The sequence below is a fragment of the Pipistrellus kuhlii genome, unplaced genomic scaffold (genome assembly GCF_014108245.1).
Source record: "Pipistrellus kuhlii isolate mPipKuh1 unplaced genomic scaffold, mPipKuh1.p scaffold_m20_p_90, whole genome shotgun sequence".
Lineage (NCBI taxonomy): Eukaryota > Metazoa > Chordata > Mammalia > Chiroptera > Vespertilionidae > Pipistrellus > Pipistrellus kuhlii.
Window position 1 is genome coordinate 309,526 of NW_023425596.1, and position 287,203 is coordinate 596,728.

A 287,203-nucleotide genomic window follows, 5' to 3' on the forward strand; every position below is an offset into this window, starting at 1 on the left:
CCCATCCCCACCCTCTCGTGGGCCTCTCTGCCTCCAGCCTCACCCCTCTGGTTGGTGCCTTGCCTGGCCGAGGAGGAGCTTACCACCCCCTGGCTGTGAGCGGGCCTCTCCCCTGCTCTATGCCCTGCCCGAGACCCCCATGGGCAGCAGGGAAAACGTCACTCTCTGCATCCTCAGCTTCCTTTCTCACTTTATACGCTGGCCACGCCTCATGTGCATGGTCCTTCCTCCCGGGAGTGCCCTTGCTCCTGCTCCTTTGCGATTCCTACTTGTCATCTCGGTGTCTTTTCAGAGGCCCATTCCCATCAGAAGCCATCCCTGGCCCTCATACTTCATGCTTTGTCCACCGTGAGTTTCCGGGTTCGTGAGGGTCTCTTTCTAGACCAGGATGCAACGTTGGCTCTGACTCATCACGGAGTCCCGGCATCACCCCGCGCAGAAGGACAGGTTCTACATGTTTGCTGAGGCCCCTTCCTGCAGCCCTGTCTCTTCCTGTCCCTGCTCTGTCCAGCTCTCGCTCTGCCATTTAGCCAAGTTCCCTGAGACCCTGTCACGGGCGGTCCCTCCGCCTGGAATGCTGTTCTACACTCTGTTAGCCAGGCCACCTCCTCCTCATCCCGCAGGACCCAGAACCCACTGCATCCTCCATGAAGCCACCCCTGGTGTCCCAATGCCCCAACCCTCCAGGCTGAGGTTTCTTCTCTACCTTCCAGCAGAGCACCCTCCTGTTTGTGCCCAGTCTCTCTCAGGGCTGTGTCCACTTGGGCTCCGTCTCTGTCCCCATCAGGCCTAGGATTCCTCACAGCTGGGGTTCTCCACAGTCACCCAGCGCAGAGGGATGAATTACAAGTGTCTGTTGACTCTCTACTAGTGAGATTACTTCTGCCTCTGCCTCTCTGTTTGCATGAGCTGGTCGCTCTGACTGGAAGGCTATTCCTTTTCTTTCCACATGACGTGAGTGAAGACCTGTCACCAGGTTCTCCTCCCTCTGGCCCTGGCCCCAAAGTGTCCCTTTCTCAACACTCGTCCCTCTTGTCCCTGCACAACCCTCCACCATAGGCCTGTGGCTGCCTGAGCAAGGATCCGCCTCTCCCATCAGACTGGACTCACCTCCGTGGCCCAGTGGCCAGGAACACAGGAGGGTCTCGGTGAATGCTGGACACCGATGTGGATAAACTCATGTTTGGTAATGGTTGGTCCCCTACTCCCTTCAGCTGCATTTCTGAGAACCGTGTCTGAAGCAGCCGCTGTGGATAAATGGAAGCTTGGGGATGAAAAGCTCCCTCCCTCCCCGGGACTGCAGTGTCTTCTCCTCCACTGAGTTGCACACAGCGCTACTTTTTTGTTTGTTTGTTTGTTTGTTTGTTTGTTTGTTTGTTTAAGGTATTAGAAATAGTAGTGCATACGTCTCCGCCCTCCCCCACAATTGACCTTCGCCCGGCCTCCCCTACTCCCGGCACACGCCCTCACTCCCCCGCCCCCCAGTGTCTTGTGTCCATTGTTGTGCTTATGTGCATGCATACAAGTCCTTCGGTTGATCTCTTACCTCCCCACCTCCCAACACTCCCAGTCTTCCCACTAATTTGACAGTCTGTTCGATGCTTCGCTGCCTCTGTATCTATCTTTTTGTTCATCAGGTTATAATGTTATTATCCATAATTGAGTGAGATCATGTGGTATTTTTCTTTCACTGACTGGATTATTTATTTCACTTAACATAATGCTCTCCAGTTCCATCCATGCTGCTGCAAATGGTAAGAATTCCTTCTTTTTGATAGCAGCATGGTATTCCATTGTGTAGATGCACCATAGTTTTCTAATCCACTCATCTGCTGATGGGCATTTAGGCTGTTTCCAAATCATAGCTACTGTAAATTGTGCTGCTATAAAAAAGATCCTTTCTGATTGGCGTTTCTAGTTTCTTGGGATATATTCCTAGAAATGGGATTACTGGGTCAAATGGGAGTTCCATTTTTAGTTTTTTGAGGAAACTCCATACCATTCTCCACAGCAGCTGCACCAGTCTGCATTCCCACCAGCAGTGCACGAGGGCCCCTTTTTCTCCGCATCCTCGCCAGCACTTGCCATTTGTTGATTGTTGATGATAGCCATTCTCATGGGTGTGAGATGGTACCTCATTGTTGTTTTGATTTGCATCTCTCAGATGATTAGTGACTTTGAGCATGTTTTCATGTGTCTCTTACCAGGGAACCCATCACAAAGCAAATGACATGTGGCCGCGGGCTCACACCATGGGCCTCGCTGGTCTCTCCTCACACCCCATCGCCCAGAAGGAGCTTCTCCGGTAAAACAATGAATGACTCCGTTATTGTTGCCACTACCCTCAAAAGCTGGGGTGGTGTCTCACAGGATGCGGCCTGACCCCCGTGTCACCCGAGCACATGGGTCTGGTTGCCCAGGGGTGGCAGGACTCCCGTCACGATTCCACCCAAGCCCACGTGCAGAACTGCTGCCTCCCAGCCCCGTGACTTGGGGTGCAGCTGGCTTGGGGGTGCTGGTGCCCAGCGAGGATTGCTTCCACCAGAGGACGCGATGGGTCCCCTGAACTGGAAGTGGGACTGCCCCCTGGCCCTGTGGGCTCCTCACGCCACTGCACCAGCAGGAAGGCAGAGGATTGCCCTCATCGCTGAGTGACTGAGGCCAACGACCAAGGGGGAGATGGGGCCACTGCTCCACGGCAAGCCAAAGTGGCCCTAGTTTAAACAGAATCAGATTCAACATGTCCAATACCTCGCTGTTTTTTAATGTTTTTATTGGTTGAAAATGTTATTTTCTTGATTTTTCAGAGAGAGAGAGAGAGACAGAGAGAGAGACAGAGAGACAGAGAGAGAGAGAGACATTGATTGGCTGCCTCCTGCACACCCCCTACTGGGGACCAAGCCTGAAACCCAGGCATGAATTGAATCAGTGACCTCTTGGGATATTGTTCAACCACTGAGCCACACAGGCCAGGGCCAACACCCCCCCTCCCCTGTTGTTCCTCACTCGTGCCCATATGTTCTTCTCTTTGCTAAATAGCATCCCCATTTAGCCTGTTCCTCAGGCCAGAACCTTGAAGTTGTCTTATCTTTTCTTCCCCTCGCACGCCTCCACCAACGTATCAAGTCCTGTCAGCTCCGCCATCAAATCTATCCCATTGCTACCCGTCCAGTACCCTGTGGCCTCCTCCATCACCACATGCCTGGACTGGTACAGCAGACACTCATCAGCTTCTGCTTCTGTTCTTGCCATAGGGGGTCCTTTTAACATCTAACGCATGCACACAGGAGAACACGCTGAAGAACTCCATTGATATGAAATACAAAAGTGGGCAAACTTCACCTATGACAGAAGTCAGAGCAATGGCTACCTCCAGGGTAGGAAAGTGCCTAGCAAGGGCTAGGAGGGAGGATTTGAGGTGGGGGCAAAAAGTGTCCTGTATCTTGATCTGAGTGGAGGTTACTTAGATGTATGCACACAGAAACATTGCACTTTATGCATTTACTGTATGTGTTTTATTCCCTGATGAAAAAGTTATATGTAATTATCATACACTAGAGGCCCGATGCATGAAAATTCATGCACTGGAGCAGGGGGTCCCTCAGCCAAGCCTCCCCCTCTCACAGTCTGGGAGCCCTCAGGGGTGGGAGGCAACCAGGCCATCAGAGGAAGGCGATGCCCCATCACACCTCTGCTGCTGCCACTGCCAGCAGCACAAGCCTCAGCCAACCCTGGTTACCTGAGCCTCAGGCGGCCCTGGGCAGCTAGGCAGCAGACATCCAGGCTGGCCTGTGCCTCGGGCTGGCCCTGGGTGCCTGGGGACTGAGGGGCCTGGGGGACTCTGGAGGCAGGCGCATGGAGCGACTGGGCTTGCCTGCCACTCCAGCCAAGTCTGAGGGAACTGGGCACTGCCATCTTGTGGCTATGAGTGCTGCCATATTTGAGGGTGTGACAGTCAATTAGCATATCCCCTCCTTATTGGCCGTGGGTGCCATCCTATTTTGTGATGGCGTGAGGGTCAATTAGCATATTCCCTCTTTATTATATAGGTAAATAGTACGTCCCCACTAATAAAAGAGAAAGATGCAAATTGGCCATGCCTTCACGACATTCACCAGCCAATCAGGAGTGAGTAAGCAAAATAACCCAACAAAGATGGTGGGTTGATTTGCATATGCAGGTGTCAAGCAACCAGGGGTGGGGCGGAATGCTTGCGTCGCAGCCATGGTGACAATGCGGTCATCTCACACCACCCTTGGCCACCCCAGGCCTCTGGGCAGTGAGGGAAGGCAGAAAGGCCGTTCTGGGCCAGAGCGAAGGTGGAAAGGTGGCTGGGGCCAGAGCAAAGGTGATGCAGGCACCCTGGGGGAAGGAAGGCCCATTCTTGCACAAATCTCCGTGCATCAGGCCTCTAGTGTACTGCATAATATCCATAATATAATATGTATTCACATTATGTACATGTAATATATACACATATTGTATCGTTATATATAATTATATATATATCTCCATGGTAGTCCCCTGATGTTAATCCTCCAATGGATTCTGTATCAGTCTTGGATCAATCAGAACAACAGAACTAGTTGCAGATACATGTGTGTGTGTGTGTGTGTGTGTGTGTGTGTGTGTGGATTTAATGCAAGGAAGTGGCTTCTGTGATTGTGGGGCTGACCAGACAAGTTGAAAACTTATAGGGCAGGCTGTCTGGAAGGGCAGGCTGGCATTCTCGGGCATGGGCTGAAGTTGCTGTCCATAGGCAGATTTCTTTTCCAGGAAACCTTACGCCCTGCCACCTGCCTGAATGAGGCCCGGCTGGATGATATAGGATACCCTCCCACATTCAAAGCCACTGATCACGGACTTCCATCACATCTACAAAACACCTTTGCAGCAACACCGAGCTTAGCGTTTGGATGACCGACAGACAGTCGCCTAGCTGAGCTGGCAATCAGACTGGCCCTCCCAGCTTCAAACCACATTTGCAATCAAATCCAAGTCAGCTTCCCCATTGGAAAGGTCAGCTCCCTGACGGTCAGGACCTTTGCTTTTTGTTCAGCGCCGTATGCCCAGCAAACAGAACAGCGCCTGGCACACAGCAGGTGCTCAGGAAACGTGATGCTGAGTGAGTGATGACACCAGCTTCCCCTTCTATGTCCACCTCTCATTGGCTCACCTGTCAGATGTGGAGACACCTGGAATCCTTCTCCCCTGGACCTCACAGGCGGGTGGCAGTGTTTCTGAGATGCCCTTTGCCCACAAGGCTGCCTCTTGAGGGACCGTGAGAAGGTGTGGGGTTCCATCCTTGCTCTGCCACTTATGCCAAAATCACACCCTCTCACTGTGCCCTGGGCAACTTGTCTGCGAAATGGGGGTGCAACTCCCCTTCTTGCTTGCCTCACTGGGTCATGGGGAGGACCACCTGGGGGGAAAGGATGCGAAAGGACCTTGAAAAGCAGGAGCATCAGAGGGTGAAGTTCATGTGCTCGTGGGAGCGTCCTGCACACCCTGGGGGCTCCTTCCTGCCTCTGGATCTCTGTCCAGGCTCCCAGAATGCCCCTCCCTCTATGCTTTTTGCCAATGCCTTTTACCCTGTAGGAGTTTGAGTACATTTTACTTCCTCCAGGACACCTTCCCGATCTCCACCAGGTTGTGCACTTTTGCCTAATTCAGCTTTGCCTCTCGTGTGTCTCTGCCAAATGAAGGAACGCCCATGTGCTGGGGCGGTGGGGCTGCCTGGTGGTTCACGAGGCTGGGAGTCACGCTCCTGACCGTGCACGAGCTACACGAGCTGAGCTCCCACCTCGTCTGCTCACCGGTCACACAGGGTTTGTGACCAGAGCCCACCTGTGCTGGCTGACAGCTGTGTCCCAGGCGCTCCACGCTCAGCTCGTTAAATCCCGACCACAACCACTGGGGAGCAGGTTCTGTCATCATCGTAGGTTTTATTATTATTTTTAAAATATATTTTATTGATTTTTTTACAGAGAGAAAGGGAGAGGGATAGAGAGTTAGAAACACCAATGAGAGAGAAACATTGATCAGCTGCCTCCTGCACATCCCCCACTGGGGATGTGCCCACAACCAAGGTACATGCCCTTGACCGGAATCGAACCTGGGACCCTTCAGTCTGCAGGCCGACGCTCTATGCACTGAGCCAAACGGGTCAGGGCATCGTAGGTTTTATTGTCACTTCTGCTTTACAGGTGAGGAAACGCAGGTGCAGGAGGTTAAGTAACGCGCCCAAGTTCCCCACAGGCTAAAAGGTAGAGCTGGGACCCATTCGGCCTGGCTCCAGAGCCTGGGCTCCGAGCTTTTACGATAACTGCCTCTGGAGCCTCTCTGATGATAATAAAGACATCATCCTGGCTGCCTGCCCCAGCGGCCCTAAGTTGGGAGCACAGGGATGGGGTCATGGGGTGCTGGGCCTCGCTGGTGCTCAGCACATACTATCTATTGTCAGGTTTGCTCTTCATGCCCTGCAGGATGTGGTTGTGTCTCCCCACCCTGGGCCTGCTGAGCAGGTGAGGGTGGGGCAGCACAGGGAAGTGCGAGGGAGAGACAGGAAGGAAGCTATATTTTTGTTATTTCCCACAGTACAGGGGCTGAAGCAGTGGGGGGAGGGAGAGGGCGTGCCCGGCCCCCAGCATCCTGCTCACGAAGAGGCCGGAGGGGCTGCCTATGGGGAGAGGCGGAGGGGTCCCCCCAGCGTGCCCACCAGCAGAGGAACTGCGAGGAGCAGGGCCAGGAAGTGCGGGGCCAGGGGCGGCGCGGTGGCCGAGGCAATGGTGAAGGGCTGGGTCACGGAGCCCCCGTTGCACAGGGGCCCCTCACAGCAGAAGCCCTGGAGGTCGATGTCTGTCCAGGGGCTGGTGGTGCCCATGATGGTGCAGGAGGGCCGGTGGCAGGTTCTGATGTACACAGGGACCGTGAAATTGTCTGGGGAGGCGTGGGGGGGGGGCGGGGAGATGGCAGTGAGGAGGGGTCAGAACTGAAGGAAGTCAGTCAGGGCCACAAGTGGGTCCACAAACTCATTCCCAGTCCCCTCCTCAGAGCGGGCCACGCCCCCGCCTTAGACCATGGCCACGCCTCCTTCCTCCGACCCGGCCACGCCTCCCTCCTCAGACCACGCCCCCTCTACAGCCCGGGCCACGCCTCCCTCCTCAGTCCAGGGCCACGCCCCTCCTCAGACCATGGCCACGCCCCCTCCTCAGACCGGGCCACGCCTCCCTCCTCAGTCCTGGGCCACGCCCCTCCTCAGACAGGGCCACGCCCCCTCCTCAGACAGGGCCACGCCTCCCTCCTCAGTCCTGGGCCACGCCCCTCCTCAGACCATGGCCACGCCCCCTCCTCAGACCGGGCCACGCCTCCCTCCTCAGTCCTGGGCCACGCCCCTCCTCAGACCAGGGCCACGCCCCCTCCTCAGACAGGGCCACGCCTCCCTCCTCAGCCCTGGGCCACGCCCCTCCTCAGACCAGGGCCACGCCCCCTCCTCAGACCGGGCCACGCCTCCCTCCTCAGTCCTGGGCCACGCCCCTCCTCAGACCAGGGTCACGCCCCCTCCTCAGACCGGGCCACGCCTCCCTCCTTAGGCCAGGACCATGCCTTCTCCCTCCAGACCAGGCGCCTTCTCCCCCTTCTCCCTCCGAGGGGACCACAGCTCTTCCTTAGGGCCCTGCCTCCCGGTCCGGCTGCGCTGCCGGCGCCTCCACCCTCCGGCCTGCCCTGCCGCCAGCCGCCCCCGCGCCCAGCCTCTCACCAACGCTCATTTCGCCGTTGCCCTGGAAGCAGACGCTTTGGTCCTGGTGGCACTGGACGCGCCGGGACCTCCTCGGGGCGCAGTCCTCCGGGCGGGTCCCCACGCAGGCGTAGCACTCGGTGCCGCTGAGCGTGGGCGGGTTGGGCGCTGGGAGAGAGCGCGGACACCCCCTTAGCGGGTGGTCCCCCCGCGGGCGTGCGGATCGCGCACCGCCCCAGGGCGCCCGCCCCGCCCGCTGCGGAGGCCCGAGAGCCCGGGAGCGGGGAGGCGCCCCGGGACCCCGCCCCCGCCCCCGCCCCCGTCCCCGCCCCCGCGCACCTGGGCTCAGGTTGGGGACCGTGTCGTGGGTCATGTAGACGGCGTTGCACCAGTCGGTCGTGCAGCCGCGAATCACCGAGTAGTCGGGCGGCAGCGCGTCCTCGTTGGACTGCATCTGGCCCCTGGGCGGGCCGGTCCAGCAGCCCTTCTGCACCAGGGTCACCGAGGCGCGGTACCCTGCGGCGGGAGGGGCGGGCCGGTGCGCGCTTCTTCCCCGCCTTCCTCCTCGCCTTCCTCTTCCTCGCCCTCCGCTCTCCCCCTGTCCCTCTCCAGTCTCCAGTCTCCCCATCCGCTCCTCTCTCTCCCTTCCTTCTCCCTCCTGCCTTCCATCCCCCCTCTCTCCGGTTCTAACTCCACTTCCCCGGCCGCCTCACCCCTCCCCTCTCCTGTCCTCATCAATCCTTTCCTCCGCGGCTCGGTCTCCCTCCCTTCCTCCTCCTCCCCGCACCCTCATCCGCGCCTTCCTTCTCCTCCCTTTCCTCCACCTCCCACTCCTTCCTTCTCCTGCCCACTTCCTTTTACACAATTCCTCCAGCCCTTCCGCTCCTCCCCTCCCTCCCTAAGCTCTCACCCTGGTCTTTATCCCCCCAACCCCTTTCTCTTCTGCACGCCCTTCTTTTTTTTCTCTCTCTCTTCCCCCACTTCCTTGCCCCTCACCAGTGTCCAGCGACAAGACGGCCTCCGAGCATCCATCCGGACAGGAGATGCTGGCGAGTTTCATGTTACTGAGGTCAAAGGGCCCGAAGTAGATATGTTGAAAGCTGTAGCATTGCAGGGCTTGGGACCCTGAGGGGAGGAGCAGGGTGGGTGAGAGGAGCAGGCCAGGGATGCCCCTGTCCCAGGCACTGGGGACTCCACCCTGCACATGACAGCCACCCCTCTGGCTGTTCTCTGAGGTGACAGGGTCTGCTGTCACCACTGGTCATGGCTGTTCTACCTGAGACAGACTAAAGGCCTGAGACGACACCTACCAGTCCAGCCCCCGCCCCCCAGGCTGATCCAGGTCTGGACTCTCCCAGGAGCCTCTCTAAGACTTAAACTGGAGGAGATGATTCACTCCTGCTCTGCCTGTCCCTCTCCCAGCTACACCCGTGACGTTCAGCTGCACTGAAAGGCCGCTGATGGAAAACAGATGCTCCCCTCCAGGCAGCCGATGTGTGATCTTGAACTCCACATCCACAGCCAGCCCTAGGATGCACACACAGAACCCCTAAACATGGACATAAATGCAAAGGGACAAAACTGGCAGGCTCTTGCAAACCTCACAGCCGGTCAGAGCATCCTGAAGGCATCCATTCACCCGCAAAACAACCCCGCCATGCCCCCCATAGAAACCCCAGAGGTCACGGCACAGCACCGCACACACGCAAATCCTACTCACACAGAAAAACGTGTGGCTGTGGGACCAGTAACCCCACACAGACACCCAGGAAGCCATACCAGACGCACACGCAGAGAGACCACAGTTCCGTAGTGAGAGGTCTGTGAAAAAGACCCACGAAAACGTACACATTGAAGCCATTGATACGAGACACATGGAGTCATGAGACAGAGGTACACAGAGTGACGTGCACACATATGCACAGAGAAAAATGCAGGCCTGCCGGTCTCAGAGGTGTGCCAATACAAAGAGAGACACGGACGTACAGATTATACATGAACAAGTGAAGGGAGAGATAAACACAACATCAAAGCCTTTGCTCAAATACCCAGGCATCAGAACCTGACACGGAGGAACACACACACTAGCTCAGAGCCCCCAGACACGGGGGCACACGGACACACGGACACACACGCTGCCTGTCTCCCCTGGAGGAGCACAGCCCACCAGCTGTGCAGACACAGCTCCGTCCCACCTCTCAGCCCCTGTCGTGTAAGGACTGTGGCCCGGGGGAGGGGGTGCCTGAGGATGAGGCCAAGTTCCCTGACAGCTTTGCAAGGAGCACCCGCGGCTCCCGGAGTGCCCTGGGGTGGGGTCATGGGCAAGCAGGATGAGAAAGGCAGGAAGACAGATGGAGAAAATGACTGATAGGGGCACATAAATAAAGGGGACACAGTCTCCAGGCCTCTCCATAGCCAAGGCCCAGGAGTCCAGGTGCCCAGCCTCTCCTCCCTCAGACCCAGAGTCCAGGTCCCCCCCAGCCCCTCCTCCCTCAGATCCAGAGTCCAAGCCCCCAGCCCCCTCTCTCCCAGACCCAGGAACCCAGGTCCCCCTCAGCCCTTCCTCCCTCAGACCCAGGGGTCCAGTCCCCCAGCCCCCCCTCCCTCAGACCCAGGGGTCCAGGCCCCCAGCCCCTCCTCCCTCAGACCCAGGAGTCCAGGCCCCCAGCCTCTCCTCCCTCAGACCCAGGGGTCCAGTCCCCCAGCCTCTCCTCCCTCAGACCCAGGGGTCCAGGCGCCCAGCCCCTCCTCCTTCAGACCCAGGGGTCCAGGCCCCCCTCAGCCCTTCCTCCCTCAGACCCAGGAGTCCAGGCCCCCAGCCCCTCCTCCCTCAGACCCAGGGGTCCAGGCCCCTAGCCCCTCCTCCCTCAGACCCAGGAGTCCAGGTCCCCACCAGGCCCTTCTTGTCAGTTAGGCCAGGCGCTAACTTTGAGAAGTCTGGCTACCTGTCAGGCAGAGAACAGACCCAAAGAGGCAGAGCAGGATGGCTCTGGGGACTCCCATTGCCAGGCCGTGGAGCTCAGCGCAGACACCGTGGACAGCTCCTCCTGCTCTGATTTCTGCCGGGCTAGTTCTCCCCTCCTTGCTCCAGGCATCCCAGCTCCCCGGCCTGGCAGGATTCCTCCACCCCCGCCCTCCCTCTCCAGGGCTGGCCTCCTCCTAGACGGTCATGGTGGGGCCACGAGGAAGCCCGGGCACTCCTGTCCCGGGGGCCTGGGCTCTTGGGGATGTGTCAACTGAGGGGGAGAAGAAGGGGAAGGGGAGAGAGAAAGAGAAGGAGAAGGAGTAGAGAGGGAGAGGAGAGAGGGAGAGAGAGAGGGAAAGGGAGAGGGCCGGGAAGGGGGTGGGAAGGAGAGGGGAAGGAGAAGGGGGGAGGGGAAGGGGGAGAGGGAGAGACCCAGAGTCACGCACGGCATGTAGAAAGACAACGTGGACAGATGTGAAGGTAAAAGAGGGGTGACACCCCGACGAACAGGACATGCCCACAGAAGGCATTTAGTAAGTGTTTATTAGATCATTAAATGAATGAGTTTTAAAAACTGGATGAGATAGAGACACAGGCAGCTAGCCAGAGGGACACGCTGTCCCCCAAGGACACAGACAGACCCGTGTGGACATCACACATAGGGCCGATGGGGACATGCAGGTGGTGTCCCTGCGGGCAGTCGGAACTGGGGCCCAGACCCCCTGCCAGCTCTCCCGCTTGGAGGAGCTGCCTGCAGGCATCACACCCACTCTCTGTGCAGGGCGGGCACCGGGTGCATTCAGAGACCTAAGGTCACAGGCCCACAATGGATGGGACAGAGCTGACATAATGGCGGTGGCCAGGACAGCCTTCCCCGTCCCCCGAGCTTGACTACATTTCACACAGGTTTCTTCCTGACTGTAAGTACAGGTCCCGACCTTCATTTTCCTAGAGCGTTTACTTCAGAAAACTTGTCATTGCAAATGCTCTGTCTGTCCCTTTGAAATGTAGGTAGGTCTTCTCCCAGCCTCTGGCCAGTTTTGCACCCAGGATGCCTTTCTCAGGGACCTGGGAGCCACCCCTTGGAATGTCCTCACCCAGGAAGATAGCACCCCTGTCTCCCAGCCCCGTGGGAGGGCAGGAGCTGCACGGGAACAAGTGACAATTAGCACGCACAGAGGCCTAATGACAGGGACTAACACCTGACTCAGGAATGATGCGGCGTGCTGGGCACAGCCCGTGGACCGAGCTCCCTCTGCTCATCCTCCAGCAACTTTCCTGCCCTGAGTCCATCAGGACTGGAAACCCTTCCCCTTTTGTTTCCTGGCTTTGGGCTCAGCCTCTCTCCCCGATTGCCCTGGTCTGAATGAAGTCTCCTGGCCTGTTTAACTTTGTTCCGGTAAGTTTTCTTCGACAGCGGATCCCCGGGAACTACAGACACTCGCCAGGGCTCTGGATGCTCACGGGCGTAGCTCCCTCCCTCCCATCTTGCCAAATCCCCACCCCTCCCATTAGGCACCACTTCCCCCAAACTGCTTTGCATCCAAATTATCATTCCTGTTTCTCCTGTCCCCGCCCCAGGCTCACAGGTGCGGGTGGAGCCAAGGGCCCCGGGAGTGGAGGCTGGCTCAGGAAGGCGGCGGGGTTCTTAGTGGAAGGTGGTGTTCACAGTGGCTCCCTGATCTGCAGGCTGAGGCTGAAGGGTCGGCAGAGCACCTCATTCTTGTGTGAGTTTGAGTGTGGGTGTGCAAGTGTGAGCGTGCATGCATGTGTGTGTGCATGTGTGTGTGGGCGTGTGAGACCGGCCATGTGTGTGTCTGGGCATGTGTGATCTTCAATCTGGTAACTTCCAGGTATTTTCGGAGGCTGTGAGATGTCAGGTAGAAAGCTCCTCACTGCAGGTAATCAAGTGGAGACCCAGTGCTCTAGCCCAGTGGTAGGCAAAGTCATTAGTCCACAGAGCCAAATATCAACAGTACAACGACTGAAATTTCTTTCTTTTTTTAATTTTTAAAAATATATTTTATTGATTTTTTACAGAGAGGAAGAGAGAGGGATAGAAAGTTAGAAACACCAATGAGAGAGAAACATCGATCAGCTGCCTCCTGCACACCCTCTACTGGGGATGTGCCCGCAACCAAGGTACATGCCCTTGACTGGAATCTAACCTGGGACCTTTCAGTCCGAAGGCTGACGCTCTATCCACTGAGCCAAACCAGTTTCGGCTCGACTGAAATTTCTTTTGAGAGCCGAAAACCGACTTCTGCGCAGGAGCCATGAAGTTTCCATCACACTGTACAGGGCGCCCACACGTGGTATTTTGTGAAAGAACCACACTCAAGGGGCCAAAGAGACGAATGTGGCTTGAGAGCCGCAGTTTGCCAACCACTGATCTAGTCTAAGGTGTGGCAGGGTCCTGGCATCGACATAGGGCCATACAACAGGAACTCCCAGCTCCCTAGGAACCTAGATTTTTTTTGTAAACACTTTTAGTAATTAAACGTTAGGAATTAATTAAGAGATTGGGAAAAGTGAGGATGTTTTGTCACAGCCATTAAGGTGCTATTTTAAGGACTTTTTACTGAAGGTACTTTCAAGCACACAGACAGGAAACAGCATACTTCCACTTGGACTCATCTTGTTATTCTGTCCCTCTTTGCCCTCATAAAGGCACTGAATTGGGTTTCTGCATTAGTTTGCTCAAAATATTACTTTCAGTTAAAACATCATGAAAAGTAGATGATTTTTGCCTTGGCCTGGCAGCTCAGTTAGTGTCGTCCCATACACCAAGGTTTTGGGTTTGATCCCGGTCAGGGCAGGAATCAACCAATGAATGCATAAATAAGTGGAGCAACAAATCTCTCTCTCCCACCCTCTCTCTCTCTCTCTTTCAATAAAATGAAAAAAAATTTAAGCCAAAACCGGTTTGGCTCAGTGGATAGAGCGTCGACCTGCAGACTGAAGGGTCCCGGGTTCGATTCCGGTCAAGGGCATGTACCTTGGTTGCGGGCACATCCCCAGTGGGGGGTGTGCAGGAGGCAGCTGATGGATGTTTCTCTCTCAAACATTGATGTTTCTAACTCTCTATCCCTCTCCCCTTCCTCTCTGTAAAAAAAATCAATAATATATATATATTTTTTAAATGAAAAAAATTTAAGAAGTAGATTATTTTCTAAGTGTATATTTGGCTTATGTTCTAAGATGCAAATCTTTATGAATGCCATGAACAGTTTCATAACCTCAACTGAATTCTTAGCTAACTTTCTCTTCGCATATTGAACAGCTTCAACTTTATTTTTGACAGAAGGATTTTCTATATATTCCAACATTTATTAGGAGCTGCAGAGTAGCTGCAGAGTGCTTGAACAATATGGAACCTTCAGGGGCATGGAAAGAAATGTTGGCTGCATTACTCGTTACCCGGTTTAACGAATGTGCAGACCAGGGCTTTGCTCCTCCAGGAAGAGGGAAGGAGGCAGTTAGGAGGTTTTGCCTGGAGTCTCTTCCCCAGAACCAACCTATTGGCAAAGGTCTGGATGTCCTCAACTGCCTGGTGCTTGAGTGTCCAAACGGGACTGCTTGAATGCCTTAGAATTTTCTCAAGGATCTTCTGTCGTATTCCAGAAGCTTCTATTTTTATGAATACCTCACCTCTCAAATGATCCTCCTCCCCCCCCAGTTTAGTTTGTGTAATCAGTTTTCTAAATGTGTACATCATCTGTCTCCAATATATCATCTACTGGACAAATCCCCAGAGTTTATATATAGGAACAGATGCAACCTGGAAATCAATCCACCTAGCAATACTTGTTAACTGAGCTGTTAACTACAAATAGGCTTTGTGCCCAAATAATTGAGAAACACTTAGTATTCCTTACCTTCTGTGAAATAAGTCCATTCATTAACCAAACATGCAATATGGTAATGAGTTGTGGTGTGTGTGTGTATTTTTAAAATATATTTTATTGATTTTTTTTTTTACAGAGAGGAAGGGAGAGGGATAGAGAGCCAGAAACATCGATGAGAGAGAAACATCGACCAGCTGCCTCCTGCATATTCCCTACTGGGGATGTGCCCACAACCAAGGTGCATGCCCTTGATTGAAATCAAACCCGGGACCCTTCAGTCTGCAGGCTGATGCTCTATTCCCTGAGCCAAACCAGCTGGGCATGAGTTGTGGTTTTTATTTTATGTGACCACCCTAGTGTGGCTCAAGCCTGCAACCCAGGCATGTGCCCTTGACTGGAATCGAACCTGGGACCTTTTAGTCCGCAGACTGACGCTCTATCCATTGAGCCAAACAGCTAGGGCAGTTTTCCATTATCTATCCTTCTTGGTAAATGTAAAAATAGTCTTGATGTCTTATTTTATAATTTTAACAACTTAAAATAATATGCAGGTAAGTCATTACATTTTAATGAGAGTTAATTTTTAAACATTAAAAAATGTTTTTATTGATTTTAGAGACAGGGGGAAGAGAGAAACATTGATGAGAGTGAGACATCAACAGGCTGCCTCCCGCACACCCCCTCCTGGGGATTGAGAGCCCATAACCCTGGCGTGTACCCTGACCAGGAATGGAACCGGGGACCTCCTGGCAAATGGGATGACACTCAATCAACTGAGCCACACCAGCCAGGCAATAGTTAATTTTTATACTGCTGGAAAATTTTAAAGCAATAATAAACAACTACTATAAAAACATAATTAACCGGCTATTATGTAATACTCTCTAATTTCCACCCACCTCTGTTCTCTGTGAATTACTAAATTAACAGTATATTAATTATTACACGGCGATCTGTGCCAAGTGAGAGGACATGTGAATTTAAGTTTAGAACTCACTAGTTTTGGTCTGTTCCAGTAAATAACTAGCAGAAAATATGAACTGCGATAGGAAACATTGAATGTGGCCAGTGCATAGATACCATTAGTTATAAAAGAAATAAATAAAGATGCTCTGTGTATCAGGTGGAAGAGCAGTTCCTTGTTAAGAAGTATTAACTATTTTATTTATTTATTATTATTATTTTTAATCCCTACCTGAGGATATGCTTATTGATTTTAGAGAGAGAGGAATGGGGGGAGAGAGAGAGAAAGAGAGAGGTGAGAGAGAACATTGGTTGGTTTCCTTCCATCCAGGCAACCTGGGGATGTGCCCTGACCAGAATCGAACCCAAAACCTTTCGGTATAAAGGACAACGCTCCAACCACCTGAGCCGCACAGCCAGGGTGAAGCACCGGCTATTTTAGGTGATATGAGATCAACAATGTGCTTTCATGTTCACGCTGATTTCTCCTTGGCTGGTGGAAGAGGAATGGTGGCTACCAACCCTGTTGAAAGGAGGCACTTTACTGCCATCTGCTGGAACACTGTTGCAATAAACCAGAAATCCCTGCAGTCACAAGAGAAACACAGGACACAAAACTTTTAATTGCTTCCAAAATAGTAGAAATGCCTGTGGTGTGACTGGCACCTGCTTAGGGATAGTGCTCTTGTGCAGCGCCCAACACCAACAACTGTGCGTGGTGACTGTGGAAGGCGACACACAGATGGGGCAGATGTGGGGGAGGATTGGCTCATGACAAAGAGGAAGACAGGCTTCTCGGAAGAGACCCACAGCCAGGAGCAGCAGAACTCGGGAGTGAGGACTGGATTTTAGAACCACCTAAAGCAGTGGTTCTCAACCTTCCTAATGCCGCGACCCTTTAATACAGCTCCTCATGTTGTGGTGACCCTCAACCATAAAATGATTTTTGTTGCTACTTCATAACTGTGATGTTCAACCCACAGGTTGAGAACCACTACCAGGGTCGCCTGAGACCATTGGAAAACACAGATATTCACGCTACGATTCATAACAGTAGCAAAACTACAGTTATGAGGTAGCAACGAAAATAGTTTAATGGCTGGGGGTCACCACAACATGAGGAACTGTATTAAAGGGTCGCGGCATTAGGAAGGTTGAGAACCACTGGTCTAAAGGGATGACTGGGGTAAGAGTTGGCAAGTCAAGGAGGCAGGCGATTTTGGAAGGTCACCGAATGAGGGCCAGGAGAGCCAGTTCACTCCCGGGTCCTTTGCGAACCGCTCCTCCTCCTTTGCACCTCTGGGTGTGAGGGAGGCAGAAGCTGCTGCCCTCCGGGGGCCCTGCCCTTTTGGACCAGCCGGGTTTCTGAGACCTAAAGCCTGCGGTCTCCAGGATGGGTAGCAGGGGTCTTCAAACTACGGCCCTCGGGCCACATGCGGCCCGCAGAGGAGTCTGATCCGGCCCGCCAGGTTTTTTGGGCAGTGAGCGCAGCCGAGGTGTTACAGTAGGAATTAGTAGTTCATATAGTCCGGCCCTCCAGCTCTCTGAGGGACCGTGATCTGGCCCCCACTTTAAAAAGTTTGAGGACGCCTGGGGGAGTGCAGGGCTCATGTGCTATCATTGCAGGAGCAGAGACGGCGGAACTTCAGGAGCCTTGGCCGTGTCCTGGCCACAGGGGTTTATCCTCTGCCTCTGGGGCTGAGGGACGCTGGGATCTCAGCTACATGCCGGGAAGAACACCCAGGAGAGTGTCTTGACCCATAACCCACAACCTTTTGAATACGCCGAGTTCCCGCTACATTCCACACTTCTGTCTTTTCCGAGGATTTCCATTGCCTGCCCCTTCGCAACCCTCCCAGCTCTCTCACGTTTGCATCCTAGAGTTCTCTCACGGATCCCCCCTACCGCCACCCATGGCACGTCTTTCTTCCCACTGCTTCTCTTTTCCTCCTAGAACTCTTTTTCCCGCCCTCTCTTCCACACCCACCCGCTTTCTTCCATCTCTTTTGGAAGATGAGACATGTCCCGGGTTTGGGCACCAGATGAAAGATGAGACAGAGGCCGGAGACCAGGACATGGCTTTACTGGACGAGAAGACCCCTGCCGGGCTGCCTTCCGAGGAGAAAGAGCACACCTGCAGGGGTGTAGGTGCCTTTTGAGGGGAGAAAAGGAAAGGGACGGACGGGGCTTAGGGTACTCGGCACGCGCTGATCGATGGTTTCAGATAAGGCACATAATTAGGGACTTAGGAATCGGGGGCTTAGGGTATTTGGCAGGTGCTGACTGGTGATTCAATGTACAGTCCATATAAGGTACCTAGTTAGGTGCTCAGGAATGTTTGGACTGTAGGCGGAGTTTACGTCATTCTCAGTTGGGAGAAAGGAGGATCTATCATTTTTCTCTTCGCTTCCCCCAATTTCCAAGTCTTTCCAAGCTGCCCTTTCAGTTCACCTCACCTTCCCTTAGCCTTTCTTTCTCTGTCCCCTATGTCCTAAACCTTCTTTCCCGGGTCCATTCCACTCTCTGCCCATACAGGTAGGGTTGCCAGGTCAAACCTAAGATGCTAATTTAAATACAAAATACAATAGGTAGTCCTTACTATAAATATGTCTCAAATATTTCATGGTATATAGGAAAAGATTATTTGTTGTTTACCTGCAATTCAAGTTTGTATTAAGTAACGTGTTTTTATTTGCTCAATCTGGCAACGCTACTCTTGTCTCTCCCCCACGTCCCTGCTTGCATTCACTCCACCCAGGCTGGTCTTCTTAGAGATTCTAAAATTCTTCCCTAACAGGTTTGGCTCAGTGGATAGAGTGTCAGCCTGCAGACTTGAAAGGTCCCAGGTTCGATTCCCGTCAAGGGCATGTACCTTGGTTGCGGGCACATCCCCAGTAGGGGGTGTGCAGGAGGCAGCTGATCGATGTTTCTCTCTCATTGATGTTTCTAGCTCTCTATCCCTCTCTCTTCCTCTCTGTAAAAAATCAATAAAATATATTAAATAAATAAAACTCTTAGGCAGGTGGTCCAGTGCCCCTCACTCCATCACCGCTACTCTGGGCCTCCTCACAACCCGGCAGCTAGAGTGTTATCAGCGGGCCATGCAGGGAACTTACAGGGCATGGGCAGTTCTGATAGGCACCTGGGCACAGTCACTGTTGTATGGTTTATTTCGTTGACATATGCGTTTACCCGTAGGTCTTTACCACCCTGACTTATTACTGTAGCTTTTGAGAAAGCCTTGAAACAGAGCGGAATAGTCCTCCTCCTTTCCCTTCCAGATCATCATGGCTATTCTAGGTCCTTGCCATATAAACTTTTAAATCAACTTGTCAACTTCTACTTTAAAAAGTCTGCGTGGATTTTTATTGGTGTTTTGTTGAATCAATAGGTACATTTTGAGAGAGTGGACAGGCTAACAATATGTTATAGTTCTCCATTTATATATGCCACTGATTTTTCAAAGTTTCAATGTTTATAGCATTTACAGTAGGCCCTGTATAACTCCCATTATATTTATTTAATTTTTAATCCTCACCCGAGGATGTTTATTGATTTTGAGATATATATTATATATATATATATATATATATATATATATATATATATAAAGAGAGAGAGAGAGAGAGAGAAATATACAAATATATATATTATTGTATCACAAACAGTTTGGCATTAATTCTATCAGAAATATAAAGCTATTAACAAATCTAAAAATTATAATGGGAAAAGAGTTTTCTTCCAGTCATCAAGTAAAACATGAGCAAAAAGATCATATAAAGAAAATCATTTGAAAAAAAAGAAGAAAATAATTTGATTGAGGCAAATAACACCTGCAGGTTTTAAAGTTCACTTAAGTATATCTTTTTAATACAATAGGACATTTCACCATAAGATTTCCTATGAATAACCCAATTCTGGTAGGTGGATTCTACAGATGGAGTGAGGAATGTATGCACACAGAACAATGTGTGGTACACAGGATACTTAATAAATGTGGCTGTAGTCCTGGCTGGTGTGGCTCCATTGGTTGAACATCCCTCTGCACTGAATGATGCTGGTTCGATTCCCCATTAAAGCACATGTCTGGGTTTTGGGTTCATTCCCTATTGTGTGTGTGTGGCGGGGGTCTGGGGAGGCAGGGGTGCAGGAGGCAGCCAATCAATGTTTCACTCTCACATGTATTTTTTTTTCTCTCTCCCTCTCCCTTCCTCTCTCTTTCAGATTCAATAAAAATATTTTTAAAAGTAAAAAAATAAATGTGGCTCTACCTACTCCTTCTTCATTGACTATCCAACTAAAATGTCATTTTGAATATAAAATTCTTGCAAAATGCCTAACAAAATCCTTAATAGATGGCATATAATTTAAAATTTTTGGAATACTATCGATCCATATCGTTTTTATTTTTGAAAAATATATTTTTATTGATTTCAGATAGGAGAGGGAGAGAGAGAGAAAAAAAACACATCAATGATGAGAGAGAATCATTGATTGGCTGCCTCCTGCACTCCCCCTACTGGGGATTGAGCCCATAGCCCAGGCATCAAACCAAGGATCCTTCAGTCCACAGGCCAACACTCTATCCACTGAACCAAACTGGCTAGGATTTAATCCATACCTTTGAATACTGCTTGACATAATGTCATATCCATTTTTAATTAGCCATATATTGTAATATTCCATCACATGGATATAATACATCTATGACCTTTCAGTCTTGGGTCATAGTTATATACCACAAAACCACACTATCCATACTCACACTAAAGGATGAACTGTCAATCATCTTGTCACATTTGTACATCAGATGTTAGTCATAGTCTCTCCAGTGCTCAAATTGTCATAAGCATACACTAAGACCCTGTCATAAGCACAGATACTAGTACACACACAACATAACGGCAGATAACAAGGAGACAGATCTCTGCTATGATTCTCAGACAGATGTCAACATGTACTCAATGTGTATAACACACAGACCATCCACTCCAGATCTGTGGAGTCACACACATGTTCAGATGCATGTAATAGTTGTTACATACAGTTACGAAGACATACTCTAGACTTGTTATGTATAGATACTCACTTACATACCGCTGTCAATGTAATTCCAGAGACAGACATATGCCCTGACTAGTCAGTCATATGCTCAAGACACACACACACACACACACACACACAGAGATGTTGAGCATCTTTTCATATGTCTTTTGGCCATTTGTATGTCCTCTGGAGAAGATCCAGACTTTTATTTATTTATTGGTTTGAGAGAGAGAGAAACTTCAATTTGTTGCTCCACTTATTTATGCATTTATTGGTTGCTTCTTATATATGTTCTGACAGGGGATCGAATCTGAAACCTTGGTGCATCTGGATGTTACTCTAACCAACTGAGCTACCCAGCCAGGGCTCTCTACAGACTTAATAGAATAGTCCCAAGACACTGAAACAAACCATCCAAGGTCAGGTCCTTGTCTCACCATTTTAATAGCTGGGAGACCATGAGCAAGTTTTTAAATTTTGAGAATGCTTCATCTATTCTCGTTGGCATAATCCTAGAGAATACTACCACATGCAGGATGATTTTTTAAAATTAATATGAGTCATATGTTCATGAATCTGGTACTTATAAGCACTCATCTAATTTTCTTTTTTTTTTAATCCTCACCTGAGGATATTTTTCCACTGATGTTTGTTTGTTTGTTTGTTTGTTTTTATTGATTTCAAAGAGGAAAGGAGAGAAAGAGATAGAAACATTAATGATGGGATAGAATCATCTTTATCAGATACCTCTTGCATGCCCCCTACTGGGGATCAAGCCCGAAATCCATGAATGTGCCCTGACCAGGAATTGAACCATGATCTCCTGGTTCATAGGTAGACACTCAGCCACTGAGCCACTCAAGCCCTGGGATCCCATTATTGAGATCTAGCTGGCAATCAAGGCACACACCCTTGACTGGCATTGAACCTGGGACCCTTCAGTCAGCAGGCCAACATTCCATCCACCAAGCCAAACCAGCAAGAACATTCATCTTATTTTCTTAGCCCAGTCATGATTCACCTTCCCTGCCCCTAGGCTGCTGGATCAAAACTGCCATTCTGTCATCAAAGAAGGAGATGGCTGTTAGGCGGGACACCTCTGTGGCTGCTACACTCGGCAAAAATATTCTTTACAAGTAAAGAAAAAATAAAGACAATTAAAGACTTGCAGGGGCTCAACAATTATGCCAACCACTTCAACCGTCCAAGCAAACTCTTGGGGGAGATCCAGCTGAAAGACATTGGAATCAGAACTAAGTTTTCATGAAGGAGAGATGAGGTGACCATCCAGCAGTTATGCTCCTAAACCTTTGACCCTCTTTCAGTTCCTCTCAAAGTCTCCAGGCTCCTTCCCTTCTAGGGGCTTCACAATGCCAGGAATTGCCTCATCCCTGTCTTTGCCCAAGGATTCATTCTCAATCTTTCAAACTGTAGCGTAATAATTAACTTCTTCTATAGATCTTCCTTATATCTATATTTTAATCATGATCACCTATCACTGGTTCCCCCAACCCCCCTTCTTTTTCTTCTTATCTCATCATATTATATACTTTAAGTTTTTTATATACAAACTAGGTATATAAATTCCATGCATGGGCAGGTCCCCTCAGCCCAACCTGCACCCTCTCCGGTCTGGGACCCCTTGGGGGATGTCCGACTGACATCCCTCTCACAATCCCGGACCATTGGCTCCTAACTGCTCACCTGCCCGACTGCCTGATCGCCCCTAACTGCCTCTGCCTGCCTGCCTGATTGCCCCAACCACCTTTGCCTGCCTGATGGCCCCTAATCACTCACCTGCCTGCCTGATTGCCCCTAACTGCTTCTGCCTTGGCCCCCACCACCACAGCTTTGTCCAAAAGGACGTCAGAATGATGTCCAGAAGGTCGTTCGGCCGTCCGGTCTAATTAGCATATTATGCTTTTATTATAGATTATTAACCTGCGCCAACAGTTTCTCAGGGATATTGTCTCCCCTGCAGACACTGACATTATAATGACTGCTCTGGTAGGAAATGGGATCATGGTTTTCCCAAACTATAACTCGATTTGGGGCTTTCTCATACTCACAGGCATGAACCTTGGCAACAACAGGCTCACCATCCAGGCATTAGATTTCTACTTGGTATGATTTTTTCTCCTCTTAGGAAGTTTCAAAAAAAGTAACTTTTGGTATTGGGGCTTTATCTTGAAATCCTAGTACGTTTTCTTACTTGGCAAGGGGAGGTGTGCCGTATTAAATCTGAAACTTACAGAGAAATCTGTGACCCTCATTATTTTTGTGTATTTAGTTACCCTCTCTCCCCTTCTTTTTCTTTTTGTTCTTGGCTTCCTGAGACCTCCTGTGCATCATTTCTCACTATTAGACTTGCCAGAATTCTATTCCTTTCCTTTCTTACCTCTTAAATATTTCCTTTAAAGTTGGGGACCACTGCACCTCTATTTTAAGAATAAATAAAATCATATGCATGTCTGGTTTTCAGCATGGACATAGAAAATGGGGTTTCATTTTTTTATTGTTTTCTCTGTCGTCAAGATTGGCTTTGGGAAAACATTCATAAAAAGCTATCCCGTTGGATGATGTGAGGAGAAGGCATAGCCCTCTTCTCCTCAGGTTCTTTTTAGACCACAGGAAAGAGATGTAATTGTTGACTCTGAGTCTCATAAGGTCAGACATATTCCTTAATTTATTTCCCATAATCAATAATGGATATAAAGACACCCACTGACCAGAGCTGAGCCTGAGTCATAAAATGGGCTATGGTGCCCTGGCCGGTTTTGCTCAATGGATAGAGCATCAGCCTGCAGACCAAAGGATCCCAGGTTTGATTCCGGTCAAGGACATGTACTTTGGTTGCAGGCTCCTCCCCAGCCCAGACCCTGGTCAGGGATCCCGAGGGAGACAACCAATCAATGTGTTTCTCTCATATCGATGTTCCTCTGTCTTTCCCTCTCTCTTCCATTCTCTTTAAAAAGCAATGGAAAAATACTCTTGCGTGAGGATTAACAAAAACAAACAAAATATAAATAAATAAAGATAATTAAATGTTTTTTGTTGCTTTTTTTAAAATGGGCCATGGCATTAAGACAGGAAATCCTGAGTTTAGGGCCCTAATTCTGGAAGGCTCCCTCTCAGATGCCCAGGTCTGACCCATCCTGCCCTTGGTGCTAGAGAGGAAATGAAACACACCAGTGAACAGATATGTCATGCCAGGGCAGGGCCCAGCAAAGAGCTATTGAATATAAGGTTATTTTTAACAATCGAAACCACACGAAGGCTGCCACCTTGCTTTCTCCCCACCCGGCTGAGGCCCAATTCCTAAAGAAAGGAAAACCTGAATTCATAACCTTCCTCACTTTGAGACTTCCTTTTCTGCCTCAGTATCTGACTTCCTTCTATTGCCCCTTTAATGGCTGACTCATTTCTCCTTTCTCGCCCTTATTTTTGTGCGCTTTTTTGATAAAGGAAACCTGGCTCCAAAATATCTGTATGTCTATGTTCTGATTCCACATTGTAGTTCTCACGGTCTCATGCCTGGTGTTCCCTCTCCCTACTGCACTTGTTTCTAAGGATTGGTGCGAACTTACCACACCACACGGAGGCTCTGCGGGCTGGTCACAGCGTCTGCCTCGGGGTCCATGACCCGGAACCCCTGGAAGGCAGAGTGAAGTGGGGGACTTGGTGCACCTGGCTGGTGCGCCCATTCCCCAGCTGCTGGGAGTGTTGGCTACTAAAGCTTCACACCTGCCCCCTCTCAGGGGACCTGCCCTGATGAGGAGCAGCCTCACCTCCATGGTTCCCTGAATGGCCAGGGGCCAATGACACAGGGAAGCCAGCCTGTCGTCTCAGTGAGGCAATAACTCCGTGTGCGCACCTGCCTCTCCCCATCCCCCACCCACTGGGGCCAGGCCAAGACCACATCGTTGCTTAGCCTCTCTCCCCTGCCCTACCTGGCCCCCCCCTCCCTTAACTCCTCTTTCCTGCGAGCATTCCCAAAATAAAGCACTTTGACGGCTTCTCCATCTCAGGCTCTACTCCAGGAGACACTTCTAAAATGCTGGTAATCATATTTCACATTGGACTTGAGGTTCAACAGGAAAGGTGTAAGACTCCAAATCTAAGCTTCTGGGACCTGATATCCCTGTCACTAAAGACATTCCTGGGGTAGAGGGTGAAGTCCCATGTGTGTGGGGCTGGAAACAGGAAGAGGAGGCCTTCCATGGTGCCATTATTCTCTCTCATCTTTGATGCTTCTGTCTCTCTCCCCCTCTCCCTCCCTCTCTGAAATCAATAAAAACATATTAAAAAAAAAAAAAAAAGATTTGGGGCACCATGCTTGGAATCAAAGGCTCCTTCATTACTATGGTGTAGTTTTTAAAGTGATTTATTACATTTTTATCATCTGAAAATGTGATGATCACAGTCATTATTAATTAAAATGAAACAAAAAATAAGTATAGTACTTTATGTTTTAATTTAATGTTTTTAATTAATATGACTAATTAATTAATTAATGACTAATTGTTGGTAAGGAAACTATGGATTATTACCACTTATTATTATCAAAACGCAGTCACAATTTCCTAGGCATATATAGTGGCTAGTAGTCAGATAAACTAATACATATAAAGTTAGATAACACTGTACTGTTTTCCAATCCCAGCTGGACAGTGATCCACTTTCATAATCGCCATGATATGCACATAAAAGAAATGCCTATCAAAAAAATCTTACAAATATTACTTATCTCCAGTTACTGATATTAATAGTACCAATAATGTGAATCAGACCTCCTCACATCTCTGTCAGTCTAACGGAGAACTTTGAATAAATTCCTATGGTCACATATCCGTCACGACCACTTACAGTTGCTTTTCAACAGGGGCATAAAATACTTAATAAAAACTACCTTACACCTAAGGAAATAAAGATTCACAATCGCAGAAACTATACCATGAGCATAAATAACTCCATGCAGGGTCCCAGACAACGAATTGATCCCACAAATTCACCCAGAACAAGGCAAGCCATCCGTTCAAATACCATACCCTGCTCCAATCGCTGGTACCCAAGTAAGCCCTTGGCCCGCTCAGAGTTATTCCTGTGGGCTCACCAGGGATGCCCCACTCACTGAGGACTAAGTCCCTGGTCATCCTGCACTCCCATTTTTGCCCTTGCTGAGAACCTTTAAAAAAAAAATTTGATTTTTTACAGAGAGGAGGGAGAGGGATAGAGAGCTAGAAACATTGATCAGCTGCCTCCTGCACACCCCTTACTGGGGATGTGCCTGCAACCAAGGTACATGCCCTTGAGCGGAATGGAACCTGGGACCCTTCAGTCCGCAGGCCGACGCTCTATCCACTGAGCCAAACCGGTTTCGGCATGAGGACCTATTCATTCACCCTCAGCCTCACCGAAGACACCAGAGCCGCCAGGCTCGCCCAAGCCCGGGATGGCTCCCGACAGCAAAGACTAGCTCTCTGGGCGGGCTCCGGAAAAGCGCCTCTGACAGCTGGGCCGCGCTGCATCCTGGGAGCCTTCCAGTTTCCGGGAATTCGCCAGCTGCGGACTACATTTCCCAGGAGTCTCCGGGACAGGCCTTGTCAGAACCCGGCGAGGGTGGCCGTGGAGAGCGTTAGGGACAGCTGGGCTCCCAGAAGCTTCGGAGCCCAAACTGGCCTCGGTGTCTGCGTTCTTTTCCGTTGTCCCCAAGTTCCGTTGGACGTTGCGCGGCGGTTGGTCGCGTGCCACACAGTAGTCAGCGCCGGCCGAGGGTGGGGGGCTCATCAGTCTTAACGGAAGCGGAACTGGGACCGGCAGGGACGGTTGGGAGGCGCCGGCGGCGGTTGGGTGCGGAGGCCCCTCGCGCACCGGCCCGGGTGTCCCTGCAGCGGCTGGAAGGACCGGGTGCGATCGGCGGCGGTTCAGGGCGCGGCTTGTCCGGTAACGGGGTGGTGGGGTGCGTGGCTTTATTTGTGGGCGCGGTTCGCTTTGGCTATGCGCGCTAAGTGCCCTGGAGACAAGCATGTCAAACTCAGAGGCTAACGCGGGCCAAATAAGGTGTAAGGTTACATGGGCCGCAAAACAAAACAAAACAAAAAAAAACACCTTTAATTTTGATATAAATGTAGATTTATTTCGATAGAGACATGCTGAACACAAAGGGCTGAAGTAAATGAGTTATCTATAACATAAAATAATAGAACATTTCAATGAAAATTATCTTTTTCTTGAACATGAACTTAACCAGACACTGAATAGCTGCACAAATTAATAAGCGAATAAACCTATTTCTCTTGTTCTCCGAAGCCAAATATTTCCTGTTGCACACACCAAACAAGTCAGTATAAGACTAATGATGTGGCCATCGGCTGCCAAAATATTCACTGCTGGTATTAGTGGAGAGAAATGGTGCAGCACAATGATAGTAATCAGCCATTAGTGGGCGTTGTGATTTGTTATTAATAACTAGAGGCCTGAAATTTGTGAGAAAGGTGTAGGGTGGGTCCCCTCAGCCCAGTCTGCACCCTTTTCAATCTTAGGGCGTGTCTGACTACTGGTTTAGGCCCGATCCGGGCAGTCGGACATCCTTCTCACAATCCTGAATCACTGGCTCCTAATCTTTCACCACCGTGCCTGGTTGCCCCTAACTCCCCCCCCCCCCCCCCACTTCACACCTTCCCTCAAACCCCTCTTGCCCCCCCTGCTGGCCTTATCACCCCTCACTGCCTCTGCATGTTTGCCTGGTTGCTCCCAACGGCCCCCCCTCCATGGCCTAGTTGCCCCTCACTGCCCCACCCCCAGCCTAATCAGCCCCAACTGCTCCTCCCACTGGCCTGGTCACTTCTTAAGGGCCGCCCCCCCCCCCAGCCTGATCACTCCACTGGTCACCCCACGCAGCCTGCGCTGCTGTTCAGTCGTTTTGTCGTCCCTCACTAACACCCCTGCCGGCCTGGTCGTAGGTAGCCATCTTGTGAGGGCATGAGGGTTAATTTGTATGTTACCTCTTTATTATATAGGATTATGTATAACAGGATATTGTAAAAATTAAGTTATGAGATTTTTATTAAAACTTTTCTTACATACTGTTATATTGGCTGGGTCGCAAAAATATTCATTGTGGGCTGCATGCAGCCGGCGGGCCCTGAGTTTGACATGCTCACTCTAGACTCTCAGGTCCTGGAAAGTTAAGTGACCCCAAGAAAAGAAGCCCTGTACTCGGCCCCAGCCTGAACGTAGACTTGGGCCAAGAACTTTATTTGCTTCTGGTGTCCTCGTGACAGGCTCTGAGGAAGACGGGGGGGGGGGGGGGGGGGGGGGGGGGGGGGGGCCAGGTAGGATTCCTAGAAGAGCCACCCCTTATTGCTCCTTGGGGGCCAGCTCCCTGCTTCCGGGCCTCAGTTCCCGAGAACTGCTGTCACCTCAGAGAGTCCAGCCTGCCTTTACATTGGACTTGCTTGTATGTGGGTGAAAGCAGATGTGGCCCTGGGGCAGCGGTTCTGAACCTGGGGGTCGAACGACCCTTTCACAGGGGTCGCCTAAGACATCCTGCATATCAGATATTTACATTACGATTACAGTAATGTAAGTTACAGCAGTAGCAAAATTACAGTTATGAAGTAGCAACGAAAATAATTTTACGGTTGGGGGTCACCACAACATGAGGAACTGTATTAAAAGATTGCGGCATTAGGATGGTTGAGAACCACTGCTCCAGGAGTGTTTTGGTTCTGTATTTCCTTTTTTATTGAACTCTGTCTGCTCCAAGAAATGCTGGTGTCAAACGATTCCTCTTCCCTCCCACTGCTTTCAGGTTTCTAAGAAGGACCCTGAGGAGGAGGAAAGAATAGGCGGATATTTGGAAATTGACGTTCAGGTGAGTTTGGGTTTCTTCTATAGCCATACAGTTACTTTTGTTTTTAGATCACGAGAATATTTGCTTTCCTCTGCCTGAAATATCTTGACTGGTAGGGTCCCATGGGTCTTCCTCCTGGAGAGGGACCCACCATGCTGATGCCTTCCCCTCCCCCGTGGTCCCATAATGTCCCTTTCTTCGGTTAGCGGCCATCTGTTCACATGGTGAACTGTTCAAATCCTTCAGTGCAGTCTCCCTCTCTCAGTGTTCTGGAGCCCTGGCTGCTTTTGCTCAGTAGACAGAGTGTGGGCTCTCAGACTGAAGGGTCCCAGGTTCGATTCCAGTCCATGGCTCAGACCTCAGCTGCAGACTTGCTCCCCAGCCCTATCCGGGCACGTGTGAGAGGCAACCAATCGATTGTGTCTCTCACATTGATGTTTTTATCTCTCTGCCTCTCTCTCTTCCACTCTCTCCAAAAATCAATGGAAAAGTATCCTCGGGTGAAGATTAACAACAAAAAAAAAGCAACAGACAAAAAAGAAATATGCCTCATGGAGGTAACTGTCAGAGCTTTATTTTAGCTTATGATTACTTGGAGAGGTTAGTATTCAGGTAGATAAACTATTTAAAAATATATATATGTTAATTTTTTATAGAGAGAAAGGGAGAGGGATAGAGAGCTAGAAACGAAAATGAGAGAGAAACATGGCTGCCTCCTGCACACCCCCTACCAGGGATGTGCCCACAACCAAGGTACATGCCCCCTTGACTGGAATCGAACCTGGGACCTTCCAGTCCACAGGCCAACGCTCTATCCACTGAGCCAAACCGGTTTCAGCAGATAAACTATTTTTTATCTTTTCCACAGTCATGAGTTTCAAAACTCAAGGCAAGGGAACAGGAAATTCTTAGTTTCAGTTAATAAATTCCAATGTTGTGCCCGGCCAGTGTGTCTCAGTGGTTGAGGATGGGCCTATGACCCAGGAGGTCATAGTTCAAATCCCTGTTAGGCACATGCCCAGGTTGTAGGCTTGATCCCCAGCAGAGGGTGTGCAGGAGGCAGCCTATCAATGTTTCTCTCTCATCATCGATATTTCTATCTCTTTCCCTTTCCCTTCCTCTCAGAAATCAATAAAAATTTATATATTTTTAAATTTCCATGTTGTAATGCCTTTAGGAGCAGTGATGTGCTTTGAGCTTGGGGCATAGGGCTTTGCAGTATGTGTCAACACGGGCAGAGACTTTCAGGTAATCTTTGAGTAGAAATCTGTAACATTGCTAAGCATAAGTTGTTTCAGGTCCAACTTTGTGTAGGTTGTGAGAGGCAGGCAGTACTGTGTGTGGTTAAGAGTAAGGCTATGGCCGAAACCGGTTTGGCTCAGTGGTAGAGCGTCGGTCTGCGAACTGAAAGGTCCCGGATTCGATTCCGGTCAGGGGCATGTACGTTGGTTGCGGGCACATCCCCGGTAGGGGGTGTGGGCAAGAGGCAGCTGGTCGGTGTTCTCTCTCATCGACCTTTCTAGTTCTCTATCTCTCTCTCCTCCTCTCTGTAAAAAATCAATTATTTATATATTATATATAAAAAAGAGTAAGGCTATGGCTCTAGAGCTCCTGGATTCAAACCGTGGCTCTGCCGTTCCTGGCTGCGTGAGCTTAGACAAATGATTCTGGCTGTCTGTGCCACATCGACAAAATCAGGTCCAAAAAATACCTACCTTGTGGGTTGTAATGATGTGAGGTGAGTGAATATGTGTAAAGCTCCTTAGAACAGTGCCTGCCTCATGATACAGGCTTGGTAAATATTAAGAGTTGCTGTTGTGTGGTGATTCTGGATCTTTCCCAATCAACTCCTTATAGATCAACATATGAAGGAAACATGAAGATGATTGTGGTGGGTACTTGCAAGTGTAAAAATGTGACCAGATGCTCAAATGGTAAGGTAAATAGGAGGAGGAAAGGGTAGGTCTTTGCTACAGGTCTTCTTATTCCAGATGACCACAAACCGCTTGAAATTGAGATAGAATTTTGGCAAATATTTGTAAATTTTTAAAGTGGGCACAATGTCTATAACTTAATGAAGTTATCCAGTGCACATGACTTACAAAATATCTAGCTCCATTGATCTGGAGTAAGACGATATAAGAGCTGGGAAGGAACTTACAGAAAATTAGTGTCCAGTGATCATGGAAACAGGTAAATTTCAGTATTTCTTGTGGTAGAATAATATTCACCTAATAAAAATTATGTTTATAAAGAATCAAAAAAAGGAAAAATATAAGTGATAATATTAAGCAAAAGTTAGTTATGAACAAAAGCACTCAAAAATATTAGGAGTGCTATATGAATTCCATTAGGAAAGAGGATTTTGAAAGACATTTTTCAAGGATCGTATCCAAAATTTTGTTTTCATCATGCATTCGGTGAAGAAGTTAGGTGTAGCCACACTGGTCCAGCATCTACTTTGTACCAAATAGGTATGTTTTTGTTGTGTTTCTGCTGATGTGTATGCATTTTCTTCCTCAGACTTTGAAGGTGACTTACATACTTCGCGTTCACTGACGGGAGAACCCTGACAGTGACAGTCTCACTGCAGTGAGGAGCCACAGCCCCGGGATGTTCAGGAGCGGGTAGGTGTGATTTGTTTCAGGCCCACTGAGTTTCAGTGTTGGGCTGTTTGTTTAGTTTTCTTAAGGACTGCAATTTACCCCTTTCCTGTCACTCAATATTTTACATTTGGAAATAAGCTTTATGGCTTCGATTATGGAATTAATACAGGTTTGTGGCAAAACAATTTACTAATCCAGGAATCATAGAGAATGAGGTAAAAAATTATATTCTCCTGCTCATTCTTGGTATTCCAGTGTGGGTGCGTTTTGCTTGTTTGTTTTCCTACAAACTTGTGTGTCTAGTTTTGTTTCTGCAGAATGAAGTCACATGAATTGGTGATACAATTGAGTTGAAGATTCTCTGTCTTTTAATTGGAAACGAAATAAAAGAGGGGTAAGAAGTGTAACAGGTGGTTACACTGAAGATTAAGAAAGATCATATAAAATGGTGTACAATAATTGCTTAAAATACGTTTTAGCCATTAAATAAACCCTGACATGGCTTTTATTTTAACATATTTTTAAAAATATATTTTATTGATTTTTTTTTACAGAGAGGAAGGGAGAGAAATACAAAGTAGAGAGAAACATCGATGAGAGAGAGTCATCGATCAGCCGCCTCTTGCACGCCCTCCCACTGGGGATGTGCCCGCAACCAAGGCACATGCCCTTGACCGGAATCGAACCCAGGACCTTTTAGTCCGCAGGCCGACGCTCTATCCACTAAGCCAAACCAGTTTTGGCTTATTTTAATATTTATTTAATCTTGAGTATGTAGAAAGAAGAGGGAAGTGTCAGTGATTCTTTCCTTATTAGAAAATTTTCAAGTATTTACAACGTTTAGGAATATAGAAATGCTATTTAGAAATTGATTACCTGGGCAATGAAGATGAATTGAAAGGTTACTTCCCCAGAAAATAGCAACAGTCTCTAAAGTCTTACAAAAATCTATTTTACAAATAATATTTCCAAGGACAGATACTAGTACCAGGAGGTTGAATAAGGAGGTTATAGATGAAAGTATTCAAATAAGCCACCAATTTGCACAGAACAACCCAGTTGAGCCTCTGGCTAATGTTCCCAGATTGATACCTCACTGGGTTATATTTTCTGAGCCAGCTTTGCAGTGCCTAATTTTGTCTCTCCATCTGCAGCTTCTGTAGCAATATTTTTTCCTGTATATTTAAGAGCCTTCTTTGTTCACCTTGTTATTCAGGAAGAATAGCAGGCTTAGAGCTGGGCTGTGAAATTTAGAATTGTAAGAAAGCAGGCCTGAGAAGTACAGATTTTATCAAGAGAAAAATTACAAGAATGGCATTAACTTTTTTACATTAACTTTCTCACATTATTACAATGTAATAAGAAATAATCTTTTTCATTTTCACTAGTAATGGCTACAACGTATATTAAGCAATTATTGTATACCATTTTATGTGATCTTTCTTACTTAATCTTCAATGCAGCCATCCGTGGTAAACACCTTTTACCCCTCTTTTATTGAATTTCTCAACAGAGGTGTTGAGAAATTGGTAACCATCAAGTTCAAGTCTGACATCAGTCTTTATCTTAATTTCACATACACTTCACACATTATGTATCTTGCCTCACTAAGAAATTAACTATGTATGTTTTTCTTCATCAATTAATGTGGCCCATTACCTTCACAACTGTGAAGGTAGAATGGGCCATTATTTATTCAGCCCTTTGCCCAGTATTACATAGTTTCTAATTCTTGGTTATCATAAATGACTTTTGGTTGACTATTCTTATGTATACATCTTGTATATTTCCCTAGCTATTTAAGGATACATTTCTATCTGGAATTTTGGGTTAAAATGTGTCCCAAGCCGAAACCGGTTTGGCTCAGCGGGGACTGAAAGGTCCCAGGTTCGATTCCGGTCAAGGGCATGTATTGGTTGCGGGCACATCCCCGGTAGGGGGTGTGCAGGAGGCAGCTGGTCGATGTTTCTCTCTCATCGACGTTTCTAGCTCTCTCTCTCTCTCTCTTCCTCTCTGTAAAAAGTCAATAAAATATATTTAAAAAAAAAAAAATGTGTCCCAAATATAAGACCCTGAGATAATAATACTTGGGCAGTAATATAATGACTAAAAGACATAGTTGTTACCGTTAGGATAAGAAAGACAAAATATGTTTAGGAATAAGTAGGGCAGTCAGCAACAAAGGCCAATATGCAATTCAGATAGCCTGGAAGGAGGCAATAGTGAGGTAATTGTAAGCAATACTATTAAGTCTTACCAACTTTGTGGAGGCAGATGGGATATAGCCTGTGATTTTATACCATATAGTTTTTATCCTGCTAATATTAGTTGCAAAGTAAGGCTATAAGATCAGGTGATTCAGCAGCTCCCTTGAGGGTATCATGTCTAAAAAGATAAACCAATTTGTCAGAAGACATGAAAAGTAGCAGGATCAAGACCTCTCAATATATCCTTGAGATTTCTTTGTGAATTTCAGCCCTTTTTTTCTAGGGAGAGAAATCATATAGTTAGTATAATGCATGGCCACCGTTACAATAATTATGCAGAATATCTAAACCAAAAGTTCATTATGGTCATACTACATTATTATACATAGCTATAATTTTTTTCATCTATTGATGTCTGACAAGTGTAGTTATACTATATACTTCATGTAACATATTTTTTTCTCTTGATAATAGATCTTGATTATTTTCCCCAACTTAGCATAGTTTCATAGTGTTCCATTGCATAGATGCTCTGAGTGTATTAAGTCACATTGCTAGGCACAATTACCTGAGCAATTGTTTGTATATCCTGTCTGCTCCTATGTCTTGACCAATTTTCTGAAGTCCTAAGCCCATGAAGTGTTCTAGTCTTGGACCATGTTGGCCATTCTCAGTCCTCATAGGTAGGAATGGAGGGCGGAAGATCTGATCTGGGGAGGACTGAGTGGTCCGATCTCAGACTCATAGCAGCACCCCCAGAATTGGGCTGTGAAAGAAACCTTTCTGCTGAAGGCCCTGGGATTTTAGGGGAGAGTGTAAATTCCGCATGAGGTATGTGGGGTATGGATTCGTTTGAGTCATGATGGGTCAGTTAAGCCCACCTGGTCTAAAGCTTCCTTTTCCTTCCCCAGCGCTGGCTTCTCTGGACTCTGTGCTTTGCCAATAGAGGAACCCCACGGAGCACTAATCAGTTCTTGCAGTTATAGAACCATGGCTGACGTAAGTTGGTATTTCTCTCGACTTGGAATGCAGTGATTTTTAGTTCATGTGAATCTTTCCCTTAATTGTACTAAAGCCTTCTACCTAACAGAACCCCATCCCTGAGCCCGCCTCTCAGTTCCTCCTATTCCAGTGAAGGGTGGTGCCAGATACCCTCCATCCCTCCCTAGGTGCCTTTTCCAGTCAGTCATCACCTCACTCACCACCTCCTGCATGCTCCGTCTTCCGTCAAAGTAAAGGAATGGAGTCTTTTGTGGAAAGTACTTGAGCTTCTGTCAAAGAATAGCTCTCTTACTTGTATAAAAGGAGAAACCAAGAGTAGATGGATTTTATCTATCAAAGCACAGATGGGATTTATATAAGAGGAGAGAATGAAAGACTTTACATTTTGGAAATGACAGTTGTCCCTTTCCTGCTAAGATGCTGGTAGGCAGGAGTCAGGAAAGAAGCCAGGCAGGATACTGTTCCCGCCCGCTGGACGACCACCAAGAAGGCAGCTTCGGTGGCCGCCCTCTGAAGAGCTTTGGTGTGTCCCGTGGCGTGTCCGTGGCAGGCTGTCCGGGTGGTGCCCCTGGTTATCTCTCCATCCTCGTGCCACCAGGCCTGCACCATCTCCCTTATCAGAATCTCTCATCCCCTCAAGTCTGTGGCATGATGAGGTAGTGAGGAGGGTCCCAGTGGACCACACAGGAGAGCTTGGAACTTCCTCACAGACCTGAGTTTTCCAGGAGGCTCAGGTGGGATTTGGGATTTCTTGGTCTCAGCCTAAGTTTATGTGCAATCATGCTTTGCAAGGCTTTTCAGGATTAGAGGGGGAGCGAGTGGATCTTTCCCGGGATTCCCTGATTGATGAACACCGGTACCAAAGTCCATTCTGTCATTGACCAGGACATGCAGGCCTTGGCGACATCTGTTAGGCACAGTATCCTCCAACTCGGGAATAAAGAAGGTGTTAAGCTCTGAGTGGTTAATGATAACAAGAAGATGAGCCAGCCCCTCAGGTGTGGCTCAGCGGTTGAGTGCCAACCTGTGAGCCAGGAGGTCACCATTGGACTCCTGGTCAGGGCACATGCCCGGATTATGGGCTCAGTCCCCAGTAGGGGACTTGTAGGAAACACATCAATGATTCTCTGTCATCATTGATGTTTCTATCGCTCCCTCTCCCTTGCTCTATGAAATCCATAAAAATGCATTTTAAAAAAATTGACCAAAGAAAAGATGATCCAGATTTTTAAGTATGATTCCAAGAATTAAGGAAAATCTTTAGAAGTTTTGTTTAACCTCAATATGTAACATAATAAAGTTACTAATCTAATATATCCAAATGATGAACTGAATTATAGCTAATAACCCATTTTATGTATTCATCATAGTAAGAAACAATTCTAATGAAATCTAATAGAATGATTTATTTGAGGCTTAATGATAATTTTAATGGAAATTATATTTCTGAAATAGACTTTATAGTGTGTTTTTTGGGGAAAATTTCGTGCCTCTCCTTCTTCCCCTCTTCCCCCATATTCCTTAAAGGGACAAGATGGTATGACAGCTCACATTTATAAAGAATTTATGAGGCAGGCACATAGCAGGGTATGTGTATGTATACCCATAAGCCTTCCTTTCTCCCTCCACTATTTTTCTTGAATAGAAGAGAAGCTGGGATTTTTAAGTATATTATCAGACAGGTCTGGAGAACTGAGTTAATCACAGTATCCAGGAAGTTTTTTCTGCTCCATTCTTCTAAAACATGTAGACACACTACTTTAATCATACTAATTTCCTTACTTTTCCTACCTGTATGTATCACAAGCTTCAAGCCTCCTTCATTGTCATATTTTTCTCTCCTTGCAGTTTATCCTTCACATTATTTTTTTCCCTCTTGGAAATACTTTCTTAAATTCTTTAATTTCATAAGTAACGTGTGGATTTTTGGTTTTAGGGGTTGGTGACGTTCAGTGATGTGGCCATCAACTTCTCTCAGGAAGAGTGGGAGTGCCTGAGCCCTGCCCAGAGGGACTTATACACGGATGTGATGTTGGAGAACTACAGTAACCTGATTTCAGTGGGTAAGGTCGTCTGCCTGAGATAATCTAGAATCTCCTCTCTGCAACATCCGCTTTCTTCATGGGAATCACGGGGCTGTCTCTGAAGAGACCAGATGGATTTCTTCTTCCTGTTCTCACAGGAATGGTTTGGTGTTGTTGGGTTAGAAATGGGTTCATGGAGCACCTTGGACTTCCCGCCCCTCAGCAAGCTTCACACCTTCCGCTGACCCTTCCTGCAAAGGATGCTTCTCCTCTCTAACGACCGAAGAGCTAGATTTGTGTTATGGGGCATTTATTCATAACCATTGTTTAACTTCCACATTTCTATAAATGATCTGTGTTCTTGCTACTCAAAGTGTGGTTCTTTTTTTTTGAGGAACCATAAGAAGGCCAGAGTAAAGTAGTGAAGGAGAAAATACAGAGTATCGGTCATTAGTGAGGAAGAAGGCAGGGCCCAGATTATGATATGCAGTTTCGTTAGTTTAGGAAAGGGGCGGGATGTATATTGTTTTCTCAGTGACTTGGTTTACATGGGGTTTATATATATATATATATATATATATATATATATATACACACACACACACACACACACACACACACACGGGATTTATATATATATATATATATATATATTTTTTTTTTTTTTTTTTTTTTTTTTTTTTTTTTTTTTTTTTTACTGGGAGGAAGGGAGAGAGAGAGAGAGAGAAGTATCGATGACAGGGAAACATCAATCAGTTGCCTCCTGCACACCCCCTACTGGGGATGTGCCTACAACTAAGGTACATGTCCTTGACTGGAATCGAACCTGAGACCCTTCAATCCAAAGGCTGACTCTCTGTCCACTGAGCCAAACTGGTTAGGGCTGTTTTAACTTTTTCATTGTTAAGTGTTACACAAAGAAGTAACATGAGCTTCTTCTGGGCTGGTTAGAAATGCAGCTTGTCAGGTCCTGCCCCAGACCTGCAGGACAGAATCGGCATTTACAAGACCCCTCGGTGATTTTTACATGCCTTAAAGAAGCAGTGCTGTGTTCTTTCCTGACCCACATGGAGGTCGTACAGCCAGGAACAGGGGCCTGATGCACTCTGGCTTTCAAGAGCCTCTTCACTTTAGCTGAGGCTGGTCTGAATGAACAGAATTCATTTCTTACCAAGCAAATGCATTTCTTTACTTAACCACAAATTTAGAGTAAAAAGTTACAACCTGCCAAAACCGGTTTGGCTCCGTGGATAGAGCATCAGTCTGCGGACTGAAAGGTCCCAGGTTCGATTCCAGTCAAGGGCATGTACCTTGGTTGCAGGCACATCCCCAGTAGGGGTTGTGCAGGAGGCAGCTGATTGATGATTCTCTCTCATCGATATTTCTGACTCTCTATCCCTCTTTCTTCCTCTCTGTAAAAAATCAATAAAATATATTTTTTTAAAAAAAAGTTACAATCTGAGCTAACTCCTAAAAATGTCTCATGAAACTTCTTTTTTCCTTTTAGCAAAGTAACATAACAATAATGTTAACAGTTAACACTGTACTTACTATAAACTAAAAAATATATATATATTAACTTACTTAACTTTCACAATGTCCCCATGAGGTAGGTACTGTCTTATTTTTAATATGTTTTTATTGAGTTTTTAGAGAGGAAAGGAGAAGGAAAGGGAGAATGGGGGGGCGGGGGGGAAAGACATGGATATGAGAAAAACATCAATTGATTGCCTCCTGTACACACCCCAACAGGTATCAAACCCGAAACCTGGGCATGTGCCCTGATCTGGAATAGAACTGACGACCTTTCAGTGCATGGGACAACACCCAACCAAATGAGCCATACCAGCCAGGGCACAGGTGGGTGCTATTTTTATCTGAGGCACATATAGTGTAAGTGGCTTTCTAAGGTCACACAGGTGGTGGGAGGCAGTGGCAGCAATTGAACAGAAGTCTGGCTCCAGAGACTAAATCTGTTTATTTTAGGGATGGAGCCTGATCATTTTCCTATCTATGTGATGTCATGGTCTTTATTCCCATCATCCTCTCTTCTGTGAGGTCTTTATCAACATTATTTTAACCTTTACTTTATTGACAGTTAACCACATATTTTAGCTTCGAGTAGGCATATGTGGCGACGCTATTGGAGCAAGAAGGAGAGCCCTGGATGGTGTGAGGGGAGGGCCAAGAAGTTTTGACCCAGGAAGGTAGACAGGAGGGAACCAACAGTGCAGGACACGCCCGCATAGGCCGCAGAGGAGGAGAAACGGGAACATCCGGGGTGATGCTTGGAAAGGTCCCTGTACAGCACCAGGGCCCGTAGAGTGAAGGCCCATCACCGGGAGGAAATTGAAGTCTGAGTTTGAGCTCCAAAAAAACTTCATCTTGATCTCATTCCCACCCTCCTTGTTTTCTTCTCTTGTTTCCCTTCGATTTCAGTGAGGAGGATGTGCTTTTGTTTTGTTTGCAGTGTAACCATTTGGCTTATATGTTGGATTCATCACCTTTCCAGCACTTTTGTGTTTGTGAGCAAATATACGCATTCATTCATAAAGTCTGCAATTTTTCTTTAATTAAAAAATATATATTTTATTGATTTTTTTACAGAGAGGAAGAGAGAGGGATAGAGAGAAACATCAATGAGAAAGAAACATTGATCAGCTGTCTCTTGCACACTCCTCGCTGTGGATGTGCCCGCAACCAAGGTACATGCCCTTGACCAGAATCGAACCCGGGACCCTTGAGTCGGCAGGCCGACGCTCTATCCACTGAGCTGAATCTGTTAGGGCAAGTCTGCAATTTTTTGTTTGTTTTGTTAATCCTCAACCAAGGATATTTTTTTCCCTTGATTTTTACAGAGTAGAAAGGAGGAAAAGCGGAGAGAGAAAGAGAAACATCATTGATTGGTTGCTTCCTGCATGCTCCTGGCCTGGGGCCAGGGATCGAATTTGTAACCCAAGTACATGCTCTTGACCAAGAATAGAACCCACAACCCTCTTCTGCTCAGGCCATCACTAACCACTGAGGAACACCAGCCAGGGATGCAAATATTTTGAATGTCTACTCCCAGCCAGGCATTACACCATCATGAACAAGATAACTATCCATTCTCATGCAATTTATGTAGTCAGGGAGAAATAAAGTTAAGTAAATAAATACATGTATAAATACAATCCTATGTTTTTAGAGGAAAAGTAAATGACAGAGAACAGAAAATGATGGGAATTTATAAGGCTAATTCACATAAGGTGGTTAGGGAAAGTTTTCTTGAATAGACACAAAAGCCTGGGATCAAATTATGTGACGGGGGGGGGGGGGGGGGAGGACTATGCCAATCACAGTCAACAGCAAATGCAAAGGCCCTGTGGTTGGAAAGGAGCTTCATTGGAGGGCCTTTAAGGCCAGAACAGAATCGGCAGGGGAGTGTGTACTAAGAAATTAGTCAGGAAATGGGCAGGGGTCAGATAATACAGTTTTGTCATTGTTTTAGGATTTGAGTTGTTTAGTCTCTTTCACTCTGAAACATTTCCAGTGTCTTTCCTTGACTTGCATCTCTTGCTGCTGCTGATCATTACAGGCCAATGTTTGGCACTGTGCTCCTCAGACAGTGGGTATGTCTGCTTTTTCCTCACGATTAGATTTAGGTTATGCATTTTGGCAGAAATAGCACAGAATTGATGCAGCATTCTCCTTGCATCCTGTCAGGTAGTGCAAATGATTTGTCATTACTGCTGATGCTTCCTCTGAGCAGTTGATTAAGGTTGTAAAGTTAATCTTTTTTCCTTTAATGAGTATTTTGTGGGAAGGACTTTGAGACTATGTATTCCCCTTCAAACTTCCTTTTATTTAGATATTGGATTTCTAGTCAGTGGGTTGTAATATGCTCTTCCCATTATTTATTTTGAAGCTCAAGATATTTGAGCTTCTTCCAGATATAACCACTGGGAACCCTGTCATGGGGCTTCTGGGTCCTCTGACATATCTCCATCACTTTAAACACTTCCTTATTTCTGACACTTTCCCTATTGTAGCTTTAATATCAACCACCACTTTAAGGTGGTTCCTCTCAGTCCAGAATGGTATTTAGAAGCCAAATCTGGGTACTAGGTTTCCTCATTGCTGCTGAGGGATGGCTGTACCCATACCCCCTCAGTGGACAGGTCTAGGGAATATACTTATATACTACATATACATATACATGCACACACATTTACTTCTATATATTGAAAATCTTGAGTTCACACAGATATCTCCAATTTCAATTCAACACTACAGGTTTCATTTTAATTTACTCACTTTCCTCACTTCCAACTCCCTTCTCTAACAGTGAAAAACCTGGCTTCCACTATCCTTAATATATTTACTTACTTGACCAAACTCTCTGTATGTAACCAGCCTTCCATTACCACCACCACCTTAATCATATGATCGCCATCTCATCCCCCGTGGGCTCTGGCAGCCCATGCCTGTCACACACTGACACTTACCCTTCTCCTGCTTGCATTCTGATTTTCTTCATGGGACAATCCTTTTTATGGTGGAACCCCCTCACATTGACATTCAGTACCCTACTCTGGGTTTTATTTCATTACATCTTGATCCTTTAGTGTGCATTAATATTTTATGTGATAAAATAGGAAGTATTTGTTAAGCTTCTCTGTTGCATACCAAAGTGTGATGATGGCGTTGAGGAAAACCACTTGTGCAATTGTTTGACTTGTGAGTGAAACTCGCCATTTTTTATGGAGCGCCATTTTTTTCTTGAAAGACTGACTAACACACACACTATGGTTATCCAGACTTAGGTAGTTGGAAAAATTTTCTTGCAAGTGAGCCTGTCATTTCAAGAACAACTATTTGCTGCCAACAATAGAATTCAAACTTTCAAGTAAAAAATTAGAATTGTATGAAACTTATATCCATCTTTTTGAGCTTTACAGCTTTTCACTTTTCTTTTTTTCCTAATGAGATAGGTGGTAATATTGCCATGTGATTGTTTTGATAGTGTATAATGAAATATATCAAATTCTCAAAGATCTGCACAACGCAGTGAACCATTTTTTTCAAGTGACCAGTATGTGATGTTGCAAAATTATGCATAGATAAAAGGTCATTCAAATTGTAATGGATTTTTAAAAATATATATTTTTTATTGATTTCAGAGAGGAAGGGATAGAGAGAGAGAGAGAAACACCAATGATGAGAGAATCATTGATTAGCTGCCTCCCGCACACCCACACTGGGGATCGAGCCTGCAATCCAGGCATGTGCCCTTCGCCAGAATCCAACCTGGGACCCTTCAATCCACAGGCTCTACTCGCTGAGCCAAACCAGCTAGGGCAGATTTTAATGTAACATAGTAGGAAAAGTTCCTGGGTATAGTTGCATATTCCACATTGTAATTAACTTTTAAAGAACTATCACTTCTCAAGTTTTACTGTAATATCAAAGAAACACATCCACAATTACCTGAACAGGTTTATAAAATACTAGAGGCTGGTGCACAAAATTCATGCATGGAGGGGAGGAGGGGTGTCCCTCAGCCCTGCCTACATCCTCTCACAATCTGGGACCCCTCAGTGATCAGGGCCTATTGGGACTTGCCTTCCTCAGGCTGCCACTAGCTAGCCCCACTCCCACGACTGCCACTGCTTGCCATCTGTTCAGCACTGTCCCCCTTTCCCTGCCACCATGCACCTCCCTCTGTGGGTGGCAGGTATGGGGTGCGATTGCTTGGCTGGCCTGGGCCTCCCTCTGTGGGGTAATCGCTGGCCCACTTCACACACCCGTCACAACGTCACTGGCCTGTGGCCTGGGCCTTCCTCTGCGGGGTGATCATGTTGCAATGGCAGGGCCCCCTGACCAATCACATCGCACCTGCCTTGACTGGCCTGGCACCAATGCATGTCATAGCATGGTCACCTGGAAGGCTGTATGGTCATTCAGTCGATTTGCATATTATGCTTTTATTATTATAGATTATTCCATTTTGCAACTGCATATCTGTGGAAGATTGGATTCTTCATGTACTTAACCAAAATAGCATTGCCACAGATTAAATGCAGAAGCAAATATGAGAATCCACTTGTTTTATTTTGAAAATGTAATTATGGTTCATGAAATCTGTTAACATTCAATGATTTATTGTAAAAAGACATAACCCTTATAAACAAAAGTGTTTTGGGGTTCTCAATGATTTTTTCAACAAGAAGTTAAACCTATATTCATTTATAAACTCTGGTAAGCCTTACAAAAAACATTCAAGTACTAAGTAATTATAATGCAAGCCCTTATCTGGCAATTCAAACTTAATTGAACTATTTGTTGATGCTAAGTTGTACAAAACTGCGTTCCAAGCTTGGAGCTGAGCTGGGGCTGGGTGGTAACTTTCATTACTTTTAGTTTATTTCTTGTTTCTAGATTTTAAACATCTTTCTTTGCTCTAAACTTCCCACATGACCACTGATGGCTAACCTCCTTTAGTGTATCAGGATTTGAGCTGGGTGGTTGTATTACAGCTGTAGTTAGTTTCATTTCACTTGTTGTTTGGAAATCCAGTAGAATCTTGGAACTTTATAACTGCTCAAACTGCAAGATTTTGTCTGCTTTCTAGCCCAACACCAACCACTCAGAAAAATTCCCGTGAGGGAGAATTATCTAGCTTAAAGTTGTTTTTCAATGTGAAGATTTTCTAGAATCCAGTTAATCATGCCAGCCTTTACACAGTCATTAAAAGTTTGGCTGGAATCACACCTGTGCACAGAAGGGCTTCACTGATACAAGGACACATTTGGTTTAAGGAATCATCTGTATAGAAAGAGGGACTTGTTAAAGTGATTTTTTTTGTCAAATTCTCCAGAAAACTGTCAAATCAGAACATTAAGATTACAAGAACTGAAAAGTCAAAATTTAATTTTATGAGAAGAGACTTGATGCTTAGGAGTTTAGTAAGTCTACTAATCCAGTTCACTTATAGGTATTATTTTCAATTCATCTTTTATTTTTATTGTAAAGGGCATTTTTCTGGTAGAGGAAATAAAATGTATGGTTTTCCTGTTTTCTTTTAGATTTGGAGTCAACTTATGAGACCAAAAATAGCTTTTTAGAAAAGAACATTTCCGAAATAAGTTTTTCCCAATGGGCAGAAAAGGAAAGAAGTAAAACACTTGATCTTGAGGAATCCATTTTCAAAAATAATTGGAAGTGCAAAAGCAAATTTGACGGACTACAGGAACATCAAGAGGAATACTTTAGTCAAATGGTAATCAGTTATGAAAAAATGCCCACTTACCAAAAAAGTAAATCTCTTATTGCACATCAAAGACTTAATCCAGAGAAACCCGACATTTATAAGGAATGTGGGAAGACTTGTAGTCATGGTTCAAAACTTGTTCAACAGGAGAGAACTCATACAGCTGAAAAACACTTTGAATGTAAAGAATGTAGTAAAAACTTTTTTAGTGCCTATCAACTCACTGTGCACCAGAGATTTCATACTGGTGAGAAACCCTACAAATGTAAGGAATGTGGGAAGACTTTTAGTTGGGGATCAAGTCTTGTTAAACATGAGAGGATCCATAGTGGGGAGAAGCCCTATGCATGTAAAGAATGTGGAAAGACCTTTAGTCGTGGCTATCACCTTACTCAACATCAGAAAATCCATATTGGTGTGAAATCTTATGAATGTAAGGAATGTGGAAAGGCCTTTTTTTGGGGCTCAAGCCTTGCTAAACATGAGATCATTCATTCAGGTGAGAAACCTTATAAATGTAAAGAATGTGGGAAAGCATTCAGTCGTGGCTACCAACTTACTCAGCATCAGAAAATTCATACTGGAAAGAAACCTTATGAATGTAAAGTATGTGGAATGGCTTTTTGTTGGGGGTATCAGCTTACTCGACATCACATGTTTCATACTGGAGAGAAACCCTACGAGTGTAAGGAATGTGGGAAGAACTTTAATTGTGGTTCAAGTCTTATTCAACATGAGAGAATTCATACAGGTGAGAAGCCCTATGTATGCAAAGATTGTGGAAAGGCTTTTAGTCGTGGCTATCACCTTGCTCAACATCAGAAAATTCATACTGGTGAGAAACCTTTTGAATGTAAGGAATGTGGGAAAGCCTTTAGCTGGGGTTCAAGTCTTGTTAAACATGAGAGAGTCCATACTAGTGAGAAATCCTATGAATGTAAAGACTGTGGAAAAGTCTTTGGTAGTGGGTATCAACTTGCCCGACACCAGATATTTCATACTGGGGAGAAACCCTATGAATGTAAGGAATGTGGGAAGACCTTTAATTGTAGTTCAAGTCTTGTTAAACATGAGAGAATCCATAGTGATAAGAAGCCCTATGCATGTAAAGAATGTGGAAAGACCTTTAGTCGTCGCTGTCACCTTACTCAACATCAGAAAATCCATATTGGTGTGAAATCTTATGAATGTAAGAAATGTGGAAAGGCCTTTTTTTGGGGCTCAAGTCTTGCTAAACATAAGATCATTCATTCAGGTGAGAGACCTTATAAATGTAAAGAATGTGGGAAAGCATTTTGTCGTGGCTACCAACTTACTGAACATCAGAAAATTCATACTGGAAAGAAACCTTATGAATGTAAAGTATGTGGAATGGCTTTTTGTTGGGGTTATCAGCTTACTCGACATCATATATTTCATACTGGAGAGAAACCCTACAAGTGTAAGGAATGTGGGAAGAGCTTTATTTGTGGTTCAAGTCTTGTTCAACATGAGAGAATTCATACAGGTGAGAAGCCCTATGTATGCAAAGATTGTGGAAAGGCTTTTAGTCGTGCTGATCACCTTACTAAACATCAGAAAATTCATACCCGTGAGAAACCTTTTAAATGTAACAAATGTTGGAAAGCCTTTAGTTGGGGTTCAAGTCTTGTTAAACATGAGAAAGTCCATATTGGTGAGAAATCCTATGAATATAAAGACTGTGGGCAGGCCTTTGATAGTAGGTATCAACTTAGTATTCATCAGACATTTCATACCAGTGAGAAATCTTATGATGTAAGGAATTTAGGAAGATTTACTCATGGCTCAGGTCTTGTTCAACATGATAGAACTCATAGTAATGATAAATTCCATGAATATAGAGAATGGGAAAGTCTTTATATGGTCAACTTACTCAATTGAAACAATTGCTATTGGAGAAATTATGATTGAAGAGATGTGAAAACATTTTTTTTTTTGTGTGTGTGTGTGTATGGACAATTTAAACAGAAATCTTATTCTAGAGAAAACTTATGAATGTGAGGGATGTCCAAAAGCCTTACATATGTATGGAAAATTTGATATTAGAAAATTTGTACTAGTAAGAAATATTTTAAATATGAGGAGTATGAAAAGGCATTTAGACTTCTGCACGATCTTATTGAAGATCAATTTATATTGATTTGAAACTATTTAAATGAAAGGAATGTATCTTTACTCATGACACAGAGTCTGATAAGCATTGGAGGATTTATATTTAAAAGAGACACTTCAAGGAATGAGGGAAGAATGGAAATTTAATTCAGTTCTTGCTCGGCATAGCAGAGAATATGCTGTGAAATCTTATAAATGTAAGGAATGCAGAAAGGTTTATAGATGTGATAAGCATCTTAGAATACGTCAGAGAACTAATCCGCATGAGAAACCCTTAGGTTAGAATGCAGGAACACCTTTAGTCAGGTGCTACTCAATCTGTTTTCTAGAGACTAGTACTAGTCCCAAAAATGGTAATCTGTCCATCAGGAGATAAATGCAGAAAATGAGAGTAAGTGTTTGGAAACATTTATAGAAATTTGATATTGCCATCACATCGTTGCATTTTATATAAGTATCAATTAGCTCATGAATGTTTGAAAAGTAAAAACAAAAGTTTGCCCTTACCCATAAATAACTGAGACAGTATTCATACGTATAAAAATGTGACACAAGTTACGATATGATTAATTGGAACAAGAAATCCCTCACTTGTCACCTGATTAGCAGAATGTTCATGCTATAGGAAGATTTGGCTAATGTGGGAATCACAACTTCCTTATGCCCATAAAAGCATAGAAAATTTACACAAAGTAAGTTCATTTAGTAAATGTATAGAAGGCTTCTAACACTATTCAGTCTTTTGAATAACAAATATTTATTATCTATGTAATTATTTCTGTAACAAAGTTAGGGAGCCCCTTATCCATGGCACACAGCATACTGATTGTCATCACTTTTCCACCTCCTTATTCCCTGTGGGATGTTGGTCAAAATGTTTATCCCTTTTGGGAGTCATCTTTAAAATGCTGGTGATGGTAACTATTTAATTGTGCTTTTGTAAAGATTGGATGGATTTATACGCATCAACTCCTTGGAAGAGTATCCGGTATGTAATCTATGCCCAATACATATTAGCTGCTGTTCTTATTCACATCATTAGTATTACTACTAGTGAATTCTTAAAGAGAGGAATGCTCATTGGTATAATAAATTTAGGAAAGCTTTTCATAACCACTTATGAATTTGAGTTTCAGGTAGTTCATTCTGGATAAAATTTAGTAAAACAAAACCTGAGAGGATTTTTATTCAGAATTTATCCCTTAAGCTTCATAAGACATTAAGACTGAAAATAAATGTGGATTTAGCAAGTGTTAAGATGGGAATATACCTGAAGAACCAGAGAGAGGTATGAAATAATTTGCCTGAAATGACAGGCAATAATTATAATTCTTTGTTCACATTTCAAGATAAATTAGAAATTACAAAGGAAGAAACTACATTTGAGGATTCTTTCCCAAAATCTTATGGCAATTTTCAGACAAGTTGAAAGAATAGTATAATGAATATACTCTTCTCTACCTAGAATCAATAATAGTTAACATTTGACCATATTTGCTTTCTCTCTTAATATATGTGTGTGTGTATATTCATGTAGCACTTGACTTATAAATAAGTCCTGATAGTTCATTCCTGAACACATTAGCATGTACCTTTTTAGATTAAGAATGATCTTATTTAATACCATGGTCATACAAGAAAATTGTCAATAATTCTGTAATACCAATATTATTTTCTATTTCATATTTTCCAGTGCTCCCAATAATTTATCCTATTGCTATTTACTTTCTTTTAAAAAAAAATATATATATATATATTCTTTTATTGATTTTTAGAGAGAGGGGAAAGGAGAGAGAGAGAGAGAGAAACATTAATGTGAGAGGAACATCAATTGGTTACCTCCTGCAGCCCCCTACTGGGATGGAGCCCACAACTTGGGCATTACCCTGACCGGGAATTGATCTGGTGACCTCTTGGTGTCTGAGTCGTCACCTGTTGCACTAAGCCACACCACTGGGCACTATTTACTTTCTAACCAGCATCCTCTTTATATTCATGCATTGTATTTGGTTGTCATGTCTCTAGGTTTTAGTCTCGAACAGACAGGAAAGCTGTTTTATAGAATGAATACATTCTAGATTTGTTTCTTTACCCATTAGGAAATAGTGCATTAAGAAAAAAATTGAATTGTAAGACTAAAGTCTCACATTGATAAATTTTAGGTTAGTCTACAGGTAGACCGATAATGGTCAGATATTGAGTGCTTAACAGTTGTTGAATAAATTATAGCTGCTTGTAGAAGGACAATTTGGAAATTTTCTTTTCTTTCTCTTTTTAACCATAACTGACATAGTAAGTTCTGAAGATTTGAGTATCACAGCTGATGAGCACAAAGGGACTGAAAGCTGGAAAATAAGCATCTGGGAATGTACTGACTGATGTTCACCAGTCATGTAAAGTGATAAGACAGAAGAGAGAGAATAAAGGGGAACAGATTAGCTCAGCAGGACAGTAAGATATTGGTTTTTGAGGAGGCACATGTTATGACTCAATGATGTGGTCATTGGGTGTTTTTATATCCATTATTTGTTTTAGAAAATAAAGTCAATTAAATTCCTTTATTGCAGTCTAAGATGAATCTGAAGAGGATTTATTTATGCCTTTTCTCCACTCTGCCCAAAGGGATATCTCTTATTTTTTGCTTTAAATATATTTTTTAATTACAAGGTGACACACAATATTGTATTAGCTTTAGGTGTACAGCTCAGTAATTTAGACATTATATAACTTACTAAGTGGTCACTCTGATAACTCTAGTACATATATGACATGATACATACTTATTACAATACTAGAGGCCAGGTGCACAAAATTCGTGCACAGGGTTGGGGTGGGGGGAGTCTCTCAGCCCAGCCTGCACCCTCTTCATTATGGAATCCCTCTCACAATCCAGGACTGTTGGCTCCCAACCTCTCGCCTGCCGCTTCTGCCTGACAGCCTGATCACCCTAACCTCTCCCCTGCCAGTCCAATTGTCCCTAACTGCCCTCCCCTGCCAGCCTGGTCACCCCCAACTGCCCTCCCCTACAGGTCTGGTTGCCCCCAACTGCCCTCCCCTACAGGCCTGGTCCCTCCCAACTGCCCTCCCCTGCTGGCCTGATTGCCTACAACTGCCCTCCCCTGCCAGTCATCTTGTGGTGGTCATCTTTGACCACATGGGGGTGGCCATCTTGTGTTGAAGTGACTCAATTTGCATATCACTCTTTTATTAGAACTAGAGGCCAGACACACAAAAATTTGGGCAAGAGTAGGCCTTCCTTCCCCCAGCTGCCAGCACTGGCTTCCCTCCAGTACTGGGACTCGGGCTTCCCTCCTCCAGCTGCCAGCAGGCATCTGGGACCCGGGCTGGCTTCCCCCAGGTTGCCCACACACACTTGAGACCCGGGCTGCCTTCCCCTCAGCTCTGGCTTCGTCAGGAAGAAATCTGGTCTAATTAGCATATTATCTTTTTACTATTATAGGTTATTGACTACTAGAGTGGTCTGTCCTTTTGCAGAGGCCCAGTGCATAAAATTCGTGCACAGGTATGGTCCCTAGGCCCAGCCTGCAATTGAAACTTGAGTGTCTGGTATGGAAGGGCAGGTCCCAGCTGACCTCTGGGCCCTGGGCAGCACTTCCTCCCTTTCCCACATGCCCCCTCCACCTAAGTCACAGCGCTTGAGTCCCCACACACAGATGCAGTGAGCGCGGCCAGACACTGCAGGCTGGAGCGCAGCATGGGCCTCTGGGCTGCCCAGCGGCACCACACGGAAGCTGGACAGCCAGAACACACTCTCCCAGTTGACCTCTCAGACTGGTTCCTGCGTGAACCCATGGGGAGCCCAACCGGCCCCTGCCATCCAGGCAGCTGCACCTGCTCACCAGACAGAGGCTGTGTGGGTGTGGGGTGGGCTCCTTATGGGTGCCTGGAACCTGAGGGCAGGAGCTTCCCCAGCATGCAAGCCCTGGTTTCCAGGGGAGGTGTAGCAGGGGGCGTGAGAGTGAGCTCGGCAGACACCCCACATTCTCACAGCACCTCTGTCCGTCATTCCCGCCCCCAGGTAGCTGGCGAGAGGTCACAGCCCCCTGCCCTAGTGCCACGGGAGATTGGTCGCCTCTACCCATGCCCAGATCCCCGTCCAAGCCCAGGACCCCAGCCCCAATCGGGTGATCAGGGCCTGCCAGCTGCTGGTTGCTGTCTGCAGGGGCAATTGGTCAGGGCTGGGCCCCCTGTCTAACGAGCTCCGCTCCCCACCTCCACCACTGGTTGCCATCTGTGGGGCGATGAGCAGGGCAATTGGGCCCCTGCCCACACGTGCCGTGGCCTGGCGCTACCCACTCACCTGCTCCACCATCCCAAGGCTGTCCTGCTCTTGTCAAGGCCCATTGGGGCCAGCAGTGCCTTCACTTCCAGCGCCATGTTGCTGACACCCACTGTGTTCTGCACTGCCCCCTTGTGGTTAGTGCACATCATAGCAAGTGGTCAAACTCCTGGTCGGACAGTTTGCATATTAGTCTTTTATTATATAGTATATTTTCTATGCTGTACACTACATTCTCTTGACTATTGTAACTACTAATAGTAGTTCTTAATCCCTTCACCTTTCACCTACTCCAACACCACTCATCTGAAAACCATTAAAATTTTCTCTATGAGTATTTCTGTTTTGCTTGTTAGTTTATTCTGTTTTTTAGATGCTACATATAAGTAAATCATATAGCATTTGTCTTTCTTTGTCTGACTTATTTTAATCAGCACATTACCTCCTATATTGTTGTAGGCAGCAAGATTTTATTCTTTTTTATGGCCGAGTCATATTTCATTGTATGTATGCAACACTTCTTTATCATTCATCTATTGATGGACACAGGTTGCTTCCATATCTTGGCTATTGTAAAAAATTCTGCAATGAACATATGGAAGTATATATCTTTCTTATTTGGTGTTTTGGGTTTCTTTAAGATAAATACCCATGCTCTCGCTGGTGTGGCTCAGTGGATAGAGCTGCAGATGGAAGGGTCCCAGGTTCAGTTCCAGTAAGAGCACATGCCCAGGTTCAGGCTCGATCCCTAGTAGGGGGCGTGCAGGAGGCAGCTGATCAGTGATTCTCTCTTATCATTGATGTTTCTATCTCTCCCTCCCTCTCTCTGAAATCAATAAAAATACATTAAAAATAAATACCCAGAAGTGAAATGGCTGGGTCTTTCTTTGTCTCTTGTTACATAGCCTTTGTTTGAAAGTCTGTTTTGTCTGGTATAAGTATTGCTACATAGCTTTTGGTTTGTTTGTTTCCATTTTCATAAAATACTAGAGGCCCAGTGCACAAAATTTGTGCACAGGGGTTGGGGTCCCTAAGCCAGGCCTGCACCCTCTCCATTCCAGAACCCCTACGGGATCAGGCTTAAACCAGCAGTTGAACATCCCTCTTGCAATCTGGGACTGCTGACTCCTAACCGCCCTCCCTTGCCAGCCTGGTCACCTCTAACTGCCCATCCCCCGGTCTGATCGCCCCTAACTGCTCTCTTCTGCTGCCTGATCTCCCCTAACTGCCTCTGCCTCAGCCCCCACCACCATGGCTTTGTCCAGAAGGGTGTCTGGAAGATGTCTAATTAGCATATTAACTTTGTATTAGTATAGATATTTTTTCCCTTTAACTTCAGTCTGTATCTTTCGATCTGAAGTATAGACTGCATGTGTAAGGGTCTTGTTATCCATTCAACTTCCATATGTCTTTTTGATTGAAGCATTTAACCTATTTCCATTTAAAATAATTGTTGATAGAAGAGTATTTATTGTCACTATATTAATCATGGTTTGTTTGTTTTTTGTCATTGTTCTTAATCCTCATCCAAGGGTATTTTTCCGTTGACTTTTAGAGGAAGTTAAAAGGAGAGGGAGAGACACACAGAGAGAAAGACTGATGTGAAAGAGACACATCAGTTAGTTGTATCATGCACACACTCTGACCAGGACAGGATTGAACCTGCAACCAAGGTATATGCCCTTGACTGGAAATGAACCCAGGACTCTTCAGTCTGAGAGCTCATGCTCTATCTATTGAGCCAAACCAGCTAAGGCTTATTCGCTTTTTGTTTTGTTTTATTAATCTTTTATTCTTCTTCTTTAAGAAGACTTTTTTGCTCTAGCCAGTTAGGTTCAGTGGATAGAACATCAGCCTGTAGACCAAAGGGTCCTAGGTTTGATTCTGGTCAAGGGCACTTACCTCCGTTGCAGGCTTCTCCCCAGCTCAGGCCCTGGTCAGGGCACATGCAGGAGACAGCCAGGTTATGTGTTTCTCTCCCATCAATATTTCTGTCTTTCCATGTCTCTTACACTCTAAAGTCAATGGGAAAATACCTTTGGGTGAGGATTAAAAAAAAAAAAAAAAAGATCCTTTTAACATTTCTTGTAATACTGGTTTGGTGGTGATGAACTCCTTTAGCTTTTTATTTTCTGGGAAGCTCTTGATCTCTCCTTCAACTCTGAATGATAGCTTTGCTGGGTAGAATAATCTAGGCTATAAGTCCTTGCTTTTTCATCATTTTGAATATTTCTTGCCAATTCCTTCTGGCTTGCAAAGTGTCTGTTGAGAAATCAACTGACAGTCTTACAGGAGCTCCCTTGTAAATAAATAACTACTTTTATATTGCTGCTTTTAAGATTCTCTTTTTGTTAATCCACACCTGAGAATTTTTTAAATTTCTTTATTGATTAAGGTATTATATGTGTGTATATATACATATATATACACATATATACTCATCTCCCCATTACCCCCCCTCCTCGAATATTTTTTTATTTTTATTTTTATTTTTTTTTATTTTTTTTTTAAGAGAGAGTGGAAAGGAGGAAGAGACACAAAAAGAGAAACATCAATTGGTAGTCTCCTGCACACAACCTGGCCAGGCCCAGGGATCCAGCCTACAACTCAGGTATGTGCCCTTGACTAGAATCAAACTGGGACACTTCCGTCCACAGGCCAAGGCTCTATCCATTGAGTCAAACCAGCTAGGGCAACAATAAAGATTTTTAAAATAAAAAGAATTTGTGGCAGCCTTGGCCTGTGTTCTTCAGTGGTTAGAGCATTGCCCTGTGAAAGGAAAGGTCACGGGTTCAATTCCAGATCAAAGGTTGTGGACTCCATCTCAAGGGTGAGTGCCAATCAACGATTTTTCTCTCATCATTGATGTTTCTCTCTCTCTTCCTCTCCCTTCCTCTCTGGAATCAATAAAAACAAAAAACAAAAACAAAAACACACACACAAAAAAAACATTTAATACTTTTAAAAAATATATATTTTATTGATTTTTTACAGAGAGTAAGGGAGAGAGATAGAGAGCTAGAAATGTCAATGAGAGAGAAACATCGACCAGCTGCCTCTTGCACACCCCCCACTGAAGATGTGCCCACAACCAATGTACATGCCCTTGACCGGAATCGAACCCGGACCTTTCAGTCCACAGACCGACGTTTTACAACTGAGCCAAACCGGTTTCAGCTAATACTTTTTTTTAAGAAAAAAATTTTAAGCTGGTGGGAAGCTGTGCCGTAAAGAAGGTTCTGGGATGTGTAGGCCAGATGCCTCCTGTGTATCTGGAGCACTTCCACTCTTGGAAAGTGCAGACATGTTCCTTGCTCTGGCGGGGAAACAGGGAGGTTTAATCAAGTTTTATGCATGTATGAAGGCATTTGGGTTACCAGAGGGCGAGGATGTGAATCCAGCTGCTTTCTGGGAATTTGAATCAGGCCGCCTGTGTTGGAGCCCGCCCCATCGCCCCAAGGGGGCGGGGCCGCAGGAATGCTGGGAAATGTAGTCCGTGAGCTCCGCGAGGTCGAAGGCACTTCCGGCGGCAGGAGGCTGAGCGCGTGGCCTCGGCCTCTCCGGGAGGTGAGTGAGCCCCGGGCCCGCAGCCTCTTTCAGCTTTTCTGACCCAATCTCAGGCTCAGCCGCCGGGCCCTCGGTCCCGGGGAGGCAAGGCCGCGGGCAGAGGCCGCGGGCGGGGCTGAGGGGCGGGGCTGCCGCTTGCCTTCCCCCGGCCTGGGCCCCGCTCCGGGGGCGTTTCCTTAGTGCGGGGTTAGGGGGGACCGGGGTCCCGCAGCGAGTGTTCTCCAGGGCTGCCCCACCTTCCCACCCCTTCCACACCCTGGCACTTTCTTTTTTTAAAACTTTTTTTTTTAAATATATGTTATTGTTTTTTTTACAGAGAGGAAGGGAGAGAGATAGTTAGAAACATCGATGAGAGAGTCATTGATCAGCTGCCTCTTGCACACCCCCCACTGGGGATATGCCCGCAACCAAGGTACACGCCCTTGACCGGAATCGAACCCGGGACCCTTCAGCCCCCAAGCCCACGCTCTATCCATTGAGCCAAACCGGTTTAGGCTCTGGCACTTTCTAGCCACAAACATTGGATGAGAACTTTAATTTCCTGGTGCCTCGGTTTCCCTTCGCTACAGTACGAGCCTCATGCATTTGTTTTGAGAACTAATGGCAACATAGTGCAAGTGGAATGTTTTGAACAGCTCAGGCGTCTGTCTGGCGAGGTGTTAGCCGTTATTGTTAGTATTGTCAGAATCAGAAAAATAGCCCTTTCTCCGGAATTCCTCCAAGGGCCATTAGCTCATTCTGATCCCCGCAGAAATGGGGCGATGCGTGTGCTACTTATGACCCGTTCTTTTTTTTCTTTTTTTTAATGTATTTTTATTGATTTCAGAGAGAGGAAGGGAGAGGGATAGAGAGAGATAGAAACATCCATGATGAGAGAAACTCATCGATCAGCTGCCTCCCAAGCCCGCAAACCAGGCATGTGCCCTTGACCAGAATCGAACCTGGGACCCTCCAGTCTGCAGGCAACTCTCTATCCACTGAGCCAAACCGGCCAGGGCTGACCCTTTCTTTCAGGAGCGGTCTCGGATTTCCTCTTGCTTTTCCAGGATCAGGCAGGATCCAGGTGTGTGCCAGGATCCTTCCCTCCCTTCCCTGACTCCCACAGCGGGCTGTAGGCTGGAGGGGAGTGAGCCCAGGGCTTCCTTTTCTGTTTGGAATGGAAGGTGTTTTATTCATTCATAGATGTTTCTGTTACGGAGGTGTTCGGTTATTGTTTAAATAACTGTGACATGTAGAACATGGGCAGCGCATGAGTACTGGTCACAGTAGTTACACATTGAGTGCTAAGTATCATTCTGAGGGTTTTATAAAAATGAACACGTTTAGTCTTCACAAGGCCCAATGAAGTGAATAATACTGTTCTTACTCACAGATGAGGAAATGGAGAGAGCGAGCAGTTACTTATCTGTCACGCTGCTAGTAAGAGCAGCGGATTTGCACCTACGGCTGTGCTTCTTGTATCTTTGCAGATTCTTCGTCCCACAGTTTAAAATCCCATAATTGGAATTAGGAAACAAATTAGTGAATCCTCCGTGTATTCCAGACTAGCCGTTGTCCTTTGCCCAGCACAGAGGAGTGTACACCATGAAAGACGTAGCAAATCAATGAAAAGGCAAAAGGATGTTGAAAGTATACTTTTCTCCCCCACCTTCTGCTCTGATACTTCAGTTCTGTCGTACAGTTGAACAAAAATAAAAAGCTTCTGTAATAACCATTGTTTAAACCTAAAACGAATTTGCTGCCTTTTGAACTTAGGGAGTCCCCGAGTGATGATTATGTGATCACTAAGCCTTTAAAAGGTATACGTATGCACTATCTAACCTAGTAACCAGTAGCCACCTGAGACTGTTGAGCACTTGAACTGTGGCTAGTGCTAATTAAGCCACACAACGGATTTCAAAGACTTAGTATGAAAAAAGAATGGAAACTATCTCAATTTTTATATTGATTAAAAGTTGAAATGGTAATACTTTAAATATATTGGGTTAAATAAAATATATTATTAAAATTAAGCTGACTTTTTACATTTTTTAATTAAATTTATTGGGGTGACATTGGTTAATAAAATTATATAGCTTTCAGGTGTACATTTCTATAGTACATCATCTGTCTATTGTACTGTGTCTTCACCACCCTAAGTCAGCATATCTACTAGAAACGTTTATTTATATATTTAAATATATTTATATTGATTTCAGAGAGGAAGGGAGAAAGAGAGAGAGATGGAAACCTCAATGATGAGAGAGAATCATTGATCGGCTGCCTCCTGCATGCCCCCTACTGGGGATCGAGCCTGAAGCCTAGGCATGTCCCTCCCCTTGACCAGAATCGAACCCAGCACCCTTCAGTCTACACTATGCACTGAGCCAAACCAGCGAGGCCTGTAAATGACAGCTCCTGTAGTTATATTATTGGGAGTATTTTGTGAATGGCCCGGGTTGCGTTATGGGTAACATTAGGGGGTTAGAGTTGATTTTGGCACTCCCTCTGATCCTAACAAATCGTGATTCTAACCTTGCTTACTGTATTAGGATCAGAGGGGAAGAGAAGCTTGTAATGTGTTTCTCTTTAATTTTATCGTCTTTGGGCAATAGGCAGGCTGTTGGGGTCAGAAGAAAAGCTGGAGGTGAAAAGCTCAAAGTCTCTCTGAAAGTATCGGGTCTAGTAATAATTAATGTCGTTTTTCAACATTCGTTTAAAATCTTGCTTGGCGTTGACTTGTATTGACATAACCTTCAAACATGTGGTATCTACAGAACGTGTGAAGTGCAATTAACAAGTTTTGCTTGAAAAAGTTTGTGTTTGGTTTTTGTTGCAAAACTAGGGCTAAGAAGATGGCGGATGAAGAGCATATTCGGCACTGCATGCTTTACGAGTTCCAATTAGGAAGAAAAGCAAGAGAGGCTGCAAAAAACATCTGTAGTGCTCTTGGTCAAGATGCAGTTAGCGCCAGAAAATGCCAGCGTTGGTTTGAGAAATTTCACAAGGGAAATTTTTCGTTAGATGACAAGAGTGGTCGAGGCCGTGTGTCCAATTTTGATCAAGAAGCTCTTCAAGCTCTTTTGGTGCAAAATCCTCAAATTACCCAACAAGAGCTTGTGACAACTTTAAATTGTTCACAAAAAACAATTTCCAATCAATTGCGTGCACTTGGCAAAGTCCAAAAGTTTGGAAAATGGGTTCCTCATGAGTTGACCGACAACAACCGTAATCAAAGATTCACAATTTGCAGTTCGCTCCTCTCTCGTCAAAACCGTTTGCCGTTTTTAGAGCAAATTGTTACTGGAGATGAACAATGGGTGCTGTATGTTACCGTATTTTTCAGACCATAAGACGCACTTTTCCCCCCCCCAGAAGTGGGGGGGAAAAGTCCCTGCGTCTTATGGTCCAAATATAGCCTACACATATACTTTAAAAAAAAAGTTTTTTTACTTGCCCGGCTCTGTGTGGTCTCTGTGTGCTTGCCCAGCTCTAAAATGGTTCTAAATGCTGCTGTTTACTTTACAGTAGGGGTGTCGAACTCAATCAGAGAAGGGGCCAAAATCTAAAATCCAGCCTAAATCGCGGCCGACTGGTTTACTGAACAGTCATAAACTGTCATTGTGATGGAAACGCAGCGGAGTGCAGTGATGACAGCGCGGTGCGGGCCACATTGCAAGGCCTGGCAGGACGGATTTGGCCCGCGGGCCTTGTGTTTGACACATGTGCTTTACAGGGTTGATTACGTGTTTATGACTGTGATGTTGGGTTTTAATGCACATAAAATATTTTAGGACACTTTGTTTCAGAATCTTTTTTTCTTCATTTCCCTTCTCTAAAAACTGGTGCGTCTTATGGTCTGGAGCGTCTTATGGTCCGAAAAATATGGTAATTTGAAAAGGTGGCCTCAATGGTTGGACAAAAATGAGGCTCCGCAGCCCACGCCAAAACCTGACTTGCATGCGAAAAAAGTGATGTTGTCTATTTGGTGGAATTTTAAAGGAATTCTTCATTATGAACTTTTACCATCTACCCAAACCATTACAAGTGCAGTGTATAGTGCCCAATTGGAAAGGTTAGCCCAAGCTTTAAGAGAAAAAGAACCCGCGCTGATTAATCGCAAGGGCGTAATTCTTCACCACGATAACGTACGACCGCATACTGCAAGAATCACTGCTGAAAAACTGCGCCAGTTGGAATGGGAAGTTCTCCGTATAACCTGCATATTCTCCTGATATTGCCCCTTCCGATTACCATTTGTTTTGTTCTTTGCAAAACTTTCTTCTTGGAAAAAAATTTAATAATGAAGAATGCCTCAAAAATGCATTGACCGAATTTTTTGCATCAAAATCACAAGAATTTTACAACAGAGGGATTAAAATGCTTCCTGAGCGTTGGGCACAAGTAGTAGAAAACAACGGCAACTATATTGTTGATTAAATTTTGTTGTATTGTTTAAATAAATTCGATTTAAAAAAGTATTAGAAAACGACATTAATTATTACTAGACCTAATATCTAGAGGGCTGGTATTGATTGATTTTGCTCCAAGTGTGATCCAGACATCAGCACATCAACATCACCTGGGATAGTTTTAGAACTGTGGGTTCTGAGTCCCCATCCTTGACCGTGAGGTTTATAACTGTTGGGGGTGAGACATAGGCAGCTGTATCTTCATGGGTCTCCAGGCTCATGGGCCCTTACAATTTGAGAAGTACTGGTAGAAAGGACTGACTTTGCATTTTCACAACAATATTGGCTGTTTCCCTCTGGCCAAATCACACCTCCTTCAGAGGCAGCTGTCGGGACGCTCTCTCCCTTTCGGCTGAGGTCTCTCCTGAAATGGAAGAGAAGCGTTCCATGGCAAAAACTCATTCCGTACCAGCCCTCCCACCGGCTCTGTTGTTCTTCAACGCCTCTCTCCCTGTGCCACTGGACTTTTATTTCCCTGGCACCCCTTTTCAGTGTCAGCTCCAGGAGATCAAGGTCTTTGCTTTGAATTTTGAAGGGAGTGATCCTTTATTTTTAGATATTATTTATTTCAAACATTTACAATTTTTATTATAAATGCAAAACAACTGATAAGAAGAAAAAACATTGAGAACGTATCACACTAGTAACCCTTTGCTGCATAACAGACGCCAGCCTTCGGTTTTTGCTTTAGGTAATTAGGTAAAAAAAAAAAATCTCAAACTATTATTTCTCTCCAGAAGAAACAAAGTAGAGGTATTCTGTTTAACAGGTGTGTACTCTCCGTCCAAACACGGTTCCTCTATGAATGAACAGCCTTGCTCCATGCTGTTCCAGTGCTTTCCTTCTAAAGCAGGTCTTCATTTGAACCGATGTTCATAAAACTGGCAGTGTTTAGCCGAAACCGGTTTGGCTCAGTGGTAGAGTATCGGTCTGCGGACTGAAAGGTCCCTGGTTCGATTCCGGTCAGGGGCATGTACGTTGGTTGTGGGCACATCCCCAGTAGGGGGTGTGCAAGAGGCAGCTGGTCGATGTTTCCCTCTCATCGACGTTTCTAGCTCTCTGTCTCTCTTCTTTCCTCTCTGTAAAAATCAATAAAATATATATTTTTTTAAATTTAAAAAACAAAAACAAACTGGCAATGTTTATAAATGCGGAGCGCTCCACGAGTTTGAGTGTCCTCCTTGGGCCATGCTGATCCTCTCTGTCTCATCTTGGTTTTGGTTAATGTGCTGCCGGAGTGAGCACGGAAGGGTTTCTTGATGTGCTGGCTCCTACCAGTGTCCCTGGCCCCAGCCTCTTCCCCCTCAGACCTCTCCTGTCCGCTGGGGGAGTGATCTGTTTCCAGCACAAAAGAAACCTTCCTCTGTCTGACCTTCATCCCAGTCTCTCAAGCCCTCACGTCTCTTCCCATGAGCCCTTAAACTCTATTTTTGTCTTTAAGCAGCAACCAGGAGACAAGATCCAGAAAACTGGCCCTGATGTGAGATCTGGAGTCAGGGCCCACCTGCCTCTTGACCTCCGTGCGCCTCAGCTTCCTTCTCTGTGAAATGAGAGCAGCGGTCACCGTCGTCCCTTCCTGAGAACTTCCTACCATGCCAGGTAGTGTGCCAGGGAATTGCACGGATTCGCTCATTTATTCCCCACAAGAATCCTGTGCCTGACATCCCGTTATCCCCGTATTACAGCTGAGAACAGGCACAGAGGGGTCAGCGATCGGAGCAAGGTCACACGCCTGGGACAGCAGTAGGTTCTTCACAGGTACCCGGATGCAACATGCATGCCAGATGCTTCTCAAGGTCCCTACCATGTCCCTCATGCTTATTTCATGTTGAATACTGCCATTTTCGTTGTAGCATTTAAATGACATATTGATCACCAGGCTTATGGTTAAATGAATCCTGCGGCATCACAGGTTTTTCATTTCTCTTCACCTCTGTGATAGTTTTTGTTAGGACCTGCTGCTAACAAAGTAAATTTGGCAAGGAGTGAATAGCTTATTTTTTTAAATCCTCACCCAAGGATGTTGTGTTTTTAGGTTTTTATTTTTTATTTTTGGGGTGTTTTTTTTGTTTGTTTTGTTTTTTAAATTATTTTAGTGAGAGGGAGAGAGAGAGAAACATTGATGTGAGAAAGAAACATTGATCCTCTGACTCCTGTGTGTGCCAAGACCTGGGACCAAACTCACAAGCTTTTGGTATACAGGACGGCCCTCCAGCCAACAGCCGCACCTGCCAGGCTAGGACTCATTAGCTTAAAAAAACAGTTATTTGTATAGGCAGATGCATAGAGAAAGAATAGTGTTGAGACATGGGTCGACCAGATGTCCTGGCCCCGACTCAGTCTCTGGCAGTGGATAGAGTGATTGGGTGACCAGTTGTCTGTGCAGATGAGATGAGTGGTTGAAGACAAGGGGCTGGGGGCGGGGGTGGAGCCTCAGAGCAAATAAATGTTGCCAGAATTTTTTTTAAAAAAATAGTGTTGAACAGAGGCTGGGGGGTGGGGCAGGGTGGAGAGTTATTGTTTAATGGATAGTTTCAGTTTGGGATGGTGAACAATTCCTGCAGATGGAGGGTGGTGATGGTTGCACAACAATATGAATCCATTTAATGAACTATATACCTAAAATGGTTAAATAGTAAATTTTCTTACGTATATTTTATACAGGAAGAAATTGTCTACTCTTAAATATTTTTGCAAAAGCATCAAATTAAGTATGTGAAAGCAAGAAATAATGACATGTATTAGAGGTCATATGAAAGTCACAGAACAGAACAACCACCTGAAGGCTCCACTGACAGGAACCATTTGTGAGACCGGTTTTATGATACTTCTTTTCTTTTTCTTTTCTCTTTTTAATATAGATTCTATTGATTTCAGAGAGGAAGGTAGAAGGAGAGAGTGATAGAAACATCAATGATGAGAAAGAACCATCGAACAGCCGCCTCCCGCACACCCCACACTACGGATGGAGCTAGCAATCCAGGCAAGTGCCCTGACTGGGAATCGAAACACGACCTTCCATTCATAGGTTAACGCACAACCACTGAGCCATGCCAGCTGGGCATATGTTACTTGCTTTTCTGCTGCTACCAGTAAGATGCCTTGAAAGTGTTGTTTGAGCCTCCTGCCTACCACGTTATTCTTACAACAATCCTATGCTCTAGGCACTGTGAATCCCTCCGTTTCACTGGTGAGGGAATGAAGGCATGAAGACAGTAATCATTTGCTCGGGGTTTCACAGCTCCTAAGTGGCAGTGTCATTTGGCCCCAGGAATTCCTTCCCTGCCCTGTGCCTCTGCCCTCAGTGTCCACTCTCCCAGAGCTGGAACCGCCCTGAGGGCTGCATGCACTTGCATCCGGCCACCGGGTGGGGTTGGGCGGGTAGCTCACTGCGAGGCTCTTGGCCTCAGGTGCTGGAACGCAGTCTGCACTCTGCTCCTCAGGGCACAGGCGCAGTGGGTGTGTTCACAGGGAGTGTGTTCAGGGTCACATAAAGCAGCCATTGGGGTTAGTGACAGCCTTGGCCAGAATCTAACGTCGTTTTCCTTCTTCCCCCGTGTGCCTTCCCAAGACTCAGCCCTTCCCGAGGAGGAGGAGGACAGAATGGCCAAGTTCAAGGTGAGTTGGGCTTGTCATCTCATTTCTCAAAGATTAGACACAGGCTGTTTCTTTTTCTTGGAAGGATTAAAGAGAAAAGTAGGCATTCAGGCCCTTTTATGTGCCAGAGGTTTTTTGTACCTCAGATTCTCATACCCCTGAGCAGACGTCTCACTGAATTGCTGTGAGATCCCAGAACTGCTTTCAGTGCCGCCCTCTGCCCGAGTCTGGTTATGCACCGAGGTCATCTATGTTCGGGGCCGTAGGAGGCGGTGACCTTCCAGGACGTGGCTGTGGTCTTCACGGAGGAGGAGCTGGGGCTGCTGGACGCTGCCCAGAGGAAGCTGTACCGGGACGTGACGCTGGAGAACTTCCGGAACCTGGTCTCCGTGGGTGAGGACGGGCCCTGTGATGGACCTGAGCCCCCTGTGCTGTGTGTGTCCTTGATGGGTGGGGCTTTGGAGCCCTGTGGCTGGTTGCCAGTTTTCTTTTCTTTTTTTAAGGTTTTTAATATATATATATATATATATATATATATATATATATATATATATTTATTTATTTATTTATTTATTATTATTTTTTTTTTAGCCGAAACCAGTTAGGCTCAGTGGATAGAGTGTCGGCCTGCAGACTGAAAGGCCCAGGGTTCGATTCCGGTCAAGGGCATGTACACTGGTTGCGGGCACATCCCCAGTGGGGGGTGTGCAGGAGGCAGCTGATCTATGTTTCTCTCTCATCGATGTTTCTAACTTTCTATCCCTCTAACTTCCTCTCTGTAAAAAAATCAATAAAATATATTAAAAAACAAAAAACAAATATATATATATATATATATATATATATATATATATATTTAATTGATTTAAGAGAGGAAGGGAGAGGGAGAGAGAAATAGAAACATCAAACATCAATGATGAGAGAGAACCATCGACTGGCTGCCTCCCCCACACCCCACACTGGCAAGTGCCCTGACTGGGAATCGAACCACGACCTCCCGGTTCATAGGTCAATGCTAAACCCCCAAGCCACGCCAGCCGGGCATACATTTTTACAACAATCCTATGCTCTAGGCACTGTGAATCCCTCCGTTTCACTGGTGAGGGAATGAAGGCATGAAGACAGTAATCATTTGCTCGGGGTTTCACAGCTCCTAAGTGGCAGTGTCATTTGGCCCCAGGAATTCCTTCCCTGCCCTGTGCCTCTGCCCTCAGTGTCCACTCTCCCAGAGCTGGAACCGCCCTGAGGGCTGCATGCACTTACATCCGGCCACCGGGTGGGGTTGGGCGGGTGGCTCACTGAGAGGCTCTTGGCCTCTGCACTCTGCTCCTCAGGGCACAGGCGCAGTGGGTGTGTTCACAGGGAGTGTGTGCGGGGTCACATAAAGCAGCCATTGGGGTTAGTGACAGCCTTGGCCAGAATCTAACGTCGTTTTCCTTCTTCCCCCATGTGCCTTCCCAAGACTCAGCCCTTCCCGAGGAGGAGGAGGACAGAATGGCCAAGTTCAAGGTGAGTTGGGCTTACCTGTGTAGGTTTTAAATTTTCATCTTATTTTTCAAAGATTGGACACATCCTGTTTCTTTCTCCTGGAAGGATTAAAGAGAAAAGTAGGTATTCAGGGCCTTTTTATGTGTCAGATCATCACTACTTTTTATTTTAGTGTAGGTTAATTTCTACCAGAGAGAGAGAGGAACATTGATGTGAGAGAGGAACATCGACGGGTTTCCTCCATACCTGCCCTGACCAGGAATTGAACCCACAACCTAGGTATGTGCCCTGACTGAAAATAGAACCCTCAACCTTTTGGTGTGTGGGATGATACTCTAAGCAGCTGAGCCTCCTGGCCACGACTCATCTGTGATTTTATTACAAAGAAACAGGATTATAAAACTTCAGAAAACTGTTAAGTTCACACCAGTGATTCTTAATCAGGGGCAATTTTGCCTCCAGTGAACACCTGGACACATTTGGTGTCATCACTGAGGACTGCTACTGGTGTCTCGTGTGCAGAAGGTAAGGATTCTGCTAACATCCTACACACAGGACAGCCCCACAGTGAAGAGTGACCTGGCCACATACGTCAGTGAGGGATGAAAGATCATGCTGTGCTCAAGGCTATATAAGACTAATAATGAAATGTGGGTGGAAGTATTTATAAAGCATGCTGTAAAGAAACAAAACTTAACTCTCCAATAGAAATTTTACAATGATAACGTAAAAAATCCCAATCAGTCTGAGCAAAGAAAATTAACAGGCAGGTACTAAAGAAAAAGTAAAGCTGACCCGTAAATATATGAAAATATGATGCACTTATTATTATATAAGTGCAAATAACCAACATACATTGTATTTACTGATCAGATTACCAATGATTTTAACACATTTGTTGGCCCGGACCATATAGCTCAGTTGGTTAGAGCATCGTCCTGATACACCAAGGTTGTGGGTTTGATTCCCGGTCAAGGCACGGACAGGAATCAACCAGGGGGTGCAGGGTGGGGGCCGAGGTAGAGCTGCCCCCTGGCCAGGAAGACCCTGGCTGAATCCGGGACCAAACACAGAGCGCTTCCTGCCTGCTGGAAACCCTCAACTCCGTGCCCCCAAGGCCTGGCCTCCCTGCGGGAATGGTCAAAAATGAGACTAGGGGTGTGTGTGGGGGGGAATGGTGTGGGGAGGCAGTAGGGGGTCAAAACACATATGTAACCCCTTAACGAAGGAAGGAAGGAAGGAAGGAAGGAAGGAAGGAAGGAAGGAAGGAAGGAAGGAAGGAAGGAAGGAAGGAAGGAAAAGAGAGAGAGGAAGGAAGAAAGAAAATAAAATGAGTTTCAGGGAGGTGCATTTATTGAAATCTTTAGAGCTCAGGGAGAAAATCCTGGAGCAAAGTGGAAGATCCTTGGAAGTCTGTCTGTGGTTTGGAAACAGTTGGATAAAGAAGGGAAAAGGTTTGGTTTGTCCTGGAAGGCAGCAGCCAGACGAACAACATTCCGTTCCCGAAGGAGAATAAGCAAACCCAGAGGTTTTTTGTACCTCAGATTCTCATACCCCTGAGCAGACGTCTCACTGAATCGCTGTGAGATCCCAGAACTGCTTTCAGTGCCGTCCTCTGCCCGAGACTGGTTATGCACCGAGGTCATCTGTGTTCGGGGCCGTAGGAGGCGGTGACCTTCCAGGACGTGGCTGTGGTCTTCACGGAGGAGGAGCTGGGGCTGCTGGACGCTGCCCAGAGGAAGCTGTACCGGGACGTGACGCTGGAGAACTTCCGGAACCTGGTCTCCGTGGGTGAGGACGGGCCCTGTGATGGACCTGACCCTCTGTGCTGTGTGTGTCCTTGATGGGTGGGGCTTTGGAGCCCTGTGGCTGGTTGCCAGTTTTCTTTTTTTAATATATTTTTTTTAATATATTTTTATTGATTTCAGAGAGGGAGAGGAAGAGAGAGATAGAAACATCAGTGATGAGAGAGAATCATTGATCGGCTGCCTCCTGCACACCCACACTGGCCATTAGGCCCACAACCTGGGCATGTGCCCTTACCCGGAATCAAACCCAGGACCCTTCAGGCCTCAGGCCAATGGTCTGTCCACTGAGTCAAACCGGTTAGAGCAGGGTTATGATTTTACTTTATTTTATTTATTTTTTTAATATATTTATTGATTTTTCAGAGAGAGGAAGAGAGAGGGATAGAGAGCTACAAACATCGATGAAAGAGAACCAGAAACACCGATGAGAGAGAATCATCGATCAGCTGCCTCCTGCACACCCCCTACTGGGGATGTGCCCGCAACCAAGGTACATGCCCTTGACTGGAATTGAACCCGGGACCTTTCAATCCGCAGGCCGATGCTCTATCCACTGAGCCAAACCGGTCCCGGCTAGGTTTATGATTTTAAAGGTAACAAAACACTCACACTTCTAAGGAGCCAAATTAATATTAGAAGATTAATTCAAGCTAGGAGTCACACCATACCAATTGGAAACAGCCTGGGTTTAAACTCTGCCCTGCTTCTATTTAAAAAACAATTTCTTATTGATTTCAGAGAGGAAGGGAGAGGGAGAGAGAGCTAGAAATATCACACATCAATGATGAGAGGGAATCATTGATCGGCTGCCTCCTGAACGCCCCCTACTGGGAATAGAGCCCACAACCCGGGCCTGTTCTCTTGACCAGAATTGAGTCTGGGACCCTTCAGTCCGCAGACCGATGGTTCTGTCCACTGAGCCACACCGGCCAGGGCTGTCCTGCTTCTTGTCACCCCCGCCAATAGACACTGATTTGAGTCAGAGTCTGTGGAATACCGCAGCGGTCTGTGTCCCTCTCACTCTTCGATTTTGCTCTTTTTTCAATGAATTCTCCCAAGGGATTTTATGAGTGTTTGTCAGATCTTGTTGGTCCTCTGCTCAAAACCTCTATTAGCTTCTTATCTGATTCAAAGTAAAATCCAGGTACGTAAAGTGGCTTATAGTGTGCTCCACATGGCTCTGCCCCCTGCCCCCATCCCTCTATAAACGTGACCTGTCACTTTCCCCTTTGGGCTCTTTGCTGTGCCACGCATGCCTCCACCTTGTCCCCCTCTTTTTGTTCTTCCTGTCAGGAGCACTGTTTCCTCTGCCATTCTCCCAGCTCCTCCCTTACCTCTCAAAGGGCTTTTCTCCAATGTTAGCCTCATATGAGAGGCCTCCATGACCCCTCTGTGCATAATACCTTCTTCCTCTACTCCCTTCCCTTACCCTGTCTTAGTTGATATCTAAGCACTTACCATATTAACATATATTTTTATTTATCTTACGTTATTCCATTGGAATACAATCTTAGGAGCAGAGAAATTCTGTTTTCTTTATTGCTTTATCCTCACTATATAGAACAGAGTTGGAAGAGGGCAGGTGTGCTATAAATATTTTTCAAATATATGAATGAGTTATTGATGGTTACGTAGACCATTTTCCATTAGTCTCTGAGACCCGTAAAGGGTGGTAATAAAAAACGTGTGCCCTGGCCGGGGCGGCTCCCGGTTGGAGTGTCGTCCCATGCGCGGAAGGGTCACAGGTTCTGTTCCCGGCCAGGGAACATACCCAGCTTGCGGTTCCAACCACAGGAGGCAACTAATCAATGCTTCTCTTTCACATCAATGTTCTTCTCTTTCTCTCCCTAAAAAAAGTAAACAAAAGCACATCCTCAATGAGGACTTTTTAAAAAACTGTGATGAAGACATAGTCTAGAACACTTTTTCCCCCTTGACGAATGTCTAATTTTATTAGGTGCTTTTGGATATAGATAGAAAAGCTTAGCTTTTCATTGGTAACCAACTTGATTATCGTTTTCCCCCTGTGGTTTTTCTGCAGCCTCTAGTAGCGCCTCATACTGTCTTGGTTAAGAACTGCTCTTTCGAATGAAGATTCTTTTTTCTTTTTTTTAATTCATACTGTTTTGTTTTCTTTTTAATATATTTTATTGAATTTTTACAGAGAGGAAGGGAGAGGGATAGAGAACCAGAAACATTGATGATAGAAACATCGACCAGCTGCCTCCTGCACACCCCCACCGGGGATGTGCCCGCAACCAATGTACATGCCCTTGACCGGAATTGAACCTGGGACCTTTCAGTCCCCAGGCCGACGCTCTATCCACTGAGCCAAACTGGTTTCAACTCAAATGAAGATTCTTAATAGCTATTTTATATAGAGGTGCCTTTACTGCTTCCAAAGCACCTCTGGTATTTTCCTATTTTGTTAATGTTCCTCAAAAGCAACTAAGTTCATTTCACGTTCACTACCTCCCGCCTTCAGCTTAAAAACCGTTGGTGTGGTCCATGTGGAACATGTATCTCTACCCATCATTTTGAGAGTCTACTTTCACGGACATTATTCCCAGGGCTCTAAATGTTGACTTCTGCTTGATAAAGGAAATATTTTGCACACACCGAAAGGAAATACGTACAAAAACCAAAGAAGCCAACAGTCCAGAGGCCCCACGGCCACTTTTATCCTTGATGATTCTAGAGACGGAGGAAGGGAAAGGGAGAGAGAAAAAAAATCCATGTGAGAGAGAAACATCAATTGGTTGCTTCTCAGTATGTGCCCCAACCAGGGATGGGACCATCCACCTGGGTATGTGCCCTCACACAGAATTGAACCCGAGTCCCTTTGTGCACAGGACGCTGCTCTGATCACTGAGCAACACTGGCCTGGGCGAGAGAGTGATGTATATTCCTGTATCACCCCACTCCTATTGTCCTTCTGAAGGCTGTTTCCCAGCAGGGGGTGAAGGACATTCTCTGCTTACATTCTGAACTTCAGACACGTGGATGTATAAGGCTTTTTTCCCCCAAACGTGTCTTTCCAACCAGCTCAGTGTATCAAAGGCTCCGAACATTGGAGTAAACTTCCAATAAAATAATTCAAAGCACAGGTTTTCAACATTGCCTGCTAATGTATCTGGAGGAGTTTCCCTAGACATTCTGAGCATTTTGGTCCGATGTGCCTATAGCAGGCAGAAGAGGAGGCTTTGAGTAAGGTGCAGCTTCATCGTTGAAGTCTTTTTTTTTTTCTTTTTTCCAAAACATTTGTAAAAAACTATATTTGTTGTGCTCTGTATAAACCTTTTTTTTGTTTTTTAACATATTTTATTGATTTTTTACAGAGGAGGAGAGAGGGATAGAGAACTAGAAGCATCAATGAGAGAGAAACATCGACCAGCTGCCTCCTGCACACCCCCTACCGGGGATGTGCCCGCAACCAAGGTACATGCCCTTGACCGGAATCGAACCTGGGACCTTTCAGTCTGCAGACCACTGAGCCAAACCGGTTTCGGCTGTATAAACCTTTTATACTAAATAAATATCAAACTATATTCTTCTCAAAGATGTTGCTAGTATTTCTGAGGCCTCTTCCGTAAGTAGTATGCACAGTGAAACCATTTTGCAAAAGCAGTGACTTACGGAGCCAACCCTAATGCTTTGTTAAAGCTTTTCTCTGTTTTTAGCTAAAAATCATAGGGTTCTTCCTGCTTTTGTGTAAAGTTTATTCAGGGTAAAATATGGACACCTTTAAAAAAACAGAAATGATGTAGAAATTCAAAATCCTTTTGATTCAATTTTTTTATGTTTCATAAAAAAGAAGGTGTGAGGGGCAGGGGGAATAATGCAAGACCCAGAATTTGGAGTGGTTGGTGTGTCTCCCTTCTTTTTACTTTTTGATTGGCTGTCTATGTGCCAGTGGCGATGTAGCTGAACTGTTTATGCTGCCACCACTGCCTCTATCCATGTGATGCTGCAGGGACCACACCTGCAGCCGCCTGGGACTGCATAAAACTTCCTACTCCAGCCCTGACCGGTTTGGCTCAGTGGATGGAGCATTGGCCTGCGGACTGAAGGATCCCAGGTTCCATTCCAGTCAAGGGCATGTATTTTTGTTGCAGGCACATTCCCAGGTGGGGAGTGTGCAAGAGGCAGCTGAATTGATGTTTCTTGTCGATGTTTCTAACTCCCTATCCCTCTCCTTTTCTCTCTATAAAAAATCAAATATACACACACACACACACACACACACACACACACACACACACACACATATATATATATATATATATATATATATATATATATATATGCCTTCCTACTCGTGCGAGATTGATCACAGCAGCAGGCCGAGCAGATAAGGCCTGTTCTTGAGCCATAGAGCCTTGCTCAAGAACCCTGCTTCCCTGCTTGCTGAGGACTAGAAGTTGTAGGTGGATTTGTCGAGGAAGTATTTTTCTTGCTCTGCAGCCCCAAATGTATAACCTGAGGCTCACTTTTGAAACCTAGTACAATTCCTAAATGTGTCTTGTTAGTGAGTAGTGATTGGGAGCCTGGTGGACCATCTCTGGGTTCCCAGAGTCATGTAAATCAGAGAACATGATGCACGATAATAAAAATGTGGCTTTCTCCTGGTTCCGTAAAGCCTCGGGGTGTTGGCCTACGTTTATATATAACCTTGGCATTTCTGAACAAAAGCATCCACATGCCCACCTCAAAATTCTCTTTATTCTTTTAGGAGACAAGAGTCTAAGTAACGTGGAGGTTATTCGAGAAATTGGATTAAGGAACCTGCCACATGAAGAATTTTTCTACTCAAAAATCTGGCAACAGGTTACCAAGGGTTTAACCAGATGTCAAGACTCCACAGCAAACATTCAAGGAACTGGCTCTCCGTTGGAAAAACAAAGTGATGCGCCCCATAAATATGAGGGATCCGGTAAAGGCTTCAATCAGAGTTCGCATCTTCAGGTTCACCACAGAATCCACAGTGGAACAAAACGCTACAAAGGAGAGATGTGCAAAAAAAGTTTTATTCAGGACTCTTGTCCTCAAATTAATAAGATGGCCGATGCGGGAGAGAAGCCCTATAAATGTGAAAAATGTGAAAATGCCTTCCATCGGTTTTCAAGTCTTCAAGCCCATCAGAGAGTCCACAGAAGAGAGAAACCGTATAAATATGACACATCATGTAAGAGTTTTAGTCAGAGGTCATATCTTCATCATCACCAGAGAGTTCTTACAGGAGAAAATCCACACAGATTTGAGGAGTGTGGGAGAAATGTTAAGCAAAACTCACATTGTCAAACTTCTCTGCTAACACACACATCAGAGAAACCATATAAATGTGAGGAGTGTGGGGAGGGCTTCAGTCAGAGGGCATATCTTCAAGCCCATCAGAGAGTTCACGTGGGAAAGAAACCTTACAAATGCGAAGAGTGTGGGAAGGATTTCCATTGGCTTTCGCGACTGCAGGCTCATCAGCTAATGCACACGGGTGAGAAACCATACAAATGCGATGCGTGTGGCAAGGGTTTTCGTTGTAGCTCACACCTTAATGCTCATTGTAGAATCCACACAGGAGAGAAACCCTATAAATGTGAGGAGTGTGGGAAAGGCTTCATTGCACGCTCACAGCTTCAAGTCCATCAGAGAGTCCACACTGGAGAGAAACCCTACAAATGTGAGAGGTGTGGGAAGGTCTTTGGTCAGGCCTCAAATCTCCTAGACCATCAAAAAGGCCACAGCGGTGAGAAACCACATCAGTGTAATGCCTGTGGGAAAGGCTTCCGTCGGAGTGCAGAACTGAAGGCTCACTGCAGAATCCACACGGGAGAAAAACCCTTTAAATGTGAGGAGTGTGGGAAGGGCTTCAGTCAGCTCTCAAATCTTCGAGACCATCAAAGATGCCACACTGGAGAAAAACCACACAAGTGCAGTACGTGTGGGAAGGTGTTCATTCGGAGGTCAGAACTGAAGGTTCACTGTAGAATCCACACAGGAGAGAAACCCTATAAATGTGAGGAATGTGGGAAGGCCTTCATTCAGTCCTCAACTCTTCAATTGCACAATAAAAGAGCCCACACGGGAGAGAAACCGTATCGGTGTGCGGAGTGTGGGAAGGGCTTCATTGTGGGGACTCAGCTTCATCTCCATCAGAGGGTCCACACTGGAGAGAAACCATATAAATGTGAGGAGTGCGGTAAGTTCTTTACTAGGAGCTCAAACCTTCAAGCCCATCAGAGAGACCACTCTGGAGAAAAGCCGTACAAATGTGAGGAGTGTGGGAAGGGCTTTAATGGCGTGTCACACCTTCATATCCATCAGAGGGTCCACACTGGAGAGAAGCCATATAAATGTGAGAGGTGTGGCAAGTTCTTTGGTAGGAGCTCATACCTGCACGCCCATCAGAGAGTCCACACTGGAGAAAAGCCGTACAAGTGTGAGGAGTGTGGGAAGGGCTTCAGTTGGAGCACAAGTCTTAAAGCTCATCAGCGAGTTCATGCTGCTGATGAGGGTGATAAAGACTTTCCCTCATCAGAGAACACATACAGGAAAGGAGCTCGGTAAAATTACATGTTTTCATACCTCAGAATGGGTGATAAAACAGTCCAGTGATCATCCCTGTTATAGAAAAAACTTTCGTTTGAAAGAGTCAGCACTTCAGCCAGAGCTCAACATGTCACAGTGGTTGGGTGACCAAAGCAGAGAAGCCTCATGAGAGTGGAGACATACCGGTAAGGACTTCGTGCAGAACCTTGACAGTTAGCAGATATTACACAGAAGAGAGGCATAGAAAGGATGCTCTGATCTGAAGTTAACTAACCGCTAAGATGAAATGCTAGAAACTGCCAAAACTGGTTTGGCTCAGTGGTAGAGCGTCGGTCTGCGGACTGAAAGGTCCCAGGTTCGATTCCGATCAAGGGCATGTACCTTGGTTGCAGGCACATCCCCGGTAGGGGGTGTGCAAGAGACAGCTGGTCGATGTTTCTCTCATCAACGTTTCTAGCTCTCTCCCTCTCTGTAAAATATCAATAAAATATATATATATTTTTTAAATGCTAGAAACTCCTTTAGCATGGGTGGGGAACGTCTGGCCTGTGGGTTGGATAAGGCCCACAAAATCATTTGGTCTGGCCCTGTTTGACCAAACATAGGCTAATTTTTAAGTTGATAATTTATATGGTTCATGAGCGATGTTATAAATGTTCAAATGGCCCTTGGCAGAAAAAAAGGTTCCCCACCCCTGCCGAAGAATGTAAGTGTGAAGAGGGTAGCAACTGCCGAAACCGGCTTGGCTCAGTGGTAGAGCGTCGGTCTGCGGACTGAAAGGTCCCGGGTTCGCCTGCGTTCAGGTTGAAGGGGGGGAAGGAGCAATGCAGCCAATTCGGGTACCAGAGTGTTATGTCCGTCATCGCAGTGGACTCGGAGAGGCTCCTGTGTCCCTTCACCCAGACGACAGCAAAGTGGGAGAAGGGAACTGAAGGCTACGCAAGGGACTGAGGTGCCAACATGGAGTCATCTGAAGAAATTAAAGACTGAGTGGAAGCTACTTCTTTAATCATGTTCCTGCTCATGCTAGCATCTGTTAGCTTCCAGTCTTCTGCCAAGTCTTGTGCAGCAAATCCAAGGACTCTGAGTAAATCTACACCAGCAACAAAAGAGACTCATGTAGTAGCTAAAAATATTAATATGTCCATAATTCTGATTTCTCATTTTGTTGTTTTGCACTGGCATTGTTGTTATTATTTAATAGCCAGAGTTTTGCTCTTGACATTCAAGTTTTGAAAATAACATGTTATTTATATGTTAGTTTAGTTTTTGCATTGGCAAAAAAATTTTTTTTTTAAATCTGAAGACCAGAATAAACTGGTGAATATAATGGAATCAGGGGCAAAGAAAGGAAGTGGATTGATAATTATCAGGGGGAAAGGGATCTGGGTGTGCAGAAAGAGACTTGATTAAAATCATATAACCTATAGATGAGGACAATGGCGAGGGGGGCGGGGGAGATAAGGGCAGAGGGTGTGGTAGGAACCTGGTGGAAGGGAGCTATGGGGGTGGGGGGAGGAGAAACAAGTGTAATCTGAGCAATAAAGATTTATTTAAAAAAAAAAAAAAAGGTCCCGGGTTCGATTCCGGTCAATGGCATGTACCTTGGTTGCGAGAATATCCCCAGTAGGGAGTGTGCAAGAGGCAGCTGATCGATGATTCTCTCTCATCGATGTTTCTAACTCTATTCCTCTCTCTTCCTCTCTGTAAAAAATCAATAAAATATATTAAAAAAAAAAAAAAAAAAAGAGGGTAGCAACTTTGTTGACTGCCAAATCTACGCTGCCTTTTTAGTGCTTAACACATTGTGGGTGTTCAGTAATTTTTCCCATTGATTTTCTAGAGAGAGTGTTAGGAAAGGAAGGAGAGAGAGAGAGAGATTGATGTGAGAGAGACGTGTCAATTGGTTGCCTCCCACACATGGAACCTGCAATCCAGGTACATGCCTTTGACCAAGAATCAAACCCAAGCCAAAACCGGTTTGGCTCAGTGGCTAGAGTGTCGATCTGCAGACTGAAAGGTCCCAGGTTTGATTCCGGTCAAGGGCATGTACATTGGTTGCGGGCACATCCCTGGTAAGGGGTGTGCAGGAGGCAGCTGGTTGATGTTTCTCATCAATGTTTCTAGCTCTCTATCCCTCTCCCTTCCACTCTGTTAAAAAAAGAAAGAAAGAAAAACCCGAGACCCTTCAGTTCTAAGGCTGGCGCTCAAACCACTGAACAACACTGGTCAGGGCCAGTAATTGTTAAATGCATAAAAGAGAACAGCCATATTTGAAATTTCTATTCAGTTCATCTATAAATATTTATATAAGTTTGTACTTAAAAGAGGAATTCTGCAAGGTTTGGAGGACATTTAAATTAGACACATGGGCACATTGACCAATCTGCAGTTCCTGTGAACTAGTGTTTATCAAACTGAGGGTTGCAAACTATTAGTAGGTCCAGAAATCCTTTCAGCTGATATGACCAGCACTTTTGTATGCTAACAATTGAAATTTGCATGCATATTATAATTTGAAGTAAAAATCTCAAGGTTAGGGAGGAACCAAGATGGCGGCATAGACAATCACCTGTACTTACTGCCTCACACAACCACATCAAAACTCCAAGTAAAAGACAGAATGCTATCATCCAGAACCATGGGAAGGTTGGCGCAGTGGAACTTCTGTAACTAGAAGGAAAGAGAAAAGCAAATTGAGATGCGTAGGAGAGGCAGAAGTGCCGAGGTAGAGGTGTGTGTGGGGAAATGGGCTGGCAACTGGGAAAGCTGTTGTCTCTTTCAGTCAGGAGGGAGATACAAGCTCCCAATTGCTCTAAACTTCAGTTCCGGGTGAGTCTTATGGACCCAGACTCATACGGGGAGAAACTAGACTGTCTGGCATCGGGGCAGGAAGACAAGGGCAGCTTTCTCATAGAGGTGCTTGCAGCAATCATTGTTCCTGCACAGGGTCATGGGAAACAGATACCCAGGACCTCTCAGAGGCAGGGCTGACTAGCAACTATTGCCGTTTGCTCCACCCTGATGATTCCCTGAGACCCACCCCACCCAATTTACACCACCCAAGCTGTGAGCAGAGGTTTTTGTATATAAATGGACTGTTCTTTTGCAATCTAAATCCTAACTGCTTCTGCGTCAATGAGTGCCAAAACTTCTAAAAGAAGGACTAAGATTGGAGAGCAGTCTGCATTGCTTCACAGCTGGGCCTCATCTGGGCACTTCTAAACCCCAAACAGAGAGGAGGAATCTGCAGATCTCTCTGTAGCTCCTACTGGGTGGCCTCAGGCAGTGGCTGACTTCACCTCCTTTTAGATCCAACAGCCAGTGTACCCAGTGGTCAGGGAGAGATCATCCAGATTACAATTCTTTTTTTTTAAATATATTTTATTGATTTTGTACAGAGAGGAAGGGAGAGAGACAGAGAGTTAGAAACATCGATGAGAGAGTCATCGATCAGCTGCCTCCTGCACACCCCCCACTGGGGATATGCTCGCAACCAAGGTACATGCCCTTGACCAGAATCAAACCTGGGACCCTTCAGTCCCCAAGCCGACGCTCTATTCATTGAGCCAAACCGGTCTTGGCCCAGATTACAATTCTTCACAATGAAGCAATTAAGAGGTAGACTCAATGAGCACCGAAGCCCCACTGAAGCAAGTCATGCCCCATAAGGGCGTCTCCAGCACAGCAGTTCTCCCATTATAAACACAGCTAGTTCTCACAACCAATTGGCCAGGTGGTTTATTCCTCTCAGTGATACCAACAACAATTAAGGTTTAACTACAACAAGACTGTGCCCACAGCCCACAAAGGAGTGCACCAAGAGTGTCCACCTCAGGTAATTAGGGAGGCTGAGCACTGGGCCCTATAGGACACCCAGCACAAAAAGCCACTTTATCAACACAGGGAAGCAGCCAAAATGCAGAGACTGAAACATGTCACAAAGGAAAGAAATGGAGGAAAGCAAACAACTGGATATAGAGTTCAAAACCATAGTTTTAAGGTTATTCAAGAATCTTCTAGAAACCTCTGAGAAATTTAGTAAGACCCTCGAGGATATGAAAAAGGACCAACTAGAAATTAAGCATTCACTGACTGAATTAAAGAATAATATACAGAGATCCAACAGTAGACTAGAGGATCCCATGAATCTAGTCAAAGATTTGAAATACAGAGAAGCAAAAAATACCCAACCAGGAAAGTAAAAAGAATCCAAAAATATGAAATAGTGTAAGGAGCTTCTGGGACAACTTCAAGCCTACCAACATCCAAATTATGGGGGTGCCAGAAGAGAGAGGACAAGACATTGAAAACCTATTTGAAGAAATAATGACCAAAAACTTTCCCCACCTGCTGAAAGAAATAGACTTACAAGTCCAAGAAGCACAGAGAACCCCAAACAAGAGGAATCCAAAGAGGACCACACCAAGACACACCATAATTAAAGTGCCAAGGGCAAAAGTCAAAGAGAATATTAAAAGCAGCAAGAGAAAAATAGTTACCTACAAAGGAGTACACATAGAACTATCAGCTAACTTCTCAATAGAAACTATGCAAGCCAGACAGGAATGGCAAAAAATATTCAAAGTGATGAATAACAAGAACTTACAACCAAGATTACAAGCAAAGCTATCATGTAGAATTGAAGGTCAGCTAAAGAGCTTCATAGATAAGAAAAAGCTAAAGGAGTTTATCACCATCAAACCAGTATTACATGAAATGCTGAAGGATATTCTTTTTTTAAAATATATTTTATTGATTTTTTACAGAGAGGAAGAGAAAGGGATAGAGAGTTAGAAACATTGATGAGAGAATCATCAATCAGCTGCCTCTTTCACACTCCCTACTGGGGATGTGCCTGCAACCAAGGTACATGCCCTTGATCGGAATCGAACCTGGGACCCTTCCATCTGCAGGCCGACACTCTATCCACTGAGCCAAACCGGTTTCGACTGAAGGATATTCTTTAAGAAGAGGAAGAAGAGGAAAAAAAAGGTAAAGGTAAAATTTATGAACAACAAAGTGACAAGAAATACATATCTATCAACGGGTGAATCTAAAAATCAAGTGAATAAAAAATCTGATGAACAGAATAAACTGATGAATATAATAAAGTTTGGGGCAGAGAAAGGAAATGGACTGATAATTCCCTCGGGGAAGAGGATTTTGGGGGGGGGGGCAGTAAAAGACTGGACAAAAATTGTATATCTATGGATTAGGACAGTTGGGGGATTAAGGGTATGGGGTGGGGTTGGAATCCGGTGGAGGGGAGTTGTGGAGGTGGGGGCGGTTGAGGAGCAATTGTAATAATCTGAACAATACAGATTTTTTTAAAAATCTCAAGTTTATAGTTTTATGACTTGACAAAGGTGTACACCTGAGTAATCTCCAAGGCCATTCCTATATAATAAAAGCATAGTATGCAAATCGAATGAATGGTGGAATGACAGGTTGTTATGTGCCCTGATCATCAGGGGACAGATGCTCAATGCAGGAGCTGCCCCCTGGTGGTCAGAGCGCTGCTCAGCCAGAAGCCGGGCTCACAGCTGGCGAGTGCAGGCTGGTGATCACAGGCTGGCGAGGGCAGTGGCAGTGGCAGGAGCCTCCCGCATCACTGCAGGCGGGTTGTAAGGAGCGAGAGCCCCAGACTGCAAGAGGGATGTCAGAAGCCGGCAGAGGGCCTGGACTGCGAGACAGCTCAGGCTGGGCTGAGGGACCCCTGGCCCCCAGTGCAGGAATCTCACTTGTGCCCTGGACCTCTATTGTATACAATATTTATATAAAACCAGAATATTTTCAGTCAATCTGATCTCCAATGGCAACAAGTATGATTTTTGTGCCATAGATTAGTTAGGTCTGTCCTTGAGCTTCATATAGGTTCAATATGTACTCTTTTGTCTCAATTCTTTTGATCAAATATATGACCATCTCAATCGATTCAGAGAAAATCTTTGACAAAATTAAACATTCCTTCATGATAAATCCTCAGTGAGATAAAAGGCATCTATGAAAATCTAATAAGCTACCATTCTTTTTTTAAATTAAGAAATAATTTATATGCAGTAAAGTGGAATGTTTGATGTGTCATTTTGTGTTTTGGTATCATTTTGTGTTATTATCATACCAGAGGCCTAACGCATGAAGTTCGTGCAAGGGGCTGGGCCCTCACAGCCCTTTTCAGCCCCAGCTTTGTCTGGAAGGATTATTTCCACCACAGCCAAGACATTTAACAATTCCACCACACCACACCCCAAAATTCCTTTGTACTCTTGCAGTCAACCCCTCTTCCCATCACACCCAACCTCCACTTACTTAGCAACCACTGCCTTGTTTTCTGTTTGTGTAGATTACCTTTTCTAGAATGCCATATATATGGAATCATACTCCGTTTAACCTTTGAAGTCTGGCTTCTTTCACTTTACAATGCTTCTGAGATTCATCAGTCTTGATATATGTATCAGTAGTCATTCTTTTTCTTGCTGAGTGGTATTCTGTTTATGGGCATACCATTCTTTGTTGATCTATGTATGACTTCCAGGACATTTGGGTTTCTAGTTTTTTGTGTTTATGAAGAAAGCAGCTATAAATATTCACATATAAATATGTTTGTGTAACAATGTAAATTTTATTTGTTGGTTGTAGGTAAGATTAGGTTTAACTTTATGAAAAAACTGACAAACTTTTCTAAAATGGACATAGCAGCCATAGCTGGTTTGTCTCAGTAGATATGAAATAAGACATTAAGAATATACATCTCAAGTAAAGAATATTGTTTGAATTCAAACACCCTTTCCTTTCTCCCCCCCCCCCCCCCCCCCCCCCCCCCCCCCTTGTATCTGATTAAACCACAGGGTACTTACCTCAGCTTCCAGGTGGAGACCTGGAGGCTAAGGCAATTTTCCTTTGCCTAGGGGCCAGGACCACAGGAGATTGATTCCCACTGACTCAATAGCTTCAGGGATAGAAACTGTAGATAATCTTTAGAGTCTAACCGCTGAGCTCTGCTTCTGCCGCATTCCAATGTCCAGCAGAATGTGACTGGGAACCGACCCTGCGGGCTGTCCCCAGTCTTTAGAATTTAGTCTTTAGGATTTAGGAACAAAAGGAAAATTCTTGCGGTTTAAACCTTTAAAAGGGACTGCCTACCCCTGAAACGGGGCAGTCGTCTGGAGTCCACCTGCGTGTGGTGCTCTTGTGGCTGTCCTGGCCAGTTCAATAAATCCTTGCTTGCTTTTTTAAATTAATTAACCACTCTCCGGCGGTCTTATTTTGAACCCAGAGTTCGACCCCACAACAGATGGAGCGTTGGCCTGTGGACTAAAGAGTCCCAGGTCGATTCCAATCAAGGGCACCGGCTCGGGTTGCAGGCTCGATTCCCCAGTGGGCAGGCAAGGGCTGATCAATGATTCCCCATGCAGGCGAGGGCTGATCAATGATTCCCTCTCAATAGTTTCTATCTCTTTCCTTCTCCTTTTCTCTCTGAAATTAATAAGATGTTAAAAAATAAAATGGACATAACATTTTGCATTCCCACCATCAGTGCATATCAGAGTTTTATTTTTAGCATTTCAATTGCTTTATTATGGTTTTTTATTTTTATTTTTTAGCTGCATCCAGCATGGCTTGAGAGTGAACAAGATCTGAGTAGAGGCAACTGGGGATTGAAAAAAAGGAAAGAGACAGACACAGAGACATTAAGTAAAGCTGGGACCAGGAGGGACACTGTTCTTGGATGGAGGAGAGACAGTGACCCAGAGCTAGTATAGTGTGCTTATTCTATACAGTTTGACACCATGGAAATTATGTTAAAGTCATGCTTTAAAGATTAAGCTTCAATTCTTCATTCTTGTGGCTTCTTATAATTGTCAGGCCTGGCTGAGCCTGGATAATTGTGTCCGCCCCTGGGACCTGGCTGAACTTAGATAATGGCACCCACCCCCTGGTGCCTGAGCTAAAGGTCAGGACTGACAACATTCCTGCCTTTGGCCAGGTATGTTTCCAGGATATGGCTTTGCTGACATTGCTGGACTGGGCCAATGATCTTTGCTTAGATGCTTTCCCAGGCATTGTCTACAGTTTATAGTGCTGTCTAATTTTGGTCTTGTTATATTTTTTCTAGTTGCTATGATGAGCATTTTTATATGTGAATGTTTGCTGTTCATATACTCTATTTTCTTTTGTGGGTTCTTTTCTTGCTCTTTTTTGTTGTTAATCCTCACATGAGGATAATTTTCCATTGATTTTTAGAGAGAGTGGAAAAGAGAGAGAGGGAGAGAGAAAAATATCTATGTCAGAGAGACATATTGATCAGCTGCCTCTCCCATGGGGCGTGGATTGAACCTGCAACCCAGGTATGTGCCCTTGACTGGGAATTGAATCCATGACCCTTTGGTCCAAGAGCTAATGCTCTAACCACTGAGCAATCTGCCAGGGCTTCTTTATTTGTACGTATTTGATTTCCCATATATCCTATTTCCTTTTGTGAATTATTTTCTTGGTCTTGATTTTTTACAGTTTTTTTTTGTATGTCCTGCCTTTAAGGACTCCTTTAAGTTCTTTCATCAGTAACTTGTAGTTTTGAGCATATAGATTCCACACATATTTTATGAGATTTATACTTAAGTTCTCCATGTTTTCTGGTGTCAAATTAAACAGTACTTATTTTTCAAATTTTATTTTCCAATTGTTCATTGGTAGTATATAGAAATTCAGTGGACTGTTTTATGTTGACCTTGTATCCCACATTCTTGTCAAACTTGCATATTAGTTAAAGTAACTGTTGTGTAGATGCCTTGGATCTTTCTGTATGGACAATTTTTTGTTAATTCTCACATGAGGATATTTTTTCCATTGATTTTTAGAGAGGGTGGAAAGGAGAGAGGGAGAGAGAAAAATATCTACTGTATGTCAGAGAGACATATTGATCAGATAGATGCCTTTGGAGCTACATTGGCCAGGCATCCAGGTCTTCTTATAAACAAACTTACATTTGAAAGAGACCACATTTGCAAAGTTGACCCAAAGCAATTATGATAGCTTCCTGGAAGGTAATGTGGGGCCAGATAATGTTAATTCAGCCAGCAAAAGGAGCCAGAAGAATCAATGGAGATTCAGGAAGTCTCTTGGAATATCTTAGTAGTTAAATGAAATCATAGACTATTGTTTTATTTGTTGAATTTCTCTGGAGTATTTTCCTGTATTATTGGCCCACCTGCAGACAGAGCTTCCCTTGAAGGGACCACCTTGAGATGTCAGTAGCCTAATACAACATGTGTCTCTCTCACATCGATGTTTCTCTCTGTGTGTCTCTCCCCCTCCCTTCCACTCTCTAAAAACCAATGTGTGAGGATTAACAACAACAATGAAAAGGTCATAATTCCTTAATACGTTCTCTAATGGAACTTGGTGGGTGTTTACAAATTTAATAGGAATTGGCAGATTCCCTGAGGTCTATTTAACATGGCCAAAGGTAAGGGCATTGGATTTGAGTTTTTAAACTGTTTCCTCTCTTGCCGAAACTGGTTTGGCTCAGTGGATAGAGCGTCGGCCTGTGGACTGAAAGGTCCCGGGTTCGATTCCAGTCAAGGGCATGTACCTTGGTTGCGGGCACATCCCCAGTAGGGGGTGTGCAAGAGGCAGCTGATTGATGATTCTCTCTCATCGATGTTTCTGACTCTCTATCCCTCTCTGTGAAAAATCAATAAAATATATTAAATAAATAAATAAATAAATAAACAAACAAACTGTTTCCTCTCAACACTGCTGACACCAAATGTGTGTGTGTGGAGAGGGGAGGGGATTCCCACACCACTTCCCCAACTCTCCACCTCCGCCGGGATGTCCAGAGATTCGGTTCAGTTTTGACACTAACTACCCAGAGTTAGCCTTAGTCCCTGCCTCCACTTTATTTTTTATTTATTTTTTTATTTTTATTTTTTTAAATAAGTTTTTATTGTTCATATTATTACAAATGTTCCTTTCCCCCCTCCCCCACCATTGCTCTCCTCCACCAGGTTCCCACCCCACCCTCTGCCCTTTTCCCTCTCCCCATTGTCCTCATCCATAGGTGCACAGTTTATGTTCAGTCTCTTCCCACATCCCCCTCTCCCCTTTTCCCCAAGAATCGTCAGTTCACTCCCCTTCCATACCTCTGATTCTATTATATTCAACAGTTAATATTGTTCATCAGATTTTTTTAATTTCCTTGGTTTTTAGATTCACTTGTTGATAGTTACTTATTTGTTGTTCATAATTTTTATCTTTGTTTACTTTCTCTTCTGAAAGAACCCCCTTCAGCAATTCATATAATTCTGGTTTGGTGGTGATGAACTCCTTTAGCTTTTTTTTTATTAGTGAAGCTCTTTATCTGACCTTCGATTCTGAGTGATAGCTTTGCTGGGTAGATTATTTTTGGCTGTAGGTTCTTGCTATTCATCACCTTGAATATTTCTTGCCATTCCCTTCTGGCCTGCATGGTTTCTGTTGAGAAGTCAGCTGACAATCGTATAGGTGCTCCTTTATAGGTTACTACCTTCTTTGCTCTTGCTTCTTTTAATATTCTCTCTTTGTCTTTTGCTCTTGGAATTTTAATAATGATGTGTCTCGGTGTGGTCCTCTTTGGATTCCTTTTGTTTGGAGTTCTGTGCGCTTCCTGGACTTGTAAGTCTAATTCTTTGACCAGGTGGGGGAAGTTTTCTGTCACTATTTCTTTCAGTATGTTTTCGATATCTTGCTCTCTCTCATCTTCTGGGACCCCCATAATTCTGATGTTGGTTCGCTTGAAGTTGTCCCAGAGGTTTCTTACATTATCTTCAATTTTCTGGATTCTCTTGCCTTCTAGCTTCTGTGGAGGAGTGTCTTCTGGCTCTTTATGTTCCAAATCTTTGACTTGATTCTTGCAATCTTCCCTTCTGTTTTTAGGACTCTGTAAAATATTTTTATTTCAGACAATGTATTCTTTATTTCTTGTTGATCGCTTATAATTTCTTGTTGACTCCTTATTAATTCTAGTTGATCTCTTTTCATATCCTCATAGGCCTTATCCATCTTTTCTAGGAAATTCTTGAAAAACCTTATAAGCGTAGATTTGAACTCTATATCTAGACGCTTTTTGTCCTCCATTTCTTTCGTTTGTGATCTATTTTGTTGTCGCATTTCTCAGTTACAGATGGCACAGGGTTTCAGGGTGGAGCCTGCAGCTTTGGCTTCCGTCAGCCCCGCCCTATGCGGGTCCTTCAGTGCTCGCTGGCGGTGCCTCTGAGAGAAAGGTGCCCTCGATTTTCGCCTGCTGCCAAACAGTCTATGCTCTCCCACAATGAGCCCGGTATTGGGGTTCAGTTCAGTTGGAAGTGGAGTTGGAGGTGGCGTTCAGAGCAGTCTGGAGCCCCAGTCTCCTTCCCGTCAGGGCAATCCTGCAGCACAGCCGACCTTCCCTTCTCTGCACTCAATGTGCGCGCCTCCGGGACCTCCTTTCGCCTCTCCCCGGGGTTCCGCCTTACAGCCCAGCTCCCTATGGCTGAGCCTGAGTCCCCGGGGTCTGGCCTAAAACTGGGGTTCAGAGCAGTCGGGGGCCCAGCACAGTCAGAGTTTTATCTCCTTTCTGCTAGGGAACGCCCGCCAGGCACTCGGCCTCCCTCCTCTCCGGCTCTGTCCTCTCCGTGTGCAGTGTCTCCGTACCTTGGCTTTTCCAGCTCCTCCGCACCTCCTTCTGGTTTTCTCCTTGCTTCTCACTGTAGAATTTCCAGTCAGTCAACCTTCCTGTAGTTCTGGGCAATGTCCGTTTTATAGTTTAGTTGTATTTTATTGAAATTGTTGTGTGTGGCTGCGGCTAGGTGTTCACCTGGGTGCAGCCATCTTGGATCTCTCCACTTTATTTTTATTTTTTTTATTTTAAAATATATATATATTTTATTGATTTTTTTCAGAGAGGAAGGAAGGGGGATAGAGAGCTAGAAATATCAATCGGCTGCATCCTGCACAACTCCTACTGGAGATGTGCCCGCAACCAAGATACATGCCCTTGAACAGAATCGAACCTGGGACCTCACAGTCTGCAGGCTGACACTCTATCCACTGATCCAAACTGGTTTTAGCTACATATGAATATTTTTAGCTTTAGTAGCTTTCCCTTAAAAAATGTTCCAAAGTAGCTCAGCCAGCATGGCACAGTGGTTGAGCTTTGACCTATGAACCAGGAGTTCACAGTTCAATTCGACATCAGAGAACGTGCCTGGGTTGCAGGCTTGATCCTCAGTGTGGGGTGTTCAGGAGGCAGCCAGTCAATGATTCTCTCTCATCATTGATGTTTCTATATCTCCCTCCTTTCCTCTCTGAAATCAATAATTTTAAAAAAATATTCCAAAGTAGTCCTGGCTGGTTTGGCTCAGTGGATAGAGCATCAGCCCGCGGAATAAAAGGTCCCGGGTTTGATTCCAGTCAAGGGCATACGCTCCAGTTTCAGGCTTGATCTCCAGTGGGAGGTATGCAGGAGGCAGCCAATCAATGATTCCCTCTCATCATTGATGTTTCTATCTCTCCCTTCCTATCTGAAATAAATAAAAATATATTTTAAAAATAAATAAATAAAATAAAATAAAATGGTTGTACCAACTTATACTACAAAGAACAGTATCTACACTGATAAAAGAGAAACATACAAATTGACTATTCCTCTGCTACACCCACCAGCCAATCAGGAGTGTGTATGCAAATTAACACAACAAATATGTTGGTTAATTTGCATATGTAGGTGAGGAGCGAAGACTGAAGGCAGTCTTGAAGGAAGCCAAGCACCGCAGAAGTGAGCAAAGTGGTGGAGAAGGGAGGGAGGCAGCAGAGAAGGGAGTGAAGCCCTATTCTTGCAGGAATCTTCCTGCAATGGGTCTCTAGTTGTCAATATAAGAAACATTCAAACCTGTGGAAAAAATTTTGTGAATTTATTTGAGCCAAAATATCAGTAAATGCCAGGAAGCAAAATCTCAGATTGAGATAATGCTCCAGAGAATAGCATTTTTGTACTTTATTTTATGCATTACAATAAAAATATGAGTCCTACATGAGTTACATGAAATCCATTGTTGCTAGATTGGGGAGGCAGGAGAAAGCAAGGCAGAAACTTCTGGGATTGGATAAAAGTGAAATGATAGATACATACTTCTTTTACATAGGTGGGTACAGGATAATTAACAATTAACAATGAACTCAATAACAATGAGGGAATCTGTGGTTTTTGAGGAGGAGCCCATGCTTTGAGGGGTCTGGAAAAAAAGGAAAACAACTTTGACATTCAATGATATGTTATTCTAGATGCAAAAAGACAATAGACAGGCTCCATTAGGGTAAAGATTGACCTTTGTCAGGGAAGATGCTGGCCCAGGACATGACTACAAAAGTGTTCATTTCAGACCATCCTTTGTGGTTACTTTTGGTCTCTGAGTTTGCAAGTGCCCCAGGCAGGCTTCTCTGAGCTTGTCAGATTAGCACGTGGTCCCTTTTAATCCACAGCATGACGTCTTGGCATTTAAAAAAAAATTATATATATATTTCTTTATTGATTTCAGAGAGGAAGGGGAAAGGAGGGACAGAAACATCAACAATGAGAGAGAATCATTGATTGGCTGCCTCCTATACACCCCCTACTGAGGATGGAGCTTGCAACCAAGGCATGTGCCCTTGGCCAGAAATTAACCTGGGACCCTTCAGTCCGCAGGACAATGCTCTGTCCTCTGAACCAAGCTGGCCAGGGCTACAGTCTTGGCATTTTGCTAAGTTTTTTTTTTTTTAATTGTTGTTGTTTTGTCTTTTAAGTTCCTTTTAGCTTTTCTTGTGAGAATGTAGTGATATCTCAAGTTAATTTATTTTATTATTTTTTAAATATATATTTTATTGATTTTTTACAGAGAGGAAGGGAGAGAGATAGAGAGATAGAAACGTCGATGAGAGAGAAATATAGACCAGCTGCCTCTTGCACACCCCCTACCGGGGATGTGCCCACATGCCCTTGACTGGAATCAAACTTGGGACCTTTCAGTCTGCTCTACCACTAAGCCAAACCGGCTTCGGCATAATTTAATCAATTTAATTAATTATGACCAATAGAATTTAATATCCTTACTTGTGATTCCTGATTGTAGCATTATAACCTACCAAACCACTGGTACCACCACGTCAAGAATAAGAGAGGTTAATACCTTCTTTGCACATCATTGCCTCTCCGAAACCATTCTACTGCCGGGAACTGAAACCTAACATTGTCACTGGTAATAAAATGTAAAAACAGCTAGTCAGGCTTGATGGCTCTGAATGGTCAGAGCTATTAACTCATTGACTCTTAAGTTGAGTCACTGGTAGTAAATTGTAGAAAGACCTAGCCAACCTTGATGGCTCTGAATGGTCAGAGCTATTAACTCATTGTGGTTGAGGCAACTTTAATTTGTTAATCATATGTAAATTCTTGTTGATTTTCTGTTGTTGGAACTTCCTGCCTAAGAGATGTCTTTGTCTCAGAATCTCAATAAAAGGAATGATAAAAGGCCAGAGCGGGGTTAGTCTTCCCACTAGAGGTGAACTTCCCTCCTGGCCCCCATTTTCCCAAATTAACTCTTTTCCAGTCTCTTCATTTTAGTGAAGCTTTGGCTTCTGTCAAAAGAAACCGGACCCTGAGTGGGCCCTGACCATGCGGGTCGTGTTAAAGGATTCCACATTCGACCTCGCCCATTCTTCAAACACCCAGCTTTAATTCTCATACAGTTAAGATTATACTCAGGGTTACCCTCCTTTTACCTTCTCCCTACTGCCCCTACTACAATACATTGGACATTTCCTAGTTTGAGATTAATTTTTAATTTCGTGGCTCTGTAATCATTGAAGGCATTTAGACTTCAGGAAGTCATGCCTATCGAAACATTCCTGCTGGTGGGTTCAGGAAAGGGAAACACGAGGCCTCAGTGTAGTTTTCCACGTTACCACCTTGAGGGCGACAGGGCGAACTTAGTTCTCACGACTTTCCCGGTCCCGGTGGTCCATCTCCATAGAGTACCGAGCACTTCCGCTTGAGGCGAGTGGCTTTCTGGGTAATGTAGTCCACTGGTCCCGCAGAGACGCGGGCACTTCCGCATAGGCACCGCTCGGCCAGAGGAATTCTGGGAAGTGTATTTCCAGCTTTGCGCTTCCTCTCTGGATGTCCAGGTTACCGGCTGCCTTCCCTGCACTGGCGGCAAGTCGGCTCCGTGTTCGCCCAGCCATCCGAACTTCTCCGGATCCTGGTACAACCCGGCCGGCCATCGCCCGAGGAGAAGGAGGTTGTATCGAAAGCGGGGGTGTCGGGGCTTGGGCGGCAGGCACTCCCCTCGGCGGAGCCCGTCTGCGCTGGGGCGGTTGGGTCTGGTTCTCCAGCGCTCTCCGCCTCCCCGGGCCGCGCACCTTCCACCCGCCCTGCTCTGCGGTCTCCCCAGGTAGAACTTGGGACGAAATACCTAAATTCCTGTCTCCGATGTCTTCCTGTGAAACTGGGATGACATTACTATCTTCTTTATTAGTACAGTGGTTTAAGTTTTCAACGGGAGTTTAAGTGAAAGTCTCCAGGCAGTTCTTAGCAGGTGGTGAGTGGTGGCTTCTTGTTGTCAGTACTTTTTAGCTCTCGGAGGTGCTCATTTTCCCGAAAACCATGGAGTCCGAGGGGTTTAGACTGTAAACTTTAGAGCTCCATCTGCGGTGCCCGAGGCGTTTCTCTCTGATCTCTGTAGGAAGCTAGAATTCCAAACCATGTCTGGCTGTAAAGGAGGAGGGAGTGGGGGAGGCACCACTGTACATCTCTGATTTCTCGGACGGAGATGTTTAAAAACAGGACAGGGCCCCAAAGGGAGTCAATTAGGCTAAGTCTCCTGTCACCAAACTGAGACTTACTGACAATTTCGGCACTCCCAGAAGTGGAATCTTAAACTAGTCAATCAGGAATCTCCAGATTAGCACCAGTTAGGTTAGATCAGCTGTCTGATGGACCTTTGCCATCCTCTAAAGAATGTGACTTTGCAACACCCAACCTGCTGCTTTGTTCTAATATAAGTTCCTTATTCTTGCTCTATTCTGCATATTTACTTTATTTTTTATTTTTTTAACCTTTAAAAATATTATTTTTATTTTTTATTATGTATTTATTTTAAAACCTTTATGTTCAGATTATTACAGTTGTTCCTCTCATCCACCCAGTTCCCACCACCCCCATGCCATTACGCCCCCCTCACTGACATCGATAGAGGTACGATTTTTGTCCTCCCCACCCCCAACATCCCCTTCCCTCTGAGGATTGTCAGTCCACTCCCTTTCTATGCCCCTGATTCTATTATATTCACCAGTTTATTCTGTTAATCAGATTTTTTATTCACTTGATTTTTAGATTCACTTGTTGATGGATATGTATTTGTTGTTCACAGTTTTCATCTTTACCTTCTTCTTCTTCCTCTTCTTAAAGAATACCTTTCGGCATTTCATGTAATACTGGTTTGGTGAGGAAGAACTCCTTTAGCTTTTTCTTATCTGTGAAGCTCTTTAGCTGACCTTCAATTCTGAATGTCACCCTTGCTGGGTAGAGTAATCTTGGTTGTAAATTCTTGCTATTCATCACTTTGAATATTTCTTGCCACTCTAATCTGGCTTGCATAGATTCTGTTGAGAAATCAGCTGACAGTCATATGGGTGCTCCCTTGTAGGTAACTAACTTTTTCTCTTGTTGCTTTTAATATTCTCTCTTTGTCTTTTGCTCTTGGCATTTTAATTATGATGTGTCTTGGTGTGGTCCTCTTTGGATTCCTTTTGTTTGGGGTTCTGTGGGCTTCCTGGACTTGTAAGTCTATTTCTTTCACCAGGTGGGGGAAGTTTTCTGTTATTATTTCTTCATTTAGGTTTTCAGTATCTTGTTTCCTTTCTTCTTCTGGCACCCCCATAATTCTGATGTTGATACGCTTGAAGTTGTCCCAGAGGTTCCTTACACTATTTTCATATTTTTTTATTCTGTTTTTTGCTCTTTTGATTTTGTTTGTTTGCTTTCTCATATTCCAAAATGTTGATTTGATTCTAGAATCCTCTATGTTACTGTTGAATCCTTGTAAATTATTCTTTTTTCAGATAGTATATGTTTAATTTCTGACTGGTCCTTTTTCATATCTTTAAAATTATCACTAAGATCCTTGAAATTCTCATTAAGTTTCTTGAAAGTCTTGAACCTCTCATTAAGATCCTTGAGCAAACTTATAATTGTTTTGAACTCTGTACCTAGTAGTTTGCTTGCTCCCATTTCATTTTGTTCTTTTTCTGGAGATTTCTTCTATTCTTTCATTTGTCACATGTTTCTTTATGCCACATTTTGGCTGCTTCCTTGTGTTGTTTCTGTGTATTAATTTGAGTTGCTATGTCTCCTGGAATTGGTAGATTGGCCATGTGTAATAGGTGTCCTGTAGGGCCCAGTAACTCAGTCTCCCCAGAACCTGAGCTGGCCCTTTAGGTGTGCTTCTGTGTGAGTTGTGTGCACAGTCTTGTAGTTGAGTCTTGATTGCAAGGAGTTGACTTCCAGGCCAATTGGCTGTGAGGACCAGCTGCGACTAAAGTGGAAGAGCCACTGTGCAGGAGACACTCTTATGGAGCAGGACTTGCTTTGGTGGGGCTTTGGTGTTCACTGAGTTTGCCCCTTAAGTGTGTGATGTGTAGAGTTGTAATCTGGTATGGTCTGAAGCTGTCCACCAGGTACACTGGCTCTGGGGCCTTCTGGGAGGTGCAAAGTCAGCCACTGCCTCAGACCACCCAGCAGGAGCTACAGAGGGATCTGCAGATGGCTGCTATTTGTATTAGTATTGGGCTTGGAGGTGCCAGGCTAGGCCAAACTGAAACAAGGCAGGCTGGTGCTAGTACCAAGTTTTGAGCATGTTATTGATAGATATGGGGCATGTTAACACAAGCTGCTTCTTGAGAAATTTTAGGAAAGTCTGAAGCCTGAACCAGAACAGGCCATTCAGATGGAAAAGCCACTGCAAACAACTTGGGTGGGGCTGCAAGTTGGAGGGGGCAGGGTTTCAGGGAATCACCAGGGTGGAGTGAAGAGTGTGAGCCTCACTGATGGAAACTCAAATATGGCTGCCAGTCAGCTCTGGAATGAGGGAGGTCCCAGCACAGGAACAATGACCCCTGCGAGCACCCCTGTCTGGGAAAAAGCTGCCCCCCTGTTCCTGCCCCAATGCCAGACAATCTGGTTCTTCCCCATATGTCCCTGGTTTCCCTAGTGCTGCTGCCCAGTGCTGGAGCTCAGAGGGAGCGGGGCTGTGTAACTCCAGTGCTGGCCCTTTAAGAGCAACTGCCTGGGTCTCCAGTAGCCTCCATATCACTCATCCACAATCCCTGGTGGTTTTTACACCCCAAAGTTACGGGGACTTCTCTTCCTAGCCCTGGAACCCTGAGTGGGTGTTTGCTGTGGGGCTGGGACCCCTTGCTCCTCACGGGAGACCTCCTCAGCCAATACATCTATCCCTCCCGAGTAAAAAACAAACAAACAAAAAGACACCACATGTGTCTTGGACCAGCCTGTTTTGTGCCTCCGCCCCTCCTGCCAGTCTAGATGCACTTTCTTCTTTACTTTTCTAGTTGTAGGACTTCCATTCAGCCAGATTTCAGGGGGTTCTGGATGATGGTGGTTCTGTACTTTAATTGTAACTTTGAAGTGGTTGTGGGAGGATGTGAGTACCAGCATTTACTTACACCACCAACTTAGTTCTCTCTGCTTGTTCTCACATATAGTTAATTCTCGTTCTCACATCTCAGACCAACCACTAGTTTACTTCTGTCTCTGTACTTTCAACCTTTTATTTAAATGGGATACTACAATATGTGGTCTTTTGAGACTGGCTCTTTAACATATAATGTTTCAAGATCATGTTGTAGTACAGTGGTTGGCAAACTGTGGCTCACAAGCCACATGCGGCTTGTTGGCCCCTCGAGTTTTTAGCAAAGGCCAGCTTAGGAGTATCCTAATTAAGTTAATAACAATGTACCTACCTATATAGTTTGAGTTTAAAAAAGTTGGCTCTCAAATTTCAGTCATTGATACTGTTGATATTTGGCTCTGTTGACTAATAAGTTTGTCTACCACTGTTGTAGTATATATCATAATTTCATTCCTTTTTTTGCCCATGAATATTTTATTGAGGATATACTACACTTTATCCATTCACTCACATAGGTGTACATTTTAGTTGTTTCCTGTTTGGGGTTCTTATGAATAACAGTTTTATAAACACTTAGGTGTAAGTTTTTGCATGGAGATATGTTTTCATTCCTCTTGGATAGATATCTAGAAGTGGAATTGCTTGATGATTGGTAACTTTAGGAATAACTTTTAGAGAAACTGCCCAAACTGTTTTCCACAAATCTTTTCCAGAATCTTGTGTTTCTCATCAGATACTAGAAACTATTTTTTTTGTTTTTTTAAATAAAACAGTTGTCTATGGTAATTTAAAAATGATTGATAAAATTACACATTATTAGAGAAGACAGTGAGGCAGAGTCAACAGATTTTTCAAAAGTTATGAGTGACCTTCACAGAAAAGAACAATCACTTCAGAACTACAGATACTATACAATGTCTTTTGGTAATGACCACATTATATAACAATTTTACATTTAAAATACCATCTTTTTGAAAGGAAAACAAGATGGTGGCATAGGTAAACACCTAAATTTCTGCCTTGCACAATAATTTCAAAACTACAGCTAAAAGACAAAACGGACATTATCCAGAACCACAGGAATGCTGGCTGAGTAGAAATTCTACAACTAAAAGGAAAGAGAAAAGTACACTGAGACTCAGAGGAGCTGCAGAAGGCAGAGGTACTGAGACATGCATGCCCTGAGTACACATCTGACTTTCTCAAGCAGGAAGGAGACAAAAGCTCCTGACTGTGCTGAATTCCAGTTCCTGGCAAGACTCTGGGGACCCATACTCATTTGGGGAGAAACTGGACTGTCTGGCAGCTGGCAAAACTCGAGGGCGGCTTTCTCTCAGAGATGCTTGCAGTGATTACTGTAGGACATTAAGACACAGGGACCTCTTAGGGCAGGGCTGATGGGGAAACCAATACTGTCTGCTCGGCCCTGAGACTCCGCCCTGAGACTCCACCCCATCCAAGCTGAGCACAGAGGCTTTTGCAAGTCTTGTCTCATAAGGGTGTCTCCAGCACAGAAGTTCTACCAGCGTAGACACAGCTGATCCTCATAGCCAATTGGTCTGGAGGTCTATTCCTCCCAGTGATATTAACAACAATCAAGGCTTAACTACAACAAGACTGTGCATTCAGCCCACAAAAGGGTGCACCAAGAGTGTTCACCTCAGGTAACTGGGGAGACTGAGCCACTGGGCCCTATAGGACACCTAGCACACAAAGCCACTCTATCAACTAGGGAAGCAGCCAAAATGCGGAGACAAAGAAACAGATCACAAATGAAAGAAATGGAGGAAAGCAAAGGATTGGATATAGTTCAAAACCATGGTTATAAGGTTTTTCAAGCATTTCCTAAAAAAGGCTGATAAATTTAGCCAGACCCTCAAGGATATGAAAAAGGACCAACTAGAAATTAAGCATACACTGACTGAAATAAAAAATACTATACAGAGATCTAACAGCAGACTAGAGGATCATAAGAATCAAATAAAAGATTTGAAATACAAAGAAGCAAAAAACACTCAAGCAGAAAAGCAAAAAGAAAAAAGGATCCAAAAATATGAAGATAGTGTAAGGAGCTTCTGAGACAACTTCAAGCATACCAACATCAGAATTATGGGGGTGCCAGAAGAAGGGAGAGAACAAAATATTGAAAAACGATTTGAAGAAATAATGACCGAAAACTTCCCCCACCTGGTGAAAGAAATAGACTTACACGTCCAGGTAGCGCACAGAACCCCAAACAAAAGGAATCGAAAGAGACTACACCAAAACACATCATAATTAAAATGCCAAGAGCAAAAACAAAGAGGGAATTTTTTGTTTGTTTGTTTAGTTTTCAATCAAGTTTTTAATGAAAAGATCAAAGAGAGAATATTAAAAACAGCAAGAGAAAAACAGTTAGTTACCTACAAGAGAGCACCCATATGATTATCAGCTGATTTCTCAACAGAAACTATGCAAGCCAGATTGGAGTGGCAAGAAATATTCAAAGTGATGAACAGCAAGAACCTACAACCAGCAAAGCTATCATTCAGAATTGAAAGTCAGCTAAAGAGCTTCACAGATAAGAAAAAGCTACAGGAGTTCATCACCACCAAATCAATATTATATGAAATGCTGAAGGGTATTCTTTAAGAAGAGGAAGAAGAAAAAAAGTAAAGATAAAAATTATGAACAACAGATACATATCCATAAACAAGTGAATCTAAAAATCAAGTGAATAAAAAATCTGATGAACAGAATAAACTGGTGAATATAATAGAATCAGGGGCATAGAAAGGGAGTGGACTGATAATTCTCGGGGGGAAAGGGGTGTGTGGAGTGCGGGAAGAGACTGGACAAAAATCGTACACTTATGGATAAGGACAGTGTTGGGGTGGAAAGGGCAGAGGGTGGGGTGGGAACCAGGTGGAGGGGAGCTATGAGGGAAAAAAGGAACAATTGTAATAATCTGAATAATAAAGATTTATTAAATTTAAAAAAGGTTAATAAAGGCATCTTTTCTATAAATTTGAAAAAAAAATACATCTTTTTTACTATAGCTATAAAATTACGAAGTCCTTTTAGTATTTAAAGTGCTTTCCAGCTCTGAAGAGTTCAGTTAAATTGGAACTAATATTCTCTCAGTTGTATATATGACACAGTTGAGGAAAAGAGATGTTATTAATTTGCCCAAGACAACACATCTCAGTGAGGTGCTGAACTAGGATTTGAACCCATATATTGCTGCCCCAGGGATGATCCTTCCTCTGGACATTCTATTGTCTCAGTTTGTATCATACCAGAATCTCATTGGTGACCTTGGGTACCACAAGGCAGTGTTGGAGATGGTGTCAGTGTGTGTGTGGAGCGGGAAGGGAGGCCGGGCTGAGATTTCGCCAAGCCGTGGACAGCAGCAGCCACCTCCAGAAAGGGGCTCCTTGGCTAATACCTAGTAAGTGTTGATGGAGCTGAGCAACACCCTGGCCACCCTTTCATGTCCTTTTTCTGTGTTTTCAGACACTCCCAGGCACGGGTCTGCCTGCCAGGACTCCCCATATCTCAGTCGGCAACCTACATTTGCAGAAGTAAGAAGAAAAGAATGACCACATTTAAGGTGCATATGGTTCTCCCTTTTTACTGTTAAAATTCAGTCTCACTACTCAGGTCATGTGCTTTTCCCTTTCCGGAGATGACTCAAGGAGAACACCAGGCATTTAAAGACTCTTTTCCTTTGTATTTGCTTTTAGTGTTGGTTTTATTTTGTCGTGTTTCATTTTACTTAAAAAATGTTTGGACAAATTAATAGAAATGACCACAAGTTCTCCAACTTTATTACTTTGCTGCTGGGACATTAACCATTTTCCCCCCATATTCTCTTCCTCTTGTAGCCATAGCTTAATTAATACTCACAATTACATCTAATATTAAATAGGGCTTTTTAATGTCACATAACATTTACTTTTTATGATTAGTATTTCTATTATTGACACACTTTTTTTAATTTTTAACTACTTACCACTCATAGACATTAAGGTGGTTTAGGAGTTTTGCTGTTTTAAGTAACATTGCAGTGACGATTTTCCTACCTGCAACTTTTTTATCCAAAAAAATTAATTCTCCAAATAACATACCTATGTTTTGTCCTCAACATACTAGGAGCTTAATGTTGAAAAAGTGCATTGATACATGCCCCTCTGAATTTTATAGATAGAATATTCAAATCTGTCATAGCACAGTAGGCACAAATATTGTTGGAGATTTTCACTCAGGAGGGGCTAGATTCTATCCTTCCTATGTCTGAGTCAGATCCTACATGTCTTTTACTTACTCATCTACTCTTTTTAAAATAAATATATATATATATATTTTTTTTTATTTTTTTTTTTACATATTGATTTTTTTATTATTTATCAATTTAGTTTTGTAAACAAAGACTGCAACATCTGTGACAGCAGCAACAAAAATATCTAGTATGATAAGTGACTGGAATTATTTCCATCATCTCTTTGCACCATTCAAGTTTTCCTCTTGTGTTCATAGAGCACATTATTCATGAGTTTTTATGGATGAGACAGAAGAAATGCAAACTCTCATGAGCTTAGAGCTGGGTAAAATCCTCTTGCTGCTGCTGCCCAGTATCATGACAAAGTAGAGTTCAAATTATCAGTAGCCAGAGAGCTCCCATAGACTGCCAATTGATTTCACAACAGAAACTTTGCAGGCCATAACCCATGGACAAAGACAACAGTGTGGAGAAGGCTGGGTGGAGGGGGTAAAGGAAAGGGAAAAGGGGGCATCTGTAAACTCTAAAATATATTTTTATTGGTTTCAGAGAGGAAGGGAGAGAGAGAGAAACATCATGATGAGTGATTTCCTACTGGGGATCAAGCCCACATCTTGGGCATATGCCCAGGGAATGGAACAGTGACCTTCTGGTTCTTAGGTCGCTGCTCAACCCCTGAGCCACACCAGCTGGGCTATTAATCTGCATTTATTCCTGCATATAACAATTCTTTTTTCAAAGTAATATAAACCTTATGTTTGTGTGTATGTTTTTAAATAATAAACTATTTTTTATGGCAGTTTTGCATTCACATTAAAATCCTGCAGAAGATACACAGATTTCCCTATACCTCCTGCCCGCACACATGCACAGCCTCACCTATTTTTTCCCGTTAATCCTCACCTGAGGATATTTTCCCATTGATTATTTTATAAAGAGAGTGGAATCGAGGGAAGAGGAGAGGAAGGGAGGGAGGGAAGGAGTATGGAAAAGAGTGAGAGAAAAAAGCATTGATGTGAGAGAAACATCAATTGGTTGATTACCACAAGCGTTGAGATAGGGGCCAGGGAAGGAACCTGCAACCCAGGTACATGCTCTGGGCTGGGAATCAAACCTTGACCCTTCAGTCTGCAGACCGACATTCTAATTACTGAGCCACACTGGCCAGGGCCTCTCCCATTTGTAACACTCCCCACCGGATTTGTACATTTGTTAGAATCGATAGAACCTGCATTGTCACCAGGAACCAGACTTTACATTAGGGTTCCCTATTTTTTTATTGATTTCAGAGAGGGAGAGAGGGATAGAAATATCAATGATGAGAGAGAATTATTGATTAGCTGCCTCCTGCAAGGTCCCTACCGGATGTGCCATGACCAGGAATAGAACCGTGACCTCGTGGTTCATAGTCGATGCTCACCACGGAGCCACGCTGGCCAGGCGTAGGGTTCACTCTCTGTGTCCCCTCTGCAGGTGTGGACAGATATGTTGTGGCGTGTCCCCGCCATTGTACTCGTACACGGTAGCTTCGTGTTCTGAAATCCCCGTCCTTCTCTTCCTCCAGCCCCTGGCAACCCTGACCTTTTCACAGTCTGCATAACTTGACCTCTTCCAGAATGTCATGTCATAAGTAACCTTTCAAACTGGCTTCTTTTACTTAGCAACATGCATTAAAATTACCTCCACGTCTTTCTGTGGTTTAATCGCTCATTTCTTTTTAGCACTAAATCATACTCTAGTCTGGATGTACCACAGTTTATCCAGTCACCACCTGAAGGGTATCTTGGTTGCCTCCAGTTATATCCTAAGGTATAACCGTGGTTAAAGATGTCCACCCTTGCCCTGGATGGTGTGGTTCAGTTGGTTGAGCATGGTCCTGGCCAAAAGGTTGCTGGTTCGATTCCTGGTCAGGCCACATGCCCAAGTTGCTGGCTCCATACCCAGTAGGGGGATGGGGGGTGGGGTGCAGGAAGTAGCTGACCAATGTTTCGCTCTCACATGGATGTTTCTCTTTCTCCCTCTCCCCTCCTATCTCTTTAAAAATGAATTTAAAAATATATAGAGAGCTGGGACCGGTTTGGCTCAGTGGATAGAGCGTCGGCCTGCGGACTGAAAGGTCCCGGGTTTGATTCCTGGCAGAGGCATGTGCCTTGGTTGTGGGCGCATCCCCGGTGGGGGTGTGCGGGAGGCAGCTGATCGATGTCTCTCTCTCATCGATGTTTCTGGCTCTCTGTCCCTCTCTCTTCCACTCTGTGAAAAATCATTAAAATATATTTTAAAAATAAATAAATAAATAAAATAAAAATATATATAGAAATATATATTTAATTTTAGAAGACGTTTTTTAAAGCTCAGGACAATGAAACAAAGGAAAGGCTGGGGAAATGAGTGTAGGCTGGTCTGCTTTGGCTCACTAAGCCGTCAGAGAAAGGGGGCCATGGGGACAGGCTCAGGGGGTTTGCCGGAGATGAACTGTCACTGCCCGTTGCTGCCCTGGTTGCAAGCCTCATCGGCTCCCTTTGAGTTGAGGAGACGCACACCTTTCTCCCGACTTCGGCAGCCGAGGCCTGCGGAGGGGCCGCCTCCTGGGCCGGAGGGGAGAGGCCGAGCCCGGACTCCATCCTGAGCCTCCTGGCAGCCGGGTGCACTGGCCCCGCAGCCCCTCACGTTCCCCACGTCGCGGGCTGAGACCCACATGGTCCGGGAGCCGTGGGTCACACGAGACGAGCTGCAGGAAGATGCTGGGGCGGAAACTGGAGCCAGGCAGTGGGTTCCCAGATCCTCCCTGCAGTGGCTGCGCCTGGATAAAAATATTTTTTAAAAATGCCTCGTCTTGCCCTGGCCAAATAGCTCGGTCGGCTAGAGTATTGTGCCAATGAACCAAGGTTGTGAGTTCGATCTCTGGCCAGGACACACACAAGAGGCAACCAGTGAATGCATGAGTAAGTGTAACAACAATTTGGTGTTTCTCTCTCAAATCAATAAAAAAAGTAAAAGTCCAGTCTTGCTGGATATGCCAGGCACTTAACTCCCTAGAGCTACTGGATAAGGAGGTTCATTTTATTTTATTTTATTTTATTTTATTTTATTTTATTTTATTGATTTTTACAGACTGGAAGGAAGAAGGATAGAGAGCTAGAAATGTTGATGAGAGAGAAACATCAACCAGCTGCCTCTTGCACACCCCCTACTGGGGATGTGCCGGCAGCCAAGGTACATGCCCTTGACCGGAATTGAACCCGGGACCTCTCAGTCAGCAGGCTGACGCTCTATCCACTGAACCAAACCAGTTTCGGCTGGATAAGGAGGTTCTTGACTTCATGTTTCACTTAAATAGGTAGAAACTGAGAAACCTGCTTAAGTCGCCCAGGAAACCAAGCAAGGGTCAAGGAATGTTAGCCATTCTCTTTGGAAGAACACACAAGCAGATAGCATCTGCTCAGTGCTGGTTGAGTTGACGTGCGTTTGGTGCCGTAGGAGGAAGTGACCTTCCAGGACGTGGCTGTGATCTTCACGGAGGAGGAGCTGGGGCTGCTGGACGCTGCCCAGAAGAAGCTGTACCGGGACGTGATGCTGGAGAACTTGCGGAACCTGGTCTCCGTGGGTGAGGACGGGCGCTCTGTGACGGAACGTCAGCTCCCAGGAGTAGCTGTGCATCCTTGTGTGTGCAAAGCTTTGGAGCCCTTGTAATGGCCCCCTGAGTTCTGGGTCTGACTTTTCTAATATGTAGTGGACACAGCGAGTGAATTATTTTGGTTTTTATCAACAGGCAAGTTTGTGTTTTGTTAAGGAATTATAAATGCACAGTATACTGCTCTGTCTTATCAATTTTTGACTCTATCATGAGTTTTAAAACCAAATGAGACCTATGCTCAAAAAAAAAATTTTTTTTTAATCCTCACCCAAGGATATGTTTTTATTGATTTTTAGACAGAAAGAGAAACATTGGTCAGTTGCTTCCCACATGCACCCCGACCTGGGATTGAACCCAAAACCTGGGTATGGGCCCTGACTGGGACTTGAGCCTGCAACCTTTTGGTGTACAAGATGATGCTCCAACCAACTGAGCCGTCCACAGGGCCCTACTCTCAGTTTTTGGGTTTTTTTGTTGTTGTTTTTTTTAGAAATTTTAAATATATATTTTATTGATGTTTTTACAGAGAGGAAGGGAGAGGGATAAAGAGTTAGAAACATCGATGAGAGAGAAACATCGACCAGCTTCCTCCTGCTCAACCCCCACTGGGGATGTGCCTGCAACCAAGGTACATGCCCTTGACCAGAATCAAACCTGGGACACTTCAGTCTGCAGGCCAATGCTCTATCCACTGAGCCAAACCGGTTAGGGCATGTATGGGTCTTTTTAAAATTTTATCTTGACAGTATGTTTACTAAAGCTGGGACAGTAGAACAAAAGAACAACTTAGGGTAGAAGCAGCAGGAGAGAGCCAAGGCAGTGCTGGAGGGAAGAAATGAGCCACGGTGGGGCTGCTGTCAGCTCACTGAAAAGTCAGAGGAAAGGGGGCCTCGAAAGCAGGGCCCGGGGGTGAGCCCAGGATGAGCTGCTGCTGTTGTTGCGCCCCTGTCGCCAGTCTTGTGGGGACTGTTAGGGTTTAGGAGAGAAAAGTGCAGATACACACCTGGGAGGGAAGAAGGCAGGGGTACTCCAGAGATAGCCCACCTGTATGGGTCTTGACAAATGGCATTTCTTCAAAGTGGTCATTTAAAAAAAAGTTTGAAAAACATTGCTTCTGATTCCTGGGAGAGTATGCCATGGGAGCCTAATTTTCCAGGAACGTTTACCTAGAATGTTTTGGTGTTAAGCATGTGACTTTGGCCCTAACTGGTTTGGCTCAGTGAATAAAGCGTTGGCCTGCAGACTGAAGGGTCCCAGGTTCAATTCCGGTCAAGGGTATGTACCTTGGTTGTGGGCATATCCCCAGTATGGTGTGTGCAGGAGGCAGCTGATCAATGTTTCTCTCTCATCGATGTTTCTAACTGTCTATCCCTCTCCCTTCCTCTCTGAAAAAAATCAGTAAAATATATATTTTTAAAAAGGTGTGAAATTATACAGGGTATTGCCAATAAGGGAACCTCACCTAAGCCTCAGTGCGATGGGGTTCCATCACATGGTCAGTATACCTTGAATAGTTTTTTGAGGTTATTCTGGCTCTTGATTCACACCACCAGGTAATGGAAAGCTTTATCCACAATCGCAGTCTGATCTTTCTGGTGTTGTTAGCCTCATTCCAAAATCATATTTTTATACCAGCCAGTGTGGCCCCTGACTCTCATATCTTTCCAGTCATGGCTTTTCACATGCTTAGAGCTTCTTTCTCAGAAATGGAAGGCAAACACCAGGTCCCTTTTTGGCTGAGATATCTAATGTAAGGATGTGTACCGGTAATGTAAATCCAAATATACAAAGTATTGAATATGTTACTTCTTTTCCTTAAAATTTGATTCATACTTCATTGTGTATATATTTGCTTCATAATTTTCTATTGAAGACTTTACACTGATTATAAAATTCAATAGAAACAGCAGCTGATTAACATGTATCATATTACTATATTTGTTATGAAATCTTTGATTTTAAGTTATACCTATATACATAGGAAACTTGGTGTGGTTCTAAGTTTGTTTCATTGATGCTTGGTGGAGAAGAACCTGCCGGACCACTACTTAGTTTCTGTAAACCAGATACCATGACACATATCCAAAGGACATAGTGAATACTCTGGATTTATTGAAATCTTATGCTCCACCTTATGTGTGAAATCTTGAAGACCCTGTACAAAGTCTTCATTTATCCACATCTTTAAATTCTCTCTTATAGGAGGCAAGATCCAATCTGAGGTGGACACCGTTCCAGATCCAGAACAACATGAAGAATTTTCCTGCTGGCAAATATGGCAACAAATTGCAAGTGACCTAATCAGGAGTCAAGACTCCATGATCAAGAGTTCTCAGTTCCCTAACCATAAAGATTCAACCAGCCAGGCTGGGGCAGGACTGCCTATAACTCACACAGGCCAGACACCTCACTGGGGAAACGAATGTAACAGATTCTTTTGTGATGTTTTCAACTCTGACCTTCCTCAACAAATACATGCAGGAGAGAAGTCTCATACATGTGGGGAGTGTGGGAAAAGCTTCTTTTACAGCTCAGCATTCCGCATCCATCAGAGAGTTCACTTGGGAGAGAAATGCTATAAGTGTGATAAGTGTGGTAAGGAATTCAGTCAGAGCTCACGTCTGCAAACCCATCAGCGAGTCCACACTGTAGAAAAGCCATTTAAATGTGAACAGTGTGGGAAAGGCTTCAGTCGCAAGGCAACACTTAGTGACCACTGCAAACTACACTCGGGAGAGAAACCTTATAAGTGTGAGGAATGTGGGAGGACCTTCCTTCATGCTTACCATCTTTACAACCACCAGAGAGTCCACACTGGGGAGAAACCGTTCAAATGTGACATATGTGGGAAGAACTTCCGTCAGAGGTCAGCACTCAACAGCCATTGTGTGGTCCACACGGGAGAGAAGCCGTACAAATGTGACGAGTGTGGGAAGTGCTTCAGTTGGTGCTCACATCTTCATACCCACAAGAACGTTCACACGGGACAGAAATCGTACAAGTGTGACAAGTGTGGAAAGGGCTTCTACTCTAAGGCAGATCTTTATTACCATCAGAGGATCCACACAGAAGAGAAACCCTATAATTGTGAGGAGTGTGGGAAGAGCTACCGATGGGCCTCACATCTTCTGGCCCATCAGCGAGTCCACAGTGGAGAAAAACCATTCCGATGTGAAGTGTGTGGGAAGAGATTCGGTCGGAAGGCATACCTACAAGCTCACCTGAAAGTCCACACAAGGGAAAAGCCATTCAAATGTGAGGAGTGTGGGAAGAGCTACCAGACAAGCTTGGATCTTGAAGTGCATCGGAGCGTCCACACCGGAGAGAGACCTTATACATGCTGGGTGTGTGGAAAGCACTTGAGCAGGGCCTCACACCTTAAACTTCATCTGAGACTCCACACCGGAGAGAAACCATTCAAATGTGATGAGTGCGGTAAACTTTTCACTCAGCTTTCACATCTACAGTCTCATCAGAAAGTTCACACAAAAGTGAAGCCTTACAAGTGTGAGGTATGCGGTAAGCGCTTCAAGTCAAGGTCATACTTTAGAATTCATTCCAGAAGCCATGCCGGTGATAAACTTCATCCATTCTCAGAAGAAGGAAAACCTTTGTTTCATAAAGGGAATGTTTCAGCCACGGCTCAACATATCCCAATGGTTCTGAGACTACACAAGCGCAGTGAGGGCATGAGGGCAGGGAGCGTGTTTGCTGCTGAACCTGCACAACCTTAACATTGATGAGCACTTGCCAAAACCGGTTTGGCTCAGTGAATAGAGCTTCGGCCTGAGGACTGAAAGGTCCCAGGTTCGATTCTGGTTAAGGGCATGTACATTGGTTGCGGACACATCCCCAGTAGGGGTAGTGCAAGAGGCAGCTGGTCGTTCCTCTCTCATTGATGTTTCTAGCTCGCTCTCTCTCTCCCTTCCTCCCTGTAAAAAAATCAATAAAATATATTTAAAGAAAACAAAACATTGAATACTGATGTATACATTGAATACATCAGTATTTAATTGTATGTATTTATTTCCTTTTATTTTTTTGGTGGTGGGCAGGGGGAGGGAGTAGGGTTAATCCTCACCTGAGGATATTTCTTTTGTCAAACTTCTCCCGTGGGGGCTATGCCAGATTTGAAGGACATTTAATACCTCAGCTTCCTATATTCTTCCCTCATCCCCATGAAATAAATACCAGAAAAAGTTGCTGGGATTTGGTAATTTCATCAAATGTATTCATTACTGGCATAGGAATGCCATTTACATGCTTTTCTTTTTTGGTAAAAACACATCTTTGGAAAATATAACAACATGTAATTTAGATGTCATAGTTTAAGAATTTAAGATGATGAGATTCAAATAATGAAAAATGAATACCATATCAGTAATGCCACACAATTTTTAGAATGGAAGTAACAAGTGTTTGTCAGTAAAAATTTGTTTAAATTATATATTTCCAAAATAACTTGGAGTCATTAGAGTGATGGCAAGGACATGTAATAACAGAAGAAGAACAATATGAGCTTTGTGAACTCAGACTGTGGAATTAAGTTCATATATGTGTGGATAAAAATAAAACGTGGAAAGTGATACTTGTAGTAATGGTCTTCTTTAGCAAGGAGTATTTGGCGGTATTTCCATTTGTAATCTCGTGCTTTAATTTCTCAATGAGCATCAATTTGATCAAACTGCTAAATTATGTATAACGGAATTTGAAAAATGATTAATATGAATCATTTACAGTTATGGACTCCTAATAAGATTGTGCTACATTTATATTACCATATAAGATCAAAATTAAGGAATAGGACTACATCAGTATTCAAAAATTTTTTCTGGTTATTTGAATACACAAATAAGTTAATGCATGTGACACATCTTTAGGTATAAGCCAGGGAACCCGCAAATACTGGCGATAGATATAAAGGATACACGTTTTGTGGAGGTTAAAAAGAATACTGTACTTTTTTTAAATTTATGTTTTTTCTTTCTTTTTTTTTTTTTTTTTTAGAGAGAGAGAGAAACATCGATGTGAGAATAGTACATCTATCAGTGGCTTCCTGCACACCCTTTACCAGGTATCAAGCCCACAACCCTGTCATGTGCCCTGACTAGGAATCAAATCAGCAACCTTTGGTGCGTGAGACAACACCCAACCAACTGAACCACATCAGCCATTCAGTACTTACAGTCTAGCCAACGTGGCTCAGTGGTTGAGGGTCAACCTATGATCCAGGATGTCACTGTTTAGTTCCTGGTCAGGGCACATACCTGAATGAAGAATAAAACCGGCTAGGGCTGTAGTATAGACATTTGAGAAAATTTTTATCATACCTTTCTAATGCTTTTTTCCTTGTGTGTTTTAACTGATAATTTCCAAACACTGCCAAGAAAGAATAAACTAATGAACTTCCATATAATTTCATAATTTCATATGGTTGCCTGTTGCCCTCACTGGTTTGGCTCAGTAGATAGAGCATTGGCCTGCGGACTGAAAGGTCCCAGGTTCGATTCCGGTCATGGGCATGTACCTTGGTTGCGGGTACATCCCCAGTAGCAGGTGTGCAAGAGGCAGCTGATCGATGTTTCTCTCTATCCCTCTCCTTTCCTCTCTGTAAAAACAAAATCAATAAAAATATATATATTTTTTAAAAATAGTGTTTCCTGTTAGGTATTGCTAGAAAATATTAGCTAACATACTATTCTATAATCCTGAATTTATTTTGTTCTGGTTTTCATTTAAAATCCTTATAATGTAATATTTTTGGACTCAGGGAAGGGGCACACAGACTGGCGGTGTATGTAGTTGATTTCCCCCCAAGTTTCAAAGTCCAATTTTATGCCTTAAGTTGTACATTTGTTTATAAACATCTTAAAATATTTTTATACTACAATTGAAGAGCTTCTAAATATAAGTCTGTCACTATAGCTTCTGATGTAACTATCTTCCAACACTTTGAGAGAGAGAAATGACTTTTTTGCTTCTATATAATTTTATGAAAGTTTTTAAATATTTTGGTTTAAAATAAAAAAAAATTATAATACTTCTTTTTAAAATATATTTTAGTGGTTTTTTACAGAGAGGAAGGGAGTGGGATAGAGAGAAACATAGATCAGCTGCCTTCTACACAGTCCCCACCACCACCACTGGTTATGTGCCCGCAACTAAGGTACATTCACCTTCTGTTGTAATGGACTTTTTTATTTACAACTAACGTTTTCCCAAACTCTGTTTTGAAAGAGACAACCCAAAAGCTTCAGAGGGAACCAGGGATAGGTTCTTCTGCTTTCTTTTCAGTCCAATGAATTTTGGCACCTTTGGTTTTTTGGTGGGATTCATTATTCATTGAACATATATTTGCTGCATACTTACCGTTTCCCCGAAAATAAGACAGTTTCTTATATTAATTTTTGCTCCCAAAGATGCGCTAGGTCTTATTTTCAGGGGATGTCTTATTTTTCCATGAAGAAGAATACTGTACACATTTATTGTTAAATGAAAATAAAGGAAATTTATTACCTGTATACAGTACGGTAGTACGGTAGTTGTCAACACAAACCAGACAAACTGTGAATCCTACAGTATCAAGCATTTACTCATTTATTCAATGACAATCATGTCATCATCTTCTGGAACATCATCATAATCCAATTCCTGAATTTCATGGTGAATTTCTTGTGAGTCCATTTCTTTCAGAATCAGGGGACCAAATCTCTCATGTTTAGCCTAGCGGGGGGGGGGGGGGCTTATTTTGGGGGGGAAGCCTTATATTTCACTCAGAAGGAAACCTGTAAGTAGGTCTTCTTTTCGGAGGGTGTCTTATTTTCAGGGAAACACGGTACTATGCTCTAGGCATGGTTATGTGCTCTGTGAAATGTGTTCAGTGTTAAGAGGCTGCTAATTGAGGTTTGGCTGTGTAGGAGGCGGTGACCTTCCAGGATGTGGCTGTGGTCTTCACGGAGGAGGAGCTGGGGCTGCTGGACGCTGCCCAGAGGAAGCTGTACCGGGACGTGATGCTGGAGAACTTCCGGAACCTGGTCTCCGTGGGTGAGGACAGACCCTCGGTGCTCAGTGTCAGCTCCCAGAATTGGCTTGTGTCCTCGGGCATTCAAGGCACTGTGGATCTCCTACACAACCAAACCTCAGCCAGCGGCCTCCTGACAAAAGATAGCACTGGGAAAGTAGGATGGGCAGGAAATGGTCTCAGATTTTGAGCAACTCAAGTCAATGTGTAGACCTCCCAGCCCTTCTCCTCCAACTCCACACACTGATTCTCCTCAGCCTCAGCAGAAGTACAGCAGTGAACACAGTCCTCTTATTTTTAAAAAAATATATATATTTTATTGATTTTTTACAGAGAGAGAGAGAGAGAGTTAGAAACATCAATGAGAGAGAATCATCAATCAGCTGCCTCTTGCACACCCCCTACTGGGGATATGCCTGCAACCAAGGTACATGCCCTTGACCGGAATCGAACCTGGGACCTTTCAGTCCGCAGGCCGATGCTCTATCCACTGAGCCAAACCGGTTTCGGCACAGTCCTCATATTTTTATTTTGTGTTCTCATTGGGTCTATTTAAAAGTAACCTCCAAGAACCCTAAATATGGCCCTGGCTGGTTTGGCTCAGTGGATAGAGTGTCGGCCTGTGGACTAACGGGTCCCAGGTTCAATTCCAGCCAAGTGTACATGTCCTGGTTGCAGGCTTGATTGAAAGTAGGTGGTGTGCAGGAGGCAGCTAATCAATGATTCTCATCATTGATGTTTCTCTCTCTCTCTCTCTCTCTCTCTCTCTCTCTCTCTCTCTCTCAGATCAATAAAACATATTTTTTAAAAAGAATCTAAATATGTACCGGATCCAGCCGGCATCACAGGTCCTGGAGGTAGGGCTAGGAGGTTTTAAGAGAAATAAAGACAAGAGAAAGTGGGGCTTCAGGAGGACTGCTAGTCCATGATGAGACTGCAGCAGCTTTATTAGTTGCAAGCGTACATTTATGAGGCTTTTCTGGGCATTTCTCCAAGTGCCCCTTTCCCAGGACAAGGCCGCCAACAGCTCCTCAAGACATTCTTGGAAAAGATACATAGAGCAAGCATCTGGCTAGATATCATTGAGAACAGCCTAGCTGAGAACATCCAGATAAGTCGTGCATCACGCGCACTCTCTAACAATGGGGCTATGGTCTGCCCTGTCCTTGGTTGACCCTGAAGGCTTAGGGGAGAGCAGGTAGGCGTCCCTACCCTATGCTCCATCCTTGCCCTCGGGCCCCACGCAACACGGCTTCCCACAAATATGCATCCCAGACTACATGTAATTTTACTTGTAGGTGAATATTGCCAGTTGTCCCCAGAAGTGTTTAGTAACTTAGTCCAAACATAATGCACCTGCCTTCTTCCTTTCTCACACATGAATCCTGGATGCTATAACTTTTTTAAAGCAAAATAGTGTGTGTTACCTCAAGGCACATAATCTCTCTCAAAACTACTTTTTAAAAAAGTATTGATTTTTAGAGAGAGAGAGAGACAGAGAGAGAGAGAGAGAGAGAGAGAGAGAGAGAGAGAGAGAGAGAGAGAGAGAGAAACACTGACTTGTTGTTCCATTTATTTATGCATTCACTGGTTGTCTCTCATATATGCCCTGACCTGGAATCGAACCCAAAACCTTGGTGTATGGGGACGATAATATAACCAACTGAGGTACCCAGCCAGGGCCATCTCTGGACATTTTAAGCTAATGTTCCTTATTACTTTAGTCAAACTAGTTATTACACGAGAGAGAAAAAAGACCACTAAATATTAGGTCTAGTAATAATTAATGTCGTTTTCTAATACTTTTTTAAATCGAATTTATTTAAACAATACAACAAAATTTAATCAACAATATAGTTGCCGTTGTTTTCTACTACTTGTGCCCAACGCTCAGGAAGCATTTTAATCCCTCTGTTGTAAAATTCTTGTGATTTTGATGCAAAAAATTCGGTCAATGCATTTTTGAGGCATTCTTCATTATTAAATTTTTTTCCAAGAAGAAAGTTTTGCAAAGAACAAAACAAATGGTAATCAGAAGGGGCAATATCAGGAGAATATGCAGGTTGAGGGAGAACTTCCCATTCCAACTGGCGCAGTTTTTCAGCAGTGATTCTTGCAGTATGCGGTCGTGCGTTATCGTGGTGAAGAATTACGCCCTTCCAATTAATCAGCGCGGGTTCTTTTTCTCTTAAAGCTTGGGCTAACCTTTCCAATTGGGCACTATACACTGCACTTGTAATGGTTTGGGTAGATGGTAAAAGTTCATAATGAAGAATTCCTTTAAAATTCCACCAAACACACAATATCACTTTTTTCGCATGCAAGTCAGGTTTTGGCGTGGGCTGCGGAGCCTCATTTTTGTCCAACCATTGAGGTCGCCTTTTCAAATTAACATACAGCACCCATTCTTCATCTCCGGTAACAATTTGCTCTAAAAACGGCAAACGGTTTTGACGAGAGAGGAGCGAACTGCAAATTGTGACTCTTTGATTACGGTTGTTGTCGGTCAACTCATGAGGAACCCATTTTCCAAACTTTTGGACTTTGCCAAGTGCACGCAATTGATTGGAAATTGTTTTTTGTGAACAATTTAAAGTTGTTGCAAGCTCTTGTTGGGTAATTTGAGGATTTTGCACTAAAAGAGCTTGAAGAGCTTCTTGATCAAAATTGGACACATGGCCTCGACCACTCTTGTCATCTAACGAAAAATTTCCCTCGCAAAATTTCTCAAACCAACGCTGGCATTTTCTGGCGCTAACTGCATCTTTACCAAGAGCACTACAGATGTTTTTTGCAGCCTCACTTGCTTTTCTTCCTAATTGGAACTCGTAAAGCATGCAGTGCCGAATATGCTCTTCATCCGCCATCTTCTTAGCCCTAGTTTTGCAACAAAAACCAAACCAAACACAAACTTTTTCAAGCAAAACTTGTTAATTGCACTTCACACATTCTGTAGATACCACGTGTTTGAAGGTTATGTCAATACAAGTCAACGCCAAGCAAGATTTTAAACGAATGTTTAAAAACGACATTAATTATTACTAGACCGATAAAACACACACAGGCCTGACTGAAGCATGGGGAAGATGCTCTTCCTGTGTGAAAACCTCTGATAATGTTTGTGTGAAGCAGCAGTGAGGGTTTGCTATGCGATGGTTATATTTGGATATTCTACCTAGAAAACAGCCAACTTGCCCGGGCTAGTGTGCCTAAGTTGGTTGAGTGTCGTTTGGTGGCAGCCGATCAATGATTCTCTCTCATCATTGATGTTTCTATCTCTCTCTCTCTCCCTCTCCCTTCCTCTCTAAAATAAATAAAAATATTTTTTAAAAAGAATTGAAGAAGAAAAAATATATGAACAACAAAATGGCAACAAATACATATCTATCAATAACTGAATCTAAGAATAAAAATAAATGAATAAGAAATCTAATGAATAGAATAAACTGGTGAATAAAACAGAATCAGAGGCATGAAAATGGAACAGACTAACAATTCTCAGAGGGAACGGGGGTAGGCGGGTGGGAAGAGATTAAACAAAGATCTTATATCCATAAGTGCATTACCTATGGACACAGACAATAAGGTGGCAAAGGCCTGGGGTGGGGCGGGAACTGGGTGGGAGGGAGTAATGGGGGGGGACATCTGTAATAATCTCAACAATAAAGATTTAAAAAATAGATAACACGAAAAAAGAAAAAAGAAATAGCTTTCAGCTATCATGGGAAGGTGGGATAGGTAAAAACAAAAAATTAAAAGGTATGTCAATTCAAGGGGAATGTGAAATAACCCTAAAAAAGAAACATTATTTAACACTAGTGGGAAGAAAACCCCAACTTAAAATTACATATACATCATGAATATAAACACAGCTATGATTACACATGAGGAAAATTATATTAGAAAATGAAAACAGTGGATCTGTTAGCAGGGAAACAGTAAAGTGGGAGAACTGTTTATTTTTAGTAATTTTTTTGTGCTGCAAAATAAATAATAAAACAAAAACTGAAAACAAATGCAAAGTAAACTCAAAACCCTAGAGCACAAAATGTCCTCAAATACCCGTTCTTCTTCTTGAGCTGTCCCGAGAAAAACGTGACAAATTGGTAATGAGGTGGAATTTTATTTTATTTTTAAATTTATTTCAGTCTTCCCCTGAGGATGTTTTCCCACTGATTTTTAGAGAGAGTGGAAGAGAGAGGGAAAGACAGAAATATCGATGTGAGAGAAACAGAGAAACACATCCATTGGTTGCCTCCTGCATGTACCCCGACCAGGGCCCAGGCTGGGGAGGAGCTTGCAACCCAGGTACATGCCCTTGACTGGAATCGATCCCAGGACCCTTTGGTCCACAGGCTGATGCTCTGTCTACTGAGCCAAACCGGCTAGGGCAAAAGGTAGAATTTTAAAAGTGAGAAAGACATGTCTTACTCACCTTAAATTTGGTCATTTTTCCTCCTACTTCTGGAGGTACACAGAGTCCTGAGGAATACAGATCCCAGGAAGGCAGAACTGTGCCTGGCCGGGCCTGCAAAAGTACCCTGAAAGGTAGCCTACATGCTGCTCACCTACATGGATGATTGTTGTGAATTAACATGTGAATATTTATAGCAGCATTATTCATAAATAACCTAAAACTGGGAACAACTGAAACGTTGACCTTTCTACTTAATAAAAGAGTAACATGTTAATTGACCGTACATTCGTGACACTCACCAGCCAATCAGGAGTGAGTATGCAAATTAACCCACCAAAGATGCCAGGTTAATTTGCATACACAGGCACTGAGCGGTCAGGGGAGGGATGCTGTGTTCCGCACCACCCCAGTTGCTCTGGGCTTGTGGTCAGCATGGGAAGGCAGAACGGTGGCTCTGGGCCTGAGTGAAAAGACTCCTCCAGCCAGAACAAAGGCAGTGCCAGCAGCCAGGGGAAAGAAGCCCGTTCTTGCACAAATCTTTGTGCATCGGGCCTCTAGTATATAAATAAAATCATGGCATATCTGTACAAAGGAATATTATTTCCCAATGAAAAGAAATGAAGTTCTGATTATGGTAGAACATGGATAAACCTTGTAAACATTATGGATAGAGACAGAAACCTCGGTCACAAAAGACTGCATATTGTGAAATCCCATGCATATGCAATGTCCAGAGTAAGCAGATCTATGGAGACAGAAAATAACCTAGTGGCTGCTTCAGTATCTGGGAAGAGAAAGAAGGTTAGTTAATTACTGTACAACTGGGCAGGAAGAACCCAATCAGGGAAACAAAAATGTGCTCCACTAAGCAAAGTTGCACCTAAAATGGGTGAATTCTATGACTTATATAATACACCACAAGTTATATAATAAGTGTTTGCTAATCTACACGTCACTTAAATTAGTAAAACTAATGGATTCTGAGTCCATACTGATAGAATACTTATATTTGAATAAGTAAGCGGGGAGAAGGAGAAGCTTGGCTTTACAGTAGAATGTCCACTAATAAATGTATTTCCCCAGGGGGTGGGGCCATAGTGGGGAGGGGTTTGGGATGGGAATGGGATGAGGACAATTATATGATACCATAATCAATAATAAATAAATAAATAAATAAATAAATAAATAAATAAATAAATATTTCCCCATTCGCTATATTATTTTTGAGAGAAAAAAATACACCAGTCACTTTACAATGGACAAATCTGATAGATATCACCTTAGCTTAGGGTATGAAGTTGAGTTCACCAACACAGGGACAAACCAACATCCTTTGGCTCCTGTTGTTTTAATGACAAGGACACCTCAGCACATCTGTGGAATCCCTGCCAGTGATGCATGATCTGAAAGCTAAACATGGACTACACCAAATAAAACCCAAATGAAGGACTGTCTCCTAAATAACTTGACTCTTCACTCTTAAAAAGCACCGAGAAAAAGAAGACAAGGGCTGTGGAATTGTTCCCTGTAAAGAACATTAAAAGAAGTAGTATAGCCCTGACTGGTTTGGCTCAGTGGATAGAGCCAAATCTGTGGACTAAAGGGTCCAAGATTCAATTCCGGTTAACGGCATGTACCTTGGTTGTGGGCACATCCCCAGTGGGATGATCCCTGCTTGTCCCATGGCTAGAGCAGGGAACAATTGACCCTCACTAATAGGTTCTTTGAATACATCAGTCAGATCTACTGTCATTTGTGTCCCTCAAAATGATGGAAAGGGGTAGTGTTGGTAGTAGTGGTTATAAATGTTATGATGACCCCCTGACACTGACCCAGTAAGGACTGAGAGCAGTTAGAATGAATTGGCTCTCTGATCTGCCAATTTCTGATAACTTGAAAATTTTATCATTATGTAGTGCCCCTACACGTGTCAAGTAATTCTTTTTATTTTTCTTAAAGTTCACTAGATCGAATATTAATATCACAAATGTTATAATTATATAAATAACTTGAGGCCTAGGCTGATGGCACATTTCTCTAGAAAGGATTTTCATTTGCTTCTGCCAGGGCTGGAAGCAATGTCAGGGATTGAGGTGACTTGACATTTGGTTTCAGGCGTGATAAAGAATGCACAATTTCCTTTCGCTCTCATTCCTACGGTGGACGCTCTTGGGGTTTACCAGGAAGCCTCTGTGGTAGGCAATGGGTTTGCGATCCCGCCCAAAGTGCTACTCAGCATCTCAATGAACAGAACTTATATTCTTCTAAATACGACAGGCTAGAATCGCAAGACACTGCCGGAGACCTTCTCAGGCATTCCGAAAAGTGGAGACTGGCCGCTCAGAGGAGTTAGACACATCGGCATCAGGGGAGCAGCTTTGTCTGTTTTCTGCTCCGGAATTGTTGTCCAAGAGAACGGTCCTGTTGCCATTTCCCGCTTAGCATTCTGGGACATGTAGTTCAGAGCTCCATGTAGTCTCATATACAACACCTACAGTAAGGCCAGGCTGCAAATGCCTTTTCTCCACCCCACCCCCCCGCCCCCCCGCCGCGGAATTCTGGGAAGTGTAGGTCCAAAAGCTCCGTGTAGCCATAGGCACTTCCAGTCCAGATGGAGCGTGCTGTGGAATTCTGGGAAATGTAGTTCAGGAGCTGGTGTTAGTCACAAGCACTTCCGCCCCTGGACCACTTAGCGGCTGTCTTTTCCTAGGTTGTGGTTATTGAGGCGGGTTATACACGGACCCATTCAAACGTCCCTCGCCCGGGACCCACAGCCATGGCCTTTCATTTGTGGAGAAGGAGGAGGCGCGGCTGGGAAACGGAGGTCTTTGGCTGGGATGGCGATTTGCGTTCCCCAGGGCGGAGCTTCTTTGCGGCTGGCAAGTCCCAGGGCTGGGGCGGGCTTCCCGGGGTTTGAGGGTCTCCCTGGCGCTCTGCGCCCCCAGCCCGGCTCCCTCATCTACCACTCCCTGCGATATCACATTGGATGGGTCACCTCACACCTCTGTGCCTTCGCTTGCTGTTCTGTAAAAGGGAAATGCAAGTAAAACAGTCCTAATAGGATGTTAGAAACAAAATAAACACGAGAATAGTACAAATAAAAGGTTTAATTAAAACTGCCTGGCACACGGGTTATCAATACTACTATAACCCTCTGAAAAGCACCCATCTCGCAGTTAGATTCTAGGAGCGCAGGAATCTGACTTGTCCTGGATTTCTGGCCTTTAATTTTAATTTTTTTAAATATGTTTTTATTGATTTCAGAGAGAAAGGGCAAGAGAAAGAGAGATAGACACATCAATGATGAGAGAAAAATCATTGGGCTGCTTTGGGCTGGGGATGGAGCCTGCAACCTGGGCATGTGCTCTTGACAGGAATTGAACCCCGGGACCCTTCAGTCCGCAGGTTGAGCTCTATCCATTGAGCCAAACCGGCTAGGGCACATGGGATGTGACTTATCAGGATGCAAATACAATCCTGGTATTTCACAACTTCCTTTTTCCCCCAGACCTGACTTCTCAAAAAGCACTGTGCAGAGAGGGCAACAGAGCCTCAGGTGAGTAGGACTTGGCATTCTTCTATCAATCCTATCTAATAAAAGAGTAATATGCAAATTGGCCATCACTCGAACACACAAGATGGCTGCCTCTATGTGGTTAAAGATGGCCTCCCCAATGTGGACATAAGATGGCCTGCAGGGAGGGCAGTTGGGGGGACCCACACCTGCAGGGGAGGGCAATGGGGGGGTGACCAGGCCTGCAGGGGAGGGCAGTTAGGGGTGACTGGGTCAGCAGGGAAGAGCAGTTGAAGGGGACCAGGCCTTCAGGGAAGGGCATTTGGGGGCAACAAGGCTAGCAGGGGAGAGCAATTAGATTCTAGGAGCGTGATCAGGCCAGCAGGGAAGAGCAGTTGAGGGGTACCAGGCCTGCAGGGGAGGGCAGTTGGGGATGACCAGGCCCGTAGGGGAAGGCAGTTAGGGGCAACTGGGCTGGCAGAGGAGCAGTTAGTCATTGATCAGGCTGGCAGGGGTGTGGTAAGGGGGCGATCAGGCTGGCAGACAGAAGCGGTTAGGGGCAATCAGGCAGACAGGCAAGCATGCAGTTGGGAGCTAGCAGTCCTGGATTGTGGAGGGCAGTCGGACATCCCTCGAGGGGTCCCAGATTGGAGAGGGTGCAGGCTGGGCTGAGCGACAAGTGCCCTCCCCCCCCCCCCCCCCCGCACGAGTTTCATGCACCATGCCTCGTAATATTCACATAAGTTGGAGAATGAATGGGACATGTACTTGGACAAATATGGATAATGATTATAACTGAGCTTTAGTTGCTAAGTTCTAAAAGCTCCATGCACATTAACATATTTCTGTCACTCAGTGGCTCTGTGAAGTGCTGCTCATTTCCCCAAGTTAGAGATGACACCGAGTCCTAGCCGCTTGGCTCAATGGATAGAGCGTCAGCCTGCGGACTGAAGGGTCCTGGGTTCGAATCTTGCCAAGGGCACATGCCTGAGTTCCAGGCTCAATCCCCAGTGGGGGGCATGCAGGAGGCAGCTGATCAATGATTCTCTCTCATCATTGATGTTTCTCTCTCCTTTTTTCCTCTCTGAAATCAATAAAGAAATATATATATTTTTTTAAAATGAGACTGAGATGCAGGAGACATGTTTGCCCAGGCTCACCCTGCAGATCGGAGGCAGACCTGGGGTTGGAATGTAGACAGTCTGAGTGAAGCACCTGAGTTCATCCATCTCGATGGTATGTTCTTCTTGTCTAGAATCGTAATGGGAAAGTAGGCAGGGACTTAAATGTGGGAACCCTGAGAGCAAGGTTTAGGCTAGCCTATATAGGAGTTTTTTAAATAGTTTTCTCACCGGTTCCACTATTTTATTTCAAATCATGTGTTTTTAGGGTGAGGCAAAAGTAGGTTTATAGCTGTTTCTATGGAAAATAATACAATAATTAAAAAATAATACAAGAATGAGGGGGAGAGGGAAAGAGGAACATTTGTAATAATCTGAACAATAAAGATTTATTTTTTAAAAATATAAAAAAACAACAACCAAGAATGAGCTCTTTTTGTATACACAACTATCAACCTCCTTTTGCCTTCCCCTCCCCAACCCTGTATTATAAAACTAACATAATCATTACGGAAAATTAAAAAAGTACAGACATATATAAATAAAATTTTAAATTACCCATACCCTTAGGATGTAAAGATAACATTGTTCTCCATGTAAAACAATGGTAATGTGTATGGCTCAGTACATAGTGTCAGCCACAAAGGGTCCCGGGTTCAATTCCAGAAAAGGACATGTACCTTGGTTATAGGTTCCTCCCTGGTCAGGGCATATGCAGGAGGCAGCCAATCAGTGTATTTCACTGACATTGATGTTTCTCTCTGTTTTTCCCTCTCTCTTCCACTCTCTCTAAAATGAATGGAAAAATATCCTCGGGTGAGGATTTAAAAAAACATTTATTTTAGCTTGCTGCAGCAGGAAGCTCACACAGCACGGGGGAATCAGGGGATGTTGACAAGAAGCAGTTAGGATTTTGGTATGTGTTTGCTGAATTGGGGAGAGTGGTAGGCAGTGAGGGCTTGTTCAGACTGGATGCTGTCAAGAAGCAGAAGCAATTAAAATATATATATATATATATATGTTCGATTCCGGTCAAGGGCATGTACCTTGGTTGTGGGCAAATCCCCATTGGGGGGGGGGGGGGCGTGCAAGAGGCAGCTGATCGATGACTCTCTCTCATCGATGTTTCTAACTCTCTATCTCTCTCCCTTCCTCTCTGTTCAAAATCAATAAAATATAATTTAAAAAAAAGAAAGAAAGAAAGAAAGAAAGAAAGAAAGAAAGAAAGAAAGAAAGAAAGAAAGAAAGGAAGGAAGAAACTGGTTTGGCTCAGTGGATAGAGCATTGGCCTGAGGACTGAAAGGTCCCAGGTTCGATTCCGGTCAGGGGCATGTACCTTAGTTGCGGGAACATCCCCGGTGGGGGGTGTGCAGGAGGCACTGATTGATGTTTCTCTCTCATCATCGATGTTTCTAACTCTCTCTCCCTCCTCTCCCTTCCTCTCTGTAAAAAAAAAATCAATAAAAATATATATTTTTAAATTAATGTTATAGTCCTGTTTGGTGTGGCTCAGTTAGATGAGCATCCTTCTATGCACCAAGTGGTCACCGATTCGGTTCCAGGTCAGGGAACGTGCCAGGGTTGAGGGCCTGATTCCCTGTAAGGGGTGCAGGAGGCAGGCCATGGATGTTTCCCTCTCACTGATGTTTCTCTTTCTCCCTTTCTCAAATCAATAAAAACATTTATTTTAAAAAAGTTATATCGTATTAAATTAAAAAAACTATTTAAATGTGTATCTTTTTTTTTTAATATGTTTTATTGATTTTTTTATATATATTTTATTGATTTTTTTTTTGCCCCCCTCCCTCCCTCCCACACATCCCCTCCCTCCCCAGAGTTTTGTGTCCATTGGTTGTACTTATATGCATGTATAAAAGTCCTTCGGTTGATCTATTATCTCCCCCAGATCTTCCTCCCCTCCCCGCTGTAATTTGACAGTTTACTTGTTGATATACTGTCTCTATATCTATCTTTTGGTTCATCAGTTTATAATGCTCTTTATTATCCACAAATGAGTGAGGTCATGTGGTGTTTCTCTTTCATTGGTTGGCTTATTTCACTCAGCATGATGTTCTCCAATTCCATCCAGGTTGCTGCAAATGATGAGAATTCCTTCTTTTTTATGGCAGCATAGTATTCCATTGTGTAGATGTATCAGAGTTTTTTGATCCAATCATCTGCTGATGGGCACCTAGGCTGTTTCCAAATTCTGGCTATTGTAGATTGTGCTGCTATGAACATAGGGGTGCATATATCCTTTCTGATTGGTGTTTCTAGTTTCCTGGGATATATTCCTAGGAGTGGGATTACTGGATCAAATGGGAGTTCCATTTTCAGTTTTTTGAGGAAATTCCACACTGCTCTCCACAGTGGTTGCACCAGTCTGCATTCCCACCAGCAGTGCACGAGGGTTCCTTTTTCTCTGCAACCTTGCCAACACTTGTTGTTTGTTGATTTGTTGATGTTGGCCATTCTGACAGGTGTGAGATGGTACCGCATTGTTGTTTTGATTTGCATCTCTCGGGTAATTAGTGACTTTGAGCATGTTTTCATGTGCCTTTTGGCCTTCCTTCTGTCTTCTAAATGTGTATCTTTTTTAAAAATATATATATATTATTGATTTTTTTACAGAGAGGAAGAGAGAGAGATAGAGAGTTAGAAACATCGATGAGAGAGAATCATCGATCAGCTGCCTCTTGCACACCCTCCACCGGGATGTGCCCACAACCAAGGTACATGCCCCTGCCCAGAATCGAACCTGGGACCTTTCAGTCCACAGGCCGACGCCCTATCCACTGAGCCAAACCGGTCCTGGCTTAAATGTGTATCTTTGTTCTGAATACAAAAACACAGTATGAATGCATATGATGCAAGATTATGGAAATATAAAAGGGAAGTAGTAAGGTAGATGTTTTTCATTTCTACTAATGTTTCTCTTACGCTCTATCCATTGAGCCAAACCGGTTCGGCCCAAACCAGTTTCGACTAACATTCATTTTTGTGATATCATGTTCTCATTGCGAATTTGCAAAAGTGCCCATTCCTCAGGAGGGCAGCAGCACGTGCAGCTTGATGAACAGAACTTGGCACGGACGCCAGGAACCTGCCCAACCACACACAGTGGCCTCTCACCAGTGTGCCCATAGCTTCTTCAGGAGTAACTCTTGTGCTGGGTTATGATCAGAGCAGGTGCTGGAGCTGACTTGCATGGGTTGAAATCATGGCTAGGCTAGCCACTAACAGTGTCATCATGGTGAAATTATTAACATCTCTCTGCCTCCATTCTGTCACAAGGAGGCGAGAATAACGGTATCAATCTCATGGGATTGTCCTAGGTAGACAGTTCTAAGAACACGTTTTTGCAACCACAGTAATATGTCTATGAAGAGAGAATAGTTTTAAAAAATAGGTACATTAGTCTAGGATTCTTACTGTTTTAAGAACATCACAGTACAGTTTTTCTGCATTGAACCTTTTTCTCAAAAATCCAATACTAAAAAAAAAAAAAAATACCTTTTTTTATCCTTTACATGCTAGGTACTCAAAATAGAAAAGTATGTTATATGTGCTGCCTTAACTTTTTTTTTTTTGTAGAATATTCAAATATGGCTTAATATATCAGGATCCGACTACTGCTTCACACCGATGAAATCTAGCTCACAACACGAGCTAGATTCCGTTCCCCTGTACCTGAGTCATACCCTGTGTGTATTTTACTTACTGTTCACTTCTTTAATCATGTATTTTTTTTAATCAAAGTGATACATGACCTTAGTTTAAGAAGTCCAGTATTTGCCCAGCCAGTGTGGCTCAGTGGTTGAGCAATGACCCATGAACCAGGAGGTCATGGTTCAATTTCCAGGTAACACATGTACAGTCTTGATCCCCAGGAGGGATCATGCAGGAGGCAGCCAATGATGATTCTTTTTCATCAGTGATGTTTCTATCTCTCTCTCCCTTTTTCTTTCTCTCTGAAATCAATAAAAACATATTAAAAAAAAAATCCAGTGGTTTTAGAGGACTTGTCACTATATTGACACTTCAGAACAATTTTATGAAGATATTTTTGGTTTCATTTTTATTTTTCTTGAGAGAGAGATGGTTTCATTTTTATTTTTAATGAAAAGAAAATGGGTTATGAAAAATAAGGAACCTGATCAAGTTCACATAGTATTGTGAAATACAGAGACAGGAGGAAAGAGTTTTCATTCAGAGATCTGGCAAGCCCTTTTGATATATTTCCATATAATGCTCCTCACCTGGTTCCCATCTCAGTGGGATTAAAACAGCAAACATTTCTAGGACAATTGGATATCTTATATAATAAAGAGCTAATATGCAAATAGTCATCATGCCCTTACTCCGCTAGGAGACCTGAGGCCACACACCCTCATCCCCGCCTGGCGGGGCTTGACAGGGGTGAGCTGGCTGGGTCTGGGTCTGCAAGTTCGAGGCACATACGGGTGGGCGGTGACTTGACTCTGAGTTCTGCAGCACACCCCAGATTCTTACAGAAGGGAGATTTTCATATACATTTTACTACTTTTCTTTCATCTCTGACACTTCTATTATAAAGAAAGGGCAAATAGCAATATTCAAATATTTCCTCTAATTCCCTTTTTATATATTTTATTGATTTTTTACAGAGCGGAAGAGAGAGGGATAGAGAGTTAGAAACATAGATGAGAGAGAAACATCGACCAGCTGCCTCTTGTACACCCCCTACCGGGGATGTGCCCGCAACCAGGGTACATGCCCTTGACAGGAATCAAACCCGGGACCTTTCAGTCTGCAGGCCGATGCTCTATCCACTGAGCCAAACCGGCTTCGGCATAATTAATTCCCTTTTAATGTGCACTAATTTTGTGCATTGGGCCACTAGTGTGTGTGTGTGTGTGTGTGTGTGTGTGTGTGTGTCTGTGTATGAAGAGAAAGAACCATTGATTGGCTGCCTCCTGCATGCCTCACACTGGGGATGGAGCCCACAGCCCAGGCATGTGCCCTGACTAGGAGGTGAACCATGACCACCTGGTTCATAGATTGATGATTGATGCTCAACCACTGCGCCACACCAACCGGGCACAATTAAAAATACTAACTAAAATGTAGAACCTTTTAATACTAACTTAGAATTCTGGGGAGTTTATTCATAGCAGTGCTCAATGGAAGAGCACTGGGTAAGCATACAAAGCTTTTTTTTCATAGCAGCATCTTTGTCGAGGCTACAGGAAATCAGTGTGTGGCATTGGCAGGACAGAAGGAGAGGGGCTGGGAGATTTCCCAGTTGTTCAGAGCAACTTCCTACCCACCCTCCTCACTTTGTCAGTGCACCCCACCTTTTTAAAATATATTTTGTTGATTTCAGAGAGGGAGAGAGAGGTAGAAACATCAACAATGAGAGAGAATCACTGATTGGCTGCTTCCTGTGCATCTCTACTGGGGATTGAGCCCGCAACCCAGGCATGTGCCCTTGACTGGAATCCTGTGGTCTGCAGGCCAACGCTCTGTCCACTGAGCCAAACCAGCTAGGACTGTGTGCCCCTTTTCCAGTGGACTCTGGGTGTGAGATTGAGGTGTGCATGTTTGTTGTAGGAGGCGGTGACCTTCCAGGACGTGGCTGTGGTCTTCACGGAGGAGGAGCTGGGGCTGCTGGACGCTGCCCAGAGGAAGCTGTACCGGGACGTGACGCTGGAGAACTTCTGGAACCTGGTCTCCGTGGGTGAGGACGCCTCCCTCTGGAGTGTCTTTGTGACCGTGGGTTTAAGGCTTTGGAGCTCCTGGAATGGCTCCCTCATTTTGGTTTACTGGACTTTTGCCAATTCCTGTGGGACCCAAGAGGATGTTGCTCGTCTTTTTAAATAGGATGTTTCAGATTTTTTTCATTTGTGTTTTATAGAAGAAATATAAATGGTCAGTCTGCTGCTATACCTCTTCTATATTCTTTTTAAAATTTCACTCCTAGCCCATTAATGAATTTTTTAAATAAGTCTTTATTGTTCATTTTATTACAGATGTTCCTCTTTTTTCCCCCATAGCTCCCCTCCACCCGACCCCCCCCCCCCGACCCATACCCCATGCCTTTATCCCCACTACTGTCCTCATCCATAGGTGTACGATTTTTGTCCAGTCTTTTACCGCACCCTCTACACCCCCTTCCCCCTGAGAATTGTCAGTCCACTCCCTTTCTATGCCCCTGATTCTATTATATTCACCAGTTTATTCTGTTCATCAGATTTTTTATTCACTTGATTTTTAGATTCACTTGTTGATAGATATGTATTTGTTGTCACTTTGTTGTTCATAATTTTTACCTTTACCTTTTTCTTCTTCTTCCTCTTCTTAAAGAATACCCTTCAGCACTTCATATAATCCTGGTTTGGTGATGATGAACTCCTTTAGTTTTTTCTTATTTGTGAAGCTCTTTATCTGACCTTCAATTCTGAATGATAGCTTTGGTGGGTAGAGTAATCTTGGTTGTAGGTTCTTGCTGTTCATTACTTTGAATATTTTTTCCACTCCCTTCTGGCCTGCATAGTTTCTGTTGAGAAATCAGCTGACAGTCGTATGGGTACTAACTGTTTTTCTCTTGCTGTTTCAAGATTCTCTCTTTTTGTCTTTTGCCTTTGGCATTTTAATTATGATGTATCTTGGTGTGGTCCTCTTTGGATTCCTCTTGTATGGGGTTCTCTATGCTTCCTGGGCTTGTAAGTCTATTTTTTTCACCAGGTTGGGGAAGTTTTTCTGTCATTATATCTTCTAGTAGGTTTTCAATATTTTACTCTCTCTCTTCTTCTGGCACCCCCATAATTCGGATGTTGGTATACTTGAAGTCATCCCAGAGACTTCTTACACTATCTTCATATTTTTGGATTCTTTTTTCTTTTTGTTTTTCTGGTTGGGTGTTTTTTTCTTTCTCATATTTCAAATATTTGGTTTGATTCTTGAGGTCCTTTGGTCTACTGTTGAATTTCTATATATTATTCTTTATTTCAGACCATGTATGTTTAATTTCTGACTGGTCCTTTTCCTTTTTTTTTTTTTTTTTCATTCTCATTAAAATCCTTAAAGGTCTCAGTAAGTTCCTCAGTAGTTTTTAGAAGATTCTTGAGTAACCTTATAACTGTGATTTTGAACTCTATATTCAGTAGTTTGCTTTCCTCCATTTCTTTCATTTATGACATGTTTCTTTGTCTCCACATTTTGGCTGTATCCCTATGTTGATAATGAGTGGCTTTGTGTGGTAGGTGACCTATAGGGCTCAGTGGTTCAGCCTCCCCAATTACCTGATGTGGACACTCTTGGTATACCCCTTTGTGGGCTGAGTGTACCGTCTTGTTGTAGTTAAGCCTTGATTGCTGTTGGTACACTGGGAGGACCCGCTGTGTCTATAATGGAAGAACTGTTGTGCTAGAGATACCCTTATGGGGCAAGACTTGCTTCAGTGGGGCGTTGGTGCTCACTGAGTCTGCCTCTTGAGTGTGTCACTTATGGATGTAAGGGGTTGAAATCTGGTGTCGTCTCACACTGACCACTAGGTATACTGGCTCCTAGGTCTCCAAAGAGGTGCAGATCAGCTACTGTATAAGGCCACCCAACAGAAGCTACAGCAAGATCTGCAGATTTCTCCTCTTTGCTTGGAAGTTGGAAGTTTTGGAGCTGACCCAATTGCAATTTGTTAGGTTAAGCTGCGATAGGGTAGGCCATTCATTTGCAAAAGCCACTGCCCACAGCTTGGGTGGTTTGTAAATTGGGTGGGGCAGGGGTCTCAGGCAGTCACTAGGGCGTGGCAAACAGCGATGGCTGCCAATCAGCCCTCTCTGCGTCTCCATGTTTCCGTGTCCCTGCGCCCCATGCCCTAGCACAGTAACAATGATTCTTGAGCACACCTCTGCGATAGAGCCACCCTCACTATCCAACATGATGGCAGACAGTCCCGCTTCTCCCCGTAGGGGTCTGGTTTCCCAGAGTCTCGCCAGAAACTGGCGTTCAGAGCAGTCTGGAACTTGTATTTTCCTTTGGATTGAAAAAAAAACACAGCGTACCCAGTCGCCAGCCCAATTTTCATGCCTCCGTACCTCTGCTTTTCCACTCCTGTGCACATCCCACCCGGTCTCAATGCTCTTTTCTCTTTCCTTCTAGTATAACTTCTACTCAGCCAGCTTTCCTGTGGTTCTGGGTGGTAGATGTTTTGTCTTTTAGTTGTAATTTTGGTGTGGTGAGAGGCAGCACATACAGGTACATACCTTATTCCACCATCTTGGTTTCCCCATTAATGAATTATAAAGCCAACTTATTTCGTTCTCTCTGCAGTTTTTAGTGAAATAAAAGAGGGTAGTCCTGGCCAATGAGGTTTAGTTGGTTGGAGTGTCTTTCCGTGCACTGAAAGGCCGAGGGCTACCTGTCAGGGTACATAACTAGGTTTCAGCTTCAGTTCCCTGTTGGGGCATGTATGGGAGCAGCCCATCAATGTTTTTCTCTGACATCTCTCTCTCAGAGCTCCTTAAGAATAGAACATCCCCACCACTGTGACTCAGTGCTTGAGTGTCAACCTATGATCATGGTTTGATTCCCAGTCTGGGCACATACCTGGATTTTGGGTGCTATCCCCAGTGGGGGGCCTGCAGGAGCAATCAATCAATGATTCTCTCTCATCATTGATGTTTCTATCTCTCTCTCCCTTCCTCTCTGAAATCAATAAAAAAAATATTTTTTTAAAAAGAAGAATAGAACATTGCAGCTAAAATTGGCCAGTTGCATGAGTGGTCTGGGAGCCATTGGGAGGAGATTTAATGAAAATTAACAACAGAACTGTGCCATTTGACTTCTGTTTTAGTAATACATATCTATGAATATGTGTCTGGATCATAAAGTAAATGTTTCTTCAATAGGTCATGCTAAAATATTTTTTGAAAAACACTGCTCTTAGTATCTTGAATATGCAGTTAAGAACTCAAATTTTAGCTTCATTATATTCAATTGAAACTTGTTACTTTGAATGTTCTCAGGACATCAAACCTTCAGACATGATATATTAGATATAGAAAGAGAAGAGAGGCTTTGGATGATGAAGACTTCACCCCAGATGGAGAGAAATTCAGGTAAGAACCAAGCAAGTATGAGTTCCCGTAGTTAACTGTGATTCATCTGTATATGCATTTTTTGAACACTTACTAACTGCCAGGCACTATTACAGCTTTTGTAATGTGTGTGGTAAAGGCTTTACTCTGAGTTCAAAATGCATTTCTTAACTATGTTATGGTAGGAAAAACATGTAATTTGTGAAAAATGATTTAAATAGTATGCCAGATGGCCATCATTTTGTTTTAACTGGGTTTCATTCATGCAAAGAGGATGACCCATCCCCTTTCTGTCAGTATATATATCAGAGAACATCATATGTAGTAAAAAAAAAAATAAGCTGAACCATCCCAAGGTTCATTAGTTTTATATTGTGTGTCCTAAGTATGAAATATTGAATGTTTAAACAAAGCTTTCACTTGTCCATATCTCTGAATTATTTGTCTACATAGGCAAGAGCAATCAAAGTGAGTTGAGGACTGTTTTGGATAGAGGACTACATGAAGAGCTTTCCTGCTGGCAGATCTGGCATCAGACTATAAATAACTTAACCAGGTGTCAGGACCCCATGACAAATAGTTCTCCGTCCCCCTGTCAGGTTGGGGCAGGACTGACTACTCCAATTTCTGAAGATGAAAACTACTTACTCAATCATAAAATGGATGGTCCCAGTGACACTGGAAATCCAGAGTTTCAAACTTTGAGAGCCCAGGGTTTTTGGAGGAAAAGTTTCCTGACTGAGTCACGGGATTATCAGAATAGATATCAACAATATCCCATGAGCCGAGACCGGTTTGGCTCAATGGATAGAGCGTCGGCTTGGGGACTGAAGGGTCCCGGGTTCGATTCAGGTCAAGGGCACCCGGTCAAGGGCATGTACCTTGGTTGCGGGCACATCCCCAGTAGGGGGTGTGCAAGAGGCAGCTGATCGATGACTCTCTCTCATCGATGTTTCTAACTCTCTATCTCTCTTCCTTCCTCTCTGTACAAAATCAATAAAAATATATTTAAAAAAAACAATAAAAAAAAAAACAATATCCCATGAAAAGTAGATCCTGTCAGCATAAATGGGATGTCAACACCAGCAGTTGGGTATCACATCACCTTGATGATTGTGGAGTATGCAGAAGTGAAAAATCTTGTGCATACAATAATTATGAAAGAAACAGCATGAACATATCAACATTGGATTTAAATAATGTGATTCACGTGGGACAAAAACCCTTACCAGTGTAATGAGTGTAAAAAAATCTTCAGGGATCTCTCCACCTTGGATCTTCATCAGACAGTACACTCAACGGAGAAGTCGCATGTATGTAGTGAGTGTGTAAAAGGCTTCTGTTACAGATCAGCTCTTCATATTCAACAGAGACTTCACCTGGGAGAAAAGAGGTATAAGTGTGATAATGACTGTGATATGGAAGTCAGTCAAAGCTCACTTCTGCAAAATCATGAGAATGTCCACATGGTAGAGAAACCATTCAAATGTGAGGAATGTGGGAAAGGCTTCCGTCGTAGATCCGCTCTTACTACTCATTGTAAATTACACCTGGGAACGAAACCATATAATTGTGAGGACCGTGGGAGGGCCTTCAGTCAGGCCTCTCATCTTCAGGACCATCAGAGAGTCCACACCGGGGAGAAGCCATTCACGTGTGATGTGTGTGGTAAGAGCTTCAGTAGGAACTCACATCTTCAGTCCCACCAGAGAGCCCATACAGGAGAGAAACCATATAAATGTGAAGCGTGCGGGAAGGGCTTCATCTGCAGCTCCAATCTATACATTCATCAGCGGGGTCACACAGGAGAAAAACCCTACAGATGTGAGGAATGTGGTAAAGGCTTTACTCTGAGCTCCAATCTTCAAGCCCATCAGAGAGTCCACACTGGAGAGAAACCATACCAGTGCAATGAGTGTGGGAAGAGCTTCCGGAGGAACTCCCACTGTCAGGTTCATCTGGTGGTCCACACAGGGGAGAAACCCTATAAATGTGACATATGTGGGAAGGGCTTCAGTCAGAGTTCACATCTTCAAACCCACCAGAAGGCTCACAGTATAGAGAAGCCTTGTAAGTGTGAAGAGTGCGGGCAGGGCTTCAATCAGAGTTCACGACTTCAGGTTCACTGGCTGACCCATACCGGGGAGAAACCGTACAAATGTGAAGAATGTGGGAAGGGATTCAGTCGTAGAGCAGATCTTAAAATCCACTGTAGGATCCACACAGGAGAGAAGCCATATCATTGTGAGGAGTGTGGGAAGGTCTTCAGGCAGGCCTCAAATCTTCTGGCCCATCAGAGGGTCCACAGTGGGGAGAAGCCACTCAAATGCGATGAGTGTGGGAAGAGCTTTGGCCGGAGTTCACACCTTCAAGCCCATCAAAAAGTCCACACTGGAGAAAAGCCGTACAAGTGTGAGGAGTGTGGGAAGGGTTTAAAGTGGAGCTTGAATCTTGACCCATGCATCAGAGGGTCCACACAGGAGAGAAGCCATATATACAATAATTAGTGCGGGGAGTGTGGTAAGAACTTCAGTCAGGCCTCGAGTCTTCAGCTTCATCAGAGTGTCCACACTGGAGAGAAACCGTATAAATGTGATGCATGTGGAAAAGTCTTTAGTCGGGCTTCACAGCTGCAATCTCACCAGAGAATTCACACTGAGGAGAAACCTTATAAATGTGAAATATGTGGTAAGAGCTTCAGGTGGCGATCAAATCTTACAATTCATCAGAGAATCCATGCTGGTAATAAATCCTCTACAGGTGATCGTGCTGGTAAGAACATGAGAGGGTCCCCACAGATAAAATGTTTTATAAAGTGATTTAAAAAAAAAATAAACTCATGTGTCATGAATTCTTCCAGTCATCAAGTTCAAAAGAAATTTTATTTTTCATTAAATCAGTGTTTCAACCATAGTTTAACATATCCCAGGAGTCAGCAGGCTATGTAGCAAAGAAGAAAATGCTTGTAAGTGGTATAGTAAGGGCTTCAGTTAAAACATTGACCTTTATTAAATACTAGATGCCCGGTGTACAGATTCATGCACCCATGGGTTCCTCAGCCTGGCCTGCGCCCTCTCGCAATCCAGAACCCCACTGGAGCACAATCAGGGCTTAGGAGGGATCACAGGAGGGCTCCAGGGCATGTGCAGCCTGTCTCACCCAGTCATGATTGGCCAGACTCCAGGAGCAAGCTAATCTACCAGTTGGAGCATCTGCCCCTGGTGGTCAGTGTGCATCATAGCTACTGGTCAAATGGTTGCTTAGGCTTTTGTATATGTATAGACTAGAAGCTCAGTACATGAATTTGAGCTGGCCAGAGGGAGTGACAATTGGGCCAACTAGAGGGAGGGACTGTGGGAGGTTGTTTTTATGTATATAAACTAGAGACCCGGTGCATGAAATTTGTGCATGGTGGAGGAGGGTCCCCTTAGCCCAGCCTGCACCCTCTCCAATCGGGAACCCTTGGGGGAGGTCCAACTGCCGGTTTAGGCCAGTCCCTGGGATTGGCCTAAACTGGCAGTTGGACATCCCTCTCACAATCCTGGACCACTGGCTCCTAACCACTCACCTGCCTGCCTGCCTGATCGCCCCTAACTGCCCCCCTTGCCAGCCTGATCACCCCTAACTGCCCTCCCTGCCTGCCTGTTCACCCCTAACTGCCTGCCCTGCTGGCCTGATCACCCTACTGTGATTAGCTGTGCTCTCTCTCAGCCTCTCTCATCAAGTTGGGTCCTATTATCTTGAAGTCTGTCTAGTGTTCTCTTGTTTTTATACTGTATAAACTCAGTTATCCTTTGTGATAGTATACACTGACTGAATTAGTATACACAAGCCTACTAATAGAAAGGCTGCCAATATCCTACTTGATTTGAATAAGTGGAAAAGTTCTAGGTCTGGTGAACATAAATCTAACTTGAATCACCGTGAGAGTTGTGGATCCTCAGTCAATTTCATAACATGAGTCAGTGTTCATTTCTAGCACATCTTGAATAAGGGTCAAGTTGAGTCCCCTTGAGGAAGAACTCTGTTATACTTCCCAAACTATATACCATAAACCATCCTAGACTTCCTCAAAGTGACTTACATCCATATTTTATGGAGGGATGCACTGGGTAAGTAAAATAACTGGGATATAAAGATATTACTGGACACTAGAACTGACGTTTTTTGGAATCCCCCCAAATGGCACTGTAGTCCACCAGTTAGTAGAGGAGCTTATAAAAGACAAATAATGGATGTTTTTGCTCAGGTCACTGTGTAGTGGTCTGAACGGATCCCTGAACCCATCCTATGTTTGTTTCCCCAAGTTCCAGAATGCAGAGTTGCAATAGAAATATTCAACAACTGGAGAAATCCTCATATTAGTTCCCTGCCCCATAGAATAATGGCTATTTGGTAAGAAAGGACAAGTAAGCACTAGAACTGCCTCACATATATCAAAATAGAAAGCCAAAAGCAGTACCCAATTCTTAGAGGGGTTACAGAGATTAATGCCACTAACGGTATATCGGAAGTTGAAGTAGTCATGATTTCTATCTCATCCCCATTCAATACACTCACTTGACCTGTGCAGAATACAGGTGAATCTTGGATAATGACATGGGATTACTATAAACTTAATTAGGAATGGAGTCCAGTTGCAGCTCCAAATGTGGTTTTATTGCTGGAGCAAATCAACACGTCTGGTGGCACCTAATATACACCCATTAAGCCACCTTGTGCTTTTTTTCTCTGTACATATTAGTAAACATCAAAGAAGTTTAGTTTCATGTGCTAGGACCATCACTACACTTATATGGCCCCAGCTCAGGGCTACATTCCAATCTTCTTTTAGAATTTAATCCAGGAATCGGCAACTATAGTCCCTGGGTCAAATCTGGCCACCACTTATATTTGTAAATAAAATTGTATTGAAACAGCCATGACCACTATTGTTATGCAAAATGTCAGAACTAAGTAGTTGTGACAAATCATATAGTCTTTTACTTACTACCTGGCTCTTTACAGAACTAATTTTCTAAGCACAGCTGGTGTTGCTCAGTAGTTGAGCACTGACCCAAGAACCAAGCAGTCACCAATTCAACTCCCAGTTTAGTTTCATGCCCAGATTGTGGTGTGGTGTGCAAGAGGCAGCTGTTCCATGTTTCTATCTCTTCCTAAAATAAATAAAAACATCTATATAAAAGGCTAAACGACCATCTGACCATCAAACCATCCACTAGGTATAATGCGCACTAACCACTAAGGGGCAGATGCTCAACGCAGGAACTGCCAAGCTGCGGTGACTTGGCAGCTGTGGTTCTCGGGTGACACACCCCAGAATCAGAGAGGAGGGAGCTTGATTCTGGGGTGTGTCACCCAAGAACTGTCCTCTCACAATCCGGGACCCCTTGGTGTGCTGTTGGAGAGCTGATTTATTCCCAATCCCTACAGGCCAGGCTGAGGGACCCCACCTGCCAGAGGGACCCCACTCACTCTGCAAACGCCCTTCGAGCCATGGCACCACCCCAGGCTGGAGAGTGATTGCCAGAAGTTGGCTCCAGAGTCTGTCTGGCCTATTTCAACCAGCCCTGCCCTTCTAATTAATTTCCTTTCAATGTGCATGAATCTGTGCATCAGGGTACTAGTTTTTAATAAAAATTAAAAAAAAAAATTAGCCCTGGCTTGTTTGGCTCAGTGATTAGAGCATCACCCTGTATGCCAAAGGGTTGCGGGTTCGACTCCCACCACAGTAAAACAAAAGGCCAGAAAAAACTTGCTGGACACCAGGAGTCAGACCACACAGGGAACTGAAACTGTCCTAAAAACACCTGATCGCACACCTACATTCCATCCGAATTTCAAGCTCATCAACTCATTCCCTCAGCCCCACTGAGGACCATAGCTTTCTGCCAGCGACTGCATCTATATCTATATCTATATCTATATCTATATCTATATCTATATCTATATCTATATCTATATCTATCTATCTATCTATCTGTCTGTATATATATATATATATATATATATATATATATATATATATATATATATATATATATATATATGGCTAACTTGCAAAATGTCTCCTCTGGAGTTTGATAGGGAGACCAAGAGTTCAATCACTTGCTATGATGTGCACTGACCATCAGGGGGCGGCACGGAATGAAGGAAGGCCCCTGCCAGCAGCTGGAAGGCCCTGATTGGCCCTGATCACAGGGACTCTAGTATAAAGATGAACCAGCTCCTGGGTGCTGCCATCATGAACCCAATGTCCCCTTGGCTCAGTGCTGTGCAGGCTCTTTGCAGACTAATTTTCTAAGCACAGCTGGTGTTGCTCAGTAGTTCAGCACTGACCCAAGAACCAAGCAGTCACCAATTCAACCCGCAGTTTAGTTTCATGCCCAGATTGTGGTGTGGTGTGGTGTGCAAGAGGCACCTGTTCCATGCTTCTATCTCTTCCTAAAATAAATATAAACATTTATATAAAAGGCTATCCTTTGGATATCCCAATCCCTATCCTCTTTCCTTAAAGAAACTTGATTTTTCTTTTTCTTTCCTTTAAAAAAAAAATTACTGATTTTTTCACAAAGCGGAAGAGAGAGGGATAGTTAGAAACATCAAAGAGAGAGAAACATCTATCAGCTGCCTTCTGCACACCCCCTGCTGGGGATGTGCCCGCAACCAAGGTACATGCCCTTGACCAGAATAGAACCTGGGACCCTTCAATTCACAGGCAGATGCTCTATCCACTGAGCCAAACCGGTTAGGGCAAGAAGTTTGATTTTTCTTTATCCACTCTCTGAGATGGCTATTTAGCCTACCCACGCACGCACGCACCATCCGGCATATTAGCCATGCATAGTTTTTTTGTTCGTTTGTTTGTTTTTAAATATATTTTATTGATTTTGTACAGAGAGGAAGGGAGAAGGATAGAGAGTTAGAAACATCGATGAGAGAGTCATCGATCAGTTGCCTCTTGCACACCCCCTACTGGAGATGTGCCCGCAACCAAGGTACATGCCCTTGACCAGAATCGAACCTGGGACCTTTCAGTCCCCAAGCCGACGTTCTATCCATTGAGCCAAACCGGTTTCAGCCATGCATTGTTTTTTCAATGAGAAAAAGCTAAACTCTCCCGGCCTCAGCGAACTGCTTCAGGCCGGCAATATGGCGAGAAGCCATTAAAGGGATTTCTGGAAGTTGTAGACCGGGAACTCTGAGAGCTTGTTTGTTTGTTTGTTTGTTTGCTTTTTAATGGCACATAATGGGGAGGGGGGTGGGAGACTTCCATAACCCTCCTCTGGAGGTTCTGGGAAATGTATTCCCCAGCCCTGTCGGGAGACCACGGCCTTCTGGGAAATGTAGTTCCGGCGGAGCCGTGTAGTGGGAGGCACTTCCGGCGGGAAGGCAAGGTCACCCCTTCCGTGTTTTCCGTCCGGAGGTGAGCGTGGACCGGGGCTGCCCGGGCGGCGGTCTCGGGGCGGGGAGTCGGGGCAGCCCCGGAGGCGGAGAGGCTGAGGGCGGAGGCTCTCCTGCCCCGCGAACCGTCGGTAAGAAGCGGGGCGAGTTGTTCTGTCTGCGCCCTACGCCCCCCCTCTGGAGTAGACGGGGAGAGCACCGCCGGGGAGGCCTGTGATTAAGGAGACAAACGTGTCCGCCGCTCAGGCCTGGTGGCTTTGGTGGCGGTACAGGCCATTCCCTCCCAATGGAGGGAGAGCGAAGGCCGGGGCCCTTCTGTCCTCCCCGTCCGCCTCCTGCCGAACCCGAGTGAGTTTTCATCTGTTTCAGGAGCCGCGACTCTCCCCACGCGAGTGCCTGCACATGCCCTCCGGGGAGGCAGACCTGACCTCACAGCCCCCCTCAGCCTTTCCTTCACCCTGAATTCTGCAAGGAGGGGAGCAGGGGACTTCGGGGTCCCTCCCACCACACACCCAAGGACTTGCCTGGCCTGTCACCTCCGTTTTCAGTTAGAAAGTTTCCTTCACTCATCAGATTACAGCTAGGAAAACGTTCAGATATTTGTTGAATAAACCTGAGAATGCTCAGTTTGCTTCTTAATATGTACGTGTGTATTACTACCACACACATTTTAAAAATGCATTTGTATTTTAAATTAACTACGCCTCACATTTCTTTTGTTCTCTTGTCCTTAGTTTATTTTATTTGCTCTCAAGGGGTTTTGAAATCATGGGCTTGGGTTACTTTTTTAAAAATTTATTTTCTTTTGAAAAAATATTTTATTGCCGGGACCGGTTTGGCTCAGTGGATAGAGCGTCGGCCTGCGGACTGAAAGGTCCCGGGTTCAATTCTGGTCAAAGGCATGTTCCTTGGTTGCGGGCACATCCCCAGTGGGGGGTGTGCAAGAGGCAGCTGGTCGGTGTTTCTCATCGACGTTTCTAACTCTCTGTCCCTCTCAATTCCTCTCTGTGTAAAATCAATAAGATATATTTAAAAAATATATATATTTTATTGATTTTTTTTTTACAGTGAGAAAGGGAGAGGGATAGAGAGTTAGAAACATCAGTGAGAAACATCAAAACAGATCAACTGCCTCCTGCACATGGAGTCAAACCCGGGACCCTTCGGTCCACAGACGGATGCTCTGTCCACTGAGCTATTTAAAAAAATAATTTAAAAAAATTATCTCACTCTTACTAAAACTAAATTAGCATGGTTTTTCATTCTGAAAAATATAGAGTAAAAGTGTACTTAAAATTTGATGAGGCTGTCCACCACCACCTTTTTTTTAACTGTTGGCTGAGTTAAAAAGGTTATATATATATTTTTAAAAAATATATATTTTATTGATTTTTTACAGAGAGGAAGAGAGAGAAAAAAAATCATCAATGATGAGAATCATTGATTAGTTGCCTCCTGCACACCCCCTACGGGGGATCGGGCCCACAACTGGGGTATGTGCCCTTATGGAGAATTGAACCTCTTGGTTCATAGGTCGACGCTCAACCACTGAGCCACACCAGCCAGGCTCATGGCTTCTTTGTTCTTCCCCAGTTATGCCTTCTCAGGACTTTGACGTTCCCCGGAAGGAGCAGGAGAAAATGACCAGGTTTCAGGTAAGTAAGGCATTCCTTTCCGTCTCCTAAGATGTGATTTTGTTTCTCAGAGATTAGGCACATTTTTTTTCTCTTCCTTGGAAAGTTCATGGAAATCAACCAATCTTGAATGCATGTTGTGTGCCAGACTTGTATGTGTGAGTGTGTGTGTGTGTGTGTTGTTTTATTTTATCTTTATTATTTCACAAAATAATCTGAAAAAGATGATACAAATCTGAAATAGACAAAAACAATTTCCATTGTTACTATCCTGTTTTACAAACTAGCAGTTTTCACTTTCCCATATCCCTTTCTCACGTGCACTCATACATTTGCAAAATTAGAATTAACACGATATACTTGCACATATTAGATAAAGGCTTTCTATTGACAATTCTTATTAAGATTAGTAAGGTAAACTCAAAGCAATATGAACAAAAGAAATGAATAGAAGTGCCACACAAAAAGTAAAGTAAATTTTATGTAGAAAGTAATGATCACTAATAACTAAATGTGTGTAAATGTTAATAAAAACTTTACTTCACTTAGGTTGTCAAAATTTTTTTAAGGAATTAATGTCCTATTTGTCCAGAGTCTAGAGATTCAGACATTTGTATTCTCACATGAAAAGGGACTTGGGAAAACCTTTAGAGAGGGAAATCTGCTGTTTGCCATTCTGCTTTCAAATTTGTTACTTCATATTCTATGACTTTGCAGTCGCTACTTCTTAGCTAAGACCTCTGTAAAAGGATCTTTGCAGCATTGGTTATAAATAAAAAATCCGTAATTAATTATATATTTGTATTGATGAAAGGTAAATCATCACAACAGTCGCCACCAAAAAAAAATATCAAAAAACAAAGACCAATGGTCAGTTCTAAGGAATACTATACTCTGCAATCCCAAAATGGAATGGAAGAGTCTATAACGGTACCAGTTGTTCAAACTTATTTAGTATTCGTTATGTGCCAGGCATCATTTTAACTACTTTACATATATTCACTCATCTAATCCTTTCAAACGTCTTGCATTTTAGACACCATTGTAGAGAAGAGGAAGTGAAGATTGTTAGAAATTAAGGAATTCGTCCAATATCTTGTAATTAACACTTTGGCATTTGAACTCAGTCTGTTCCTTCATCAGCTGTGGCATATATCTTCAAAACACAGAGGAAGAGCTGTAAGCCATAGACTTTCTTGGAGGATTGCCGAAGGCCGGTGAACTTTGCAAACGTTAAAAACTGACAGAGCCCAAGATTTGTAGGGAGACAGGGAGAGGTCGTGAGAGAGGGAACTGCTGACTAGAAACTGTCTGGGGTCCTCCATCTCTGAAACCATTTTTGTGGTAACCCTCTTTAACTTGTCGATGCTGCTGCTTTCTGTGGGCCTTTTATGAAAGATTTAGGTGGAATGTGTTCGGTGCCGTAGGAGGCGGTGACCTTCCAGGACGTAGCTGTGGTCTTCACGGAGGAGGAGCTGAGGCTGCTGGACGCTGCCCAGAGGAAGCTGTACCGGGACGTGACGCTGGAGAACTTCCGGAACCTGGTCTCCGTGGGTGAGGACGCCTCCCTCTGACACTGAATCTCAGCCCCTTTGAGAGTCTCTGTGTCCTCAGTTGTTCAGAGCATTGGACGTTTTGAAATAGTTCCCTGATCTTGAAGACAGTTTTCCTAACCCCTGGGGTTACAGGCAAAGTTTGTTCTGGTCTTCCTGCTCAGGGAAAATCCTTGTCACCCTCCCTCTTCCACGCCCAAATACATTTGGCAATGTCTGGAGACAGTTTGGATTGTCATGACTGGGGGAGGGGCGCTAGCAATGCTGCTAAACCGCTTTCAATGCCCAGGACAACCCCACGGCAGAGAATTAGCCAGTCAAATGAATTATAAATGGGCAGCTTCACTTCTGTATTTGTCCTACGAGTACTTTGCCTTTCAAATTATGGTTGTGACTCATTGATAGGTCATGGAATCAACTTAGCACATTACACAGGGGTGGATAAAAGGAAGTGTACAACTGAGTGACATTCTTTTGATTTAAGGTTTTTCCATAGAAGCAAACTACATGTACTTTTGCCCACCCCTATACTGGCATTACTTTTTTCCCCATGAAATAGTTCCTGTCCTTATTCTATTTTATTCTATCAGTGTTCTTTATCAAGACCTGCCTGCTCACATTGAAGCCTATACTGTGTCCATTGGCAGTGAGTGGTGTGAGCATGTGAGAAATTCAATGGAAACAGACAATGGTTCAGTCTAATTTTAGCTATATACTAGAGGCTCAGTGCATGAAATTCGTGCACTTGGGAGGGAAGTTTCCCTCAGCCCGGCCTGCACCCTCTCTCAGTCCTCAGTCCGGGAGCCCTTGGGGGATGTCCGACTGCAGTGGAGGCAGGAGAGGCTCCCACTATTGCTGCTGTGCCCACCAGCCATGAGCCTGGCTCAGGACTTCTGACTGAGTGGCGCCCCCTGTGGGAGCACACTGACTACCGGGGGATAGCTCCTGTGTTGAGCATCTGCCCCCTGGTGGTCAGTGCGCATCATAGTGACTGACAGGTCTGCTGTTCTGTGGATTTGCGTATTAGCCTTTTATATATTATAGGATAGACATGAACCAGGTCATGACCTCATGACCTAAATTTCTTTATTATTATAGATCATGATAAAAAAAGTTGTTTAAAATACCACTTTACAGGTTCTGAGGATTATGGAATTTGAACATAAATATATTTTAGCTCTCTGCACATCTGAAATATATATATCTGCCTTTTCATGGGACATCTTCCCTTCAAACCAGGTAAGGCAACACAGTTGGAGGAAGAAGAAAACCTGTGGATGATGGAAAGAGAAACTCTAAGAAATGGGAATTCCAGCGAGCACCACATGGCTGTTCTGTCAGGTACCAGCGAATCTGCTCACTGCCTCTGCGATTACCATTCCTCTGGGAGTGCTGTCATCTCTCGCCTGGACTGTGACAATAGTCTCCACGCGAGCAGAAGGGATAGATGCAGAGGGTGAGGTCTCGGAGGGTTCCCTCCTGCTCCCTCTTATAAGACGCTTATGATTACTTTGGACCCATCCAGATAACCCAGGATAACCTCCCTCTCAAGAGCCTTAATTTAATCATATCTAAATATTAACCTGTTAACCAATCGGGACCTATAAATATGTTAAACATAAACAATATTGGGAACGGGTAGGACATATGAATACGTCCTTGAAATATATGTTGCGCCCTGAGAGGGATGGTATATATTTTTTGTAATCTTTATAATTGTTTGTAAAATTTATAATTTTTTAATTCAATGTTTCCATTTTTTTGTTGGTATTCTTTTCTATTTGTTTGTAATTTTGTATTTTCCTTTGTGCTTTATATATAAATAAATGAAAAAATATATATATTTCATTTATTTTAAGTATAAATAAAAAAATAATATAAAATTACGTCCACTGGGCGTGACATACTGACACTTCCTAGTGAAAGAGTATGCGCCTGTTGTACGGTGCGTAATTAAAAAGGGAACTCCCCGGTTAACAGGTTAACATATCCCCAGGTCCTAGGGATTAGGATGTGGACATCTTTGAGGGCCATTCAGTTAGCCAGCACTCCCAGAACTGTGCACATACCTGGTGAGACTTTTCTAGCCTGTATCATTAGAATCTAACTTTCCAATAAATTGTTAAGGATTTGGTACCCTTCTCCCCCACCTTAAACATTTTAAGCCAATGGCTTCTAACCATTTTTAGTCATGGCTTTCAATAAGAAATATTTTATGTCTTGACCCAGCATAAACATAATGTATGTGCATATTTACGTATGTGCCTGTAGCTGAAACAAGCATTTCACATAGTTGTGGTACCCTTAGCTTGTGATACACTTCTCATGTTTTTGTTCTATTTTAAATATTTGTCACAATTATGGAATCGGGTTCACAGTTCACTAATACCTCTCAGCAGTTTGAATAATTCTGTTGCAGCCATGATAAAGCAGTAAAGAAAACAACATGTTTTCCCTGTGACCATTCCATTCTAGTGGGTCTAGAGCGACAAGAAAAAATTAGGAAGTATATAGTCAATCAGGTAAGTGCTGTGTGGCAAAATAAAGCAGGAAAGGCAGATGGGAAGAATCAAAGGTGTATAGGGTGAGAAGGAATTATTTTTATTGCTGATAAGGAAGGCCTCACCCAATGGAGTGACAGTTGAGCTGAGACCTGAGGGAATGAGAAACAGCAGGGTACACAGCTCTCCCGAGAAAGCTTCCCAAGGCAGGAGCCCCCTCCCTCTTGTCAGGATTGCCTTTGAGAGTCTGCCCTGTGCCCTGTTTCTTTCCTTCTCCCAAATTCTTCCCACATTGTACCAGATTAGTTTTCCCTTTTCCACTTCTCACCGAGACCTGATTTACTGCCAGATTTAGAACAATGAATGTTACTCGTCCAACCATTTCCCAAATTTACTCTCAGAAAGTAATTTCTACCAGGACCTAAAATCCCATTGCATGCCTACAGTCTGAGCTTTTGTAGCCTCAAGAGGTAGAGTTTCACCACCTCATTAGGACTGCTGTGGACACGGTGAGCAGGCTTATATTGATGTCACTGAATGGGGATTGTCTTCGTTGCTCTGCAGCCACCTGATTCCATTCTTCATTCAGCTCAGGTGTTAAATGTTAGATTTATGGTTCTGAATGGGTCACCTTTACACTTAGTGTGTAAGCATCCGAGGACTCCATTCTTTGCTTCAATTACACGGGAAAGCAAGAAACGGACAAATGATGTTGTACAGAGTTGACCCTCCCCCTGATTTGTCCCATGATCTCAGGGTGAAATGCTGGCATTTCTGAGCAAAGTGTTCACTTTGGAATCCTGCTTTTTCTTACAGGCAGCAAGGATCAAAATGAGCTGGAGATTCTTCAGAAAGTTGCATTCAAGTACCTTTCACATGAAAAGCTCTTCTGGCAGATCTGGAAACAGATTGCAAGTGATTCAACCGAGTGCCTTCAGAGGGAGAGTTCCCAGTCCCCACAAGGCAGTTCTGAGCAGACCTCTGGGAGTGGGAGCAGTGCAGGGAATCATGAAGGAGGCGGCGCCTGTTGTGTTAAAAATCAAGACTGTGTCAGTGTCGAGGCTGCTCGTGAGAATGTACACCTGAGGGAGTCACAGAACCGGAATGCAGGTAAGCAAAGTCACGTGAAAGATAACCGGCATGCCTGTGAAGCCACGAGGAAACCGCTACTTAGTGATCATGTTAAATTTCACACAGAACCGAAACCCCGCAAATCTAATGGCTATGGTAACAGCATGAGCGATGGCGTCAGCCAGCATTCACCCTGCAGGCAGGAACTGCATCTCTGCAGCAAGTGTGGGAGGGGCCCGCTGCTTTCAAGTCCCCAGACTGCACACCCTGGGGGGAAATGCTTGGCTCAGAACTCACCCCCGCAGGCTCATCAGAGGACTCACCCAGGAGAGAAACGCAGTAAACGTCCTGACTCCAGAGATTGTGTCAGTAAGAGTTCCTTTCCTTCTCATTCTAATCCTGCAGGAGAAAAGTCCCACAGGTGTGACAGCTGTGGCAAGGGATTCAGTAGCAGCACAGGTCTCGCCATTCACTACAGAAGCCACACTGGAGAGAAACCTTATAAATGCGAAGAGTGCGGTAAATGCTTTAGCCAGAGCTCCAACTTCCAGTGCCACCAGAGAGTCCACACTGACGAAAAGCCATACAAATGCGAAGAGTGCGGCAAGGGCTTCGGCTGGAGTGTGAATCTTCGTGTTCATCAGCGGGTCCACCGGGGGGAGAAGCCCTATGTCTGTGAGGAGTGCGGGAAGGGCTTCACGCAGGCCGCCCATTTTCACATCCATCAGAGGGTCCACACTGGGGAGAAGCCTTACAAGTGTGATGTCTGCGGGAAGGGCTTCAGCCACAACTCCCCACTGATATGCCATCGGAGACTCCACACTGGGGAGAAACCCTACAAGTGTGAGGTGTGTGGGAAAGGCTTTACTCGCAACACAGATCTTCACATCCACGTTCGGGTTCACACAGGAGAGAAGCCCTACAGGTGTAAGGAGTGTGGGAAGGGCTTCAGTCAGGCTTCGAACCTTCAAGTCCATCAGAATGTCCACACTGGGGAGAAACGATTCAAATGTGAAACGTGTGGGAAGAGCTTTAGTCAGTCTTCAAAGCTCCAGACCCATCAGAGAGTCCACACCGGGGAGAAACCCTACAAATGCGATGTGTGTGGCAAGGGCTTCAGTTACAGTTCCAATCTGAAACTGCACCAAGTGATTCACACCGGAGAGAAACCGTACAAGTGCGAGGAGTGTGGGAAGGGCTTCAGTTGGAGATCAAATCTTCACGCTCATCAGAAAGTCCACTCGGGAGAGAAGCCTTATAAATGTAAGGAGTGTGATAAGAGCTTCAGCCAGTCCATAGATTTCCGGGTCCATCAGAGAGTCCACACTGGGGAGAAACCGTACACGTGTGGCGTGTGCGGGAAGGGCTTCAGTCAGTCCTCCGGCCTCCAGTCTCATCAGAGAGTGCACACGGGGGAGAAGCCGTACACATGTGATGTCTGCGGCAAGGGCTTCCGGTACAGCTCGCAGTTCATATACCATCAGAGGGGCCACACTGGGGAGAAGCCTTACAGATGTGAGGAGTGTGGGAAAGGTTTTGGGAGGAGCTTGAACCTTCGCCATCACCAGAGGGTGCACACTGGCGAGAAGCCCCACAAGTGTGAGGAGTGTGGGAAGTCCTTTAGCCTCCCCTCCAATCTCAGAGTCCATCTGAGTGTGCACCTGAGGGAGAAGCTCTTCAAATGTGAGGAGTGTGGGAAGGGCTTCAGCCAGAGTTCACGCCTTCAGGCCCACCTGAGAGTTCACACTGGAGAGAAGCCATACAAGTGTGACGTTTGTGGGAAGGACTTCAGTCACCGTTCACGTCTCTCGTACCATCAGAAAGCCCACTCCGGCAAGAATCCCTGAGAATGAGGAATGTGTTCGTGCCTTCGGTCAGGTTGTGCATCTAGTGTTTGGAGAGTCCGTGCTCGGGATAAAACCCTATAATGTATCGAGAGTGGAAAGGGGTTTCTTCACTTGGAATCTCATAAGTCCAGGAATAGGACTGATATTCAGGGGAGAAATGTGTTGTAACCCTCTTGGTAAAATCCAATCGATGTAAATGATCTTTCAAAATGAGTACAAGCCAAAAAAGAATGTGTGAAAAGGATATTTGCCATATACAAGGTAGTTTGGGGGCTAACAGGGAAGGTTTTGGATTATTTTCTCATGAACTTCCAATTTGTATGTACTTACAGTGACCATTATTTTTTTACTAAAGCTTAAAAGTTATGAAAAATGAATAAAGTAACTTAAAAAATTACCTGTAGTCAAGGACTCATAATATGAGTGCTTTATTTCATACAGTATATTGGATTAAAATTAGGAATATATCCCCAGAGATGAGTCTTTGTTCTTCCGAAGTGAATTTGTGTCTGCTGCAGATATATATATATATGAACATTAATTGCATTATTGATTATAAAAACACACATAGAAATAATCATTGTCAAAAGTGTTTTACAATTCATTGATCCAAAGGAACTCTATGCAAACATCAAATGGGAGAAGGTAAATTTGTAGTAAAAGATGTTGGATGACGTCCAGAATATATTCATTTGGACAACAAATCTTGGGATTTTCATTTGATCACATTTAATTTTTTTAAAAAAGGTATAGATGCATTAGGTAGATATTCTAGTTACCTCTAAATGGAATTTTGCATTTTTTTGTGTGTTCCAATAAAACTTTATTATGAATACTGAAATTTGAATTTAAAAAAATATATATATTTTATTGATTTTTCACAGAGAGGAAGGAAGAGGGATAGAGAGCTAGAAACGTCCATGAGAGAGAAACATCGACCAGCTGCCTCCTGCACAACCCCCACCGGGGATGTGCCCACAACCAAGGTACATGCCCTTGACCGGAATCGAACCTGGGACCTTTCAGTCCGCAGACCGACGCTCTATCCACTGAGCCAAACTGGTTTCGGCCAAAATTTGAATTTATTATATATTTTTAAGATGTCATGAATTATTCTTTTCATTTCCCCCCATCTGTTAAAAATGTAGAATCCATTCTTGGTTATTTTTGTGGGGTATTTTTGTTAATCCTCACCTGAGGATATTTTTTTCATTGATTTTTAGAGAAAATATGAGAAAAACATTGATGTGAGAAACACATGGATTGGCTGCCTCCTGCACATGCCCTGACTGGGGTCAGGGATTTAAACCTGAAACCAAGGTATGTGTCCTTGACTGGAAATTGAACCCACAACCCTTCATGCCAGAGCTGATGCTCTAACCACTGAGAACACCAGCCAGGGTATATAAACCATTCTTAGTTCATGGGCCATACTCAATGAGATGGCAGGCTGGATTTGACACACAAGCTATAGTTTGCCAACTTCTAATGTAGTTGATCATACTTAAAAAATTTTTTAAATTATAGTTTACATTCAGTATCACAGCAATACAGTATAGTGGTTAGACATAAAACTTAAGAAGTGATCCCCAATAATTCTAGTATCACCTGACACCATATGTAGTTATTAAAATACTGGAGGCTCAGTGTGCGAAATTGCGTGCAGTAGTCCGCCACTGCTGGCGGCACCACTCACCCACCTGCCGCTGCACACTGCACTGGCTGCCCTGCCCACCCACTGCCCACCTTGCTGCGATCAGAGCCTGTGGGTTGCGGGAGTGGGACTGAGAGGTGCTCAGTGCACCTCATGGTGATCAGTCTTGGTCATCCTGGTTGTCACAGACACTGGCTATCTATAGATTATTGACTATAGGAGAGGCCTAGTGCACAAAAATTGAGCTCTGGGGAGGGGGTGTCCCTCAGCCTGGCCTGTGTCCTCTTGCAGTCCGGGACCCCTTGCTCCTTAATGCCAGCCTGCTCGCTGCTCCTTAGTGCTGCTGCAGAGGCAGGAGAGGCTCCCACCACCATAGCTGTGCTTGCCAGCCATGACCCTGGCTTCTGAGTGGCATGCCCTCTGTGGGAGTGCACTGACCACTAGGGGGCAGCTCCTGCGTTGAGCCTCATGGGCTGGGCTTATTCATTTTTTTTTTTTAGAAAGAATAGTTTATGGTGGTTAAGCCCAGCCCATGTGCTCAGTGGTGGTCAGTGCGTATCATACTGTCTGGTCACTCTGGTCGTTCTGGTACGGTCGCATAGGCTTTTATTATTATATATAGATCCCCCATGCTGTACTTTATAGCCCCAAGACTACTTTGTAACTGCCATTTTGTACGTCTTCCACCCAGCTTCCCAACCCCTGCATTTCTTTAAACATTGATTTGAAATAATTTAAACCTTCCTGTAAAAATTATATAAAATCTCAAGCTCTTTATTAAGGATTACCCAATTGATAATGTGTTTGAGTCATTATTCGATGCAAGTGAATTTGTACATATATTGATACTTCTGTGTACATGCACATTTAAAAAACAAACTTCCCTTTCTCTTTTTTTTTGAAATTTACTTTTTGGTAGGTGATGGAATTAAAATCATCTTATGGGATCTTCAAGGTGTATATTGTCTCTGGCAGAATTTAATTATTCTTCATAGGAATATCTAGTTCTTCCTATGCCAGTTACCAAAATTTTTCCTCATTCCCATTACTTTGCAGTACCATGTTTAAAGAAAAGCAGTAATTTATATATAATTATAGTTCTGTTTTGGCTCTCAATTTTCTTTGATCTATTTTTCAATACTTTTACCAAAACCACAGTACTTCAGTTACTATAGCTTCACAATGAGTCTTTTTCTTTTTTTCTAAATTTTATTGATTTCAAAGAGGAAGGGAGAGAGAGATAGAAACACCAATGATGAGAGAGAATCGTTGATCAGCTGCCTCCTGCACACCCGCTACTGGGGATCAAGCCTGCATGTTCCCTGACGGTGAATTGAACCATGAACTCCTACTGAGTCATACCAGCCAGGCTTGCAATGAGTCTTGATATTTAGTAGAGGATGTATTTTTATCTTGTTCTCTTTTAGGATATCTTGGCAGCCAAACAGAATCACCCATAAACTATTCTTTCTGGAAAAACAAACAAACAAAAAACACACAAATAAGCCCAGCCCATGTGTCTCAGTGGCTTAGTATTCAATTCCTAATCAGGGCACATACCCAGGTTGTATGCTCGATCCCCATTAAGGGGTATGTAGAAGGTAGTGATTAATGATTCTATCATCATTGATGTTTCTATATCTCCTTTCTCTGAAATCAATAAAAAATATATATATATATTTTAAAAATGAATCAAATTGAGCCTCTAACTCTATTGTTTTATAGGTAATATGGAGAAATATTTGCAATAACATAAATGTAACTGGAGGGCATTATGTTAAGTGAAATAAGCAAGACAGAGAAAGACAAATACTGCCTAGTAGAATTACATGTGGAATCTAAGGGTGAGGCGGGGGGGGGGGGGGGGTGAGGGAGGGGAGAAGAGAGTCAAACTCATAGAAACAGTAAAATGGTGGTGGTTGCCTGGGGGATGCAGGAGGGGGTGGAGGAAGTGAGGTGCAAACCTTCAGTTATAAGATGATTAAGGTCTGAGGATCTAATGTATTCCATGTTGATTGCAGTTGAAATTTGCTGAGTAGATCGTAAAGGTTATACAACAAAGTTAGCAATGCGAGTTGATGGATGTGTATTTTATAAATAAAATAAATCTCAAAAAAAAAAGAGAAAGGGAAGTTTTTTTTTAAATGTGCATGTACACAGAAGTATCAATATATGTACAAATTCACTTGCATCTAATAATGACTCAAACACATTACCAATTGGGTAATCCTTAATAAAGAGCTTGAGATTTTATATAATTTTTACAGGAAGGTTTAAATTATTTCAAAACAACGTTTAAAGAAATGCAGGGGTTGGGACGCTGGGTGAAAGACGTACAAAATGGCAGTTACAAAGTAGTCTTGGGGCTGTAAAGTACAGCATGGGGATCTATATAATAAAAGCCTATGCGACCGTTACAGAACGAGCAGTGACCAGTCAGTATGATGCGCACTGACCACCACTGAGCACATGGGCTGGGCTTAACCACCATAAACTATTCTTTTTGAAAAAAAAAAGAATATATCAATATATCATATATCAATTCATAGCATACACTTTAACAAAAAAATTATTGATTGACTCTAGAGAGTGAGGGGAAGGCAGAGAAACATTGATTTGTTGCTCCACCCATTCATTGGTTGCTCCTTGTATGTGCCCTGACCAGAGATCAAATCTGCAACCTTGGTGTATCAGGGCAAAAACAACTGAGCTACCTGGCTGGAGACTAAATGTAGGGTGTCCCTCCAAAACGTATACACACACTTTGAATAATTACAAAGGCAGTGCTTATTAAAATAAATTCCATTTTCAAAATTGAGCTATCAGTGCTTGCTTCCGCAGCACCTATACTAACTTGGAACAATACAGAGAAGATTAGCATGGCCCCTGCGAAAGGATGACATGCAAATCTGTGAAGCGTTCCCTATTTAAAAAACAAATTGAGCTATTGGGTGTTAAAGTGTTAGGATACCTCTTTAAAAGTGCCCTAAAAAAGTTGAGTTTGTTAGTTACTTGAGTGTGACCCCATACATCCATACCTATTTTTTGAATAATCATGGCTCTTGTAGAAGAATAAAACATCCTATCGTATTTATGATGTCAAGAGCAGGCTGGATATAGATTATGAGACCTTTGATGGTGAGCTAAAGAAAGAAACATTTTCATATACATTTAGGCTTTTCCAACTTACAGCATTTCCTTCACTTTCTTGACTATCTTTTCTTTCACTTGCCAAAAAGTGAAATGATCTATTTCATTTAAAAATGAATATTTAAAACCAAGACACATGGGAAATTTTTGGTATTTGTTCTGTGGGGTGGTGAGAGGTCACTTTCCCTTTTTGTGTGCCCAGCATTTTCGAGTGAATAGCTCGCACAAGATAAACCGTCAGAGATTTAGGGGCATCTAGGAGCTACCAAACAGACTTTGACTTTAGAGATCCTTTAATTTTTGCCCTGTTCATCCACATTTACTTTTCAGTCACACTTATTAATACTGTGATTTTTTTTTTAAGTTGGAAAAAAGGAAAGGGGGGAAAAAAAGTCCAGCTCTCACAGTGCCTAAGAACTGACTGAACTGAACCATCTTAGGTATTTATTTTTATTTTATTTTTTTGGAAGTGGCAACCTAATAGAAGCGCTACCTCGTGGAGGATTCTGGGAAATGTAGTCCAGAGGCTCTGGGCTGTGCGATCCACTTCCGCTCTGGGAGGGAGGAGCTGCAGTGGGATGGGCGCGAGTCACCACGCTCTCCTAGGAGGTAGGTGAGTGAGTGGGTGGGTGGGTGGGTGGCGTGGGTTCCGTAGGTGCCCCCCTGGCTCTTGGGGAATGGAAGCGGCGGATGGCAGGTTCGCGCGTGGAGTTAGGGATCGGCCCGGTCGGGAACCTGTGTCTGCGTCTCCGGGCCGATTCCCTCGCCCCCTTGCTCTCGCTTACTCCCTACCTTTCCAGTTATAGGATCTTTGTAGAGTTATTGCTTTATCTGTTTCTCCTGGCCAGAGAGGAGCGGACAGCGGCGTCACCGGACAGGGACCGAGTTGACAGTACTGTCCCACCGGCTGGGCTCAGTCACCCCCCAGCCAGCCGGGGGTGGGGGGTGGGGAGGGGGGGGGTCTGGATTGGGTGTAGGTAAGATTTCACAGCAGGAATCCAGGCGATGCTCAGAGGCTATTTGTTAAAGCTGGGACAGGCGGCGTTCAGGAGAAAGAAAATAGCAAGTTCACCCGGGAGGAGCATGATCCAGAGAGAGCTGGGGCCGGCTTCCCTTATCTCCTGGGTTTTTATCTGCTTCCTGGCCGGACTTTTAGGGGAGGCCACAGGGGAGGATCTCAAAAACATATTCAGCCCTAACCGGTTTGGCTCAGTGGATAGAGTGTTGGCCTGCGGACCAAAGGGTCCCAGGTTCGATTCCGGTCAAGGGCATGTACTTGGTGGCCGACACATCCCTGGTGGGGAGTGTGCAGGAGGCAGCTGATCGATGTTTCTCTCTCATCGATGTTTCTATCTCTCTATCCCTCTACCTTCCTCTCTGTAATAAATCAATAAAAAATTAAAAACAAACAAACACCATATTCATCAGCTTTCCCAGGTGTGCACTTTCGTGGTCGTGGTCTCCACTGATAGGTCAGTGCTGGGCCTCGGGTCATTCATCATGGCAGCTGGCCCTGGCCTCCCTGGCCTGGAGCTGAAGTTACAACTGATGCCCTGATGTCCTCTCTAGAGAGGGAAAGTCAGGGGGGACGGCTACACTAATGACCAGCGATAGGAAACATCACCTGTGGCCAGGCCTGGCCCCAGTTTTCCCCGGGGCTTCCCACCGGTGTGACCTCTGTATCTGGCTGTAAATCACTCTGCCGGTTGGTTCAGTTATCTGTTTGTTTTCCCGTTCCACTTGCCAAGGAGTTTTCCTATCAGGAGGACCTCCCCAGAGGGCTCCTTGTAAGATTAGGGGAAAGTGAAAGATGTCAAAGTGCTTAGCAGCGATCCCAGTACAAGCTACTAGAGAGAGGGGCCTGGTTGCTATCAGTCTGTTATTTCTTTCTGAGAAGTGCTCAGTCCCTGAAGGCTTCGGTGCTGAGCCTGCGTGCGGTCTGAGCTCCAGCGCCAGCTCCAGCTCTGCTGGCCCCTGTCTGTCCACGGCGGGAAGCGAGGTGCTCCTGGATTGCTAAGGACTTCCCACTCCCCCATCCCGTCTGAAAGGAGGAAGTGGGTCCTCCCAGCTGGTGCCTGGAGGATGCCCTCTGTGACTCATCCTGGACCAGAGACACAATTGCAATATCTTCCAGCCTCTTTTCCTTCCTTCCTTCCTTCCTTCCTTCCTTCCTTCCTTCCTTCCTTCCTTCCTTCCTTCCTTCCTTCCTTCCTTCCTTCCTTCCTTTTTAAATATATTCTACTGATTTTCCACAGAGAAGAAGGGAGAGGAATAGAGAGCCAGAAACATCGATGAGAGAGAAACCGACCAGCTGCCTCCTACACCCCCCTCCCCCCATGGGATGTGCTTGCAACCAAGGTACATGCCCTTGACCAGAATCGAACCTGGGACCTTTCAGTCCGCAGGCCGACGCTCTATCCACTGAGCCAAACCGGTTTCGGCCCAGCCACCTTTCCTCTCTCAGCCTGACTTCTCAAAGAGGGTGCAGCGAGGAGGAGGGAGTGACCCCTGGCTTGCGGTAACATTGTCCCATCCTGGGAAAGTTTAACAAGCTGTGTGTCCTTTCTGCTCTCAGTAGGAAGCAGACTTCCTTTGCTCATTAGCACGTTTTCTCAATTGGGAAACATTTAATGAGTGAAGAGGAGCTTGGATGAGACAAGTGCTGATGAATGAGTAACAATATTTAACCTGTTGAGTGATCGTCTTCCATAGATTTTATTTGCTTTAATTAGTTTAATCTCATAACAAAGAATGCTGGTAGGTGGAGAGTTTAAGGGAACAGGGAAGACACAGAACTGAGAATGAGCCCAGGCAGCCTGGTGCTGGACCTTCCTGCCATCCTCCCCTTCAGCCCTAAGCAACGGTAATCCTGGGGACTGAGGGAGGGAGGATCATTGGAAATAATTTAGGACCTTAGGGCCCTTGAAGTCTGTGCTCATTTAATTAATTCCTGGTCCATGAAAATTTATGCACTGGAGGGGGTGTCCCTCAGCCCAGCCTGCCCCCTCTCACAGTCTGGGAGCCCTCAGGGGCAGGAGGCGACCTGGCAATAAGGGGAAGGCAATGCCCTATCACACCTCTGCTGCTGCTGCCACTGCCAGTAGCACAAGCCTCGGCCAGCCCTGGTTACCTGAGCCTTGGGCGGCCCTGGGTGGCTGGGCAGCCCCCATCTGAGGCTTGCCTGCACCTGGGGCTGGTCCTGGGCGGCTGGGGGCTGAGGGGACTGGGGGACTTCAGAGGCAAGCACTCGGAGCCTTGCTGTGTGCCTCCCTCCCCAGTGGGGCTGAGGGGACTGGGTGCTGCCATCTTTTGGCTGTGGGCGCCGCCATATTTGAGGGCAGGGCAGTCAATTAGCATAGTCTCTCCTTATTGGCTGTGGGTGCTGCCATCTTTGAGGGTGTGACAGTCAGTTAGCCATATTCCCTCTTTATTAGATAGGATTATAGTCATACTAGAGGCCTGGTGCCCGAAATTCATGAGTTGAGGGGGGGGGGGGTCCCTTAGCCCAGCCTGCACCCTCCAATCCAGGACCCTTCGGATATCCCTCTTGCAATCTGGCTCCTAACTGCTCGTCTGCCTGCCTGGGTGCCTGATTGCCCCTAACCGCCTCTGCCTGTTGGCCTTATTGCCCCCTAATTGTCCTCCCCTGCCAGCCTGATTGCCCCTAAGGCCTCTGCCTTGGCCCCTGTTACTGTAACTTTGTACAGAAGGATGTCTGGAATTAGCATATTACCCTTTTATTAGTATAGGTTCTTTAAAAAAAAAAAAAAAAATATATATATATATATATATATATATATATATATATATATATTATTGATTTTCCACAGAGAGGAAGGGAGAGGGATAGAGAGCTAGAAACGTCGATGAGACAGAAACATCGACCAGCTGCCTCCTGCACACCCCCTACCGGGGATGTGCCCATAATCAATGTACATATCCTGGACTGGAATCGAACCTGGGACCTTTCAGACTGCAGACCGACACCCTATCCAGTGAGTAAAACCGGTTTCAGCTAGATTCTGATTATTGAGTTAATTTGTGCTCATCGTAGAGAATTCGAGAAATAGCTGAAGGAAGCCAAACGCTACCTATGACCCCACCTGTAGAGATAACTATAAGGATGTTAATGTATTTCTCTTTACTTGTTTCTATGTCTGTATATATTCTCCAGGCTTCTCAACACTTGTATCACAGTTGTCGTCCTTGTGACAACTGTGATCATGAACCTTTTCAAACACAGGTGCAGAGACAATAATATACTGATGAGTATCATGTCTGAGCACAGTCTCCAGCTATAGCCAGCTTTTGTCCATCTTGTGATATAGCCCTCCCCCGTTTTCACATTTGCTTTGGTGTTTTATTGCCAACTCCAGACATGGAGTCCAGAGGGTGTATGTTGGATTATTATAAATATACGGAGGTCAAGGGAGAGGAGGCATGAAGGATTCCCACGTCCTCGCCTGGTAACCAGGAGCTACATTCTATAGTTATGTTTCCTACCTGCTTCCTCTAGTGTAGGGGTGTCGAACTCAATCAGAGAAGGGGCCAAAATCTAAAATCCAGCCTAAATCGCGGGCCGAATGGTTTACTGAACAGTCATAAACTGTCATTGTGATGGAAACGCAGCGGAGTGCAGTGATGACAGCGCGGTGCGGGCCACATTGCAAGGCCTGGAGGGACGGATTTGGCCCGCGGGCCTTGTGTTTGACACATGTGCTCTAGTGTGATATCAGCTTCATGGGTGGCAGGTGAGACAGCTAGGGTCCGGAGAGCGGCAGTGAAAGGGGAGGCGCTGGATTGTGTTTGCTCATTTGGAATTCAGTTTGCTCTTGGTTTCCAGCCGGCGTCTCCCCCTGAGCTGCCGGTTCCTACGTTGTGGGGATTGTGTCATTCTTTTCAGCGGGCCCAGTGCGGTTTGCAAAGGGAAGCTATTCAATAAGTGTTTGTTTCAACGGGCAGCTGGACACCAGGGCCAGCAGCCCTGAGAGAGCGTGTTCTGAATTGGATGTTGAGAGGTGGATGCACTGCTCTCATTCCCACCACAGTCCTTCTGCCTGAAGTAGGAAGGCCCACGAATATGAGAGCTATCAGTCACTGCATGCTTCTTTGAATGTATTGATAACGCCGTGAGCTAGATAACGGTGCTATAGATGTGGAATAGGCGCAATGAGCTGGTGCAGTGGTTGGCGAACTGTTCGTGAGCCACATGCAGTTCCCGAGCCCCATGCGGCTCGCAAGCCATGGTTTGCTGCTCTGTTGATTAATGAGTTTGCTGACCACTGAGCTAGTGGGTCAGAAGAATCAGTAGTGGGATCCTGACAATATGCCCCACCCAGGCCTTTTGGCCTCCGAGTCTGCTTCCATTGTCATGGCCAGTACATCCCAGTGCCCTTCATTCCCATGGTACCCGGAGGGGAGTGCTGACCCTTGGAGCATCAGGGACTCGCTGGCCTTACTGCGTGGAGCCGGGCAGGCGTTCCCGGCCCCGGGCCCCTGGCTGAGAGGCACTGCTAGGGGCCACAGGAGGATCCCTTTAAAATTCACCCAGAGCGGCCCCGTGTGCCGGCCCGCGTCTCATGGCTTCTCTCCCCTTTGCCACCTCTGCCTTCCCAGGGTTCCGTGCTTCTCCAGGCACAGGAGGAAATGGCCGCGTCCCAGGTGAGTGGAGTTTTGATTTGATCTCTTAAAGGTCTCTTCTCAGAGGTTAGACACAGCATCTTCCTCTCCCTTGGGAAGGATGGAAGACGGGTGTGTGTTATGTGCCAGTGACTATCGTTTGTATGGGTTTTATTTTTGTTTTTGTCTTTAGCTTTTGTTTTCACTTTTGGTTTTATCATTTTCATTTTACAAAAGTGCAGAAATTCATAGATATACATTTTTTTAAAATATGTTTTTATTTATTTCAGAGAGGAAGGGAGAGGGAGAGAGATACCAGTAGAAACTTCAGTGATGAGAGAGAATCATTGGTCGGCTGTCTCCCGCACGCCCCACAATGGGATTGAGCCTGTAATCCGGGCATGTGCCCTTGACCGGAATTGAACCTGGAACCCTTCAGTCTTAAGTCTGATGCTCTATCCACTGAGCCATACCAACTAAGGCTAAAAAATATTTTTTAAAACCACATTACTAGGAGGTGGGAGTGGCTGGGGAGAGGTCAATGATGGAAAAAGATGATATATGTAAGACTTTAAACAATGAAGAATATTATAAAAAGTCACATTACTACATTGCTAGGTCAGCTATTTCCCCATGCTATATTTTATATAATTATAACCACAGCACATGTACAATTTTAAATCTTATGTTTTCACTTAATGTTAGCAGCTTTGTTGTAATTTGGCATTATTTTATGTACTTTTTAAAAATATATATTTTATTGATTTTTTTACAAAGAGGAAGGGAGAGGAATAGAGAGCAAGAAACATTGGTGAGAGACAGGCATCCATCAGCTGCCTCTTGCACACCCCCTACTGGGGATGTGCCTGCAACCAAGATACATGCCCTTGACCGGAATCAAACCTGGGACCTTTCATTCCTCAGGCTGACGCTTTATCCACTGAGCCAAACCGGTTTCGGCATATTTTATGTACTTCTTTCAGAAGAGTTTCTATTTTTTGTGTAAACTTCAAAAGCTACAAACATGCATATGCCCCAATGTGCCACTGAATGAATTTTGTTTTGACTCATAACATTTTTGCATGGGTTTTAAACTTGAAATATAACTTATTTACAAAAATTAGACATCTTAAGTGTTAGGTCGGTGACAGTGCTATGCCCCATTTTGAAAGCTGAATCATTACATTGGACTACCACCCAAAACCCGATATAGACTGTTTACATTATCCCCGAATGTTCTCTCCTGTGTCTCGGACTGGCTGTGAAAGACATGAGTTTATTATGTGAACTTACATGTGAACTTATGTGAACTTACATGTGCATGGGGTGGGGAGAGGGGGAGGGTTGCCAGTGAAGTCTCTGCAACACAGGATTTCCTAGTACTGGGCTATCTAGAGTACAGAACACAGAGCAACCAGCCATAGCGTTTCACTCTAGGCTCACACCCAGAAATGATTTCTTTCTTTCTTTTTTTTATTTTATTTTTAAAAAATTTTATTGATATTTTACAGAAAGGAAAGGGGGAAAGATAGTTAGAACACCGATGAGAGAGAATCATCGATTAGCTGCCTCTTGCACACACCCTACTGAGGATGTCCCCACAACCAATGTACATGCCCTTGACCGGAATTGAACCTTGGACATTTCAGTCCACAGACCGACACTCTATCCATTGAGCCAAACCGGTTTCAGCCTGTTGCCAGGGATCTTAATCCAGCATCTAGAAGGGTTCAGGAATCTTGAGAAGGTACTGCGTGTAAATTAATCAAGAGTCCAGAGACAAAACGTAATTTTGGAAGACATTTTGGGGAGCCAGAGAAGACTGAGCTAAAGGAACTAAGTTCTTTCTTGTCTCAGGACCCCTTGCTCTTTATTAACACAATTTGTCTTAAGGCAAGGTAGATATACACATTAAAGGGTAATGTTTGGTATACAGAATCCATTGTCATATTGGGGAAACTGCCTACGGCTGTTCAGATGTTTGGCCAGTAGGAGGCAATAACATGTAGCTTGAAATGCTCTCAGCTGTTTGGCAGCAAGCAATCATTTATGTATCCTTTTCAGGTTTGGGGAAATGCCCTTAGCCATTTTCAAACAGGCAATAACATACATGATTCAGCCCTTGCTGAGTCCCCAAGTTCCATCAACCTTTTGATGAAACTCTTGCATCTATGACATGCTGGAATTGGCTTCCGGCACCTGTCATCAGAGATCCAGGAGGAGAGGAGGAAGAGGGTGTGACTGAAAAACTATTTGAAGAAATATGGTGGAAAATTTCCCTAACTTCTAAGGGACATAAACCTACAGATTCAATAAACTGGGTTAACTACAAGTAGGAATTGATAAAAGGAAAGATAAAGTCCATCGGAGTCTGTTGGGAGTAAATTAACAAATTGGAACAATTTGGTAGTACCATGTTTCCCCGAAAATAAGACATCCTCCGAAAAATAAGACCTATTTACAGGTTTCCTTCTGAGTGAAATATAAGGCATCCCCCTGAAAATAAGGCCCCTCTAGGCTAAACATGAGAGATTTGGTCCACTGATTCTGAAAGAAATGGAGTCACAAGAAATTCACCAGGAAATTCAGGAATTGGATTGTTATGATGATGTTCCAGAAGATGATGACATGATTGTCATTGAATAAATGAGTAAATGCTTGATACTGTAGGATTCACAGTTTGTCTGGTTTGCATTGACAACTACCATACTACCGTACCGTATACAGGTAATAAATTTCCTTTATTTTCATTTAACAATAAATGTGTACCATATTCTTCTTCATGGAAAAATAAGACATCCTCTGAAAATAAGACCTAGCACATCTTTGGGAGCAAAAATTAATATAAGACCCTGTCTTATTTTCGGGGAAACAGGGTACCAATCAAAACGTAGATCCCCCACGATTGAAGAGTTACAGTTCCAGGGTGCTTATATAGGAATACTCACAAATGACACCAAGTGAAATAAACAGGGATTGTTTTCAATTGCACAATTTTTCATATATGTTTTTATCAATTTTTTTTGAGAGAGAAAGGAAATGAGAGGGTGAGGGAGAAGCATCAATCAGCTGCCTCCTGCAAGTCCCCTACTAGGGATTGAGCCCACAACCATGCATGTGCCCTCACTAGATATTGAACCTGAGACCTTCTGGTGTTCAGCCAAAGAGGGTAAATTGCACACCCTTTGAACGGGAAAATCGGTGTGGAAAATCAGTGTATGACATTGACATGCCGGGTTGAGAAGAGGGGGAAGGTCCTTAAAGTAGACTCAGGGCCAGCAGAATCCAGGACAACTTCCCCCTTCCCCTCTGCCCCTCAGGGCTGCCCTCTCCCCGTGGCCGCTGGTCGTAAAGCCGAGGTTTCCTGTGTTCGGTGCCGTAGGAGGCGGTGACCTTCCAGGACGTGGCTGTGGTCTTCACGGAGGAGGAGCTGGGGCTGCTGGACGCTGCCCAGAGGAAGCTGTACCGGGACGTGACGCTGGAGAACTTCCGGAACCTGGTCTCCGTGGGTGAGGACGGGGCTCTGTGACGGAATGTGAGCCCCCAGGAGTATTTTGATTTCAAATGTGTAATACTTTGGGACTTCTGAAATGTGTCCACAAACCTGGGATCTCAATTTCCCAAGTCCTGTAAGATACCCTGTCTGTACCTTTCCTTTTCCTTTGCAAATTGCAGTAGCGACATCTTGATGGGGTTTAAAATCAGTGGGTGAGTTACATCTTTATTGTAGTGAACAAAATAGAATAAAGACAGTATAGCTCTTTGTCGAAACTGCATACAGTATAACCAAAATTGAGAATAAATCAGGAAAGGATCATTTGATTGCCTGTTGTATTTTTAAAAATATATTTTTATTGATTTCAGAGAGGAAGGGAGAGGGAGAGAGAGAGAGAAATATCAATTGTGATAGGGAATCATTGATCAGCTGCCTCCTGTACACCTCCTACTGGGGACTGAGCCCACAACCCGGGCATGTGCCGTTGATCAGAATCGAACCCGGGACCTTCCAGTCCGCAGTCCAACGCTCTATCCACTGAGCCAGCTAGGGCTATTCTTAAACTTAGTAGCTTACAACAACAAGCATTTATTTATACTTCTGTGAGTCAGGAATCTGTTGGCAGCTTATCTGGATGATAAAGGTCAGAATCTCATGAACTTGTCAAGGAGTCTAGCAGAGCTTCAGGCCTTTGAAGATTTAATGGAACTAAAGTTCTGGCTTCCAAGATGCACTCATTCTTATGATGGTTGGGAGAAGGCCTCAGTTCCTAGCCAGTGGGCCTCTCCATTGAGCCCCTGAGTGTCTTCCAAACATGGCAGTTAGTTTCCCCCGCTGGTTACAACCAAGTCGGTGGAAGGCAGAAACCACAATGTCTTTTATAGCCCAGCCTTGGAAGTGATATATTCTCACTTCTGCCATATTCCATTGGCTTCACAGACCAGTCCTGACACATTGTGAGAAGGGATTTGAAAGGATATAGACATCAGGAGGAAGAATCATTGGGGACCATCCTGTGTGCTTGGTACCAGGGCACCTTCTCATACGTACAAATACATATACGTGTACAAATCATGGAAGAGAATATTAGCTGTTCACATTGATCATAAAATTCAGTGGCAACAATTATCTTAGGAATTTTACTCCCATAAGATATGGAAATGAGTTTTCTATTTTTTTTCCAGTTCTTCACCAGTTGAATATTATCTATCCTTTTTACCTTTGCTGAGAAAGTTCCCTGCTCTGTAGCTATTTATTTCTAATTTTTATTTCATAGGTAAGTCTTGTTATAGTTCTAAGTGAGTCTCCTTAACACTTAGTGGATAGGAGTCTACTCATCACCTCTTTGTTTTCATAGGCATGAAAAAGCCAATGACTAAGTCCAAGCTGATCGAATATGGTCTCCCAGTGTGGTTGACTGGTGAAAATATTTTTATTTCTGAGTAAATATTCATTTGTCCTCATTTTCATCTCTGAATTCTTATCCTTTCAGGACACTGGAATCAAAATGAGATAAAGATTCTTCAGGAAGTTGAATTAAGGGACCTTTTTCATGAAGACTTTGTATGCTGGCCAATATGGGAACAAATTATGACTAAGTTAACCAGAAATCAAGACTTGATAATAAATCTACAAGGCAAGAAATCTGATTTGCCAATCCAAAGCGATTCCTTCTGTCAGTTGTGGGCAACAGAATCCACTCAGGTTTCTGAAGATGAGAACTATGCAATAAAGGTTCAAGGGGAAGTTCAAAGTGACAAGCGTATAAAAAATCAAGAGTTTCCAAGTAAGACCACCTGGGATTTCTGGAGAGAGGCACAGAATTATCAGAGTAGGTGTCAGCAGTTTGATGGGAAGTGTAAACTGTGTAAGTGTGATGGTTGTGATATTAAAAGGACCTCTCATGATCATGATGATGATCAGGAAGTACAGAAAGGTGAGAAGTCGTGTAGCCACAATAATTGTGGGAAATGTTTCATGAAGACTTCATGTCGGCATAATGGAATCCATGTAGGAGAGCAAAATTCTCATGAGAATGGACAAGGCTTCAGTTCTGGCCCCAATCTTGAACTTCATCAGCAGTTATACCGTGGAGCAAAATCTCATAAGTGTAGCGAGTGGGGGGGTGGCATCAGTTATAGCTTGCTGCTTTGCACTCATCAAAGTGTTTTCACAGAAGAGACATTCAGTAGGAATGGTGAGTGTGGTGAAGACTTCTGTCAAAGCTTACCTCTGCAAATCCATCAGAGAGTCAACACAGGAGAGAAACCCTATAAATGTGGTGTGTGTGGGAAAGGCTTCAGTCGGAGTTCACATCTTAAAGTTCACCACCAAGTCCACACTAGAGAGAAACTCTACACATGTGCTGTGTGTGAAAAGGGCTTCAGACTAAGTTCTCAGCTTCATGTCCATCAGCGAGTCCACACTGGAGAGAACCCATACAAATGTGAGGCATATGGCACAGGCTTCATTCGTAGTTCACATCTTCAAGAACATCAACAAGTCCACACTGGAGACAAACCCTACAAATGCTCTGTGTGTGGTAAGAGCTTCAGTCAGACCTCAAGTCTTCAAGCCCATCAGCGAATCCACACGGGAGAGAAACCCTACAAATGCGCTGTGTGTGGTAAGAGCTTCAGTCAGAAATCACATCTGCAAGTTCATCAGCGAGTCCACACGGGAGAGAAACCCTACAAATGCGCTGTGTGTGGGAAAGGCTTCATGTGGAGCTCGTATCTTCATGTTCATGAGAGGATCCACACAGAAGAGAAACCGTACAAATGCGGGGTGTGTGGGAAGAGCTTCAGTCAGAGTTCACATCTTCAGGCCCATCGGCGAATCCACACCGGAGAGAAGCCGTACCAATGCGCCGTGTGTGGTAAGAGTTTCAGTCGGAGTTCGCATCTTCAAGGCCATCAGCGATTCCACACAGGAGAGAAGCCCTACAGTTGTGCTGTGTGTGAGAAGAGCTTCAGTCAGACCTCAAGTCTTCAGTACCATCAACGTGTCCACCGTGGTGAGAAACCCTACAAATGTGCTGTGTGTGGTAAAGGCTTCATGGTGACCTCAAGTCTTCATGTTCATCAGAGGACCCACACAGGAGAGAAACCCTACAAATGTAGCGAGTGTGGGAAGAGCTTTAGTCAAACCTCAAGTCTCCAAACTCATCAGCGAGTCCACACAGGAGAGAAACCCTACAAATGTGCTGTGTGTGTAAAGAGCTTCAGTCGGAGTTCATACCTTCAATCCCATCAGCGAGTCCACACTGGAGAGAAACACTACAAATGTACTGTGGGTGGTAAGAACTTCAGCCATACCTCAAGTCTTCAAGACCATCAGCGAATCCACACTGTTGAGAATCCCTACAAATGTTAAGAGTGTGGGAAAGGCTTCATGTATAGCCTGTATTTTCAGATTTATCCGAGGATCCACACAGGGGAGAATCGCTATAAATGTCACCTGTGAGACAGTACTTCAGTCTCACTAAATCTTGTCTTCAAGCTCGTCACTAAGTCCACACTCGAGCAAAGCCATAAATATGTGAGACATGTGTAAGGGCTTTTATCATAGTTCATGTCTAAAAGAATTCCATTGAGTCCGTCCTGGACAGTAACCCTGCTAGTGTGCTGTGTGTGTGTGGTAAGAGCCTCAGTCAGACATCACATGTGCAGGTTCATCAGCAAGTCCACACAGGAGAGAAGCCATACAAATGTGAGTCTTGTGGTAAGGGCTTTAATCACTGTTCACATCTTCAAGGACTTCGGCGAGTTTACACTGGAGAGAAACCCTACGCATGTGCTGTGCATGGGAAGGGCTTCAGTTGGAGTTCACTTCTTCAAGCCCATTGGCGAGTCCCCAGTGGAGTCAAAACCTACTGATGTGCCGTGTGTGGCAAGGACTTCAGTCAGACATCACATCTGCAAGTTCTTCAGTGAGGCCACACGGGAGAGAAACCCTGCAAGTGTGCTGGGTGTGGAAAAGGCTTCATGTGGGGATCTTACCTTCATATTCACCAGAGGATCCACACAGGACAGAAGCCCTGTAATTGTGGCGTGTACGATAAGGGCGTCAGTCATTCCTCAAGTCAGACATCAAATCTGCAAGTGTATCAGAGAATCCACACAAAACGGAAGCTATAAAAATGTGAGACACGTCATAAAGGCTCTAATCACAGTTCACGTCTTTAAGAACATCAATGAGTCTGCACAAAAGAGAAACCCTACAAATGTGCTGGTTGTGGTAAGAGTTTCCAGTTAGACCGCAGTCTCCAAACTCATCAGCAAGTCCAACTGCAGAGAAACACTACAAAGTTCTGTGTGTGCTGAGAGGTTCAATCAGACTTCACTTCTGCAAGGTCATCAGTGAGTTCACAGTGGAAGAAACCCCACAGACGTGCCGTGTGTGAGAAAGGTGCTGTGGGGAGATCGTATCTTCCTGTTCATCAGAGGATCCACACAGGACAGAGACCCTATAAATGTGACATGTGTGGTAAGGACTTCAGGCAGAACTCAAGTCTTCACGCTCATCAGGGACAAGATAGAAGTTATGCAAATGTGAGATATGTTTCATAATTAGGTTTTCGTGTTTACATATAAAATTACTTAATATTTCTCTTTAAAATTTTTTTATTGATTTTAGAGAGAGGAAGAGAAAGGGAGAGATAGAAACATCAATGAGAGAGAAACATTGATCGGCTGCCCCCTGCACATGTGTTACTAAGGATCAAGCCCAAAACCCAGGCATGTGCCCTGACCAGGAATCAAATCAGCAACCTCTTGTTGCATAGGACAACACTTAATCAATTGAGCTGCACAGGCCCAGCAAAAAAAAAATATATATATATATTACAATTTTTTTGTAAATAAGTTACACATGGCTTATTGGAAGTGTGTATTGAGCATTGGAAGTAATTTATTTCCAATATATATATAAATTGATTTCAGAGAGGAAGGTAGAGGGATAGATAGGAATATTAGTAATAAGAGAGAATCAATTGCCTGCCTTCTGCTCACCATCCACTAGGGATGTAGCCCAAAATCTGGGCATGTGCCCTGAACAGGAATCAATCCATGACCTCCTGGTTCATAAGTCAACACTCAGCCATGGAGCCACACCTGCTGGGCTTAATATTTCTTTTTACTTAACTTTTTATAATAGCTTTATAATAGCTTTTTAAAAAATATTTTTAAAGTGATACTATAAAAAGACTATTATTTATTATGCAGGTAGATGTCGTACACATTCAGTAATTATTAACAGTTGGGTTACATATACCTGTATAGGTTTTGAGAAAAGCCTAAAGAACAAGTATTATTATTACTAATAGTAGTAGTAACATTAATTTGTAGGTATGTAGGCCTTGTTGGTATCTCAGGATGGCTGTCTATTTCTGATGTTTGGGCTTTTCATTCTTGAAAAGTTTTTGATCTCCACTGTAGATAGAGGTTAAGTGTCAGAGTCAGGGTCAGATGTCCATTCGTGGTTAGGCACCTGATGAGGTAAGATCTCTTCCAACACTGTTGTAGAAAGTCTTTAGTTAATGTTTTTTTTTAAAATATATTTTATTGATTTTGTACAGAGAGGAAGGGAGAGATAGAGAGTTAGAAACATCGATGAGAGAGAGTCATAGATCAGCTGCCTCTTGCACACCCCCTACTGGGGATATGCCCGCAACCAAGGTACATGCCCTTGACCGGAATCGAACCTGGGACCTTTCAGTCCCCAAGCCGACGCTCTATCCATTGAGCCAAACCGGTTTCGGCTAGTTAATGTATTTTTAAAATCTCCACGTTGTAAGTGATGGTCTTAGAAGTCTTCAGAGTTTTATAAATTTTTATCTAATTTAAAGATATGATCTCTTTGGAAACCTGTAATTTAGAGTAAGTCAGAGTCTTTTTTATGGATTTTTCTAAAGATATATTTGTAAATGTATAAAATAAAATGACTGTTTGTAAATGATAAAACAATGGCGTGGTTATAAATTTGATTTCAATGCAATTGATAAAAAACAACACTTTCTTTTAAGGTACAATATTCAAACTCAACAATTTTTTTGTAAATAAGTTACACATGGCTTATTGGAAGTGTGTGAGCATTGGAAGTAATTTATTTCCAATGTATAGATCACAAATATCCATTGTACCGCTGCCAGACAACCCATAGAGAACCACGGCTCTTGGCTTGTGCTGTGTCACTGACAGGACATCTGCTATCCCTGGGAGCTGCCTGTTTGAACTTGGCTTTAAATGTTTGCAAGTTTTCCCTAGGGCAGAGTGAAATGTTTAGAATATCCATTTTTTTATTTTATTTATTTTATTTTTATTTTTTTCAATATATTTTATTGATTTTTTTAAAGTTTTTATTGTTCATATTATTACAAATGTTCCTTCCCCCGCCCCCCCCCCCCCCACCATTGCTCTCCTCCACCAGGTTCCCACCCCACCCTCTGCCCTTTCCCCTCTCCCCTTTGTCCTCATCCATAGGTGCACAGTTTATGTTCAGTCTCTTCCCACGCCCCCCTCTCCCCTTTTCCCCAAGAATCGTCAGTTCACTCCCCTTCCATACCTCTGATTCTATTATATTCAACAGTTAATATTGTTCATCAGATTTTTTTAATTTCCTTGGTTTTTAGATTCACTTGTTGATAGTTATGTATTTGTTGTTCATAATTTTTATCTTTGTTTACTTTCTCTTCTAAAAGAACCCCCTTCAGCAATTCATATAATTCTGGTTTGGCGGTGATGAACTCCTTTAGCTTTTTTTTATTAGTGAAGCTCTTTATCTGGCCTTCGATTCTGAGTGATAGCTTTGCTGGGTAGATTATTTTTGGCTGTAGGTTCTTGCTATTCATCACCTTGAATATTTCTTGCCATTCCCTTCTGGCCTGCATGGTTTCTGTTGAGAAGTCAGCTGACAATCGTATAGGTGCTCCTTTATAGGTTACTACCTTCTTTGCTCTTGCTTCTTTTAATATTCTCTTTGTCTTTTGCTCTTGGAATTTTAATAATGATGTGTCTCGGTGTGGTCCTCTTTGGATTCCTTTTGTTTGGAGTTCTGTGCACTTCCTGGACTTGTAAGTCTAATTCTTTGACCAGGTGGGGGAAGTTTTCTGTCACTATTTCTTTCAGTATGTTTTCGATATCTTGCTCTCTCTCATCTTCTGGGACCCCAATAATTCTGATGTTGGTTCGCTTGAAGTTGTCCCAGAGGTTTCTTACATTATCTTCAATTTTCTGGATTCTCTTGCCTTCTTGCTTCTGTGGAGGAGTGTCTTCTGGGTCTTTATGTTCCAAATCTTTGACTTGATTTTTGCAATCTTCCCTTCTGTTTTTAGGACTCTGTAAAATATTTTTTATTTCAGACAATGTATTCTTTATTTCTTGTTGATTCCTTATCATTTCTCGATGACTCCTTATTAATTCTAGTTGATCTCTTTTCATATCCTCATAGGCCTTATCCATCTTTTCTAGGAAATTCTTGAAAAACCTTATAAGCATAGATTTGAACTCTATATCCAGACACTTTTTGTCCTCCATTTCTTTCGTTTGTGATCTATTTTGTTGTCGAATTTCGCAGTTACAGATGGGACGGGGTTTCAGGGTGGAGCCTGCAGCTTTGGCTTCTGTCAGCCCCGCCCTATGCGGGTCCTTCAGTGCTCGCTGCTGGTGCCTCTGAGAGAAAGGTGCCCTCGATTTTCGCCTGCTGCCAAACAGTCTATGCTCTCCCACAATGAGCCCGGTATTGGGGTTCAGTTCAGTTGGAAGTGGAGTTGGAGGTGGCGTTCAGAGCAGTCTGGAGCCCCAGTCTCCTTCCCAGTCAGGGCAATCCCGCGGCACAGCCGACCGTCCCTTCTCTGCGCGCAGTGTGCGCGCCTCCGGGACCTCCTTTCGCCACTTCCCCAGGGTTTCGCCTTACAGCCCGGCGCCCTATGGCTGAGCCTGAGTCCCCGGGGTCTGGCCTAGAACTGGGGTTCAGAGCAGTCGGGGGCCCAGCACAGTCGGAGTTTTATCTCCTTTCCGCTAGGGAACGCCCGCCAGGCACTCGGCCTCCCTCCTCTCCGGCTCCGTCCTCTCTGCGCGCCGCGTCTCCGTACCTTGGCTTTTCCAGCTCCTCCGCACCTCCTTCTGGTTTTCTCGCTTCTCGCTGTAGAATTTCCAGTCAGTCAACCTTCCTGTAGTTCTGGGCAATGTCCGTTTTATATTTTAGTTGTATTTTATTGAAATTGTTGTGTGCGGCTGCGGCTAGGTGTTCACCTGGGCGCAGCCATCTTGGATCTCTAGAATATCCATTTTTTTTTTAAATGTACATAAATAGGCCGAACCAGTTTGGCTCAGTGGGTAGAGTGTCGGCCTGTAGACTGAAAGGTCCCAGGTTCGATTCCGGTCAAGGGCATGTACCTTGGTTGCGGGCACATCCCCAGTAGGGAGTGTGCAAGAGGCAGCTGGTCGATGTTTCTCTCACATCAATGTTTCTCTCTATCCTTCTCTCTTCCTCTCTGTAAAATATCAATAAAATATTAAAAAAATAATATAATAAAATGTACATAAATAGGACATTATTACTATTAGTATTAATTTTGATTTTGGAAAGCTTTCTGTGTCATTTCAAGTATATTAAATAGGCTGATTATTTTTAAAACTCTCTTTAAAAGGAGAGAGAATAACTGAGTGTCAGTCCATTAACCAGGAGGTCATGGGTTTGGTTCCCAGTCAGGGCACATGTTAGGTGGTGGGCCCAATCTTGAACTTCATCAGAATTTTCTCCTAGGAGCAAAACCCCCTATTTGTAATGTGTGGGGAGACATTTAAAGCTCCCTTGTGCAAATTCATCAGAAAGTTAACACAGGAGAGAAACCTTACAAATGTAAAGAATGTGGGAGTGGCTTCATGGGGAGTTCACATTTTCAGTCTACAGGCCGACACTCTATCCACTAAGCCAATCCAGCTAGGGTACAGGTATATAGATTCTAGAATTTATATAGGCATTTAAAGGGCCAAGAATAGGAAAGAATCTAGAATAACTACACAACTGAAGGTGTTATGGTATCAAATGTCAAACCTATTTTAAAATTACAGTTATTAAAACAGTGGTAATGCACAATGGTGGCCATCAGCCCAGTGAAGCAATAGAGTTCAGTTCTGGTAGCTCTCCTGATATACAATACAACAGAGGAGCTGCTCCAGTGCTAGTGAAGGAAAGACGATCACACCAATAAATGCCCAAGGGGAAAAGAAATGAGCCTTGACTTCTATCTCACACCAAACACACAAATCAACCCATACCGATACTCGGCCTAAAAGTGCAAGTTGAACCAATAGTCAATATGGTACCACTGGATACATGTAACTCTTCAAATTTATTTTGTTTTTAAATCTTATTGTTGAGAGTATTACAAATGTCCCCCCTTTTCTCCCCATTACCCCCCTTCACACAGTTCTCACCTTACCCAGGCCTTCACCATCCTATTGTCTGTGTCCATAGGTAATGCATATATGCATAGAAGTTTTTTGGTTAATCTCTTCCTATTCTCCCCTCCTGCCCCCCTCTGAGATTCATCAGTCTGTTGCATGTTTCCATGCCTTTGGTTCTATTTTTTATTCATTAATTTATTTTGTTCATTAGATTCCTTTTTTGGTTTATTTTTTTGATTTTTAGATTCAATTGTCACTAGATATTTATTCATTGCCATTTATTCTAGGTGGGCCTCTGTGTGGGCTGTGTGCACAGTCTTGTTGCAGTTGAGGTTTGATTGCTGTTGGCATCATTTGGAGGAGTTGATCTCCAGGCCAACAGGCTGTGAGGACCAACTGTGACTACAGTCGAAGAACTGCTGTGCAAGAGACACCCCTATGGAGCAGGACTTGCTTCAGTGGAGCTTTGGTGTTCAACGAGTCTGCCCCTTGATTATGTCATTCATGGGTATGTAGCATTGTGGTTATAAAGAAGTTTCTTGGTTTAACTATATTGATGGGACTAATGAAGAAGCCAGAATGGAAAGACTACCAATCATTTACTTGTATCACCCCTACTTGTATCACTTGTATCACCCCTATTTCCAAAAACTATGAAGAGGTTTGAGCAAATACTTATATTCTTTCACCTGAAAGATAATTCAAGAACATGTAACACAGATCATCGGACCTCTTTTGGATTACTTTATCTCAAAATTTAAATCTTTTCATATACCAAGCCGCTGCTATCACTCGAAGCAATGATTCCATGGAGAGATGCATCAGATTCAAGATGTATAATCTGGCAAAAATAATAAAATATGGAGTTTTTGTAAAGATTCATTTGGCTCAGTGGTAGAGCGTCGGTCTGCGGACTGAAGGGTCCCAGCTTCGATTCCGGTCAAGGGCATGTAAATCGGTTGTGGGCACATCCCCGGTAGGGGGTGTGCAGGAGGCAGCTGGTCGATGTTTCTCTCTCATCGACGTTTCTAGCTATCTCTCTCCCTTCCTCTCTGTAAGAAATCAATAAAATACATTTTTTTTAAAAAATGAAGCTTTATGTGAGGGATGGCACTTTTTTTTTTTTTTTTTTTAAAGACATATAAGGGTGAAGGCAAAAAGTTACAACAGACTACATTATCTGTCTTAGGGCCTTTTCTTGATTGTTGGCATCCTGGTTACCCAGATAATTACTAGCGTTTCCACAGCTGAACTATTACTAAAGAACAAAAGACTGGTCTGTGGAACATAAAGGGAGAACTGTGATTTGCCAAACTACGAAAAGAAAAGTATCTGCATGGGCGATGTCTGGCTCGAAATAGCTCGTCAGCAAGGTGTGAATAAGCTTTTTAAGGCATCTTTCATTACTTAATTGTACTTTTTTCAAGTAATAATTTGTTGATATTTTGATTATTGAGAATGTATGAAATTTGAAGAAATTTCGAATTATTCATATTCCCAGGATATAGATAACTGCTAACACTTTAGTGTGGGGTTTTCTTCTTCTTCAGGTTTTAGGTTTACTTACCTACATTTTACAAAACAGGTGTCATGCCCAGCTGGCATCACTCAGTTGGAGAGCATTGACCTAAGAACCAAGAGGTCACATGTACGGGCTCAATCCCCAGTAGGGGGCGTGCAGGAGGCAGCCGATCAATGATACTCTCATTGATGTTTCTATTTCTCCCTCTCCGTTCCTCTCTGACATCAATATATGCATACACACACACACACACACACACACACACACACACACACATTATATATATATATATATATATATATATAGATATAGATATATAGATATAGATATAGATATAGATATAGATATATAGATATAGATATAGATATTGATATATATATTGATATATATAAATAATATGTCATAGGTCTTTTTCCCCCCTCTTTTGCTTTTTACTTTGGAAATTTACCAGAATGGTCAAATGCTCGAAGAATAGGATAACATTCCATAGAACCATCACCGAGCTTTAACCTTCATGCTAATCTAGTTGCATCTAAACCCCCTCCCCCCGTCAAGTTAGGTGACCACGCTCACCTAACAGTATAGAATTCAGGCTGACTCTGCTAAAGACTGACTATCCAAATACCGACTCCCCAAAAGAAAAAAGGCAGCTTGGCGGAAAGGGCTGCCCGCAGGAGACTGGGAAGTGTAGTCCACAGGATGAGAGGCAATCACATTCCGGGGAAAAAAGCTGCCTTTAAAGCATGCATACACAGGCATACAATATAGCTCTCTATGTTCGGAAGCATTTCGGCTCCAGGAAAACGGGGTTATGGCTTTCGCTCCGGATCCGTAAACTGTGAAATACAATCCAGACTCTAGGTAGAGCAGCCGGCACTTCCACCCCAGGGAACGCCATAGCTGGATCATTTCCGCTCCGGGAGGCTGAGGCTGCGGTCCAGCTCCCGTCGGGAATTCTGGGAAGTGTAGTCTGGGAACACCGTAGCTGGATGATTTCCGCTCCGGGAGGCTGAGGCTGCGGTCCAGCTCCCGTAGGGAATTCTGGGAAGCGTAGTCCAGGAGGCCTCTGTGGGCAGAGTCACTTCCGCCCCAGGTACTCGAGGCCGCGGCCTTCCTGCCTCTCGGAAAGGTGAGCCCTCACCTCCCCGCGTGAGCCTTTCCCGCGCCCTCGCCGACCTCCCTGCGCTCGGCTGTGGGCCGGCGGAGAGCAGAGCGGGCCGCCGCCGCGAGGAGGAAGAGAGCCGCCTGCGGCCACGGGCGGGCTGTGTTCCCTCTGAATGAGCCCAGGGGGCGGCGGGGCCGTTCGCGCATCCCCGCCCGGGTGCCTGGCTGGGATGCAGGGCCTCCCGGGCTCCGTCCTTGCCCCGCACCGTTTCCCCCACCTCCGGCCGGCGCCGCCCCTGCCTAGCGAAATGATAACCTTAATGTCTCTGACTGCCTCTCCTCTTTAAGCTGGTGTTAGTGTGTCTGCCTTCGATGAGAGCGTCGAAGGGAAAGACCGGGAGCCTGTCTTTCGGGGTCCATCCCGTTGTCATTTCTGGCGCCGAGCTCCCCGAACGCCGGTGTGAGCCCGGGATGGGTCCGGCGCCCCCTGGCCCCGCTCTCATCTCTCATCTCTGAAGGAAGCGGGCAGGACCCGGATTTCTTTTATTTTCTTTATTTAAAAAAATTTATATATATATATTTTATTGATTTTTTTACAGAGAGGAAGAGAGAGGGATAGAGAGTTAGAAACATCGATGAGAGAGAAGCATCGATCAGCTGCCTCTTGCACACCCCCTACCGGGGATGTGCCGGCAACCAAGGTACATTCCCTTGACCAGAATCGAACCCTGGACCTTTCAGTCCTTAGGCCGATGCTCTAGCCACTGAGCCAAAAACGGTTTGGGCAGTACCCGGATTTCTAATTGTGCTTTTCACTTTAATGTTTTGGAGAGCGTCGCGCCTGGCTGTGGTCGGGGGTGTCCACTGATCATGGGTTAGGGGAGCTGATGATTCAGTTCTCATTTCTCTCCGCCCCTTTGCCATCCTAGCCTGGACCCTTTCAAAAAAGGCTGCGGAGAGGAGGCCGGGACCCCTATGCATTGACATTTAATCCTTCACAAGAGCCCAGTGGGGTGCGAGGGTACTGCTGGCCTTCTGTTAAAGATGAGGAAACGGAGACATAAGCTGTTTGTCCTAATTCACAGTGAGATGCTGAGCTGGGATTGGAGCTGAGGCAGTTCCCATCTGTTGTCTTAGTTCTTAACATGTTTAGTATCTGCTTGAGAAGGCATGTTTTGGATTTTTATAGAGCGCCATGAAAGCTGTGTCGGTGTGCTCTGAGTTTATTTTTTTTATGACTTTTCTCTTTCCTTATCTACAATTTAATTATACTTTATTTGAAATTATAGTTCAAATTCTGATTATAGAAATTATTGCACATTTTATTTATTTATTTATTTATAAATATATTTTATTGATCCTTCACAGAGAGGAAGGGAGAGGGACAGAAAGCTAGAAACATCGATGAGAGAGAAACATCGACCAACTGCCTCCTGCACACTCCCCAATGGGTATGTGCCTACAACAACCAAGGCACATGCCCCAACCGGAACCGAACCCGGGACCCTCAAGTCCGCAGGCCGACGCTCCATCCACTGAGCCAAACCGGTCAGGGCAGGATCGCACATTTTAAAGAATGAAAAAAATACACAAAGTATAAAGAAAAAGATTTAATTATTCAGGACCACAGGATACAGATATAATAGTAATACTTTAATGTTTTCCTGTTCCATAGATTTTTGGATTTTTACTTAAGTTTTACAAAATATGTATCATAGGTGTTCCCTTTAAGTTTTTACCATGGAAATTTACAATCATAGCCAAATGTAATAATAAAATAATGAAATTCAACCCTGGTTAACATGCCAGTCTTTTTTTTTTTTTTTTTTTTATATTTTATTGATTTTGTACAGAGAGGAAGGGAGAGAGATAGTTAGAAACATCGATGAGAGTCATTGATCAGCTGCCTCTTGCACACCCCCCACCGGGGACATGCCCACAACCAAGTACATGCCCTTGACTGGAATCGAACCCGGGACCCTTCAGTCCCTAAGCCGACGCTCTATCCATTGAGCTAAACCAGTCCCGGCAACATGCCAGTCTTGTATCAACCCCTCCCCTACAAATTTTCATGTTTCGGCATTTTAAAGCAAATCCCCAACGTTGAGTCAGTATGGTAGTGATTGATTTATTGCCGTCATTGTTAAAAATGGATTATCATACTTCGTTTATGAAAGATGAAATAGAGAGGGGGCCAGAGACCAGGATGGCAGGACACAGGCTTTGTTGGAGGGAAGAGTCCCCCTGCCAGCTGCTTCCAGAGAGAGGGGCGGAAGAGAGCGAGGGCCCGGGTACAAGCACCTTTAAGGATAGGGGGCGGGGCTTAGGGCACTCAGCACACGCTGATTGGTGATTAGGGACCTAGGGACTTAGGTATGGGGGGCGGGGCTTAGGGTATTTGGCAGGTGCTGATTGGTGGTTCAGAGCTCAGGAATGTCTGGCCGCCAGTGGGGTTTATATCTGTCCATCAACTGGAGGAAGGGAGGATCTAGAGACCAAGCAAGAAAAGGCTGTGCTGGCAGCTACTCTAAAGGTGTTCAGTCTTTGCAGCTTGGAGAATGGTGCTTGAGAAGGTGAAGGGGCACAAGAGTGTCATACTTCAGCGAAGGATGGTGAGGAATGTTGTTTTCTCGGACCCAGTTGGACTTGTCTGTGTCTTGTGGCTCTTGGTTTCTTTTTTTAATTAAAATATATTTTTATTGATTTCAGAGAGGAAGGAAGAGTGAGAGGGAGAGAGAAACATCAATGATGAGAGAGGATCACTGATTGGCTGCCTTCTGCACTGGGGATCAAGCCCGCCACCCAGGCATGTGCCCTTGACCGGGAATCAAACCCGGGACTTTTCAGTCCACAGGCCGATGCTCTGTCCACTGAGCCAAGCCAGCGAGGGCTCTGTGTTTCCTATTTCTCTCCTTCCACACAGACAGTTTTTCTGGTGCTGGGGATGTGCCAGCGCGAAGTACACGGTTGGCGAGGGTTTGCAGTTAGAGTAGGTTCTCAAAGGACAGCTGGCATGAAGGGCCTGCAGTTCAGTTTCTGAAATATCCTTTTTTTAAAAAATGGTTCATGTCAGACTGAACCATTTTTTAAAAAAAGGAAACAGCACCCATTTTTTGTCAATCACATTCTTTAAAAAAATTTTTTTAATATATTTATTTTTTTAGAAAGAAGGGAAGGGAGAGGGACGGAGAGATAGAAACCTCTATTGACTACCTCCTGCACACCTCCCCTGGGGCTCAAACACACAACCTGGGCATGGGCCCTGACCAGGAATCAGTCTGGTAACCCCTTGGTTCATGGGTTGCCACTCAGTCACACCGGCTGGTCAGAACCTTTTTTTTTTTTTTTTTTTTTTTTTTTAAATTATGGATTTCAGAGGAAGGAGGAGAGAAGAAAACATCGATTTGCTGCCTCGCCTCCTGCACGCCTCCTACTGGGGATTGAACCCACAACCTGGGCATGGGCCCTGATCTGGAATTGAACCGGTTTGAGGGCCCTTTCCATGTTCTCTCAAAGGACCCTCCTTAACCTCTCCTCTCATCCATCAGTGTGTGGTATAATTGCTAATTATCTCATTGTTCTCTCACCCTAGGCTCTGGATCTGGGATTTATATCCCTTTTAGAAGGTGATCCATAAATGTTGGGTAAGTGAAAGAAAACAACTCTTTTGTTGCTAATTGTGTGGCCAAGTTAATATCTGTTCTTAGTAGTAATGCATACATTCCCAGTCAGGGCTCATACCCAGGTTTCGGGTTTGATCCCCAGTGTGGGACGTGCAGGAGGCAGCCAATCAATGATTCTCTCTCATCATTGATGTTTCTGTCTCTATCTCTCCCTTCTTCTCTGAAATCAATAAAAAATAAAAATAATAGAAACAAATAAAAGGTTCTGCCTTATTTGTAGCCCGTTTTTTTAGTTCTTTGTTTTTAGATCTTGTCATTGCCTGGGAACAGTAAATAAAGTAAATATCTGTTGAGAACATTGAATTATTTTGAGGAAGAACCCAAGAAATTTAACTCCTGGTTTCCAAGTCCTTCCAGGGATTGAGCGCTGAGCCAACACTTTTCAGAGATGAAAAATGTCGTAGCATCAGGGACTTTTTACATCTCTCATGATATCCTTGTGGGAAGAGGGGGTACTATTTGAGCCTCTTCCTGCGTTAGGAAGTATATTCACCAACCACTAAATCTTTTAAAGGATGGTCTCAGTGTTTAAACATGTGTTATTACTCAGGCCACAAACCAAATTATTAAGTAAGAAGCCAGATCCCTGCCACCTAGATGTCTTACAAGACACAATTGCAAGGACAGCTTTATGAGGCAGAGTAGTATTCGGCAGCTACAGGAAAATAGGAAACATTGGCATGTTTTCCTCCATGGCTGAGATCCTCTACTCACACATATGTTCCTATCAACAGTCATAATGTTGGTGCCATTATCCTAATATCATGGATCACAGACATGAAGCATAGAGCGGTTTATTAATTTAACCATTATTTAAATATCCGTAGCAGTGTCAATACATAGTAAATGTAAAGCCAATATACAGCAATGTCAGATCTAAAGAGGAATTGTCAACAAGAGTCCATTTTTGTTGTTGAAAATATCCACTGGAGGATATTTTCCCCATTAATTTTAGAGAGAGTGAAAGGAAGAGGGCAGGGGAGAGGGGAAAGAGAAACATCCATGTGAGAGCCTCATTAATTGGTTTTCTCCTGCACCTGTCCAACCAGGGTGTGGAACCAGCAACCCAGCTACGTGTCCTTGAGCAGAATCGAACCCAAGACCCTTAAGTTCTTGGGCTGATGCTCTAACCATTGGGAAATGCTGTCTAGGGCAATAGAGTCCACTTTTTATTTTTTTTATTAATATATTTTTATTGACTTTAGAGAGGAAAGGAGAGGGAGAGGGAGAGAGAAACATCAAAGATGAGAGAGAATCATTGATCAGCTGCCTCCTGCATGCCCGCCACTGGGGATCAAGCTGGCAACGTGGGCATGCGCCTTGACTACAAGAGAATCATGACCTCCTGGTTGCAGGTCCATGCTCTACCCTTGAGCCACACCGACCAGGGCAGAGCCCACTTTTAACTAGTACATTCCTCCACTTCTCCTTTCCCACATTTCTCAGGATCAGAAAGAATCCCTCAGGAGCCACAGGTTGGGTTCGGACTTCTGGGTACAGCGTGGAGGCTGTCTCATGCACTCAGGCATCCTTCCGAATAGCTAATGGTAGCTGGAATCCAGCACACTCTGCCTGCTAAGGTGCATGTGGCAGTGTCGGCCTGGGGGAACGGGCAACCTTTTCCAGTTTGCACTAAGATCTATTTCCCTTTCTCCCATGGCTTCTTTCTTACCTTGTTCTGCCTTCCCCTAGGAAAAGAAGGAGAAAATGACCAAGTTCCAGGTGAGTGGCATTTTTATTTCTGTCACTTAGCAGGTTATTTCGTTTCTCTGTGTGTGGATACCTTTTTTTTCTTCCTTGATCAGTAGAAAGAATGACACTAGACATTTAATACCATTTATAAGGCATGCTTTTTTTGTTTCACTTGAAAATTTTCTTAATCATTTTATTTCACAAATAATAGTATAAAAAAGGCTAGCAATTAAAAAAAAAGAAAAGAAAAATCCACAAGCTATTACCCTGCTTACAAATCATCTTCCCTCAACCCCGCCACAGCCATTTGTATGTACAATCATAACTGTACTTGAAATAATAGATACAATTTTGAATAGGGTTTTTATTTTCATTTAAAATTATAGCACATAGAATGTTCTATCCCCCCACTCTTAACTATTTCCCATTCACAAATTTTTAAGTTCTTGAGGATTCCTGCAGTTTTCCACAGCAGTATCAGTTTTCTACATATAATCCTCACTAAAAAAAGTAATTCTGAGAGAATTCTAATATAATTTGTCCTTATGTTTCAGGGACTTAAAACTAAAAAGCATGTATTGTGTGTTGTTGTTTTTTTTGCCCCTGAGGTAGTTTGTGAAAAGATTACCTAAAAATGGTTTTGTCCCACAGGATCACACTGAATGAAGCTGACCTCAGAAAAAAATAATGTTAGATGTTCTCATACAAAAGGAGCTAGCTAGATCCTTTCCCCCTTGGAAGGACCTGAGGCTATCTCTGTGTATGTCTGCTTGCATGCCTTTATGTGTTTCATCATTCATATATTAATTTATTTTATTAGAGTAATATAGGTACTTAATTTAAAGACTTTAGTCATAGTATAGGATGTAGGTACTTTCCACCTGCATTGATGAGGACTTGGAATTGTCTGTACTGTTATCATGAACAAGAGGTTCATGTATGTTCAGGTCCTCCTCGGGTTCTTACAGAAGATAAGCATCCGGCCCACCCCAAAGCCTTTCTCATCCGGACCAAGAGTATCAGACATACTGATTGGCATAAAGAGAAGCAGAAACTTTTAAAACCACCCACAGTTCTCATTCAGAGACCAAGACCTGAATTTGTGATGTTTGGAGCTCCAGCCAGAAATGCAGAATTGAACAGGTCTCTGTTGAAAAAATGTAACTTTCCTGCCCTGGCCAGGTGGCCCATTTGTTTGGAGCGTCGTCCTGCGCACCAGAAGGTTGCGGGTTTGATTCCTGGTCAGGGCACATACCTAGATTGTGGGTTCCGTCCCCTGTAAGGGCACATAGGAAGCAGCCGATTACTGTTTCTCATGTCGATGCTTCTTTCTCCCTGTCTCTCCATTCCACTCTCTAAAAATCAATAAAAACACCCTTGAGTGAAAATTAAAGAAAACAGATCTTTAAGTTTCCCTATAGCAAAAAGTTACAAGACAAATAGCAAAGTAAAGTGAAAAATATTTATAGCAAACATGGACAAAAAGGCCTTAATGGCCCCAAAATTAGCATTATTACAAAACAAGAACTAGAGATGACCAGCAAATAAATGAAAAGAGAATGATCTTCATTACTAATCAATTTTGTGAAAATGTTATGAAATGACTGCTTCTTACTCCCCAAATTTACTTCTGATATTATCAAAGAATTTTAAAAAAAATATATTTTATTGATTTTGTACAGAGAGGAAGGGAGAGAGATAGAGAGTTAGAAACATTGATGAAGAGAGAATCCAAGATGGCTGCTCGGGTAGGCAACTAGCCGCAGCCGCACACAACAATTTCAACAAAATACAACTAAAATATAAAATGGACATTACCCAGAACTACAGGAAAGTCGACTGACTGGAAATTCTACAACGAGAAGCAAGGAGAAAACCAGAAGGAAGCGCGGAGGAGCTGTAAAAGCCCAAGGTACGGAGACACACGGCGTGCGGAGAGGACAGAGCCGGAGAGGAGGGAGGCCAAGTGCCTGGCTGGTGGTCCCAAGCGGGAAGGAGAGAAAAGCTCCGACTGTGCTGGGCCCAGCTCCAACTGCTCTGAACCCCAATTCTAGGCCAGACCCCGGGGACCCAGGCTCATCCATAGGGAGCCGGGCTGTAAGGCGGGACTCCGGGGAAGCGGCAAAAGGAGGTCCCAGAGGCGCGCACACTGCGCGCAGAGAAGGGCCGGCCGGCTGTGCCGCAGGATCGCCCTGACGGGAAGGAGACAGGGGCTCCAGACTGCTCTGAACGCCACCTCCAATCCCACTACCAACTGAACTGAACCCCAATATCGGACTCACTGGGGGAGAGCATAGACAGTTTGGCAGCAGGCGAAAATCGAGGGCACCTTTCTCTCAGAGGCGCTCGCAACAAGTACTGAAGGACCCTGAGTCTCAGGAGTCGCATAGGGCGGGGCTGACGGAAGCCAAGGCTGTAGGCTCCACCCTGAAACCCCGCCCCATCAGGAAAGCTGCCTGCGAAAATGGCTAAACCAAATAGATCACAAACGAAAGAAATGGAGGACAAAAAGCGACTGGATATAGAGTTCAAAACCACACTTATAAGGTTGTTCAAGAATCTCCTAGAAAAGGCCGATAAAATAAACAAGACCTATGAGGATATGAAAAGGGATCAACTAGAAATAATAAGGGATCAACAAGAAATAAAGAATACATTGTCTGAAATAAAAAATATTTTATGGAGTCCTAAAAACAGAATGGAAGATCGCAAGAATCAAGTCAAAGATTTGGAACATGAAGAGCCAGAAGACACTCCTCCACAGACGCAAGAAGGCCAGAGAATCCAGAAAGTTGAAGATAATGTAAGAAACCTCTGGGACAACTTCAAGCGAACCAACATCAGAATTATGGGGGTCCCAGAAGATGAGAGAGAGCAAGATATCGAAAACATACTGAAAGAAATAGTGACAGAAAACTTTCCCCACCTGGTGAAAGAATTAGACTTACAAGTCCAGGAAGCGCACAGAACTCCAAACAAAAGGAATCCAAAGAGGACAAATCATAATTAAGATTCCAAGAGCAAAAGACAAAGAGAGAATATTAAAAGAAGCAAGAGCAAAGAAGGTAGTTACCTGTAAAGGAGCACCTATACGATTGTCAGCTGATTTCTCATCAGAAACCATGCAGGCCAGAAGGGAATGGCAAGAAATATTCAAGGTGATGAATAGCAAGAACCTACAGCCAAAAATAATCTATCCAGCAAAGCTATCACTCAGATTCGAAGGTCAGATAAAGAGCTTCACTAATAACAAAAAGCTAAAGGAGTTCATCACCACCAAACCAGAATTATATGAATTGCTGAAGGGGGTTCTTTCAGAAGAGAAAGTAAATAAAGATAAAAATTATGAACAACAAATACGTAACTATCAACAAGTGAATCTAAAAACCAAGGAAACTAAAAAAAAAAAAAATCTGAGGAACAATATTAACTGTTGAATATAATAGAATCAGAGGTATGGAAGGGGAGTGAACTGTTTATTCTTGGGGAAAAGGGGAGAGGGGGATGTGAGAAGAGACTGAACATAAACTGTGCACCTATGGATGAGGACAATGGGGGGTGGGAAAAGGGCAGAGGGTGGGGTGAGAAGGGGGGGGGAAAGGAACATTTGTAATAATATGAACAATAAAAATTTATTTAAAAAAAGAAAAAAGAAAAGAAACATTGATGAGAGAGAGTCATCCATCAGCTACCTCTTGTACACCCCCTACTGGGGATATGCCCGCAACCAAGGTACATGCCCTTGACCGGAATCGAACCCGGGACCTTTCAGTCCCCAAGCTGACGCTCTATCCATTGAGCCAAACCGGTTTCCGCAAGAATTTTCTTTATTTAAGTATTCATGTCCAGTGTTGGCCAGGGTATAGAGGTTTAGGAATTTACATTCTTTTGGAAGAAGAATAAATTGAAAAAACCTTTTAAATTTTTTTTTAATTGATTTCAGAGAGGAAGGGAGAGGGAGAGAGAGAGAAACTTCAATGATGAGAGAGAGTCATCGATTGGCTGCCTCCTGCATGCCCCCCCAGTGGGGACTGAGCCCACAACCCAGGCATGTGCCCCAACTGGAATCGAACCCAGGACCCTTCAGTCTGTAGGCTGACACTCTATCCACTGAGCCAAACCGGCCAGGGCTGGAAAAACCTTTTTGAAGAAAAAACCTGCTGTTTAAGATTTTAAAACTTTAAAGATGATTCTTCAAATTACCAATTTCTACTTTTTGGGATTTATTTTAAGGAGATAATCAACAGATTCCCAGGGACTGAGTTCTCTGTGAAAGAGTCTTTTTGCAAATTGTCTATAATAATCTAAAACTAAAGTAAGCATGCATTATTAGTATATATCAGTATATTCTAGACCACATGTGTCAAACACAAGGCCCGCGGGCCAAATCCGTCCCGCCAGGCCTTGCAATGTGGCCCGCACCGCGCTGTCATCACTGCACTCCGCTGCGTTTCCATCACAATGACAGTTTATGACTGTTCAGTAAACCATTCGGCCCGCGATTTAGGCGGGATTTTAGATTTTGGCCCCTTCTTTGATTGAGTTCGACACCCCTATTCTAGACCATCAATTCCTTGAATGGCAATGCAGCCCTGAAATGGGATGACAGCAATCACAATAATAACTGGCACTTAGTGGGTTTTACTGTGTGCCAAACACTGTTCCTAAGGCTTTGCCTGTAGTCACTCATGTTATTACCGGGGCCCTGAGGTATAGGCATCAGAAGCACATGAGGAGCTTCCAGTGTGAGCACAGGCAGGGCTGGGCCGCACCACAGCTCCGTGACACTGCACACTCCTGATGGCTCCGAGTTTGGTCTGTATACTTAAACCATCAGGCGGCTGGTGCCTGTAAGTTAACAATTAAGTGGAGAACTAAATCTTTTCTGGAGCATTACTGATAAAATTTAAAATATTAGCAACTCACTAAACTGATCTCATGACAAATGGGGCAGGGCCACAATGTGCTCATTTATAGTTCAGAGGATAAACATTTTGCCTGTCACACAGGGAGTATTAGGACTTTTAGCTGCAATAATGTCACAATTATTAGGTGATATTATTGGTAAAATTTCAAATGTTAGCTCATGGCCCTAGCCGGACTGGCTCAGTGGATAGAGCGTTGGCCTGCAGACTGAAGGTTCCTGGTTAGATTCCTGTCAAGGGCACGTGCCTCTGTTGCAGGCTCCCAGCCCTGGTTGGGGGAGAGGGGAGGCAACCAGTTGATGTTCTCTCTCACATCGGTGTTTCTCTCTCTCTCCCTCTCCCTTTTACTCTAAAAATCAATGGAAAATGTATTCTCAGGTGAAGATTTAAAAAAATAATTTAAAATAAATGAATGAAATATTTGCTTGTGATGCAGCAATGTTCCAGGGACTTCCCTAGAGCTGTGCTATAAAAGGCAGCAATTTTAAGGATTAGGATTTCCTTTCTCGAGCCCTTTTGATGGATGGAATTAGCCGTGAGGAAGGCAAATAGAAAGCAGCTTCTTAAACGTGGCTCAGGTGCCTCAGAGGCCAGAACACTTTACCGTATTTAGACTCTCTCACCGCTGCTCTTCCATAAACATAGTCTGTGTGTGTTTGGTGCATAGGAGGCGGTGACCTTCCAGGACGTGGCTGTGGTCTTCACGGAGGAGGAGCTGGGGCTGCTGGACGCTGCCCAGAGGAAGCTGTACCAGGACGTGACGCTGGAGAACTTCCGGAACCTGGTCTCCGTGGGTGAGGACGGGGCCCTGTGTACAGTCAGTGTCAGCTCCTGGGTGTCTGTGTGCTCAGCCGCTGAAAGCTCAGGGAGTCCTGCCGCCGTCCTCTGAGTCCTATTGACCCCCGTGTGACCAAGGCAAGCTTTTCTGTCCTCTGCACGGCCAGTGAGACATGGTGGCCCTGGTGTGCCATGAGGTCAGCTTAGTGAGCTGCTCCAGCGTCTTGTTTCTCAGGATGTCAGTCACGTGCAGTAACTGGACTTTTCAGGGGTATTTTGTTTCTCACTTTAACAGTGTAAGTAATTCAAAGTTTCAGAACATTTCCAAAAGTAAAAATAGGAAATAAGAACACACACTTAGCTTTTACCCAGATCCGCCTGACATAACATTTTACACCTTTGCTTTATCATGTGTGCTCAGATTCTTTATCTTTTATGGTTTATGAATATACATGTAAATGTATGTCTGTTCATAACATTTTTTTCCTGAGCCATTTGTGGGTAACTTACATACTCCAGCTCCCTTTACCTCTAAATACTTCAGTGTACGTGTAGAGTTTGGGAGTCCCCAAGACTACACTCTCTCACACCAACTGCAAGTTCAGGGGGTCTCCGGTAATACCGAGGCTTGGTGATTATCTGGAAAGCCCCTCAGAGCTCACTGACCGCTGTTACACTCCTGGTTACGGTTTGTACCTGGAAACGAAATAGCCAGCCAAGGGGCCGATGCATGGGGCAGAGGCCAGGAGAGTCTCCTGCTTAGGCCCCCAGCGTCTTCTCCCAGGGGAGCGAAGTGTTGGACAGCACACACGGCGTAGTACATCGGGCCTGGGTGCCCCAGTTTCCTGGGGGCTTGGTCAGGTATATGTGCTTGGACACCTGTGTGGCTACTTCGTTTCCAGCCCCTCTGGAAATCAAGCTGATAGCACGTGGCCCAAACCCCACCATCAGTCACATTGTTAAGCTATCTGGTCTGGCCCAGGCCGCTGGTTAAGAAAGACACTGTCATTGAGTAGGACATTCCGAGGGCTTCGAGACCGCCTCCCGAGAGCTGCGGGCAAAGACCACGCTGCAATTTAGGCCAGGTTAATTCTTCGCTGAACGGTGTATTCTGAGGAAGTAAGGAGATTTTCCTGCATATCCCCAGGGCAGACAGAATACTTTTATCCGTTCTATCATGTCTGCTCTTAATTTTATGCACAGAGCCCATTCTCATAGCGTTTTTTTCTCTGTCCAGAGCAACATCTAGTCTAGGATCTAGTCAGGCTGTCATGGCCCTTTGACCTCCTTTAATTAAGAACCTTTCCACAGCATTTCTTTATTTTCATGGTAGTGACGTTTCGGAAGAACTTTGTTGCCTGTTCTCCAATTCTGATAGAGCCTTCCTAGTCTTTCCTCCTACTGAGATCCAGTGATCCTCTCGGCTGGCCCTCTGCGTGGGGAGCGGAGTGTCCTTTAGAGGCATCACCTCTAGAGGCACACCCCCATCCTGTGCGGGCGATTTTAATTTGATCGTCGTCAAGACACCGACCAGTTTCTCCACAATAAAATCACTGCTGTTTTCCTCTTGCAATCATAGGCAACATTTTAAAAAATATATATTTTATTGATTTTTTTTTACAGAGAGGAAGGGAGCAAGAGAGAGAGTGAGGAACATCAATGAGAGAGAAACATCGACCAGCTGCCTCCTGCACACCCCCCACCGGGGGTGTGCCCACAACCAAGGTACATGCCCTTGACTGGAATCGAACCCGGGACCCTTGAGTCCGCAGGCCGACGCTGTGTACACTGAGCCAAACCGGTTAGGGCCAAAGGCAACATTTTTTAAGACCACACTAATATTTAGCATCCAATGATGATTCTTGCCTTCTTCAGTCTTTACACGATAGTTACAAAATTATGATGTTCTGGCTTAGCACTTCCCTCATATTTAGCAGAACTTGATGTTCTACACCTGGCAGGATGCCCCCGTTCATTTATTTGTTATTTTAGGGGTTTGTGAAATATTTTTTAATATGACTTATAATTTACTGCTATAATTGTTTTGGTGCTAAAATTGTCCCAAACCTGGCCAACCTTTTAAGTGGACTCCTGTGCCCTTGCAATATGCCCTGTTTTCTTATAACACTTTCTTCTGTTATGCTTATCTTTTCCTTTGCCCCAGCTCTGGAATCAACCACTTATTTTATTAGAGAACGGTATTTAACACCAAGGTCTGGATGTTAAGAATTGTCATTGTCATTTTGTTTCTTGGTATCAGGGGATAGAGCCAGGAGGGGTGTGTGTGTGTGTGTGTGTGTGTGTGTGTGTGTGTGTGCACACATGTTCATATACATAACATACAAACTACATGTGAATGTGCACATATGAGTAGATGTTCAGTTGTATTAAAAATAAGGCATTGATTTAAATGTACCTGAAATACCATTTCTGACCCATGAGATTGGCAAAAAAATTAAAACATTTTTTGGGCAAAGCTGTGGGAAATAAAACAACTTTCATACATTCAAAATAGAAATACAAAATGATACAGCCACAAATGAGGGGCATTTGACAGTATATAACAAAACTGTCTGTTAGTGATTAGAATCCTCGCAATGGTTAGAACCTGTGCTCAGAAAGGTTGCGGGTTTCATTTCCTATCAAGGCCACATGCCTGGGTACAGGTTTACTCCCCAGCACAATGAATGCGGGAGACAGCAATTCGATGTGCCTCTCTCACATTGATCTCTCTCTTTCTCTCTTTTTTTCTCTCTCTCCTCCTCCCTCCCTCTCTAAAACAAAATCAATGGAAAAAAATACCCTCTTGTATGTATTAACAAAACAAACAAGAAAATAACAAAAAACTATGTATTAACCCTTTTTTAGCAATTCACTTCTAGAAATTTTTCCTAAAGAGAGCAAAGTACAAAAGACCATTAATAGCAATCTATAATTTATTTTTTTATTTTTTATTTTTTATTTATTTGGGAAAGAGAGAAGGAAAACATCTCCCGCACACCCACTGTGGATCATGCCTACAACTCTGGCACATGCCTTGTCTGGGAATTGAACCTTGACCTCCTGGTTCATAGGTTGACACTCAACCACTGAGCCACTGTGGCTGGACGTATGCTGTAATTTCTGTAAAGAAGAAGAAATACCTAAATATATATATCTCTGCTTATCTTTATAAGAAGAAACACAGAAGGATTAATTGAAAAACAAAGTTTTTATAGGGCAGGGTTGGGGGTAACAGTGGGAGAGGAATGTGGAAAAGAGTCACACCTCTTTGAGTATAGCTTCTTGTCTAGATTGGACTTTAGAAAATATGTTAGTTCAACACATTATAAAAATTAAATTAGAATGCAAAGGGATGATAATCAACTAAAATAAAAATGCAACAAATGAATTCAGATTTATTTGAAATTAATACCATAACCAGATTGAAGAGAAAAGAAAGAACTCATGGAAGTAGCTAAGAGAACACAATATATTACTACACTGAGTGGCCAGATTATTATAATCTCAGAACGCATAATAATCTGACCACTCAGTATATATCCTATATAATAAAATGCTAATATGCAAATTGTCCCCTAGATCAGGAGTTCGACCAGCAGGCAGGCCGGCCACCCGCCCATGTCCTCGCCCCCTGGCTGGGCCAGCCAGACCCACCCAAGCACGAATTCATGCACCAGACCTATATATGTATTGAGTAGCCAGATTATTATGCGTTCAGAGATCATCATAATCTGGCCACTCAGTGTATATACCCTTAGTTTTAGGTACAGTGAGAGGGGGAGCAGAGAATGAATTACAATCCTGAATATTTTCCAATGGGTTTGTTTTTATAGTGATATATGGAAGAAACAGTTCTGAAACTTTTACATTGATTTATTTATTTAGAGGCAGGAAGCAGTGGGGGGAGATATTTGTCATCCTACTTATTTATGCATTCATTAGTTGATTCTTATATGTGTCCTGATCCGGGAAAGGAACCCCACAACCTTTGGTCAATGGGGAAGACACTAATCAACTGAGCTGAAACTATTCTAGGTGTAGCACAGGTGCCAGGCAATTCAGGAGAGAGGTGCAGTCTTTCAGCAGGTGGAACAGAAACCTTGGACAGCTATATGCATCTATTTGCATATTTTCCACCTCACCAAAAAAAAAAGTTAACTCAAAATAGATAAGAGATCTACTGTAAATCTAAAACTATGAAACTTATAAAGCAGTGGTTCTTAACCTTCCTAATGCTGCAACCCTTTAATACAGTTCCTCATGTTGTGGTGACCCCCAATGATAAAATTATTTCCGTTGCTACTTCATAACTGTAATTTTGCTACTGCTATGAATCGTAATGCAAATATCTGTGTTTTCAGATCATCTTAGGCGACCCCTGTGAAAGGGTTGTTCAACCCCCAAAGGGGTCGCAACCCACAGGTTGAGAACCGCTGTTCTAGAAGGAAACAGGAAAAAAACCTTCATGACCTTCAAGAGTTCTTAGATGGGACACCAAAAGCATGATTCAGAAAAGAAAATGAGGAGAAAACCAAGATGGCGACGTAGGTAAACAACTAACCTGCCTCCTTGCACGACAATTTCAAAACTACAACTAAAAGACAAAACGTCTATCACCCAGAACCACGGGAAAGCTGGCTGACAGAGAAAGGAGCACAAGCGCTGAAAAGCTGAAAAGCCTAGGTATGGAGGCACGCGAATCGGGCTGGTGGTGGGCGACTGGGCACCCAGCTCTTTTTCAACCCGAAGGGGAACAAGCTCCCGATTCCTTTGAAATCCAGTGTCTGGGGTCACGCAGGGGACCCAGATGCCTACGGGGAGAAGCTGGTCTGGCGACCATCAGGCCCAAAAGTGAGGGTGACTTTTTAGCAGAGGTGCTCACAGCAATCATTGTTTAATGCGCTGAAGCCCGGGGGTGTGGGGACTTGGAAACATGGGCAAGAGAAGCAAGAAGAGAAGAGAATCCAGAAAGTTGAAGATAGTGTAAGAAGCCTCTGGAACAACTTCAAGCAAACCAACATCAGAATTATGGGGGTGCCAGAAGAAGAGAGAGAGCAAGACACTGAAAACCTATCTGAAGAAATAATGTCACCTGGTGAAAGAAATAGACTTACAAGTCCAGAAAGTGCACAGAACTCCAAAGAAAAAGAATCCAAAGAGGACCACACCAAGACACATCATAATTAAAATGCCAAGAGCAAAAGACAAAGAGAATCTTACAAGCAGCAAGAGAAGAACAGTTAATTACCTACAAGGGAGCACCCATACGATTATCAGCTGATTTCTCAACAGAAACTGTGCAGGCCAGGTGGGAATGACAAGAAATATTTGAAGTGCTGAATAGCAAGAACCTATAACCAAGATTACTCAGCAAAGTTATTCAGAATTGAAGGGCAGATAAAGAGCTTCACAGATCAGAAAAAGCTAAAGGAGTACATCACCACCAAACCAGTATTAGTGAAATGCTAAAAGGTGTTCTTTAAAAAGAGGAAAAAGAAGAAAAAAGGTAAAAATTATGAACAACAAATACATATCTATCAACAAGTGAATCTAAAAGTCAAGTGAGCCGACACCGGTTTGGCTCAATGGATAGAGCATCGGCTTGGGGACCGAAGGTTCCCGAGTTCGATTCCGGTCAAGGGCATGTACCTTGGTTGCGGGCACATCCCCAGTAGGGGTTGTGCAAGAGGCAGCTGATCGATGACTCTCTCTCATCAATGTTTCTAACTCTCTATCTCTCTCCCTTCCTTTCTTTACAAAATCAATAAAATATATATATTAAAAGTCAAGTGAAAAATCAGGAACAGAATAAACTGGTGAATATAATAGAATCAGGGGCATAGAAAGGGAGGGGATTGATAATTCTCAGGGAAGGGGTGTCTGTGTGAGGAGTATGGACAAAAATCATACACCTATGGATGAGGACAGCGGGGGAGGGGTGGGTGAAGTAAGAGTAGGGTGGGGGCCAGGTGGAGGGGAGTTATGGGGGGAGGGGGGAAAGGAGAAACAATGTAGTAATCTGAACAATAAAGATTTATTTTTAAAAAATGATAAATTGGATTTCAAAATTTAAAAACTTTTCTCTCCTTGCCTTTTTATAGGGACTCAGCTCTTCAAACCAGACCTTATATTCCAGCTGGAGAGAGAAGAAAAGCGTTTGCTGGCGGAGACAGAAACCCAGAGAGATGGGTGTTCAGGTGAGAACTGCCCAGCAATAACCCAGCAGCCAAAGCCCCTCCTCCGATACGTCAGCGTATCACGTCCCTCACCCCTGAAGGCTTTCCACTTCCCACGGGGTAGGGTCTAAAGTACGTCCGTGGCCGTCAGGCCTTCAGATTCCCGTGCCCTCGCACCTTCTCGCTTTCCTGTCTTCCCACTGTCACTTGTTTGTATTCATTCTGTCCCAGCTGCACTGTCCCACTGCTGCCCCTCAGACCTATCATATATGCTCTGCTTCAGGTTCCTTGTCTTGGTTTTCTCTCTGCCTTCAGGGAATGAATTGGTTCATAGACGCATTGTCTTCACTGTCACCAGTCCTCCCTGAGATAGCTAGCTAGGAGGTATAGAATAAATCAGTGTAATCAAAGGTCACTCCAGAATGCTATTTTGTCATCTGACGAATGCTAGTCCTAATTCTGTTTAGGTGTCCTTGAATATTCATAGATGGGTAGCCATTATTCCTAAAAGAGTAAGAATCACTAATCAACTAGAATAAGTATTGAACATGATCGATGCTAACATTGTAACTGAGCTTCCCATGCAACAATGGCACGTGAGACAGTTCTGCATTGGGGATAACTTCCTTATTCACATCCCAGCTCTTCATCTTCCCATTCTGTTCTGCTGCCCCTCCCACTTTCCAATCCCTTTATAGCACATGTGTCAAACACAAGGCCCTCGGGCCAAATCCGTCCCGCCAGGCCTTGCAATATGGCCCGCACCGCGCTGTCATCACTGCACTCCGCTGCGTTTCCATCACAATGACAGTTTATGACTGTTCAGTAAACCATTCGGCCTGCGATTTAGGCTGGATTTTAGATTTTGGCCCCTTCTCTGATTGAGTTCGACACCCCTACTCTATAGTCTCTGCATTTAACTAACATTTGGAAGTAGACCTTTCAAGTTTGACATTTATGTGAGCACAAACATCCTGGTATTGTTTCTTCTACTCTGATCTCCTTTTCTGTCCCAAGTTGAATGTCATTCCCTGCCGTGAAAAAGAGAAATAGCTGCGTTTATCTGCTCCTGCTCCACATAACCTTGTTTTTGTTTTCATAACATTATAGATTTTCCCCTGTGGACTGAGTTAAAACTAATTCTAAAACGATAGCTTTGTGGCATGGAGTTGGATGTTGGAGCCATTGTTAATGTGGATAATTGGAAAAATAAAACTCTTGCTGCAGCCAGTTTGGCTCAGCAGATAGAGCGTTGGCCTGTGGACTGAGGGTCCCCGGTTTCACTTCAGTCAAGGGCACATGCCTGGGTTGTGGGCTTGATCCCCAGTAGGGGGTGTGCAGGAGTCAGCTGATCAATGATTCTCTCAACATTGGTGTTTTTATCTCTCCCTTCCCCTTTCTCTCTGAAATCAATAAAAATATATTTTTAAAAATATGAAAAGTAGAACTTCTTCTCAAGCTCACATGAAATATGGACCATAAAACATACTTTAACAAATTTGAAAGAATAAAAATAATAAAAGCTCTCAGACCACAATGGAATTAAGTGGATATTAGTAAATAAAATTACTGGAAAATTCCCATATACATAGAAATTAAACACTTTTCTTAATAACACATGGGTAAAACAAAAAAATCTCGAGAAATTAAAAAAATATTTTGGACAAAATGAAAACAACATAAAAATTTTGGCATGCAGCAAAAGCAGTCTTAGAAGAAAATTGATTCCATGCATTAAAAAAGAAGGAAGTATTCAAACATCTAAGCATCCGCCTTAGGAAACTAGAAAAAGAAGAGCAAATTGAATCCAGAGTAAGCAGCTGAAAAGGATGATAACTGGGGCACGAAGCAATAGAATTGGAAATAGGAACTCAGTAGAGAAAACCAGTGAAGCCAAAAACTGGTTCTTGGAAAAAAGATGCATAAAATTGATATGCAAATTTAGCCAGGCTAATTAAAAAGAAAGAGGACACAAACTATGAATATTAGAAATGAAGGAGGAGACATGACCTAAGAACCCATGAGCTTCAAAAGGATATTAAAAGAATACTAGGGTCCTCGCCAGTTAGGCTCAGTGGCTACAGCAAAGGGTCCCGGGCTCCATTCTGGTCAAGGGCATATGCCTTGGTTCCAGGCTTCTCCGCCCGGGCCTTGGTCAGGGTTTGTGCAAGAGGCAACCAATCGATATGTTTCTCTTTTTTTTTTTTTTTCTAAATATATTTTATTGATTTTGTACAGAGAGGAAGAGAGAGAGATAGAGGGTTAGAAACATCAATGAGAGAGAGTCATCGATCAGCTGCCTCTTGCACACCCCCCACTGGGGATGTGCCCACAACCAAGGTACATGCCCTTGACCGGAATCGAACCTGGGTCCCTTCAGTCCCCAAGCCGACGCTCTATCCACTGAGCCAAACTGGTTTCGGCTCGATATGTTTCTCTTACATCAATATTTCTCTCTGTCTTTCCCTCTCTCCCACTCTCTAAAAATCAATACAGCCCTGGCCGGCTTGGCTCAGTGGATAGAGTGTCAGCCTGCAAACTGAGGGGTCCCGGGTTCAATTCCAGCCAAGGGCACAGGCCTGGGTTGCAGGCTTGATCCCCAGTGGGGGGCATGCAGGAGGCGGCTGACCAATGATTCTCTCACAGCACTGATTTTTCTCTCTCTCTCTCCTCCTTTCCTCTCTGAAATCAATAAAGAAATATTAAAAAAAATAAAAAAATCAATAGAAATATATCATTGGATAAAGATTTAAAAAATAATAAAAATGTAGATTTTTAAGATAAATAAAAATAAAATAATACTTATAAACAAATTCCCTGAGCACAAATAATAACCTAGGTGAAATGGACTAATTCCTTGAAAGACAATTTGCCAAAACTTACACAATAAAAACAACAACAATATGAATAGGCCTATATCTGTTAAAGAAATTAAATGGATAATTAATAACCTTCTAAAACAAACTTAGAATTAATTGAGTTGTGAGAAAAAGAAGTAGAAACAGACAAAAGGTCCAATAAGGTAAATATGTTCTGTTAAAGCAAGGTAAGCCTCAGTTGTGGTTAAGAGTGTAGCCCACACAGCAGTTTAAGTATTAGTGTATAATGAAAATATTATTGTTACTGTATCTTCTGTTGAGAAAATGCCTTAATTTCTCTTACTATCTAAAACTGTTTAAAACAACCATTTTTAACCGGTGTGTCACAAGAATTTTTAAAACAAGCAATACCTATCTACTTAGTCAGGAGCACTGACCTCCTTTTCCTTAAATTGTCAAATAAAAAAATGACAACTGCCAACACAACAATAGCTGTTTGGTGTGAATGATCAAAATTGTACCTGTTTTTGGTCAGATCAGCAAAAAATATATTTTTTGGTATGCTTGATGTCCATTGCTAGCTACACATTTCCATCCTGAGATTACTTTGAATAAAGCATTTTTGAGGTTTCTCTTGAAATTACTGTGTTTTCTTTGATTACAAAATCCGCATTATTAACCAGTACATCAGGTATGACATCTTCATTATTAAATGAATTAATACAGCACTGATAGGACTGACTTTCTCAAACTCTAAAGGATTACTAAGGAGATGTAAATTCTCCTTCAAGTGATGTCTTTCAGTGCTCTTTTGCAGTGTATATTTTCTCCATCAAAAATAGTTGATTTATTTATATGTGCTGCCAAAGTGAGCACTGAAAAAAAAGTTGATTTATTTAAAGTTAATGTTAAATGTGTGATATTTTCCATGAGAAGCTAAATCTAAATGAAATCACATTTTTCCTCTCTATGCCTTTAACATTAAAAACACTAATCAGAAAAATACTTAAGTCTTTTTTGTGTATTTGAGAGATTCTTATAAGTTTTGTACAAATTCCTGTTGAAATTTGTAAGAAATTGGGCTTTCACCAACAAGCTGCTTTCAGGTCCTGAAGCCACCATGACAGCTCCAAAAGACACGACATATTAAACTGGATCTTTTTGGATGAATATTGAATGTTTTTGATGACACCAAAACAAAACTATAAGTATTACGATTAACTCTAGCTAAAGGCCCAAACTTTTTTTTAAATTTTTTAAAATTAAATTATTATCTTTGTACATATACCATTGACCTCCCCCTCCCATACATGCCTCCCCTCCCCAGAGTTTTGTGTCCATTGGTTGTACTTATATGCATGTATATAAGTCCTTCGGTTGATCTCTTATCTCCCCTAGATCTCCCTACCCTCCCCACTGTAATTTGACAGTCTGCCTGTTGCTTTCCTGTCTCTATATCTATCTTTTGGTTCATCCGTTTATAATGTTCTTTATTATCCATAAATAAGTGAGGTCATGTGGTGTTTCTCTTTCATGACTGGCTTGTTTCACTCAGCATGATGTTCTCCAATTCCATCCAGGTTGCTGCAAATGATGAGAATTTCTTCTTTATGGCAGCATAATATTCCATTGTGTAGATGTACCATAGTTTTTGGATCCAATCATCTGCTGATGGGCACCTAGGCTGTTTCCAAATCCTAGCTATTGTAAATTGTGCCACTATGAGCCTAGGGGTGTATATATCCTTTCTGATTGGTGTTTCTGGCTTCTTGGGATATATTCCTAGGAGTGGGATTACTGGGTCAAATGGGAGTTCCATTTTCAGTTTTTTGAGGAAACTCCACACTGTTCTCCACAGTGGTTGCACCAGTCTACATTCCCACCAGCAGTGCACAAGGGTTCCTTTTTCTCGGCAACCTCGCCAACACTTGTCGTTTGTTGATTTATTGATGTTGCCATTCTGACAGGTGTGAGATGGTAACGCATTATTGTTTTGATTTGCATCTTTCCGATAATTAGTGACTTTGAGCATGTTTTCATGTGGACCCAAACTTTTAACATATAAGCTATTTATCGGACATGCCTCCTATAGTACGGTATGCTTCATTTCACTTTCAGGTGATAAAATATTAATGTAATAACTGAAGATTTACTTTTGAGAAGCCAGAAAGATCACTAAGAATTTTTTTAAGGATTGAAATCTTAAAAATGTGCCGTAAGTGTTACCCTGGGATCAATGCAGGGTAGTTTCCAAGTAGAATGTCACACTCATCAGTGTGGCCTTTTCCTTTGTCCTCATTATTATTATTATATTTAATGTTTTTTACTCTAATCAACATTTTTATTTCCACCCAAAGTTCAAGTACTTTTATTTATTTAATTAATTAATTAAATATTTTTTATTGATTTTTTTACAGAGAGGAAATGAGAGGGAGAGAGAGTTAGAAACATCGATGGAAGAGAGTTAGAAACATCGATGAGAGAGAATCATCGATCAGCTGCCTTTTGCACACCTCCTACTGGGGATGTGCCTGCAACCAAGGTACATGTCCTTGACCGGAATCGAATCTGGGACCTTTCAGTCCGCAGGCCGACGCTCTATTCACTGAGCCAAACCGGTATTGGCTGTCCTTGTTATTAATTCAAAGATAAGGACAGACTACAGGTAAGATTTTGTGTGAGAAAATACATAGCAACATAAAGGTTATTTTAAATATTTTTTGGGTTTTTTGTTTGTTTGTTTTTTGTTTTTTACAGAGAGAGAGAGAGAGAGACTAAGGGAGAGGAAGAGAGAGATAGAAAAATCACTGTGAGAATAATTGATTGGCTGCCTCCTGCACACCCCCTACTGGGAATCTAGCTCAAAAGCTGGACATGTGTCCTGACCAGGAATTGAACCATGACCTAGTTCATGGGTCATGTTCAACCATGAACCACACTGGCTGGCTAAACGTTATTTTATTTATTTATTTTTTTAAATATATTTTATTGATTTTTTACAGAGAGGAGGAAAGAGGGATAGAGAGCTAGAAACGTCGATGAGAGAGAAACATCGACCAACTGCCTCTTGCACACCCCCTACTGGAGATGTGCCCGCAACCAATGTACATGCCTTTGACCGGAATCGAACCTGGGACCTTTCAGTCCGCAGACCGACGCTCTACCACTGAGCCAAACCGGTTTCGGCCTAAACGTTATTTTAGAAAGGAAAAAAATTCTCCTGGCCAGGTGGCTCAATTAGAATGTCATCTGGTACACCAATAAGGGTTGCAGGTTCGGTTACAAGTCATGGCACATACCTAATATGAAGGTTACATCTCTGGTTGGGGCAGGTACAGAAGGCAACTGATTGATGTTTCTCACATTAATCTCTCTCTCAAAAATAAAAAATTTATCCTCAAGTGAAGATTTAAAATAGCTATAATAATAAAAGTATAAAATGCTAATTAGACTGTGCAGCCAAACTACCTTCTGGATGAAGCCAGGGCGCTGTGAGGGTCAAGCCCCTTGCACAAATTTTGTGCATTGGGCCTCTAGTTTAAGAATCCCTAAACATTAAAGTAACTTTACAATAAAATGATGCAAGCCCAAACCAGTGTTCACTGAGTTTTGTTTGTTTGATAAGTTGCTTTAAAGGACACCTACAGGTGCCATGAAATTTGCCTCTGCTTATCTCCCTCGGCCTCCATTTTTTCTGAAGTCTTTGAAATTCTGTTTCACATTCTGATCTGCACCATGGCCCTTGGTAATTGTGAGACATCCTTTGAAAGGAGTTAAAGCTGATAAAGGCTTACAGTGACTTAGAAGAACTTATTATTCTCATGATGTAAATACCTTATGATAGTCCACATGATGCTTCAAACATTGATGAAAGATCTATATTTGCCATCATTTGCATAGAATTTAACAAACTCAAACATTATCATGCATGTGCTAGAGATAAGTTATTATCAGGACAAAAAAGATTTGTCCACTTGAAAAATATTCTAATTTGAGACTATCCCCTTCTATTTTTTTTCTTGGCCTCTCCAGGCAATCCATGATAATGTATATGGTTTACTAAACCTTTGAATAGGGCCACCACGTTCAATAGCTAGCTGTGTTGCAAAGTCCTGACTTTGAAACATGTATCCCCAATTATATGATTCGTGATATAGCCAAAAAAGAGCCATTTTCTTTAAAATATTATATATATCCTGTATAATAAAAGGCTAATATGCAAATAGACTGAACAGCAAAATAAACACCAGTTGCTATGACGCGCGCTGAATACCAAGGGCTGTGTGTGGAACATGGTGGGCGTCGGCTGCAGTGGGATGGTAGAGTAGGTGAGCAGGGGCACCAGACTAAGGCAGGGTGCCAGTCGCTGTCAGCAGGGTGAGCCTTTGACGGTTACTGCAAATTCTTTGCTCCCACTTGCCGCAGTCCCAGTATTTGCACCTGCTGCTGGCCCCGGCCCTGTTTGCACCCACTGCCAGCACCAGAACCACTGCTCACACCTGATGCTGGTGCCCAGTGCCCAGCGCCATTCCCAATCACGCGTCACCATCAGTGGGTGTGAGCGGTGGCTGCTGGCTCTGATCACCTCTGAGGGCTTTTCCATCTCCCCCTGCTCCTGAGGGGTGATTGGGGCAGCAGTTGCCACTTGCACCTGTTGACGATGCCGGCCCCACTCCCACTCACTTCTGATGCTGGCCCCACTTCCACTCACTTCTGACGCTGGCCCAATTGCTCCGTGTCTTCAGCAGGTGCAAATAGGCTGGTGCCATCAGCACATGAAAGCGGCAGTGGCGGGAGTGGGGCTGCCTGCAGACAGGGGACCAGGGGGCCATGGCAGGAGGGCCAGAAGATGGGCTGAGATCTGACCCTGTGCCTACCGCAGCCTCATGGCCCACAGTTCCTTTCAAGGTGCACAAATTCGTGCACTGGGCCCCTAGAGAGTGTGTGTGTGTGTGTGTTTGTATGTTTTATAATTGTATTGATTTCAGAGAGGAAGGGAGAGATAAGAGAGAGAAACATCAATGATGAGAAAAGATCATTGATTAGCTGCCTCCTGCACATCCCCTACTGGGTATCGAACCTGAAACCTAGGCATACACCCTTGATCAGAATCGAACCTGGGACCCTTCAGTTCTCAGGCTGACACTCTATCCACTGAGCCAAACCAGCTAGGGCAAAAAGTATATTTTTATTTATTTCAGAGAGGAAAGGAGAGGGAGAGAAAAAAATCATTAACAATGAGAGACGAACATTGATCAGCTGCCTCCTGCATGCCATCTACTGGGGATTGAGCCCACAACTCGGGCATGTGTCCTGACCAGGAATCGAACCATGACTTCCTGGTTCATAGGTCAATGCTCAACCTCTGAACCCCACCGCTAGGCAGAAGAGCCACTTTTTTTTTTTTTTTTTTTTAAGTATTCTTAGAGGTGTTCACATGAATATTCCTCCAGTTCATTGAAGTTTCATGTTATAACCTTGAAATATGAATAAAAGCATCCACTATGTACATTTCTAAATTCTCTTTATCCTTATAGGAATCAAGAACCAACATAACATGAAAAGTTTTCAAGAAGTGGAATTAAGCTATCTTTCTCCCAAAGAGCTTTCCTCCTGGCAGACCTGGCAACAGGGTACAAGTGGGTTAACCAGGTGTCAAGATTCCATGAAAACTTTTCAAAGGAATACTTCTAAGTTGCAAAAACAAGGTGATTCCCCCTGCCGGGTTTGGGCAGGAAAACCAATGCAGATTTCTGAAGATGGAAACTATATATTGACTCCTGGAGAGGATGGTTCCAATTACACAGAAAATCAAGAGTTTCCATCTTGGAGATCCCAGCATTCCTGGAGGAAAATGTATCTGGCAGAGCCACATAGTTATCAGTGTAGATGTCAACAAGTTTCCATGAAAAATAGTTTCTGTGAGTGTGATGGTGTCAGTTGGATCTCACATCACAATGACGACCTGAGAGTACACAGAACAGAAAAAAACCACAACTGCCATGACTGTGGAGAAGACATTATGAAGATGTCACTGCATAATCAAGATTTAATTCAAACAAGGCAAAAGCTCTGCCCCTATAATGATTGCAGAAAAGTCATCAGGGATGACTTCAGCTCTGAGGTTCATCAACAGTTAGACTTAGAAGGGGAATCCCATGCATACAGTCCATGTGGAAAGAGCCGTCATTATAATTCAGTTCCTCATACTCATCAATGTGTTCATAGAAAAGATGATTGCATTTTTGAGACTTCACATCTGCAGTCCCATCAGAAAGAACATACAGAAGAAAAGTCATGTATATGTGAATGTGGTGAGATCTTGAATCAGAGCCCCTCTCTTAACATGTATGGACTTACTCACACAGGAAAGATATCCTATAATTATAAGAAAGCCTTCAGGCACAGCTTAGACCTCAATGGTATTTTTAGGGTTAGCACTGGGCAGGAACCCCATGAACATAAGGAAAATGGGAATGTCCTTAATAATAGTTCTCATCTGCAAGTCCGTCAGAAAACCCACATTGAAGAGAAACTATGCACCGATTTAGAGTATGAGGGAGGTTTCATTTGTAGCTCAGATCTTAGTATTCAGCCTAGAATTCACATGGAAGAGATTCCCTGTAATTCAGACGAGTGTGCTGATGGCTTCAGTCTGCCCTCTCATTTTCAGAACCTTCAGATAGTCTGTCCTAGGGAACAGCCATATAAACATTATTCATGTGGTAACAGCGCCGGCCAAAATTTGTATCTTCAAGGCCATCAGAAAACTCACATTGGAGAGAAACCATGTAAGGAGTATGGAAATGGCTTCAACTTGAATTTAAAACTTAAAGGTCACCAGAGAATACACACTGGAGAGAAGCCATACAAATGCAGTGCTTGTGGTAAAGACTTCAGTCATAGATCAGTTTTTAATGTCCATCAGAGAGTCCACACAGGAGAGAAACCTTATAAATGTGAGGAGTGTGATAAGGGATTCAGTCGCAGTTCATACCTTCAAGCCCATCAGAGAGTCCACACTGGAGAAAAGCCATACAAATGTGAAGAATGTGGGAGGGGCTTCAGTCGCAATGCATACCTTCAGGGCCACCAGAGAGTTCACACTGGTGAAAAACCATATAAGTGTGAGGAGTGTGGGAAGGGCTTCAGTCGGAGTTCACACCTCCAAGGCCATCAGAGAGTCCACACGGGAGAGAAACCTTACAAATGTGAGGAGTGTGGGAAGGGATTCAGTTGGAGCTTTAACCTTCAAATTCATCAGAGGGTTCACACAGGGGAGAAACCCTATAAATGTGGGGAATGTGATAAGGGCTTCAGTAAGGCCTCAACTCTTCTGGCCCATCAGAGAGTTCACACAGGAGAGAAGCCATACCAATGTGATGAGTGTGGGAAGAGCTTCAGTCAGAGGTCATATCTTCAAAGCCACCAGAGTGTCCACACTGGAGAGAGACCATACATATGTGAGGTGTGTGGGAAGGGCTTCAGTCAGAGAGCATATCTTCAGGGTCATCAGAGGGTCCACACTAGAGTGAAGCCATATAAATGTGACGTGTGCGGGAAGGGCTTTAGTCAGAGTTCACGCCTTGAAGCACATCGGAGGGTTCACACGGAAGGGAAACCATACAAATGTGAGGTTTGTACGAAGCGCTTCAGTGAGCGCTCACGTCTTCAGGCACATCAGAGGATCCACATAGACGGGCGGGCCTACAAATGTGAACAGTGTGGCAAGGGTTTCAGTGGATTTTCAAGTCTTCAAGCCCATCACAGAGTCCACACTGGGGAAAAGCCATACAAATGTGAGGTGTGTGGAAAGGGCTTCAGTCAGAGATCAAATCTTCAGGCTCACCAGAGAGTCCACACAGGAGAGAAACCATACAAATGTGATGCATGTGGTAAGGGTTTTCGTTGGAGCTCGGGTCTCCTAATTCATCAAAGAGTCCATAGTGATACATTTTATAAAAGTGAGGCGTATGGTAAGCATTATCCATCAGATAACCCGTACACAAATGAGATCCTATAAAATGGTATTTTGTTTTGAAGTCCTCAAATGGAAGCTGAATTTTCCCATTTATCAGAGTTCTTAGAGTAAGAGAAGATTATCTTTAATGAAAATGTGATGTTTTAACCACATGGTCGGCAAACTGCAGCTCGTGAGCCACATGTGGCTCTTTGGCCCCTTGAGTATGGCTCTTCCACAAAATACCACAGCCTATTTGAAGAAGTGGCATTAGAAGAAGTTTAAGTTTAAAAAATTTGGCTCTCAAAAGAAATTTCAATCGTACTGTTGATATTTGGCTCTGTTGACTAATGAGTTTGTCGACCACTTTTTAACCCAACCTCACAATAGGAGACCACACAGCAGATATCTAATGAGAGAGGTTTCATAAGGGATGTATAGCATCAGTCATTGCACATGACTAGTTGCACTAGGGCTTATAAAGTACGGTCGGGAATTTAACAAAAGTACAATGATGAGCGAGCTTAAGTCCATATCCACTAGAACGTAAGCTTAATGGGAGGAGCTGCATTCACTGCCTAACTCAATGTAGGTGCTCAGTACTTTTTGCTAAATGACAAAGTGTGTGTTGAAATTTTTTTAAAGCTCATCCCCTCCCCCTACCCCCCAAAAAAGACATGTATTTGGAAGACTGCAAGTAACCTTAATATAATCAAGTATTGAAACATGGAACATCAAGTAGTATTTCAATCTGAAATGACATGAATTTGTAACCCTGTTAGGATTTATTTCTGTCCTATATGCTAAGTAGGGATGAGCTAAATTTCTTACCATCTCTCACTTTTATATACTATCAGTTTAAATTTTAGCTCTGTTGTGTGTGTGTGTGCGCGTGCCAGTATGTACATATGTGCACTTTAATTGACAGTGCAAACTGATTATGTTTCTGGTTAACTTTGCAAAAATGGAACACTCCATTTTACATAATTGAATTTTTACTCCTGCCTGGGTGTTAAGGCAGAATTTTACTGTAATATTTGGATAGTGTCAGAAATTGTTACTAATGAAAAATACTTTCTTAATAAATGTCAAAATTACAATGTTTTTAATCTCCATTTTTCCATCAAAGCCTTTACTCAATTTCACCTCCTTAGGCAGGATCTGTAATGAGTTTGGAGGACTTTAATTTTGTCAAATTTGCCATCCCCATACTTCTCCCACTCACACAAAGAAAGGAAAAATACTGACTTTTAGAAACTTAATCACATTAATTATGAGGATATGATTGCCTTTTACTTGGTGGTCTCTTTAAGAATATTGTATGTTGTTGGTGGGAATGAAAAATATAAACTTGTTAGAGAAGAGTTAGTCACAATATAAATCGAATATGCACTCTGGCCAGTTCATAGAGTGTTGTCCCCAATAAGCCAAGGTTATGGGCTCAATCTCCTTTCAGGACAAATACAAGAAAGCCAGCTGTCTGGCCAGTATGGCTCAGTGGGTTAGAATGTCATTCTGTGCCCTATGATGTCCTGGGTTTGATTCCCAGACAAGGCATGTACCTTAGTTGCAGGTTTTGAAGCATAGTAACCACCATCATGTATAAAAAAAAAACCCTGCTGTTGAAATCTCTGCTGTTGTTAGATAGTCCCTAGTCTTGTAAACTCTGTCATTATGAACTGTCACTTTAAGCCGAATCCGGTTTGGCTCAGTGGATAGAGCGTCAGCCTGCATGCAGACTGAAAGGTCCCAGGTTCGATTCCGGTCAAGGGCATGTACCTTGGTTGCGGGTACATCCCCCATGGGGGGTGTGCAAGAGGCAGCTGATTGATGATTCTCTCTCTATCCCTCTCTCTTCCTCTCTGTAAAAAAATCAATAAAATATATTTTTAAAAAATTAAAAATAAATAAACTGTCACTTTAAGATAGTCTGTTATTCTGTAAAATGACTTTGTTTTTAGTTCAAATAATAGAAAAAGATAAACTTAACTGTCTGACCTTGCAAGCTAGCCATCCAATGTAATAGACAGACTCATACAGATAATAATTATGCCAAGTACAAACTCATTATGTACTCAAGATTACAACTGTCTGAAACAATAATCTACACAGAGGTCTTTGTGAAATCTGCAAACAAAGAGGCTCAAAAAGCATAAATATGAGACACTTCCTCTCTGTCGGGGCTCAGAGATTTGGAAAGAGACACCTCCCTCTGGGCCAAGCACAATAAATGACTCCTAATTAATTGGCTCACCCTTTTTCCTCCCCGCCTTCCCTCCCACTTTCTTTAAAAATCAATGGGAAAAATCATTGGGTGAGAATTTTTTAAAAAGCAACCAATGAAGGCATAAATAACTGAAATAACAAATGGATATTTCCCTTCCTCGATCTCTAAAATCAATTTAAAAATTTTAAAAATGTAAAAAAAAAAAAAGTCAAATATGCATTCCCATCTGGAAATCATAAAGAATTTATGGTAATACTAGAGGACTGGTGCATAAAATTCATGCATGATGGAGGGGTGTCCAGACCAGCCTGCCCCCTCTCCAATCTGGGACTCCTTGTGGAATGTCTGACTGCAGTCGGACATCTCTCTCACAATCCAAGAGTGCTGGTTCCCAACTGCTTGCCTGCCTGACTGTCCCTAACCGCTTCTGCCTGCCAGCCTGATCACCTCCTAACCACTCCTCTGCCAGCCTGGTTGCCCCAAACTGCTCTCCCCTGCAGGCCTGGCTGCTACTAACTGCCCTCCCCTACCGGGCCAGTCACCCCTAACTTCCCTCCCTTGCCAGCCTGGTCATCCCCAATTGCCTTCCCCAACAGGTCTTGTCCCTCCCAACCTCCCTCCCCTGCTGGCCTGCTCACCCACAATTGCCCTTCCCTGCTGGCCACCTTAGGGTGGCCATCTTGGACCACATGGGGGTAGCAATCTTGTGTGTTGGAGTTATGGTCAATTTGCATATTATCTATTATATAGGATAGAATGGATGTGTACAGTGAGGGTAATTTTTTTAAACTGGAAATACATAAGAGTTTGGATAAATTTCCTTTCTCTATTAATATGGAGTTCCAGATAGTATTTAAGAGACTAAAATGATGGGAAAGAATAATGCATATTATTTAGTGAAAATGTGGATCATAATAACCAGTTCATTTAAGTCTGTACACATATATGTTCAAATACATGCTTAATAGATAATGTGTGAAAGATTACTCACTATCAGGTATATAGTGGTTTTCTCTGGCAAACAAAATTTTGCCTTAGTCTTTTATTTTTTGTGCTTGATTCAAAAATTGGCAACATTGACCAATTTTATCAAGGTAGTATCTTATACTGTGATTTCTCTGTTTCTTAGATACCATTATGACCAAAATAAATTCTCTAGATTTTTGATACAGATAAATTAGGTGTCAGCAACTTCATCTTACTGTGAAAAGTTTTTAGGTCTCAAAGCCTGTGTGGGCTAGATCATCCTGGTGCAATTCACTAGCATTATAAATTGGTGCATCACAGTTTTTCCTCTCAGATTAAGCCATGTTGGATGAATGGGGTGACCAAGGCCCTGGCTTAACATAGTTTCTAAGGTGCTAAGTTCAAATTGCACAGAATCAGAAACCTAGGGCTTCTAATTCTCTTCTTTACTGTTGTAATTTCCAAGAGAATATCATGAGAGCGCGTGGTATTTTTTATCAGTTGGGGTACAGAAAATGTAACTCAGAGTTGTTTAAACCAACAATCTCAGTTCATATACTTGTGAAAAAGATACAGGTTGGTTAAGTCTTGTTCTGGGTCAGGCATCAGGGCTTTCTATTACTTTAATTTTCTCAGCTCTGTTCTTTTCTGTAAACCTTCAGATTGGTCACAGATGATAGTATCACCCGCTATTTTGCTCACAGCCAAAGGGAGAAAGCTTCTGCATCATTTTTAGTGTTATGTAGTCCTAGCTCCCCCAAAATGCATAAGATTCCTGGCCTCTAGTAGCCATTCAAGACAGAGGCTAAAACAGGACAATAAGGAATATACCTGACCCCCTTAAATAGGCTATTTTGCTCCCAATGACAAACAACAGGTTACACTGGGGAAACAGCAAGAATATGGGCAGAGAATTTTGTGGCACAAGTGCATAGGGACAGCCAAGAACTGAGAGAGCAGCAGAAACATTGAGAGAAACTTTCCAACACTTCAGTCACCATGCTAAGCACCAGGTAACATTAGAAAAATAACATGAGGTGTTGGGCTGAAGGTAACTATTCCAACAGCAGAATCCAATTCCAATCTTATTCCTGACCGGGTTTATTCAACACCTCCCCCTAACATCCTAGCACAACAGGTGTGCCTATTTCCAGGGAAATATACTATTTACTTCACTCTCTGCTTTTTGATAGATGTCATCTGGCATTCAATAAAAAAATTACAAGATAAGGAACGAACAACCATCTGCTAAGAGACATTAATCAATAAAACACACTTTAGAAAGAACCATATTTTTGAAAGGTCAGAGAATGTTATGTGCCTGGCTGATGTGATAAATGTTGATGTGAAAAGGGTGAACAATATTCATGAACAGATGGGGGATTTCAGTGGAAATTAATCGAATGGGAAGTGTTAAAAAAAGAAAATGTTATCACAAAGGATGCTTCCTTTTGTTCTTCGACGACCCCTGGTGGTCAGCACATGTCATAACGAGCAATCAAACTCCCGGTCTCCCACTTTGCATATTAGCCATATATATAGACTAGAGGCCCGGTGCATGAATTCACGCAAGGGTGGGATCCCTCTAGGTGGCCTGTAGGGGATGGGCTGAAGCCTGCAGTCCAATGCTGCCTGCAGTTCCTACCTGCCGCTCCCGCTCATCCTGGCCCCACTGTGCCTGCCACAGGCTCACACCCAATCAGTCCCAATTGGGAGAGACTAGCGCTGCTGCTGTAGCAGCACTCGCCAGCCCTGCGCCCTGCATCTGGTGCCTTTCCAAGCAAAGTGGCCTGGGGAATTGGGCTGAAACCAGCTCTCTGACATTCCCCAAGGGGTCACCGATTGTGAGAGGGCACAGGCCAGGCTGAGGGACCTCACTGGTGCACTATCCGGCCAGGGAGGGTCTGCAGGAGGGCTCCAAGGTGTGTCCTGCCCATCTCTCTCAGTCCTGATCAGCCAAACCCTAGCAGCAACCTACCAGTCAGAGCATCTGCCCCCTGGTGGTCAGTGCACGTAATAATGAACAACTTTAGCATATCATTAGCATATTACACTTAAATTGGTTGTTTGGTTGTTCTGCCATTCAGTCTATTTGCATATTATCCTTTTATTATATAGGAGGATATCAAAAGTATGTAATGAAATGTCTGAAGCCGAACCCAAATTAGAAAACAATTCAGGATATTATATATGCACACATCACAATATTTTCTTAAAATTATCTGCAATGGAGGTGCTTTTGCTTGACATAACTAATATATTTTTTTTAATTCAAGATTTTTCTCTATTTCAGCCTAATCAATGTTTGTATTGCCATTTTGTAAATTTTTAGCATATCTGCATGAAGAATTTCATTCAGCAAAACATGTCAAGAAATATTAGCTGCCTTTGGATTAGAGGAGGTAAAGGAATTAAACACTATTCTAAACTCCCCCTCCCTCCTTCCACTCCACTCCGGGCTTGCACAGTTTGGACTCTGAAGATTGAGCCTTCCTACATGCTTAGCTACGCTCCTACACAGCTGTCATTACCAAATCTTCGCTTTTTTCCCTTTATGTGGCCGCATTTCTTAAAATCCTCAATTATCTTTTTCATAAGCTTTAAGAAATGAATAAAGCAAAAAGGAACCTAACAGTTAAGCGCCAGATAGGGGACTCAATAGGAATCCTCTCTATTCAAAACGAGCCAACCGGTGGGAAGAGCGGTCCTGCGAGCTGCATTGTGGGAAACGTAGTTCGGGGGCGCGTGGAAACGAGGCGCTTCCTCTCGGGGCTTCTGGGAAGTGTAGTTCGGGAGCGGTGTGCAGCCCGAGGCACTTCCGCTCTCGGAAGGCGCGGTTGGGGCAGGGATTCTGGCAGTTAGGTGAGTTAACTCCGCGTCCGGGCGCTGTCTCGGAAGCTTCTTTGCCTTGGCGCGGGGAGAGCGGGGACTCGGTCTTCCCTCCCGAGGAAGGGAGGCCGCGGCCAGCGGCGGAGGGCGGGCGTGGAGGCGGCGGCGGGGAGCATCCGCTCAGCTGCGCCTCCCGAGTCGGGGGCGGGCGTGCGTGGTCATTGGAGTTTGAGGGTCTCCCGCTGTCTGCTCCCCCAGGTCCTCCCTGCAGGGCCCGCCCAGCCGGCTCTGCCTGCCTCCTCCTCTCGGTGAAAAATTGGGCCAGTTCCTTGACCTCTCCTTGCCTCAGTTTCCTAACGGCAAAAAAAAAGGTTACTTCTTCCCAAAGGTAACCCGACGGACCCTTTCTAGGCTCTTGTGTAGGAAGGAGAGTGAGCTTCAGCCGGTCCTGGAGCAGGTCCTCTGTGGAGACAGTGGTGCGATGGGAGAGAAATAGTGTTAACAACATGCATCCGCATTGCAAGGAAACAGTTGAGACCTGTGGGGATTAAGTGAGCTTGTCTGTAAGAAGCTTAAAAATAGTGCGTCGTGCGTGGTAAACTGTTGGCCGCTAACCGTACATTGGATTGTAAAACTCAGAAAGGCGCCCTGCTCTCCGGGAGATGCTGTGAGCCCGGGAGGGAGCGGCGCGCACTGAGGATGCCTGGATGGGGCTGTTGTCTCTGCACATGGACCCTTTCTAGGCTCGGGTTTAGGAAGGAGAGTGAGCCTCAGCCGGCCTGGAGCAGGTCCTCTGTGGAGACAGTGGTGCAGTTGGAGAGAAAAATAGTGTTAACAACATGCATCTGGATTGCAAGGAAGCAGTGGTGGCCTCGGCTTTGCAGAATGCCTCACCCACCACACGTGCGTCGGGACCTTAAGTGTGCCGGGTTGTGTAATAAGCCCCAGTGGTTGATTTAAATGCAACAGGATTCATTAGGCTTGGGTTTTTATTAGCCTTTATTTACCTTCTTGCATATGGGAGAAGCAACTCTGTCTAGACTCTTCCAGCTTCTTAACATTTGCAAGTAATTATACCTGTTAGGAGGAGAAAATCCGTGGCAATTTAACTGTCGTTACTAACAGAAGGAATTACCTGTGAGACAACCAGTCAGAATTAGATTTTTTTCCAAGGGTAGTGATAACTCATGGGACAGAACAATCATATCTCTCTCTCTCTCTCTTAATATATTTTATTGATTTTTTTACAGAGAGGAAGAGAAAGGGATAGAGAGCTAGAAACATCAATGAGAGAGAAACATCGACCAGCTGCCTCCTGCACACCCCTTACTGGGAATGTGCCCACAACCAAGGCACATGCCCTTGACCGGAATCGAACCTGGGACCTTTCGGTCCACAGGCCGACGCTCTATCCACTGAGCCAAACCGGTTTCGGCAGAACAATCATCTCTGAATTCTGGGTTTCTTAAAAGAATTATTTTCTGGAAAGTCACACTCTCTCCCTTTAAAAAAAAATAAAAAAAAAAATCACATTCTCAAGGACAGTTTTTTTAATCCTGAACTACTTGTCTTTAGCTGCAAGGAATAGGGAATACTGGCGTTATTATCATCCCCACTTACAGAGAGACAAATGACTTGCTCAAGATTGACACTGCTGATGAGTAGAAAGTGATACGCAGACATGTCAGAATTTGAACCCAGGCGTTTGGGCCTCATTAAGTGATGCTGCCTGTCTGCCTGCCTTGCATTTCCTCTGATACCCAGGTACAGGGACACTTTGGAAGCGACAATTCGCACTTGGGGTGGGACTGTTTTGAGTAGGTAATGTTGATGGACAGTGGCAGCTGGCTGGGGCCCCGGGAAGCTGGAGTCCCGCCCCTTTTCCCATTAAGCTTCCGGGTCACCGCCTGTGCCTTGAGAAGGGGCACCGCTTTGTGCTCCTGTGAGGTGCCCTGTGGCCTGCCAGCATCCCTAGCACCTCTCTCATGTCTTCCCTTCCCGGTTTTGCCTTCCCAGAATTCTGCCTTTCCTCAAAAGGAAGAGGAGAAAAATGATCAAGTTCCAGGTGAGTTGTGTCTGCCTTTCTTTTTCTCTCTTTCTTTCTTTCTTTCTTTCTTTCTTTCTTTCTTTCTTTCTTTCTTTCATTTTATTAATATATTTTATTGATTTTTTTACAGAGAGGAAGGGAGAGAGATAGTTAGAAACATCAGTGAGAGAGTCATCGATCAGCTGCCTCCTGCATCCCCCACCCCCCCACTGGGGATGTGCCCACAACTAAGGCACACGCCCCCGACTGGAATCGAACCTGGGACCCTTCAGTCTGCAGGCGACGCTCTATCCACTGAGCCACACCGGTTTTGGCTGCCTTTCTGTTTCTTAAAATGGCATCTCATTTCACAAGGTCTGATACATATTTCTGCCTGGGAAGCTTAAAAGGGAACCAAAGGCACTTGACAAGTTGTTTTATGCCAGGCTCTTGCTTTTTGCTTATTTCCAAACTAGAGGCCCGGTGAACGAAATTCATGTATGGGGGTATGTGTGTCCCCTAGCCCAGCCTGTACCCTCTCCAATCTGGGACCCCTCGAGGGATGTCTGACTGCCCGTTTAGGATCAGGGCTAAATGGACAGTTGGATATCCCTCTCACAATCTAGAACTGCTGGCTCCCAACTGCTCGCCTGCCTGCCTTCCTTCCTGATTGCCCCTAATCCCTTCTGCCTGCTAGCCTGATCACCCCCTAACGACTCCCCTGCCAACCTGATTGATGCCTAACTGCTCCCCTGACAGCCTGTTTGCCCCTAGCTGACCTCCCCTGCAGGTCTGGTCACCCCTAACTGTCCTCCCTTGCAGACCTGGTCTCTCCCAACTGCCATCTTGTGTCCACTTGGGGGCAGAATCTTTGATAACATAGGGGCAGCTATCTTGATCTTGTGTGTTGGAGTAATGGTCAATCTACATATTACTCTTTTATTAGATAGGATAGAGGCCTGGTGCATGGGTGGGGACCAGCTGGTTTGCCCTGAAGGATGTCCTGGATCAGAGTGGAGTTCCTTTGGGGCGTGGGGCAGCCTGGGCGAGGGGTCTGTGGTGGTTTGTAGGCCATCCACGCCCCCTGGTGAACCAAGCGAATGCCCTGGTATCTGGGATTTATTTATCTTCTACATTTGAAACTTTGTAATCTTGAGCAGAGCCAAGCCTCCTGCACACTTCGTGACTGCAGCCATTTTTTGGGGGGGATTTATTTTTCTTCTATAATTGAAATTCTGTAGCCTTGAGTGGAGGCCAAGGCAGGCTAGGGCTGCAGAAGCTTGGCTTCCTCCATTGCTGGGGGGCAACTCTAGCCTCCTGCTCTCTCCAGGTCCGTGGCTGTCGCCATTTTTGTTGGGATTTATTTATCTTCTATAATTGAAACTTTGTAGCTCTTCTTGTTTGAAAACAACTAAAATTCTTTTCTCTGAGTTCAGTGTTCCTGGACTTGGTTGCATCAAGCCATACTCTAGACATTTTTCCCCACAAAATGTGAGGCACCATGTATCAGAAAACAGTCCCTACTACTTTAAGGAGAGAAAAAAAAATGAATTCTCAGACCTTCTGTTTGGGAAGAAAGGTTTTATGTTGGAAAACTGTCATTGCAAACAACTTTAAAATGGTAAAGTTTATAAACCACAAAAATAGAGGGGAAATATTAGGTGCAGACTAAAAGAGGCTACGTACTAAACCTGACAAGCTCAGGGGAGGACTGCATGGCAGCCTTAAAAATCCAGAGACTGAAAGGAACCACAAAGGATGGTCTCCCTAAAATTAAGGCCTTTTTTTTTTTAAAGTATGGTTTGTTTCTACTTTATTTTTTTATTATTATTATTATTATTATTATTTTAAAATATATTTCATTGATTTTGTACAGAGAGGAAGGGAGAGAGATAGAGAGTTAGAAACATCAATGAGAGAGAGTCATCGATCAGCTGCCTCTTGCATACCCCCCACTGGGGATGTGCCCGCAACCAAGGTACATGCCCTTGACCGGAATCGAACCCGGGACCTTTCAGTCCCCAAGCCGACGCTCTATCCATTGAGCCAAACCAGTCCCGGCTAAAATTAAGGCCTTTTAACTAAAAGCAGTTTATGGCAGGTAGTCATGTCCTACGCTAGAATCTCCAAAAGACAATCTTTACCTTAAATGAGCCTGTCTCCTGTCGCATCTGCGATAACACACTTTGCAGTGTCAAAGTGATTTCCTTTTTCCAGACCTCTCAAAGCACAAACTTTAATTCTGAGTTAAACCATGTGTGCATTATGGTTAAGTATCTGTTGTTGTTTTTTTCATTGACATGTTAGCATATTTTAAAGAAGTACATCCTTGGTCTAGCACCACCAGGGACTTGCCAGGCCTTTATTCTGTGGAAAAGCTGTGTGAGGATATAGATAGTCTTGTTCGCATTTTATTTATTTATTTATTTAATATATTTTGTTGATATTTTACAGGGAGGAAGGGAGAGGGATAGAGAGTTAGAAACATCGATCAGCTGCCTCCTGATGGCACTGCCCTGGGAGAGAAGGAGATGGCACCATTACATACTGTGGGATCTGAATTAACTCAGTTTCCTACAGTATCTGGCACTGTCAGTCTGATTGTAAGACGTGTGCATGCCATGATTTAACAGTGGCTGTTCCAGAGGCTTTATTTATTTATTTATAATTGATTTGAGAGAGAGAGAGAGAGACATAACAGCTTGCTGTTCCACTTCTTTATGCACTCATTGATTGATTCTTTTTGTTTGTTTGTTTTTGTTTTTCATTGATTGATTCTTGTATGTGCCTTGACCAGAGATTGAACCTGCAACCTTGAGTTTTTGGGACGATGCTATAACCCCGTGGTCGGCAAACTACACCTCGCGAGCCACATGCGGCTCTTTGGCCCCCTGAGTGTGGCTCTTCCACAAAATACCACGGCCTGGGCGAGTCTATGTTGAAGAAGTGGCGTTAGAAGAAGTTTAAGTTTAAAAACTGTGGCTCTCCAAAGACATTTCAATCGTTGTCCTGATGCTTTTTGGCTCTGGTGGCTAATGAGTTTGCCGACCACGGCTCTAACCAACTGAGCTACCAGCCCAGGCTCCAGAGGCTTCATTTAACGACACAGAGGGCGCCGTTAAATGTGCACAAGGTTTTCCATGTGTCTCTTCGTTTCCTCCTCTCCCTCCCTTCACGGGTGACTGTGGAAGGGGAGGAGGAGAAACTACAAAAATGAGGTATTGGGGTCCCGTAGAGTCACCTTCTCAGGGCTGCCCTCCCCCAGATGTGAAACAGTTTCCTGTGTTTGGGGCCGTAGGAGGCGGTGACCTTCCAGGACGTGGCTGTGGTCTTCACGGAGGAGGAGCTGGGGCTGCTGGACGCTGCCCAGAGGAAGCTGTACCGGGACGTGACGCTGGAGAACTTCCGGAACCTGGTCTCCATGGGTGAGGACGGGCCCTGTGCAGTGTGGCTTCATCCATTGAGCTGGGTTTCTCCATTGGCACTGTTGCCACGTGGGCTAGATAATTATGGCGGGGACCGTCTTGTGCATTTTATTTTAAAAATATATATTTTATTGATTTTTTACAAAGAGGAAGGGAAAGGGATAGAGAGCTAGAAACATCGATGAGAGAATCATCAATCAGCTGCCTCCTGCACCCCCCCCACTGGGGATGTGCCCGCAACCAAGGTACATGCCCTTGACCGGAATCGAACCCGGGACCCGTCAGTCCCCAGGCCGACGCTCTATCCCCTGAGCCAAACCGGTCCCGGCTGTCCTGTGCATTTCAGGCTGTTTGCTGGCATCCCTGGCCTCTGCCCACGGCGTCACGGCGTCAGGGCCCCAGGGAGACCAGTTTCCCAGTCCCTTTGGAACGTGGGAACAGGAGGTTTCCAGTCTCTGTTCCAAGGCAAACACTTGTCTTTTGTAAATTAACTGTAAGTGGCCAGTTGAGCTTGTCTGTACCTGGCTCTTATTTCACATACCTTTTTAAAAAATCCTTACCAGAGGACATGTTTTTGTTGATTTTGGAGAGAGAAGAAGCAGGAGGGAGAGAGAGGAGAGAAACATCGGTCGCACCCTCCCCACCCCCGCATACACAATCCAATCCGTATAGGATGACCTCCACTAGCCAGAGCCCATAGATCTTTCATTAAACCCGTGGGTGAGCTATGAAATTAATTTAGCAAGTTGCATCAAAATGTTTGATAAACACTGTTTTGGAAGAGGGATAGAGCCTTTTATCACAGGATTAGAACCACAGGTTTTTTTTAGTTTTTTTTTTAGTGCTTTGTACCTTCAATGTCCCACTTAAATCTCACCTTTCACAGGACACGGGTCCTCTAAGCCAGACGTGGTCTCCCGGTTGGAGAGAGAGGAGGAGATACACAGGCAGAGAGGTGGGCATCCCACGGAGAACTGTGCGGCCAGAGCCCTCGAAGGTAAGAGCCGTTAGTCCGTCTCTCCTCTGGGAGCTCCGTTCTCCACAGCGACCGGAGAGACCCTGTGACTGGTGTTTTCAAACCACAGAAGGTAGCGCAGTCGGCTAGAGCATCGTCCGGAAACACCATGGCTGCAGGTTCAATCCCAGGTCTGGGCATATATAAGAATCAACCAGTGAATGACTGAATGAGTGGAATAACAAACTGATGTCTCTCTCTCTCTGTCTCTCTCAAGTCAATCAGTAACAAACATCAGTCACAGTGTGTCTCTCCTCTCTCCACAGCCTCCCCCGGCTGTCCATCTCCCTCAGGACAATACCCAGAGTGTTGGAGGGGCAGGAAGGCCCTGTGGTGTCAGCCCGTTCACCTGGCTGTGCCACTGCATCTTTCTCCTTTCATTTCCCTCCCCTCAGGCTGCCAGCTTTACCTGTTCCTGACATTTGGCGATTGTGCTTCTGCATCAGGATCTTTTCCTTTCTGTTCTCTGGCTGGGATGCCGCTTTCCCGTAAAACCCCAACCACTCTCTTCCTCCTTCACGTCTCTGCTCAGAAGCCATTTCACCAAGTCCTTCTATGACTGCTCCACTGGCCGCCGGCCAGTGTGACCACGTTGGTTGAGTGTCGTCCTGACAGTTCGATTCCCAGTCAGGGCATGTAGCCCAGTTGTTGGCTCGATCCCCAGGCTGGGAAGCAACCTATTGTGTCTCTCACACCGATGTTTCTCTCTCTCCTTCTCCTTTTCTGTCTCTCAAATCAGTAAAAATATATTTTAAAAATAAAATACTGTCTTCCCTTTACTCTCCACATTTTTAACTCGCATTAATTTGAGTTTAAGCATTAAAACACTATCATACTTATGTGTGTGTGTGGTGCTAAAATATACATAACATAAAATTTATCATTTTAAGCGTACAGTTCAATAGTATTAAGTACATTGATATTGTATGTAGAACTTTTCCCCAAATGGAATCACTGTACTCATTAAACAGTGACTCCCCATTCTCCCTCCTCCCTATCCCAGTAACCACTGGTCTACTTTCCTTCTTTCTTCATATATTTGACTATCCCAGGTATCTCATTATAAGTGGAATCATATAGTATTTGTACTTTTAAAAAATATATTTTAATGATTTTTTACAGAGAAGAAGGGAGAGGGATAGTCAGAAATATTGATGAGAAACATCGATCAGCTGCCTCCTGCACTCCCCCTACTGGGAATGTGACCACAACCAAGGTACATGCCCTTGACCTGAATCGAACCTGGGACCCTTCAGTCCGCAGGCCAATGCTCTATCCACTGAGCCACACTGGTTAGGGCAGGACTTTTTCTTTTGTTCCTCCCATCCATGCATTCATTGGCTGCTTCTTGTCTGTGCCCTGACCAGGGATTGAACCTGCAACCTTGGTGTATCAGATGGCGTTCTAACCAACTGAACTACCTGGCAGGGCTAGTATTTGTACTACTTTTGGGTCTAGTTTATTTCATTTAGGGTAGCATCTTCAGTATTGTCATATCATATTGTAGCAGGTGTCTGAATTTCTTTTTTTTTTAAGGCTAAATAATATTGCATTGTATGCATATTCCATATTTTTCATCCATTGATGGACATTTGGGTTGTTTGTCTAATATTCAGTTCCCAAGTATTTTATTCTTGATGCTGTTATGAATGGAATTGTTTTCTTTCTTTTTAAAAAAATATATTTTATTGATTTTTTCACAGAGAGGAAGAGAGAGGGATAGAGAGTTAGAAACATCGATGAGAGAGAATCATCAATCAGCTGCCTCTTGCACACCCCCCACTGGGGATGTGCCTGCAACCAAGGTACATGCCCTTGACTGGAATCGAACCAGGGACCCTTCAGTCCGCAGGCCGACGCTCCATCCACTGAGCCAAACCGGTTTTGGCTGGAATTGTTTTCTTAATTTCCTTCTTGTTATTATGAATAATGTTGCTGTAAGTAAGGGTGTTCAAATATCTGCTCAAATTCCTGCTTTCCTTTCTTTTGTGTATATACCCAGAGGAGTATTGCTGGGCCATATTTTTAATATGTAATTCTACTTTTAGCTTTTGAGGAGCCTCCATTCTGTCTTCCACAGTAGGTTAGGACTCACCTTCCCGCCAGCAATGCGCAAGGGTTCCGGTTTTCCGCATCCTCACCAGTGCCGTCTCTTCCCCTTCTCCCCCGCCTTTTTGTGTATAACGATAGTAGCCATCTGAATGGGTGTGAGGTGGTAACTCGTTTTGTTTTTCATTTATTTAATGATTCGTGATGTTGAGCATCTTTTCATGTGCCTGTTGCTCATTAGCATGTCTTTAGGGAAATGTCTATTCAAGTCTGGTGCTCGTTTTTTTTCCAGTTACAATTTACACGCGATATTATTTTGTATTAGTTTCAGGTGTATGGCATGGTGGTCAGACAGTCATACATTTCACAAAGAATTCCCCCATATATTTTGCTCATTTTTGAATCAGGATTTTTTAAAAAAAATTTTACCTTTTATTATTTTTTAAATATATCTTTATTGATTTCAGGGAGGAAGGGAAGAAGGGGGGAGAGAGAGAGAGATTGAAACATCAATGAGGGGAGATAGTCATTGATCAGTTGCCTCCTGCACGCCCCCCACTGGGGATGGAGCCTGCAACTTGGGCATGTGCCCTGCCCGGGAATCGAACCGGGACCTCCTGGTTCACAGGTTGATGCTCAGCCCTGAGCCATGCCGGGAAGGCAGGGTGTATTTTTGTTGTTGTGGTTGAGTTTTAGGAGTTCTCTGTGTATCCTGAATATTAATCCCATAGCAGATATATGATTTGCAAGTGTTTTTCTCTCATTCTGTTTGTGGCCTTGTTACTCTGTTTATAGGCCTTGTTGCTCTTTGGATGCATAAAAGTTCATTTTCATGAAAGCTAGTTTCTGTTTTTCTTTTGTTGCTTGTGCCTTTGGTGACATATTTAAGAATGCATTGCCAAATCCATTGTTGAGGTTTTTGCTGTTTTCTTCTAAGAGTTTTACAGTGTTTTGTTTTTTTTCAGTTTGTTATTTTCCCCCCCAATATATATATACACACACACACACACACACACTCACACACACACTCACACACACACACACACACACACACACACACACACTCACACACACACTCACACACACACTCACACACACACTCACACACACATACACACACACGCTCAGAGAGGAAGGGAGAGGGAGAGAGAGAGAAACATCAATGATAAGTGAGAACCATCACTCGGCTGCCTGCACGCCCCCCATTCGGGACCCAGCCCACAGCCTGGGCATGTGCCCTGACCGGGAATTGAACCATTATCTCCTGGTTCATAGGTCCACACTCAACCCCTGAGCCATGCCTGCCAGGTGAGTTTTATAGTTTTAGCTCTGTGTTTAGGTCATTGATGCATTTTGTTCTAATATTTGCTTAAAAAAAAAAAAAAAAAAAATATATATATATATATATATATATATATATATATATATACACACACACACATACATACATACACACACACACAGTATATATTTTGATTTCAGAGAGGAAGGGAGAGGGAGAGATAGAAACATCAATGATGAGAACCAATGATTGGCTGCCTCCTGCACGGCCCCCACTGGGACCAAACCTGCAACTTGGGCATGTTCCTTTGACTGGAATCGAACCCGGGACCCTTCAGCCCGCAGGCTGCCACTCTATCCACTGAGCCAAACCAACAAGGACTGAGATGAATGTAGTGTAAGGAAGGGTCCAACTTCATTTTTTTTTTTTTTTTTTTAATATTTTTATTTCAGAGAGGAAGAGAGAGGGAGAGAGACCAATGATGAGAGAGAATCTTTGATTGGCTGCCTCCACCATGCCCCCTGCTGGGGATTAAGCATGCAACCTGGCATATGCCCTCACCAGGAATTGAATCGTGACCTTGGGTTCATAGGTCACCTCTGAGCCATGCAGGCTGGGCCCTGTACATTATTCTTCATTTTAATTAGTCTGTCCTTCATTTCTGACTGGCGCTTTTTATGCTGTTGAGGTTCTCACTGGGGTTTTGAATTCTGCATCTAGTAGATTGCTTGTCTCCATTTTGTTTCGTTCTCTTTCTAGAGTTCCAGTCTCTCTCTCATTTGGGACATGTTGCTTTGTCTCCTCATGGGCAGCCTTCCTGTCTTTGTTTCTGTGTATTAGGCAGAGCTGCTGCGTTTAGCTCCCTTGGTTGAGTGGCCTATGTATTAGGTGTTCTGAAGAGTCCAAGGAACAGCTGCCTCAGTTGCCCAAGGTAGGCCCTTGCGGTGTGCCCACCATGTGAGGTGTGTGCACCTTCCTCTCGTAGTTGAGTCTTGGTTACTGTTGGCACATCAGTGGGAGGGGTTTACCCCCAGGCTGATCAGCTGCAAAGACTGGCTGCCACCACTGATCTCTGTACCTCCGAGCTCAGATCTCCAAGGAGTATCAGCCTTGCAGGGTCCCCCATAGAGCAGGACTGACTCAGCAGGGATCTCGTGCTGCGTCACCCCCTGGAGTGTGTTGCTTGTGGAGGTGGTGGAGTGGGGACGTATGCCCTTCCTACCAGTCTCGCTGTGGCTTCTTCTTTAGTTCCCTCGTTGTAGTACTTCCATTCAGCCAGATTCAGGTGGTTCTGAATGATGGTTGTTCTGGAATTTAAATTTTGATGTGGTTGTGGGAGGGGGTGAGTACAGCATTTATCTGTGCCACCATCTTGACCAGAAGTCACACGCACTGTTTTTTATACCGTATTTTTACTGTACCTTGTCTGTGTTTAGATACACGTATACTTCCCATTGTATTATAATCATCTGTTTAGTACAAGAACATGCTGTGCAGGTTAGTTGCCTATCACACAGCCTCGCTAGATTTCTGTAAGTGCACTCTATGATGTCTGTATAATGACATACCCATGTCTTAGAGACCTGTGTTGTATATAAACGTCCCTTTAAGTACTCTTTTAGTCGCAAGTCACAGATGCATTATCATTTAGTTCAGAATGCCCTTTAGAATGTCTCTTGGTTTTGTGGTGCAGTTTATTTAGTAGTGTGTTAATTCTGATTTAACTCAGTTGTGGTTAGAACATGATTTGTATGACTTGAGTCCTTTTGCAATTGTTACAACTCGTTTCATGACCCAGAATACGGTATCTTTTGGAATAGGTTCCATGTGCACCAGAGGAGTGTTTTCTGATGTTGGTTGGTGGTATTGTTCAAGTTTTCTATATTTTCACTCATTTTCTACTTATTTTGCTAGTTATTGAGAAAGTCAATTTGGACACCAACTCCAGGTGTACAGTGAAGGGCTGTCATTGAGGCATATAGTTAGCCGATTTATGCAGATACTATGAATCAGTAGTTATAGCTGAAGAAGAGACTTAAAATTTATATATATATTATTGATTTTTTTACAGAGAGGAAAGGAGAGGGATACAGAGTTAGAAACATCGATCAGCTGCCTCCTGCACGCCCCCTACTGGGGATGTGCCTGCAACCTAGGTACATGCCCTTGACCGGAATCGAACCTGGGACCCTTCAGTCCGCAGGCTAATGCTCTATCCATTGAGCCAAACTGGTTAGGGTAAGGGGAGACTTTTAATTTACTATTTTTATAGGCAATAAAGTCAGTTTCTCCTTTTTCTGAAAACTCCCTGAGATGTTTTTATGTTGCTCTGCAGCTGGCTGATATCTGCCTCTTATCCTGTTAGACCTGTTGTTCTAAATGAATCTCATCAATGCTCAGCCTGCGCTGGTACCAAATGTAACAGCATTTTAAGTGTGGCTTTTCTCAATCGGATGCTCTCTTGTTTGCTTTGACCATTTTCAGAAACCTCAGTTATTTTTGCTGGTCTCGTGTGTTTTTTATATTTCAGTGGGGAAGCAAAGACTTGGGAGCTTTCTAGCTTTCTTGCTGATGTCACTCTCTGTCCTTGGTTCTTTCAGGAGGCAGGAATGAAAATGAGATGGAGACGCTTGAGGAAGCAGGAGTCAGGTGCCTTTCTTGGGGAGAGCTTTCGTGCTGGCAAATCAGGGGACATGTTGTGAGTAAGCTAACGAAAAGCCAAGTCTCCATGCTACATGATCAAGAAAAGAGTTCTCAGTTTCCCACACAACATACTTCCCCTGGTCAGGTGGGGGCAGGGGTCTCCACTCAGGAAGACAGCTGCGAGATGAGTCTTACAGAGAATCATCCCAGCATTGATGAAAGTCAAGCATTTACAACAGGGAGAGACCAGGATTCTTGGAGTCACATCTATTTGAATGAGACACAGAATTACCAGAGAAGTTGTAAGCAGATGCCATTGAAAAACAAGTTATGTGTGTTTGCTCCATGTGCTAACATCTTCAGTTGTCATTCACACCATCACGATGACGACAGAGTACACAAGAGAGAGAAAGCTCCCAGCAACGAAGGTTGTGGTGAAGACATCTCAAATGTATCATCTCTTGCCCAGCTCGGTATAATCCACATGGGACAGAAGACCTACCAGGGTGGTGAACGTGGAAAAGGATTCAGTGACAGCTCCAGACTTGGAGTTCATCAGCAGGCACACTTGGCAAAGAAGGCCCTTAACTGTGGTACCCGTGAGGGTACCAGTTACAGCTCAGCCATTCCCCTTCCACAATACGTTCACGTGAGAAAAAAACGCTATTGGTGCCATGAGTGTGGGAAGTGTTTCAGTCAGAGCTCAAACCTGCAAACCCATCAGCGGGTCCACACGGGGGAGAAGCCCTATTCCTGCGCAGAGTGTGGGAAGAGCTTCAATCAGACCTCACACCTTTACGCTCACTTGCCTGTTCACACCGGGGAGAAGCCCTACAGGTGTGAGAGCTGTGGGAAGGGCTTCAGTCGCAGCACAGATCTTAACATTCACTGCAGAGTCCACACCGGAGAGAAGCCTTACAAATGCGAGATATGCGGAAAGGGCTTCACCCAGCGATCACACCTACAGGCCCACGAGAGAATCCACACGGGAGAGAAGCCGTATAAGTGCGCCGACTGTGGGAAGCGCTTCAGTTGTAGCTCAAATCTTCACACCCACCAGAGAGTCCACACCGAGGAGAAGCCGTACCGATGCGACGAGTGTGGGAAGTGCTTCAGTTTGAGCTTCAACCTTCACAGCCACCAGCGCGTCCACACGGGAGAGAGACCGTACAGATGTGGAGAGTGCGGGAAAGGGTTCAGCTCGGCCTCCAGCTTCCAGAGCCACCAGCGCGTCCACACGGGGGAGAAGCCGTTCCGCTGCAACGTGTGTGGGAAGGGCTTCAGCCAGAGTTCATATTTTCAGGCCCATCAGAGAGTCCACACCGGAGAGAAGCCCTACAAGTGTGAGGTGTGCGGGAAGCGCTTCAACTGGAGCTTGAATCTTCACAATCACCAGAGGGTCCACACGGGGGAGAAGCCCTACAAATGTGAGGCGTGTGGGAAGGGCTTCAGTCAGGCTTCGAATCTTCAGGCCCATCAGAGCGTCCACACCGGGGAGAAGCCCTACAAATGTGCGGCATGTCAGAAGCGATTCAGCCAGTCTTCGCATCTCCAAGCCCACCAGCGAGTCCACACGGGCGAGAAACCGTTCACGTGCGACACCTGCGGGAAGGCCTTCAGCCAGAGGTCCAACCTTCAGGTCCATCAGATCATCCACACGGGCGAGAAGCCGTTCAAGTGTGGGCAGTGTGGGAAGGAATTCAGCTGGAGTGCCGGCCTCAGCGCCCATCAGAGGGTGCACACCGGAGAGAAGCCCTACACGTGTCAGCAGTGCGGGAAGGGCTTCAGCCAGGCCTCCCACTTCCACACACACCAGAGGGTCCACACGGGGGAGAGACCTTACATATGTGACGTCTGCTGCAAGGGCTTCAGCCAGAGATCCCATCTCGTATATCATCAGAGAGTTCACACTGGAGGGGACCCGTAGGAATGCGAGGGGTGGCGCGGCCTTCGGTTCGAGTTCACGTCTTGAGCCCCATTAGAGAGTGTGTGTTGGAGCATGTGGAAAGCTCCTTCAGAACTCGGAAGCTTCCAGGCACGGCCTCTGCCAAGCAGCTCTGTACCATGTGCCTCAGCAGCTCGGTTGGGAGGTGAATTCTTTATAAACATCAGATTCCACCTGAGAGAGAACTGGTTTTATAAGATGGTAAATGGTTACACCAGAGTTTTCACTGTCCCAGTTCCAAAGAACACAGCAGAGGGAGCTTCCACTTCACTGCCCAGAGAGAGGGCGTAGGAGTGAGATTTTGTGCGGCACTCGAACAAAAGTATGTTTGGCAGATTTGACGGCCAGATAAAATTTAAGTCAACTACAATGTGACCTCATGTGATAGAGGTGCTTTTCACCACTACCAGCAGAACTGCTTGGTTTGTCCTAGGTCCCATCAATTACTGAACAAAGTAGAGAAAACCACTATAATTAGGACAGGTATTTGAAAATTAAAGTCAGTTCCCTACCTTAAAATCATAACAGAATATGCAGAAAGAATCATGTAATGCTGCCATCCACAATAATACAAATTAATTTCAACAAGAATTCTGAATGGCTCCCACTCCCCACTCAGCCTCAGTTTTTTTGTACAGTGTATTATCTGCGTGTACAGTATAATATTTAATCATTCGTTTGCATTTTATAGACTAAAAAGTACTGGTTTTTATTAATCTAACAACATGATACTGAATTTACACAATTAGAAATTTTGAGCCCTAATTCACTAGGGTACAGTCTTACTGTAACTCTCTGAAAATGTTAAAAGTAGTTTCATGACAAAAGGTTTTAGTAAACATGAATTGTGAATAATTGGTTTCTTCTCATTTTCACACATACTTAGGTCAAAGTGCCTGTGCATGGCTCTTTATCCATTCCAGTCGTTAAGCAGGGGTCTTGCCACATTCCACCCTCATTCTTCCTGCTGAAATGGGGAGGGGGACGCAGGATAAGAAAGTTTTTTAAATTTTTATTGAAATTTCACTAACAATTTAGGTAGATTGTCATTTTCACAGCATTCTGTGTTCAATGCTTCCTCTCGGTAGAAGTGGACATTAGCTGGTCAATATGTATCAAAACACCCTTCGACCCAGCAACCCTCGGTTTTGCTTAGGAGACTATAGAGAAAGCTAGATTGGACACAAGATGTTCATATTGAATTCAATAAAAAAATGATTTTTTGAAAAAAGGAAATAAGCATCTGTAAAATGTTTAAATTTTGTTTGAATATTATTTTTTTATTAAATTATTATCTGTGTACATATACCATTGCTCCCCCTTGTTTGAATATTATACAACCATGAAAAATGCGGTGTGAGGTGGTCTCCTCGAAGTTACAACATGCTGGACCCCTATAACTCAGAGGATTTCCTGCTCAGTGTGTTCATGTCTGAGAGCTGCACATCGAAATGAGTGGACAGATCTGAGTGATCGATGGAGATGGTGAGGGTGGGGAGGCGAAGGCTCGGACAGACGCTGTGCCCAGTCTAGCACTTGCTGAAGCCCCAGCAGACACAGTGGTGTTCAAGGATGGGGGTCAACCCCACAGGGCAAACCAGAGGAGCAGGGACAGCGATGGGGCCGGGGGAGCTGGCACACATTGAGACTGGCACAGGGACAAGCAGTGCAGAGGGCTCCGCGTTCCACAGCCTGTGGCACCACCAGACAGGACCTCACAGACGTGAAAAAACCCCCCCCACCCCTGTGGCCTGCTGGGTAGACAAAGTGCTGAAAACTCCATCCACGGGGTCTGCACTGCCTGTGGCTAAACCCCTAGGAAGGACAGGGCTGCGGATGTGTGACCCTTCTTCCCCTGCCCGCCCCTCCCCCACCCGTCAGGGTGCAGCCGGGAGGCAGCCTGGTCCTCGCAGTGCGGCTGCCAGCGGCCCTGGCTAACGGGAAGGCAGGGTTGTCACCTAGACTGAGGTGACTATAGATTGTGAAAAGGACACCCACCTCCTCAGGGAATATGGGGCAGAGCCAACACTGCCCCTCAGAGATCCCAGAAGCCCCAGGAGAGCAAAGAGGAGGAAATAAAAGCTGTGCTCAGCACCACCTCCCGGAATAGAAACTTCCTCCTATCAACCTCTACACGGAAGTGTAAAATCCTCAGTCTTCTCTCCCACAGATGTCCAGGCAGAGAGATGTTTCGGGCACAGTGAGTACATGGTCCCTCTGCCCTGGCCGGCTCCCTCAGTTAGTGAGAGCAGTGGTCGGCAAACTCATTCGTCAGCAGAGCCAAATAAATGCAACAGGACAACGACTGAAATTCCTTTGGAGAGCCAATTTTTTAAAACTTAAACTTCTTCTAATGCCACTTCTTCAAAATAGACTTGCCCAGGCCGTGGTATTTTGTGCCACACTCAAGGGGCCAAAGAGCCGCATGTGGCTCGAGAGCCGCAGTTTGCCGACCACGGGTCGTTAGAGCATTGTCTCAATATGCCAACGCAGCAGGTTGGATTCCCGGTCAGGATACATACGAGAACCAACCAATGAATGCGTAAATCAGTGGGACAACAAAGCAATATTTACACCCCCCCCACCCCGTCCCATCAATCAACATATCCTCAAGTAGTGTTTACAAATAATAAAAAATACAGATTTCCAGAATACATACATAATACGTTAATCCTCACCAGAGTCTATGTTTATTGATTTTAGAGAGAAACATTGAGAAAAACATTGATATGACAGAGAAACACGGATTGGTGATCTGTATGTGCCCCGAGCAGGGATCGAACCTGCAACCTTTTGGTGTACGGACAACACTCCAACCAGCTGAGCCAGGGCTAGAATCTATCTATCTATCTATCTATCTATCTATCTATATATAATATATTTTATTGATTTTTTACAGAGAGGAAGGGAGAGAGAGCGAGCTAGAAACATCGATGAGAGAGAAACATCGACCAGCTGCCTCTGGCACACCCCCTACCGGGGATGTCCCCGCAACCAACGTACATGCCCTCGACCGGAATCGAACCCGGGACCTTTCAGTCCGCAGACTGACGCTCTACCACTTAGCCAAACCGGTTTCGGCAGAATCTATATTTTTTAAGTGAAACTGTATGTTGTTTACAGGGGAAGCTTTCGTTATGACACAGGTAGGCGAGGCACAGACCCTCCCTCCTTTCCTGTTACACAGCCCACAGCCTCTTCTCCCTCATCCAGCTGACAAGGTGAATCAGAACAGAATTCCCAGCGTGACCTGCTCTCCCCACACGCACGGCATCGCTGGAATCAGTGCTCAGATGTGATCCTACCCTGACTCTGCTTCATTCGGCACAAGTAGTGACAGGCAGCCTCAGGCCCATCTACTATCAACACTGGTGCAGGTATTGATTATAAACCATCGTCTAGCACTAGACCAATCATTAGTACCTGAGCTATAGTACAAAGAAATACAGTGACACGTCTGTTAGCAAAAAATAACCTGTGTAAATTGCTGGGTCTTCTGTTCCCCCCCATCCCAGTCTTCCTGTAGGTAAGTTACCCGATGGTGAGTTGTCATATTCTGTGGTTGGCTGCTTCCTTTGCCTTTCCAAAGGCACGCACTCATTACAGCGGCCATGACACCTTTGTCAGACACCATGCAAACATTAATCAAAGGACAGCTGTAGCTGTTAGAAACATGAAAATTAAAGCTGTAGGATACCACTCTCCAACCAACAGAATAGGTAAATTTAAGAATGCTGTCAACATTGCCCTGGCCTGGTGGAATGGGCGTTGGATGGGGCGTCACCCGATGCACTGAAAAGTGGCCCGCACACGCCCACATGGCGGTTTCCACCCCCGGTCAGGGCATCTACGGGAGGATTGATGTTTTTCTCACATCGATGTTTCTTCCTTTCCTCTGTCCTCTCTCTAAAAAGCAAAAGAAACATATCTTTGGGTGACGATTAAGAAACAAAAATGTGTCCCAGCCGGTGTGGCTCAGTGGATGGAGCGTTGGCCTGCAGACTGAGGGTCTCAGGTTCGATTCCCGTCAGGGGCACTGCTCTGGTTGTGGGCTCGAACTGCAGTGTGGGGCGTGCAGGAGGCAGCCAATCAGTGATTCTCTCTCAGCCATTGATGTTTCTATCTCTAACTCTCTCTTCTCTGAAATCAATAAAAATATATTTTAAAAAAGAAAAATGCTGGCAATATCAAATGCTAGTGAGAATAGGGAGAATTGCATCTCTTACAATTGCATCTCTTACAAGTTACTGGCAGGCGTGAAACTGTACAGTCGCTCTAGAAAAGAGTTTGGGAATCTTTTTAAAAAAACTAAACATACAACTACCTTATGATCTGGACATCATGCGCCTGGCGATTCATCCTGTAGAAATGAAAATGTATCCGCACAGAAGCCTACAGACAAATGTTCATAGCAGCTCTATTTTTTTAAAATATATTTTATTGATTTTTTTTACAGAGAGGAAGGGAGAGAGATAGAGAGCTAGAAACGTCAATGAGAAACATCGACCAGCTGCCTCTTGCACACCCCTTACCGGGGATGTGCCCACAACCAAGGTACATGCCCTTGACCGGAATCGAACCTGGGACCTTTCAGTCCGCAGACCGACGCTCTACCACTGAGCCAAACAGGCTTCGGCCATAGCAGCTCTATTTTTAACAGGCAACATTCTAGTAAGAGAGCACATATTTAGTGGGTAGGGTTGGAGGATCTGACTAGTTCAAAGGGGGAACACAGGTGGGCCAGTTCTGAATTCTGATTATAGTCATAGTTACCAAAATCTACACAAGGGATAACACTTCATAGTCACATACTAGCACACATCCGCACATACACGTACGTGCACACACACACACACACAGTGCATGCAAACACTGATGAAAATATGCAGCTACCATCTGGCCTCTGACTCAGCATCTGCACCTCTGGACATGCACCCAGAGAAAAGGAAACCCATGTCCACACGGAAACCGACACACACATGCTCACGGCAGCTTAATCTGTAACAGTCAGAAATACAACCAGCACGAACGTCCTTCAACAGGTAAGGGTCTAATCAAACCGTGACACATACACACCATAAAATACTGCTCAGTAATAAAATGGGCAGACTACATACAATTTGGATGAATATCCAGAGAATTTTGAGGAGGGGGTAGCCAACTCCAAAAGGTTTAAGGTGGCAAGATTCTATTTATGTAACATTCCAGAAATGACAAAATCATAGAAATGGACAACAGATCAATGGTCATAACGAGTTAGGAGTGGGGTGAGGAGAGGCAGGAAGGTAAGTGTGGTTACAAATGGGCAAGAATTGTCAATATCTTGACTGTTGTGGTGGGTACATGAATCTACGCAGGTGATAAAATTGTACGGCACTTAATTCACGACTGAGTACAAGTGAAACTAAAGAAATATGACTGAGATTAGTGAGTTGTATAAATGATAATGCCTTGCTTGTAATATGCAAAATGTACACTCTGCCCGCTTTCCTCAAATGGTAATAAGATATATGTCTTGGTTATGTCTTACAACTGTATGTCAACCTAACTGATCTCAATAGAAATTTCAATTAAAAAATGGGTGAAAACAAATATTTGTAGTTTAGTTGGCAACATTGTGTCAATGCCAATTCCTGGTTTTAAGACCAGAAATGTACAATGGTGTGAAGGGTACTTGTGAGTACATTGTGTTTTTTTTGCAATGTCTTGTGTCTTAAGACATAGTAAACTTCAGAGTAAAGAAAATTACCAATGATAAATTTTATAATGATACAGGATCAATTCATTAAGTGAACACAATTCTAAATGAGTCAACACCTAACAAGAAAATTTCAAAATAGTTAAAAGAAAAAGCTGGTAAATATGAAAGGAGAAATAGACAAATCCACAATTATATATGGAGACCTCAATATTCTTCTTTCAGTAATATACAGAATTATTAGGCAGAATGTCAGCAAAGACACAGAGAAGCTGAACTATGCCATCAACCAACTCGATATAATTGACATTTATGTAGAATATTCCACCTGGTGACAATGAAAATGACAACAGAACAGACCTTCTTTTGAAGGACACATGTAACAGTCACCAAGACAGGACAAACCTCCATGAATTTAAAATAATTAAAATCATATAACATACTTTCAGAGCACAAAAGAATTAAACTAGAAAACAATAGCAGAAAGGAAACAGAAACATCTCTAGGCATTGGAAATTAAACAAAATACTTATAAATGACCCATGGATCAAAGAAGGTGATTCAAGAGAAATTAGAGAAATATTTAAAAGAAAATAGCCCTGCTGGATAGCTCAGTAGGTTTGAGGGTTGTCCCCATACTCCACCCACGGTTGTGTCTAGTACATGGTCGAGGCACATACAGGAGCCAACCAGTAAGAGCATGGAGAGATGAAACAACAAATTGATCTCCCTCTTTCTCAAATAAAAATTTTTTTTTTAATTTTTAAAAATAAAAAACATTTATGTGTATCAGTGGAATTGTTTGTATTAGTGCTTCAAATTATTTTACTTGTTTAAAACTCAGAAAAATTTTAAAAGTCAAATTTACTCTGAAAATAATATTTTAAGAACCTCCAAAATACTGATACATTAAAATGGCAAAGCACAACTCACAGTAACTCTATAAATACTTGTGTTTGCATATGATTTAATTAGGGGAAAACGTCACGTCTTTACGTGTCTGAAAGGGACAATGGAGGTTCAGAAACAACTGCTTTTGAAGTATTTGCAAACGGGATTGTCCTAAGGTTAACAGGACATCGGTTCTTTAAATAAATCTCCTATTCTTGGGCTGAAGGGAGAAAATGTGGAAATCAACTCAACCGGGAGGAGGTGAGAGAACCACAGAAGAACTGACCCGATCATTTTCAGCCAGGCCTCCGCCCTCACCCACCTGTCCTGTTTTAGGCACACCGACAACTCCTCCTTTGGTTTCTGCTTGTTCGTCTTGGCTTTCTATTTCTTACAATTGAAACTATCCTGATACAATCTACCCTGAGCTCTAACAGGCCACCCTACTGTCTCCAAGGACAAAGCTGAGCATCATTGGCCCCAGATTTCTGATGGTGACGTAAAACTTGATATATCGTGGATCGTAAGTATCCAGTGCCTGGAAGTGAAGGTCCAAGAAAAGTAATTGTGGGAGACTGTTTCCTACCTCTAGTAAACATACACCATTTAAGCAAGCAAACCTAAACTCCACGGAGGCCTGAGAAGTATTGGGTGGTACCAAGAGTGCGGTGCGCCTCAAAAGCCTAGTTCCACATCCAAAGTCCTGTTCTGATATGTTCCCCATCTATACCCCTTTCTAATGAAGCTGAAGGGAATTAAAATCAAGTTTTCCTGTTTTCATGCTGTCTGCTCCTGTCACAAAATAAGGGAAATGTATGCTGTTAACTCCTGATGATACATGGCACCGAGAATGTCTTAAATGATAAGACACACACTTCCGTCCATCACTGCTTGAAAAGTAAAGCTGAGCAGAGGTCAGGAGCCAATTACAAAAATCTTACATTCAAACTGCACATTGCACGATTTTGTGTATTTCTAGTAAGTGATCATTTGCTTGAATTAATATCTACGGTTTCTTACAAAAACCCTTTCCTAGCACAATTATGACTAATTGGGGTTGAACTCATTAAAATTTTCAAGTAGTTATTCTATTTATAATAGGTATTCTTCCCCATCAAGTTTAGACATTTCCAGGCACCTTCGATCTGTTCGGCAGTGGTTTGAGGTCACAGTCATTCAGCAGTAGGTAAACTTCCTGACCCCATGGAATTTACATTCTCATGGGCGTGGATTTCCATCGTTTTATCATTGCTAAGGTCCCGATCTTCTTTATTTTTATGGCCTCTATTCTGCGTAGATTTTAGGGAAAGTAGAGGTTCTGACAAACAAACAGAACTACACTTACAGGGTTTCTCTGGGGTGCATGCTCTTAAGAACTGACATTTTAAGCTCTGCTAGAACACTGACCACATTCATGTACAAAAGAGGTTTCTTCCAATGGGATACAGATGACTGAAAAAAACACACACAAAAAACCACCAAAACTCATGCCTGAATTCTTAAAACACAACTTTCTCTGCAGTGTAGATTATCTGCTCCAAGTCTAAGTTCTGAAGAACACTTTTATCACCCTCATCACTTGTAGTGGACGTATCTCCATTATATATACTATGATGAACCTGAAGACTCGAGGTCTGACTGAAGCCTGTCCCTCACACAGCACATCTGCAGGACTTCTCCCCATTGTGCACTTGATGTTCCTAAAGACGTGAAGTGCAGCGAAAGCCCGTACCACATGTCTCACATTCCCATGGCTTCTTCCCAGTGTGAACTTGCTGATGAACTTGAAGACTTGAGATCTGACTGAAGATCTTTCACACGCATTTGTAGGGTTTTGCTCCCGTGTGGATCCTCTGATGACCATGAAGACATGAGTTGTTCATAAAGCCTTTCCCACACTCTTCACATCAGTAAGACTTCTTGGCAGTGTGGACTCGCTCATGGTATTGGAGAGGTCACCTCCAACTGACGCTCTTCCCACACAGCTCATGTGTAGGGTTTGTCTCTTCCATGGATCCGCTGATGGGCTTGAAGATGTGAACTCCGACTGAAGCTCTTCCCACACACGGCACATTTGTAGGGCTTCTCTCCTGTGTGGACTCGCTCATGGTCTTGGAGATGAGAACTCCGTCTGAAGCTCTTCCCACACACGGCACATTTGTAGGGCTTCTCTCCTGTGTGGACTCGCTCATGGTCTTGGAGATGTGAACCCCAACTGAAGCTCTTCCCACACTCGGCGCATTTATAGGGCTTCTCCCTGGTGTGGACGCGCTGATGAGCTTGGAGACTTGAGATTCGACTGAAGCTCTTCCCACACTCGGCACAGTTGAAGGGTTTCTCTCCTGTGTGGATCCTCTGGTGGGCATGAAGACACGAGCTCCACATGAAGCCTTTCCCACACTCATCGCATTTGTAGGTTTTCTCGCCAGTGTGCACACGCTGATGGTACTGAAGCTGGGAGTTCCAACTGAAGCTATCCCCACACACACTGCATCGGTAGGGTTTCTCTCCGGTGTGGACTCGCTGGTGAACTTGAAGATTTGAACTCCGACTGAAGCTCTTATCACACACGGAACATTTGTAGGGCTTCTCTCCCGTGTGGACTCGCTGATGGTCGTGAAGATGTGCACTCCGGCCGAAGCTCTTCCCACACACAGCACATCTGTACAGCGCGTCTCCCGTGTGGACTCGCTGATGGTCTTGAAGCTGTGAACTCTGACTGAAGCCCTTCCCACACACAGCACATTTGTAGGGTTTTTCTCCGGTGTGGATTCGTTGATGAGATTGAAGAGTTGAGGTGTGACTGAAGCTCTTACCACACACAGCACAATTGTAGGGTTTCTCTCCGGTGTGGACACGCTGATGGACTTGAAGCTGTGAACTCCGACTGAAGCACTTACCACACACAGCACATGTGTAGGGTGTGTCTCTTGTGTGGACTCGCTCATGGGCCTGCAGATATGAACTCCGACTTAAGCCCTTCCCACAAACGCCACATTTGTAGGGTTTCTCTCCCGTGTTGACTCTCTGATGAATTTGCAAATGTGCGTTTTCACCAAAGTCCTCACCACCCTCATCATTCCTATTGCATTTCTCTTCTATGGAAACACTCTGACGAGTGCAAAGCATTGAACTATAACTGACACCCTCCCCACACTCACTACAAATATGGGGTTCTGCTCCTAGGTGCAACTCCTGGCGAACTTCAGGACTGGACCCACGGCCTTTTCTATTCTCATCAGAGGTTTGCTTTCCTGAGCTGATCACACTATGATGGAGTGATTTCTTCATGGAGTCTTTTCCACAATTCTTGTGGCTACAAGACTTCACACCTTTCTGTCCTTCCTGATCATCATCGTGGTCGTGAGAGGTCCTTCTCACATCACAACGATCACACTTGTACAGTTTACATCTTCCATCATTCTGCTGGCACCTCTTCTGATAATTCTGTGACTCTCTGAGGTACATTTTCTTCCAGAAATTCCGGTTGGTCTTAATTGGAAACTCTTGACTTTTGATACTATTAGAACTTTTAACTTTCCCTGGAAACTTTATGGCACAGTTCTCATCTTCAGAAACGTGAGTAGATTCTCCAGCCCACAAATGAAAGGAGGAATCACCTTGTTTGGGCAAATTAGACATCTTGCCTTGCAGATTTTTTATCATGTCTTGACTTCTGGTTAACTTACTTATAAGCTGTTCCCATATTTGCCAGCACACAAGGTCTTCATGGAAAAGATACTTTAACCCAACTTCTTGAAGAGTTTCTATCTCATTTTGATTCCAGTGTCCTGGAAGGATAAAGAGAATTCAGAAATGAAAATGAAGACAAACGAATGTCTGCTCAAAGATTAAAATATTTCTCAGTTCAACTACTTTGGGAGACCATATTGAATCAGCTGGAGATTGTCATTGGCTTTTACATGCCTATGAAAACAACGATGTGATGAATAGGCACCTAGCTGCTAAGTGTTAAGGAGAATTGTTTGGAACAAGACGTACATATGAGGTCAAAATGAGAAATACGTGGCTATAGATCAGGGATTTTCTCAGCAAAAGGGAAAATATATAATAGTCAATTGGGGAACATTATAACTGGAAGAAGCTAGAAAATTCATCCCCATAACTGTCACATCTCATGGGAGTAAAAATCCTATAACTGTTGCCACTTAATTTGGCTGAATTTAATGAAAAATGTAAATAGCTAATATTATCTTCCATGCTTTGTACATATGTATTTGCACATATGAGAAGGTGCCCTGGTAGTCAACATACAGATGGTTCCCAATGATCCCGCCTCCTCACATCCATATCCTATCAAATCCCTTCCCACAATGCATCGGGATTGGTCTGTGAAGGCAATAGAATATGGCAGAAGTGAAAGGCTGTCACTTCCAAGGTTAGGTCATAGAAGACACTGTGGTTTCTGCCTTCCACTCTCTCAGGGGTAAGCAGCTGGGGGAAACCAGCTGCCATGTTTTGAGGTCGCTCAGGAGCTCAAGGGAGAGGCCCATGGCAAGGAACTGAGACCTTCTGTCAACAACCATGTAAATGAGTCCATCTGGGAACTCAATACTTCAGTCCCATTAAGCCTTCAAAAGCCTGAAGCTCTGCTGGATTCCTTGACAGAAACTTTATGAGATCCTGACCCATTTCATACAATTATGCTTCCTCCAGATTCTTGACTCACAGAAGTATAAACTAGAGGCCTGATGCACAAAATTTTCATTTGGAAAGTTGCCTGGAAGGACATCTGGAAGGTTGTTCGGCTGTCCGGTCTAATTAGTATATTACACTTTTATTATTATAGATGCTTGTTGTAATCTGCTAAGTTTAAGAGTAGTTTGTGATACAGGTATACAAGTACCATAAAAGTGATAATTAGGTTAGAAATTCATCAGAAGAGTAGTAATGTTCTGAGATAATCATTTCACCACACTGTTTTTCTCTCCACTGTGAGCTATCTCCAGGAGGAGTGAAAACAATGAGATCCAACTACCACCATTCTCAGTGAGCTTTTGTTTATAAGGGAGAAGAAACCCTTTAGTTTGTGTATCTGTGGAGGGAAAACAGACCTGTTAGGACATTCTTCATGGGTGGAACAGGGCAACTAGATGGATAAAATGTAAAATCTTGGGATATTTTGATGTTGCCAAGAAGAACTTAAAAAAATAATACATACATATATATATATATATATACACATACATACATACATATATATATGTATACACACACACACACACACACATTTATTGTTTTCAGACAGGTAGGAAGAGGGAGAGAGAAATAGAAACATCAATGATGAGAATAACCACTGAACCACTGACTCCTGCATGCCCTCTACCAGGGATTGAGCCTGGAACCAGGGCATGTGCCCCTGACCGGAATCGAACCTGGGACCTTTCAGTCCACAGGCCGACGCTCTATCCACTGAGCCAAACCGGCCAGGGCCAAAAAGAACGTTTAATAAGGGAGATGGAGTTGAATATGCTATAAGATTTGTTCAGCTTCCTGAGAGGTGTATCAGTTTGTCAAAATTCATCAAATCGAGTGCTTAGGTGTGCATATGGAGATGCTACCTCAATAAAAAGAAGTTAAACCAATAAGAAGTTAAACCAAAAAGAAGTTAAACCATTTCAGTCCCTGAAAATTCAGAGGCATAAGTTTATAACCTAGGCAGTTTTCTGTATATCATATATAATAAAAGGCTAACAAGCAAATCCAAACGGTAGAATGACCGGTTGCTGTGACATGTACAGACCACCTGGGTGCAGACCCTCGATTTAGGAGCTGCCCCCTGGTGGTCAGAGTGCTCCCACGGGGGGCACTGCTCAGCCAGTGCCCGGGCTCACAGCTGGCGAGGGCAGTGGCAGTGTTCAGGATGTCCGACTGATGGACATCCCCGAGGAGTCTTGGACTGCGAGAGGGTGCAGGCTGGGCCGAGTGTCCTCTCCCAAGGGCACAAATTTTGTGCACCGGGCCTCTCGTATTTCAATAAAATGTTAGCCCCAAATTTAAAAATAATAGTAAAGATTTGTTCAAGAAGGCAAAGCAGTCCTGCCTGGGTAGCTCAATACACCACAGTTGTGGGTTTGAATCTTGGTGAGGACACATGCAAGAATCAACCACTGAATGCCTAAACAAGGGGAACAGAAAATCAATGGTTTTCTTCCTCTCTTCTCTCCCTCTTCCTTCCTCTATGAAAGCCATAAAAATATGTTAAAAAAAAAAAAAAAAAAAAAAAGATGAATGAAGGAAGAAGGAAGTGAAGGGGAGGGGAGGGAAGTGGGAGAGAGGGTGGCAGGCAGGGAGGATGTCACTGGGCAAGCGGATGGGCCACTGCTCACCATGATCTACTCTGATTCTGGTTACACTGCCTGAGGTTCCGACAAGGAGCGGTGCTGTCTTTATTCTATGTTGTTCACTACAATAGAGATGTCACCCACCCCCTGAATTTAAACCCTGCCAAGGTGTCGCTACTGCAATTAAAAAAAAAAAAAAAAAAAAAAAAAAGGAAAGGCACAGACAGGGTATCTCACAGGACTTGGGACACTGAGATGCCAGGTTTGGGGCACATTTCAGGAGTCCCAAAGTCTTAAACATTTGAAATCAAAGTGCTCCTGGGAGCTGACGTTCCATCACAGGGCCCCGTCCTCACCCACGGAGACCAGGTTCCGGAAGTTCTCCAGCGTCACGTCCCGGTACAGCTTCCTCTGGGCAGCGTCCAGCAGCCCCAGCTCCTCCTCCGTGAAGACCACAGCCACGTCCTGGAAGGTCACCGCCTCCTACGGCACCGAACACAGGAAACCTCGGCTTTACGACCAGCGGCCACGGGGAGAGGGCAGCCCTGAGGGGCAGCCCTGAGGGGCAGAGGGGACGGGGGACGGGGGACGGGGGGAGTTGTCCTGGATTCTGCCGGCTCCGAGTCTCCTTTATGTAGTTCCCCCTCATCTCAACCCGGCATGTCAGTGTCATACACTGATTTCCCCCGTCCAAAGGGTGTGCAATGACAACCAACCCCTGTTTATTTACTTGGTGTCACCTGTGAGTAGGAAGGAAAGATTCCTCCGAGACTTTACCTGTGGTGATGGTGCAGGGGTTTCATGAGAGGATGAATAAATTAAACCTTTATGTGAAAAAAAAAATACACAAAAACCTTAACCCACATAAATACATAGGAATAGGAAACTTTTTAAGAAACATTAATTTGCCGGGCCCGGTTTAGCTCAATGGATAGAGCGTCGGCTAGGGACTGAAGGGACCCGGGTTCGATTCCGGTCAAGGGCATGTACCTTGGTTGCGGGCATATCCCCAGTAGGGGGTGTGCAAGAGGCAACTGATCGATGACTCTCTCTCATCGATGTTTCTAACTCTCTATCTCTCTCCCTTCCTCTCTGTACAAAATCAATAAAATATATTTTAAAACAAAATTAAAAAAAAAAAAAAAAAAAAAAGAAACATTAATTTGCCGAAACCGGTTTGGCTCACTGGTAGAGCATCGGTCTGTGGACTGAAGGGTCCCGGGTTCGATTCTGGTCAAGGGCATGTACCTTGTTGCGGGTGCATCCCCGGTGGGGGGTGTGCAGGAGGCAGCTGATCGATGTTTCTCTCTTATCAATGTTTCTGGCTCTCTATCCCTCTCTCTTCCTCTCTGTAAAAAATCAATAAAATATATTTTTTTAAAAAAAGAAAGAAAAGAAACATTAATTTATCGAAATATGATGTAGTCATTAAAAATGCAGGGGAGAGAGCCCTAACCGGTTTGGCTCAGTGGATAGAGCGTCGGTCTGCGGACTTAAGGGTCCCGGGTTCGATTCCGGTCAGGGGCATGTACATTGGTTGCGGGCACATCCCCAGTGGAGGGGGGTGCAGGAGGCAGCTGATTGATGTTTCTCTCTCATCAACGTTTCTAACTCTCCCTCTCTGTAAAAAATCAGTAAGATATATTTTTAAAATGCAGGGGAGAGAAACTCCTGATTCTGGCTACAACAGGGGAACTGGTGCTGAGCATTCCCTCTTCTCACAAGTAAGTAGGAAACACAGGGACAAAACATATGAACTGTTTTCAACATTGAAGCACACTCCTTTAATCCCTGAAATCAAGGAAACAAATGAGATGAGCCCTATGATCACTGTCAATTTCTGCTTATATATAATTTAAAAAATGTTTTATTGATTTCAGAGAAGAAGGGCGAGAGAGAGGGAGACGGAGAGAGAGAGAGGGAGAGAGAGAAAGAAAGAAACATCAATAATGAGAGAGAACCATTCATAGGCTGCCTCCTGCACACCCTGGGGATCGAGCCTGCAGCCCAGGCCTGTGCCCTGACCAGGAATCGAACTGTGACCCCCTGGTTCCTAGGTTGACGCTCGACCAGCCACGCGGGCCGGGCTGCCTGCAGACAATGTCTGAGCTGCAGGTGCAGGACGGGGGAGCCTCGCGGAGCCTCTCAGACTGGGAGGCAGCCATTGGAGAACGGGGAGGCAACCATCGGAGGACGGGGAGGCAGCCATCAGAACGGGGAGGCAGCCATCAGAACGGGGAGGCAGCCATCGGAGAACGGGGAGGCAGCCATCAGAACGGGGAGGCAGCCATCAGAACGGGGAGGCAGCCATCGGAGAACGGGGAGGCAGCCATCAGAGAACGGGGAGGCAGCCATCGGAGAACGGGGAGGCAGCCATCGGAGGACGGGGAGGCAGCCATCGGAGAACGGGGAGGCAGCCATCAGAGAACGGGGAGGCGGCCATCAGAACGGGGAGGCAGCCATCGGAGAACGGGGAGGCAGCCATCAGAACGGGGAGGCAGCCATCGGAGAACGGGGAGGCAGCCATCGGAGAACAGGGAGGCAGCCATCGGAGGACGGGGAGGCAGCCATCAGAACGGGGAGGCAGCCATCGGAGGACGGGGAGGCAGCCATCGGAGAACGGGGAGGCAGCCATCAGAACGGGGAGGCAGCCATCGGAGGACGGGGAGGCAGCCATCAGAACGGGGAGGCAGCCATCGGAGAACGGGGAGGCAGCCATCGGAGGACGGGGAGGCAGCCATCGGAGGACAGGGAGGCAGCCATCAGAACGAGGAGGCAGCCATCGGAGGACGGGGAGGCAGCCATCGGAGGACGGGGAGGCAGCCATCGGAGGACGGGGAGGCAGCCATCGGAGAACGGGGAGGCAGCCATCGGAACGGGGAGGCAGCCATCGGAGGACGGGGAGGCAGCCATCGGAGGACGGGGAGGCAGCCATCGGAGGACGGGGAGGCAGCCATCAGAGAACGGGGAGGCAGCCATCGGAACGGGGAGGCAGCCATCGGAGAACGGGGAGGCAGCCATCAGAACAGGGAGGCCACGGGAGCTGGAGATCCCGGGCGGGCTCCAGGCGGAGGGGAGCTGTGCGGAGGAGGAGCCCTCTGACTGCACACGCACCCTGCACCCCTGTGAGCCCGCCCCCAAGACAACCGGACGGGCACAGGCTGGGGAAGCACCGGCCGCCAGGAGCGGCCGGGGAGCCACGGGCTGAGGGGAGCCCAGAGCCCAGAGCCCAGGAGGACTCAGAGGTGAATTCCAAACAGCCATGTGGAAAGCCCTCACTGGTACTAGCCCTTCAGCAGCAGCCCCTGCAGGACCAGCTTGCTTTATTTATTTATTTATTGTTGATTTTTTACAGAGAGGAAGGCAGAGAGAGAGAGCTATCGATAGAAACATCGATGAGAGAGAAACATCGACCAGCTGCCCCTTGCACATCCCCGACTGGGGATGTGCCCGCAACCAAGGTACATGCCCTTGACCGGAATCGAACCTGGGACCTTTCAGTCCGCAGGCCGACGCTCTACCACTGAGCCAAACCGGTTTCGGCAGGACCAGCTTTAGTAAAAGGGCTAAGCTGCCTCTGGAAGGGAGGATCTCAACAGCGGTGCTCCTGCGTGGACACCTGTTTGTGTGGCGGGGGGTGGGGTTGTCCTGGACATGGCAGGACGTTCTGCAGCATCCCCTGCTTCTGTCTAGTAGCTGCCAGTGTACCCACCCCTCTAGTCATGACAGTGAGAAATCTCTACAGAATGGCCACATGTCCCACGGTGGGGCACACCCACGGAATTTGAGAATCACTGCTCTAGGGCAGGGGTCGGCAAACTCATTCATCAACGGAGCCAAATATCAACAGCACAACGATTGAAATTTGTCTTGAGAGCCGCATTTTTTAAACTTAAAACTATACAGGTAGGTGCACGGTTATTAACTTAATGAGGGTACTCCTAAGCTGGCCCTTTGCTAAAAACTCAAGGGGCCCAAGAGCCGCATGTGGCTCGCAAGCCGAGGTTTGCAGACCACTGCTCTAGAATAAAGGTCACTCTAGAGTCTAGACTCACCCTAACAAAGCTTAAAAATAAGGCTCAAAGGAATCAAACTGGCCGAAACCGGTTTGGCTCAGTGGATAGAGCATCGGCCTGCGGACTGAAAGGTCCCAGGTTCGATTCCGGTCAGGGGCATGTACCTTGGTTGCAGGCACATCCCCAGTTGGGGGGGGGGGGGTGTGCAGGAGGCAGCTGATTGATGTTTCTCTCTCATCAATGTTTCTAACTCTCTATCCTTCTCCCTTCCTCTCTGTAAAAAATCAATAAAATATATTAAAAAAAAAAAAGAAAAGAATCAAACTGAACCAATGGAACACACAACCATCTGAGCATAAATAGAAATGGAGTTTTACAAAATTAGACACTCATTCATGATAAAAACTCCAAGTAGAAACTTCCCAACCCCAATAAAGGCATCTACAAAAACCCATCAGATAATGGCGAGACTGAATGCCTTCTCCCCGATATTAGGAGCAAGCGAGGCTGCACCCTCTGGCAGTCCGCGCCCCTCAGGGATGTCTGCCCGCTGGCTTCCGGTCGGACATCCCCCGGGGGTCCTCAGCCTGCTGCAGAGGCAGGAGTGAGCCCAGCTCCTGTGCGAGCACACTGACCACCAGGGGGAGCTCCTGCGCTGAGCGTCTGCCCTCTGGTGGTCAGTGAGCATCATAGCGACTAGTTGTTCCACCGTTCGGTCAATTTGCATATGAGGGTTTTATTATATCGGATACAGCATAGGGGAAAACAGCTGACGTAGCAGTGTAGTAATGTGGCTTTTAAAACTTTTTTTTTTTTTATATATCTATGAATCTGTGCACCATTTATTTGTGAAATGAAGACGGTAAAATAAAACCAAAACAAAAAACAGAACCCATATAAAAGGCCAGCTGGTTACACCCGTCTTCCATCCTTCCCAAGGGAGAGGAAGATGCTGTGTCTAACCTCTGAGAAGAGACCTTTAAGAGATCAAATCAAAACTCCACTCACCTGGGACGCGGCCATTTCCTCCTGCACCTGGAGAAGCACGGAACCCTGGGAAGGCAGAGGTGGCAAAGGAGAGAGAAGCCATGAGACGCGGGCCGGCACACGGGGCCGCTCTGGGTGAATTTTAAAGGGATCCTCCTGTGGCCCCTAGCAGTGCCTCTCAGCCAGGGGCCCGGGGCCGGGAACGCCTGCCCGGCTCCACGCAGTAAGGCCAGCGAGTCCCTGACGCTCCAAGGGTCAGCACTCCCATCCGGGTACCGTGGGAATGAAGGGCACTGGGATGTACTGGCCATGACAATGGAAGCAGACTCGGAGGCCAAAAGGCCTGGGTGGGGCCTATCGCCAGGACCCCACTATTGATCCTTCTCACCCACTAGCTTTTTGTGCCTGTTCCACACCTGTTATCACAGTGTCTGGGACTGGCTGATATTCAATACATTCTATAGCTACGCTTGCTACCTGCTATCCTCCTGGGCTCACAGCTTTGTCAATAATTCAAATTTTGAATTTAAACTTAAAACTATACAGGTAGGTGCACGGTTATTAACTTAATGAGGGTACTCCTAAGGTAGGTGCACGGTTATTAACTTAATGAGGGTAGGTGCACGGTTATTAACAGCTGGTCGATGATTCTCTCTCACTGATGTTTCTAACTCTCTGTCCCTCTCCCTTCCTCTCTGTGAAAAATCAATAGAAATATATATATATTTTTTTAAATAATTCAAATAAGCATGCAATACCTGATAGCTACTCATGTTCATGGGCCTTCCTACCTCAGGCAGAAGCAGTGTAGTCGGGAGAGAGCAATGCATCCACCTCTCAAAGCCTGGAAGCAATACCCATCCCTGAGGCCCAGTTCCCTGCTCTGCCTCTTCCGGTGGCTGCACTCCTCTGCTCTGCTCCGTAATGGAGCTTTGCAAGGAGACCTGACATGTCACAGTGTTAAGCGAGAGAGAGCAAGCAGGTGGGGCCTGGGTGCCGGGCCCTGCTCCCCTGCCTGCTCCCCTGCCTGCTGCCTGCCAGCGCTCTGAGAAGCCTCCCACCACCGGGAGATCAGGAGCACTTCTTTTCATCCTTAGATTCTAGCGTAGAATAAATACTCTGAACCCACGGGATCAAAGACTGACTAAAGGCACACCCCGCTGGGCACCGAGAAGGACTGGGTTAGTCAGTGTCTGAGGTTCCTCTGAGCTGAGCGATCCTGAGCCTGTAGCTCCCACATGGGGGGAGGAGAGGATGGCCTCCATTTCCCAATGCCTCTCTCTGGGTCTCTGATTTTACCGGCTTTGCTCAAACAACATCAAGGTCACCTGCAAAAGTGACACATGCATAAAAGGGTCAATCCTGGGCTTCAGAAGGCAAAGCCTACTGATTTAATGTTAAAAGTGATGCTCTGATGGATCTTACACGAGGTGTTTACTGAAATGTCCTTCTCCTCAAAGCGTCCTTCCAGGGCCCCCCCCACCCCCCCACTCCCGTCCCTCTTCCATTCCCTCCCTTTCTATGTCAGTGCCACTCCTTTCTAACTTACTCCTGTATGTTCTTATTTACCTTCCTTGTATTTATCCATCTTTTTAATAAAGCCCCATTGTTTTGGTCACTACTTTCTCTAGTTCATTGGCATGTAGCAGGCACTCAAAACAGATCTGTTAAAAAATAAAATAAGCCAAAACCGGTTTGGCTCAGTGGATAGAGCGTCGGCCTGCAGACTGAAAGGTCCCAGGTTTGATTCTGGTCAAGGGCATGTACCTTGGTTGCAGGCCCATCCCCAGTAGGAGGTGTGCAAGAGGCCGCTGATGGATGTTTCTAACTCTCTATCCCTCTCTCTTCTCTCTGTAAAAAAGCAATAAAATATATATTTTTAAAAATAAATAAAATAGCCAAAACCGGTTTGGCTCAGTGGATAGAGCGTTGGCCTTCGGACTGAGAGGTCCCAGGTTCGATTCCAGTCAAGGGCATGTACCTGGGTTGTGGGCACATCCCCAGTAGGGGGTGTGCAAGAGGCCGCTGATGGATGTTTCTAACTCTCTATCCCTCTCTCTTCCTCTTTGTAAAAAAAAATAATAAAAAAATATATATGTTTTTTTTCTATTTTATTGATTTTTAACAGAGAGAAAGGGAGAGAGATAGAGAGTTAGAAACATCGACGAGAGAGAAACATCGACCAGCTGCCTCTTGCACACCCCTACCGGGGATGTGCCCGCAACCAATGCACATGCCCTTGACCGGAATCGAACCTGGGACCTTTCAGTCCGCAGACCGACGCTCTACCACTGAGCCAAACCGGCTTTGGCTAAAATATATTTTTTTAAAATAAATAATAAATAAAATAATGAATGACTTAATCTATAGCTGATTAAGTCACATTATCACATTAGCTGAGAGCCTCCTTACTAATCCCCAGAATTAACTCATCCATTCAACAAATCCTTATTGAATGAGGGCCCGGCACATTCAAATTCCTGGTCCCATGAAGCTGATATCACACTAGAGTAGGGGTGTCGAACTCAATCAGAGAAGGGGCCAAAATCTAAAATCCAGCCTAAATCGCGGGCCGAATGGTTTACTGAACAGTCATAAACTGTCATTGTGATGGAAACGCAGTGGAGTGCAGTGATGACAGCGCGGTGCGGGCCACATTGCAAGGCCTGGCGGGACGGATTTGGCCCGCGGGCCTTGTGTTTGACACATGTGCACTAGAGGAAGCAGGTAGGAAACATAACTATAGAATGTAGCTCCTGATTACCAGGTGAGGACTTGGGAATCGTTCATGTCTCCTCTCCCTTGACCTCCGTATATTTATAATAATCCAACATATACCCTCTGGACTCCATGTGTGGAGCTGGCAATAAGACACCAAAGCAAAAGTAAAGAGAAGGGAGGACTACACAACAAGATGGACAAAGGGTTGGCAGCCGCTGAAGGCTGTGCTGGCTCCGGGGGATTCACGGGTATGTTATTTCTCCCCACTCGTGTTTGAAAAGGTTCATGATCACAAGAGACCAAAGCACTATGACTAGGACAATGTTTGAGACGCAGAGGAAAAATAAATACACACAGAAACGACTGAAGAGAAACACATTCACATCCCTATCGCTATTGCTACACCTGGGATTACGGATAATGTTTGGCTTCCTTCAGCTATTTTTCAAATCCTCACACATGAACTCTATAGTCAGAATGTGAGCATAATGCCGTATTACATAACAAGGAATTAATTAAATGAGCACAGACTTCAAGGGCCCTAAGGTCCTAAATTATTTCCACTGACCCTCCCTCCCTCAGTCCCCAGGATTACCGTTGCTTAGGGCTGAAGGGGAGGATGGCAGGAAGGTCCAGACCAGGCTGCTGGGCTCACATTCTCAGTTCTGTGTCTTCCCTATTCCCTCAAACTCTCCACCTACCAGCGTTCTTTGTTATGAGATTAAACTAATTAAAGCAAATAAAACCCATGGAAGACTGTCACTCAACAGGTTAAATATTGTTACTCGTTCATCAGCACTTGTCTCATCCAAGCTCCCCTACACTCTTTAAATGCTTGAACGTTTGCCCAATAGAAAAAAAAAAACACTTGCTAACACCCAGCTTGTTAAATTTTCCCACGTTGGCACAACGTTCCCAGAAGCCAGAGATCACTCCTCCTCCCCTCTGCGCCCGCTCTGAGAAGTCAGGCTGAGAGGAAGGAGGCTGGAAGGTATTACAATTGTGTGTCTGGCCCAGGATGAGTCACGGAGGACATCCTCCAGGCACCAGCTGGGAGGACCCACTTCCTCCTTTAACCAAAGGTCGGGGGTCGTTAGCAATCAGGAAGGGCTGCGCTCCGCGGGGGCAGACGGGGGCCATGGGCTGCCTCTGGCGCTCAGGCTCATCACAGAAGCTTTCAGGGATGAGTGCTTCTCCAACAGAAATAATTCTATATAATAAAGAGGTAATATGCAAATTGACAAGATGGCTGCCTAAGGCCAGCAGGGGGGTTAGGGAGGGATGACCAAACAACTGAACAGCAAGCTGTGTGGGGCAACCAGGCCGGCAGGGGGGGAGGGGGGCATACCTTTGGGGGCGGCCAGGTTGGCAGGGGGGCTGTTAGGGGTAAACTGGCTGGCAGTGGTGGGTTGGGCTGGGGCAGCTAGGGGAGACCAGGCTGGCACACAGAAGCAGTGAAGGGCAATTAGGCCAGCGGGGCAAGGGGGAGCAGTTAGGGGCGATCAGGCAGGCAGGCAGATGAGTGATTAGGAGCCAGTGGTCCAAGATTGTGAGAGGGATGTCCGACTTCACTAGGATCGGGTCTAAACCGGGGGTTGGACATCCCCGAGGGTCCCACATGGGAGAGGGAGCAGGCTGGGCTCAGGGGGACCACCCGCACCCCGTTCACGAAATTCCTTAGATAACATCTAAGCATTTTTACATTTTTTTACTTCCCCTAAATCTCTCAACACCCCTCCTAGGGAGGCACTCCGAGGTGGGATAGTAGGGGGAGGGTAGGGAAACTCCTCAGCAAGTGGAATGGGGTTACAGAGAGAAACCTCAACAAACTGCACCGAAAGGGCCATATGCTCACCTGACAAGCTCAGGGGAGGCCCACGTGGCAGCCTTACAAACCCAGAGACCTAAAGTAACCACAAGGGAGGGTCTGAAATTAAAACTTTAAAAAAATGTTTGTTTGTTTTTTAATTTCAGAGAGGAAGGAAGAGGGGGGGAGAGAGAAAGAGGGAGGGAGGGAGAGAGAGAAAGAAACATCAATGCTGCCAAAACCGGTTTGGCTCAGTGGTAGAGCATCGGTCTGGGGACTGAAAGGTCCCGGGTTTGATTCCGGTCAGGGGCATGTACATTGGTTGCGGGCACATCCCCCGTGGGGGGTGTGCAGGAGGCAGCTGGTCGGTGTTTCTCTCTCATTGACTTTTCTAGCTCTCTATCTCTCTCCCTTCCTCCCTGTAAAAAATCAATAATATATATATATATATATATTTTTTTTTTTTTTAAATATATTTTTATTGATTTTTTTACAGAGAGGAAGGGAGAGAGATAGAGAGCTAGAAACGTCGATGAGAGAAACACCGACCAGCTGCCTCCTGCACACCCCCCACCGGGGATGTGCCCGCAACCAATGTACATGCCCCTGACCGGAATCGAACCTGTGAGCAATAAAGTATATATTTAATAAAAAATAAATAAAAAAAACATCAATGCTTACAGAGAATCATTGATCGGCTGCCTCCTACTGGGGATCAAGCCAGAAACCTGGGCATGTGCCTTGGAATCAAACCTGGACCCTTCAGTTCATAGGCTGATGCTCTATTCAAAGAGCCAAACCAGCTAGGGCTGAAATTAAAACTTTTTAACTAAAAGCACTTTATGGCTTGTGCTAGGCTAGAATCTCTCCTGACAAAATCTATCTTTACCGTAGCAGGGTCTAAGGTAGCAGGGTCTAAGTTACCCTTTGAAATGCCAGGGTAACTTCCCTTTTTCCAGACCGGCAGGGTTCAGCCAATGCACCTGAGCAGAGACGACAAATCCTCACGGTTATTTTTATCCGGTTAATTGCTGACTGGTATTTATCCTGTACCCACCTATGAAAAGACGTGTCTATTGTTTACTGGTTTCCCGCCTTGCTTTCTCTCACCTCCGCAATCCATCCCCAAGGCATTTCATGCAACCCACCTGCATCTTCTCCTGGTTGTAATGCAGTAATTAAGGTGCAAAAAACTGGCGTCCTCGGGAGCAAAACCTCAAGCCGTTGAGATCTGCTTCCTGACAGTTGTTGCTAGTTTGGCTCAGAAACGTATATTCTCTATAAGTGTGAGTTTTTCTTTTGTTGATAAAACTGATACCAGGATGTACAGCCAGACAGAGGTCGCCCAGGTGTTAAGAGGGCCGTTCATGGGTTAGCCCTCCCCCCTGACCTTCCCTCTCTACAGAGAACATACAGGATTCAGTTGTCCTTCAGCTCCAGGCCCAGAAAAGCTGCAAAACCAAGGAGGCCAGGCAGGGCCGGCTGCAGTGACGAATGCCCCAGGCCGGCGCTGGCCTGTCAGTGGAGACCCAACCCTGACAGGGCACAGCTGGAAAGCGGAGGAATATTCTAATGAGACCCCCAGCGAGGAACCTCTCCCCCCCCCCCCACCCCCCTAAAAATCCCGCCTCTGGGCACAGCTGAAGCCCCTCCGCAGAAAGGAAGCCAGCCACACCTTGTGTCTGGCATGGATTTTTTATTCTTTCTCCTGAACTCGTAACGGTCCGCAGCATTCATAAACAGATTCCTAAGATAACCTCCACTCCTGCTGTGAAACCTACCCCCCACCCCAAACCCCCTCCCTCCCTCCCTCCTCCCTCAGGAAGCCACGAACCCACAGCCTGGCTGGCTGGGGGGGTGGCTGGCCGGTCCGCATCCAGTGCCACCAGGATGCACTGCATGCACGCTAAGGTGGGAGCAATGGAGCAATGAAATAACGCTTCAAAGGTGCCGTCAGGAGGCGGCAGGGCGAGCAGAAGGGAGGCGAGGGGACCGGGCCCAGAGACCTCAACCCTAGGACCCCGGCCGGCCGGCCCCCACCTCCATCCCAGGAGCAGGCACAGACCTGGGCACCGGCTTCCACTCCTCCGAGCGAGACGGCCCCCAGGCCCCGCGCCCGGGCCCCGCGCCCAGGCCCCGCGCCCGGGCAGGCCGGGGAGGCCCGAGGCTCCCGCTCACTCACCTCCGGACAGAAGGCACCGCAACCGTCCCGCGTCCTCCGCACCATCCCCCAGCGAAACCAGGGCTGCAGCGCCCCCTGCCTGGAGCGGAAGTGGCTCTGACTGCCCTGGACTACAACTCCCAGAATCCTCCGCCGGGAGCGCTTGCTTAGGTCACCACTTAAAAAACACATAAAAAAAACCAAAAACGTGTGGCCCTAGCTGGCTTGGCTCAGTGGGGATAAGAGCAAACTCCAAGGTCCCAGGTTCGATTCCAGTCAAGGGCACATGTCCAGGTTGTGGGCTCCATCCCCAGTGGGGAACTTGCAGGAGGCAGCCAATCCATGATTCTCCATCATCATGGATGTTTCTATCTCCCTCTCTCTCCCTCTACCTTCCCTCTCTGAAATCAATAAAGAGATCTTTTTAAAAAATTTTTGTGGTGTGTGTTGTTCTTTTCCTTAATCCTCACCTGAGGATATTTTCTTTTCCATTGCTTTTCAGAAAGAGTGGAAGGGGGAGTGGGAGGGGAGAAACCTCCACTAGTTGTCTTTCCCCAGCGCCCTGAAGGTGAGGAGCAATGCCCTTGACCTGGAATGGAACCCTCCACCCCAACGATCTAACCACTGAGCAAACGGCCACTTTAAAAAAAATGCATAAGATGGTTCACTTCAGTCAGTTTTCAGGCACTATTAGCACTTGACCTCTAACTTTTTTTATTTTTCCCTTCTTTCCTTTCCCCTGGTTTTTAAAAATCACAGCACATAAGTGTGACTGAAAAGTAACTGTGGCTGTGTCCTCAGTAGTTAGAGCAGCAGCCCTGAAAGGAGGGTCAGGGGTTACATTCCCAGTCAAGGGCTCTACCTGGATGAGAAATGGGATCCCCAGAGAGGCAGCCAATCCTCAATCAATCTCTCTCTCTCTTCCCTTCCTCCCTCCCTCCCTTCCACTCTCTCTTAAGAAATCAATGGAGCCCAGCCAGTGTGACACAGCAGTTGAGCATCCACCCAGGAACCAAGAGGTCACAGGTTTGATTCCTGGTCAGGGCACATGCCCTGGTTGCTGGCTCCATCCTTAGAAGGGGGTGTGCAGGAGGCAGCTGATAGATGATGTTTCTCTCTCATCCATGTTTCTATCTCTCTCTATCCCTCTCCCTTGGTCTCTAAAAAATCAACAAAAACATTATATATATATATATATATATATATATATATATATATATATATATATATGTGTGTGTGTGTGTGTGTGTGTGTGTGTGTGTGTGTGTATTATTGATTTTTTTTACAGAGAGGAGGAGTGAGGGATAGAGAGCTAGAAACGTCGATGAGAGAGAAACATCGACCAGCTGCCTCTTGCACATCCCCTACCAGGGATGTGCCCACAACCAAGGTACATGCCCTTGACTGGAATCAAACCTGGGACCTTTCAGTCTGCAGACCGACGCTCTACCACTGAGCCAAACCGGTTTTGGCAACAAAACCATTTTTAAAAAGAATCAATGGGAAAAAAATCCTTGCGTGAGGAGTAACAAAAACAAAAACAGTAACTGTGGCTGAATATCTTACTGGGGGTATGATGCTGTTGCTTTCTTTAGTCTGCTTGTGCCTGGATGCATCTAATCTCTGACAGTTTATCTTGTAGGAGCTATTCATTCCGAAATGCTGAAGACACACAAATAGGAAAAGTAACCTCTCATCAACCCACACACACACACACAAAAAAAAACCACTTAAAGTTTCTCATTTTTTTTAATTTGAAATGCTGGTTTTGAAATTAGTTTTCTGGCAAATGAAAGAACATGCACTGTCAAGAAAGGGAAAGAAATACTATACCGGATGTGAAAAAGAAAGCCTACTATAAACATTGGAAATGTTTCTTCTTTCTTTAGCTCACCTTCAAATGTCTCATCACTTACCAGCCTGCTCTTGACATCGTAAATGTGATAAGATGCTTTATTTTCTTTCTTTTATATATATATATATATATATATATATATATATATATAATAGATAGATAGATAGATAGATAGATATATTATTGATTTTTTACAGAGAGGAAGGGAGAGAGATACAGAGTTAGAAACATCGATGAGAGAGAGTCATCAATCAGCCGCCTCTTGCACACCCCCCACTGGGGACATGCCCGCAACCAAGGTACATGCCCCTGACCAGAATCGAACCCGGGACCTTTCAGTCCCCAAGCCGACGCTCTATCCATTGAGCCAAACTGGTTTCGGCAGGATGCTTTATTTTCATACAAGGTAGTTGAAATGAGCCACGATTATTAAAAAAGTAGGTGTGGAAGTCTGGGATCCTGCTCAGATAACTGTAACAAATTAAATTCTTTCTTTCTTTTTTTTTTTTTTTTTGCACATTTATTGAAGTATAATTGACAAATAAAATTGTAATATATTTAGGCCCAGGCCAGGAGTCTCATTGTTCAGAGCACTGCTCCAATACACCATGGTTTTGGGTTCGATCTCCTATTAGGATGCATACAAGAAGCAACCAATAAATGCATTATGGATGGAGGAACCAGTCAATTTCTGTCCCCCCCCCCTCACCCCCTCTCTCTAATATTGATAAATGAAAATTTTTTAAATGATAATATACTTAAAATGCATGTGATGAATTGATATATGTACAGTAAGTACATTGTGAAAGGATCCACACAATCTAATTCATCCATCACCTCACATTGCTTTTTTGTTTTTTTCTTATGGTGAGAACCTTAATTTCAACTGTAGTCAACATAAATTTGCACCTTTTCACCAATCTCTCCCCGTTTTCCCCACCCCACCGGATCCCTCAGGCCACCACCACCATTTCACTCTGTTTCTGGGAAGTTGGCTTTTATTCCCCCCACCCCCCTCCCCCAACATTTCACATATACTTCTATCATGCAGTATTGGTTTCTCTCTGTCTGGCTTATTTCACTTAACATAATGCCCTGTGTTTTCATTCATGTCGTCGCAAATATTTCTCCATAGTTTTTGAAACCAATGGTTGGAATTAGAGGCTCAATTGGACTCATTTTTAAGGGGTGTTACTTTATGGGTGTTTCTTAAGTTGCCAAGAAACATTAAAAGAGAGCAAGATGAGAAGACCTCCTCTACCAAATACAAGACTCATTGCAGCCGAAACCGGTTTGGCTCAGCGGTAGAGCGTCCGTCTGCGGACTGAAAGGTCCCAGGTTTGATTCCCGTCAAGGGCATGTACATTGGTTGCGGGCACATTCCCGGTAGGGGGTGTGCAAGAGGCAGCTAGTCGACGTTTCTCTCTCATTGACGTTTCTAGCTCTCTATCCCTCTCTCCTCCTCTCTGTAAAAAATCAATAAAATATATATATATATATATTTTAAAAAGACTCATTGCAAAGCTACGATAACTAATGCACTATGGTATTGGTAAAAGTATTGAAAAATAGACCAATCAAGGCAATTTGAGGCCAAGACAGTCCTATGATTATGCATAGACTAGAGGCCTGGTGCACAAAATCCGTGCCCGGGTAAGGTCCGGCCTGGCCAGTGATCAGGGCTGATCAGGGCCCTCTGGCTGCCGACCGGGGCCTCCCTTCCCTGGCTGCTGGCTGCCAGCCGGGGCCTTCCTTCATTCTGTACCACTTCCTGGTGGTCAATGCATATCATAGCCAACGATTGAACTCCGTCTCCCAGTTGAACTCCCAAGGTGACACTTTACATTTTAACCTTTTACGTATATATATATAGATTACTGATTTTCTTTAAAGGTGGAACTACAAAGTAGTGGGAATGAGGAAAAAATTTGGTAACTGGCATAGGAACAACTAGATATCCATATGGAGAATAATTAAATTCTGCCAGAGGCAATATACACCTTGAAGATTCCATGAGTTGATTTTAATTCTGTCACTCACCAAAAAACAAAATTCAAACAAAGGGAAGGGAAGGGAAGGGGAAGAGGGTGGAAAGAGATTAACCAGGCTTTGAACTGGCAAACTTGGTGCAAAGGACAATGCCCAACCATCTGAGCCAGTCTGGCTGGGGCGAATGTTCTTCTATATATATGTGCGGTTGGCAAAAGTTTACTTCCAAAGAGCAAAGATTCACCTCTGGGGATATATTTCTTTCATTCTTTTTTTTTTTTTAATATTTATTTTATTTATTTTTTTACAGAGAGGAAGGGAGAGGGATAGAGAGAAACATCGATGAGACAGAAACCGCAACCGAGATGCATGCCCTTGACCGGTATCGAACCTGGGACCCTTGAATCCGCAGGCTTACGCTCTATCCACTGAGCCAAACCGGTCAGGGCATGGGGATATATTTCTTAATTTTAATTCGCTATATTGTATGAAATAAAGGAATCATATTATGAGTTCTTGGCCACAGGAAATTTTTAGTCAGTTACTTTATTTTTTATTTATTCATTTTATAAATATATTTTATTGAATTTTTACAGAGAGGAAGGGAGAGGGATAGAAAGCCAGAAACATTGATGAGAGAGAAACATCCATCAGCTGCCTCTTGCACACCCCCCACTGGGGATGCGCCTCCAACCAAGGTACATGCCCTTGACTGGAATCGAACCCGGGACCCTTCAGTCCGCAAACAGACGCTCTATCCACTGAGCCAAACTAGTTCTGGCAAGTCAGTTACTTTATTCATTTCATTTTTCATAGCTTTTAAGCTTTAATAAAAACAATGGTCACTGTAAGTACATATAAATTGGAAGTTAATGAGAAAATAATCCAAAATCTTCCCTGTTAGCACCCAAACAAGCCTGTATATGGCAAATATCCTTTTCACACATTCTTTTTTGGCTTGTACTCATTTTGAAAGATCATTTACATCAATTGGATTTTACCAAGAGGGTTACAACATATTTCTCCCCTGAATATCAGTCTAGTTCTATTCCTGGACTTATGAGATTCCAAGTGAAAAAACCCCTTTCTACTCTCAATACATTATAGCATTTTATCCCAAGCATGGACTCTCCAAAAACTAATTGTACAACCTGACTGAAATGAACACATTTCTCATTTTTTCTAAAAAAAAAAAAATATATTTTTTTAATTGACTTTTTACAGAGAGGAAGGGAGAGGGATAGTTACAAACATTGATGAGAGAGAAACATCGATGAGCTGCCTTCTGCACACTCCCTACTGGGTATGTGCCCACAACTAAGGTACATGCCCTTGACTGGAATCGAATCTGGGACCCTTCAGTCCATAGTCTGATGCTCTATCCACTGAGCCAAATCAGCTAGAGCTCAGATGTCATTTGAAAGTGTTTTTATTGCCGAAACCGGTTTGGTTCAGTGGTAGAGCGTGGGTCTGCGGACGGAAGGGTCCCAGGTCCGATTCCGGTCAAGGGCACATCCCCAGTAGGGGGTGTGCAAGAGGCAGCTGGTCATCTCTCTCATCGACGTTTCTAGCTCTCTATCTCTCTCCCTTCCTCCTCTCTGTAAAATATCAATAAAATATATTTTTTTAAAAAGAAAGTGTTTTTATCTATTATCCACAGGTATTACAAGCCACTTATTGTTCTGCCTTATGATAAGCTACTCACCACACAGCCCTGTTTCACATCATTGCTTCACATCTAATGGTTCCTCATAATGATGTGCTCAGCCTTTAAGGGTAAAAACTGATGCTATTTCCAATTTACCTCTTGTTTGAATCTAGTTTCCATCTTTTTATTTTTAGTATGTTTTTTCTTTTTGATTTTAGGGAGAGAAAGAGAGAACTAGAGACACTGATGAGAAACATCAACATCAATTGGCTGCATTCTGCACACCCACTGCTGGAATAGAGTTCACAACACAGGCACCTGCTCTGACTGGCAATCAAACCTGTGACCTCTTTTTTTTTTTTAATGAATCAAATTTTTATTTCAAAATGTAAACATCACTAAACATGCATACACGTTAAAACAATCAGATGTACAATTTTGTTCCTTTCTTTTTTTTCTTTTTTTTTTTTTCTTTTTTTTTTTTAATCAATCTTTATTGTTCATATTATTACACAGGTTCCTCGTTTCTTCCCCCCTCCACCAGGTTCCCACCCCACCCTCTGCCCCCTCATCCTCATCCATTGGTGCACAGTTTATGTTCAGTCTCTTCCTCCCTCCCTTTCCCCGATAGTAAATCCCTTTTCAGATAGCAAATCTGTTACTTAGCATTTTCTCATATCAATAATACCTCCACATGCCCAATGATACACTTCACACAAAAGACATTTCCTAATAGGACAACCAGCCTCATCCAGGCCCCACCCAAGGCACTCACAGATCAACACCCCAGCCCTATACTAACTCAACACATCCAGATCTAAGCCTTCATCACTTGATTCAGCAGACCCTCAAGTTCCCGCAAAAGTTTCCAGCCATGTCTGAGAGGCAGCCGTGGGGCAGGGGCAGGTGAGGAGCGAGCTGTTTTGGGCCAGGCTGCTCCGGGCCTGGCCTCTGTTGCTCTGGTTTGTTCCACAACCAGCTGCTCCGTGTCTGGTCACTGCCGCTCCTGACCCAGTTGCTCTGGACTTGGCTGTTGCTGCTACAGGCCTGGCCACACCCGACTCGGCTGCTCTGGGCCCAATTGCTCCGGGCCCGGCCGCTCCGGGCCTGGCTGCTCCCAGCCTGACAGCCGCTTCTCCGGGCCTGGCCGCACCAGACCCGGCTGATTCGGGCCTGGCCGCTCCCAGCCTGGCAGCTGCTGCTTCGGGCCTGGCCGCACCCAGCCTGGCAGCCGCTGCTCCGGGCCTGGCCGCACCGGACCCGGCTGCTCCGGGCCTGGCCGCTCCCAGCCTGGCAGCCGCTGCTCCAAGCCTGGCCGCTCCCAGCCTGGCAGCCACTGCTCTGGGCCTGGCCACACCAGACCCGGCTGTTCCGGGCCTGGCCGCTCCCAGCCTGGCAGTTGCTGCTCCGGGTCTGGTCACTGCCACTCCCGACCTAGTTGCTCTGGACTTGGCTGTTGCTGCTACAGACCTGGCCACACCCGACCCGGCTGCTCTGGGCCCGGTTGCTCCAGGCCCGGCCACTCCGGGCCTGGCTGCTCCCAGCCTGTCAGCCGCTGCTCCTGGCCTGGCCGCACCAGATCCGGCCACTCCGGGCCTGGCCGCTCCCAGCCTGGCAGCCTCTGCTCCGGGCCTGGCCACACCAGACCCGGCTGTTCCGGGCCTGGCCGCTCCCAGCATGGCAGTCGCTGCTCCGGGTCTGTTCACTGCCGCTCCTGACCTAGTTGCTCTGGACCTGACTGTTGTTGCTACAGGCCTGGCCACACCTGACCCAGCTGCTCTGGGCCCGGTTGCTCCGGGCCCGGCCGCTCCGGGCCTGGCTGCTCCCAGCCTGTCAGCCGCTGCTCCGGGCCTGGCCGCACCAGACCCGGCTGCTCCGGGCCTGGCCGCTCCCAGCCTGGCAGCCGCTGCTCCGAGCCTGGCCACTCCCAGCCTGGCAGCCACTGCTCCGGGCCTGGCCGCACCAGACCCGGCTGTTCCGGGCCTGGCCGCTCCCAGCCTGGCAGTCGCTGCTCCGGGTCTGGTCACTGCCAATCCCGACCTAGTTGCTCTGGACTTGGCTGTTACTGCTACAGGCCTGGCCACACCCGACCCGGCTGCTCTGGGCCCGGTTGCTCCGGGCCCGGCCACTCCGGGCCTGGCTGCTCCCAGCCTGTCAGCCGCTGCTCCGGGCCTGGCCGCACCAGGCCCGGCTGATTCGGGCCTGGCCGCTCCCAGCCTGGCAGCCGCTGCTCCGAGCCTGGCCACTCCCAGCCTGGCAGCCACTGCTCCGGGCCTGGCCGCACCAGACCCGGCTGTTCCGGGCCTGGCCGCTCCCAGCCTGGCAGTCGCTGCTCCGGGTCTGGTCACTGCCAATCCCGACCTAGTTGCTCTGGACTTGGCTGTTACTGCTACAGGCCTGGCCACACCCGACCCGGCTGCTCTGGGCCCGGTTGCTCCGGGCCCGGCCGTTCCAGGCCTGGCTGCTCCCAGCCTGTCAGCCGCTGCTCCGGGCCTGGCTGCACCAGGCCCGGTTGCTCCGGGCCTGGCCGCTCCCAGCCTGGCAGCCACTGCTCCGGGCCTGGCCGCACCAGACCCGGCTGCTCTGGGCCCAGTTGCCCCAGGCCCGGCTGCTCCGAGCCTGGCCGCACCTGGGCTGGATGCTTTGGGCTTGGCTTCTGCTGTTCTGGGCCTGGCTGCTCCCAACCCGGCTGCTCTGGGCCCGGCTTCTTCGGGCCCGGCCACTCCGGGTCTGGGTGTTCCTGGACTGGCCACCCTGGGCTTGGCCGCCTCTGCCTCAAGCCTGGCTGCCCCTGCCCCAGGTCTGGCTGCTCCAGTGCTGGCCGTTGATGCTCTGGTTCTGGCTGCTGCTGCTCTGGGGCCTGGCCGCTGCTGCTCTGGGTCCAGCTGCCACTGCCTTGTGCCTGGGCACTCTAGGCCTGGTCGCTGCTGTTTCAACATTCTGTCCCTTTTTCTTTCTTTCTTACTTTCTTTTTTTTTTAAAAACGCATTTATGTTGCAATGTTGGCTGGTGAGTTGAGTTCTGACTTAGTCTTTGATTTTTCAAGATATACTTTGCATTCTTTCTTAAGTAATTTTACTATCATTTGCTCTCACTTGATTTCTTCACATTGAGAACTTCTATGGTTTCTTCCTTCCCATCCTGGAATCTCAGCAGGTTGGCCTGTGGCACCCCTTTGTTCTCTGCGGGCTCCTGCGCTGCTTCAGCCTGTCGCCGGGGTTGGCGCCGCCCAGGAAGCATCCCCGGTCCTTGGCTCTGTTGCCTGCGCTCAGCGCTCGAGGGCTCAGGGGCACCCCCCCCCCTGAGGGACCCGTTGCCCGGCTCCTTGCTGGCACCTGGCTGGCAGGTGTCCAGCGGGGGCTCCTGCTCCTCGTCACGATCCTCCAGTCTGGAGCTTTCTTTCTCTCTCCCGCTAGGGGAGTCCAGGATCAGAGTCAACAGACTGTCCTCTGCGCGCAGTGCGCGCGACTCCGGGGGCTCGGCCTTTCGCCGCGCTCCCAGGACTCCACCTCACAGCCCCGTCTTCCACTGCCCAGCCTGGGTCCCCAGGGACTGGCCCAGACCGGGAGTTCGGGGCGGTCCGGTCTGAGGCTCAGCGCCGCCGGAGGCTTTGTTTCTTCTGGCTAGGGTAATCCAGCATCAGAGTCAACATTCAGTCCTCTGCGCACAAAGCGCGTGACTCCGGGGGACCCCGCCTTTCGCGCCGTCCCCGGGATTTCGCCTCACAGCCCCATCTCCCCGTGCCCGGGCCTGGGTCCCCAGGGACTGGCCCAGACCAGGAGTTCGGGGCGCTCCGTTCTGAGGCTCAGCGCCGCCAGAGGCTTTGTTCCTTTCGGCTAGGGTAATCCAGCATCAGAGTCTACATTCAGTCCTCTGCGCACAAAGTGCGCGCGACTCCGGGGCCTCCCGCTTTTCGTTTTTTCCCCTGGGATTCAGCCTCCCAGCCCCGTCTCCCCCTGCCGGAGCCTGGGTCCCCAGAATCTGGCCCATAATGGGGCTCAGCGCTGCCAGTTCGGGGGTTCAGCCCAGGCTGGGGGTTTCATTTCCTTCCTGCTAGGGAACGCCAGGCAGCACCCAGCCCTCTCCTCCTCTCCGGCTGCGACCTCTTGGTGCGCGTGTATGTGCGAGCGCGCAGCATGTCTCCGTACCTTAGGCTCTTTTTTCAGCTCCTCTGACTTTCCCTCTGGCTTTCTCCCACCTTCCTATTGTAGAGTTTTCAGTCAGTCGACCACCTGTAGGTCTGGGCAATGTCCACTCTACATTTTAGTTGTATTCCATTGAAATTGTTGTGAGCTGCTGCGGTTAGGTGTCTACCCGAGCAGCCATCTTGGATCCTCCTTCTTTTTTTTCTTTTCTTGCTTTTGCTGTTTGCATAGGAGAGACCATCATGACAATACAGACTTCTATGCCGTACAAAATACATACAAAGTTTCATTGCAGCAGGAGGCCGGGGCCCGGCGGGAACTGTACATCGGTGATACTTCACTGTAGTGATCCGGGAGTGTGGTGTGAGGTGCTGGTTAAAAAAAAAAGAACAAGGACAAACCTGTGACCTCTTGATGCATGGACTGACGTTCAACCACTGAGCCACACGGGCCAAGCTCTATCTTTTACTTACACAAGCAGAACCTGGGCAAGAGAGGCATACAATATCCAGGACTATACAAGTTTCACGAACTTGACCCAACGGCTAAATTCCAGGAATCCTCCCTGGAGAGGCCATCAATGGTCATGAAGATTGTCACGACTTCAGAATGAACATGCAATGAACACAGATGTTAAAGAGCCCAGACAGGTGATGTCATGGAAAGGTTTATCAATCCTGGTTATCAACCTCTGCCATTGAAATGCCATGCTAAGTGGATTGCAAATCAATGCCACATTGGCCATGAGATACTTGGAAAATCCAACATTACTGTTCCAACATGAAGATCCACTTGGCAAATGCCCAAAGTGGTATTTTTAAGAGTAACAGTACTGTTTTTACTGCAGAGTCGATGAAAGTCGCTGATTTTGTTAGAACCCAAATAAGGATTAAATTATCCCAAGCAGTAAAAACTCTGTGCCACCAACTTGGTGGTTTCACAAAAGCAGTTTTAGAAAGCTTTTGCGTATCTCCTGGCAACGACCAAGGTTACTGAAATTAGCCAGGCAGAACGGCCTGGTTTTATGATCTTTTAATGGCCAGCATCTGAGCCATCTTCTTACACGAGGAATTTTTCATAAGAAAAAAAATGAATGCCACCCAGAGATCCCAAACTTAGAATTGGATGCCTTTGTGGGGAAGGGAGTACAGATGTTTTTGGGTGTACGAGAAATAGCGGTGTTATGTTAGGTAGGAGGCTACATATACATATTTATTTATTTATTCATAAATATATTTTATTAATTTTTTACAGAGAGGAAGAGAGACGAATAGAGAGTTAGAAACATCAATGAGAGAGAATCATCAATCAGCTGCCTCTTGCACACCCCCTACCGGAATCAAATCTGAGACCTTTGAGTCTGCAGGCCGATGCTCTATCCACTGAGCCAAACCTGTTTCGGCTATTTATTTATTTTTTAAAATATACTTTATTGATTTCTTTACAGAAAGGAAGGGAAAGAGATAGAGAGCTAGAAACATCGATGAGAGAGAAACACATTGATCAGCTGCCTCCTGCACACCCCCGACCAGGGATGTGCCCGCAACCAAGGTACATGCCTATGACTGAAACCAAACCTGAAACCTTTCAGTCTGCAGTCCTACGCTCTATCCACTGAGCCAAACCAGTTTCGGCTACATATACTTATTTAAATAAGAGTACAAAAAATGAAGAAAGTGTTGACATAAGGGCTAGGCAAAAGGGTAGGCTGTACTAGAAAGCTTTTCTTCTTTGCTGCTGCTTAGCAAACGAATAACAATTCTATGAATGACAATGGCCCATGCTGGAAGCCGCCCATCGCCTGCACTAGCAGAGAGGCGTTGACAGGGAGCCCGGAAGGCTGCAGACCTGGAGCTCTGAAAGGTCAGAGATCTGCACCCCAGTTTAGTTGAGGCAATGGGAGCTGGAGCAACTCCCACCTGTTAGTTTTATGTAAATCCTCGCTGATGGGCTATTATTGGAAGTGCCTGCCTAAGGGCTTTGGGTGTATCCCCAAACCTGAATAAAAGGGATAGCAAGGCCAGAGCAAAGTGAGTCCTTCCTCCTGAGCTGGGCTCACGCCTGGCCCCCAACTCCTAAATTTATATTTTCTTGTCTAGTCTCTTTCATTTGCGTGCAGCCTGCTCCAGAACCCGAACCCTGAACCCTGAACCAGGCGGGATGTCGGGGAACACTCACAACTGAGCCTTCGACACGGGACCTCTGGAGGGGATGATATTTTTGCCTAGAGAGAAGAAAGGAAGAATTCACTGAAAAGGTGGGGAAGAATTCAACCTACAGGTGAGGGAAATTCACCACACCCAAAGCCAACGATCAGCTGCAGAAGTCCGGTCTGTAAGTGGGGTGGGAACGTCTTTTTCAGCCAGGCTAATGGGGCAGAATTAGGTTATAAAGTAAACTTTGTTGTAAACTTTTGGTTTGCATGCTTAAGGAATTAAAGTTTTAGAAGGTATTCTCTTACAGTTTTTGTTTGATGTTATAGACCATAACCCTTGGTTTCCTGAAGAAGATATCTTAGATCTTGAATGTTTGGCAAAATACTGCGTTTGCTACAGCCTTTAGAGAGGCTGAGGAGGAGTCTCCTCCCAGGCTCCCTCGGCTCCTAGGGAGGAGCAGGAAGAAAAATGGGAGGAATGGCCTTTATGCCCCCCTCCACCTCCATGTCCTAATCCTGAAACATCTGATTCGTCGCCAACAGAATCATCTATACAGAGAGCCATCAGAGAAGGAATGAAGGACATGTCAGTGGAAGAAAGGCTTGCTTTTCCTGTTTTACAAGTAGCTGATCCACAGCTCCCAAATCAGATAATAAGACACCATGAAAAAATTTATTTTAAAATGATAAAAGCTTTACGAGAAAGCATTGTTCAAAACAATCTGATGGCTCCTTTTACAGGAGAAATTATGAGTAATATTTCTGAAGCATTCTTAGCTCCTTATGATTGGTATTCTCTGACTTGAGCAACTCTGGATGGAGGAGATTATTTACTATGGAAGGGAGAATACTTGGAGAAATGTCGAGAGCAAGCCCATGCAAATAGAGGGCCGAATGCTCAAATAACTTATGAAATGCTGGCAGGACTGGGATAGTATATGGATGTACAAAATCAGCTACATTATGTGCTACAGGCGTATGAGCAAATTAGACTTTGTGGAAAGGAGAGCTTGGTGGGATTTACCAGCAAAAGAGGACCTTCAGGGAGTGCAGGGGCCTACAGAGTCATTTTCTGACTTTGTGGCTCGTCTCACTCGAGCAGTGAGACAGATTGAACATGAGACAGCAGGAGATATTTTAATTTAACAATTAGCCTATGAAAATGCCAATGCTGATTGTAAGAGATGCCTGACGCCTCTGAGACAAGACAGTACCATCCCAGAAATGATTCGAGCGTGTCAGAATGTGGGCTCAGGCACTTTTCAAGCAGATTCACTCGCTGCTGCAGCAAGCGGGAAATAAGAGGTGTTGTAAGTGTGGAAAAACTCGCTGAGAAGGTCAAGGCCTTCTTGGCTGATCCATCTGCTTTTGTGGCTGCTGCCCCTGTGGCCGCTGCAGCCCCAGCCAAGGCTGAAGCAAAGGAAGACTCGGAGGAGTTGGAAAAGGACATGGGATTTGGTCTCTCTGATTAATTACCAAAAAGCAACCAGCTCAGCCAACTATTTGAGAAACAAGGAAATAAAGGCTTACTTCTCTTAAAAAAAAAAAAAAAAAAAAAAGAACAGCCCCTCAACCCACACCCGGCCCCCACATGCTCACCAGGCTTCCCTGGCCCTCTCCGCAAACTGTTCCAGGGCAAAGAAGACACGGATTCCCCAAAGGCCTCTAGCATTGAGGCAGACATGGCACCATCTTCCCCGTGAAAAAGGGTGAGTCCTAAGCTGGAGCTTTCTAACGAGCAGATACAGGAGATCCGTCAAGCTTTTTACCTCTTCCATAACTGATGCAACTGGGACATTGATGTTAAGGAAATGAAGGTGGTGATGAGAGCACTGAGCTTTGATCCCAAGAAAGAAGAGATTACGAAGATGATAAGTGAAACTGATAAGGGACAGGAAGAATGAATTTCAATGACTTCTTGACTGTGATAACTCAAAAAAATGTGAGAAAGAGAGCAAAGAAGAAATCCTGAAAGCTTTCGAGCTTTTTGATGGTGATGAAACTGGGACCATATTGTTCAACAATCTCAAACGTGTAGCCTCAGGGTTGGGTGAGAACACCACTGATGAGGAGCTTCAGGAAATGACTGACGAAGCTGATCGAGATGGAGATGGGGAGGCCAATAAACAAGAATTCCTGCGCTTCATGAAAAAGACCAGCCTTTATTAAGAGTATTCTCCTACTCTAAGCATACACAATTAGTTTCAGTGCCTGTTATTGTGGGAAGCCTGGTTTTTGAGAACACAAATGTTTCCCCCCACTAACCTTGCTGATATACTTTAGTAATAACCTCACATCCGTTTTCAACTTTTGCAAGTGTTCTTTGACAGTAAGGTCTTTGTGACGGCTTCCTTTAATTAAAAAAAAAAAAAAAAAAAAAAAGAACAAGAGCACGTTAGAGCTTTCACCCACTTGCCATTCTACCTTGTATTGCTTCGCTCTTGTCATGCAGTCCCACATTTATGCCACCACAGAAAGACTTCTCAGGCAAACACACGTAACTTTGTCACCACAAACAGCAGGCATATCTCTACGATGGTTCTGGCTTTAATGCACACCTTTCTCTTTTAAAATATCCAGTGAAGTCTCTCACTTGCATTTGGATGTGTTTTTCCTAGTACCTTTGTCTTAAAATAAAGCATTTCTTACTTAGGGGGGAAAAAAAAAAGAATAGAGGGAAAACAATTTTAGTGGACACTGGAGTGGATGCCAGTGTTATCAGCAAAGAATTCTGGTCTCCAAGTTGGTCCACAGCAGAAGCTTTGGGCTCAGTTAGGGGGGTGGGAGTTCCTGATAATACACAACATAGTGCTGCAGTGTTAAGGTGGCAAGATAGGGAAGGACAGACGGGATGGTTTCAGCCCGACATCGTTTCTGGAACTGCAGTCAACTTATGGGGCCGGGATGTCTTGGAAGGTATATAGACACGTGTTATTACCGGCCAAGGACAGCAGTTAATGACTCAGATGGCATATCAGACTAGTCAAGGCTTAGGAAAAAATGATCAGGGAATTAAAGAGCCCATCCAAGCCAAAGGAAACTCAGGAAGATGAGGATTAGGATATCAGCTTTTGAAGGTGCTGTCACTGCTCAGTCTCCTCACCCTCATGCTGATCCTATACAATGGAAAGGTGATAGACCTGTATGGGTGGATCAGTGGCCATTAACCAAGGAGAAATTAAGTCATAGTCATGAATTAATACAAGAACAAATAGAAGCTGGTCACACAGAACCTTCCAATAGTCCCTGGAATATGCCTATATTTACAATCCCTAAAAAGGCGACAGGAAAATGGCAATTGTTACATGATCTTAGAGCAGTTAATGCTACTATGCATACCATGGGAGCTTTACAACCTGGACTCCCAGCGCCTTCACAAATCCCTTTAAGTTGGTCTCTCAGGGTAGTATATCTTGAAGATTATTTTTTCGCCATTCCCTTGGCATCTCAAGATAAACAGCGATTTGCATTTTCAGTGCCATCTATAAATAATATAGAACCCATGAAAAGATATCAATGGGGAGAATCCAAGATGGCTGCCAGGTAAATACCTAACCGCAGCCTCACACAACAATTTCAATAAAATACAACTAAAATATAAAATGGACATTACCCAGAACTACAGGAAAGTCGACTGACTGGAAATTCTACAACGAGAAGCAAGGAGAAAACCAGAAGGAAGAGCAGAGGAGCTGTAAAAGCCTAAGGTACGGAGACACGCGGCGAGCGTGGAGAGGACAGAGCCGGGGAGAAGGGCGGCCGAGTGCCTGGCTGGCGTTCCCTAGTGGGAAGGAGATAAAAGCTTTGACTGTGCTGGACCCCAGTTCCGACTGCTCTGAACCCCAGTTCTAGGCCAGACCCCTGGGACCCAGACTCATCCATAGGGAGCCGGGCTGTAAGGCGGAACCCCGGGGGAGCGGCGAAAGGAGGTCCCGGCAGCGCACGCGCAGAAAAGGGACGGTTGGCTGTGCCGCGGAATTGCCCTGGCGGGAAGGAGACTGGGGCTCCAGACTGCTCTGAACGCCACCTCTAATCCCACTTCCAACTGAACTGAACCCCAGTTCTGGGCTAATTGGGGGAGAGCCTAGACTGTTTGGTAGCAGGCGAAAATTGAGGGCACCTTTCTCTCAGAGGCGCTTGCAGCGAGTACTGAAGGACCCTGAGACTCAGGAGCCGCATAGGGCGGGGCTGATGGAAGCCAAGGCTGTAGGCTCCACCCTGAAACTCCGCCCCATCAGGGAAGCTGCAAAAATGCGACAACGAAATAGATTACAAACAAAAGAAATGGAGGACAAAAAGCGACTGGATATAGAGTTCAAATCCACGCTTATAAGGTTTTTCAAAAATTTCCTAGAAAAGGTCGATAAGACCTATGAGGATATGAAAAGGGATCAACTAGAATTAATAAGGAATCAACGAGAAATGATAAGGGATCAACAAGAAATAAAGAATACATTGTCTGAAATAAAAAAAATATTATACAGAGTCCTAAAAACAGAATGGGAGATTGCAAGAATCAAGTCAAAGATTTGGAACATAAAGAGCCAGAAGACACTCCTCCACAGAAGCAAGAAGACAAGAGAATCCAGAAAATTGAAGATAATGTAAGAAACCTCTGGGACAACTTCAAGTAAACCAACATCAGAATTATGGGGGTCCCAGAAGATGAGAGAGAGCAAGATATCGAAAACATACTGAAAGAAATAGTGACAGAAAACTTCCCCCAACTGGTGAAAGAATTAGACTTACAAGTCCAGGAAGTGCACAGAACTCCAAACAAAAGGAATCCAAAGAGGACCACACCAAGACACATCATAATTAAAATTCCAAGAGCAAAAGACAAAGAGAGAATATTAAAAGCAGCAAGAGCAAAGAAGGTAGTTACCTATAAAGGAGCACCTATACAATTGTCAGCTGGTTTCTCAACAGAAATCATGCAGGCCAGACGGGAATGGCAAGAAATATTCAAGGTGATTAATAGTAAGAACCTACAGCCAAAGATAATCTACCCAGCAAAGCTATCACTCAGAATCAAAGGCCAGATAAAGAGCTTCACTAATAAAAAAATAAAAAAAAAGCGAAAGGAGTTCATCACCACCAAACCAGAATTATATGAATTGCTGAAGGGGGTTCTTTTGGAAGAGAAAGTAAATAAAGATAAAAATTATGAACAACAAATACGTAACTATCAACAAGTGAATCTAAAAAACAAGGAAATTAAAAAAAAATCTGATGAACAATATTAACTGTTGAATATAATGGAATCAGAGGTATGCAAGGGGAGTGAACTGAGGATTCTTATGGAAAAGGGGAGAGGGGGGTGTGGGAAGAGACTGAACATAAACTGGGCACCTATGGATGAGGACAATGGGGAGTGGGGAAAGGGTAGAGGGTGGGATGGGAACCTGGTGGAGGAGAGCAATGGAGGGGGGGCGGAGGAACATTTGTAATAATATGAACAATAAAAATTTATTTAAAAAAAAAAAGATATCAATGGAAGGTTTTACCTCAAGGAATGGCCTATTGCCCTACTTTGTGTCAATAACATGTGGCTCAAGCTGTTCAGCCTTTAAGGGACAAATACTCCCAGTGTTACATTATTCATTACATGGATGGCTTGCTCTTAGCAAGTCCACGGGAAGAACAGACCTTGGCCATGTTCTCCCAATTAGAAGAGGAGCTCCCTAAATGGGGCTTAAGAATTGCTCCAGAGAAGGTACAGAAAGAAACCTTTCCAATATCTGGGAAGCAAAACTGAAAACCAAAGCATTAGGCCTCAGAAGGTGGAAATAAGAAAAGACTGTCTTAAAACTTTAAATAACTTTCAGAAATTATTAGGGGACACTAACTGGTTAAGATCTTATCTGAAGATCTCTACAGGAGAAATGACAAATTTATTTAATATACTTAGAGGTGACTCAAACTCTCCTCTGCCCGAACATTAACAGATGAAGCTAATAATGAGTCCTGAGAGTTGAGCAGGCAATTTCCTCAGCCCAAGGAGCATGGGTAGAGCCTGAATTACCTTTATTGGGACAAATTAACCCTACTGCAAACAGTCCCACTGGAGTCATCTTTCAAAATAAACTCTTCTGCCATTATTGAATGGGTTCACCTAGGGCAGTGGTCAGAAAACTCGAGAGCCACATCCAGCTCTTTAGCCCCTTGAGTGTGGCTCTTCCACAAATTACCACATGTGGATGCACACATACAGTGCGAGTGAAACTTTGTGGCCCATGTGTAGAAGTCGGTTTTCGGCCTGGGCTACTATTTTGAAGAAGTGGCATTGGAACACTGAAGGGGCCAAAGAGCTGCATGTGGCTCTTGAACCGCGGCTTGCCAACCACCGACCTAGGGCATCAATCCTCTAAAATTGGAGATATATATTGGCTCAGTTAATATTTCAGATTAGAAAGCACTGTAAACAGCTTAGAGGGGAAGAGCCCCAGTGTAGCTACCTCCCCCTCACTGGGAAGCAATTAGAAATGTTATTTCAGACTGATATAAATTGGCAAATTGGGTTAAGTGGATATTCAGGGGAACTTAGATGTCACCTATTAAAAGATAAATTACTACAATTTTTATATCTCCATCATTATATAAAAAAAAATACTAGGCAGGAACCTATTCCTGGAGCTTTAACTGTTTTTACTGATGGATCATCTAATGGGAAAGCTGCCTATCATACAATGAATTCAGACCGAGTCATACTGACCAGTCATATTTCTGTACAAAGAATCGAACTAGAAGCTATTAAGGCTGCACTGCAGGATTTCCAAGAGCCTCTTAATATTGTCTCTAATTCTTTTTAATTTTATTTTTTAAAATATATTTTTTATTGATTTTTCACAGAGAGGAAGAGAGAGGGATAGAGTTAGAAACATCGATGAGAATCATCAATCAGCTGCCTCTTGCACCCCCCCTACTGGGGATGTGCCCGCAAACAAGGTACATGCCCTTGCCAGGAATTGAACCTGGGACCTTTCAGTCCGCAGGCTGATGCTCTACTACTGAGCCAAACCGGTCCTGCCTCTAATTCTTTTTACATTGCAAAACTAGTAAATAGAATTGTAACTGCCTGGTTGAAATGGCTCAGTGACCAAAGCTTATTTTTACTGAAGCATTTTTGGTTGACCATTTTTTAATTAAAAGACTATCTTTCCTATAAAGGGAAATTATTGGGAAAATAACAGAAATTAAATTTTTTCCCCAGAAATTAATATTTTTATTTATTGAATATATCTTAATCAAAATACGTGGCAACCACAAATCACCATCTGGGAACTGATATAATAAACACAGATGACTCACATATTCAACCTGGCCAGTAGCACACACACAGCCAAACACATACTCCATTCAAAAAATTTTTGCCATTTCAGAAACTTCATTTTCAATGAAATGTTTTTAACACTTAATCAAGAGATTACTTTGCAATAAATCACTTACCAAACTTGAAATCTTCACGGTCCTTCTTCTTAGGCCACCTAGCTTTATATGTATTTGTAAAATCATAGTTCCTTGCCTTCAAAGTAAAATTCAACGTGCCCGAGGAAATAATCCACTTGTACCTAGCATTAGCATTGATTTTATCTACACCTAGTGTCCTGGTGCACAGATTTGTGCACAATGTAAGAAAATTAACTAGAAGGTGGCCAGTGGGGTGGGACTGAACAAGAGGGGCCAGACACGCCCTGGAGCAAACCTCCCAGAGCCCCTCCCCAGCTGGTCACAGCTAGGGCAGCACCACAGCTCAAAGGGTGTCTGTGAAGTGAGCAGGGTCCCTCCAGCAGATGGGGTCCCTCTGCCTACCCTGTGGGGATTGGGCCGAAACCGGCTCTCCAACATCCTCCAAAGGGCCCTGGGTTGCAAGATGGCAGTTTTTGGGTGACCCACCTCAGAACAGGACTCCCTCTTCTCTGGTTCTGAGGTGCATCACTTGAGAACTGCCAAGTCACTGCAGCTCAGCAGCTCCTGTGTCGAGTCTTCCCCCTGTTGATTAGTGACCAATTGGATGGTCACTTAGCCTTTTATATACAGAGAGATAATAACGGAGGAGGTGGATAATAATGTCCCATTGCTAACTTAGAATTTTTTCTTTTCTTTCTAACTTAGAATTTTCATAATCTTATGTCCTCTCCAAAAGGCAATGCATGGAGAATCCCTGTGTCCCATTATCTGTACAGTTATGGACTAACTGAAGATTCTCTTGGGGTGAGGAGCCAGTTTTCCAGACATTAACACTTGTTCTCCCAGAACTTCAATCACTACCAGGTGTGTTTCATTGACTTAATCCTCAGAAATGGCTCCAGTTACTGACAATTCTTGGGGAAAAGGGGAGTGGTGGATGCGGGAAGAGACTGAACATAAACTATGCACCTATGGATGAGGACAATGGGGGGTGGGAAAAGGGCAGAGGGTGGGGTAGAAACCTAGTGGAAGGGGGGGAAAATGAGGAACTTTTGTAATAATATGAACAATGAAGATTGATTAAAAAAAAGAAAAAAAATGACTCCAGTTAAAGTCATGTTATAGGAACATATTTTACAAGGAAAGCCCCTTATTAGATGTCATTTTACCCTTTTCTTTCTCCAGGGAATTTACCTCTATTCTCACTTCAACTATCAAAATTATTATTATTTTTATTAACTCTGGGATTAGAGGTTTCAGGTCTATAATCCACAGAATTAAAATTCATGATTTAGGAGGAAAGGTCAGAAAGACATGTGAACCAAATCTAAGGGGGGAAAAATCAATGAGAAGCTACCAATTTTACCTCCATAAAAGCTTTCCTGTGAGCTTAATTTAGGCGATGAGCACTTAGCCAGGGCAGTGCCTTCCCATTCAGAACACTCTCATATTAAGAAACACATCTCAGCCCTAGCTGGTTTGGCTCAGTGGATAGAGCATCAGCCTGTGGATTAAAGGGTCCTGGGTTTGATTCTGGTCAAGGGCACATGCCCAGGTTACAAAGTCAATCCCCAGGTGCTTGCATGAGGCAGCTGATCAATGATTCTCTCTCATCATTGATGTTTCTATATTTCTCTCCCTTTCCCTTCCTCTCTGAAATCAATAAAAAGAAACATATTTCAAGGAAAAAAAGATAATCTATATGGGGTGGGGGGCCAAAGAAGCCCACCTGTTCTTACACTGCCCATGCAACGAAGTCTCGATACATAAAATTCTTCCTGGCCTAAAGTTCCAGTACCATATTCCCATGAGAATATTTCATTTTCAATGAGGAGTATTCCAAAGAACTCTAGGTTCTACCCAAGTGTCCAGATAATATTAATCCAATGGAAACTTCAGAACCCTGAGGAGTATCTGTCATCTGGCTGTCTGGTCTTTCCTAAATGTTCAAAGAAAATGAAAATAAATCTTTCTTGCTTGCTTTTGACTAATTTTTACTCATTATATCACTTATTATATCAAAATAGTATGCATTCAAAAAGGCCAAGAATAAACCTAAAAACTACTGTATTTTCCAGTGTATAAGACGACTTTTGAAATGAAAAAAAGTCAACCGAAAATCGGGGGCAAAAGACCAAAATTGCACAAAAATTACCTGCAGATCTTGACGGCAAAGTAGGTCTTTTCTTTGAAGTGGGGGGGTAGTCTTATACAGTGAATATACACCTAAACCTATGTTTTAACTGTAAAATTAGGGGGTCGTCTTATACTCCGGAAAATACAGTAGACACACCTAGAATCCCTTTTAATTTTGATCCACACATAAATATCTTATCATAATGGTTCTAGAAATAAATGTTCCAAACTCTTGTCCTGCATTTTTCATTTTGCATCATAGTGATTTTCCCAATTTTTACAAAACCCTCTGTATAAGAGAAAGTTCTGCATGAAAGGGAATATAAAATAGTGAAGAAATCATGTTGTCAGATGGTACACTGAACTACTGTTTTCCAACTCAATCTCTAATAACCTCAGTAATTTTTCAACCTGTTCACCACCACCAGTGCTTCTTTTTATTGGAAAAGAGGTCTATATTATTGGCAACTACTCCACAGCATATTGTCCATTTAACGGCAATTCTTTCTAAGTGCTTTCTGCAAGGAAAAGTATCAAAGTGTATTATTTTTGCTCAGAAGGTTTCATACTGTTTGATTTTGTATGCAGAATTTTTAAATAAAATGTGAGAACCCGACTGACAGGAGTGGCTCAGTTGGTTGAGAATTGTCCCATGAACCAAAAGGTCACCTTTTCAATTCTAGTCAGGATGCATGCCTGGGTTGTGGGCTCAATCTCCAGTAGGGGTGTGCAGAAAGCAGCCAATTGATGCTTTTCTAAAATCAGTAAAAACATATATATTTTTTAAAATATGGTCTATAGTTCCTCCTTTCTTCTCTAGAACAAATTTCCAGATACATAATAGGGTTATTGGAAATCTTTTCTGCATACATTAATCTTATCCATGTTTTTCCATACATATGTTTCCTTGGAAGGGAGGAAGGAATGAAGGAATATACTCTGGCTAACAAAAATCTCAAACTAGTTACATTCATAGGGTTTCTCTTCAGTATGAGTTGCCTGATGCCTAATAAGTTTAGAGCTATTAATGAAAGCTTTCCCACATTGATTACATGTAAAGGGTTTCTCTCCAGTATGTGTTCTTTGATGTACAATAAGTCGAGCACTCAAGCTGAATGTTTTCCCACATTGGTTACATTCATAGGGCTTCTCCCCAGTATGAGTTCTCTGATGTTGAGTAAGGCATGAACTCTGCCTAAAGGATTTCCCACACTGACTGCATTCATAGGGCTTTTCCCCAGTATGAGTTCTCTGATGTACAACAAGAACATAACTCTGGCTGAATGACTTCCCACACTGACTACATTCATAGGGTTTTTCTCCTGTATGAGTTCTCTGATGCATAACAAGGTGTGAACTGCGGTTGAAAGATTTTCCACACTCGTTACATTCATAGGGTTTCTCTCCAGTATGAGTCCTTTGATGTGCCACAAGCTGGGAACTCCAGCTAAAAGATTTCCCACATTGATTACATTCAAAGGGTTTTTCTCCTGTGTGTGTTCTCTGATGGGCAACAAGTTTATAACTCTGACTGAAGGACTTTCCACATTGGTTGCATTCATAGGGTTTTTCTCCAGTGTGAATTCTTTGATGTGCAATAAGTTTATAGCTCTGGATAAATGATTTCCCACATTGATTACATTCATAGGGCTTCTCTCCCGTATGAGTTCTTTGATGTGCAATAAGCTTGTAGCTCTGCCTGAATGACTTTCCACACTGACTGCATTCATAAGGCTTCTCTCCAGTATGAGTTCTCTGATGCACAACAAGGACGTAGCTCTGGCTAAAGGACTTCCCACACTGATTACATCTATAAGGTTTCTCTCCAGTATGAGTCCTCTGATGGGAAACAAGATGAGAGCTCCGGCTGAAGGATTTCCCACATTCATTACATTCATAAGGTTTCTCCCCTGTATGCGTTCTCTGATGTGCAGCAAGATGAGAGCTCCAGTTGAAGGATTTCCTGCATTGGTTACATTCAAAGGGTTTCTCTTCAGAATTTTTCATGTTTGGAGCAAGAAATGAATTCTCAGAGATTTTACTACAATTATATTCAACAGGAATTTTCTGTTGTTCATTATGGGATATGCTATGGTTTAAAACTTGCCCACATTCCTTAACATCAAAGGGTTTTCCTCTTGTATGTATTTTCTCATGTATATTTACAGGTGTACTATGGCTAAAAGATTGAATATTGTTGCTAAACCCACAGGATTTATCTTCTGTCTCAGTTCTTGTAAATTGAATAAGGTGAATGCTCTGGGTTTTTCCATATTCATTATTTTCACATAGTTTCTCATTGTCACTAATCATCTGATGACTGTCCACAAGAGAATGATGTAAGTTTTTAACATTAGAGACATGTTTATGGAAATGGTTTCTTACAGGTATCATCTGGGGTGAAAGAAAACTGGAATTCAAACAACTCTTTTCCTCAAGTTCATCACTTTTGCAGACTCTCTCATAAGTAATAGCATTCTTTTGAAAGAATGTAACTTTTTTAAAAAGTCTTTCTTGTTTTTCCTGTTGCTTCTCCAACTGGTCCTTACAAATCCAAACTTCTTCACATGAAGATAACCAAGGATCATCTCTTGTCAGCCTTTCTAATTTCACTCCATGGGATGATTCATCATCAATAATTCTCGGCTTTGATGTTGATTCTCTTCTTCCAAATGCAGTTGCCAAGTCTGGAAGAAAGCAAAATAAAATATCCTAGCCAAAACATGTTGGAATAGTGAAATAAAGGTAACAAGAAATGATTCAAAATAAATGTAGATTTGTTTTCAGCTATTATAACCTGGATTGAGAATAAAGAGGGTAGGATGAAGTAATAAGCTGAAAACTACCACAGCCCTATAGTATAACATGGCATTAAAATGGAATAATTTGATCATTGTTTTAATGAATATATAAGACTTTAGATACCAAATCACAATCTTCATGTTCCAAAATAAGATCACTTATATAAACTAAAAGAATCACAAAAGAATTTTGCAATTCTTAGCAAAATAATAAAGTGTCCTTTCTACCCTCTTTAGTGCCAAACACATGTTCAATGAAATAGAAAAATTATTAGGAATTTTTGAAAGCATGAAACTTGTTAGCATAGCCTATGTCAGTAAGACATTAACAAACTACAACAGTGAACCAGAAAAAAGAATTGCGGACACTGTTATCCCAGAGTTCCCTAAATGCCTTAGGGTTAATATGTCCCCATGGATTCCTGTGATTCCAAATGAGAGAGAATGGAGGTTAGCTCATAAGCAGAAGCCTGGCTGGCTAAGTCAAGCATTAAAGAGTATCTGGAAAAGTGGTGATGTATATAATCCACTAGGAGATGGGAAATGAAGAAAAATGTGGCATGCTCTATCGGGATTTTTCAATCTAATCTTCTATACTTATGATAACTCCTTTGTGACTGTTTCTCACCAGGATATGAGTGTTGGGAAATTCTTTTTTATACTCACTCAGTTTTTCCAAGTAGGAAATTGTGTCTGGTTTGAAAGATACAGGACTTTGGGAGCCTGAGCTGGAGACAAGGAAAATTACTGCAGAATTTGGTCCCAGTTTTTTGGTCTTTGGAATCATGAAGATTAAACAAGCTCAACCCAAAGAAACTGAACCTTTTCTACCCTACAAATTTAAATTTAAATTTCACCTGGGAATAAAAAAGCACAAAAAAAATCTATGTGTGTCCAAAGCCATTTTTACCTCTGAACTACAAAATTCTCAGTTAATGAGAAATAATTTCAACATGCAGACTTCTTAATAAATTGGGGACCATATTCTTACCCCAAGAGACCAAGTCCCTGTGGTTCTCAAGGATCAAATCTCTGTCCAGGGTCCTCTGAGCAGGGTTCAAAATGCCCTCTTCCTGAGTGAAGTCCACAGTCACAATTTTGAAGTTTACTCCTTCCTAAAACAGGACACACATTCCTGCTCAGCTGGGCATCATTTCCCTTTAATGTTCATAGATAAAGAAAAGTTTGACAGATGGCAGAAAGGAAACTTGATGTACTGAGATAGCATTCAAAGAATTCTAGTCAAGGAGCACATGTGTCTTCTAGGTGAGTCCTCTTGGGTTTTGGATGCTGGATCTGTTTTGCAACCCCAAAGAGAAACACCAGATAAGAACTAATATACCGCTGAAACCGGTTTGGCTCAATGGATAGAGCGTCGGCTTGGGGACTGAAAGGTCCCGAGTTCGATTCCGGTCAAGGGCATGTACATTGGTTGTGGGCATATCCCCAGGAGGGTGTGTGCAAGAGGCAGCTGATTGATGTTTCTCTTTCAAATTCTCTATCTCTCTCCCTTCCTCTCTGTACAAAATCAATAAAATATATTAAAAAAAAAAAAAAGAATATACAATTTCTCTCTTGGTAGCCTTAAAGAAAATGCTTACTTCTATTTTTGAACTGGTATACGGAATTTCCACATAGGAATTTCCTCCAAATTATCAAGAAACTAACAGAACAAGGATCAGTAATCTTTTTCTATCAAAGGTCAAAGAGTAAACATTTTAGGCTTTTCAAACTATACAGTCTGTTACAAATACTCAGCTGTAGCAAGAGAGCAGCCATAGAAGATAAACAAATGGGTGTAGCTGTATCACAATAAAATATTATTTACACAAACAGGTAGTAGGCTGCATTTGGCTCCAGGCTCTGCTTTGCTGATGCATGAAGTAGAAGATGAAATGTGGGCCTTAATGAAGTGGAGGTTAAAAGCACTGAATTTGAAAAAAAAAAAAAAAAAAAAAAAAAAAGAGATAGTTTTTCTCACCTATAAATAGTATATGTCTGAATTAAAAAAATAAATCTAATGTGACAATCTGTGTATTAATGGCGAGTTTATTCTATTTATTAGGCTTAATCATACCCAACTCATTGGGTTGCTGAGTCAATTGTGATGATGAATATAATCACATTAGCAATTATTATTGTCTGAAAACCCTGAGAAATTAAATGACAGCCAATGTGACCTTTAGTCCTCAGATGACAGTTTTATTTGTCTACACAGACCTGCCCCGTAGAGCCTTCAGGAGATGTTCAGGCATTACTGCCATATAAAAAGCACTGCCTCCTCTGAGCAGGAAAGGACCTATTTCCAAAACTACTGGGCAGGAACTCTGATCCAACAAAAAGAAGTGCTAAGGGTGACCTGTCTTTATCCAAAGGCAGCAAAAGCCAGGGAAGTTGAATGTCACTAGCCACCAAAGGTTTTTAAAATAGACCAGATTTTATTAAGCTGAAATTCATGAATAGGACACAAGGTCTGTGAGTCCCAAGAAACTCCAAGCAAAATGCTGCTGTTCTGCATTTTTCTATTTTGGGGTCATACATTTCACCAAAATCTCAAAGGTTTTAATGATTAGCCCAAAATGGGATTGGGCTAATTAAACTGTAACTGCTATTGAATATGGATCTATTCTATTCTATATGGATCTATTCTATATTCTAACCTCTATTCCATGTTTCCTTTTAATAAATATGCACTCTTTTTTTGCTATTTAATGAGGTACCTATTCAAGCTTGTTCAAATATCAAATAAATAAATCTAGACTAGCACCTCCCACTCCATCCCAGCTAAATGTTCTCGAGGTTCCACACTTTCTTACTATTTGCATAATGGTCAATTTGTCACTAGGCTACAGTCCATGAAGGAAAGTAGAATGTATTTATAGTTTGCTACTGTAACTACAGTGCTTAGCATATTTACTGTTGGTGTACAGTAAATACTAAATCTATATTTGGTAAATTATATCAATACATTAACCAATAGGATTAATAGACTTTATAATTAAATAAAAGACCTGAATAATCCTGGTCCAAAGTCTATTTTTTAAAAATTAAATCTTTATTGTTGAAAGCATTACATAAATCCACTTGCCCCATTAACCCTTCTAGCCCACCCCAGGCTTTCATCACCCTATTGTCTGTGTCCACAGTATATGTATAAATGCCAACAAGTTCATTGGTTGATCTTTTCCCACCCACCCACCTACCCTCCCCATCTTCTCTCTGAAGTTCAACAGTTTGTTTACGCTTCTATGACTTATTCTATTTTTGATCATCAGTTTACTTGGTTCATTAGATTCCATATATAATAAGATCATGTGATACTTGACTTTCTTTTGAATGGCTTATTTCACTTAGCATAATATTCTTCAGGTCCCTCCATGCTGTCTCATAGGCTAAAAGATCCTTCCTTTTTTATTTATTTATTTTTTATTTTTTTACTGCTGCATAGTATTCTATGGTATAAATGCATCACTGCTTTTTATCCACTCATCTATTGATGGGCACTTGGGCTGTTTCCAGATTTTAGCTATTGTAAATTGTGCTGCTATGAACATTGAGGTGTATACATTCTTTCTGACTGGTGTTTTTTTTTTGAGGTGATGGAAGCATTTATTCTTTTTTTTTTTTTTTTTTTAAATCAATCTTTATTGTTCATATTATTACAAAGGTCTGACTAGTATTTTGAGTCTGGTCCAAATTCTGATTTAGGTCTTCTCTTCTCACCTGAAACGCAAAGGGCCTATCACATACCTACTTGAAAAAAGTCCTTCAATATGTGGATACTGGCTTTTCTGAACTACTATCCCCACTTACTCTATTCTGTCTCACCTGGCCCCAAATCCCCACTCCTCCAAAGTCCTTCTCAAACCTTTCCACTGTGTCCCTGGGAACTCATCTGCTATAATAATGAAATCCTACGGCTTCAACATCTTCACTGAATATTCCCTCTACATCCCTGCGTTAATAGAAACCTACCTTTCCTCCACAGATCTCCCAGGCTGAGGGTGGTCATGCTCTCCCATCCAAGGGTGGGGGGTGGAGGGGAGTGATGTGAGTCTTCCCAATTACATTGAAACCCTTTTCACTTACCATACTTAAGAGTTTTGTCCTACCAACCTCTGGAACCACCACGATCATCCCCTGAAGACTTATAATACCCAATATTCATTCCCCTTTTCAAGAACTTGAAATTGTTTCACCTTCCATTGTCTATAGCAGCGATTTTCAATATTTTTCATCTCATGGCACATACAAACTATTACTAGAATTGTGAAGAACACCAAAAAATATACTATATTTTTGACAATCTGACAAAAAGAATATAATTTTATTAACTTACAAAAAATAATAGTAATTACCTACCCTTTTTGCTCCAAAGTGACTCTTTAAAAAAACAAACAGGTGCATATATATATGTGTGCAACCTTACTGTGCAACGTGACCAATAAGATATAACTCTATTATATGACCTAAATATTTATGGTTCAAGATAGGGCATTCACACTGGATGGCTATTGTTTTGGCTGTTGTCAGTTTTTAATGACAATCTAAGGGAAAAGAAGTCAGTGCCCCTGATTAAATAGTCAGATATTGTATGTTTTAAAAATTCTTATGGCACACCAATGAGCCTGCAGCAGCACCCTGGTTGAAAATCACTGGTCTATAGCATCCATTTGTAGAGTTCTCTGATAATACTATAAAAATTACTGACTTTAAGGAAGCACTTACTGTGTAGTGCCAGGCATTGTGCTTATCCATGACACAAATTATCATTCAATTCTCACTAGGTTCTTGTGAGAAAATTCTATTAGTAACACCAATTTTTCGATGAAGAACTAGAGAAATTAACATATGCCTAAAGTTGGTAGCTGATCTACAACCTCACGGTTGCTTGACATCAGAGGTTGTGTTCTTAGTCATCAATTCACATGGCTAGCCAAACTTCCAGACCCTAAAAGTGCTCTTTAGCACCCCACTCTTAGGGTGAGACCCCAGACCTAACAAAACATTCTACCTCTCAAATCATACACATAGAACGGCCTACTCTTTGATTATATCACATTACTATTTTTTTAAAATATTTTATTGATTTTGTACAAAAAGGAAGAGAGAGGGATAGAGCGCTAGAAACATCGATGAGAGAGAAACATCGACCAGCTGCCTCCTGCACACCCCCCACTGGGGATGTGCCCGCAACCAATGCACATGCCCGTGCCCTTGACCGGAATCGAACCTGGGACTCTTCAGTCCACAGACAGACGCTCTACCACTGAGCCAAACCAGTTTCGGCACATTACTATTTTTTTATTACAATATCAGATTAAATTTTCTTTTCAATTACAGTTTATATTCAATGTTGTTTTGTATTAGTTTCATATGTACAGCATTGTAGTTAGACAATCATATACTTTTCACAAAGTGGTCCCCACAGTATTTTCAGCACACACCTACTTGGCACTGGAAATACATAATTGTTACAATATTATTTGACTATATTTCCTATGCTGTACTTTACATCCCGTGACTATTTTATAACTACCAATCTGTTCTCAATCTCTTCGCCTTTTATACCCAGCCCCCCCCAACCACATCCTTCTGGCAACTTCTCTACTTTACTTGTTCAATTATTCCCTTTACCTTCTCATCCTTGGAGCCATTACTTTATTGACATGTCTACTATTACTATCTTTTCCTTTCTAGTTAGTATCCTCTTTTACCTTTTCTGTCTTAATTATTCAGTTTAGAGTCTGGAGATCATTCATTTTAATCTTATTTAATATTAAAAAATTCTCTTTCAAATATTACCTTGACCTATCGGGGCTTCCACTGAATGCTCGTGACTACAAAAACTAAACCAATCTGAATGTCAATCTACCATCTATGGCAGGGGTCTTCAAACTTCTCTCATTATGAGAATCACCTGGTGGAGGTGTTAAAACACAGATTCCTGATAGCACTTCTTATAGTTGGGATCTGGGAATCTGTGTTTTAACACCTCCACCAGGTGATTCTCATAATGAGAGAAGTTTGAAGACCCCTGATCTATGGGAAGTAGGTTACAGCAGTGTTTCCCAACCTTCTCTCATGATGAGAATCACCTGGTGGAGTTGTTAAACCACAGATTCCTGAATCCCAACTAAGAAGTGCTAAACTAGAATTTTTGAGAACATATAGGTAAAATTGCATACCTAACTTAGTGCTCTGTATATAAAATCTGTCTTAGAGCACTAGTTAAGTATACAATTTTACCTATATGTTCCCAAAAATTCTAGTTTAGCACTTCTTAGTTGGGATTCAGGAATCTGTGTTTTAACAACTCCACCAGGTGATTCTCATCATGAGAGAAGGTTGGGAAACACTGGGTTACAGAATGCTCCCCTTTAGGAGAGGAGAAACGTGCAGAAGCAGCTGGATAGTGTTATCAATTAATGGTCACTTCAGATAATCCCTTCAGATCCTCCAGCAACCCTGATATGTTCTCCCATAATCCAAAATTACTACTTTAAGACTTCTCTACACATGTCAAATGTCTCTCCATTCCAATCCCCACCCTCAGAGCCAATAGATACAGGAACTTCAGAGGCAAATCTAAGCTTTCACATAACTCAATCTCATTAGTCCTTTATGCGTCCTTCTTCCTCTGGAGAGCCATTTACTCACATGCACTCTGAATTAATTCCCCTGGCGCTGATCAAGGACTCTGCTTTATAGTTTTATCTTCTCTCTCTCCTGACCATTAACTTCCCGCCCCCCCCCCCACTAACTCCTTCCTGCAAACACCTGTGAGTCATAGCTTTTCAATTCTTTAAGAAAAAAAATTTAAAAGCCCTTCAACTTCAAATGTCCTGACAGCTATCACTCTCTTCAGTCTTTCACATGATCACCAAGTTTCTGTGAATTTATCTCCATTTCCATCACTTTCTACTCACTTCCCAGTTCACTTCAATCTGGCTTCTGCTACCAACCAGTCACACACATTTCTTAATGTAAAGAGGCCATGTGTCCAACTCACCTGGGATGGGACAGCCTCTGGCCCAGAATCTTCTCTCTCGGCCTTGATGATAATTTCTTGAGGAAGGAGAGAGTCCTGAGAAAGTAAAACAGGTGAGAGAAAGGAAATTAAAGGGAGCTCCATCACAGCTCTAAGCTCACTGTAATCAGGCTAGGATTTGATGTACCACCTGTTTTAATGCATCCCACCAACCTAACTCCTGCTCCCTCCCCTTGGTAAGCTCAAGTGAGTCCTGTGGGGGATGGGGGGTGGAGGGGTGTATCTGATGGGTCACTGAAACATCAGACCTGTGTCTTTGCGGACCTTCCAGGCCAGCCCAGGTGCCAGCCGAGCGAGTGACCCCAGGCACTACATAGAAGAAATGTCCAGCTGGTCCCTGCCGGACCTCAGAATTGTAAGCCAGTAAGACAGAATACAGCATGACCAAAGAATGATCGAGGGGGGAAATCAATAAATTAACTTCATAAACGTTTGGCATAAAGCACCATCAATAAAGGCAACAGCAATAGAAGATCTACTGTGAAGACTCCTTCCAAATCGAGAGAAAAAGGCAGCCGCCACTAAGAAATGGACAAAGGAAAAGACCTCGCAGCTCAACTATGAAAAAATGAAACAGCCAGTGAACGTACAAAAGGATGCTCACCTCGTTAAACCAGATAAAACCAAATCTCTATTTCTATCATTATCTCTCTATATATTAGAGGCCATTAATTCACACTGGTACCTCCAATTATAATTCAACACATTTTATTCTAGCTTTCCTGTTTTCCGTATTGACACCTTCCTTCTCCTGCATCCAACATTCACTTAAATTTACTGATTTGCTCAAAGCCCCTGTATATAGCCAAAATCCCAACCATGTGGAGTGCTTCTTTTGCCTGTTGCTTACAATTCCTCCTGTGGTGGCCCACTAGTCAAGAGCTTCTTATACTCTTAGTGGAAGTTTAACTTGACCAACCTTTCTGCACTGGAGATTATATACATACATATACATACACACACACACACACACACACACACACACACACACACACACACACATATATATATATATATATATATATATATATATATATATTAAATCCTCACTTGAGGATGTGTTTTTACTGATAGGAGAGAGAGAGGGGTGGGGAGAGGGAGGAAGGGAGAAAAAGAAACATTGATGTGAGAGAGAAACATCAATTGGTTGCCTCCTGTTCACAACCAGGGTGATGACCATGCATCAAATCCGTAACCTAGGTATGTGCCTTGACTGGGAATTGAATCTGAAACCATTTTGGTGCACAAGACAACACTCCAACCAACTGAGCCACCTGGCCAGGGCTGTACTGGCTATATATATATATATATATATATATATATATATATATATATTATTTTTATTGACTTGAGAGAGGAAAGAGGGAGAGAGACATTGATCAGTTGCCTCCCATATGCATCCTGACTGGGAATCGAACCTGCCACCTGTCGGTGTATTGTATTATATGATGCTCAACCAAGTGAGCCACACCAGCCAGGATAGCAATATATTTTTGAAATAACATTTTATTTGGAAATAGTTTAAGACTTGTAAGAGGTTGCAAAAATAGAACAAAGAAATCCTATGTACCCTTAGCCCAGCATCCGCTGATGCTAGTATTAACACAACCACAGTATACTGTCAAAATTAGGAAACTGATATTGGTACAGTATTTTTAACTCAGGCACAAACTGTTTTCAGATTTTGTCAGTTTTTGAAGATACTCTTTGCTTTTATTTTTATCTTTTTTTAAAAATATATTTTATTGATTTTTTACAGAGAGAAATAGAGAGTTAGAAACACTGATGAGAGAGAATCGTCGATCGCTGCCTCTTGCACGCCCCCTTCTGGGGATGTGCCCTTGACCGGAATCGAACCTGGGGCCTTTCAGTCCGCAGACCTACGCTCTACCACTGAGCCAAACCGGTTTCGACTATTTTTATCTTTTTAATGGGAATATTTTTCAACATAATATACTATCCAATAAGTCTACTTGTATTTCATTAGCAAATAATAGAAAGTACACTTAGATGTATATATGTACAAGAAAATTCATAAAGGGTTACATTATCCTAGCTAAATGGGAGGATGCATTAAATAATGTCCATCAGTAAGTGAGCGGTTAAATAAATGATGCTTCATCCAGATAAATGAAAACTATGTAGCAGTCTAGAGAAGAGACACATTTGCCTAAACTGATGTTTATAAATGACAGAAAGATGTTGAATAACACATTGTTGAATAAAAAAAAAATCTATAAAATATGAATAGATTTCTACAGAATATAAGCATACACAAAAAAGTCAGGACAGTCTCCAAAGCATTAAAAGCAGTTATTTTGGGAAGAAAAGAATTGAGGAGCAGGTTCACAGTCTATGTTTTAATACTGTATCTATTTTTTAATAACACTTATTTCCCTTAATCAGAAACCAGCAAAAATATTTTTCTCTTGAAAAATCACTTTGAAACCAGATAACTCCTAAGAGTGTTGTGTGTGTGTATTTCATATATATAGATAGATAGATAGATAGATATAGATATAGATACTGATTTTTTACAGAGAGGAAGGGAGAGGGATAGAGTTAGAAACATCAATGAGAGAGAAACATCAATCAGCTGCCTCCTGTACACCCCCACTGAGGATGTGCCCACCACCAAAGTACATGCCCTTGACTGGAATTGAACCTGGTACCCTTCTGTCCACAGGCTAACACTCTATCCACTGAGCCAAACCAGTCAGGGCTGTGTGTATTTCTTATACATATATACAGGAGTGGGCAAAAGTAGGTTTAAAGTTATAATATGTATATCTACCTAATAAAAGAGCCTGCTAATTGACCACAACTTCATGATGCCCACCAGCCAATCAAGAGTATGCAAATTAACCCAACAAAGATGGCGGGTTAATTTGCATATGCAGGCTCTGTGTGGCTGGGGGCGGGGTGGGACGCTTGCATCTTCGCTTCTGCACCCCCGTAGCCACTCCAGGCCTCTGGGCAGTGTGGGAAAGTGGAAAGGTGGCTACGGGCTGGAGCAGAAAGTCGGCTCCAGCCAGAGCGAAGGCGGTGCCAGCAGCCAGGGGAAGGAAGGCCCATTCTTGCATGAATCTTCATGCATCGGGCCTCTAATACTATCTAATAAAAGAGCAACATGCAGATGGACCATACCTGTGCTACAGCCACAAGCCATGCCCACCAGCCAATCAGGAGCGAGAATGCAAATTAACCCAACCAAGATGGCTGCGGCCATGAAGAGAGCAGGAGGCTTGGGTTTCCCTGGCAATAGAGGAAGCCCAGAGAACACTGGAATGAACTGGTGTCCAGTGGGCATTGGAGGTATTGATGTGGCTCATGACTTTCAGAATGTTGATGCAGAAATACATAGAAATGTGTGTGTGTGGTGTGTGTGTGTGTGTGTGTGTGTGTGTGCGCGCGCACGGGCACATACTCCTATATTCCCTAATCCTGGCCACTCTGAGGGCCTGGGAGCAGTGACACTTTGATGCCATTTGGACTTCTACACGAATGCTGTGGGTTTTATGGACACACTGTTAATGGCTATTTAGTGTTCGGTGTTTTGCTATTACAAATAGCACTGCTGTAAATGCTTTTGCATATGCTTCCTTGTACACATGCACAAGAGTTTTTTGAAAAGCCCTCGACATCCTGCTTGGGCTCCGATACTCCATGCCAAGCTACTCTCATGCACGGATGACCTCAACCAGCTCAGGCTGCGACACGTCACACGAGCAGTACGCCCCCGGCCCCAGTCCCCACATGGTGCACCTGTCACTTGCTCTGGCTCTGACACCCATGCTGGCGCCCTCACTGCACTGGGCTCCTCTCTGGATGCCCTTCTCACTTGTGCTGGCCCCGTCACCCCAAACGAGATCCCTCTTCCATATGGGACACTTACCTGGGCTCTGACTCCTAACACCCCTTCCGTGCCCTGCCTGACGCCTCCACAGAGATGCCCTCCTCACGCTGACCAGGCCGTGACGCCCCACAGCTTGGAGCCCTCCCTCGCGTGCAGAGGCCTGCCCAGCTCTGCCCCACCTAACGGCTTCGGGACTGCATAGTTCAGGAAGGCAAAAGCGAAATCCTAATTTAACATTTTATCTTATTTTATTTATTTTTTAAATATATTTTATTGATTTTTTAAAGAGAGGAAGGGAGAGGGATAAAGAGTTAGAAACACCGATGAGAGAGAATCATCTATTAGCTGCCTCCTGCACAACCCCCATCGGGGATGTGCCCACAACCAAGTACATGCCCTTGAGCGGAATCGAACCTGGGACCCTTCAGCCCACAGGCTGACACTCTATCTACTGAGCCAAACCGGTTTCAGCTTTTTAAAAATATATTTATTAATTTTTTACAGAGAGAAACGGAGAGGGATAGAAAATTAGAAACATCAATGAGAAAGAATCATCGATTAGTTAATTGAACATTTTAAAGAAATTAAATATATTCTCTCCTTTTAAACATTCTTTCAAGCGCTCATTCTCAGGCAAAGCCATGAGCTGCTGGTCACAGGGCCTCCGTATTCTCAGGGCTTTTGATCCAGGGTGCCAAGGTCCCCCCGAAGGAGTTATACGGGTGAGAAGGGTGAAGAAACCCAGGGAGCCTCACTAAATGCATCGTGTGTAAATGTTAGGAGCCTGCTAGTCAGGAGGGGCCATGAGCCCCCCAGAGCTGGACCCCGCCCAGGCCCCGCAGCCCAACCCTCTGGACCTGGGAGCTGCGGGGCCTGGGCGGGACCCAGCTCAGGGTCTCCGGACGAGGGGAAGGGAAGCTCACTCACCTGCGTACAGGCCTCCGTCAGGGGCCCTGGGGGCTTCTCCTCCTGCTCCTCCATGCTCTCCTTCCCACACGGGCCTAAGGTCCTGAGTTGCAAAGGAGAAACCCTGAGTACAACCCCCTCCTGTAGGTCCACCCTGGTACCCCGTCCCTGGTTAGCCTCTGCTTCCGGGATGCATTTCCCATGAGAGGTGTGCTTCTGGAGGGTCCTGCCCAGATGCCAGCCTGGAAAGCTGTGCGTGAACCTGGAGGTCCTCGGTCCCTCTCCCAGGCCAGGACTCTGCGGCTCCGAACGGTCCTCCCCTATCGGGGCCTCCGGATCCCGCACCAGCGAGGCCAGGCCATGCCAAAATGCAGCCTTCACCACCCCCACCACCTGCAGCGCAACCAGCCCTCCCTTCCCCACGGGGTCCTGAAACTCCTGCAAACACCCGGCCCATCGAGGTCCCCTTCCCCCGCAACCTGAAATCTGTACCCCAACCAGCATCTCTTCCTGGGGCAAGCAGCAAGGTTCTGGGATGCATGGCCCCACATCACACCCCCTGGCTACATGCAGGAAACCAGCAGCCTGTCACGATTGCCTGTCACTTCCCGCTCAAATAACCGAGCATGTGCGCAGAGCTCAGCTGCACCGGGCCTTCCACTCTTCCGGGGTTGGCCAGCCCGGGTTCCCATCCCAAACCCTCCTGGGCCCTGAATTTGTAGCTCTGACCTGGAGACCAACCTGGATGTCCTCAGGCCTGAACTGGCAACCGAGCCGGCATGGCCTGGTAACCGCCCAGCATGTGCCAGCCCCTCCTGGGCCCAGATGTGTGCTTCAGTGTCTCTACCAACCAGATGTTTCTGGGCTGGAGAATGGAGGAGCCCCTGGCAAATCCCATGCTATGCATCTCCCTCTCTCTCTGTGTGTCTCTTCTCCCTCTCTCTCACCCTCCCATCCCTCCTGGGTTCTCATTCGCACACTGCAGTACGGGTCACAGTGCACCTGTACCCGAACCTGCACCCAAACCGTTTCCTCCACCAGCCCCCACAGGCCCCTACTTGCGCCGCAGCTGCTGGATTCCTGCCCGAACACCTCCGTGGGCACCTGCAGCTCAGAAAGACCCCATCTTTTTACCAACCCAGGCGGCAGCAGGCTGTGACCGGGTGCCACCTGCACAGAGACCCCAGCACCCTTCATCTCATACCCACCTCCAGCCTGTTTCCCGCTCACACACCTGTGTGTGCGCAGAGACTGGACAGCCCTACCCCTCTGCCGCCCAGAATCTGCAGCTGCTCCCTCTACCCACCTGAGCGTCCTCGGGCGGTATCTGGGCCCTGGGGCTGCCCCTGCCTCCCCACTCTGCCCACAGGCCAGCGCATGCGCCGAGTGCAGCTGGAGCAGCTCCCAAACTAGACCTCCAGCTCCAAGGTGGGACGCCCAGGCCTCTGCTTTCAGGGGCCTGATTTGGTGCGCTCGCGCTCTCTCTCTCTCTTAAAATATATTTTATTGATTTTTTACAGAGAGGAAGAGAGAAGGATAGAGAGTTAGAAACATCGATGAGAGAGAATCATCGATCAGCTGCCTCTTGCACACCCCCCACTGGGGATGTGCCCAGAACCAAGGTACATGCCCCTGACCGGAATCGAACCTGGGACCTTTCAGTCCGCAGGCCGACGCTCTATCCAAACCGGTTTCGGCTGACCTGGCTCTCTTTGCAGGGACCCGTGCACGGAGGCCCCCCGCCCAGGTTTCCTCCTCCTGCTGGCACACACAGAGCAGGCTCATGCCCAGAACCTGCATCCAGGACCTGGGCTCTCTGCCAGCCTGCAGGTCTGTGCAGTCCCTGCTCTTGCGATGAGAATCTGCATCCCCCCATTCTGTGCTTCAGCCTACCTGGGACCTGCAAGTCTCTGTGAGCGTTCTGGGGTCACCTGCCACCCAAACATCAGAACACACAAACAGTAGCTTAGCACAGACTTGAGCACTGGCCTGGGGTGGGTGGTCAAGCCAATGAGAGACCAGCTCCCATGGGAACTGGACCTTCCACTTCCCCCCACCCAAACATGAGCGCCTAAGTCTGCAGTACACACCGTACCCCTCTACCAATCTGGGCCTGCTCGTGCCTGCAAGCACAGTAGCCCTGAGCAAAGGCCCCAGGAACGCCTACTTCATAATCATGTAGGCAGCATCCTGCTTCTCTCTCCCCTCCCCCTCCCTCTCCCCCGCCCCAACCAGCTGCCCATCTGATGGCAGCCGCTGCAGCTGTCCTTCTGGGCTCCGATTCTGCACCTCCAGCCCAGCTTCTCCGCCAAACCCGATGCCCTTGGGCTCTGCGCCGTCCTACGAGGGTCCCAGGATTACCAGCCCCAAACCCTGCCTCCCACTGAGAAACTGCCCCCGAGCCCAAGCCCAGCACGTGCAGGGAGCTCTGCCCAGATACTGCCTCTGGGCCAGTGGTTCCCAACGGGGGCACACGCCCCACACGGGGGCAATTTGGTTTTTAAGGGGGGCAATTCGAGAATGAGTGATTAACAGTGAAATTTTTTGCGTTTCTTATGGTTCTAGGAGCCTCGTATACAGTGTATAAACATATATGGTGACATATTCGTGCATTTCAGTTCTCTATTATATGTTTTGAAACTTTTTTGCTGTTTTCTCATATCGCTTCATATTATTATTATTTTTAAACAATGTCGTAGTGATTTCTTCCTCAGTACTCCACCTGTCCTTCCATTCTTTTATTTTTCTCTTTCATGGATGTCGTGTTCTTTGGAAGCTTGTCTAGACCAAGTTCATGGCCTTTTAGGCTTCCCCCACGTGAATCGGAGTTCAGTTTTGGAATAATAAGGATTGTATATCGGTGGGGGGAGGGGGGCGTTGGGGCGAGGAGGAATCAGGATTTTAGAGATGCTTAGGTGGGGCATGGCCCAAAAAAGTTGGGAACCACTGCTCTAGGCCCTCCTACCTCCCGAGAATCTGCAGTCCATCGGCCAATCCCACTGAGAGTTGGCTGCAGCGACATTGTCTCTCCAGGGGCAAGAATCTGCAACTCCGCCGAAACCGGTTTGGCTCAGTGGTAGAGCATCCGTCTGCCGACTGAAAGGTCCCAGGTTTGTTTCCGGTCAGGGGCATGTACCTTGGTTGTGGGCACATCCCCAGTAGGGGGTGTGCAAGAGGCAGCTGGTCGATGTTTCTCTCTCATTGACGTTTCTAGCTCTCTATCTCTCCCCCTTCCTCTCTGTAAAATATCAATAAAATATACTTTAAAAAGAATCTTCAACTCCCACCCAGTCTCTCCACTCCCCAGGGCGGCCCCAGGCTTGGGAGAAGGGCAGAGTTTGCTCCAGGGTCCCCGAGCCAACTGCCCAGAATCTCACTCCCCACTTTCTGCTTCCTACTCAAACGCCGCCAGCTCGAGGGCATGGGACCCCTGACACAGCCCCTCTCTCCTCCAGGAACCAGAATCTGCAAGTGAGTCCTTCATCAGCCCAGGGGCCCTCAGGTCCTCCACTACACAGGCCCAGCCTCGCACGAGGGGGAGGAGGGGTTCTCATGATGCCCCATCCCCAACACCCGAGCTCAGGGCCGGACGCCCATCCACCTGAGCATCCTCAGAACCTGGACCAAGAGCACCACCTGACACAGCGCTCGCGCACGCGCAGAGCACAGTCGGGAACCGGCTGCGCCACCGGTACCTCCAACTCGGGTGACCTGAGGCTCAGGGGCCGCCCACGCAGGTCCCCCAGATCGCCTACCCACACCCTCCATTCCAGCTGCCCGCCTAGACCATGCCGTGCGCGCACGGGACAGCCAGCGCCGCCCCGGCTGGCACCAACCTGGGCGTCTGTGGGCTCGCCGCCCGGGGCAGGCCTGTCCCAGCCTCAGGTGTCCGGGACGAGCTCGGGGAAGCCAACACGTACCCCGATGCTGCATACGACGGGCTCCGGCTACGCCAGTTCCGTCCCCGCCCCAACCCGGTATTCGCGAGGCCGCCCGGGGAGACCCTCCGAAGGGCCGAGGTGCGCAACGACAGCGAGCGTCCGAGCCCGGGCAGGGGGGTCTCCGGGGAAGACAATGGCTGCGCTTCTGGCCGAACCCGGAAGTGCATGCGGGCTGGGAAGGTCCGAACTACAATTCCCAGAAGCCTCGGCGGCGCGAGCCGCGTGGAGGGTTCCGGCGCCTCGGGGCAGGTGGGCTGGAACGCGATCGGAGCTTAGATCGCTGGGGGCTGCGGCTGTGCGCCGCCGCCGGGTTTGTGTGTGGCGCCTGGAGGAGAAGCGGGACCCGAGGCCCAGGTCGAGGCAGGCGTGCCTGAGGAGTGGCTGACTTGGCTTAACGCCCTGGAGTCACCGGAAAACCAGGATCCCATGGAAATCTCCCGGACCCCTCCCCAGCGCCTGCTAGTCCCAAACTTGGTGCGGGCCGCCGCCTCCTTTGGCCCTAAAGGCCGGAGATACTTAGTTGCTACAAATCCATTATTCAGTCGGGGAGCTCATATCAAGCCCTTCAAGAAGCCCGGTTGGCCGAAACCGGTTTGGCTCAGTGGTAAAGCGTCGGTCTGTGGACTGGAAGGTCCAGGGTTCGATTCCGGTCAGGGGCATGTACGTTGGTTGCGGGCACATCCCCGGTAGGGGGTGTGCAAGAGGCAGCTGGGTGATGTTTCTCTCTCATCGAGGTCTCTTCCTTCCTCTCTAAAAAATCAATAAAATATATTTAAAAAAAAAAAAGAAAAAGAATCCCGGTTTGGCTCAGTGGTAGAGCATCGGTCTGCGGTCTAAGGTCCCCGGTTCGATTCGGGTCAAGGGCATGTACCTAGGTTGCGGGCACATCCCCAGTAGAGGGTGTGCAAGAGGCAGCTGATCGATGATTCTCTCTCATTGATGTTTGTGGCTCTCTATCCCTCTCCCTTCCTCTCTTTGGAAAATCAATAAAATAAAATAAAATAAAGAATCTGATACGTTTTGTACCTTCCCCTCCCCTTTTCCCTTTGCCTGCAACTCCGGACTCTCTCTTATTTTTTTATTTTTTATTTTTTTGGCTCAGCTCCAGCCATACCGGCCTTTCTACCTTCTTCAGCTCAGGCAGATGCCCACCTCAGGATCTTTGCATGTGCTGTGCATGATGCTGGCCTGGCTCTTCCTTTCAGGACTCCCCCGCCATCCAGTCTTTCAACCGATGTCCCATTCTCATGGGGGATGCCCCACCAACCATTGTAAACTTGCAAACAAAACCTTTACTCTTACCCGTATTTTCCGGCATATAAGACGGCCCCCTAATTTTACAGTTAAAACATAGGTTTAGGCCTATATTTGCTGTATAAGACTACCCCTCACTTCAAAGAAAAGACTTTGCCGTCAAGATCTGCATGTAATTTTTGTGCAATTTTGGTCTTTCGCCCTCGATTTTTGGTTGACTTTTTTTCGTTTCAAAAGTCATCTTATACGCCGGAAAACACGATACTTAATCCTCTGTCTCTCACCTCATCTCTATTTTTAGAGAACATTTCACTATCGAACACACTACTTTAGGTGCTTATGTGAGTCGATTCTCCATCTGCCCTCAACACTAGACTGTAAACTCCGTAAGAGAAAGGATTTGTATCTATTTTGTTTCCCGTTGTATCCCCCAGGACCTAAGGTACCTACCTGGCAGGTATGAGATGCTCAAAAAACATTTGTTTTGTTTAGAATAAAAGTTTCTGGCTCTTTGTGAAAACATTTTAACAGCCAGCATCTCTTTAACCAGCCCAACCACCACACAAGGGAGGAAATATGGTTTTTGTTTTGTTTTTTTAAAAATATGTATCTTTTAGCCCGAACTATGTGGCTCAGTGGTTGAGCGTCAACCTATGAACCAGGAGGTCACTGATTCCCAGTCCTGACACATGCTCGGATTGCAAGCTCGATCCCCAGTGGAATGTGTGCAGGAGGTAGCCGATCAATGATTCTCTCTCATCGCCCCTCGGGCTTCTCCCCTTTCCCTGGTTCCTGAGGGGCGATAGGGGCCAGCAGCTGCTTCTCGCACCCACAGCCAGCATTGCAGGTGCTACTTGCACCCACGGTCGCCACCTGGCGCTGGTTCAGATTGCTCAGTGCCAGTGGTGGCTGCCACCCCTATCATCCTTCAGTGCTTCTCCACCTCCCCTTGCTCCTGGGGGGTGATCTGGGCAGCAGCCACTGCTCGCACCCACTGACAGCACTGGCCCTGCTTGCACCAGCAGCTGGCACTGGCCCCAATAGCTCTGCACTGCCAGCAGGAGGGTGCCATCAGCACATATGAGCGGTGGTGGTGGGAGCAGGACTGCTGGCAGACAGAAGACTGGGGGCCTTGGCAGAAGGGGCCAGGCAGGGGTGTGGAAGATGGGCCAAGACCCACCCCTGTGCCCACCACAGCCTTGTACCCATAGTTCCTTTCAAGGTGCACAAATTCATGCACTGGGCCCCTAGTATTAAAAATAAAGGAAGCTAATTGAGACATATCACCACACAATACATTCTTTTTTTTAAGTGTATTTTTAAGTTTCTTTAAGTGCTTCCATAACACTCCTATAGTTTTCCTCACATAAATGCTAACCTTTAATGACAAATAATAATAATAATAATAATAATAATAATAATAGATATTGCTTGTTGCAATGTAATCTGTATATTCAACATTTATTTTTTTTAAATATATTTTATTGATTTTTTGCAGAGAGGAAGGGAGAGGGGTAGAGAACCAGAAACATCGATGAGAGAGAAACATCAACCAGCTGCTTACTGCATGTCCCCTACCGGGGATGTGCCCACAACCAAGGTACATGCCTTTGACCGGAATCACAACTGGGACCTTCCAGTCTGCAGACCGACGCTCTATCCACTGAGCCAAACCGGTTTCAGCTCAACATTTCTTATAACTGGTTGTTGTTGGTTTTGTATAAAACATTTATTTTGTATTTGATTAACCTACTGAAATGTTATGAATTTTTATAATATTACATTTGATTCTCTTAGCTTTACTAATGAGACAGTCATCTATAGAGAATAATTTCATCTCTTCAATATTTTAAGCCAGAAATAACCTTTTATGTTGGATTGCATTGGCTACCATTTTCAAAACACTATGAAAAGCCTAAGATTTCTGGCTGACTCACACACTTCTCCCTGAATGCTGTGTTGAGATTGATTCTCTCTGTCTACAGCAATCCACTAACAAAGTTTCCTAAGGTTGTGGGAGGAGCGAATGGCCACACGGTGCCCTAGTTCTGTTATGGCTGTTGGAATAGACAGAACTTGCCAAAGATCTCAACTCCAATCTTACCTGTTTTCCAGATGGGACACTGAGGCTCAGAAAGTGCAGGGCTTGCCTGTGATCACAGTGGGACCTGGTGGCAAAGCTGGGAGCAGCTGGGCTCCCAGCACCAGCCTCTTCCCCAGCCCTCGCCGCTGCCCTGGGCATCTGTTACCAAGTCACTTACCGGAACAGGGCCATGCAGGGTGCTCCTCCTCAGAGGAGGGTGTGATGACCTCGTGGGTGGGGCCCTCTGCTATTTTCCCTGAGGACCTGAAGCCCCAAGGCCCTCATAGTTCTGTGCATCTTGATCTTCCCATCTCCACAGGCTCTGCCTGTATCCATTCTCAGGCAATGCCCCAAACCGTCTGAATTCCCCAGGAGCCAGACACCGCTCAGCACCATGGTCAGCAACACTCCTGCTAGGCAGGCCAGGGAAGACCACACCCCAAACTCCTTCCTAGCTTTACGGTCTGGAATTTCTGATGGAGAGGAAACAGCCCAGCCTGTGGACAGGCCAATGACAGGCAGGATCCCGGTGGCAATGCCACAGTGGGCCCCGCAGACAGCGACCACTAGGGGCCTGGGCCATGAGAGAAAATCAGGCCAAGGGACCACACCGGTGCACGATCAGGGCCAGGGAGGGACGCGGGAGGTTGGCAGCTGCAGGAGGGCTCCAGGGCATGTCCAGCCTGTCTCACTCAGTCCTGATATGCTGACCCCTAGCAACAAGCTAGGCTACTGGTCAGAGCATCTGCCCCCTGGTGGTCAGTGCCCATCATAACGAGCAGTTGAGCGGCCTTAGCATATCATTAGCATATTAGGCTTTGATTGGTTGAACGGATAACCAGATGACTGGACATTGAACACATTAGGCTTTTATTATATCAGATAAGGAAGAAAGGCTACCTGCAAGGGGGAGGAGGGACAGGACAGGCAACAGCAGGGTCCGTGGTCTGTGTCTCTCCTTTCAGGATCTTGAAGTCTGATAACAAGGTAGTTAAATTTTATGATGTTACAAACAACTCCACTTGGGACCAGAGAATGGTCAGCGATCTTGAGGCAAACTCCTGGGGGGAAAGGGGGAGAGGGTGTCAGGATCCAGGCACAGCAACCACATCAAAGTGCCTTCTGTCCTTTGTATTTCTTTTCTTTTCTGAGCAACAGACCCACCTGGACCCCAAGGTCTCTCTTATCTTTTCACCACTCTTGCAATGCATCCTCCAGTCTCCAGCGTCTGTGAGAAAATCTCTTACCTGTGTTACCGAGGTGGGTAATCATTAACCAGCTGTGGCCCTATTCTTGTCGCGTTCCCTTCCCCTGTCATTTTGATGTCTCCATGACAGCACCGGAGCCCCCAGTGGCGGAAGCTTGGAGAATGGCCAGGTGTGTTGAGGGACACAGAATGGTCGCACAGGGGTCTTCTTTTCATTAGAGAAAGGTATAAACGATGGGAAACTGTGTCGTTCTGCTTTGGTCAAGGGACCCCTAAGCACCAGACTCATTTCTTTCAGTCCACATTGCCCCCTCTCCCCCCATGACACCCCTTGGCACCCCCTGGGGTACAAAGATGGCTGAGGTCCTGCCCCACCCTCAAGACTCTCACAGTGGTGTCGGAGATGAGAAAAGCCACCACCCAGAACACACCGTGGGAGCTGGGACAGGCGTGAACACGGGACACGGGCCCTGGCTGGGTGGCTCAGTTGGGCAGAGCATTGTCCCGTACACCAAAAGGTCACCAGTTCAATCCCCAGTCAGGGAACACACAGGAAGCAGCCAATCAAAGTCTCTCTCTCTCTCTCTCTCTCTCTCTCTCTCTCTCTCTCTCTCTCTCCCCCTCTCTCCCTTTCTCTCTCTTTCTCTCTCATCACTGGAAACATATCCTTGGATGAGAATTAAAATATATATATATAACTGATTTTTTACAGAGAGGAAGAAAGAGGGATAGATAGTTAGAAACATCGATGAGAGAGAATCATCGACCAGCTGCCTCTTGCACACCCCCTACTGGGGATGTGCCCACAACCAAGGTACATGCCCTTGACCAGAATCAAACCCAGAACCCTTCAGTCCGCAGGCCGACGCTCTATCCACTGAGCCAAACCGGTTTTGGCAGGATTTTTTTTTTTAAGAAAAAAAGCAAGACACAGGAGCAGAGTGGAGATTCCAACCGCCTGTGGCTCCAGCAAAGCTTGGAGGTGGGTGAAAGTCGCAGTCAGGGAGCCCTGATGGAGCGGCAGGAACGGGGCCCAGAGGCAGGAAGAGATAGAATCCATTTGAGAGAAAGGTGGGAAGTGTGAATGGGCTGGTGCTGGGTCAGGCGGGGTGGAACCAGCGAGCACCCTGATGGACCTCAGAGGCCTCACGGGGCCAAATGGACCTGGTTCTGGTTCAGTGGCAAAGAGGAGCCCGGGAAGGTTTTAGCCAGAAGAACGGGACAATGAGTTCTGCATTTCAGCATCGTCAGAACTCCTTCCGGTGGAGACCCGGTTGAGACTGTCCCTCCGGATTCGGCTTCCACCCCCTTGACCTTGACCCTTTGTCCCCCGGCTCCCTCCATAAGGATGCCCCTCCCTACCATTCTCCACTCTTTTTTTTATTTTTTTTTATTTTATTGATTTTGTACAGAGAGGAAGGGAGAGAGAGAGAGAGTTAGAAACATTGATAAGAGAGAGTCATCAATCAGCTGCCTCTTGCACACCCCCCACTGGGGATGTGCCCACAACCAAGGTACATGCCCTTGACCGGAATCGAACCCGGAACCTTTCAGTCCCCAAGCCGACGCTCCATCCACTGAGCCAAACCCTACCATTCTCCACTCTTGCCAGTTGAACGTCAGCTGGCCATTTGATACCACTTCACACCTGCCCGAATGACTACCATCAAAAAACCAACAAACAGTGCTGGCGAGGATGCAGAGAGAGGGGAGCCCGTGGGCACTGGGGGTGGGAGTGCAGACCGGTGCAGCCACCCACCGTGCACTGTGGAAAACTGAATGGAGGCTCCTCAGAAATTAAAAAAGGAACTGCATTGTGACCCAGCAATTCCACTTCTAAGTATTTGTTTCTATGCTAAGAGACGTAAGACAGACAAGACAAATACCATGTGATTTCACTTATATGTGAAAGCGAAAGAAAATAAACAAAACAGCCAAAACCGGTTTAGCTCAGTGGATAGAGCGTCGGCCTGCGGACTGAATGGTCCCAGGTTTGATTCCAGTCAAGGGCATGTACCTTGGTTGAGGGCATGTCCCCAGTAGGGGGTGTGCAAGAGGCAGCTGATTGATGATTCTCTCTCATCAATGTTTCTAACTCTCTATCCCTCTCTCTTCCTCTCTGTAAAAAAATCAACAACAAAAATAAACAAAACAAAGGAAAAACAGGCCTCTAGAACCAGAGAACAAGCTAATAGCTGCCAAAGACAAGACTGGTGGGACAAGCATGTCAAACTCAGAGGCTAAGATGGGCCAAATAAACAAGGTGTAAGTGTATGTGGGCCACAAAACAACGAATGCTTCAATTTCCATAGAAACGTAGGCTTATTTCGATGGAGACATGCTGGGTACAAAGGGCTGAAGTAAATGAGCAATCGTTAACATAAAGTAATAGGACATTTTATTAAAAAATTAATATTTTTTTCTTGAACATGAACTTACCAGACACTGAATAGCTGCACAAATTAATAAGCGTATGGCAAATAAGCCTATTTTTCTTGTTCTCTGAAGGCAAAATATTTCCTGATGTGCACACCAAACAAGTCAGTACAAGACTAATGGCGTGGCCATCAGCTGCTAAAATGTTTGCTGCTGGTATTAGTGGAGAGAAATGGTGCGCCTGTACATAAGGTGAATAAGGGAAATGAATACAACACCATTATAGTAATCAGTCATTAGCAAACGTTGTAGTTCTGTATTAATAATTATGTATAACAAGATATTGTAAAAATTAAGTTACAAAATTTTTATTAAAATGTTTCGTACATCCCGTTATATTAGCTAGGCTGCAAAAAATATTCTTTGTGGATCACATGTGGCCCTTGGGCCACAAGTTTGACAGGCTTGGGGTGAAAAAATGTGTGAAATAAGTAAATAAATAAATGTATTTTTAAATGTGCATAAAACCTAAAAAGTTATTTTGATGAATGAAGCTCTAGAAATTTCATTTTAAATGGTTTTAAGCAATATTCAACATCAGTAATTTGTAATATAAAATCACTCTCCAGTATGACTCAGTGGTTAGAGAGTTGACCTGCACTGAAGGATTGTGGGTTGGATTCCTGGTCAAGAATCCCTACCTGGGTTGCAGGTTCCACCTCTGCCCTGGTTGGTGGGTGTGCAGGAGGCAATCAATTGATGTTGTCTCTTTCTCTCTCTCTCTCCCTCCCTCCCTCTCTTCCACTCTCTCTCAAAAACAATGGAAAAATTATCATCGGGTGAGGATTAACAAACAAACAAACAAACAAAAAGTAAATACAAAATCAGTTTCAAAAGTGGCACTCCTAAAAGGATTCAGCAGCCGAAACCGGTTTGGCTCAGTGGTAGAGCGTCAGTCTGCGGACTGAAAGGTCCCAGGTTCGATTCCGGTCAAGGGCATGTACCTTGGTTGCGGGCACATCCCCGGTAGGGGATGTGCAAGAGGCAGCTGGTCGATGTTTCTCTCTTGTCGACGTTTCTAGCTCTCTATCACGCTCTCCTACTCTCTGTAAAAAATCAATAAAATATATTTAAAAAAATAAATAAGAGGATTCAGCAATTTGACTTAGAGCAATCTTATCCAGAATCGAAAATGGCCTTGATAATTTTATAGAAATTACATTAGCCATGGTGTCTAGCTGCAAAAGAAATTTCAAAGAGCTCAAGTTCATTAAAATTTATTAAAAACAAAGTGAAGGTAACCATAGATTACACTTGAAGTAATACTGACTTAGGTGGTATTGTTAACATCACACACACACACACACACACACACACACACACACACAAATTAGCTGACACTTCCTGGTTGAGCAATGAAGGAGTGAATTAATAAATCAATGAGTGAACAAATGATCAAAAACCCACCTCTCCGCACCACCCAGGAGCCAACCTCCTCTGGGGATTCCCAGAGCAGCTTCCCCTTCCTGCTGGGTCTTGACCGTGATGATCTTATCTTTCCCACATCATGGATTTCCCCAGCAGGAAGGGAACTGGCTGTCACTGCATGTCTCCTCTGGGGCAGGAGCCTGGCCTGACTTAACTCACTGAGTCCCAACCACTTTGGAAGAGGCAAGGGAGATCTGGGGGTTGGGGGGCTTACCCAACATGGCAGACCTGGGGACGCTTGTCCATGCACAGCTACTACCTGAGCGCCTGCTCTGTGCTGGGCCCTGTGGTGCGGGGCAGTGGCAACGAACACGACAGAGTCCTGCCCCCTGGGAGGTGACACGGGGCAGTGGCAGTCAGTGAACATAGCAAAGAAGTAGAGGCCTGGGCAGGTGAGTGGGTGGTCGGTGCTGAGCAAGAGGGGAGGGGAGTGCAGGGAATGCTGGGAGTAAAAGATGAAATAGAGAAGGCTAGAGACCGGGATACCAGGACACAGGCTTTATTGAAGAGAAGAGTACCACTGCCAGCTGCTTCCAGAAAGAGAAAGAGTGAGGGCCGAGGGCCATGCCCTTTTTTTTTTTTTTTAAGAAGCAGCAATTTTTTAAAATAAATATGTATATAATATGTTTTAATTTTTTAACATTTTTTATTAAATTATTATCTGTGTACATATTGTACCATTGCCCCCCCCCCCCATACATACCCACTCTCCCCAGAGTTTTGTGTCCATTGGTTGTACTTATATGCACGTATACAAGTCC

At 44.7% G+C, this 287,203-nt stretch overlaps 9 protein-coding genes, 3 long non-coding RNA genes, 1 other non-coding gene and 2 pseudogenes across 26 annotated transcripts; 10 read left to right on the plus strand and 5 right to left on the minus strand.

Annotated features, from left to right (window-relative positions):
• Positions 1-4,842: 4,842 nt before the first annotated feature.
• LOC118713933 lies at positions 4,843-5,950 on the minus strand. Its single transcript, XR_006740950.1, has 2 exons — positions 5,848-5,950; positions 4,843-5,447 (listed from the first exon to the last, which is right to left on the minus strand). It is a non-coding gene; the product is annotated as an uncharacterized LOC118713933 (long non-coding RNA).
• A 222-nt stretch (positions 5,951-6,172) lies between these two features.
• LYPD5 (LY6/PLAUR domain containing 5) lies at positions 6,173-10,833 on the minus strand. Its single transcript, XM_036428745.1, has 5 exons — positions 10,684-10,833; positions 8,735-8,863; positions 8,078-8,254; positions 7,760-7,906; positions 6,173-6,939 (listed from the first exon to the last, which is right to left on the minus strand). The coding sequence occupies exons 1-5, from the start codon at positions 10,739-10,741 to the stop codon at positions 6,680-6,682; spliced, it is 771 nt and encodes a 256-aa protein (XP_036284638.1). The 5' UTR covers positions 10,742-10,833; the 3' UTR covers positions 6,173-6,679.
• Positions 10,834-26,375: 15,542 nt separating this feature from the next.
• LOC123651934 lies at positions 26,376-31,023 on the plus strand. The gene is made up of 3 exons (XR_006740948.1): positions 26,376-26,503; positions 28,374-28,436; positions 30,939-31,023. It is a non-coding gene; the product is annotated as an uncharacterized LOC123651934 (long non-coding RNA).
• Positions 31,024-38,064: 7,041 nt separating this feature from the next.
• On the plus strand, positions 38,065-47,886 carry ZNF283 (zinc finger protein 283). The gene is made up of 3 exons (XM_045578203.1): positions 38,065-38,114; positions 43,322-44,474; positions 45,231-47,886. Exons 1-3 carry the CDS (start codon positions 38,090-38,092, stop codon positions 45,406-45,408), a joined length of 1,356 nt encoding a protein of 451 aa, XP_045434159.1. The 5' UTR covers positions 38,065-38,089; the 3' UTR covers positions 45,409-47,886.
• Positions 47,887-59,101: 11,215 nt separating this feature from the next.
• Positions 59,102-59,202, minus strand: LOC118713959 (annotated as a pseudogene).
• Positions 59,203-60,939: 1,737 nt separating this feature from the next.
• Positions 60,940-71,460, plus strand: LOC123651930 (zinc finger protein 45-like). Its single transcript, XM_045578181.1, has 5 exons — positions 60,940-61,575; positions 61,821-61,947; positions 63,017-63,063; positions 64,707-64,833; positions 69,583-71,460. Exons 1-5 carry the CDS (start codon positions 61,561-61,563, stop codon positions 71,412-71,414), a joined length of 2,148 nt encoding a protein of 715 aa, XP_045434137.1. The 5' UTR covers positions 60,940-61,560; the 3' UTR covers positions 71,415-71,460.
• A 15,069-nt stretch (positions 71,461-86,529) lies between these two features.
• Positions 86,530-157,665, plus strand: LOC118713949 (zinc finger protein 234-like). 4 transcript variants are annotated; one of them, XM_045578182.1, is made up of 4 exons: positions 86,530-86,607; positions 93,597-93,695; positions 104,916-105,042; positions 154,570-157,665. In XM_045578182.1, the coding sequence occupies exons 1-4, from the start codon at positions 86,575-86,577 to the stop codon at positions 156,450-156,452; spliced, it is 2,142 nt and encodes a 713-aa protein (XP_045434138.1). In that variant the 5' UTR covers positions 86,530-86,574; the 3' UTR covers positions 156,453-157,665. The 4 variants fall into 4 exon arrangements, with proteins under 4 accessions (XP_045434138.1, XP_045434139.1, XP_045434141.1 ...); XM_045578183.1 differs by lacking the exons at positions 104,916-105,042; positions 154,570-157,665 and adding exons at positions 97,842-97,968; positions 100,201-101,867; XM_045578185.1 differs by lacking the exons at positions 86,530-86,607; positions 104,916-105,042; positions 154,570-157,665 and adding exons at positions 86,678-86,695; positions 97,842-97,968; positions 100,201-101,867 and having other exon boundaries at positions 93,599-93,695.
• Positions 124,181-125,798, plus strand: LOC123651931 (zinc finger protein 226-like). Its single transcript, XM_045578189.1, is given in 2 exon segments — positions 124,181-124,370; positions 124,372-125,798. Coding segments are annotated over 2 exon segments (1,464 nt in total). The 5' UTR covers positions 124,181-124,190; the 3' UTR covers positions 125,656-125,798.
• LOC118713954 (zinc finger protein 227) lies at positions 130,538-139,888 on the plus strand. 3 transcript variants are annotated; one of them, XM_045578186.1, is made up of 6 exons: positions 130,538-130,683; positions 132,146-132,207; positions 133,614-133,740; positions 134,979-135,080; positions 137,057-137,350; positions 137,717-139,888. In XM_045578186.1, the coding sequence occupies exons 2-6, from the start codon at positions 132,148-132,150 to the stop codon at positions 139,156-139,158; spliced, it is 2,025 nt and encodes a 674-aa protein (XP_045434142.1). In that variant the 5' UTR covers positions 130,538-130,683; positions 132,146-132,147; the 3' UTR covers positions 139,159-139,888. The 3 variants fall into 3 exon arrangements, with proteins under 3 accessions (XP_045434142.1, XP_045434143.1, XP_045434144.1); XM_045578187.1 differs by lacking the exon at positions 134,979-135,080; XM_045578188.1 differs by lacking the exons at positions 130,538-130,683; positions 132,146-132,207 and having other exon boundaries at positions 134,979-135,195.
• LOC118713956 lies at positions 143,638-143,743 on the plus strand. The gene has a single exon (XR_004986451.1). It is a non-coding gene; the product is annotated as a U6 spliceosomal RNA (small nuclear RNA).
• Positions 157,666-165,035: 7,370 nt separating the features above from the next.
• LOC118713948 (zinc finger protein 235) lies at positions 165,036-214,091 on the plus strand. Of its 6 annotated transcripts, XR_006740943.1 has the most exons (9): positions 165,056-165,138; positions 168,706-168,757; positions 170,243-170,405; positions 170,477-170,518; positions 176,081-176,207; positions 181,834-181,838; positions 182,303-182,390; positions 190,726-193,310; positions 193,517-194,248. XR_006740943.1 is itself a non-coding variant. In XM_045578176.1 (7 exons), exons 4-7 carry the CDS (start codon positions 170,504-170,506, stop codon positions 213,535-213,537), a joined length of 2,223 nt encoding a protein of 740 aa, XP_045434132.1. In that variant the 5' UTR covers positions 165,036-165,138; positions 168,706-168,757; positions 170,243-170,405; positions 170,477-170,503; the 3' UTR covers positions 213,538-214,091. The 6 variants fall into 6 exon arrangements, 1 of the variants encoding a protein (XP_045434132.1); XR_006740941.1 differs by lacking the exon at positions 181,834-181,838 and having other exon boundaries at positions 165,058-165,138; positions 182,295-182,390; XM_045578176.1 differs by lacking the exons at positions 181,834-181,838; positions 182,303-182,390; positions 190,726-193,310; positions 193,517-194,248 and adding exons at positions 205,508-205,618; positions 211,568-214,091 and having other exon boundaries at positions 165,036-165,138.
• Positions 214,092-221,824: 7,733 nt separating this feature from the next.
• On the minus strand, positions 221,825-238,209 carry LOC118713951 (zinc finger protein 233). Its single transcript, XM_036428774.2, has 4 exons — positions 238,163-238,209; positions 231,474-231,518; positions 226,806-226,932; positions 221,825-223,935 (listed from the first exon to the last, which is right to left on the minus strand). Exons 1-4 carry the CDS (start codon positions 238,205-238,207, stop codon positions 222,131-222,133), a joined length of 2,022 nt encoding a protein of 673 aa, XP_036284667.2. The 5' UTR covers positions 238,208-238,209; the 3' UTR covers positions 221,825-222,130.
• A 2,177-nt stretch (positions 238,210-240,386) lies between these two features.
• LOC123651932 lies at positions 240,387-256,811 on the plus strand. Its single transcript, XR_006740946.1, has 3 exons — positions 240,387-240,545; positions 255,728-255,735; positions 256,417-256,811. It is a non-coding gene; the product is annotated as an uncharacterized LOC123651932 (long non-coding RNA).
• Positions 251,601-252,580, plus strand: LOC118713926 (annotated as a pseudogene).
• Positions 256,812-260,174: 3,363 nt separating the features above from the next.
• ZNF180 (zinc finger protein 180) lies at positions 260,175-278,411 on the minus strand. 4 transcript variants are annotated; one of them, XM_045578177.1, is made up of 5 exons: positions 277,930-278,411; positions 274,115-274,196; positions 269,293-269,367; positions 263,272-263,395; positions 260,175-262,166 (listed from the first exon to the last, which is right to left on the minus strand). In XM_045578177.1, the coding sequence occupies exons 1-5, from the start codon at positions 278,199-278,201 to the stop codon at positions 260,440-260,442; spliced, it is 2,280 nt and encodes a 759-aa protein (XP_045434133.1). In that variant the 5' UTR covers positions 278,202-278,411; the 3' UTR covers positions 260,175-260,439. The 4 variants fall into 4 exon arrangements, with proteins under 4 accessions (XP_045434133.1, XP_045434134.1, XP_045434135.1 ...); XM_045578178.1 differs by having other exon boundaries at positions 278,014-278,409; XM_045578179.1 differs by lacking the exon at positions 277,930-278,411 and adding an exon at positions 277,059-277,173.
• Between the last annotated feature and the right edge of the window lie 8,792 nt (positions 278,412-287,203).

Coding starts and splice junctions, on each gene's coding strand:
- LOC118713948 (XM_045578176.1), top strand. Junction 176,208..205,507: donor CCGGAACCTGGTCTCCGTGG/GTGAGGACGGGG, acceptor CACCTTTCACAG/GACACGGGTCCTCTAAGCCA. Junction 205,619..211,567: donor TGCGGCCAGAGCCCTCGAAG/GTAAGAGCCGTT, acceptor TGGTTCTTTCAG/GAGGCAGGAATGAAAATGAG.
- ZNF180 (XM_045578177.1), bottom strand. CDS start 278,201: ATGCACTTCCGGGTTCGGCCAGAAGCGCAGCCATTGTCTTCCCCGGAG. Junction 274,197..277,929: donor GCGAGCCCACAGACGCCCAG/GTTGGTGCCAGC, acceptor TTTGCAACTCAG/GACCTTAGGCCCGTGTGGGA. Junction 262,167..263,271: donor CAGGGACTTGGTCTCTTGGG/GTAAGAATATGG, acceptor GCTTTCTTCCAG/ACTTGGCAACTGCATTTGGA.
- LOC118713949 (XM_045578182.1), top strand. CDS start 86,575: ATGTCCAGGTTACCGGCTGCCTTCCCTGCACTG. Junction 86,608..93,596: donor CGGCTGCCTTCCCTGCACTG/GCGGCAAGTCGG, acceptor TTCTGTGTTTTC/AGACACTCCCAGGCACGGGT. Junction 93,696..104,915: donor AAAGAATGACCACATTTAAG/GTGCATATGGTT, acceptor TTGGCTGTGTAG/GAGGCGGTGACCTTCCAGGA.
- LOC118713951 (XM_036428774.2), bottom strand. CDS start 238,207: ATGGTGCGGAGGACGCGGGACGGTTGCGGTGCCTTCTGTCCGGAG. Junction 226,933..231,473: donor AGGAAATGGCCGCGTCCCAG/GTGAGTGGAGTT, acceptor TCGGTGCCGTAG/GAGGCGGTGACCTTCCAGGA. Junction 223,936..226,805: donor CCGGAACCTGGTCTCCGTGG/GTGAGGACGGGG, acceptor TTATCCTTCCAG/GACACTGGAATCAAAATGAG.
- ZNF283 (XM_045578203.1), top strand. CDS start 38,090: ATGAGCCATACCAGCCAGGGCACAG. Junction 38,115..43,321: donor CCATACCAGCCAGGGCACAG/GTGGGTGCTATT, acceptor GTTTTCTTTTAG/ATTTGGAGTCAACTTATGAG. Junction 44,475..45,230: donor GGAAAAGTCTTTGGTAGTGG/GTATCAACTTGC, acceptor CTTTGATAGTAG/GTATCAACTTAGTATTCATC.
- LOC123651930 (XM_045578181.1), top strand. Junction 63,064..64,706: donor ACAGAATGGCCAAGTTCAAG/GTGAGTTGGGCT, acceptor TCGGGGCCGTAG/GAGGCGGTGACCTTCCAGGA. Junction 64,834..69,582: donor CCGGAACCTGGTCTCCGTGG/GTGAGGACGGGC, acceptor TTATTCTTTTAG/GAGACAAGAGTCTAAGTAAC.
- LYPD5 (XM_036428745.1), bottom strand. CDS start 10,741: ATGGGAGTCCCCAGAGCCATCCTGCTCTGCCTCTTTGGGTCTGTTCTC. Junction 8,864..10,683: donor GTCTGTTCTCTGCCTGACAG/GTAGCCAGACTT, acceptor TCCTCCCCTCAG/GGTCCCAAGCCCTGCAATGC. Junction 8,255..8,734: donor CGTCTTGTCGCTGGACACTG/GTGAGGGGCAAG, acceptor CTCCCGCCGCAG/GGTACCGCGCCTCGGTGACC.
- LOC118713954 (XM_045578186.1), top strand. CDS start 132,148: ATGCCTTCTCAGGACTTTGACGTTCCCCGGAAGGAGCAGGAGAAAATG. Junction 132,208..133,613: donor AGAAAATGACCAGGTTTCAG/GTAAGTAAGGCA, acceptor TCGGTGCCGTAG/GAGGCGGTGACCTTCCAGGA. Junction 133,741..134,978: donor CCGGAACCTGGTCTCCGTGG/GTGAGGACGCCT, acceptor CCTTCAAACCAG/GTAAGGCAACACAGTTGGAG.